This window comes from Anoplopoma fimbria, chromosome 10, assembly GCF_027596085.1.
Source record: "Anoplopoma fimbria isolate UVic2021 breed Golden Eagle Sablefish chromosome 10, Afim_UVic_2022, whole genome shotgun sequence".
Taxonomy (NCBI): Eukaryota; Metazoa; Chordata; class Actinopteri; order Perciformes; family Anoplopomatidae; genus Anoplopoma; species Anoplopoma fimbria.
In genome coordinates, this window is record NC_072458.1 from 16,066,976 (window position 1) to 16,339,617 (window position 272,642).

General features: G+C 41.9%; 6 protein-coding genes across 13 annotated transcripts in view; 4 read left to right on the forward strand and 2 right to left on the reverse strand.

Moving 5' to 3' along the window:
- ssr2 (signal sequence receptor, beta) overlaps window positions 1–2,139 on the forward strand; it is a 5,665-nt gene extending 3,526 nt beyond the window's left edge. For both annotated transcript variants that reach the window (XM_054605988.1, XM_054605989.1), the window contains exon 6: window positions 1,653–2,139. In XM_054605988.1, the coding sequence (XP_054461963.1) occupies window positions 1,653–1,763 (111 nt within the window). In that variant the 3' untranslated portion in view covers window positions 1,764–2,139. The remainder of the gene's footprint in view (window positions 1–1,652) is intronic.
- Window positions 2,140–16,022: 13,883 nt separating this feature from the next.
- si:dkey-240h12.4 (death-associated protein kinase 2) lies at window positions 16,023–58,123 on the forward strand. Of its 2 annotated transcripts, none has more exons than XM_054605502.1 (12): window positions 16,023–16,774; window positions 24,750–24,891; window positions 40,930–41,151; window positions 41,766–41,904; window positions 42,006–42,135; window positions 43,054–43,102; window positions 43,345–43,371; window positions 43,633–43,785; window positions 44,024–44,069; window positions 44,161–44,250; window positions 48,345–48,431; window positions 56,492–58,123. In XM_054605502.1, the coding sequence occupies exons 2-12, from the start codon at window positions 24,830–24,832 to the stop codon at window positions 56,570–56,572; spliced, it is 1,086 nt and encodes a 361-aa protein (XP_054461477.1). In that variant the 5' UTR covers window positions 16,023–16,774; window positions 24,750–24,829; the 3' UTR covers window positions 56,573–58,123. The 2 variants fall into 2 exon arrangements, with proteins under 2 accessions (XP_054461477.1, XP_054461479.1); XM_054605504.1 differs by having other exon boundaries at window positions 54,511–56,584.
- A 17,828-nt stretch (window positions 58,124–75,951) lies between these two features.
- Window positions 75,952–91,764, reverse strand: tpm3 (tropomyosin 3). 3 transcript variants are annotated; one of them, XM_054605506.1, is made up of 9 exons: window positions 91,651–91,764; window positions 88,304–88,354; window positions 86,540–86,622; window positions 85,374–85,491; window positions 85,081–85,151; window positions 84,385–84,460; window positions 77,104–77,166; window positions 76,851–76,920; window positions 75,952–76,034 (listed from the first exon to the last, which is right to left on the reverse strand). In XM_054605506.1, the coding sequence occupies exons 1-9, from the start codon at window positions 91,762–91,764 to the stop codon at window positions 75,952–75,954; spliced, it is 729 nt and encodes a 242-aa protein (XP_054461481.1). The 3 variants fall into 3 exon arrangements, with proteins under 3 accessions (XP_054461481.1, XP_054461482.1, XP_054461480.1); XM_054605507.1 differs by having other exon boundaries at window positions 86,540–86,571; window positions 88,253–88,354; XM_054605505.1 differs by having other exon boundaries at window positions 86,540–86,673; window positions 88,229–88,354.
- A 7,067-nt stretch (window positions 91,765–98,831) lies between these two features.
- Window positions 98,832–207,683, reverse strand: arhgef1a (Rho guanine nucleotide exchange factor (GEF) 1a). 4 transcript variants are annotated; one of them, XM_054605498.1, is made up of 24 exons: window positions 207,641–207,683; window positions 207,472–207,543; window positions 188,207–188,369; window positions 187,675–187,742; window positions 181,813–181,876; window positions 181,511–181,643; window positions 179,499–179,608; window positions 175,677–175,820; window positions 175,313–175,563; window positions 174,336–174,461; window positions 155,239–155,356; window positions 154,715–154,791; window positions 152,163–152,334; window positions 124,939–125,015; window positions 124,599–124,771; window positions 122,510–122,577; window positions 120,226–120,414; window positions 109,790–109,876; window positions 109,290–109,339; window positions 108,069–108,104; window positions 107,795–107,845; window positions 107,120–107,446; window positions 106,105–106,252; window positions 98,832–101,220 (listed from the first exon to the last, which is right to left on the reverse strand). In XM_054605498.1, the coding sequence occupies exons 2-24, from the start codon at window positions 207,532–207,534 to the stop codon at window positions 101,192–101,194; spliced, it is 2,724 nt and encodes a 907-aa protein (XP_054461473.1). In that variant the 5' UTR covers window positions 207,535–207,543; window positions 207,641–207,683; the 3' UTR covers window positions 98,832–101,191. The 4 variants fall into 4 exon arrangements, with proteins under 4 accessions (XP_054461473.1, XP_054461474.1, XP_054461475.1 ...); XM_054605499.1 differs by having other exon boundaries at window positions 181,813–181,873; window positions 207,472–207,661; XM_054605500.1 differs by having other exon boundaries at window positions 106,157–106,252; window positions 207,472–207,661.
- A 14,567-nt stretch (window positions 207,684–222,250) lies between these two features.
- On the forward strand, window positions 222,251–235,229 carry thap7 (THAP domain containing 7). Its single transcript, XM_054606099.1, has 5 exons — window positions 222,251–222,326; window positions 223,250–223,329; window positions 226,161–226,298; window positions 226,418–226,528; window positions 232,262–235,229. Exons 2-5 carry the CDS (start codon window positions 223,250–223,252, stop codon window positions 233,625–233,627), a joined length of 1,695 nt encoding a protein of 564 aa, XP_054462074.1. The 5' UTR covers window positions 222,251–222,326; the 3' UTR covers window positions 233,628–235,229.
- A 1,539-nt stretch (window positions 235,230–236,768) lies between these two features.
- Window positions 236,769–244,472, forward strand: LOC129097323 (protein S100-A14-like). Its single transcript, XM_054606144.1, has 3 exons — window positions 236,769–237,000; window positions 240,256–240,387; window positions 242,795–244,472. Exons 1-3 carry the CDS (start codon window positions 236,992–236,994, stop codon window positions 242,960–242,962), a joined length of 309 nt encoding a protein of 102 aa, XP_054462119.1. The 5' UTR covers window positions 236,769–236,991; the 3' UTR covers window positions 242,963–244,472.
- The last annotated feature ends 28,170 nt before the right edge of the window (window positions 244,473–272,642 follow it).

Consider the following 272,642-nt stretch of genomic DNA (forward strand, 5'->3'; position numbering starts at 1 on the left):
ATGTCAGAACAAATGAGAATCATGAGGTCGAAGGAACTGCCCAAGGAGCTCAGAGACAGAATTGTGGCAAGGCACAGATCTGGCCAAGGTTACAAAAGAATTTCTGCAGCACTCAAGGTTCCTAAGAGCACAGTGGCCTCCATAATCCTTAAATGGAAGAAGTATGGGATGACCAGAACTCTTCCTAGACCTGGCCGTCCAGCCAAACTGAGCAATCGTGGGAGAAGAGCCTTGGTGAGAGAGGTAAAGAAGAACCCAAAGATCACTGTGGCTGAGCTCCAGAGATGCAGTAGGGAGATGGGAGAAAGTTCCACAAAGTCAACTATCACTGCAGCCCTCCACCAGTCGGGGCTTTATGGCAGAGTGGCCCGACGGAAGCCTCTCCTCAGTGCAAGACATATGAAAGCCTGCATAGAGTTTGCCAAAAAACACATGGAGGACTCCCAAACTATGAGAAATAAGATTCTCTGGTCTGATGAGACCAAGATTGAACTTTTGGCGTTAATTCTAAGCGGTATGTGTGGAGAAAACCAGGCACTGCTCATCACCTGCCCAATACAATCCCAACAGTGAAACATGGTGGTGGCAGCATCATGCTATGGGGGTGTTTTTCAGCTGCAGGGACAGGACGACTGGTTGCAATTGAAGGAAAGATGAATGCGGCCAAGTACAGAGATATCCTGGAAGAAAACCTCCTCCAGAGTGCTCAGGACCTCAGACTGGGCCGAAGGTTCACCTTCCAACAAGACAATGACCCGAAGCACACAGCTAAAATAACAAAGGAGTGGCTTCGGAACAAGTCTGTGACCATTCTTGACTGGCCCAGCCAGAGCCCTGACCTAAACCCAATTGAGCATCTCTGGAGAGACCTGAAAATGGCTGTCCACCAATGTTCACCATCCAACCTGACAGAACTGGAGAGGATCTGCAAGGAAGAATGGCAGAGGATCCCCAAATCCAGGTGTGAGAAACTTGTTGCATCATTCCCAAGAAGACTCATGGCTGTACTAGCTCAAAAGGGTGCTTCTACTCAATACTGAGCAAAGGGTCTGAATACTTATGACCATGTGATATTTCAGTTTTTCTTTTTTAATGAATTTGCAAAAATTTCTACATTTCTGTTTTTTTCTGTCAAGATGGGTTGCTGAGTGTACATTAATGCGGAAAAAAAATGAACTTTTTCGATTTTTAGCAAATGGCTGCAATGAAACAGAGTGAAAAATTTAAAGGGGTCTGAATACTTTCCGTACCCACTGTATGTCAGTAGTGGACTATTATTCCTTCTGAGTGGAGCGTCTCTGTCTGTCTATTGTGACCACTCAGCTTTCAGTTTATTAGGTACAGCAAAGTAACACTACTGGTTGAGTGGTGTTGTGTTCTACTGAGAAGATGTTTCTGTTTTGTACTCCACACTCGTGGATATGAAGAGGCTGAACATCATATTAAAAATGGCTGTCAGTTTGATGCAACATTATTTAACGGCACCACAAACGATAGCCTCCCAAATGAACTCACTGTTGAATCGACACCTCTCCAAAAATATTGAACATTAGAGCATCAAAGTGTGATTTTCCTCCTCTGCAGTTTCAGATTAAACACTGAGCAGGATAATAATAGAAATGATTTGACTCCTCACCTTCTCCCTTTTCTAGCTTGACTGGGCTGCGTTCGGCGTAATGACTCTGCCCTCCATCGGCATCCCTCTGCTCCTCTGGTACTCCAGCAAGAGGAAGTATGACTCACCGAAGGCCAAGAAGAACTGAGGAGGCCCAGTTTAAGGCGGGAGGGGGGGGTTGCGGTTGTCGGGTGTCTCTGAATAGCTTAATGAGCCCATATTGGGGTTGAAAGTAAGTAACAAAGTGTGTGAACAAGTAACGTGATTGAGATAACTTTTGAATTGGGCACATGGAACAACTAAAGTAATGTGAACAGTTCCAGTGTGCATGAACGTGAACACTCCCTGTTCTACATCTGCTGGCCATTTCGTCACATTTGACATGGGTTCATGAGACGGAACAATTACAATGGCAGTTACTACTGTAACTGAATTTTGTAATTGTGTACATACGGAACATAATTCTGATTTGAAGTTTCCAGCCAGTTGTTGACCTTGAAGATAAATTAAAGGTTTTTTCTAAAGCTGTGTCTGCTTGATTTCAGGGATTCTCAGTTTTGCTCATTTGAATCAAATAATTCATAACACCATCCGGCTGTGTGGAGAGAAAGCTGCTGTTGCCAAACAAGTCAGCATTGTGTGTATGAGCTTCCCAGGGTTTTACTTCATGTTCAGGCCTACTGTATGTCTTCAGCTTCAAGAGACTGTCAACACACACAGAGCTAAGCTAACTACTGAGATGTTTGAAGCTGAAGGCTCTGCACAGGCCTCTAGTGTACACAGTGGGACATCAGCTCCCTTATGCCTGCTGAGGAGTCCATGGGGCCCCTGTCCTTAGAAGGACCAGGCAGCAGTGTCATACTTTGTGAGATAGCAGGTTCATTTGAGATAAGCCAGTCCTGCGCAGAATCGATCACCGGCGATCGCTGCACAATGCATGCCGGTTAGATTTGTGTCCGACTTGATCCCGACTGAGGTTTTAGAGCCAGGCGCTGCAGTTGCTCTCCACCGACTGCCTGGCCCAGTGCATGATGGGAAACGCCTGGCTGTCTCCTGATCAAAGAGCTGATTGGCTCTTAGTTTTGACAACAACCACCATGTTTTGTAAATGTAAGATTTGACGCTAGATTGTTGGCTAGTTGACTCATGTTGTGCAATGATTTGGCTGATAATAATAATAATTACTATTATTACCATAATATATAAGGTTATTTATTTAGTATCTGTAAATAATTTTATTTATTGAGAAAGCCTAATTCAGAGAACTGGAGTGGCAGTCCATAGATTGACGATTGTGAAGCATCAGAAAAACTTTTAAAAGGAGAGCACAATTGTCACTGATGGACACGCCATATAACCCAAACTCAGTCTGCAAACTAGAGGTAGCCTACAAATGTAACCAACAGGATGTAAACATTTTAATGACTTCCTGTGTTTTCATTGAAGGCGGCAGAAAACTGTTCAACTTGATCGCATTTTTTTTTTCTCAACGCTGCTGCCGCCTGCTCTCGTCCACTTTAAAGGCGAGGCGCAGTCATCTCGAAAGAACCTATTGTGTAGAAATAAAATGACCTGTATTGGATGTTTTCCCACTTACACATAAAATGCATGCATAAAATACTACAATCTGTTGCCTGGAGCTTTCACTGCAGCAGCTGATTTAAAACAGAGTTGATATTTGTCTCATTAAAACCAGGATTCACTGCTTAGATGTGTAGTTTAAAATGCCGCTTCTTAATCCATCTAAAACACTATACAGCCTTGTTACCTGACATCTACCCGATTAAATTCAGACTGGTGTTTTAACCGGCAACCTGTTATTTGAGCTTGTATTCCATCAGGTGTTGGCTTTAAAACCCTCTAATTTGGCCTTTTAGCAGCTGCTCTCTGTATGTTCTAAACGGATATGGTGATGATGGAAAAAGCAATGTTGACATTAACATTAAAGGTGTACTTTTTTGTATTTCATCATTAAGTGACTTATCTCTAAAAAGCCCAGATGCTTCCAGTGAGTAAGATTTAGTTGCATCTAGTGGTGAGGTTGCAGATCATAGCCAACTGAACTCTCTTGTCTATATAGAGTGCAATGTGTGTTTGGCGGTTTGTTTTGTGTGTCCGAGAGTTGTGCCACTCACCTAAAGCGTTGAGAAAAGACTTGTAAAAATGTCAGCGGGAACCGACATAGGAGCCTTATATCATTTTTGAATATAAAACAAACGGGTTATCATGTAAAGTGCAGATTAATTACAGTCTAACTATCATAGTGTGAAAAAAAGGCTGCAGTGGGAGGAGTTTCAGAAGCTTAAGGCTTCATGAGCCTGAAGTTAGTCTGTCGCTAACATTAGCTAATCTTATTTAGCCTGTGAGTTAACTTGCATCACACTAGTTTATTCTGATGAGTCTCATCATTAAAGTAACTGCTTTAAATGAAATGTCAACATTCGGATTCAAAATCTGTGCTACGAGGACTGCAAAGTAAGATAAGTTGTGTCTCCCCTTTGACAAACTGAGAAATGAGTATGTGCCATCTTGGTTAACACAATTTCATCCCAAGACCAGAAAGACAGTTCAACGCATCCATTAGTAACTGTCATCCGACAATAGCCAAACCATTTGCATGTCAGCATGAACAAGATGATAAATGCAATGGTATTCGTCTCCAATAGTCATGTCTGTGTAGGGATCCTGTTTGTGTCAAAGGAGAAGAGGAAAAAGTGGATGTGTCAGATCTGCAGGAGGAAGAAAAGTGAGTTACCGGTTATGTACAGGGTTTCAACTGGCACTTATTGTCTTGATTAACTCTTTAGAAAAATGTCAGATTTTAATGGTCTAACCCCATCAGATGTAAAGTGATAATCCACAACAAATTCATTTTAATGATAAGCACCATAGCACTCTTGGCCAATAGCATTTTTAACTAATCAGGAAGTGTGTCATATTTCATATACTGTATTTCACGTGTCCTAGTTTATAAATAAAATGGTTAATCATTTATTTGAATGATATCTGATCTATTTGCGATGTATTAATTGTTCTGTTTGGGGCGGCTGTGGCACACGAGGTAGAGCGCTCCCCTCTATAGTCAACATGCCGAGGTGTCCTTGAGCAAGACACCTAACCCCAAGTTGCTCCCTGGGCGCTTCTTAGCAGCCCACTGCTCCTCTGGGATGGGTTAAATGCAGAGAATTGTAATTTCCCCATTGTGGGACTAATAAAGGATTGATTATTATAGTAACTGCAATCGACCTGTTTTGGGGTTATAGCTGACTTGGAAGATCAGACTGTGCAAAACAATGATAGGATGAAGGTATGCTGCATTTTAGTATTTAGAATACTGCTACAATGTCTTCTCTTTCCTTCTTCACATAGATCCTCAACACAGCCAAGTAATCCTTTGAGTCCGTCCATTTTAGATTTTGCTTTGCTGAACTACCTCATCAGCCCGGAGAACACTGGGACAAGCTAAACATTGTGGGTCTCTAGTTTGCAAGACTATCCTTAATCAAATATTGTGGAATATCCTTTTTAAGAGTATTGTGGGAACAGGTTATATATTCTCTTCCTCGCAAAGCAGGAAAAAGAATGATCTGGTTATTAAACACATTGAGAAAGATATTTACACACTATTCTATTTCAACGTTTTTGGGATTATCTTTACTTTTGTTTATTTTTTATTATTGTCAAGTTGTGCATCATTGTTTGTAAATATCTTTGTAAAGTGTCAGTTTTATTGTTTCAATAACTTTGCTTGGTATGTTTTTAATTTTTTTTTTATCCCATTTTCTTTTGTCTCATCTGTCAGAGTTCTAAGCAGGTTGGAAGCACAGCTTGATGCAGCACAGAGGGAGATTGCTTATCTAGAGGAAAGAAAATCAATACCTGCCAAGTGATCAGTTTCATTTTGGACGGCTACAGTGAGAGCCTAAAATGATCATGTTTTACACTGGAACACGATGTGATCGCTTGGGTCCATCCACAGCACCTATGCCTTTTTCCACCTGTTCTTCCTGTTCCTTTGTCTTGTGCGGCAGGGCTTCTTCACTTTGGATTTAGCTGTGCGCTTTAATGTATCACAAGCCACAGTCAGCCGAACTTGTTTAACATACGGCAACTACCTGTGTTAAATGCTTGGCACACTACCAATATGGCCAAGTAGAGAGACTTAAATGAACTAATGCCACGGACCTTTAAAGCATGGGTAATGGTAGACTCTTCTTGGTCAATTAGCCTAGTCAGCAACCTGAACAAAGCCTTTGACCACAAGTGTGCAGTATAGAGTGGTGTACATTATGCTCTAAACAGACATATTTTCACTCCATCTGTACATTTACTAAACTTGCGTGAGGGAAAGTTTGCTTGTGCATACATCCTACGACATTGCCTATTAATATTTTTTATCATCGGTCAACTGTTCTGTAATGAAATGTACAAGATATTTTACCTTATCACAGACCCCAAGATTGTTATCAGACAATTTGAAGTCAGGAAATTTTAAACATTTGTCATTTTTGGTTCTGCACTCTTACGGGCATTGTATTTGATATCGTGTTCCACACCATAGACAGGAACTGCTGAAGACCAGCGCTACATGGACTAAATATCACAAGATCATCTGCATACTTTATATGGTGTTACCAATCATACACCCAGTATTAAAGGCTTTCAATTGTTTGGACAGATCATCAATAGTAGTCATGGTTGGATTTAAGGGCCAAAGCACCATCTGGTCCTGCACAAAAGATAATGTCACGAGCTCCCCGACGGTTTTGTTAAATAACCCCAAAAATCGGTAGTTTTATCAATCCCAGTGCAATTTTTCTTTAATAATGGAGAAAGGGGTTACTACTAGAAGTAGGACGACCGCAAGTGTGAGGGAATATGATCCTGAACTGGGACAAGACAGCCGAAGCAGCTGCCCGGGCCCGCCCTCACATGACGAGGCTAGCTTGCGAAGCGTTCCCAACGAAGTCCGGGATTTCAGAAGAGACAACAGGGTACAACTCACTGGCATCAAACACGAATTAAAGAGAGCAAACGACAGACTAGACGAGGCAGAGGGGAGAATTGAAGAAACTGAGACCGTGCTTCAAGCAACATCAATGCTAATCAAGCGGCTAATGCAGCGTCAAGCTAACCTGGAAGCGAGGCTGATAGACCAGGAGGGCCGGGCACGTAGGGATAATTTAAGGATTTACGGCATACCAGAAGAAAAAGAGGGCACCGATATGGCTGGTTTTCTGGATGACCTGCTAAAAAACGCGCTCGACCTACCCCGTGATAGAGATCTCAAGATAGAACGGGCACATCGAGCACTGGCACCAAAGCCGAACGGCCCGCAGTCAAAGCCCAGGTCGATAGTGGTCAAGTTCGGGAGCTACCGGATGAAGGAAGAGGTGCCCCGGAGAGCTTGGCAGAAAAAACTAATATTTTTCACCAATGACCGCTTCTATGTTGACCATGACCCCCCCTCCGATGTGCTTAAGAAACGCAGTGAATATGCCGAAGCCAAGAAAATCCTGAAAGAAAAACGAATAAAGTTCCAGACGCCGTACCCCGCAAGGATGCGGGTCTTCTACGATAATGGCACCTGTCTATTCCAGGACGCTGCAGAAGCGATGAGGGACATGGCCTCACGAGGGTTTCCAGTTATGATGGTGAAGTCCTCTGCTGCTCCGGACCAAGAGGAGACTCGGCTCCTGTCTGAATGGCAGGTGGCGGGGAGACGGCGCAACCGGAGTGGAGACCTGGAACCCGGCGCAGCAGACGGCTCCACACAATCCAAAAAAAACCAGCGCTCTCAATACAAGGATAAACTTCAAGAATTCAGAAGGAGATCCCCTTCGACAAGAGACTGATGATTCTTCATAGAAATTCAGATAAGTAGTAACTGACTCGAGTGTTACTCATTTTGGTTATTTGCCCGGAAGACTGCCATTGCGTTTAAAACAGGCAATTACTCCTACAGTTTTGTTTATTGTCAAATTAAAGGAGTTGGGACTTGTTATCCATGGTTTTTACTTAGTTCAACTTTGTTTAGATCTCCGCTACCATGAAGCCACACTTTAGGGCCCCATCACTGACACGAAGTGGGTCTTTCCCTTATGGGGACTTTGACTTTAAAAAGTCCTTTAAGGCTCATTTGAATCGAGCCTCTACATCGGAAACAACTGTTATAAACCGTTTCGGTGATGTTCCGTTAAAAAACGTTTCCCCTTTCTGTTTGTATTGTGTTTGTTCCTTGGGAGAGATATTTTTAGTGTACAACTTTTATGGCATCAGGGATATCAGTAGAGGTCTTTTTGTGCTAATCGATGCTGGAAACTATGAATGAGAACGTCCTAAAGGTTATCTCATGTAATGTGAAAGGGATTTTAAACCCAGCAAAGAGAAGTCAAATAATATCAAAAATGAAAAGGGAAAAAGCACAGGTTGTGTTCTTGCAAGAGACACACCTCAGCCCATCAGAACATGAAAAATTTAAGAGAATGGGGTTTTCAAGGGTATACTATTCATCCTATAAATCAGGCCGTAGGAGAGGCATAGCAATATTAATATCCCAAAAACGCTCTAATGGCAGAGTTGGGCATACTAGATCTATGGAGAGACTTTTACCCATCTGGCCGTGATTACACTTTCTACTCATGCCCCCATGATACATACTCAAGGATAGACTATTTTTTTGTGTTGAAGAGAGACCGCCATAGAATGTATAGCTGTGATATTGGAAGTATAAATTTATCTGATCATGCACCTCTGTCTTGCACTGTACTTATAAGTGACAAAGTTGGAAAAACATTGTGGAGGTTAAATACAAGTACTCTAAACAACCCACAATTTAAGATCCAAATGAGAAAGGAAATAAAAACGTATCTTGAAGAAAATGATAACAGGGAGGTTGATTCAGCTATAGTATGGGACGCCTTAAAAGCAGTCATCAGGTTTCTGTAAGAAACAAAATAAATATATTATACTAAATATTATGAGTCAGGCCCAAAATCAGCAAAACTTCTGGTGAGAAAACTGCAAAAACAGCAAGCGGATAGAACTATATACAAAATAAGGGACCCGGTTTCTAAATCTAAACACTATAAACAAGATGAAATACAAAGAACATTTAAAAAGTACTATAAATCTTTGTATACACAACCACATCTAGAGAGCGAGCAACAAATTGGCAAATTCCTTAATTCACTCAATCTGCCTGTTCCATCAGAAGAACAAAATCAGATATTAACAGCAGCGGTAACTGAGAAAGAACTGAATAGCGCTATCTCTAAGCTTAAAGCTAATAAATCACCCGGTCCGGGTGGCCTTCCTTCAGAGTGGTATAAGGCATTTCGATTTGAGTTAGTGCCAAGCCTTCTTAGGGCCTGCAATACAACCTTAACAGACGCCAAAATACCTCCATCTTGGAGCAAGGCAGTGATCTCCGTTATCCACAAAAAAGGAAAGGACAAACTGGAATGTGGATCTTTACCAATCTCGGTGTTGAATGTTGACTACAAATTATACACAACCATCCTTGCTAAAAGACTAGAAAACATCCTTCCTCAACTTATACATAATGACCAAACTGGATTTATCTCACAAAGACAAACCCATGCATAACAGTTTTATCAAGGGCATTCGTACACTATATGCTAAACCATCGGCCTGGATAAAAATAAATAGGTAACTCTCAGATACCATTATATTAGAGCGCGGATCAAGACAGGGGTGCCCAATTTCCCCATTACTTTTCGCACTTTATATAGAACCTCTCGCACAGTGGATAAGACAGACTGAAAGTATTAAAGTTATCTGCATAAATGGAGAAGACCACAAGGTGGCATTGTACGCCGATTAAATGGGACCAGAGTTCATTGAAATACTTAGGAATACACTTACCGAAATATATCTCAACACTGGCAGTGATAAATTATGCCCCCCTCCTAGCAAAAATTAAAGATGACATACACAGATGGAACTCTATTTCTTTCCTCAGTCTCAGCCATAGAATTGGCTCTGTAAAAATTAACATTCTCCCACGATATCTCTTCCTATTTCAAGCACTTCTTGCAGAAATTCCCTCAAAACAATTTTCCGAACTGAATAAAATAATTTCTAGATTTATTTGGCAAGGGAAAAAACCCAGGGTTAAATTTAAAACTACAACTCCCAAAGGAGCAAGGAGGAATGGGCCTACCCAATTTTAAGGATTACTTCTACGCTGCCCAGACTAAACCCTTAATTAACATATGTACCCCAACTTTTTGTTCCAGATGGAAAGACATTGAACCCTCCATCATGGAGGATCCCCCAATTCATGCAGTATTGGCACATACAAATTTGGGAAAACTTATAGACAATGTGCAAAATCCATGGATCAAATTCCAATTAAAAATCTGGAATACAATTAAAGGAGAATATAAGCTCGATCATAAACTACAAATACTTCAGTGGTGTTTTTATGATCCCGGGTTCAAGCCAAATTAAATTGACTATAGATTTAAATTTTGGATCCGAAAAGGTATAACAACATTCTACTCCCTTACAGAAAAGGGGCAATTAAAGGACTTTGAAAACCTGAGAAAAAAATATGGTCTTGAAAAATCAGATTTTTTTAGGTACCTCCAGATACGCAGTTATTTTGAACATAACATTAGAAACAATACAGACCTTACTGATCCAATATTGAGAATATTTCTTGGTGCCCACCAAAATGACTCAAATAAAGGAGTTATCTCAAGACTCTACAAAGGCCTCATTACAAAAAATACCACACTGCTGAATATGTTAGAGAAAAATGGGAAAGAGAAGGTGGCCTCTCAATATCAAATGAGGACTGGTTGGTTGTATGTAAATTTCAGTGGGAATGCACCAACTCTTATGTGTGGCGGGAATTTGGGTGGAAGTGTATTAGTTTCTTTATTACACCGAAGCAGAAAGCACGTTTTGCTGGAGGGGAGCCCACATGTTGGAGACAATGTGGGACTCAGGAAGCAAATCACTGGCACATACAAATCACTGGCACATACATAAAACCTTTCTGGGCGGAGTTTCATAAAGCATTAAAAAGCATTCTTAATACTGACCTGCCCCTGCAATTTACAACATTATTTTTAGGAAATATTGATTTCCAAACAAGGCGCCCAGATAAATATATGATTGGCATATTAATAACCGCTTGTAAAAAAGCGCTCACAAGGCGCTGGCTTGTGTGGGTGAGATATGTAAAACCCTTAAAACCAGATTTTGTGGAAGTATTGAATGTATGTCCCTGTAATGTTGCCTTAATTTAACAAGCCTCATCGACCTCTATTTCATTCTCTCTCAAGTCACCCCCTAACATGTTTTTTCTTTCTTTCTTTCTAAATTTATTTTAAATTTTTCTTTTTTCTCTTACTCTCTAATAATCTGTACTTATTGTCTAGATGTACACACTATACCTCTCCCAAAATGTACAAAGTTACCCAATTTTGAAAAAAGTTGACAGCAGAAGAAAGAAAATTGCCCTTGGGCTGATGTATGTTTTTGAATATAACTGTCAAAAAATAAAGAATATTAAAAAAAAAAAGGATTCATAATGAAGCCTTAGCTAAGTTAATGTGTAGTCTTTGATGATTGCAGTGACCCTGGCCAGCATTGCAATTGCGCTTGGACTGCCCAATAAAGGGCCTTCAGATGGGAAAAAAAACAGGCCATTAAATGTTTATTTTAACATGATACATCCTTAAGCTTTAGAATTATGTTTATATATGTAACTAAGGGTTGAAGAAAGCTCCCTATAGCCTCCTACAAACTGTGCCTTGAGGGAGAACAAAACAGATAAGGACTCATGCTACTTAACAAATCGAGATCTACATCGTGGAAGAGTTCTCTTTCCAACAAGGCTATTAGTCCTTTGAATATGTCTGAAGTTACTTTAATGCTGACTGCTGAGACTGCTTGTTGTTCTGATGTCGTTGTTTTTCAAAACAAGCACCTTCCATGATGTATTGACTGATAAAAGCTTAAGAATAATTGTTTAACTTGTTAACTAAGTTTATACTAAGTTTCCAAACTTTTGTAAAGTCAAGGATGTTCAGTCGTTTTGGATTATAAGCAGCCTCCTACAACAATTCCTCACTGTGTTTCTGAAGATTTCTCCTGAACTTGCTGTGACTTCGAAAATAATAGATAAACTGCGCAGCCTGTAAGCTAGAGGACCCAACGTTGTCAAAAATATTGCAGGTAATACTGGTTAATACAAAACATAACGTTACAATTACAAAATACTACACATGTAAATTTCTAAAAAGCATTTTGTGCAATGTATCAATAGTTTACCAAAACTTTGAACGTAAGCTGTTCAAACTTCTAACCATATTTTGTCGGTTTCTGATTGGCTAACGTTAGCCCAACTACAGCTGCAAAATTATGAATTTACCTTTGATAACAGTAATGTACCCCTCTATCCAGTTGCTGTATTCTTTCAAACACAAATACCATCACAGTTTTCACGAAACTGCTCTGGGTATTTGACATTCCTTCTCAACCCATTTTATCCATGGAATGAATAGAGAGGGGGGCTAAGAGAAAGCTGTAAAGAAGAGATGGGTCAGGAGGCGGGACTGGAAATTTGGGAGGGACTCAGAGTCTCTAAAGTCTTGGGGTGTTGAACTGGAGAAGGCTCTGTCCACGAGGCTGTGAACGCTGGGCTTGGGAGGTGTAAAAGGTAGGCTGAGGGGGATTTAAGAGACAGACAGGGTTTGGTAGCGGGAGAGGAGGTATGCTAACCCAGGTACAGGGGGAAGTTGGCGAAAGGCTTTGTAAATGAAGACCGGGATTTTGTAGTTGATCCGGTGGAAGACGGGGGCAGTGGAGGTCTTTTGGGACTAAAGCGATATGATGCCAGATTTGGTGTGGGTTAGACGTCTAGCAGATACGTTTTCATGAATCAAGACGGCAAGAAATTAAGGTTGTGTGGGAGAGGCCCAGTTGTTAGCTACAGTGGGGCAAAAAAGTATTTAGTCAGCCACCAATTGTGCAAGTTCTCCCACTTAAAAAGATGAGAGAGGCCTGTAATTTTCATCATAGGTATACCTAAACTATGAGAGACAAAATGAGAAAAAAAAATCCTGAAAACCACATTGTCTGATTTTTAAAGAATATATTTGCAAATTATGGTGGAAAATAAGTATTTGGTCAATAACAAAAGTTCATCTCAATACTTTGTTATATACCCTTTGTTGGCAATGACAGAGGTCAAACGTTTTCTGTAAGTCTTCACAAGCTTTCACACACTGTTGCTGGTATTTTGGCCCATTCCTCCATGCAGATCTCCTCTAGAGCAGTGATGTTTTGGGGCTGTCGCTGGGCAACACGGACTTTCAACTCCCTCCACAGATTTTCTATGGGGTTGAGATCTGGAGACTGGCTAGGCCACTCCAGGACCTTGAAATGCTTCTTACGAAGCCACTCCTTCGTTGCCCGGGCGGTGTGTTTGGGATCATTGTCATGCTGAAAGACCCAGCCACTTTTCATCTTCAATGCCCTTGCTGATGGAAGAAGGTTTTCACTCAAAATCTCACGATACATGGCCCCATTCATTCTTTCCTTTACACGGATCAGTCGTCCTGGTCCCCTTGCAGAAAAACAGCCCCAAAGCATGATGTTTCCACCCCCATGCTTCACAGTAGGTATGGTGTTCTTTGGATGCAACTCGGCATTCTTTCTCCTCCAAACACGACGAGTTGAGTTTTTACCAAAAAGTTCTATTTTGGTTTCATCTGACATTCTCCCAATCCTCTTCTGGATCATCCAAATGCTCTCTAGCAAACTTCAGACGGGCCTGGACATGTACTGGCTTAAGCAGGGGGACACGTCTGGCACTGCAGGATTTGAGTCCCTGGCGGCGTAGTGTGTTACTGATGGTAGCCTTTGTTACTTTGGTCCCAGCTCTCTGCAGGTCATTCACTAGGTTCCCCCGTGTGGTTCTGGGATTTTTGTTCACCGTTCTTGTGATCATTTTGGCCCCACGGGGTGAGATCTTGCGTGGAGCCCCAGATCGAGGGAGATTATCAGTGGTCTTGTATGTCTTCCATTTTCTAATAATTGCTCCCACAGTTGATTTCTTCACACCAAGCTGCTTACCGATTGCAGATTCAGTCTTCCCAGCCTGGTGCAGGTCTACAATTTTGTTTCTGGTGTCCTTTGACAGCTCTTTGGTCTTGGCCATAGTGGAGTTTGAGGTTGTGGACAGGTGTCTTTTATACTGATAACAAGTTCAAACAGGTGCCATTAATACAGGTAACAAGTGGAGGACAGAGGAGCCTCTTAAAGAAGAAGTTACAGGTCTGTGATAGCCAAAAATCTTGCTTGTTTGTAGTTGACCAAATACTTATTTTACCGAGGAATTTACCAATTAATTCATTAAAAATCCTACAATGTGATTTCCTGGATTCTTTCCCCCCATTCTGTCTCTCATAGTTGAAGTGTACCTATGATGAAAATTACAGGCGTCTCTCATCTTTTTAAGTGGGAGAACTTGCACAATTGGTGGCTGACTAAATACTTTTTTGCCCCACTGTATATTGCGAAGGTATGGGGTCATTTTGCTGAGGGTGGACTTGGAGCTAATAAGGAGGAATTCAGTTTTGTCGTTGTTGAGAAACTTTTGTTGCATCCAGAATGTTATTGCAGACAGGCAGGAGTCAATGTCGGAAAGGGGTGGGTTGTGGTTTTTTTTTGGTGCCTAGGTATAACTGGGTGTCATCGCCATTGCAGTGGAAATCCAGCCCATAATCTGATTTTAAAAAGGAGGATGTAGATGATAAAGAGGGATCGGCCGAGTACTGACCTTGGGGAACACCTTGAGTGACTGTGGATGTGACAGAGGAGTGGTTGTGTAGGGAGATGTAGTGTGATCTACTGGTTAGGTGCAGTGCCTTCAATACCAAGGCCTTCAAGCCTGGAGACCAGGATGTTGTGGTTGATTATATTTAAATCTGCACCCAGGTCTTGTCCTTCTGAAGAGATATAAAGAGCTAATTCTCAGTTTACGAAAAAACAATTATTTGTATTTGTTTGGGATTATACACTAATTAAAACATTGGCTAATTATCTAATTATATTTAATTCTATTTCTGCCAAGGCCGTTCTACTTGATGCCGCTAAATTCTACTCACTGGTCCTTTAAATCCAAACATATGAACATCTATGGACATGCATGAATTAATATGTGTCTGATTCAGTTTCAGTTTAACTTCTTTCCAGACATCTGTGACCGAGGAGTTTCATAATTGATTTTCTCTCCAGGCCAACTGTGGATCATCAAGTTAGCGGCTGTTATCTAAACTTGGTTAGATAAAAGGTCAAACAATAACTGTATTTCTGTGTTTGTAATCACTGTGTCAAAGTACACAATCTGATATTTATAATTTGTTAAGGGTGACTGAGAAATGGGTCAATATACATTCAATAAAAATGCCCTCCTTATTTTTATAGGCAAACACAACCAAAATGTATCTTGACTAAGGGATGTGTGTGGTGATTCACAGGTGTGGAACCAGAAACCTGTTACAACTTGGTATCAGACCAGTTTCCTCTCTTATTTCAAACATCCGGCATCCCAAGATGCTGTTCTTCTATAAATGACCTTGAAGTGTAAACAATACTTCAAAGATCCCATGTTTTCCAATGATATACAAAGCTGTACTGTAGTAAATATTCACACTCGTACATACATCCTTGACAAAACCGATAGCCACTTGATGTGAAGTGATGCAATGGAAGTTGGAGGAAGAGTGCGACCTCTAGTGGCTGAATCTTATCATTGTTATCAATACCGCCTCTATTTTTTTTCTCACATTCATTCTATAGGTTCGGGCCAATAGGATATTTTCCTGTACCAAGGCAACGTCAGGGGGTTCTTGTCGAGTATTGAATAACACAAATCAAAGCACTGACTGTGTTTCTAATGAAAACATTCTCAACTTGTATTTGTAAGGCTGTCTGCAGTGTTTCTCTCACGTAGCAGCTCAGGGAGCAATCTATCCACAGGCTGTATATAATAGCAAATCCCTTTGTCTCGTCCTTGTCAAAATGAAGACAGAGGCCGTTTCTCAATATGTGAACTTCTCTGTACTTGTGTCCTCGTGAACTTGTGAAACGTCATCATAACAGCCCAAGTACTGTTCCAATACACAAGTTCGCATTCAGCCAAGTACGGTCCAGATACCCGGATGTGTCCTCGCTCCGCCCATTATATCGAGGATGCATCGGAGTAGACTTGTGTGGACTTTGGACAGCCAAGTATCCCAGAATGCATTTCAAGAGATGACAGTAGCGGAGACGGCTCACAACTGTCAGTTATAACTGTCTAAATACTGCTGTTGTTGTGTAACGGAATTTAGTTTTAACATTTTTTTAAGCGAGAATGTAGTTGTTAAGACTTAAAATATGCGGTCAATTTATCAAGATAGAGCCTGTTTGAAAAAAGCGCCGACGTTTGTCGGAGATATGAGAGGACCAGAGAGGAGACCGGGCGGTGGTGCTCATGCAGCCCGCTGACAGCAGCCTGATCTCGGCAAGGCTCCTCCAGATGTGCCGCTGGCTCCGGTGTCTCTGTGGTTGTGGTTGCAGATGTAACACAAAACATATACATATTAATATTTTAATATTTTCTAAATGAAAATGAAAAAAGGCAGGGTTGTGTTTTATATCATATTTCGTTTTATTGTCAATATATATGACTGAAGATAACCGGAGTAGGCGGGACCGACGAGCTGAGTTGGTGACGTCGTGACGTTGGTGACGTCATCAAGTTCGCTGCTGTTCCAATTGCAAAATGACCGTACTGCGTCCTCCCATCCTCGGGAGTTTGTACTCCCGAGTCGAACTATCCAAGTATGAACTTGCAAGTTTGCAAGTCCATACTTGACCATACTTGGTATTGAGAAACGGCCAAAGGCAGGTTCCTGAAAGTCTGACCGGTAGGAGGTGCCGTGAACGCCTCAGGTCGCTAAACTCGTATTCGTAGGACAGGACATCCGCATTCCTCAACCGCCAGTGAGCCGCAGGGCCGAGAGAACAGCGCACCACGGACATCTGGAGCAGAGACTGATCTGATCGGTTGGATAGACCACGGTTCACCGGCACACCGGCACACCCGACCTAGAAGCCGAGCAGTCACACAGGGTACGTAACCTACGTTCTGTTTCAAAGACTTCCATGTCGATGGCAGAGAGCAAACTGTGTCCCCCGGTTCATGTTTCCGTACGTAGACAGTCTGAAATCCACGCAGCAGCTCTCGCTGTGAACTGTCTCAGTTGTGGATTTAGAAAGTGGGTATTGCACGCAGTAACAACTGCAGGTTTACATTAAAACCAGTCCCACAGGTAGAGCTCACTAATGTCGGCAACGGGCTGTCTCAGACCAGAAAACGAAGTCTAATGCACATTTTTATTAGGAAAACTAAGGCCTATTTTACAAAGATGTGTTGTGTAAAGCGAGTATTGAATTAGAAACATTAATAATGTAACAAAAAACACATACAATTACAAACCATATGTGTATCTTGGTGTTAACCTCTCTTATTCTCTTTCCTTCCTCCTTCCTTGTCTTTTTTACCCACTTTTGAAAGAAGAAATACAACCATGTTGTTTTATAGAGAACTCGGTCGACCCTGATTAGTTTTTCTCATGTAAACTGATGTGGAAATATTTAAATGCAAAGGCAATGCTGGGAATTATATGACTAAACCCATTGTCTAGATTTGAACTGATAACAGACATGTAATCATTTTCAACATGATTTCACTGGAGGAGATCCAGCATGCAGCTCTTCTAGTGGTAAGAGGGGGTATCCATTTCTGTGCCTTATGAAAAGATGTGCAATTGTAGCAGAGTCAATGATTCCACTTGCCATCACTGGCCATTAGTTTCCCTCTTTTATTTTTGTCAATACCATTTACAGTATATAATCATTAGTTTCTCACTGGGTCTAGCGTGTCATGTGTGGCACGAGCACCCTCTGCTGGGTCCCTGCAGACCTGAGCAGTGCGCCCCATATTCTTTTAGCAGTCTGCTGTACGCTGTCTCCGTGGTAGGTTGATATGTAACAAGCTCCGTTATAATATCTAAATAAAAAAATTTTGTTAGTAGAATTATATTTTCGGCCTATTATATGCTAAAGACGATTTCTTATTTCCATAGCAAATGTTTCAAAGTGATAACATGTGGTAATTTGTTAAGTTCACCACGTTATCTGTCACTTGCTAGCTTAATAAGACATTTCAGTGGAATTACTTGTTAACGAACAGTTAGCTAAAATAATTGTTTCTTCACTTTGGCAGTTCCCGGAGCTTGTTGCCACGAGTCGGGCTGTGAGAACCCTCCTGTGATTGTTTTGTTACCAGAACAAACGGCTGGTTGGAGCCAAAAGAGATCAAGTGTGCCTGAATCAATAACACAACGCAAGAGAGAGTATGTTGCGTACTCTCTCTTGCAATAATATATTGTTAAATATAAAAAAGACTCACAAGACTTTGTATCCACTTTTGGAACTTTACTTGCATTCAGGCAGATTAACTGAACAATCTGTCTCAGCAGTGTCTTCCTTCTATCGGGATTCCTAGTCCCAGCTGGTCTTATTCAGAACCCTGAACATAGACTATTCCTGCCCTCTTGGACTTCTCACTGCTACAACAGACATCGGCAGGAAATGTTCCACTAAACCTAAACAACATTCTTTTACAAAACAATTCTTTGTTGCATATTTTTATAGAACTGAAGTAAACAACAAAAATATGAATTCAGAGCAACTTGTTGCTTCAACATAAAACTTCTCAGTCTATGAACCTGATGATGATAATAATAATGAAAACAATAAACTTTGTTTATACAGCACTTTTAAAAATAAAAATTCTCAGTGCTTTATGGTTGAATTAGATTCAACTTGCACATTTTTAAACGTACATTTCTAAAATGACATCAATGTCTTCTACCTTATAATATACGGCAACACCTGCAGAATTACATCACACGGAAGTTGTCCCTTGTGAGGCTTCCAGGTGTTTGTTGAGCTAAATAATGATAGCTTTCAGTATGCAGGCTCTTCTTTGATGGCATCATTCGAAGCATTTCCCTTGTTCTCTACATGAGAAATATGTAAGAGGGGGCATTATGTTTTAGGGCTGTCAATGAATTTTCCAAATTTGATTATGTGTTTATATGTGTAAACTTAGATGACTTGGATGATTTGGCCTTCGCCATCTTGGAATACGGCCGTTGCCATCTTGGCTTTTTCCAACCGATGAACAGAAATTACCATATTTGGAATGCCCAGGAGTGACTTAGTGACGTCGTATACAGCTCTGGTAATGGCAGAGACCTGTCAATCACAGTAAGCCAGCCCTAAAGCATTACCTGCTTTTTGGTCTCTTTGACTCTAAAAGGACAATAATTGACTAAATAAACATCATGATGAAGACTTCAAATTAGAGGTTGAGACCATAAACTCATGCTTATGATGTTTACTGAGGTAATAAATCAAGTTAGAAGTAGGGTCAATTTCTCATAGACCTCTATACACTGAGACTTCTTTTTGCATTGGGGAGTCGCCCCCTGCTGGTCAGTAGAGATAATGCAAGTTTTAAGACACTTTTGCATTGGCTTCATTCGGCAGAATCGGAGGTTGCTGTCTGGCTGTTCATCGTTCATGCAGTTATTTCAATGCAAGCTACAGGAATAAACTGAAACAGGGCGTCTGTCTCAGGACCTGGTGGTATGGACAGAATCTGCAGAAATACTATTGGAACTTTATATATACGGCTGGGGTTTTTCTTCACAGGCTCCTCTTGTCACCAATATCACTGATGCTCTGTAGATGGGTACCAATGATGATGTGGTAGGTTTTAATCACCCACTGTAGAGCCCTCCTGTCCTGGGCTGTGAACATCCAGTACCAGATTGTAATGTTTTCAGTCAGGATGCTTTCTATTGCTCTTCTGCAAAAGTAAACGAGAGTTCTCTTCCTCTTTGAGTTAGCAGTCGAGGGTAAAAAGCGTGAACAGGAGGGGGCTAAGCACACAGCCCTGGGGGGCTCCGGTGTTCAACACTAGAGTGGGGGAGGAGCTTGGGTCTGTTTGTGAGGGAGTCTAATAACCAGTTACAGAGTGAGGAATTCAACCCAGAGTGCTGAGTTTACCAATCAGTTTCCTGGGGGAGATTGTGTTGAATGCTGATCTCATCTGGCAGCGTGTCCTCACATGATGGGGGCGCTCCTTATTTTATAACTGACATTCTGGATAACCTGCCTGATTTCTTAAACAGGCCCTATTATGCTATTTTCCGGGTGCATATTTTGATCTCAAGTTACTGTTCCAACATGTTTACATGCGTGTTACATGCTCATAATCCACCTCGTCTATCTCATCCTGGCTGTCCTGCAGCACCTCTTCTCACCCTCTCTCTGAAACGCTCTGTTGTAGAGCTTGCTCCTCCCTGCAGAAAGCAAAGTCTGCCCTGATTGGTCAGCTAGCCCGCTCTGTTATGATTGGTCAACGTTTCACATTTCAAAAACTCTTCCTCTGGAGCTTCAGCTCCGTCTCTCTCTTTTGTTGTTTGAGGGCCAAACTAACCAGAAGGATTTTTATGTCACTTCCGTTACATTGTGACCTCATAAAGTTACATAGGTGAAGATAATTCAATGAAGCCGTTTCAGGCAGCTCAGGAGCAGTGTTTCTGAGGGAGAGGGTAACTCCTTTTAGGCGTGGACTTCAGGTTCTCTACGGACCTTTTACATAATAAAAATAATAATAATTAAGCCTTTATTAGTCCCACAATGGGGAAATTACAATTCTTTGCATTTGACCCATCCCGAGGAGCAGTGGGCTGCAATAAAGTGCCCGGGGAGCAATTTGGTGTTAGGTGTCTCGCTCAAGGACACCTCGGCATGTTGTCTGTAGAGTGGTTCACTGAACCACCGCGCTCTACCTCATGTGCCATGTTGGTTACAGCCGCCTGCTATATATTTTCTAAAAGGAGCTATAAAAAAAAAAAAAAAAATTTTTATATTCAGCAGCGGCGGCTATATATTAGTCCCACAATGGGGAAATTATTCTTTGCATTTGACCCATCCCGGAGGAGCAGTAATAAAGTATTTGGTGTTATGTCTCGCTCATATGTTGTCTGTATAACCACCGCTAAAGAAGAAGAGGGAAAAAGAGGAAAAGCATAATAGGGCCACTTTAAGTGTTGTTGGTGTTGAGGAGTGGATCGAGTGCATACCACGACCTTGTGGAAACTACAGGGTCGTGGTACAACTAATGACCGGCCTGTCAAAAAATTGTATAAGAAAACAATACATTTCACACCTTCACGTTGTCGAGTTTCAGGTTCGACCGACAGTAACACAAAGGAAAATTTGATTGGATGATTGAATACATATTGAGTAGTTACACTACTACGCTGGCTTTCAAAGCCAATGGCAACAAAATCTGATCTTCCACAGGTAGATGTTTGATTTGTAACTTTTCATTCAAAGAAAAAAACTTAATTTGTGTGTGCATTGGAGTATGTTAGTTGGTGGTTATTGTAAATGATGTAAATGATGATGATGAAACGAAAACTAAAAAACTAAAATCATCTCTCTGTCAGTGAATGTGTGTGGGAAAGAGTCAGATTTCAGGTTAGGGATCAAAGAAGACTTTTATTAATGAAAGTACAGTAGCAAATAAACAAAAAATAACCATATACTAGAAAACTTAACAGTAACTGTTAAGTAACTACAGAAAGTTTGAGGGCAAACCTTGCAATGTGCTTGAGAAAATATAAAATATAAAACATGCATACTAATACTAATTAAAGCTGCAAGCAGCGATGATCGGGCCCTCGCACTGCGCGTGCGTTGGGGTACCGGCGGGCTCAAGAGGCGCCTGCGACAATCGGACACCACGTCCAATAGTTGGATGTGTTTTTCTTGCGTGGAGGGCGTGATGCTGGAAATTATGTTCAGCAAAAATTCCAACACTTCCCGTATCCACAATAAAGCCAAAGCAAACACAGAAAACGCATAATGTTGTTTTATAACAACTGTAGACCACATCATTTAAATGTCATATAAATCGGATGCTGTTTGTCACATAAGATTAGATAAAATAAACTAGAGACATAGTAAAAAAACAAGATCAAAACAAGTATTAACACAGTAAAGAATATAAAATAAGTAAAAAAATCGAAAATAACTAAAATATTATATATACAGACAAAATAATTGTAGTATTGTACAGTGTATTGCACATATTTTTTATATTGCACAGATTTATATAGTTGTTTTTTGTGATGTGTGGTCTACTGGGAGCAGAGTTGGTTGTGCAGCCTGACAGTGGCAGGAAGGAAGGACCTGCAGTACCTCTCCTTCACACACCGGGGGTGGAGCAGCCATCATCCTCCTGTCTCCCACCACTTCCACTGTATTTTAGTGGACACAGCTGGCCTTCTTAACCAGTTTGTTAAGTCTCTTCCTGTCAGCTGTCGCGATGCTGCTGCTTCAGCAGACCACTCCATAGAAGATGGCTGATGCCACCACAGAGTCTAAAAAGGTCCTCAGGACCTTTTAAAAAAACCTCAGTCTCCTCTGCAGATAGTCTGCTCTGACCCTTTTTGTAAATTGCATTTGTGTAGAAGAATGCGTCGCCACGGTAACGGCTTTCCGCGAAATAACATTATTTTGTTAACTTTGAATCAGTAAGGTCTTTAGATTGTACTGACCAAATTTGAATTGGATCTGATAAGTTCCCTAGGAGGAGTTCATTAAAGTTCAGCGCCTCGAAATGGCAAAAAATACACGAGAAATTCACACAAAAATCTAAATGGCTGACTTCCGGTTGGGTTTAGAGCATGGCTCCAAGAGACTTTATTTTAAGTCTACATGTGATACACGTGCCTACCAAATTCATACATCTAGGTAAAACGTACTGCGGGGGCTGCTTCATCGAAATTTTGTAGGGGGCGCTATCGAGCCGACCTGCCACTTTGATGCATTAAAACCATATCAGGTAACTAAATTATGGACTCTAACGTGTGTGCCAAGTTTGGTTGTGTTTTGAGCATTTCTATTCCCTCAAAAACAGCTTATTTTTTCATGGCGAAGAATGCGTTGCCACGGCAACAGCGTTTCACGAAACGTCAAATGCTTTGTGGGCTGGCATTATGAACTTCTTACATTTGTGTGGAACAAATTTTAGGTGGATCTGGTTTACCTACTAAATGTGGCAAGCCAAAGTATAGCAACATTAACTTTCTGTTACCAGTAGGTGGCGCTATGAGTAAGAGTAAAAATTGTACAGTAGATGTCTTCATGCCCGGAGTCTCATCAAAAATGTAAAATTTGGAAAAGATCTGACCTTGTGGATTCGAGTTACATCAGTTATTCGTTCACGGCGAAGGATCGAAATTCGCTGAGTCGCCGCCACGTCGCCGCCGTTTAACGAATTCTTACGATCTTCACAATGAAGCATTATCAAGGTCTTAAGGCTTTTCTGACAAAATTTCAGAGGGATCTGATTAATCTGTGAGGAGGAGGATGCAAGAGTACACAACATGTAACTTCCTGTTGCCACTAGGTGGCGCTATTACTATGATTCTAAATGTCATAAAGATGTCTTCAGGGTTAGGATGGCATGACATATGAGAAATTTTGAGCATATTAGACAATGTACGGCCGAGTTATAACAACTTCCTGTTTCATGGCGAATGCTGTTTTTTTTGATGCAACGCCATGGATACATGGTTCGATAACATTTTGATCTTTTACAACTTTTGACTGCAAAGGTCTCATGATCATACTGACCGAATTTGAAGCCAATCGGGTTAAATCTCTAGGAGGAGTTTGTTAAAGTAAAAGCCTCAAAACAACGCGAAATGCAGAAAATTGACCATTTACTGTATCGCCCCCTAGTGGTAGAATGGAATGAAAATTTCATGGTATGTAACAGGATGCTGTGTGGACAAATGCAAATTCCGTGGTTATAGGTCAAATGGTATTTATGTTATGTGTATTGATGTAGGAAGCCATGCCCCTATCAAGTTCATTGGTCCATATCTCCCTGGAGCCAACTGGGGCTTCTCAATCGAGGCATCAGTGTTGTGGTTTAAACCAAATCTCACACTCGCGTGATCTTTTTAACGCCTGATGGGGGTTTGGTGCGGTTTCATAGTCTAGGCTTATCTTTTCCCTTTTGGTCTCTCTTTGTTTCCACCACATGGTGAAGTCCAAACATGTGTCCACAATTGACACTTCAATGCAACCTGACTGAAATCATATATTTCATGGTCAAAGGAGCTACTGTAAGAAGGTGGATAAACACAACTAATTTTCCTATAAATTCTCTTCAGAACTAAGGCAACCGGTCTCAGGTGGGCTCCAGCCTGGGATACCTCCTATCTTCTCTTTGCTCTCCTTTGGAGAACTCTCGTGTGGGGGGAAGATGATGGAGACTGAAGTTTTATTAAATGCCGGGATTGTCTCCAAATGCTGCCCACTTCTCTTGTAGATTTGAACTCAATGAGAGCCAGGCCACATGGACATGTGGTCTGATTTGGATCCCAATGCGAGCAAGGGCCGCTCTTGTAGGTAGAGGGGGTCGTCCCTCAATCAGAAGATCCGCGGTTCCATCCCCGGTTCCTCTAGTCCATGTCGATGTGTCCTTTGGCAAGACACCTAATCCCAAATTGATCCCGCAGGCTGTGCCATCTGTGTTTGCATGGGTATGAATGTTAGTTAATCCTGATGGGCACCTTGCATAGTAGCTCATGCCATCAGTGTTTAAATGAATGGGGGAATGATGACATGTAGTGTTAAAGCGCCTTGAGTGGTAGGAAGACATATACCAATTTATAAATAAATTGGTATATGTCAAACTAAAGCCCTTTCAAATACGTTTAATGAAAAAAGAAAAGGACTTGGAAAACGATTATTGGGAAATAAATGTGAACTAATGATTTAGGATTTTAAAGAATCTCTGAGGACATTTTATTTTTCCCAATGTTATGAAATAGATGACTAGTGTGTTCACTAAAGAGAGAATGCTGAATGTAGATTTGTTTGGAGAAGACCACATAGTGTGTGTTATTTTTGTAATTACTGACATGTTACTGTAACTCATACTCAGGTTCAGCTTTGGTGTATGTAGAGTTTGGAGGACCATGAACCACTTGAAGTTGGACTAAAACAGGAGTGAAGCCAAGCAACATGGCGGTCTTCAAGCCTGAAAATGTCGAAGACTTCTATGAGATTGGGGAAGTTCTGGGAAGGTATGGATACATCAACTCGTTTACCTCAATGCAGTCATTAGGTATTTGGACTTTTACAGATGTTGTTGTGTTTCTTCTGTACACCAGCTCATTGGATTAGAAATTAAACATTGTCTTTTAAGGTAAAGTGCTGATTTTCAAGAAACCAAATAGCTTAACTGTGGATTTAATTACGATTCTCCTGTCAACTAAACAAATGTACAACGATTCTCGATGTGTCTATCAGTGTATTGCTCCCTCAATTTCTTATTTTACTGTACATGGCTACTTTTTCATCAGTTAATACCAGTGGTGTTCGGGACCATGGTCGATGGTTTGGCACGCATATAAACCGCGAAATAATTACATAGTTTAACGTTAACCATCACAGTTGTGAAATTAAGTGTTACTGACAATCGTTATTGGCTGACATTCATTAATATATGCGATCAGATCATTTGCATGACTGCCTTCTACTTGCCGATCCTTGATAATGCTTACATTGTGACCAACAAAACAGTGTTGAGATCACCACTTACGGCTAACGTACAAAGGTTCCATTCAGTTCCATTGTGATGTATTCATGCTGTATTGAGTAAAAAGTTGTATAAGAGGAATGTAAATTATAGGGTCATCATGATGAGGCGACTGTGGGGCGACTGTGGCTCAGTGGAGTGCAGGGTTGTCCTCTGATCAGAGGATCGGCGGTCTGATCCCTGGCTCCGGCAGTCCATGTATCCTTGACAAGACACTTCTTGCAGTGAAATGAATGAATGAATGTTAACTAGTGTCCTGATGGACAGGTGGCACCTTAGTAGCCCCTGCCATCAGTGTATGAATGGGTGTGAATGGGTGGATGATGATGTGTAGTGTAAAAGTGCTTTGAGTGGTCGGAAAACTAGAAAAGCGCTATACAAGTAGAGTCCATTTACCATGATGTGTTCACATATAATCTTGTAAAATGTAGTTTTAGCGGGAAACTTAAATAGATCCAGTTGTTTGAAGATGTTTCACAGCATATAAAACCAGCTGCTATAACCAAACAAAACAACCAAAATCATCTGTATCTGCCGATATGGGTCATGAACAATCGCCCATGGTGTCTGCGGCAAAAGAGCATGATCAGGGACATCTAAAAGTAATATTTGAGTTTTTTTTATCCTTTGCACCCCAAATAAATAAAAGCAGCCGATAAATCTAAACTCCCTTTTAATTTAGAAAGTGCTTTCAAAAATCAGAATAAAGCAGTCTAATATAAAAAGCTCAATCTTTTTCCTCTTGGAGTTTTAGACCCCCCAAAACGAAGGCGTTTAAAACTGATGCCGTATTAGTTTGAAAACTTCCGGGTTGTGTTGTAGTGTGGCAGAACCGTGGACCTTTGAAAACCTTTTAAGAAAACACACAACATAAGCTATGATTACCAATTCTATACCAGAGGTTAATAACGGGGGTTGCTCACGTTGGAGTATATACTAGCAACTGTCAGTTGCTCTATATATGTTCATACTGTGTACGTAATCGTAATATGTTTTAATAAATCTGTTCAATAATTCAATTATTCAACAATAATAAATAATTAATTTTCCAAATTAATAATTTTTCAAGTTGATAAATCATATGTTGTCATTAATCAGTTACCGTATTTTCCGCACTATAAGGCGCACTTAAAAGCCTTTCATTTTCTCAAAAAACGACAGTGCGCCTTATAATCCGGAGCGCTTTATATATGGATTCATTCTGGTTGTGCAGCATTACGGCTACCGTAGTCAGGAGCGTCGCGGAGTAATACATACTGTGCTTCACCATAATATTACATACAAATATTATTTTTTACGTGTTACAACTGGACAGGGTTGGGAGTTATTGAGAATACGCTCATTAACGTTTGAACAATGTTGAGAGTTATTGTGAACACGTTTAATAAAGTTTGACTGACTGACTGTTTTGTTTCGCTTATTGCGCCTTATAGTCCGGTGCGCTTTATATATGAAAAAAGATCGAAAATAGACCATTCATTGACATTGCGCCTTATAATCCAGTGCGCCCTATAGTGCGGAAAATACGGTAATCATTCAATCATTTGCTATGATGAATAATTCATTTTCATTCATTCATAGTTCTTGTACAGGGGGCGCTGTATAAAGCCTCTGTTCCTACACCTCATCCATAAGGACAAACCACACTCTCTCCCCCTTCTGACCCTGGACACTTGCAACCCTAATGCAGAGGAAATCAATCATGACGGTTAACAAAAACAACAGTGGCAAAATACCGTATTTTCCGCACTATAGGGCGCACTGGATTATAAGGCGCACTGTCAATGAATGGTCTATTTTCGATCTTTTTTCATATATAAGGCGCACCGGACTATAAGGCGCATTAAGCGAAACAAAACAGTCAGTCAGTCAAACTTTATTAAACGTGTTCACAATAACTCCCAACCCTGTTCAGTTGTAACACGTAAAAAAAAACAGTCTGAAACCGCTAAATCAAACGTTAGCGTATTCAATTCAATTCAATTCAGTTTATTTTGTATAGCCCAGAATCACAAATTACAAATTTGCCTCAGAGGGCTTTACAATCTGTGCACATGCGACATCCTCTGTCCTTCCCTCACATCGGCACAGGAAAAACTCCCCTAAAAAACCCCTTTAACAGGGAGAAAAAAGGAAGAAACCTATGGGAGAACGACAGAGGAGGGATCCTTCTCCCAGGATGGACAGAATGCAATAGATGTCATGTGTACAGAATGAGCAGCATAACAGAGATACAACACATTCAATGTATATGACATAAATGATTCATATAATAAGACTACTTATAATAACAGCAGCAATTATTACAGTAGAATTATAGCCATGAAAATAGGGATAGTAATGTGACTAATAATAATAATCGCAGTAGCAGTGGGTGTCAGTCGGCTCACAGCAGGAGGCACGACTACGGTCCAGGTACCACAACGATTCATGGAAACCTGCAGAACGAGAAAGCAAAAGGGCTTCAGGGTGGAAGTAAAGCTAAAATGCTTAATGGTACAGGTAATAGTAATAGTAATAATAATTAAGCCTTTATTGGTCCCACAATGGGGAAATTATTTCTCTGCATTTAACCCATCCCGGAGGAGCAGTGGGCTGCAATGAAGCGCCCGGGGAGCAACTTGGGGTTAGGTGTCTTGCTCAAGGACACCTCAGCATGTTGCCGGTAGAGGGGTTTGAACCACCAACCTTGTGGTTACGGGACAAGCGCTCTACCTCATGTGCCACAGCCGCCCAAATGTGACTAGTAATAATAATGGTGGTAGCAGTCGGTGTCAGCAGGGCCGTAGCAGGATGCACGTCCACGGTCCAGGTACAGCCACGATTTATAGAAGCCTGCGAAGCGAGAAAGCACAAAGACTCCAGGGTACAAGCAAGTCAATAAGCGTAATAGTACAGGCAATAATAATAGTAATGTGACTAATAATGATAGTGGTAGTAGTAGTGGGTGTCAGCAGGGCCTCAGTAGGTGGCACGATGACAGTCCAAATATAACCCCGATTCCTGGGAACCTGCGAGGCGAGAAAGCACAAGAACTCCGGGGAAGAAGCAAAATCAGTAATGTGCATAAATAGGAGATTAATACATAAAGAAGGAGGGAGAGAAGAGGAGAGAGGAGCTCAGCGTATCCTAGGTAGTCCCCCGGCTGTCTAGGCATATAGCAGCATATCTAGGGGCTGGACCAAGGCGAACCTGAACCAGCCCTAACTATAAGCGCTATCAAAAAGGAAGGTCTTAAGCCTGCTCTTGAAAGTGGTGAGTGTGTCTGCCCCCGGACTGAAACTGGAACCTGGTTCCACAGAAGAGGAGCCTGATAACTGAAGGCTCTGGCTCCCATCCTACTTTTATATACTCTAGGAACCACAAGTAACCCTGCATTGATTGAGCGCAGCTCTCTAGTTGGGTAATATGGAACTATAAGTTCCTTAAGATAAGACGGTGCCTGACCAGTTAGAGCTTTGTAGGTAAGTAAAAGAATTTTAAATTCTATTCTTGATTTAACAGGGAGCCAGTGCAGAGAAGCTAATACTGGAGTAATATGATCTCTTTTCTTAGTTTTTGTTAGAACACGTGCTGCAGCATTCTGGATCAACTGTAAAGATCTAAGAGACCTATTAGAGCAGCCTGATAATAAGGAGTTACAGTAATCTAGTCTAGAGGTAACAAATGCATGAACTAGTTTTTCTGCATCGCTTTGAGACAGGATTTGCCTGATTTTCGCAATGTTACGTAAATGAAAAAAGGCTGTCCTTGAGATCTGTTTTATATAAGAGTTAAAAGACAGATCCTGGTCAAAGATAACTCCAAGGTTCTTAACGGTAGTGCTGGATGCTAGAGCAATGCCATCTAGAGAAACTATATCGTTAGATAATTGAATTCGAAGGTGATCTGGGCCTAGTAGGATAACTTCTGTTTTTTCAGAGTTTAACATTAAAAAGTTACAGGTCATCCAGGTTTTTATATCCGTAAGACATGCTTGAAGTTTAGAGAACTGGTTAGTTTCGTCTGGCTTAATTGATAGATATAACTGGGTATCATCTGCATAACAATGAAAGTTTACTGAGTGTTTTCTGATAATATTCCCCAAGGGAAGCATATATAAGGTAAATAAAATAGGTCCAAGAACAGACCCCTGTGGAACTCCGTGACTAACCCTGGTTTTCATCGAGCTTTCATTGTTTACATATACAAACTGAGATCGGTCTGATAAATACGACTTAAACCAGCTAAGTGCGGTTCCTTTAATGCCTATAAGATGCTCCAATCTCTGTAATAGGATTTGGTGATCAATGGTATCAAATGCAGCACTAAGGTCTAGCAATACAAGTACAGAGACAAGTCCTTTGTCTGAAGCTATTAGAAGGTCATTGGTAATTTTCACCAGTGCCGTCTCTGTGCTATGATTCACTCTAAATCCTGATTGAAAATCCTCAAATAAACTATTGTTATGCATAAAGTCACAGAGCTGATTTGCTACTGCTTTCTCAAGGATCTTAGAGAGGAACGGAAGGTTAGATATAGGTCTATAGTTAGCCAACACCTCTGGATCAAGAGTAGGTTTCTTAAGAAGAGGTTTAATTACAGCTAGTTTGAAGGCCTGTGGTACATGGCCCGTCAGTAAAGACAGATTGATAATTTCTAATAAGGAGTTGCTAATTAAAGGTAAAACTTCCTTAAGCAGCCTAGTCGGAATCGGGTCTAAGAGACAGGTGGAAGGTTTAGACTTAGAAATAGTTAAAGTCAATTGTTGAAGGTCGATGGGAGAAAAGCCATCTAAATATATTTCAGGTTCTACAGCTATGGATCGATCGGTACTGGTTGAGGGCAGTAGATTATACATTTTTTCTCTAATAGTTAGAATCTTATCATTAAAGAAGTTCATGAAGTCACTACTACTGAGGTTTATAGGAATACACGGCTCAACAGAGCTGTGACTCTCTGTCAGCCTGGCTACAGTGCATATTTGCTTTAAATCGCGGGTTTGAGGATTATACCATGGAGCAAACCTCCTTTCTTTTATTAGCTTCTTTTTTAGAGGAGCTATAGAGTCTAGTGTCATTTGCAGTGAGCATGCAGCACTATCAACAAGATGGTCAATCTGAGAAGCTAGCGTAGGAGTCCTCTGTTATATTGAGCAATGGTACTGAATAAAACCCTGAAGAAATCGCTTCTTTAAATTTAGCTACAGCATTATCAGATAGACATCTAGTGTAGAAACTTTTGCCTAATGGCGTACACTCTGGTAGAACAAATTCAAAGGTTATTACAGGCATGAAAATCACTCACCTTTCGGCGAAATTCGCCGTTTTGAAACCAAAATAGGTGACCTCCGTGAATCGTGTCGATGAAAAAATATTTGGGGGGGGTAGGTTCAGAGGCCGGCCAGTTTATAGTCCTCCGTAAAGTGCTTTACTCTAGACACGGAGAACCTTTCCGTAGTTTACGTGCGCATCCAATATATCAGTCGACGCAACAGAGACGGTAAGGGCTGTGATTGGTCCTCTAACAAAATCATTTCCGGAAACACTACTCGGTTTGACTTTGGACCTTATTTACTTTGTACGTTGTTTACTTTGCACAGGACCAATAAAATACCAAATAGGATTTTTAAAGCTTTGGAAGTTTATTTACAAAACTATTTACAAATATTTTGTTGTCAACATATAAGATCGATCGGGCGGAGAATTGCAATGCGATTCTAAATTTGCCCATTAATGTACAAGTCCGAATTTTGCGATTTTCACTGGCTACAATATTGCATCTGTCAGTTGTCAAATTTGCTGAACAAATTGTTAAACTTCAATAATTATTCATAGTCAACTTATATAGTGCATTTATTTAAGCTCTCAACAGCATAACCATACAGCTTCGCCACATCGAGGGGAAAACACGGCACACGCAAAGTAGGTGGAATCAGCCGTTCAAAACCAGTCTGCATGAATCGTATGACAACTGGATGCGAGCAAGGAATACATCGAAGGGGAGACCATGAGAGCCCCAGCTCGCCGCATAGTAGCCTGGGTGCTTTAAGCGTGGAAGAAGCTGGATACGGAGTGGGTGAAAAACTGTGTGTGTGTGTGTGTGTGTGTGTGTGTGTGTGTGTGTGTGTGTGTGTGTGTGTGTGTGTGTGTGTGTGTGTGTGTGTGTGTGTGTGTGTGTGTGTGTGTGTGTGTGTGTGTGTGTGTGTGTGTGTCTCTGTTCGAGCCTGCATGAGAGTTCAATGTTGTCATTAGCTGTTGCGTCTTTCTGACCAATCGCAGTTCAAGGCCGACCTGGGCTGAATTTGCAACATTTTGCAACAAATTATTCTAAATCTGCCCATACATGGACATATGAATATTCAAATTTTTCTACCGGGGGAGGACCCCCCGGACCCCCCTAGAGGGATAATATCCTTCTCACCTTTTTCACCCCTGACCCGTTTTCATGCCTGTTATTAGAAAATGGTCCGATAAAAGAGAGTTCTGTTGAGAGACAATTACATTTTCTATTTCAATACCATATACCAGAACAAGGTCGAAGGTATGGTTAAAACAGTGAGTTGGTTTATGTACACCAGGGCCGTGCAGAGACCTTTGGAGGGGCAGGTGCTCAAAGTTAAAAAAGGGGCACATGGAGCACGCATTTGAAACACGATACAGAAGCATACCTTGCTATACAACCGGTTGAATTGTAGCAACCCATATTCATAAAGAATGTAACATGGAATCACAACATATACCATATCATTGTACATACTCATATATTTGTTAGAGGTCAGTGCAAAGCAAAATTAGTCTCTGTTTTACCTCATGGGTACATTGAACAGCTTCTGTTGGGGGGGTTGGTGAGGAGGCTGCTGCTGCTGATATTGCTGGAGGTGGGCTGTATTGATCTCATAGTGTAGACACTAGAAAGAGCATGGGAGAGATAGTGGCTGTTATGTGATCATAACAAGTTGCAAAGATAACTAACATTGAAAATGGCTCACTGTGACTTACCTGCCATACTGCTGATAGTTTGGAGGAGACTACTTGCTGAGAGAGGCTGCAGCCAAGGCTGACTGCTTGAACTAAACAGAACAAGTTACTCATTCAAAGCCCATAATTCAAGCTGTGCACTAATTTAGGACATATGAAGATAATGTATTAGGTTGAATTTAGATCACCATTAGACACTGGACTGTTTAACTGTGGCTACTCTTCCTGGAGTCCTTCCTTTTCAGTTTTAATCAAATTAGAGGACAAAAATGAGGACAAAAATGAATCAATTCTGACACTTTATTTTAATTTCACAGCTTTATTTTTGTTTTCTAACCTCAGTACTGTATTTATTAACAGACACATATTCATATTGTATAGCTAACTGTAACTGAAAGGGGAACATTAATAATGGGAGAAAGATAATAGAGAAGGGGTGGGTGTGTCTGTCTGTCTGTGTCTGAACCTGTCTCTCTGTGTTTGTCTGTTTGTTTGTCTGTCTGTCTGTCTGTCTGTGTCTCTGTCAGTGTCTGTATCTGTCTGTCTGTGTCTGTCTGTCTGTATCTGTTTGTCAGTGTCTGTCTGTGTCTGTCTGTGCCTGTGTCTGTTTGTCAGTGTCTGTCTGGTCTGTCTGTGTCTCTGAGTTTTCACAGTGGCATTTTTCTTTGTTGCAGTTATAACAGCAACTTCCTGTTGCCCATGCTCTGAAAAATGTCAATGACTTCACTGAGGTTGATTGGAATATCCTTTTCAATTGCCAGTAAAAGAAGCTCTGACAACCTCTCCTCTGTGCAAAGGGTGCGAAGTTTTGTTTTCACCAGCTTCAGTTTTGAGAAAGAACGTTCAACAGTTGCTGTAGAAACCGGAAGGGTGCCATATGTCTTCAGCAGCTCAGTCAAGTTAGGGAAAACCAGATGTGCATTGTTTTCTTTGACCACTGAAAGAATAGATGTCACACTGATGGGTGAGGGGCATGAGTATGAAGTATGGAAGACCTTAAGTTCTGTCTGCAATTTGTCTTCTTCTTCAATGTTGTAGAACTGGCAGAGTTTCTTCACAGCTTGCAGTGCCTCTGTTGGAATTTGTGCTGTTTTCCAGTTCTCTGGGACTGTCAGGCAGTGGAGGGCATTCAGGATTTCCCATGTGGAGTTATCTTCTGCTTTAAAGCGTCTCTGAAGCTCTTGTGTCATTGTGTCCACAAAAATGTAATACACTTTAACACGGTAGTAGTCTTGCAAAGTAGGGAATGTGTGGTCAGCAGTAGCTGTTGTGGCAATGACCTTGAACTTTGCTGGCATTTTCCTCCTCCTAGCTTGACCAGGAATCTCAGTTGGGGGGTCCAGGCCCACTGATGCAGCCTTCTCTGTAGCGTGTTTATACATGTTCTCAAACTCCTCCTCTGTTCTGCTGTGGGCCAGCCTCTGAAAAACTCCATCAACAACTTTGTATGCTGCAGCCAGGTCTATATCTTTCTGCTGCAAAGCATCAGAGGCCATTGCAGTCACCTGGAAGATTGGACAGGTGATCTCCAGACACAGTAAGAATTCAAAGTTGATGCTCTTGAGAAGAATCATTGCATCACCTGCTGAAGAGTCTGGTGGGTCTTGTTGTGTCATTTCCTCAAGAAACTGCATGACAGCTGGGAGGACCTTCCTTAGAGTGCGAAGGGCAGTTTCTCTGCAGGCCCACCGCGTGTCTGACAGCTTCTGCAGCTCCAGTGGACGCTGATCAGGGTACATCGTCTTCTGCATTTCAGTAAATGCAGAGTGTCGTTTGGATGAGTTGGCCACAAAAGCATAAAGTTTTTCAACTAAGTTGAAAAAGCTGACAAAACAGATGTTAGACTTTGCACTTTCAACTAACACCAGATTAAGGCAATGTGCCTGACAGTGTACATACAAGGCCTTTGGATTTCTTTTTAGAATTCTTGACTGAAGTCCCTTAAAGCGTCCGCTCATGTTTGCAGCACCATCATACCCTTGACCCCGGATGTTTTCCAACTTCAGATCATTTTCTTCCAGTAGAGCTATCACTACCTTTTCAAGAGCATCTCCACTTGTGGTATGAACGTTACACACCTGAAGAAAGCGCTCCTTGATTTGCATGTTATGCACATACCTGATAACAAAAGAAACCTGTTCAGTGTGTGCAGCATCTGTGGTTTCATCCATGAGAATTGAAAAGGTTTTGCTCTCTTGGATTTCTTTTTGGATTACTCGTTTGACTGATATGGCCAAAGCTTTGATCATATCATTCTGACTTCTGTTGGAGAGGAGTGAGACAAGAGGTCTTTTACCAGGTCCCTGCTTCTCTTTTATGGCTTCCAGGTGTAATTTAATTACACTGTCATATTTGCTAAACAGCTCCACCAACTCTAGGAAATTACCTCGATTTTGGCTTGACAGGGTCTCATCGTCCCCTCTAAAAGGCATGCCCTGTCTTGCCAGGTAAAGAGTGGTGGCTAGTAAGCGGGACAAGATTTCTCTGTTTTTTTCTCTTTCCCTGTCTTTAGCAGCTTGTGATGCACGGTCACTCATTTCGAAAGCTGCCTCCAGTGATCCCTTTTTTAAGTTGTTCCACCTCACCATACCACACATGTGTGATTCTGAGGCACTGTGCTCTTTAATTCTCTCCAGAGCCTTTCTCCACCGATTAACTCCTTCTGATTTCCATGTTTTGCGGCCTGTGTATTTTTCCTCACTCAAAAAAAGACGGCAGCTGAAACAAAACATGGCGTCAAGACTTGGGGAGTACTCTAGCCATGCGTTGTTCTGATACCATTTCTTTTGGAAAGGATGAGAGCGCTGGTTGACAGGGTCCAGTACTGTTGCAAAACTGAATGAAGGCCTCATCACATTTGATGTTTAATTGTAGGACATGGGCAGGATCATTTGGGTGGGTAAGTCCAAGTAGGTGTGACAATGTTTGCCTCCCTCTGGTTTCAGTCTCCTCCTGGCTAGCTGCTCCCTCTACCTCAACATTCTGTGTGGGCTCCTCAATAACCTCTGACACCTTTCCTCCAGCCTCTGTCTCCTCCTGGGTTTCTGTTCCCAGGAAACTCTCATTTCTCTGAGGCACAGTGTCTTCCTCTTTCTCTCCTTCCATCTCCTCCTCCTTCTCTCCTTCCATCTCCTCTTTCTCTCCTTCTATCTCCTCTTTCTCTCCTTCCATCTCCTCCTCTTTCTCTCCTTCCATCTCCTCATCTGACCTTTCATCACTCACTCCCTGTCCATCTGGGAACAAGGCACAATTTGCTCTTGGATTAGTCTAATTAACACCTCTTACACCTAACCATTAATCAATAATAATATAAATCAATCAATAATCAATAATTAACCCACCATACATAATGATAGATAATGTAACAGAACAACAACATTGAAATTGTGTTTGTTACTGTTGTTTTCTCAAACTGAATACCTCTGCAATGTAAATAACTGGTGCATGTGTTATTCTTACCTTTTGTGCTCTTTGTCATCCAACTGGTGAGTGATCCACTGCCTTTCGCAGCCTCACGCAGCTCCTTTTGTTTTTGTTTTAACCTCCTCTCCTTACGAGGCATCTCTGCAGAATGAAATATGATCGTTAAACTACAATCTGATGCACATAAAACACACACACAAACACAGTGACATTTCATACCTTTTCAAAAATTGTACTGTATAGCCACAAATTTAGGCTAATCCATTCATAATCTGCCCTTTATTATTCCTAGTGCTACTAATAAAGTAAAAAAATACAAATATTTTTTTATTCTTTTATTCAATTTGACTATCGACTTTGCGCAAGACAACAAGGTTCTAAAAGTTATATAATTTGTATGTATAGCTATTATATTTAATTTGTGTGTAAATGTTATAAATAAACAAGTACTGATGTTTAAATGAGAGGTTGAGAAAATCAAAACTCAAATTCTTCTATTATTGTTGTATTTATACTGTAGGCTAATAGTCCAAAATTGTGTGAATATGCATATTGCATAGTTTTAGTGAAATAACATAGTCTATGCCTCATTGCCTCTAGAAACATAGGGAAAAACAGCTTGACAGTAAAATAACACATGATATCTCTCTAATGCACTTTGCCCATGACAAGAGAAACATACAGAAACAACAACAAAAAAAGTTTGATGTACTTTTTCCCCACAGCAGGCTGTGTGTGGTTAACTAGCGGCTATAATTTGTGAGAGGTCTGTGTGCAGATTTGGATGATACAGAGGATGCTCATTGCTCACTTCACTTTGTCAGTCATCTTGCAAGAATACACCGTGCACAAACGAATACCGCTGCAGAACCTACTCACCGGACCAGTTGTTCACTCCCTCGGGTCTTCTTCGGTTTAACGAGACTAGTAGTGGCCGTCTCCAGCAGCTTAGCGAGCAGGGCACGTCTGGGCACGTCAGGGCAGTGAGGGCAGCGTGAGGGCACGTTGTGGATCATGTGACCGACCAAGGTAGATCTAAATTATTATTATTATTAATTATTTTGTTTTATTTATTATTATTTTGGGCCACAGAGACGGACTTTCTCACACACACACACAAAAAAAACAAAAAAAAAAACACACACTGACAAAAGGGCACTTTGGGCATCAAGGGGCAAAGGGGCAGGTGCTCAAGCCCCCTCCGCCCCCCTCTGCACGTGCCTGATGTACACACTGACAGAAGCCAATAGAATCTAATAATGAACCAAACGCAGTACTAAGGCTATCATTATACACATCCACATGAATATTAAAATCCCCTACAATAATAACTTTATCTGTCTTAAGGACTAAACTAGATAAAAACTCTGAGAATTCAGATAGGAATTCAGAATACGCACCTGGTGCACGATACACTATAACAAATAAAATTGACTTTAATGCTTTCCCGCTGGGGTTTGAAAGACTAAGAACAAGGCTTTCAAATGAGTTGTAATTTAATTTAGGTTTAGGGTTTATTAATAGGCTTGAGTCAAAGATAGCTGCTACTCCACCTCCTCGGCCTGTGCCTCGAGGAATATGAGTATTAATATAACTTGGAGGAGTTGATTCATTAAGGCTAACGTACTCTTCATGACACAGCCAGGTTTCAGTAAGACAAAATAAATCAATATGATTATCTGATATTAAATAATTTACAAGTACACCCTTAGATGACAGAGATCTAATATTTAATTGTCCTGTTTTGATGCACTGTTGCATTGGTTGCCTTAACTTTTATTAAGTTATTTTGTATAACTCCTCTTCTGTTGACTTTAAATAATTGAAGTGGCCGTGGGGCAGACACAGTCTCTATAGGGTTTTGGGTGGGTAAATGGGTGGGTAACTGCTCCAAAGGAAGCGCAGAGAAGTGTGAAAGACTGCGACTCTGCTTCTGCTTCCTGGTCTGAACTCTGGGTCATGGATTAGGTCCACTAATAAACTGGGTCAGATTTCTAGAGATGAGATCCGCTCCATCCAAAGTAGGATGAATGCCGTCTCTCCTAATCAGACCAGGTTTTCCCCAGAAAGTATGCCAATTGTCTACGAAGCCCACATTGTTTGCAGGACACCACCTCGACAGCCAGCGGGGGAATGATGACATGCGGCTATACATCTCATCATTGACCAGATTAGGCCGAGGGCCAGAGAATACTACGGAGTCCGACATTGTCTTTGCGTACGAACACACCGATTCCACGTTCAATTTAGTGACCTCCGAGCGACGTAATCGGGTGTCATTACCGCCGACGTGAATAACAATCGTACTGTATTTACATTTAGCCTTAGCCAGCAGTTTCAAATGGGATTCTATGTCGCCCGCTCTGGCCCCGGGGATGCAGTTAACTATGGCCCCTGTCTTCGCTAACTTCACATTTCTCAGAATGGAGCTGCCGATAACCAGAGTTGGTTTCTCAGCGGGTGTGTCGCTGAGCGGGGAAAACCGGTTAGAAACGTGAAGCGGTTGGTGGTGACCCGTGTGCTTCGACATAGAACTATGCTTCCTTCGGACAGTCACCCAGCCTCCCGGCTGCTCGGGGGTTGCCGGGGGACGGCTAGCAGGAGCTACGTCTGGTCGGCCCGCACCGACTACGGGGGTGGGCTGGCTAACTGCAGTAGCTAACGACTGAGCTTCAATGGTGCGGAACCGGGCCTCTAACTCACTGAGCCTCGCCTCCAACCTAGCAAACAAACTACATTTGTTACATGTACCCTTATCAGTAAAGGAGGCAGAGGCATGGCTAAACATGAGACACACTGAGCAGGAGGGAGGAGGAGAGAGAGAAGGAGAGAGGGAAGGAGAGAGAGAAGGAGAGAGAAGTGCCATCGCTAGCTGCTAAGCTAAATGAGGCTAGCTAGCGTTAGCAGAACTGAACAACGTGTAAACTGTTGGTTTAAGCGAAAAGTCGCTGAATTAAGATGTGATATGAGTGTTCGTGATTTAAATGTAAAACAGGTAATTAGCCGCTATAATAAGGAATGTCACACAATTCACTAGTTTTCGCTGGAGCTGCGAAAAGTACGCTATCAACTACGCTGAGAACCGGAAATGAGGCAACACGCTTACCGCAGTACGTCAGCATGTCCGTTCATGCTTTAGAACAGAAAGCCAAACATCTAAATTCTCAAACGGATCAAAAAAGAGTGAGAATATTTGGATTCAAAGAGATTTGTCTATCCTGGGAAGGGTTCTCCTCTGATGCATATCTCCCTTTGTGTATCCATCTTTATCTTTATTTGTAAATAATACAAACAGCCATAGAAGTTGATAGAATTGTTCTGTATACATTTGGAAGAATCAATGAGATAATCTTAAGAAATGTGTCATCATTATCATATGTTATAGTAAAGCAGAAGGAGGTCTTGAAATACAAATAACATTTTCAACGAAAATTTGATGTCTGCATTTTCTTTTGACATGCAATTTTTAGCCAAACAGATTACCAATCAAATTATCAGGATTACAGAAGCAAGCCCTTCTATCTTGGAAGTTATATTTTGTCATATATGTCAACATATTGTCTGGAACAACTGCAACATAAATATCACAAACAAATCACTGTTTCCTAAATGGTTCCACAGATAGGTAAATCATATTCTTAAGCTTTTTGATGAATTTCGTAATATGATGTCCAATGAACAATTCATTTCTATACAAAATTTTCCAACTCCTTTCAACAAATTCAATTCTTCAACCTGTGTCATACCGCATGGATAATTGAATATATGAGGAGCCCCTTCAGATATGTTGATAATATTATGATGCACCTTTGAATAGAATTAATCAGATATAAGGTGTAATGATTAGCATATCGCCAAATCTTTCAAAGAAAAACTGTCCTAGAGGCAAGTTTTTCTGGAGGTCTAAAATTGAGAGCAAAAACTGCAGGAGGGTTTAACTTTTACCTATTGAATTTCAAACAAGTCTAAGAAAGTATATTTCAAAGTTTTACATAAAAATAACCCCGCTAATTTCCTTTTTGCTAAATTTATAGACATTGATATTTTGATTGTGAAATGTCTCAAACATTTTGCACAGGAGTCTCACTTTTTTGAAACCATCAGTTTTTTAAATTCTTTTAACCTTAAATAGATAATATTTTACTATCCAGATCCATATGATGAAGATTTGATTGATTTTAATTTTGTTATGAGCATAGATCCCAGACTGGAGTACAGTGCCAAACAATAAATAATGCATATTGATTTATGTTACTATTCTAACTCATTCTACACTGAAATAATTGACAAAAGGTCCCTTCTTACTGTTAACCTCTACTTCATAAGAAAACATTGTACTACTATATATACCTGACAGAGAAATGTTACTGATTACGCCCAAAATATAGTACAAATTATGTTGAGATATGATGCGTTATTATTCATGAAACTATCCAGCATCAGATTAGAATCAAAAGCTCCAACCTGAGAAATGTTAAGAACGTCGTGCTGTACATGAAGTACGCATTAGAGTGCAGAACTGTGCGTTCTAAATAGATTAACTATTAATACTATTAAATAAGCTTTAAGCATATCTATGATTAACTTGGCGTCGGCTGGTATTGCCTCCATACGGCTCTCAAAATGGCCAGCGACTAGCAGCAAACAACGCTTACAGCACAAACAGTGCAAACAACAAAATAAGAGCAGAACAGTTTTTATCGGGAGGAACCAGAGCAGTTAGCAAGTCAATGGGACACACACAGAGGGAGCACAGGCGGTTGGCTCCGCTTAACAGAGTTCTGTTGGAGCTGGCAACGTTAATATTGGGTTATCTGCTTGTGCTCGTTTACTCTAGGGAAGTGAACTTTGTTTAAGGTGTAATGTTATCAGGCTATATCTTGCAACCAAAGTGAACTGCAGTCAATTAGCTGCTGTCTGACGCTGCAGACACATGCTAGACCGCAGAACTCTGAAGCTCTGTTCATGGGGGTCCCTAGCAATACACCCACCATGTCTAGAGATATGTGAAGGACAGACAGACAGACAGACAGACATTATTTGCTTACTAGTTAGATTATCAAATTGTAAAAACAACACAATGTTGCTGAATCACAAGCTCATTGTTTACTCTCTGTGAATTATGTTTTTGCCCCATCCAGTGGGCACTTTGGTCAGGTTCGACAGGTTCGGGAGAGGGCCACTGGGACTTGTTGGGCAGGCAAGTTCCTGAAGATTCGGAAGAACACGTGCAGCCGCCTGGGCCTTGACAGGAGCTGTGTTGAGAAGGAGGTGGAGATCCTTCAGGCTGTACAACATCCAAACATTGTGACTCTCAAAGATGTTTTTGAGAGTCGAGCCGAAGTGGTGCTCGTTCTGGAGCTGTGAGTTGTGTGTGTGTGTGTGTGTGTGTGTGTGTGTGTGTGTGTGTGTGTGTGTGTGTGTGTGTGTGTGTGTGTGTGTGTGTGTGTGTGTGTGTGTGTGTGTGTGTGTGTGTGTGTGTGTGTGTGTGTGTGTGTGTGTGATTTTGTCCTGTTATTGTTGTTTCTTCTCTAGCACCAATCCAGTGTGCATCTACATGTTTGTGCATCTACTGTTTCATGTGTCATGGCAGTATCAGTAGTATCACGTGAGTATCACGTGAGAATCAGGCCTCTCTCACAGCAGGCATTTGTGAAAGTGTCGCTCATAACAAAAGTGTTAAGTTGTGCCAGTAAACCCTTTGCTTCCACTCTTTAATGAACGGTGTGTAACTTTTAGGGGGGTCTTTGGTAGAAATGGAATATAATATTCATAACTATGTTTTCATTAGTTTATGAAGACCTAACACCAGGAATCGTTGTGTTTTTGTTAGCTACACTGGCTCTACCGAGGGCCTTTTCATGTTTTTACATTACCAAAAGCAACCACTAAATCCCTACAACTGCTGTGTGAATGTCACACTGTCCTGTAGGGGGTGGCAGAATAACACTTAACACATATCTGTTTGACATTTCAGTGTTAGTGGAGGGGAGTTGTTTGACTTCATTGCTGAGAAGGAGAACCTGCTAGAGAGCGAGGCCATTGAGTTCATGAAGCAGATCCTTGAGGGACTGGGCTTCATGCACAGCAAGAACATCGGCCACTTTGACCTCAAGGTACCAGTAAATCGTTGCTTCTCTGCTTACTCTGGATGTTTGGAAACAGATGTGAACTCAAACTGGACATTCCACCATAACAACGTTTTGTCTCTCTTCAGCCAGAGAACATCATGCTGTCAGACAAAATGGCTGCTCAGCCCAACATCAAACTCATCGACTTTGGCTTAGCCCACCATTTTCATCAGGGGGAGGAGTACAGGAGCACAAGTGGCACCCCGCAGTACATCGGTGAGGATGGGTGGTCCTTCATTTGTGTCTGGGGGAATTCTCCTATGGCATATTCAAATATTAAATCATTCATGAACTTGCACTAAGAGGGCAGGTGTGAGGTAAGTCCAGGGCTCAAAATATAGTTTTCTGTGTACATGCACGAATGCATGTAACTTTTAAAATTACCTTCATCATTTTTTTTATTTTACATTACATTACATTACAGTCATTTAGCAGACGCTTTTATCCAAAGCGACTTACAATATATTTTTTTTACGTGCACCAACATTTGTTTTACAGCACCATTTGGTTTATCTGTCTGTCTTTAATGTCCCTGGCTGGATCCGACTGAAAGAAACTCAACATCGACCACTGCAACATTTTCTTTTTAATCAATAGTTTAAGCTGACTATCGCTTTAATTTTCTTCAAAACTGTACAGTACACCAACTTCAAATTTCACATAGTCATAGTAGGGAACATCCTGAACAGGATCACATTTAAATTGTGAGCAAACCTGTGAAGGAGAACATGTATTTATTGATTAATGAGCATTTGAATATGATGAACGGTAAAGCAAAGTGAAACTACATTAGATTGTTGGTTATTGTAATGAACACTTTGAGCAGGAATCCATTGTGCTTCTCAGCAAACCTATTATGGAAATGTTTTCATAGCAGGACATCTATCATAATCAACAAGACTTGTTTTATAGATATCATTTAGAATAAATACATTTTCTTTTTCTTATTATTAACAGTGTGTAACAGTGCTGCTGTTGTGCTGTACTACTCTAACAGTCCGTTTGCTGTCAGTGTCCTGTTTCAGGGCTGCCACGTTATTAGTTATGAATGTGTTTTTGTCTGCTTTAGAAAATAGAAGTGTGGCATGAGATTGTTTGGGAAGTGTCAGTTGCATGATTTTCCCTGTCTTTCAGCTCCTGAGGTGATCAACAGTGAACCTCTGAGCACAGCAGCAGATATGTGGTGAGTATTGGTCACTGTCCAACACACAAAGACATTTGGTATCCAAGCTTGGCACTTCACTACTCCATCCCTGTATGAATTCCTCTGTTTGTGACATGTCAGGCCTGTTCTGAGCCCCTCTCACTGTTGAAACAGTGATCACACTGAGTGACTGAGGGGACGTCCACGCAGACAGTATTTTTCTTGAAAAGTTGAAAGCACACCACGTGACTGCCTGCGTCTTGTGCTTCTTTCTCCTCCAGGAGCATCGCAGTTATTACCTACATACTGTAAGTTGTGTTTGTGTGTCGGGTGGCATGTGAGTGCTTGCTGGCATTACGTACTGTATGTTGATGCACACATTTAATGATCATAAGCATCTACTGTCTCACACTATTTTAAACAAATTGAATAAAACCACCAAAGGGTACAGTTTATGGTTTATAGATCGTATAATCATCATGTGTATTATAGCACTCAGCTTTTTTCAGCAGGAAGAACAAAAACATTTATCCGTATTGATGGCTTGAGATGTCTCGCTCTGTCCTCAGATTGAGCGGTTTGTCGCCATTCCAAGGTGAGACTGATGAGAACACTCTGAGCAACATCAATGTCATGAACTACGCGTTCCCTGCACAGTATTTCAGCATGACCAGCTCCATGGCCAAAGACTTCATCCAGAAACTCCTGGTGAAAACCCCCAGGTACGTCGTCTAGCTAGACTTTGTCACAGGTGGTCCCCTGTTAGAGCAGAAGCATGGCTGTTGTTATAAGTGTTCACTGGGTCTGTGACAGCAATAGGACACATGATGTACTGCTTTCGTCCACAGTATATATTAAAACATGTCTTCCAAGACACGAGACAGCAATGGATTATTACTTGTCACTTCTTCCTGCTCTCCTGATCCGTTGTCATACATTTTGTATTGATGTGTATTTCAGTGAAAGAATGACAGCTGAGGAGTGTCTGCTTCATCCATGGATTAAGGTTAATACAAGTCTTCTAACCTTCTTCAGTTGTTTGCTGCTGAAAGTTACTGCATGTTACTTAGAACGACTGGAAATGTTGTCTGTTTCAGCCTGTCACAAGCAAACAGGTGGCCAAAAGGAATCGATCCTCAATCAATATGAAGAACTTTAAGAAGTTCAACGCCAGAAGAAAATGGAAGGTGAGTGTGGATATGTATGCCAAACCAACATGCAAGTGTAGTACATTTGTATCAAGAGAGACAGTAGAGAAATGACAGGGAATGAGGGCGGAAAGAGATGAGGAACAACATGCAATAAGACTCAAACTAGTTGTGGTCGGTTCGTTTTCAGCGGTCTAAAACCCCTCATCCACCACGGCGGCCCGATCAATATTTAAATTTCCTGCAGGTTTAACAATCACAATGTACCTTTTTAGTTAATGAACCTTGTGAGCAGTGGCAGACATTATTTAATACCGCCCCTGAGTGTTTTATTAACTTAAGGTCGCAGTCACATAATTGAGGGAATCGACATACTTGAGCCGGGAGTAGTAGATGGTGCTTCCTTCTGTCCAAAATAATGTTGTTCCATTAAGTTTCTCTTGTTGCACATAACAGCTGTAATGTAACATGTGTTCTCAATATATCAATTAAACTATTTCAATGTTCACATACATATTTCATATACAGCGGGTAAAATAAGTATTGAACACGTCACCATTTTTCTCAGTAAATATATTTCTAAAGGTGCTATTGACATGAAATTTTCACCAGATGTCGGTAAAAACCCAAGTAATCCATACATAAAAAGAAAACAAAACAAATTAAAGCTGCAAGCAGCGATGATTGGGCCCTCGCACTGCGCGCGCGTCGGGGTACTGATGGGACGCAGGCTCATGAGGCCGTGAACACCTGCGACAATCGGACACCACGTCCAATAGTTAGATGCCTAAAAATACAGAAATTTACCAAATTACTGTAGCAGCCCCTATTGGATGAATGGAATGAAAATTTCAGGGTTTGTTACAGGATGCGATGCCGACATATTCTGCAAGTTTCGTGATTATAGGCCAAACGGTTTTCAATTTAATTGTGTTGTTGTACAAAGCCACGCCCCTATTATGTTCACTGCTCCATATCTTGTAAACGCAATGAGATATCAACAAGCTTTTTATAACTATTGATGATATTGATTGTGTGATAACACAGATAAAGTTTGGAAGCAATAGGACTTGGCATTTAGGAGTATGCAAAAATTTGTTTTTAACAAAATTCGAAATGGCGGAAAATCTAGGAGGCGGATCCTAAAAGTTAGAGCGTGTGGTTTGTAGAGCAGATGGAACTGGATATGTGTGTAAAATTTCAAGTCAATCGGACATACGGGGGGAGGGCCGTGGCCTTTCTAAATCGAAATTTTGTAGGGGGCGCTATCGAGTTGACTTTTCACTCTGATGCATTAAAATCATATCAGGCAACTACATTTTGGACTTTAAATGTGTGTGCCAAGTGTGGTTGTGTTTCAAGCATTTTTAGACCTTTAAAAACACCTTTGTTTTCATGGCGAACAATGCGTCGCCACGGTAAAGGCGTTCAGCGAAACAACAGACTTTTGATAACTTTAAATCACTAATGTCTTTAGATTGTACTGACCAAATTTGAAGTGGATTTGACGAATTCCCTACTAGGAGTTTGTTAAAGTGTAGCGCCTGTAAATGGCCGAAAAAGTGATGAAAATGCACACAAAAATGGCTGACATCCGGTTGGGTTTGGAGCATGGTCCCGAGAGGCTTTTATTTAAGTCCACATGAGATACATGTGCCTAGGGAATTTCGTGCATTTAGGTCAAACGTAGCGCTGGAGCAGCTTATTTGAAAATTTGTAGGGGGCGCTATCGAGGCAATTTCAAATGGCAAAGCACGAATCTGATACGAAATATTTATTTACATGACCTATTACACATGTGAGAAGATCCATGAGTTTATGAGCATCCCAAGCCACAGAAAAATCAACTTCCTTTTTCATGGCGAACAAAGCGTTGCAACGGCGTTCAACAAAAACTAACAATATTCAGAATGATGCATCAACAAGGTCTTAAGGCTTTCCTTACCAAATTTGAAGTCGATCTGGTTCACTGGCCAGGAGCAGTACATCAAAGTACAAAACTTGTCATTCCTTTTGCCAGTAGGTGGCGCTATGACTTTGAACATTTTTGCATTGGAATCTGTTCAGCCCTGAACCAGCGTCATGCATAAGAAATGTTGGCCAGATTGGACAATGTACCTTGGAGTTACAACAACTACCTTTTTCATGGCGACCGGGACGAAGTTGCCACAAATTGGTCGCCACGCCACGTCAAAGTCCTTGGATCTCACCATTTTGATAACTTTTGATCATAAAGGTCTCAAGATCATCCTGACCAAATTTGAAGTCGATTGCATATCTGTAGGAGGAGTTTGTTAAAGTTTAGTGCCTGGAAATGACAAAAAATACAAAATAAATTCATACAAAATTCAAAATGGCCGACTTCCGGTTGGGTTTAGAACATGGCTCCAAGAGACTTTATATTAAGTCTACATGTGATACATGTGCCTACCAAATGTCACACATCTAGGTGAAACGTACTGCGGGGGCTGCTTCGTCGAAATTTCGTAGGGGGCGCTATCGAGCCGACCTGCCACTTTGATGCATCAAGACCATATCAGGTAACTAAATTATGGACTCCAAACGTGTGCGCCAAGTTTGATTGTGTTTCGAGCATTTCTATACCCTCAAAAACATTTTCGTTTTTAATGGCGAAGAATGTGTTGCCACGGCAACAGCGTTTCACGAAACGTCAAATGCTTTGTTGGCTGACATAATGAACTTCTTACATTTGTGTGGAACAAATTTCAGGTGGATCTGGTTTACCTACTAATTGTAGCAAGACAAAGTATAGCGACATTACCTTTCTGTGACCAGTAGGTGGCGCTATGAGTATGAGTAAAAATTTGACTGTAGATGTCTTCAGGCCCAGAGTCTCATCAAACATGTGGAATTTGGAACACCTTGGTAATGAGACACCTTTTTACAGGCCATCAGTTGGGACTGAACCAGCTGATATTAATTTGGACTGACAAGGGGCAGGATTGCTTTCTAATTACTGATAGATTTCAGCTGGTGTCTTGGCTTTCCATGCCTTTTTGCACCTCCTTTCTTCATGTGTTTAATACTTTTTCCCTGTGTCATTCCATTTTATTACACATAACTTAATTTCTGAACTTATTTGTTTGGTTTTCTTTGTATGTATGGATTACTTGGGTTGTTACCAACATCTGGTAACAACCCAAGTAATCCATACATACAAAGAATGGTGTCAATAGCACTTTTAGAAATATATTTACTGAGAAAAATGGTGACGTGTTCAATACTTATTTTACCACCTGTACATGGAATATTTCCATGTCAATGACCCACATCTTATTACAAATAGCTGCCTCACCCCAAATATCCACTGCCTGTTTTGGTTATAATTATAGACACACGTAGTGGTCCAGCAAGGCTGTCAAAAACTTGATGACAATCGGGGAGTCCTTGTAATTTTCATCCTTTATGCAGCGTCAAAATGAAAAATTGTTTGAAAACCATTTGAAGTAATTTGCAGAATGGCAAGACACTTTTCATCTTCTGTCCAGAGTCCTGCGCGTTTCCAGTTTTACAAACCTGACGTGAACTGACCCGTTACCTGAAATTATCTCTAAATCAATTCTGTAAAAAAGGCTAACCAAACATGCTCAGAGCTGCTACTGTACAGGCAAAATCTGAAGGGGTCTACAACAAGGACCTAAATAAATGTTAGAAAATGAATAGCCAAAGTGACATGTGCAGATTGCACAGGTGAGAGCACCCTTCACTGAAACAGTCAATTATTTTCACTTGTGTTTCCTCCTGCTCCCACCAACAGAAAGGCACATACACAAGCAGTCAAACAACAGCATGGGTAACTTCATTCATTGTTTACATCCTCTGTACACAACAAGGGGATTTAGCCGTTAACTGTCCTTGTGTGCGTTTCGTTACGACACTGGTGAGCTGTTCTGAAAGAGTCACTGTTTATACTACATTGAGGCTAGTTGTCCTATGTGATGATTAAGGGTCCAACTCTGGGTCTAGCTACCTGTTTTTATGACCAAAATAAATGAGAATAAAGTTCTGCCCCACAATAGTAGGATCCTAGGAAATATAATGAACATTCAAGTATTCTGGTTGGCTGGCAAGCTTTACTGAACACTGTAAGACTTTGTGTCTTGACCCCCTAGATGTCCTATAACATGGTGTGGATGTGTAACCGTCTTGTCCATTTAAAACTGCTGCGGAAGGGCAGCTCAGATCCAGATCCTCTACAGGTGAGACCATTCTATTTCACTAAACTAAAGTCACATGAGATTGCCATGGTTGTTTATTGTAGAGACCAAAAAACACTAACTAAATTTATTGAAATGAATTCTGTTTTAGCTCTAAGCTCTTAAGCTTACATTGACATTGTAATCTTTTAAATGGGCCCTTAGACCATAAACCAATATTTAGCAATTTGTGCTTGTTTTAACTTAATAACATCATATACAATTTTAAATGACCATGCACTGTATTAGAGTTTAGAATTATTGCATTCAAATAAAGTAAATTTAAGGGCAGCACATTTATAAATACTTTTTTGTAGTATGTGGGCACTATAGACTGTCCCGCAAACGTTAAAGTGTCCCGTTAGTGTTGTGTAGTTTGTTAGAAAATGTATTTTCTTTGGCACATGAGGTTTTCTGGTCTAGAAACACTGGTTGAAAGCTACACATTCACTGTTTTTTTAGCTTCTTATATTGTGGTAAACGTTTGGCCAACCCTGCTGTAGGCCCTCTTATAAAAGTTTCAAGGAGGCAGCCGACCGCACACTAGAGGGAAGGTTGACGAAAACCGAGGGCTCGGGCCAAGATAGAGCTCACCAGAAAATAAGGGCTGCAAGCTCAGCCAGTCTCTGTCAAAAAAACTGATAACAAGCAGGTGACACAAACACACAACTACCTTCATGCAACTCAGTACATTTCTCTCTCCTACACGCCTGGCACTGCTTAATTTGAGACCCAGACACAACCTTTGGTTTTTGTTATTTCTTCTTTAAAGACAAAGTTATTATTATTATTATATTCCTTTATTGATCCCCATGGGGGAAATTCGGGTGTTGCAGCAGCTCAACTACACAGAAACAGATAATAAATACACATATTATACAATAAAATAAAAATAGAATAAAATAAAAAATAAGAATACAAATAAAAAATGTACAGTACATCCACATGGGGGGGGCTGGTCAGCATGATGACAGACTGTGGTCTCCGCTGTTGTTGTACAGTCTGATGGCAGTGGGCACAAATGAGCGTCTGAAGCGCTCAGTCCTGCTCTTTGGCAGAATGAAAGAGCTGCCCAGCTGCCACAGTTCCTCATGGAGCGGGTGAGAGGGATTGTCCAGGATGGCTCCGAGTTTGGCCTTCATCCTCCTCTCACCCACTGACTCCAGACTGTCCAGCTCCAGACCCACCACAGAGCTGGCTTTCCTCACCAGCTTGTTGAGCTTGTTGCCATCTCCAGTCCTGATGCCACCACCCCAGCACACCACAGCAAAGAAGAGGGTGCTGGCTACCACAGACTGGTAGAATGCCTTGAGCAGTTTATTGCACACATTGAAGGACCTCAGCCTCCTCAGGAAGAACAGCCTGCTCTGTCCTTTCCTGTAGAGGGCATCAGTGTTGTGTGTCCAGTCCAGTTTATTGTTTATCTGCACCCCAAGGTACTTGTAGGACTCAACCCTCTCCACTTCCCCTCCCTGAATGAAAACAGGGACAGGGGGGCTTCTGTTCCTCTGGTAGTCCACCACAAGCTCCTTGGTCTTGCTGATGTTGAGCTTCAGGTGGTTGTTGCTGCACCATGTGATGAAGCTCTCAATCAGTCCTCTGTACTCCTCCTCGTTGTCCCTGGTGATACATCCAACAATGGAGGAGTCATCGGAAAACTTTTGGAGGTGGCAGGAACCAGAGTTGAAGCGGAAGTCTGAGGTGTAGAGAGTGAAGAGGAACGGTGCCAGTACAGTTCCTTGGGGTGCGCCGGTGTTGCTGATCACAGACTCAGACACAGCCATCCACCCTGACGTACTGTGGCCGGCCTGTGAGGTAGTCTGTGATCCAGGAAGTGGTGTCGGGATGCAGGTTCATCTCCAGCAGCTTCTCTCTCAGTAGGGAGGGCTGGATGGTGTTGAAAGCACTGGAGAAGTCAAAGAACATGACTCTCACAGTGCTTCCCAGCTTCTCCAGGTGAGAGAGGGCCTTGTGTGTCAGGTAGATGATGGAGTCCTCCACCCCGATGTGTGGCAGATAGGCGAACTGTAGTGGGTCCAGGAAAGCTGTAAGCTGGGTCCTCAGGTGCCGCAGAACCAGTCTCTCCAGGGTCTTCATGACATGTGATGTCAGGGCCACAGGTCTGTAGTCATTAAGACCGCTGGGACGACTCTTTTTCGGCACCGGGACAATGCAGGACGTCTTCCAGATTGTGGGCACCTTCTTCAACCTCAGGGAGAGATTGAAGAGGTGCCTGAGAGGAGCTGCCAGCTGTCCAGCACACACTTTCAGCAACCTAGGGCTGATGTCATCAGGTCCACTGGCTTTGCTTATCTGAAGCCTGGAGAGCTGATGCTGTACCTGGATGGTGGTGAAGGTGGGGCTGGGTGGTGAGGGGTTTGAAGGGAGCTGTGAGCTCCTGGCCGTGGGTGAACAGTTGTAGGGGGGGAGTGATGGGCTGTCCTGGTCCACATCTGTGGAGATGTTGGTCTGAAGAGGGCTAGTGGGTGAGGGGGGGCATCCTCTGGTCCTAACAGTCTGCTGAGCGAGGGGGAGGTGGCAGAGGTGTAGATGGGAGGGGGAGCAGAGACCCCAGCAGAGGTGTGAATGGGGGGAGAGGTGTTAGGTGGAGACCTAGCCTCACTATCGGAGCACACCGTGGTGGGGGTAGTGTCGAACCTATTGAAGAATAGGTTGAGCTCTGATGCGAGTGCTAGGTCACCCTGTACTCCAGATGAAGGCAGACTGCAGCCTGTCATCATTTTCATCCCATTCCACACCTCTTTAGTGTTGTTCTGTCCCATCTTAGCCTCAATCTTCTCCCTGTAGCTGTTCTTAGCCTCTCTCAGCTTTCTCTTCAGCTCCTTCTGAACAGCCCGAAGTTCCCCTCTGTCCTTAGCCATGAAGGCCCTCTTCTTCCTGTTGAGAAGGCCCTTCAACTCTTTGCTGATCCACGGCTTGTTGTTGTGGTAGCAGCGGACCTTCTTTGTTGGCACAATGGTGTCCTCACAGAAGTGTATGTAGTCTGTGATGCAACGAGAGAGGCCCTCGATGTCCTCCCCGTAGTCCTCCTGGAACAGTTCCCAGTTTGTGACCTGAAAACACTCCTGGAGGGTGTCCTCGGCGTCCTCCGACCAAACCTTCACAGTCCTTGTGCTGGCCGCCTGTTGCATAGCCAGTGGCTTGTAGGTGGCCACAAGTTTTATTAGGTTATGAAAATGGGGCCGAATGCGCCTTTTGCAAGAACCTGCCCGCGAAAGCAGCCATTGCAGAATTTTAAATTTTAAATTTTAAATTTTAAGTTTTGCACACCCCTGTCAGACTTATTTAAAAAAGTTTTGTTTTTTCTTCTTCCTGTGTTTCACCCTGGGTATCGAGTTATTATGTTTTGATATTCTGACTGTTGATAATGCTTTGCACTTTAATTTAATTTATTTTACTTTAACTTTTTTAAATTGTAGTTTAAGTTTCTAAGTCAGATTCACCAAGGGGGGAGGGCAGAGGAGCTGTAGGCCCCCTTTACATTCACGTAAAAGAGGTCCAGGATCTTGTTTTCTCTCGTTGCAACACTGACATATTGTTTAAAGTTGGTCAGGACAGGAGAGAGGGAGACATGGTTAAAGTCCCCGCTGATCATTATGAGTGAGTTGGGATGTTTAGTCTGAAGCCCCGCTGTAACAGAGTGGATGACGTCACTCGCGCTCCTCGCTGCAGCTGATGGTGGGATGTAAACAATAACAACAATGGCGTGCGAGTACTCCCGCGGTAGATAGTAGGGTCTCAAACCCACCGCCAGGAGCTCAATGTCGGGAGTGCAGATACACTCCTTCACAGTTACATGGCCGGGATTACACCATTTAGAGTTGACAAAGACGGCAAGACCTCCTCCTCTCTTCTTACCGCTCTGTTTCCCTCTGTCCGCCCGAACCAGCGTGAAGCCGGCTAGTTCAAGCAGACTGTCCGGTATCTTCCCGTGCAGCCATGTCTCCGTGAAGCAGAGCAGACTACACTCCCTGTAGGCCCGCTGGTTGCTCACCAATGCTGACAGTTCATCCACTTTGTTAGCGAGGGACCTCACATTCCCCATAATGACCGTGGGGAGAAAAGGTTTAACTCTCCTGTCCCCCTCCATCCTCTCCCGGACCCTCACTCCGGCTCTTTTTCCTCGACGGGGTTGTCTCCATATCGCGTCGGGTATGCGGGCGGAGGGAACGCCGGCTCCGCTCCGGTAGCGCAGAAGCTGGTCGCGGGTGTAGGTCAGCATGATTAGAAGTTGTGTGCAGAGAAGGTGGAAAAAACGCTACAACTAAAACGCTGACGCAGGAACATACAATTACCAAAAAAAAGAAAACAACAACGAATAAAAATAGCAGAAAAAATACAAAAGTGGCAAAGCTGGTAGAGAGCTGCTGCGACAGGCTGCCGCGACAGGCTGCCGACCTCTGGCGCCATTTTAGTTACATGCTGCTTTGGAGTGATTTGTCTCAAAAAAGAACTTATCTGCTAACAGCAACACACCAACACAGAATATGGCACGGCGGCCTACCAAAACAAAAGTTTGTTGTATATTACACCATATATTAATGTAAATCAAATGAATTCATGTTCGACCTGGTCGGCATACAGCGAACAAAAGCCGCGAGGCTACCAACACAATAAACAGGCGTAACATTTTCAAATTATACCCCAAACCCAGAGACCCATTCTTCCCAAAGTTTCTTAATTCAACTTAAATAGTCAGATGATAAATAAATCCCCAAAGCCAAAAATTATTTTCTATTATCATCCGTGGAATTACTGGACATTCTAGTCAAAGGTGCGCTCACCTTTACTCGTGCAGTAAAACGCCGTAGGAGAAGGAAACAAGTTGGTGCGCTTGTCCTTTTCCGCCAACTTTGATTTCGCATATTTCTTTCCAACGTGCGCTCACCGTGCAACAAACTGGACGAACTTCAGCTACTGGTGGGAAGAAACAAAGACTTTTCTTCATTCTCCGTTTTGTGCTTCACTGAGACCTGACTCTGTGGAATGATACCGGACTCTGCGCTACAGCTGGCAGACTTCCAGCTGTTCAGGGCGGATCGTGACACGGAGCTCTCCGGTAAAGCGAATGGTGGAGGAATATGTTTTTACTCCAACAGTGGCTGGTGTAAAGATGTTACAGTGATTCTGCAGCACTGTTCTCCTGATCTGGAATATTTTATCATCAACTTTGAACCCTTTTACTCTCCCTGTGAGTTCGCTTCATTCATACCGGTCGGTGTTTACATTCCACCGCAGATCAACGTGTAGGAGGCACAGCGCACGCTCACCAACCAGATACTGTGTGTGGAGCAGACCAACCCAGACTCTTTAGTTAATGTCCAGAGAGGAGAACACTTTGGATCACTGTTACAGTACAATCAACGGGGCATATAGCGCCGTCCCTCACGCTGCACTGGGACACTCTGACCACATTGTGGTCCATCTGATTCCTGCATACAGGCAGAAAATGTATATGAATATCAGCTTTATTGGTCATGTACATACATAGATACATATATACACAAAATGTCCCTTATGCATTTAATCCATCCCTGAGGAGCAGTGGGCTGCTAGGAAGCGCCCGGGAGCAACTTGGGGTTAGGTGTCTCGCTCAAGGACACCTTGACATGTTGACTGTAGAGGCCAGGGTTCGAACCACCAACCTCGTGAGCCACAACCGCCCCAAATTAGAGCTCTGTAAGCCTGTTGTTAGGAAATCAAAGAAGTGGACCAGTGAAGGCAGGGAGGATCTTCAGGCATGCCTGGACTGTACAAACTGGGATGTTTTCAGGACTGCTACCAACAGTCTGGATGAGTACACAGAGGCTGTGACATCATACGTCAGCTTCTGTGAAGATAGCTGTGTTCCAACTATCACCAGGTTGAGTTATAACAGCTGTAGGGGACATGATGATCCCAGCTGACATTAGGCGAAGGCAGGGTTCACCCTGGACAAGACACCAGACTATCGCTAGGCTGACACATCACATAGAGACAGACAACCATTCACGCTCACATTCACACCTACAGCCTATTTAGAGTCATCAGTTAACATAAGCTGAATCTCTTTGAACTGCAGGTGGAAGAATCCGGAAAGAACCCACACTGACACGGGGAACATGCAAACGCCACACAGAATTGCTTTGAGGTGACAGTGCTAGCCACTATAGCACTGTGCAGCCCGAGTGGAGGAGGTGGGTTGAGTATGGAAATACTTGACCCACAACAACTAACAGGACCAGCAAGAAGGGGCTTGAGAAGCAGCATACCGCAGAGCTGTCTGCATCTTCTGGTTCCTCTTTTCCGTTTGACCATTGAACTGTGGTTCAAAGCCAGAGGACAGCCTGGCAGAAGCCTTGCACATCCTACAAAACTCCTTCCAGAAACAGGAGGTTAATAGTGGCTCACAGGCAGAGATGATGTGTCTGGAGAGGCTGTGCAGGTGCAAAATGGGATACAACAGTTTAGCAGTCTATTTGGCAGTGGGGAGCTTAGGCGGAAGAGTGACTTGGTGATGACTTGAAAAAATGGTCAATAACTGTCAGAATTACTGTGTTAGGCTGAGATTTACGATCACTTATCATTCTTGGAGGCCTCCTAGACTGTTTATCTTGAATCATTGCTCAACTGAAAGATATTGTCAAGTTCCTCTTTGATTGAACTGTTAATTCCTGGGTCCTGAAACAGAAATATGATCAACCTCAATATTTTATTTTTTTACCTGTCTGACTCTATTACTAAACCTTGGTGCATTGCTGCGTTATTGGTGCTATAGTTCCTATTGAGCACTCTGACAAACTCTTCACAAGATCCCTGCTTATCAAAAAAATGATCTATCCTTAAGTGAGATTTGGGACTTTGAGAATATAATGTATATTCCCTCCATATATCCATCAATCCAAGGTATATCATCAATAGTTTAATTGTCATTGTATCTCTTGGCAAATAAAAATGAGTTGTTTAATCTAGAACCCCATCTAAAACTTTATTCAAATCTCCAGCTATGATTGTATGCCCATCAACTAAGGATCTTCAATATTTAGCGAATAGATATTATATAAATAAACTTTTATTCCGTAAATGATCGCTTCCAAATACATCATTCTTCCTTCCTCATACTTTTTTCTCTTAACATTTGGCAATTCTGCTTCACTTGTATAAAACCCACCTCGACTTGTTGGGATTTAAAGTATAATAAAAAAATAAAAAAATCTTAGTTTACCAGATAGTTTTGCATTTCTCATATTGTGATGATAGCTGGCATATGTAAGTAGAGGCAGGGAGCAGAAAGAAAACACAATAAAGAAGTGCAACCCAGCTGCATATCAAAATCCAAGTAATACAAAACCCCTTTTGAACAGAGAACAACATATAAAAGAACATTTTCCCGTGCTCTCCCATTGTCAGTCTGGTGCGATTCCCCTGCAAAAAAGGACTATAAGGCACACTAAAGTGGTCACCATCACAAACCCCTCGCAAAGTTTCTCTCTAACTACAGTATTTGCTGTGCATGCAAGCATAACGTGTTGACGATACTTCCCAGCAATATTTAATGCATGTGTGTGTGTGTGTGTGTGTATATATATATATATATATATACACACACATATATATATACACATACATAATTTGTGTCACTCAATCAAATGCAAATCAATTTATAACTTTTATATAATGTGATTTTCTGGATTATTTTTTTTATATTCTGTCTCTCACTGTTAAAATAAACCTACCATAACAATTATAGATCGTTCATTTCTTTGTCAGTGGGCAAACTTACAAAATCGGCAAGGGATCAAATAATTATTTCCCCCACTGTATATGTATATATATGTATGTATGTATGTATGTATGTATGTATGTATGTATGTATGTATGTATGTATGTATGTATGTATGTATGTATGTATGTATGTATGTATATATGTATGTATATGTTTGGGTACTTTAGATGGTCTTATCGAAATCCACATTTTCAAGTTCCAGATGTGCAGATGTATATGAGACTCAAAATCTTGAGTAGTTAGATGTAAATCCATCTGTACTGATCCTTTTCTCCAGAGACAATGTGAAAGCGACGTAGAGGACACAGAAAGCAAGCCTGCCTCTCTGCTGCGTCGAAGACTCAGCAGCAGTTCATAGAGCTGAGCAGAGGAAGGCAGAAGCTTCCAGGATGTTCAGCAAGAGGGGAGCATCGCTGAAGGGAAACGTTCAAGTGAAACAGATGTATACTGTCTCAGATGTGCTTATGATGGTAGTGTCAAATGAGTGAGCACTGCCTCATCTGACGCACATTTCTTTAGTCCTTTAGTGGAAACTTGGGCTGCTCTCAGTTCATGGACAATGAGGATACATGCCTTTAATGGAGCTTGTTGGAAATTGTACAATGTATTTAGGTAGTTGTTTATTTTGGGAAACTCTTTATAACAGTGTGCACAGAAAATGCACAATGTTATCAAAGAAAATGAAAAATGATTTGAAATGTTGTCCTGTGATTAAAAACTAATATTATGGGAAACGACATGAGCAACAGTAAAACCTGTATCACAGTAACGAGTAAGAACCTTGACATTGCTAAAAAGTCAAGGGTGTCCCTTTGGGACATGTCTCTTCCAATATCCAGCAACTTATGAGTTGTACCTAGCAACAATAAAAAGTAAAAATAGAGCCACTGTTGTCCGTCAGTATGTAGTCAATATATATGGTACACAAACAGTTAACAGATCTCATTCTCTTCAACAAGTTCCACCTGCTTTTTTTTGCTAATGTGTGAGAGGCTGTAGCTACATCAGTTTGTAAGAAGCGCCAGAGAGGCTAAGTGAGGAAGACACCATCCACCTGGTCTGTGCTCCAATATATGGGACAAATCCTGTCTCGGTTTTGATCCGAATATGGGACAATCCTTTATTTTAGGCCATTAGGCTTTTTAAAACCTGCCGTTATTTTGACTTGTAAAACGTTTGGACTGAAGTATGGAGTCTTTCCTTTTCTCCGTGTCCCCCTTGTTTAAAGAGAACTTTGTTCAGTTTGGGATTGTCCTAGTCCAGGATGCTTCCCTGAAAAGCTGAGGGAAGCAGCTGTGAGCTGCACTTTATCAGAGTTATTCCTGGTCACGTGTCTTTGGTTTTTATTATTTTTTTCAGTTTTTCAACTTCGATGAAAAGCAGTGTGCAGCCGCTTCTCTAAACGTTGTCTCATCCAGAGTCCCAAACAGGATTCTGTGTCTGTCAGATGGCTGAAGGGGATTCTACCATAGCTGACTATTGGACAGGTAGAACTTTGCTTGAAATAATACGACTTCACCTCGTTACGTTACAACTTTATTTTTGTAATATTACTTTATTTTCCAAAATAATACGACTTCTCTGAGAACACAGATTTGTGGGAAATGTTCTGAATGTGCAGAAAGGTTCAAACACAAGCTGAAATGCTGTTGCTGATCCCAAGCTCAAGTAGGAACTGTGGAACTCAAATCCAATGATAATTTCTCCCCCTGGAGAATAAGCAATATTTAAATCAGTACTTTCAACAATATGGTTGTTTGATGTCTTTTGTACTCTCATGTATTATATTACTTTTCTTGTGATGTATCATTTTAAAACAACACTATCACACGTGTTGTAAATAACCTCAGCTCCTACACATATTATCTTTTTATTGTCATTTGGCTTCAACCAAGACTTAAACTATTATAACACACTCGTGTGCATGGGTATGTTTGTTCAAATCACCTGTATTTGTCTGTTGACTGCTTAATTGCCTATTCGTGTCATTCAGTTGATTCATTTGAAAAAGCACATTGCACTAAATCTACAGCAACGAAACTGCAGTGACTTTAATGACTAAAGAGCTACACTCAAGTCTAAATATATATAGAATTTATTGACATACATCATATATGAAAAAAAACAAGTGGTTGAAGGTGATGGTTTATAAAGGGCGTGTTTGCTTACACCCATGTAGTAGTATGAAAACAACTGACCTTCCCTCTTCTTAAATATTGGTACCTTAAATTATTTTATTTGAACAACACTGGCCCATTGTAGCCATTGGAAATTAATTCTACCAAATAATTTTCCTGCATTAAGCCACTCGCAAGCAGAGACCAGAAATGGATGCAGTGAGTAGAGGAAAGGAGAGACTGAAAAAAAATAGCTAAAGTAATCAACATGCTTAAGAAATTGCAGTTCACAAAAAAAGAGTAGAGCGATAGCAGGGGCTGCATGTTTGAAAGTGCACTTTGGGGCTAAGTTACTGTCCAGATAAACAGCTTGTTTTAGGTCATTAGCTACATTATCTTCTTAATATCTTTAGGAATTGATCTTAAAGAAGCCTTCTTTCAATCAAATACAGACAGTGAGCTCATTCACTCATCTTGAAAATGTCAACACCTACATCAGTTGTTTGTTGATTTCAGCTCAGCATTCTACAAGAAACTGATTGGTAAACTCAGGACTTGAGTTCCTCACTCTGTAAACAGACTCCAGGCAGTCCGGATTGGCAGACAAACCTCCTCCACTCTTGTGTTGAGTTAAACGTTTGACTTTGCCCACGCAGAGTGGCACCCTACCTGTTCACTCAACGGCACCTACTGGTGGCGGAAGCAGTGCAGCACATTCACAAACGTCAATACACCAATTATTTTCTTTAATATGGGTCATTGTATTTTTACAAATGTTATAAGTTTTAAATTGTTTTATTTCATTATTCATATATGGTAACTACCTATCTTGATTTATAATGCTATTGTTTTTTTACCTTGCGTAACATTTTACTTATACCAGAACATATTTCCCATGAGAACATAGACATTCTGACAAGCTAAATGTGCTCTTTACATTATGTTTTACCAGCTCCACTGAAGAGATTGGAGACTCAGGTGACTTATATGTCATCTTTACTTAACAACATAACACAATTCACAAATGCACCAAAGGCATGCAAACAAAAGCCACATTTTTTTGACATGAAGGTTGTCTGCACAAGACCTATTGGGTCATAATGCTACAGAAGTGATGTAAAACTCCTTCCGGCTAGTTTGGCCCTCAAACAACAAAAGAGAGAGACGGAGCTGAAGCTCCGGAGGAAGAGTTTATTTTCTTTGCGGCCGTCATGTCGAGAAGACGCTGTGCTCTGCTCTGCGAGGGGAAATGTACTTTGTTTGGACTTCCGAAGGCAGATGAAATAAAGAAAAAAGTAGCTACATTTCATTTTTGACACTTTGCCAGAGCAGTACAACCAAAACTTAATGTTGTGTTTGCTGCATTTCGCAGAGGACAGCTTCAACAGTGTTTTGAACCGCTCTGGAAGACGGGGCTTTATTCTGTTGGTGAGGGGCGGGACATTTCAGATGCATGCGAAACGTTGACCAATCACAATAGAGGGGGCTAGCTGACCAATCAGGGCAGACTTTGCTCACTGGAGGGAGGAGCATGCTCTACAACGGAGCTTTTCAGAGAGAGGGTGAGAAGAAGTGCTGCAGGACAGCCAGAATGAGAAAAAACAGGCGGATTATGAGCATTAACGCATGTAAACATGTAACTGTAACTTGAGATATAAATATGCACCCGGAAAATAGCATAATAGGGCCTGTTTAAGACTTCTGATACATAAAGGGTTATTAGTGTAATACTTAACTGGGTTTAAGACTCCCTGTCCAACTGGACCTATGCAAAACGCACACTCAGAGCTTACATACATCTATCTCGAGTAACTACCAACCAAAAAACTAAATTAAGGCAACCCAGTCAGTTTTTTGAGGGCTGCCTAGATCAGAAAACGTGATCAACAAGCCATTCAGATTTGTCTTTCCTTCCTATGTCTCATGCAGGCTCATTAGAATATAACGTCTAAGGCTAGAGGACTACCTTTGCAAAGGTGCAATATATTTGTCTCGCAAGCCAATCAGAGCAGACAGGCTTTTACTGGAGGGAGGGCTCAAAGAGACGGAGCGTTTCAGAGAAGGAGTGAATATAGGTACAGTGGGTACGGAAAGTATTCAGACCCCTTTACATTTTTCACCCTTCGTTTCATTGCAGCCATTTGCTAAAATCGAAAAAGTTCATTTTTTTTTCGCATTAATGTACACTCAGCAACCCATCTTGACAGAAAAAAACAGAAATGTAGAAATTTTTGCAAATTTATTAAAAAAGAAAAACTGAAATATCACATGGTCATAAGTATTCAGACCCTTTGCTCAGTATTGAGTAGAAGCACCCTTTTGAGCTAGTACAGCCATGAGTCTTCTTGGGAATGATGCAACAAGTTTCTCACACCTGGATTTGGGGATCCTCTGCCATTCTTCCTTGCAGATCCTCTCCAGTTCTGTCAGGTTGGATGGTGAACGTTGGTGGACAGCCATTTTCAGGTCTCTCCAGAGATGCTCAATTGGGTTTAGGTCGGGGCTCTGGCTGGGCCAGTCAAGAATGGTCACAGACTTGTTCCGAAGCCACTCCTTTGTTATTTTAGCTGTGTGCTTCGGGTCATTGTCTTGTTGGAAGGTGAACCTTCGGCCCAGTCTGAGGTCCTGAGCACTCTGGAGGTTTTCTTCCAGGATATCTCTGTACTTGGCCGCATTCATCTTTCCTTCAATTGCAACCAGTCATCCTGTCCCTGCAGCTGAAAAACACCCCCATAGCATGATGCTGCCACCACCATGTTTCACTGTTGGGATTGTATTGGGCAGGTGATGAGCAGTGCCTGGTTTTCTCCACACATACCGCTTAGAATTAACGCCAAAAAGTTCAATCTTGGTCTCATCAGACCAGAGAATCTTATTTCTCATAGTTTGGGAGTCCTCCATGTGTTTTTTGGCAAACTCTATGCGGGCTTTCATATGTCTTGCACTGAGGAGAGGCTTCCGTCGGGCCACTCTGCCATAAAGCCCCGACTGGTGGAGGGCTGCAGTGATAGTTGACTTTGTGGAACTTTCTCCCATCTCCCTACTGCATCTCTGGAGCTCAGCCACAGTGATCTTTGGGTTCTTCTTTACCTCTCTCACCAAGGCTCTTCTCCCACGATTGCTCAGTTTGGCTGGACGGCCAGGTCTAGGAAGAGTTCTGGTCATCCCATACTTCTTCCATTTAAGGATTATGGAGGCCACTGTGCTCTTAGGAACCTTGAGTGCTGCAGAAATTCTTTTGTAACCTTGGCCAGATCTGTGCCTTGCCACAATTCTGTCTCTGAGCTCCTTGGGCAGTTCCTTCAACCTCATGATTCTCATTTGTTCTGACATGCACTGTGAGCTGTAAGGTCTTATATAGACAGGTGTGTGCCTTTCCTAATCAAGTCCAATCAGTTTAATTAAACACAGCTGGACTCCAATGAAGGAGTAGAACCATCTCAAGGAGGATCAGAAGAAATGGACAGCATGCGAGTTAAATATGAGTGTCACAGCAAAGGGTCTGAATACTTATGACCATGTGATATTTCAGTTTTTCTTTTTTAATAAATTTGCAAAAATTTCTACATTTCTGTTTTTTTCTGTCAAGATGGGTTGCTGAGTGTACATTAATGCGAAAAAAAATGAACTTTTCCGATTTTAGCAAATGGCTGCAATGAAACAGAGTGAAAAATTTAAAGGGGTCTGAATACTTTCCGTACCCACTGTATATTCAGACAGACATCATGGGAAAAAATAATGTATTTTTTGAACATTCAATCATATAAAATGTTCGAGTAGAAACCCAGACTACAAGTATTAACCTGAAAATAAGCAGTTTAAAGTTGAAGATACCTAATTGAAAAGACGTTTAAAAGACGACTATGGCCACTGGTGAAAAAACTTTCAAAATTGGGCAGAAGAGAGAGTTATTTCACCGACTAATTGAAGACGTTGATTGAACGTTCATACCGGTGAAATGTGGTCGAAACATAAATGTTTAATCAACGTCTTCAAATAGTTGGTGAATAAACTTTCACTTTTGAAGCACTCTTGAAAGTCTTTTAACCATCACCGTATTTTAAACATCTTTTGAACTTCAAAATGCTCACAAAACTACTTGCTTAGGTTTATGCAACAAAACTACATGGTTGGATTTATAAAACTGTACACATCCCACTAGCTTTTTGTAGTGTATTTTAGATGTAAAATTGCCTAAAAACTCACTTTAAGTGGTTTGCTACTGACTAATCATTTTGTTATTGATGAATGTGTTTATAACTTGTGTTTTGTACCTCTACAGATGTGTTGTGTTGTCCATTTAACATACCAAAACCCAAAGATATTTTATTTCTAGTTACATGAAATGTAAAGATTTAGATACTAATCTAATGTGAAATCCAAAATTAACATTGCTTTAGTGTGTTTCAATATATTCCTAATCCTAAAGACCTTAATCTGTCAACACTCCCACATTGTATTATACGGCATCCTGGTCAGGTGAAAAAAGGCAGTTCTTGAAATTTGTTTTATCTGGGGGTTAAAGGACAGATCCTGATCAAAGATAACTCAGAGATTCAAGACATGCTTGAAGTTTAGCGGACTGGTTGGTTTCGTCTGGCTTGATCAATAGATATAATTATGTATCATCTGCATAACACTGAAAGTTTATGTAGTGTTTTCTGATAATATTTCCTCAAGGAAGCATATATAAGGTGAATAAAATTAGTCCAAGCACAGACCCTTGTGGAAAGCCTTGGCTGACTTTGTTTTTTATCGAGGTTTCAATGTTTACATATACAAACTAAGATTGATTTGATAAATACGACTTAAACCAGCTAAGTGCAGTTTCTTTAATGCCAATCAAATGCTCCAGTCTCTGTAATATGATTTGATGGTCAATGGTGTCGAACGCAGCACTAAGGTCTAACAAGACAAGGACAGAGACAAGACCTTTGTGTGATGCAATAATAAACTCTAAATCCTGACTGAAAATCCTCAAATAAAAATTGTTATGTAGAAAGTCACAAAACTGATATGCGACTGCTTTCTCAAGGATCTTAGAGAGGAAGGGAATGTTAGATATAGGTCTATAGTTATCCAAAATTTCTGGCTCAAGAGTGGGTTTGTTAAGAAGTTCAATTACACCTACTTTGTAAAGATAGATTGATAATATCAAATAAAGAACTGCTAACTTAAAGTAAATCTTCCATAAGTAGCCGAATCAGGATCAGGTCTAAGAGACGGGTAGAAGCTTTAGACATAGAAATCAATTCAAAGTCAACTGTTGAAGGTCGATGGGAGAAAGGCCATCTAAATATATATCAGATTCTACAGCTTTTCTAAGGTTTCTATATTTGAGGATAGATTGGTACTGGTTGAGGGCAGGAGATTATTAGTTTTTTCTGTAATAGTTAGAATCTTATCATTAAAGTGTTAGGGATTCAGTAGAAAAGGACCCACTAACAGACACAGCTCTTGGTTCAGAGTAGATTTAATAAAGTTCTCAAGCAACAATCCAAAGGGCAAAAACAGTCTCGTAGTCAATAGGCAGGCAGAGGTCAAAAATCCAAAAGTCAGAACAGAGTCCAAGGCAAAGGTATCCAAAACACAGAATCCAAACAGGGCAGGTCAAAAATCACAGGCAGACAGAGTATAACAAGATTTACAAAACGCTGGAAAGGCTCAGGTATTAACTGGCACGATCTGGCAGAGACTACAAGGCATACCGGGCTTAAATACCCACAACCAATCACCACAAACAGAAATCAGATGTGCACACAAAATGGCGGGAAAACAAACAAAGACAGGGTGGAGTCAGAGCCACATGGCTTTTCAAAACAAAAACAGAAAACACATGACAACACCACATGATCAAAATGTAAACAAAAAGCACATGTTGCTGGAAAAACAAGAACTCAAACAGCACGGTTACTAACATAAAGAAGTTCATGAAGTCACTGCTACTGATGTTTAAAGGACGACACAGCTCAACAGAGCTGTGACTCTCTGTCAGCCTGGCTACAGTGCTGAAGAGAAACCTGGGGTTGTTCTTATTTTTCTCTATTTATGATGAATAATAGGCTGCTCCGTCATTACGGGGGCCTTCTTGTATATTTTAAGACTATAATGCCAGACAAACCGAGATTCTTCTAAATGGGTGGAACTCCATATCCTTTCAAGTTTTTGCGATGTTTTCTGTAATTTGCAGGTTTTAGGGTTATACCATGGAGAAAACTTGTTTTGTTTTATTATCTTCTTTTTTAGAGGGGCAATAGAGTTGAATGTCTTTTGCAGTGAGCCTGTCGACAAGGTGGTCAATTTGGGACGGACTAAAGTTAGCGTAGGAGTCCTCTGTTATATTGAGACAGGGTATTGAATTAAATACAGATGGAATCGCTTCTTTAAATTTAGCTACAGCACTGTCAGATAGACATCTTATGTAGAAACCTTTTCCTAATGGCGTACACTCCGGTAGCAAAAATTCTAAAGTTATAAGGTAGTGGTCCGATAAAAGAAGGTTCTGTGGAAAGACACAGAATTACATTTTCTATTTTAATGCTATATGCCAAAACAAGGTCAAGGGTGTGGTTAAAACAGTGAGTGGGTTTCTGTACACACTGACAGAAGCCAATTGAATCTAATGAGGAAATAAACGCAGTACTAAGGCTATCACTATCATCATCCACATGAGTTTTAAAACCACTTACACAATCTTTTTGAAGGATTAACCTTGATAAGAACTCTGAAAATTCCACATTGGGTTTGAAAGACTAAGAACAAGGCTTTCATATGACTTAGAGGAGTTGATTAATTTAGGCTAAGATATTATTCATTACACAGCCAGGTTTCAATAATACAAAATAAATAAAAAATAAATCTTGAATATGAAATTATTTACTAGTACAGCTTTAGATGACAGTGATCTGATATTTAACAGTCCACATTTAATATTCCTATTTTGTTGCACTGTTGTGTTGGTGGTCTTAACCTTAATACAGTTATTTTGTATAACCCCTTTTCTGTTGACTTTTGATTTAAATAATTTAAGTGGCTGTGGGGCAGACACAGTCTCTATAGGGTTTTGGGTGGGTAACTGCTCAAATGGAAGCGCAGAGAAGTGTGTAAGATTGCAACTCTGCTTCCTGGTCTGAACTCTAGATTGTCAAGGATTATTTGGAAAAATGTGAAACTGATGGCTAAAGGCCAAGTCCTTTTAGCAACGGCTGAATACAGGCTATTTTAAAACAATTTGGGACTTAGCCAGAGCAAAGGTAGTCACAGCAGATGATGCTGAGGGACTCAAAGGGGGAGGTTTGACAAGCTGATTAATGATTATAAATAAAATGTATTATGATATTGTTAGTTATTAACTCAGAGAGATTTTGGCATCTTGCCTCTTTTAGTTTTTGATTGTAAATGATCAGTTGATCGTTTGTCTGTAGGTGGGAGATCTGGAGCTTTCTTGGCCTCTGTTCTCCTGCAAGCCCTTTTAAAGAGACAAATGTCCTCATTGATCCATGGGTGAGAATTCAACAATTTTTCTTGTGGGGCGAAAGTGTCCAGTGTAGTTACGCAAACAGAATTCATCAGCTGTATGTTGAGCAGCTACCCGAAACTTAGTGGTGTGTTTACATGTGTCTGGTGCAGCCTTCAATATGGTATAAATTAAAATAAACTAAACTAAACTAAACTGGTATTGGGGTGGCTGTGGCACACGAGGTGGAGGTGCTCATCCCGTAACCACAAGGTTGGTGGTTCGAACCCCTCTACAGTCAACATGCCGAGGTGTCCTTGAGCAAGACACCTAACCCCAAGTTGCTCCCCGGGCGCTTCTTAGCAGCCCACTGCTCCTCCGGGATGGGTTAAATGCAGAGAATTGTAATTTCCCCATTGTGGGACTAATAAAGGATTGATTATTATTTCATAGATGCAGAGGGCCATTCTAGACATATTATTAAGATCCAAACCGAGCCTAAACACCAAGTCTAAAGTATGGCGTATGGAGTTGGGCCTGTAATCTGTCAAACCAGATTTCAGGACTAAAAACTCAACTGCAGTTGAATTTGATGTGTCAGCTTTGTGTAGGTTGAAATCACCAACCAGGTTGATCTTATCATGTTTAAAATAACGGATGATAAAAATTCAGATAAAACACTAGTTTGACTTGAAGGCTTGATAGATACCAACACACAACTGTGGGCGACTGTGGCTCAATGGAAGAGCAGGGTCGTCCTTCAATCAGAGGTTTTCTGTGGAAAACCTGGTCTGATTAGGAGTTACAGCATTCATCCCACTTTGGATGGAGCGGATCTCATATCTGCTTCCATTAGAGCAGATACACACCCAGTACCCTAATAGAGATTGTATCTGCCCCGCGGTCACTTCAATTATTTAAATCAAAAGTCAACAGAAGAGGAGTTATACAAAATACTTAATAAAAGTTAAGACAACCAACGCAACAGTGCAACAAAACAGGACAATTAAATGTGGACTCTTAAATATCAGATCTCTGTCATCTAAGGCTGTACTAGTAAATTATTTAATATCAGATATCTCACTGAAACCTGGCTGTGTCATGAAGAATATGTTAGTCTAAATTAATCAACTCCTCCAAGTCATATGAATACTCATATTCCTTGAGGCACAGGCCGAGGAGGTGGAGTAGCAGCTATCTTTGACTCAAGCCTTTTAATAAACTCTAAATGTTACGGTCTACGGGGGGGACCCAAATGCAGAACACAAACTCGGAGAGGAGGAATAGTGAACTGGGTTTATTGGTAGGGTTATCTGGAGAATGGAGGTGGAAGGAGGGGAGAAGTTCGGCAGGCATGGGCAGATGGGTAGTGGATGGCTGGCTGAGGCTGAGCGGCAGGCAAGGAGGTGAATGGAGCGGCAGGCAGGTGAGTAATGGTCCTGTGCCACAAGGAGAACAAGGCAGGTGTGTGACTTGGAGCAGGTGAGTATACTTGACAGTAATCAGGGAGCTGGGGAGAGTGAGAGGAGTGACACGCCCACCTCACAGACACACACAGAGAGATAAACAAACAAGGGAGCACAGGGGACACAAGGGCAAGGGAAAACACATGAAACACAAGGAATAACAGGAGACATGGCCATGGCCATGACACTTAACCTAAATTAAATTGTAACTCATTTGAAAGCCTTGCTACTAGTCTTCCATTGGAATTTTCAGAGTTCTTATCAAGTTTAATCCTCAAAACAGATAAAGTTATTATTGTAGGGGATTTAAATATTCATGTGGATGTCGATAATGATAGCCTCAGTACTGCGTTCATTTCAATATTAGATTCGATTGGCTTCTGTCAGACTTTACAGAAACCCACTCACTGTTTTAACCACACCCTCGACCTTGTTCTGGTATATGGCATTGAAATAGAAAATGTAGTTGTCTTTCCACAGAACCCTATTTTATTAGACCATTACCTAATACATTACATTACATTACAGTCATTTAGCAGACACTTTTATCCAAACTAGTCACCAGAAGTCATAAGTGCATCTCCTTTCTTAAACAAGCATCTAAAAGCATAAACCAGAGCAAAAGTATAGTGCAGAAGCAAATTACTATGAAAACAATAATTGCAACAGACTAATACGAATAGGATAAGTGCAATAAACGAATACGAAGACAATAAGTGCAACGAACTGATACGAATACAATAAGTGCAACAAACTAATACGAATGCAATAAGTGCTACGAGGAAGGCTCAGGGTAGTACTTCATGAAGAGGTGAGTTTTCAGCCTGCGCCGAAAGATGGGCAGCGACTCTGCTGTCCTGACGTCAGTGGGGAATTTATTCCACCACTGTGGGGCCAGGACAGAAAAAAGCTGTGACCGGGTCGATCGGCCGCAGGGACCTCTGAGCGACGGGGCAACCAATCGCCCCGAGGCAGCAGAGCGAAGTGGTCGGGCGGGGGTGTAGGGCTTGACCATGGCCTGGAGATAGGAAGGAGCTGTTCCTTTCACTGCCCTGTAGGCTAGCACCAGAGTCTTAAACTGGATGTGAGCTCTTACAGGGAGCCAGTGTAGAGAACGGAGAAGGGAAGTTGTGTGGGAGAACTTGGGGCGATTGAACACCAGACGTGCTGCAGCTTTCTGGACAAGCTCCAGAGGTCTGATGGCCGACACCGGGGCTCCGGCAAGTAGTGAGTTGCAGTAGTCCAGGCGGGAGATGACCAAAGCCTGGATGAGCACCTGCGCCGTCTCCTCAGTGAGGAAGGGGCGAATCCTCCTGATGTTGTAGAGGAGGAATCTGCAGGAGCGTGTGACCGATGCAATGTTTGCTGAGAACGACAGTTGGTCGTCCAGGGTCACACCCAGATTCCTCACAGTCCGATTTGGCGTCACCACGGCATCATCAATGGTGATGGACAGGTCTTGGTGCGGGCAACCCTTCCCCGGGAGGAACAGTAGCTCGGTTTTGTCCAGGTTGAGCTTCAGGTGGTGTGTCGCCATCCACTTCGAGATGTCAGCCAAGCACGCAGCAATGCGTGCCTCCACTTGGGTGTCACCGGGAGGAAATGACAAGACCAGCTGGGTGTCATCGGCATAACAATGGTAAGAGAAGTCATGCGAGCGAATAACAGAACCCAGGGATGTTGTGTAGAGCGAGAAGAGAAGGGGGCCCAGAACTGAACCTTGTGGAACCCCCGTAGTCAGCATGCGTGGTTCCACGACTGGTGGGGGTCCAAGAGGTTGTTCTGGTGGAGGTAGGAAGACAGTTGTTTAGAGACAGCGCGTTGAAGTGTTTTGGATAGAAAGGGTAGAAGAGAGACCGGTCTTAAGTTCAGAGGGGTCAAGTGATGGTTTTTTCAGAAGGGGGGTGACTCTGGCAGTCTTGAAAGCCGAGGGAAAGCATCCCGAGACGAGAGATGTGTTGATGAGGTGGGTGAGGAAAGGAAGGCGTTCAGTCGCAATAGACTGAAGAAGAGGGGAGGGGATCGGGTCAAGGGAGCACGTGGTGGAGCGGTTAGAGGACCTCGTTAGGGGAGAGGGGAGCAAAATAGGGTAAGATGGGGCATGGAGAGGGAAGGGGGAGCTGAGGGGGAAGAGCTGGAGAGGGTGGACAGGGAGAGGGGGGCTGAGAGAAGGAGGATCTGATATCGTTTACCTTCTTGTCAAAGAAGTTGGCGAAATCATCAGGGAGAAGGGAGGAAGTAGGAGGAGGGGGTGGGGGTTGGAGGAGTGAAGAGAAAGTTTCAAAGAGTTTTTTAGGATTGGAAGCAGAGGTTAGGATTTTAGAGCGGGAAAAAGCCGCTTTAGCAGTAGCTAGAGAGGAGGAAAAAGTGGAAAGGAGAGATTGGAAGTTAAGAAGGTCCTCCGGGAGTTTGCCTGTTCTCCATTTACGCTCAGCCGCTCTTAGGCTCCGTCTATCAGTACGCACTGAGTCCGACAGCCATGGGGCAGGAGGAGTTGGCCGTGCAGGCCTGGAGGTGAAGGGACAGAGGTTGTCCTAAGAGGAGGAAAGGGTGGAGAGGAGAAGATCAGTAGCAGTATCGGGGGATAGGAGAGAGAAGGATTCAGGGGCAGGGAGGGCAGAGGTAACGGAAGAGGAAAGATCAGCGGGGGAGAGGGAGCGGAGGTGACTATGGGTAGAAATCATGTGGGTAGGTGGGGGAAGTAAGGGGGGAGAGGAGAGGGAGAGGGAGTAGGACATGAAGTAGTGGTCCGAGAGCTGGAGGGGAGTGACAGAGAGGTTAGCAGTAGAACAGTGTCTAGTGAAGATAAGATCCAGCTGGTTGCCGGCCTTGTGGGTAGGAGGAGAGGAAGAGCGATAGAGGTCAAAGGAGGAGAGGAAGGAAAGCAGTGGTTCTAACTTATCAGTCTGGATGTTGAAGTCGCAGAGCACGATGAGCGAGGAGCCATCGTCATGGAAGTGCGAGACTAGTGTGTCAAGCTCCTCCAGGAACTCACCAAGGGGGCCTGGTGGGCGGTACACAACAGCAATGGTGAGCTTGACTGGATAAGTGACAGTAACAGCATGAAATTCAAAAGAGGAAGGGGAGAACTGTGGAACAGAGACAAGAGAGTATTTCCATTTTGGGGAAATTAGCAGGCCAGTGCCACCACCTCGCCTCGCAGCTCTGGGAGTGTGAGAGAAGGAGTGCACATCTGACAGAGCTGCGGGTGTGCTAGTGTTTTCTGGTGTGATCCAGGTCTCAGTTAGATGAAGAAAGTTGAGGGAGAGCAAGGATGCGTAGCCTGAGATGAACTCAGCTTTCGGCACTGCCGACTGGCAATTCCAAAGCCCCCCTGACACCACTTGCTCACCATGGGCTGAGAGAGTGGGATAGATGAGATTAGTGGGGTCACGGCACCTGGGAGTGACCCACTGTCTATGTGACTACCAGACAGAGGAACAGACAGAAATAGGATGCAAACATATGGTAGTCAGTATAAACAAATTACTGACCCGCAAGTACACGCTCGAGAAGTCATTGCTTGACGAAGTCTGGCTTGAAAAAGTCGCCCTGTTGCCTTCGTTCGCCTGACTCTTCCAGCCACCAGCAGTGGTTAAGGACCTACCTACTGATTGCTCATTGTCTGCCAGGAGTGTAAGCCACTCCCCCTAGCACTTAAGAGGACAATTGACCTACTGAAACTAAACCACACCTCTCAAAGCAGTTCCTGATTACAGCAACAGCACAGACAACAGAATCAGCAACAAACACTAAAACTTAAGCAGGCTTGGTACAGTTAAGAGCAAATTATGAAAGCAAGAACAATATACTTAGTCTATCCTAGCAGAATCAAGTAGTTCAGTATCCCTCCAGAAGTCAAATACACTGGAGTAAAGGTTTGTTTGGTCTGAGTTTATATTTCCTTGAGATGTGTAAGCCACTCCCCCTAGCACTTAAGAGGACAATTGACCTATTGAAACTAAACCACACCTCTCAAAGCAGTTCCTGATTACAGCAACAGCACAGACAACAGAATCAGCAACAAACACTAAAACTTAAGCAGGCTTGGTACAGTTAAGAGCAAATTATGAAAGCAAGAACAATATACTTAGTCTATCCTAGCAGAATCAAGTAGTTCAGTATCCCTCCAGAAGTCAAATACACATAATAACTTTTTACTACTGGAATGTACGCTATTAGGCAAAAGTTTCTACACTAGATGTCTATCTGATAGTGCTGTAGCTAAATTTAAAAAAGCGATTCCATCACCGTTTAATTCATAACCATTGCTCAATATAACAGAGGACTCCTACTCTAACTTTAGCCCGTCCCAGATTGACCATCTTGTCAATAGTGCTACAGGCTCACTGCGAATGACACTAGACTCTATTGCTCCTCTAAAAAAGAAGATAATAAAACAAAGGAAGTTCGCTCCATGGTATAACCCTCAAACCCGCAAATTAAAGCAAACATCGCGAAAATGTGAAAGGATATGGCGTTCCACCAATTTGGAATATCGCGGTTAGTCTGGCGAGACAGTCTTAAAATATATAAGAAGACACTCCGTAATGCTAGAGCAGCCTATTGTTCAGCATTAATAGAGAAAAATAAGAACAACCCCAGGTTTCTCTTCAGCACTGTAGCCAGGCTGACAGAGAGTCACAGCTCTGTTGAGCTGTGTACTCAGCGTTTTTGCACTTACGTAACATTTCGAAAAAATGTCTGTCTCAAAGTGATGCCAAAAAACTAGTTCATGCATTTGTTACCTCTAGACTAGATTACTGCAATTTGTTATTATCAGGCTGCTCTAATAAGTCTCTTAAATCTCTCCAGTTGATCCACAATGCTGCAGCACTTGTTCTAACAAATAATAAGAAAATAGATCATATTACTCCTGTATTAGCTTCTCTGCACTGGCTTCCTGTTAAATCAAGAATAGAATTTAAAATTCTTCTCCTCAGCTACAAAGCTCTAATTGGCCAGGCACCGTCTTATCTAAAGGAATTTATAGTTCCATATTACCAAACTAAAGAGCTGCGCTCCCTCAATGCAGGGTTACTTGTGCTTCCTAGAGTATCAAAAAGTAGGATGGGAGCAAGAGCCTTCAGTTATCAGGCTCCTCTTCTGTGGAAACAGCACACACTCTCTACTTTTAAGAGTAAGCTTAAGACTTTCCTTTTTGATCACGCTTATAGTTAGGGATTGCTCAGGTTTGCCTTGGTTCAGCCTCCTCTCTCCTCTTCTCTCCCTCCATCTTTATGTATTCATGTCCCTTCTCCGGAGTCCTTGTGCTTTCTCGCCTCGCAGGTTTCCATGAATCGTTGTGGTACCTGGATCGCGGTCGTGCTTCTTGCCGTGACCCAGCTGACACCCATTGCTACTTCCATTATTATTATTAGTCACATTACTATTACTATTCCCTATATCATTATTATAATTCTACTATAGTCATTGCTGCTGTTATCATAAGTAGTCTTAATTTTTTCCTTCGTTACTCTGCTTACTACTCTATTATATGAATAATTTATGTCATATACATTGAACGTGTTGTAACTCTGTTATGTTGTTCATTCTGTACACATGACATCTATTGCATTTCTGTCCACCATGGGAGAAGGATCCCTCCTCTGTCGCTCTCCCATAGGTTTCTTCCTTTTTTCCCCCCGATGTGTTCTGGGACAGAGGATGTCGCATGTGTACAGATTGTAAAGCCCTCTGTGGCAAATTTATAATTTGTGATTTTGGGCTATATAAAATAAATTGAAAATTTAAATTAAAATTGAAATCAGCAGTTAGATCCCCAGCTCCGCTAGTCAATGTGTTCTTGGGCAGGACACCGAACCCCCAATTGCTCCCGCAGTAAGCCAGTCATGTATGAATGGGTATGAATGGTTAGATAGTCCTGATGGGCAGATGGTACCTTGACTGGTCTGAATGGACTGTCATCAGTGTAAGAATTCGTGTGAATGGGTGAATGATGACATGTAGTGTTAAAGTGCTTTGAGTGGTCGGAAGATTAGAAAAACTCTATACAAGCACAGACCATTTACAACACTGGAGTGACAGCAGTCATTTTTAGCATCAACACTTTGAAGACTGAGAAGTTGTGGACGGTGATGGAGCTGCATTTTTTCTGATTTTAAAAACAACAGCATGGCCTCCACCACAACCAGTAACCCGGAGAGAGCTCAAACACTCATAATTTGGGGGGTATAATTTACTCAACTTACTACAGTCACCAACCTTCAACCAAGTTTGTCTCAAAAAAATATATATTGCAAATCAAAACTAGTAATGAAATAATTGAAGATAAAAGTCTTGTTGGACAGAGACCTTACATTAAACATGGCAAGCTTAGTGATGGTTGAGATACCCTCTGTTCTGTTAGGAACACTATGGCTCATTCACACAAATTGCATTTTTTGTCAAACTTCACATCATTTCAACTTACAGTATATTGAGGGCTACACTCAAAATATTTAGGGTTTAAGCCCCTGCAAAATGACTTGTGAGGCCTACATAATAGCCTGTGCCGGGCCACAGTGTTAGGTGTAGTGTCAGATGTTGGTGAAGTGCACCATCATCATGGCTTTCTCTCAATCCTCAGCTCCTCCTGTCCACATGTCCAAGTGTCCTTGAGAGAGACACTGACTTGCTCCTGGGTGCTGTACAGGAGCCCACTGCTCCTAATGTTTAGGATGGGTTACATGCAGAGGTCATATTTCATCTATATTATAAAATAAAGTTTAGTGAGGCATTTGAGATTTTTGTTTGCAGGATTTTTGGTATGCTTCACTTTGTTCCTCAAACGTTTTGATGTCTGTGACTATAAGTGTCATTGCACCTGTATCAACCATCAGCCTTTTCTGTTTAAGTACACGAACCAGGCAGTCACTTATTTTCAATGCAAATGTGAGGTCTTCATCGACAGTTTCTGGCCTCACGTTGTCTGTCCTGCACCACTATCTTTAAGGGGACACAGTATGTAACAAGAACAGCCATGGACACATATTCATTAACTCAAGCTTTAACTCTGGTAGAAAACAGAGTTGATACAGAATGATTACATGAAGAGTAAAATGCGGTAAAGAACATCCTTGAACAGAAAACATAGAATGAACAACGGCCAATAGACAGAGATCAGAGGAGGAGCAAGTTCAGCAGATAGAAAGTGCCAAAAACAAAGGCAAACACACAGTTCAACAGTTCATCAGCTGAGAAATGAGATAGATAAACGATAGATGAGACGGACTTGGTAGGGGGGAGGGTTCTTGAAACAACAACTTGGCAGGATGGTGGAGCTTCTGGATTTTTAGCTGAAAACACAAGAAGCAAGAGACAGTTACTAACCATATTTATCATAACATGTCTGTCAAGGGGAACTTATTAGAAGTAATAACAATGTCCTGTACATTTCGTCTGACATACCACTGTCGATGATGTTACATGACTGCATGTGAGCAGAACAATTGAAGACTCTCCATCGAATTTTGCTTAACAGAACAGATCTAAATATGTGTGGTCTTAATTAAAACTGTCCCATCAGTTCTTAGGACCACTACACAGGATTACAGACATGGTCTCTCTACTCCAAGAGAGAAGCTATAAATTCATAGTCTGTGTGACGTATCTTACCAGGTGAAAAAGCACGAAGGTAAAGCATCGTACATTCTGCTTTATGGCTCAACCATGTCTTCAGTGAGACCAAATATCCACCATCCATAACCCCTTTACTGCCTTTAATTGACTCTGCTCAGCAGGGCTGCCCCCTGAGCCCCCCTTTACCACTCTATAACATTTGAGACAGGCAGTAGTTCAGTGCAACATATAGTTCAGTGCATGACCATCAGTTAAATTGTTTCATGTGACTGGATTTAACACCCACAGAATTATTTTATGACCTCCAGGAGTTCAGAGCTTGCTGCAGTGATGACATTGTGGTGTGAACTGACGGAATGACTAACTCAAGGAAGGATCCTTCAGCATTTGTGTGTGTGTCTATCCTCGGCGCCCCTAAAACACCCTCAATCCTATGTGGGTGCATTTCCTGACCCCTGATATGGAAACAGGGAACTAAATAACAAATTAAATAAACTTTTAAGTTATTTCATCTCAACAGTCCACCAAAATCTGTTTTCTGAACAAATTTGAGGGCGGAAATTGTCTATCCCGTTGCTGAATCTTCATTCATATTATTACTCAACTACGAGGACAAATTAAAAAACGTAAACTTTCATTGTGCAGCGACTCGTTTAGGGAGCCATTAATAGGACTGAGACGGGCCACAACAGAGAGAGACAACAGGGTAAAGACAGCATATATTCATCCGGTACTCTATGAATAAAGGCCTTATTTAGACCAATCCAGAGTGGGTGATTGATGGAAGAGGAAAGACTAGACTAACCAAGATGGGTTTAATGAGTTTTATTTTGTTTCAGGTACAATTACTGTGTCTTGCAATTAGAGTCTGCTGGCTTTGAGAGCTGTAGGCCTACTTGTTTTGAATCTGTGTTTTGAGGAATTCAAAATCAATATTTATACTAGAAATATAATGTAGTGAATTATTCAAAATAATGTTCAAACAAACGTTGCGGTTGCAATAGCCAGCATTACAGTAGGACAGATCAGTGTACAAGAAAGTTATTTTTGGTCCAAATAAAAGGAATGTCCCACGGGCAGGCTTAATAAGCTTCTCACTAGGAAATTACACTTTTACTTACATTGATGTCATGTCATTGAGGGCATGGTCCAGTTCTTCGCTGATGGCTTTGTACTTGAGTTTCTGTGCATAAAGCTCATCTGTATGTCCACACACCAAGAAAAAGTGGGTTGTTCAGAAATGGTAATACACAAGAGAGGCTCAAATTAGTATTGTGGAATATAGGATAAGATCTTTAGTGACCAGAAATATGCAATGCAATAGAAAGAAACTTAAACCCTGGTTAGAAACCAGATTCAACTTCTGGACATTATTCGTTCACATCCCACGTGGAAATGGGGGAATGGAAAGTTACGTATTAGAATGTTCATTGTTGTCCGTAGTCCTTTAACTAGTACAAAATAAAATGGCGATTGTTGTTTGTTATTATGATGGCAACACACTTCAGTCGGGCCGTAAAGTGTTGTTGCAGCTAGCCTGGAGGAGAGCAGATGCAGATCCAAAGATGTTAGTTCTGGCTATTAGTTTTCAATTAAATTCAAGTTCAGTTTATTTTTGTATAGCCCACAATCACAAATTACAAATTTGCCTCAGAGGGCTTTACAACCTGTACACATGCGACATCCTCTGTCCCTGTCCTTAGTTTTGTAGCTTGTCTGTCTCAAGAGCGAAGGCGAGTGGACCGTCAGACCCAGCACTGCCATCAGCCCACTGTTTGGCTCATTTTATGTAGCCAGTGACGCATTACAGCGTGTGGAAATAGCAAGCTAGCTAACTAGCCAGCTGTCTTACATATTACATGCTTTATTTTTTGCATTCAATTATTTTCAAAAGGTTTGGCTGTTATATTACGCTCTATTTGCGTTTCCTTCTTTATCTTTTATTTTGGTTAGTGATTTTAAAGTCTATGTAAAGGGTGCCTTTCGTGTTGGGTTAAAGTGTATTCAATGCTGTACCTTCCAGATCATCAATGGTCTTCTCAAGCTTTGCCACAGATCTCTCAGCAAACTCGGCCCGGGTCTCAGCCTGAAATTACAAAGCACAAGTCACCCTATCATCAGAAAACATCTGATGTCAACAAACAAAAGTAAACTTAATATGCAAGGGTATGTCAACCTCTCGTGTCTCAACACATCTTACTAAAGTCTCTTAGGCTGTAGGATTGATTTATATTCAGGAAATTATTAGTCATCATTATTTCTTGCTCACCTCTTTCAGCTTGTCAGTCAAGATCTTTATCTCTTCCTCATACTTGTCCTCCTTTTGAGAGTACTGCAATGAGAAAAACATTAATTAAATGCTGATTCCTTTTTAATGAAAGAAGGAATGAAACATATTTACAATTTGTGTGAGGTGATTCTTAAAATCCCAGGATTATCATTTAAATTATACTTGTTTTCACAATATCTGTGGAGGGCAGTGATGGTTAGGGAATAAAACATTAATGAAAAGGATAACAAGAATTACTTTCAAGGCGGTTTTCATGAAATAGGCAAAACATAGTTTTGATTATTTTGCTCTGGTTTTTTCCCCGACCAGATTGCTGCTAAAGGAATGAGATGAGCAACTGCAGATCTTTAACTCTGTGTACAGGCCTTTGATCTTTGTTTGTTCTTTTGAAAAAAACTGTATAACTCACCAAGAATTTCTTCAACTGTCAAATTAGGACGACAACTCTTGATGTGACCCAGATCTGCATGCTTGTCTGGTGCAAATCCAATCACAATTGGTGTTTTCTCAGCATTTCATGTGATTACATTCTAGATTATCAGGATCTGATCTCATGATAGTATTACCAGTATTACCACCTACAGAGGGCAGCATGTGTCAATGAAAATCTTCCAAAAAATCACAAGTGTTATTTTGTTTTGACACCTCGACTTATGCTGGATAATGAGTAGATGTGGGTATTGTTGCCCTCCCCTCCTGTCTTTCTTGGTTGGGCTCAATGCAGTAAGAAGGTTCTGGGCTGGGGCCTTTCTGTGTGGACTTGTCTCTGTTTGAACGTATTTCTGTTTAGACTTGTCCCTGTGTAGACTTGTTTTCTGTGTGGACTTGTTTTCTGTGTGGACTAGTCTCTGTGAGGACTTGTTTCTGTGTGGACGATCCTGCTCTACGACTGAGCCACATGTTGCCCCTGACTGTGGCTCAGTGGTATAGCAGGGTCCAATCAGATGACCGGCGGTTTGAGCCCCGGCTTCGGCAGTCCATGTTGATGTGTCAAGACACTTAAACCCAAATTGCCCCCGCAGGCTGCTCCTGCGGTGTATGGATGTGTATGGATGTTGGTTAGAAGTGGCACCTTGCATGTCAGCCCCTGCCACCAGTGTATGAATGGGTGGATGATAATATGTAGTGTAAAAGCGCTTTGAGTCGTCGGAAGACTAGAAAAGCGCTATACATGTACAGTCCATCTACAATTTACCATTTGTTTCTGTGTGTTCTTGTTTCTGTGTCGACTTGTCTCTGTGTGAACTTGTGTCTGTGTTGTCTTGTCTCTGTGAGAACTTGTTTCTGTGTGGTTCTGTGTGTATTTGTGTCTGAGTGGGCTTGTTTCTGGGTGGAATTGTTTCTGTGTTATCTTTTTTCCGAGTGGACGTTACTTGGTGTTAACTTGTTTCTGTGTGGACCTGATTCTATCTGGACTTGGTTCTGTGTGGACTTATTTCTGTTTTGACCTGTCTCTGTTGTACCTTTTTATGTGTGGATTTCTCTCTGTGTGGACTTGGTTCTCTGTGGACTTGTCTCTGTGTGGACTTGCTTGTGTGTGGTCTTTTCTCTTTGTGTGGATTTGTTTCTGTGTGGTTTTGTCTCTGTGTGGATTTGTTTCTGTGTTGTCCTTTTTCTTTGTGTCTTTTCCCTGTATGGACTTGCTCTGTGTGGACTTGCTCTGTGTGGACTTGTTTCTGTGTGGACTTGTTTCTGTGTGGGCTTGTTTCCGAGTGGACTTTACTCGGTGTGGACTTGGTTCTGTGGGGACTTGTTTTCTTTGTGGACTTGTCTCTGTGTGGACTTGTTTCTTAGTTATCTGTGTGGACTTGTGTCCTTCTGGACTTGTTTCCGTATGGACTTGTTTCTGTGTGGTCTTGTCTCTGTGTGGACTTGTGTCTGTCTGGACTTGCTTCTGTGTGGTCTTTTCTCTTTGTGTGGATTTGTTTCTGTGTGGTTTTGTCTCTGTGTGGATTTGTTTCTGTGTTGTCCTTTCTCTTTGTGTCTTGTTTCTGTATGGACTTATTTCTGTGTGGACTTTACTCGGTGTGGACTTGGTTCTGTGGGGACTTCTCTCTGTGTGGACTTGGTTCTGTGTGGACTTGTTTTCTTTGTGGACTTGTTTTCTTTGTGGACTTGTCTCTGTGTGGACTTGTTTCTTAGTTATCTGTGTGGACTTGTGTCCTTCTGGACTTGTTTCCATATGGACTTGTTTCTGTGTGGATTTGTCTCTGTGAAGACTTGTTTCTGTGCGGACTTGTCTCTGTTTGGTGTTGTTTCTGTGTGGACTTGTCTCTGTTTGGTGTTGTTTCTGTGTGGGCTTGTTTCCAGTGGACTTTACTCGGTGTGGACTTGTCTATGTGTGGACTTGTTTCTTAGTTATCTGTGTGGACTTGTCTCTGTTTGGTGTTGTTTCTGTGTGGGCTTGTTTCCAGTGGACTTTACTCGGTGTGGACTTGTTTCCGTATGGACTTGTTTCTGTGTGGATTTCTCTCTGTGTGGACTTCTTGCTGTGTGGACGTGTGTCTGTGTGGACTTGGTTCTGTGTGGACTTCTCTCCTTGTGGACTTGTTTCTGTGTGGTCATGTCTTTTTGTAGAGTTGTTTCTGTGTGGACTTGTCTCTGTGTGGACTTGCTTCTGTGTGGTCTTTTCTCTTTGTGGACTTGTCTATGTGTTGTTTTTGTTTCTGTGTGGGCTTCTCATTGTGTGGATTTGTTTCTGTGTGGTTTTGTCTCTGTGTGGGCTTCTTTGTGAGTGAACTTTGCTCATTGTGGATTTGGTTCAGTGTCGACTTGTCTCTGTGTGGACATGGTTCTGTATGGTCTTGTCTCTGTGTGGACTTGTGTCTGTTTAGACCTTTCTCTTTGGGGACATTTTACTGTGTGGACCTCTCTCCATGAAGACTTGTTTCTGTGTGGACCTGTTTCTCTGTGGACTTGTTTCTGTGTTGTCTTTTTTCTGTTTGGCCTTGCCTCTGTGTGCACTTGTTTCTGTTTAGACCTTTCTCTTTGGGGACATTTTACTGTGTGGACCTCTCTCCATGTAGACTTGTTTCTGTGTGGACCTGTTTCTCTGTGGACTTGTTTCTGTGTTGTCTTTTTTCTGTTTGTTTGGCCTTGCCTCTTTGTGGACTTGTCTCTGTGTGGACATGTTTCTGTGTGGACTTGTTTCTGTGTGGTCTTGCCTCTGTGTGGTCTTGTTTCTGTGTGGTCTTGTCTCTGTGTGGACTTGTTTCTTAGTTATCTTGCCTATGTGCTGTCTTGTTTCTGTGTTATGTATGCTTTAATTGGACTTGTTTCTGTGTGGTTTTGTCTCTGTGTGGATTTGTTTCTGTGTGGTCTTTTCTCTGTGTGGACGTGTGTCTGTGTGGACTTGGTTCTGTGTGGACTTCTCTCCTTGTGGACTTGTTTCTGTGTGGTCATGTCTTTTTGTAGAGTTGTTTCTGTGTGGACTTGTCTCTGTGTGGACTTGCTTCTGTGTGGTCTTTTCTCTTTGTGGACTTGTCTATGTGTTGTTTTTGTTTCTGTGTGGGCTTCTCATTGTGTGGATTTGTTTCTGTGTGGTTTTGTCTCTGTGTGGGCTTCTTTGTGAGTGAACTTTGCTCATTGTGGATTTGGTTCAGTGTCGACTTGTCTCTGTGTGGACATGGTTCTGTATGGTCTTGTCTCTGTGTGGACTTGTGTCTGTTTAGACCTTTCTCTTTGGGGACATTTTACTGTGTGGACCTCTCTCCATGAAGACTTGTTTCTGTGTGGACCTGTTTCTCTGTGGACTTGTTTCTGTGTTGTCTTTTTTCTGTTTGGCCTTGCCTCTGTGTGCACTTGTTTCTGTTTAGACCTTTCTCTTTGGGGACATTTTACTGTGTGGACCTCTCTCCATGTAGACTTGTTTCTGTGTGGACCTGTTTCTCTGTGGACTTGTTTCTGTGTTGTCTTTTTTCTGTTTGTTTGGCCTTGCCTCTTTGTGGACTTGTCTCTGTGTGGACATGTTTCTGTGTGGACTTGTTTCTGTGTGGTCTTGCCTCTGTGTGGTCTTGTTTCTGTGTGGTCTTGTCTCTGTGTGGACTTGTTTCTTAGTTATCTTGCCTATGTGCTGTCTTGTTTCTGTGTTATGTATGCTTTAATTGGACTTGTTTCTGTGTGGTTTTGTCTCTGTGTGGATTTGTTTCTGTGTGGTCTTTTCTCTGTGTGGACTTGTGTCTGTGTGGACTTGGTTTTGTGTTGACTTATCTGCTTGTGGACTTGTTTCTGTGTGGTCATGTCTTTTTGTAGAGTTGTCTCTGTGTGGACTTGTCTCTGTGTGGACTTGCTTCTGTGTGGTCTTTTCTCTTTGTGGACTTGTCTATGTGTTGTTTTTGTTTCTGTGTGGGCTTCTCATTGTGTGGATTTGTTTCTGTGTGGTTTTGTCTCTGTGTGGGCTTCTTTGTGAGTGAACTTTGCTCATTGTGGATTTGGTTCAGTGTCGACTTGTCTCTGTGTGGACATGGTTCTGTATGGTCTTGTCTCTGTGTGGACTTGTGTCTGTTTAGACCTTTCTCTTTGGGGACATTTTACTGTGTGGACCTCTCTCCATGAAGACTTGTTTCTGTGTGGACCTGTTTCTCTGTGGACTTGTTTCTGTGTTGTCTTTTTTCTGTTTGGCCTTGCCTCTGTGTGCACTTGTTTCTGTTTAGACCTTTCTCTTTGGGGACATTTTACTGTGTGGACCTCTCTCCATGTAGACTTGTTTCTGTGTGGACCTGTTTCTCTGTGGACTTGTTTCTGTGTTGTCTTTTTTCTGTTTGTTTGGCCTTGCCTCTTTGTGGACTTTTCTCTGAGGTGTGGACATGTTTCTGTGTGGACTTGTTTCTGTGTGGTCTTGCCTCTGTGTGGTCTTGTTTCTGTGTGGTCTTGTCTCTGTGTGGACTTGTTTCTTAGTTATCTTGCCTATGTGCTGTCTTGTTTCTGTGTTATGTATGCTTTAATTGGACTTGTTTCTGTGTGGTTTTGTCTCTGTGTGGATTTGTTTCTGTGTGGTCTTTTCTCTGTGTGGACTTGTGTCTGTGTGGACTTGGTTTTGTGTTGACTTATCTGCTTGTGGACTTGTTTCTGTGTGGTCATGTCTTTTTGTAGAGTTGTCTCTGTGTGGACTTGTCTCTGTGTGGACTTGCTTCTGTGTGGTCTTTTCTCTTTGTGGACTTGTCTATGTGTTGTTTTTGTTTCTGTGTGGGCTTCTCTTTGTGTGGATTTGTTTCTGTGTGGTTTTGTCTCTGTGTGGATTTGGTTCAGTGTCGACTTGTCTCTGTGTGGACATGGTTCTGTATGGTCTTGTCTCTGTGTGGAGTTGTGTCTGTGTGGACTTGTTTCTGTGTGGACTTTACTTGGTGTGGAATTGGTTCTGTGGGGACTTCTCTCTGTATGGACTTGGTTCTGTGTAGACTTGTTTTCTTTGTGGACATGTTTCTGTGTGGAGTTGTTTCTGTGTGGAGTTGTTTCTGTGTGGTCTAGTCTCTTTTTGGACTTGTCTCTGTGTGGACTTGTTTCTTAATCATCTGTGGGGACTTGTTTCTGTTTGGTTTTGTCTCTGTGTGGACTTGCCTCTGTGTGGATTTGTTTCTGTGAGATCTTGTGTCTGTGTGCACTTGTTTATGTGTTGTATTGTCTGTGTGGTCTTGTCTCTGTGTGGACTTGTTTCTGTGTTATCTGTCTCTATGTTGAATTGTCTCCGTGTTGAATTGTGTTGTCATTGTGTGGACTTGTCTCTGTGTGGACTTGTTTCTGTGTTATCTGTCTCTATGTTGAATTGTCTCCGTGTTGAATTGTGTTGTCATTGTGTGGACTTGTCTCTATTTGGACATTAGTACTAACATTACCATATGCACATTGAGAGAGTTCTAGGTTGTTGCATTTTCTTGTGTCCATACTGGCCATAAAGGGATAAGCTTTGATGCAACTATACACAGCCCCCTGTCTGTGTAAAAATAAATTACAGGTTACAAAACGCAAGTGGGGATCTTTTAATGTTACAGTCTTACTACCACATTTGTATTAATTAGCAGTGACCCCTCCCTCTAAGAGGACAGTTGGACCCAAACCTCACTGAATAACAGCATTCAGGACTCACATAGACCTGAATGCAGTTGAAACTTTAGTCAAATATAGACGCTTGGTCAATGGCCCTAAGCCTCAAACTCTGATGCTCTTGGTCAAACATCCATTGGTCTTTCTCCCAGGAGACCAGTGTTAGTGTTCCGGGTGAAACAAATCGTCTCCATTGATTTATTCGTCACGTAACTTCTGTATTTAAGTAGCACTGCTTATTTCAACTTTAACCGGTGCATGACGATACTTTCACTGTTTTTATGCAGCAACTAACTGATCAAAACTTAAACAGGAATTAAAATTCTGGTATATAAATAATACAGTACATAAACAGAACTGAATTATCAGAAATACTCGACCCAGCTATTTGAGTCAGTATTGGCCTGATGCCAGTAACAGTGCATCCCTAGCTTAGTTCTTCCTCTAGCATCAGTTCTGGACATGTCAGGGGCAGCTTGTCAGTTTAAACTTGTTACATGCATAGTGTCAGTGATTGTTGACTTGTTCTGTACGGGACACAAACAGCAATTTTCTGGCTGAAACAAAAGTGGCGATTATGGCTCAGTAGGTAGAGCAAGTCATATTTCAATCAGAGGATCGTCAGTTTGATCCACGGCTCCGCCAGTCCATGTTGCTGTTTCCTTGGGCAAGACTTAAACCAAATTGCCCCTGCAGGCCGTTCCTTCAGTGTATGAATGGGTATGGACAGGTGTCACCTCGCATGGTAGCCCCTGCCATCAGTGTATGAATGGGTGTGAATGAGGGAATGATGACATGTAGAAAGGCGTTATACAAGTACTGTCTATTTACCATTTACCATGCTATGTGGAATTTCTCATTCGTTAACTATGTCAGTTGCAAAACTGACATGGATGTTTTTACACTAGAGTTAGTTGAAGCTAACGTATCCCATACAGACGCTTAAGGATGTCTCGCTGAGTCAGTATCAGACGGCGAGGGGACTGACCAGTGCCAGTATTTGACGGGTTGTGATTGAGACCGTGTTAATCCAAGCTAATCGTGTTGTCTGCCATCTGTGCCCAACAATAAAAAGTCACTGAGCATCTTTTTACTTTTTATGGAGTAAAATAGGTATAGCTCTGTTTGTGTTTCTCCACTCATTTAATTTCCTTTCATTTGTTAATGTCTGTGTATGCAGAATAACTAAAGCCCGGTTTGAGATGTGCAGCCTGTCTTTACCTTCTCAGCCTGGGCCTCCAGAGACTTCAAGTTATTGGTGACGTTCTTCAGTTCCTCCTCCAGCTCAGCACATTTACTTGATTAGTTTTGATTTTAAGGAAGGAAGGAAGAAGAGAAAAAGGTGGTTGGAAAAAGAGTATTTAGGTCCTTCCCTTAAGTAAAAGCAGTAATACCACAGTGTAAAAATACTTTCTTTCCTCAGGCTGTGAGACTCCTCAACATTTGTTTTGTTTTATTTCTTCTTGTGTAACATAAAGGGACACCAACTTGCCTTTTGTTGTGCAACAATGTTATAGAATGACAATAAATCAACAATGAACCTTAAAAGTCCTGCCTCCAAATGATTACCAGAAAAAAAAGTACAGAAGCTAAATGCACTGTTAGTACTGTAAATGTACTTGTCTGTAAGTGTTAAAAGTACAATAGCCCCTATCTGTTATTAGTTATTGGATCTTCATCATTGTAGCTAGTTCATGTTATGGGTGAGACGGAGCGATTTCCTCTGTGGAATCATTATCGGCATAACCACCAGTGAGGTGCTGGGTCAGTTAGGAAATTGTAATTCTCCTTTGAGAGAGACTTTCCTGAGGGGCTTATCTTAGTAACTTAGCTGATAATGTCTCATTCTTCATCCAGAGAGTGAAGGAGGCCACCCCTGACCGACACAAAAAAGTCACATGTGGTGTGGATACTCACGCCTCAGCCAGCTCTGCCCTCTCCTCGGTTCGCTCCAGCTCTCCTTCAACAATCACCAGCTTACGAGCCACCTGGAAAAACGCAGTAGATATCCAGATGTATTCATAGGGCTTCACATATATTATGTGGACTGCTCAGTTGGCGCGTTGATCTCGGTGTCATTAAACTCTGTTATTGGCTTATTGTAAAGCGAACACTCCATTGTCAATATTGCAGCAGTATGTGAGGAAAAAGCTCCTTTGTGATGTTTGTAAAGAAGCTGCATCATTAAAGCTTCTCAGTTACCAACTCACCTCCTCATACTTGCGGTCAGCCTCCTCTGCGATGTGTTTGGCCTCCTTGAGCTGAATCTCCTGAAGCTCCATCTTCTCTTCATCCTTCTGAGCCCTGTTCTCAATCACCTTCATACCTCTGTGCACACAAATCATTACTTATTTCTTACCTCACAAATATTGTGTTTTCCTTTTTTTATTGTTCTGTTTTATAAAAAAGTAAATTACAGACCAGAAACTACTGGCAACACTCTGTTCTTTCATAAAGTCAGCTCATTTTTAAAAAACACACACAACGTATGTCTTTGTTATTCAAGGTAAGTGCTTGCTATTTCGGATTGATCTACGAGAAGTTTCTATTATAGCTTTAATTTCCATAATGTGTTTGGATAGCGATCTCCAACAAAGCTTCCTAACTAGTAGAAGAAAATAAATAATCATCCGATTGGTATCAGCTCTACATTATGTTAATTGTAATGAAGAAGTGGTATGAAACATTATTACTATTGTTTGATTTTTAATCATATTTAACAAAAAAATAAGATATTTCAGTCTCACTTTTGTCTTTCATATTTCTAACCATCTTTTTTGTCTCGTTCTCATCTATCACTAAGTGGAACAGGCACATTTTTCTTGTTCTCATGCAGTGTCCTTGTCCCTCTGTGGCAATTAGCTGGTCAGTTGGGCACACACACAGACTCACATGCACTATCATGCACTAAAATGAAATACAATGCTTGCGGCCGGCTATGTGAACAAAGAGAGGAGAAGTTCTGATAACAACACACAGAGAAAAAGACTTCATTCTCTGATCAGGTAGACATCACTCCTCTAGATCTTAACATAGATGATAGTGGTTTGATGAGATATTAATGAACTCTATATTGCATAAATAACCTTTAAAGAGTATCTATAGACACCCTAAACAAATCTCATTTTGGTTGTTTTAATCTGTCACCTTGCTGCAGTGATGTCCAGGTGAATTCAAGAATCCCTGACATCACTGTTGTTGTTGTTGGTTACATGTGTAACAGAGCATGTTTTTGTGGGAAACACTGCCCCTCTTCTAGTGCACTATCCCAGCATGGCTTTGAACTGGCCCTGGTCATGGTTGTGAACCATGATGGCAATGTGAGCTATGTATCATTCTTATCTAATAACACTGATCACAATGACTGTGAAATCACCTCTCGCTCTCATCAGCAGCCTTCTCCGCCTCCTCCAGCTTCTGCAGAGCCGTTGCCAGTCTCTCCTGAGCTCGGTCCAACTCCTCCTCCACCAGCTGGATACGTCTGTTCAGGGAAGCCACTTCTGCTTCAGCCTGAGCACAGAAAACAATGACCAGAGTGAAAGGAAAAGTGATTTCCTCCATATTGTAGACACGCTGTAGCCTACAGAAATCATGTTCCTTGCTGAGAAGCAAGTATTACCCTTACATCATGGTTCATCATCTGTGACAAAGTCTGTGTTGGCTGTTTTGTCCTAGACATGTTAACTCTTGCTTTAATGCTTTATAATACAGCCTTTCTATTTGAATGCTGTATAACACCTATAATAACACAGATAGTCTGCTTAACTTACAAACTGTTCATTTATAAAATATATGATTTTGATTCTACACATAGTTGGAAAAATAAATGTTGAGTCCGTCTTTGTAAAAAGCAACTTCATTACATAAACTGTCCCATGGCAATGGCTGTGAAGTCAGCTTTTACAATCGTCACTCAGCTTTTTTTTCTGAGCCACGAAACAGGTAGCTTGGCACATTTAGCCTGTTAATTACAGTGGAGTATACAGTCTTGCAAAAGGCACTTCTTGGGGGTATTAATGTCCAGTTCCTGTCACTTAATCTTCGTTGATTCCCTCCTTTTACACGGCTAAAATGTTGGTAGGGGTGAAACGGTTGGTAGTCTCTACCTAGGGCAGCATGAAGATGGGTGGTGTGTAAACAAGTGTGTTGACTGGGCAAAATTCTTCAGTCGACAATCTGTTTGCGCTTAACTTTTTTGAAAAGTCCAATCATCTTATGGGATGGTGTGTAAGCTGTTCGTGAGTGTTTGTTGTGCTTTTAGTTGATTAACTAGAATTTGGAGCTTGCTACTTCTGGAACCATGCCCTTACACTGGTATTTTGTTCCAGGCATTCTTAGAACAGCGGCCTTTGCTGACAGCTGTGCTTTCTATATGTAGACTCTGAAATACATATTTCAGCAATGACTCTGAAACTGAAAAGAGGCAGAAGACTAAAGGATTTAATGTTTTTTTTCTTTTCTTCTATGATCTTAGATCAACATGGTTGCTAGTTAACAGGAAACATAGTCATAACTATAAAAGTCCATTGTTCATGTGCTTTAATAGCTTGTGTAGGAAATGTACTTCTCCAAAAGGAAATGGACTAAATAAATACTGTGACCTGGGAGGAATGGATGATGCACCCAAAATGGACATGGACCATTGTTAAGCCTGCAGTCAAGGTTGAGCGACTGACATCATGGCCAGAATAAGGCTCTGAATCCCCCTGACAGCTGTTAGGAGTCCACGCAGAGCATGATGAGAATGGAATGCAAGGGAGAGGCAGGGATTCAGCCAAGGTTGGTTTACACTGGCAGCATCAGGGATCACATTGTATGCCAGTATGAGAGGCAATTTCTGTACATTATGTACCACCTAATATTTAGAGGTGACTATGTACGATAGTTCCTCTACCTGATCAGGTACAAATAATGAAACAAGTACTGCACCATGTGAAAAGGTTATCTGGGCCTAGGTTGTGATTTAGAGAAGTCTTTTTGGAATAACTGGTCAAGGATAGACAGTAATGACACAAACTGGTAATTAATCAGAACAAGTGTGTTTTGCACTTTTACTATTACTCACATCAGCAGCCTTCTTGTCAGCCACCTCAAGCTTCTCCTGAGCATCCTTCAGGGCCTCCGAGTATTTATCCAGCTCATCCTCTGTCCCCTTTAGCTTCTTTTGCATTTGCAGAATTTCGTCTTCATGCTGATGGCATAAGAGATCAAACACAGAGTTAGCAGCGTGATCATCAACTAATTAGTTGACATGCTAAATACATTGATTGAAATACCCTTTAATATAATGCATTCTAGTTAAGGGTATGGCAACATATTTTCAACATGCCAATATGTACATTCAAGCACTTTGTCTGGTTCCCACTGGCCATCAAAAGATCCCTTTCTGGTTATTCCGTACACACAACAGCTATTGCATGTATGTCTATCCAGAAGAGTGTTTCCTCTCCTGTTACTTCTCCTGAGGTTTTTCTTCCATTTTTTCCCACCCCAAAGGTTTTGGAAGTTTTTCCTGAATTGAGGGTCTAAGGACAGAGGGTGTTGTACGCTGTACAGATTGTGAAGCCCTGGAAAACAAAACGGTTTGTTTGGCAATCTGACAAGAAGTGAAGCATATTGATGCCCATATACTCGTTTCTACTAAGATTGACAACAATTCATAGTAAAGAAAACTTTGAATGATGCTCCATTTAAATACAATCTTACACTTTGCACTCTCCCACCAATAGGTAATATTTTTAGAACATGTAACCCACAGCCAGTTATTTACTTATACTATTTGAGGTGGCAGAAGCTCAGTCCACACGGACCAACTACGGAGTGTGGAGTGGTATTTGGAGAGGTGCCAGTTCAACTCCTGGGAACTTCCGATGTGCCCTTGAACAGGGCACCGAATCCCCAAACTGCTCCCGATGCACTGTATAGTAGCTGCCCACAGCTCCTGGGATGGGTCAAATGCAGAGGCCTGCTGTGCTGTGTACACTATTATGTGTGACATTAAAACATAATACGATTAAAAGATAGTAAAGCATTGTCTCAACTGAAGTGACATAGGAGCGGAATTAATTAGCAGAACAAAGTACAGTATTTTTGTAAGTAATATGATACCATTTACTATTAACAGTGTACACCAGAATAATTTATAATATGATATTGTAATGAAACTTGTCTGTAATAATGTAGAGGTATAATACAATCATAACATAGTATAATGTAGTGTAATAGCATATTCAAATAATACAGTATAATACAAAGGAGAGAGAGTGCCAGACACTGCAAAGCTTTCCATCGGCATCAGTTTGTAGTAGAGAGGTTGAGAGGGGCTATCCTTCATCCTCGTTGTCATTGCCACCACACTGTCTAGTCCAGTCCGACCACAGAGCTAAGTGAGCAATTGGATGGCTTCTAGACCTGCAGTATTTTTAGTGCTTCATTCGGAGCATGTGGATACTCCATTTGAAGCATTTCAGGAAGGCAGAGAACGGGACTGTTTGAAACCTATTGAAAAAAGGTTCAGCTCAAAAGTAAATTCTGGGGCAATCTGATCAGAGGCAGGCTTGTTAGTTTAATGCCATTCCACCCCTCCTTCGTACTGTTTTTAACAGTACTGTAATTTTAATCTCAATCTTTCCTAATGGTCCCTTGCCATGAAAGCCCTCTTCTTACTGTGGGGAGGCCTTTGATTTGATCAATCTAAGATTCATGATTATTCACATCCACTCCCAGGTAAACTAAGTACTGGGTGGACAGCAGAGAGCTCTTCTGCCAGTTTATAGTGAGACCCAGCTCTTGTAGGTGCTGTACGACTTCCACTGCGTGGAGTTAAGCTTTCTCGAGCCTCTGTATTGTGTTGGAAGTGTACTATGAAGATGGAAAATGCTCAGTGGGAGCGTAATCATTGTTTGCCATGCTATCATTTTCATATCTTAGAAGCCGTCCTGAGGCTTATTGGCCATGGCAGAGACAGCAGCAAAATGTTATTTAGCGATGTAGCCACCTGAGAGGCACACTGGTGGGAGCGGTCAATGAGGCGAGCATAAACCTCGTCCCAAGGAGATGGTGATGTAGTTTTCCGGGGACAAAAAAAAAGTGTCCATAGCTATGCTCGCTGGCAGTTGTCTCCTCCAAAACACTTAGAGAAGGCGAAAGCCACTGCTGCGTGGCTCCTCGCCGCGGTGGGGACAAAGAAACCACCTCACTTGTGGAGCTCTGTATCCCTAATCATCATCAGCCTCCATTGCTACCAATGGGAAGGACAGGGAGCCAGGACAAGAGCTGAGCCAGTGGACTCTTGCCGTCACAGCAGGCTTTGTCCCAGCTGACATTGAACAAAGTCTCCACATTGACTCCCTATTGACATCGGGAAGTGGGGAGGACTTTCCACATTTTCCGTCACTGACTAAATAGGCATATGTTCAGACTGCACCTTGGCCCAAAAAATTATGATCTTAAAAAAACTCATCTTTAAAAGTAGCACTTGACATTGTTCGGCAGTTTTTGTGACTTTTTGGGTTGTATCCATTTGGTTGAAGGTTGTTAATGTCAGTCGCTTCGGATAAAAGCGCGAGCTGAAGACTTTTCCAGTTTGGAAACTTCATGATTTGACACAAGTAGGATATTTTGTTGTTCAATTGTTTAAATTAGTCTGGAAGTGTTGTCACAGCAACAAATCCTTAAACTTAAACATGGAAAAGTGCAGGCTTAATGACAATTAACTGATCATGACAAAGACTATTTTAGTGTGAACCACATACTATAATTTTCTAATAGAAATGGCTCACTTTCTTAGATTCATAACAAAAAAGTGATCATTTTATATAAGACATGCAAATTGTTTTGAGATCATTATCAGCTCAATTTTCATTAGGGCTAGTAACCTAAACATATACATGATAAAATAAACAACAAATTATGGTTTTGGATAATGTGAGCTAAATGAAATAAACTTCAACTAAACTACTAAACTAAACTCTTACTGTAAGAATCCAGAATATAGCATATTGTTTGACAGGAAAATGGGAATTTGACATATTCAAGTGTTTAACAGTGAAGAAAGCAAACAGCTGAAATGTGTAGAGCGCAATGTAGAACAAATGACACAAGTAAAAATGCTGGAACATAAAATGAGATTTATGTCTATAAATAGATCGCCCCAATGCATGATGGGAGAGTTTCCAACACATCTACCTCATGAAACTGCAAGCACGTGATCAGCAGTCAGTTAATCATATGAATGCTGGTTATGGTTTTCAAATCTCTACTCATTTAACCTTTATTTCAAATAAGACCACATAGTTATAAAATATTACTTAATCCAGGATCAACAAATCAATCCTCAAATTGTGTTGAAAGTACCAAATAAACTGGATGAGCAGAACCATGATTATTTAGCATGATAACCTGATTTAGAACTTGGGTTGGGCCGGTTTCCCTATTTTTCTTAGTCTGACTGGATCCCATTGTATGGCATCTGTGTTCATTACCCACCTGCTTGCTTCTGTCTTCGGCTGCTTTCTTGTCTGCTTCAGCTTGTTCAGCCTGGTCCAGTGCATTCTCCTTGTCCAACTTTAGCATGAGCATCTTCTTTTTGATGGCCTCCATTTCGGCTGAGGTTTCGCTTATGGGTTTTTGCAGAAGTGTAGAGATAGGAAGACGAACAGACAACCTGAGAGCCTGGTGGAGACACTAAACTCTGACAAAGATAGAGGGAGGGCATTTATATGACAGAGGAGGAGACACTCCCACTACTAAGCCCCTCAACCCACACACGAGCGCACCCTCCTCTATCTTCCAGAATCACCATTCAAATGAGAAGCAAACCCGCACACTATCAACATGTGATTGCATGTATGTTTTCATGCTTGGAAACTGAAATAGCTCAGCATCCCACCATTCGATGCACTGTAAGTCTGGCCTGTGCCTTGTGATGTGGCTTCTAAAGTTAAGAAAACATCGGGAATAATAGAAAGATAACTTTTGTTTTCCCTGCATTGGATCAAAATAGTTTATCCATTATGAAGTAGGCTGAGCTACAAGACATGACAAAAGAAAATGCTTTTGTCTTTTCTGTCTGACACACACTGCTCAAATTACAGACCAGTTATAGGTCAGATGTTAGTCATAGAAATAAAATGGCCAGTAACTTGTGGCTTTGTGATTGTCTTTAGTCAATGTGTTATCTTAATAATGTTTCGCGGTCAGTTGATTCTTCTTCCTCTACTACTCTTTTTCTTCAAAATACTCATGATAAAAAGTGCGTTGTAACAGGTTTGGAGATTCAATTGTACTTTTTGGTCACCAGGCAGTTAAACAACAGCTGTTGCTGCCATTAAGTGAGCAGAGCACTAGGGGGCAACTGTGGCTCAGAAGGTAGAGTGGGTGGTCCCTCAATCAGACGATCGTCAGTTTGGTCCGAGGCTCGTCTAGTCCGTGTGTCCATGTGTCCTTGTGCAAGACACTTAACCCCAAATTGCTCCTGTGTCTGTGCTGTATCAATGGGTCTAAATTCTTAGTTAGTCCTGATGGGCAGGTGGCCCCTTGCATGGTAGCCCCTGTCATCACCGTATGAAAGGGTGGGAATGGGTGAAGGACATGTAGTGTTAGAGTGCTTTGAGTGGGCGGAAGACTAGAAAAGCGTTATACAAGTACAAGGCCATTTACAATTTATAGTGAAAGCCAGGTGACATGCGATTGAGTCACCAAATCTGTTGAAGGAGTAATATATGATACGCATGCATGCAGTACATGTACGTGCATGTACATGCATGTGAGCGTGTTCTACTGGTTAGCTCACGGCCGCCACTCAGCACTGCTCTCATACAGTGGTTATGGCTGATAATGCCTTCTTGACAGACAGCATTATTGTAGCACCCACAGGTAAACACTGTTAGCAAGGTTAGCTACAAGCCGCCAGCTCAGGCATGTGTTAGGAGACGTTAAACGGTAATCAAAATGCTCCCTATCTTGTTTTATGCCCCTTTAATGGGGTGGGCAATATGGATTATATATTCTGTCACAATACATGTAATATTTTGGAGGACCAACAATTTATGTAGTAGACAAAAACAGTCCCACTCTAAGGTCCATTTAGTAGTGGTCTGGGATCATCTGTGCTCGGGGTTTGCCAAGACCTACAAGTGAACAAGATTTTTGAGATTGCTGTGAATTTAACCTGATTAAGTGACTAAAACCACTTAGTAAGGTTAAGTAAAAGATAGTGGTTGATGTTAACCTAACTGACAGACGACTCACATCACCATTGAGTGACAAGTCAAGTCACAAGCAACTCGCGTGATAATGACACAAATGACTCCGCTAACAATATGTTTACTTTCACACGGGAAACGAACACCGAACTGTTGGCTGAGAGTTCTCTTCCCTCTTTGGATAGAGTAACTCTATGGGGCTTTTATTTTGAAAAAAAAACAGCCTCGTCCTGGGTTCCCAGTTAAGATACAGTGCGTTTCTCAAAGTCAAGGAAGGATCCTTCAGCAGCTGTATTTCAGGATGCTACGTCGTTGAATTCCGCCGAAGGCTCCAATGTGGAGGATCCTTTAAATTCTTCTAAAGGATGCATGTGTGTATCCTCCACGCTCCTAAAACACCCATAATCCTATGCCCACCATGTATTTCCTGACCCCGATTTGGAAACAGTGGAAATATGCTTTAAACTAAATAAATAACCAGAAATGAATCTTCTCAGTAAACATTGAGTCCTAGGGGGCAGTTGCTTTGACAGGGTTCAGACCTTTGAATCCGCCCACTCCACCATGTTCGAGTTGACTTATGCGTCTGGCAGCGTGACATGAAATGCCGATTTTCCATTAAAAAGTAATCAATAATAATCAATAGTAATCAATAAGCGCAGCTGGCAGACTAACCATTAGCCAATTAGCCCCAGGGGCGGGACTAACAACTTTGTCAAGCTGATGTCAACGGTTGTCATCCGTGCGGCGAAACCAAGATGTAGTAATAACAACAATGGTGACCGCTTCAGAAGACACTGACACTGACAGTCCCTCTAGTTTTCTTTACTCTCCTTTACCTGATTTGTGTCTATAAGCTCTGACTGCTACCTCTTTACAAAACATTGTGAATCTTCAACCCTTAAAATAATCCAAAACATTTACACAAATACAGAACACAGAATAGTAGCCAGATCTATATGAGAGATCACCAAAACATCTCTGAATCCTTCACTCAGTGGCCTTGCTTTCGCATTTGTGCTGCTTAATAATAGTTTTGGAAACAGAGTAAAGTCAGTATCAGTTTCTTTGAGACCCTGTTACTTTCAGGCACTTGTAAGGCGGTTTGATTCCATAAGAACATGTCTGTGACCAGCACAAGATATCCTTTGACCTTAAATTCCCTTAAATGACCTCTAATTATGTATGAAATGGGAAAATAGTGGACATAAGAGCAATTTATATATTTTTAAGAATATTTTACAGCTCCTTCTAACTCTAGCAATGAAGTCACCACTCTAGCTCGAGACCTTCCGTCCCATGCACGACCATTATGAAATCTGAAACGATCTGAAAATTTAAAACGTAAGCTGCCATTCATTGGAACTGGCTTTTAAATAAGAAAGCTCAAAGCACTCATCTACAAAGAAGTAAAGGTCATATTAGAAGATTTTACTATTTTAGGGGTTGGATATTGAATCCCCAAAACAATACTTCACACATCCTTAAGTTAATGTTCATGTGAACCTCGAGACTGAACCAAAGAAAGACAATAAAATTAAAGGGAAACTGCAGAGTCATGTTTCACATAGTCATTTGATCCATTATTTTCCCAAATATATGAATAACTTCAGATTTATAATTGATTGACTAATATGTGTCCAGTATGTTTTTCAGGTTATAACCACAGATGGATGGAGTCATTTCAACAATTTCACAGCAGAAGCCTTTCTTCATCATTCTCCTTAACTCTTTACATTACATTACATTACAGTCATTTATCCAAAGCGACTTACAATCAGTAGCTCAAAGCTTATATTACATATCATTACATATCATTCACCCATTCACACACTGATGACAGGGCTACCATGCAAGGTGCCACCTGTCCATCAGACTCTAACTAACATTCATACAACATCCAGTCCACACCGATGGCAAGCCTTCGGGAGCAACTTGGGGTTAAGTGTCTTGCTCAAGGACACATCGACTGCCGAGGCCGGGTATCGAACCGCCGCTCCTCTGAATGGAGAACAACCCTGCTCTCCACTGCGCCACAGCCGCCCAGGACCTTTAGGACTGACAAGTGCCTGGAATGGTTGACAATTCTGTTCACTAAAAATTACTAGAGACTTCAAAGGCAAAAGGGCTGTGTCAGAAAAAATTATCCCAGGTCCATAACTTCAACAACATGCTTCTCATGTGTATGAAATAACTGTCAGGATTCTCCTTTGTGTTTGGAGAGTATTTCACGCATTTCATTTGTATAAACTGTCTTGTGATGAGGTGAGAGGTTTTGAGACAGAGCAAACACAATACAAAGTGACTCAGAGGAGGAATGGCCATCCTGTAACCCTACTCCATCCCCTGGCCTGTAATGCCTATAATTGGATTTCTCATGGGGATGGACAGAGTACAGGGACGACGGGGGGACTATGTCAGTTATTCCCTGCTCTAGGCCCCAGCTGGTTATTAATAAACATCTTTTGGCTGACATTGTCTAAAGGATTAGAATAAGAAACTAGCTGCAAACACAAATAGGCAGAGATGATCGCAAAGAGAAAGGAGCCGAATTCTATGTGAAGTTTTTTACTGTGTTTCAAAAGGACTAGCAAAACTCTATGACATTCTGGAAAATACAAACTAACAGTGAGATGAGAAGGTTGATATATGTTTCCCCTCTGTGTAACTGTGGGTTGGTGTGTTGAACAGTGACCTTTTCTATTATGGGCTCTGACCAGTGTGGCCTGATGCTCATATGCTGTATATGGTGACAGAATTAAGGGCAAGAGGCTATGTAATTCTAGGAGTTGTTTAGCATTCATTGTTAGAATGTGTGAAACATCTTATCTTCACAGTCTGTTTCAATAACTACTCAGGCGGTTGCTGTTGGAAGCTTTTCAGGCTGTCATGTTTCATGATTTTGCATTCATAACATCATTAGTACTGAATCTATTTGTATTTAGTTAGTTCTGAAAAAAAAGGTTTAAAAAAACCTTATTGCATCAATCTTAGCTTCCCTTCATTGGCTCCCAATTCACGTTAGAACTGACTTTAAGGTGCAACTAATGACATATACATTTCTCTTTTAGTGCTGTGTGCTAATACAAGAATATACAGAGTAAAATAAGTCAGCTGGTTGCAGGGCCCCTTCCTCTAGAATAATCTCCCTGCTGACATCAGACAGTCTGACTCTATAGAGGCTTCTAACACGGCTCCAAATGGATGGTAGTTCAAGTTATGAAGCATACACAGTACACACAAATTGGATCAGGTTAGTCTCAATATTAATGAATGCACATGAAGGATTCATAAATTCTTATTCAGATTTACATCGAAATGACTCTCTGCGAAAACTATTTTCAATACACACAGAAAATATTTCTTGTTTTAAACTAAATGTAATAGAAATCCACAAATATAAGCATTTTAAGGCCCAGTGTGTAAGATTAGGTGGCATCTGGTGTTGAGTTGCAGATTGGAACCAACCTCTGCTCAGCCCTAACTTTCTAGGACCGTTGGACAACTACGGTGGTTTTCAGGTAGAGAGAGTTATATTTAGGATTTTATTACTACTAGGAGCTGCTCTGATCAATACTCTGTTCTTTTTAATGACTAAATGATTGTTTTTAAACATATAAAGGATTTTAAAAAATACTAATTCTGAACAGGATTAGAATTTATATTTAAAATATATCTAAATATGGTTTCTAGAGCAGCAACAGTAATGTTTACAACAGCAAAGTTACATATAAGTCAGTACTATCTCACTGGAAACAAATGTAAAATGTAAAGAAAATGAATAACATTTCTGATTGAAGTTTATAAAGAATGAAGAACACAGACATCAATCAGTACCAGTAATTCCTCCTGTCTTCTGTCCTCTTGTACTCCTGTCCTCTGTCCTCCTGGCTGCTTTCTCTCAGCCAGTAAAGAAGTTTACAAAAAATAAGCTTTTGGCCGATCGTGCGTGCTGTGCTTGTGTAAATATAGCGCCGATGGCCGACTGAATTAGGTTTCACTTTTGTTTACATGATCACAGATGTATTTTTTTACTCGCAAATATTTTATTTCACGTACAGTAACAAGCGTAGTTGTGCACTCTTTAACTAAAGTATCCTTTATTTCACCTGGTTCACTTTACCACAGCAGCCTCTCTGCTCGTGCCTCGTTTGTGTCTATGTGTGTTTGTGCCTATGTGTGTTCATGTGTGTATAGTTGCAGGATCTTAGCCCAACAGAGAGAGCAGAAAAAATGTGCGCTGGCGCTTGATAATAATTGACACCAAAACATCAAAAAATACTAATAAAAAGCACCAGTAACGTCAGGGTTTATCAATCCTTCTTTCAGATAACGTAAAAGCAAAAGGGTCTCGTAAGAGCCAGTGTCCGCTCTGGGCTGCTGTAGAAACATGCCGGACTCTGTTGTAGATGACCTGCTCCCTAATTAGATAAAAATGACTTTTTCTAAGCTAAGGTAAACACTATGATTCTTAGTTTCAGGTGATTATACACTGCTTAAAACTTAGTAATGAATATTGTATTCCATTGCTGCCAATTAATCCCCATAAATGTTACACACCGTTCGTTTAAATAGTTTAGAAATTTTCATCTAAAACATATTTTTATGTTGTTACATTATACATAAACTAGTGAACTTGCATTTACAAATGGATTGTCATTTGTGAACTGCACTGCGTTTGGTTGGGGTGTTTTTAGACTCTCCTTTTGTCACTCCCAGGTAAATATTGACTGAACTTGAAACCCAGATATGAAGGATACACTGGCAAACAAGCTAGCCAACATTTGCTAACGCTGAAGAGACAGCAAGTGCTCTTACCGACAGTGGCAGGTGTATGGTACGGCAGTGGTAACCCCCCCCCAAAAAAAAAATACTAAAAAAATAAATATAAGGTGGCTCTTAGATTCACTCTAAAGTCCAGTGTTCTCAACCCAACACATTGCTGGAGGGTCCGTTCTATCTTTTGTGTAGTCTCTCTGCTCTCCAGGTATATGGCCCAGGTCCTACCTGGACATCTTCCTGGTTCCATTTTCTTCATTTATGTTCACAATATCTGTTGGCATAATATTGTCATTCTGATTGCTGTAATTTTCTATTCAACCATTATGTATGCCCACGAATCCTTTGCAGGGCCTCAGAGGCTGGCTGACAGGGCAGTCACATGTAGACAGACAACCGACACACTGTCAGGCATCTAGAGTCACCAGGTAACTCAACCTTATGTCTTGTTCTGTGAGAGAACATGAAAGCACACAGAAGGTTCCAACCCAGAAGCGACAGTGCGAACCACTGCACTATTGTAATTTCATTAAAGTATTGTGCATTAACAAAATATTGTAATCTCTGTTTGTGCACATCATTAGACAACGTCCCTGTGAGGTGAATCAATAAACAGAACTCTATAAATGGTATCGTCATCAGTCTTCTTTTACTTGTCTCCAGATAAGAAATACATTCTTCAACACAGATACATTTTGTAGGACATGATTTTATTTTTTCATTTGGTATTACATGAATGACAAAAGGTTGTACAACAGTAAGTACAGCCCTTGTTTTAGGTTCGGCCTTGCAGTGTCACTGACAATTAAAGCATCTGCTGACTTCATAATACCTTACCCACGTCATTACTATGTTGGCTTTGAACAGTATTTGCCATCTAATATTGTTTTCACCCTGCCTTTTAAGGCAGAGAGATGTCACTCTGAGAGATTGAAGCCTAAAATACATTTAGCAGAAAAGTAGACACGCCATCGCAAAATTCTAATATAAGGATAACTGTGGAAAGTTCACAATCATTTTTCAGCCAGAGAAACATTTGCAAATCTCAAAATCGTGTTCAAACAACATTTACATTTAAATCCACTAAAAAGCTATATTCTGAATATTATATTACATTCATTTGGCAGACAGAGTTGAGTTTGTCTGCTCCTTCTTTGTGTTACTCTACTGCAATCAGTCAGTTCTAACATACAATACAAACTGTTAAGAAGAAAAACACAGTAAATCTAAAAGCTATTTCCTATTGCAGTAGTAAGAAAATGGAGAGGTTAGGTTTGATAACATGCAAAACAATCAAGCCAAGCAGATTCCTGACTATCTATAAAATCATTTAAATCATTCAAATGTAAAGCCCCTATAAGTTTCCAGAACTGTGTTCCAGAACTCTGCACTATTTCTGCCCATGGAACACCTCCTGGCTGTAACACTGAGGGAAGGACAGAGGATGTCGCATGTGCACAGATTGTAAAGCCCTCTGAGGCAAATTTGTAATTTGTGATTCTGGGCTATACAAAATAAACTGAATTGAATTGAATTGAAAACTGAACACTCATTTCAACTGAAGCTGATGGAGGATCTTCTGAGGAGCACTGCTATGTCTTTGAACAAATACATAATCTATCCATCCAGGTTTTAGGACTAACATCAGCAGACATAAACAAGTTGAAGTTTATGAAATGCTGGACTCATGAATTACATTGTCAAAATACATTTTGCATACGATTTACCTACAAATGCATTTAAAATAATATTACGTCTCTGACAGAGCCAAGTATTTAAGTGCGCTCTGATGAACCTCAATCCACAGCAGTCTTAATGCACACGCAGTTATTTAAGTAAATAATTTAGAAATTCAGCAGGTGTGAGTATTGGGATGAAAACTTTTAGGGTGGAAGTTCAGTTAGATGATGGGACAACCACTGTCTCTCTCCTACCAATATAAAATGATGATTCAACCAGTACCTTAACTATAGCGTAGAAGACCAAATTACAGACCTATGAATCATAACTGACCTATAAACTGGTTTTAATCATAATGATATTATGTTGTTTAGTTTCGAGGACTTCTTGTCAGGGATGGTATAATGACCTCAGGACTGTATGAAACCAAAAATTCAACATCCACTTGTTTTTATTTACGTCCGTAAATTAAATAACGTAACAAAAACATATATATATTTTTTAAGCCAAACCATGATGTTTTACTAAACTAAACTAAAGTTTTGATTCATATACATTTTGTTTGGATTGGCAGCGTTTAAAACTGGGACTGTAATCCTGGAGAAAATACATTTCCTTCTAAATGTAATTGAGAGTTGGAATTGAGAAGCTGAGAAGAGCTGTAGATTCAGCTGATAACCACCAGCATTTTCACACCTTTTTCAATGGATCAGTTGATACATAGTGATTATGAACATATTGATTATAGCTGCTCAAAGCCTTAAATCTGAGAAGAGGGCACAAAAGCCTTTTCTGGATCCACAGAGTGGCAGTGACATAAGTTCATGCTCAGGCCATAGTGACGCCAGACCTCAGCAATGGTAAATGGTTTCATAAGTGACTGACATAGCTGTTATTTTTAGAAGTTACAACTTCTACTTTAAGATCTGACAGGGACAAACCATAATGAGATAAGCATTGTAAAAGCAGCAGTTATTGCAGGGCAAATGTATTGGATTGCTTTACATTTTTGGTGGTTATGTATTTTTTTTCCGGGTATTTCAGTGTGTTGCTGTCTTAAGGGCCTTTATGGCAGTATTGAATTCAGTTATTTTTGAATGTTTGAAGATTAGAAAATGCTCATGTTGAAAACATGAGCATTTTTAACAACCCAAGTGGTGGTAATAAATCATCAAACAATCCATAGAATGACTGAACAATTAAAAAACAACTCACTGTCACAAGCCATTTACTGAAAACCAAAGCAGCTAAATAAACATTAAGACTTGCAGAAAAGATAGACATGCTGATTGTAGGAATCAATCTGTTTCTATCATAGTCAACTATAGCTATAAGCTCTTTATTACTGTGAAACATGGCGAGAATCAGATCTCCTCTGGAATATCTTGAAGGTCTGAAAAAGAGAGAACAAATCAAAATTCAGCCCTTGGTTCCCTTATAACTACGAGAGAATAACATTTCATTGGTTTATTCGATAATCTGATGCATTTCAAGTTACAAACCAAAATTCTGATATTACATGATATCATGTGGGAAAGACAAAAATGTTCAAAGCTCACACATTGTAGCTTTGCTCTTTTTTGTTTTATTGTTCTCTGGCACTAATAATTTAATGTTTATTTAATAAGTATCCAAAAACAAACTTCTGAGTATTTAATAACTGTAAATTCTAAATTGGTAGGCCCTTTATTTATATTGACTGTTGGGTGAACCAAGCATTTTTTCATTATTATTCTTTATTCATTATTTTATATGTATGTATTTCATAAGCCTCCCTGTTTTGATCTATTCCTGGTTTGAGTTTGCTGTTTCTTGTTAACGTTAACTCAACACTTTTAATCACCAGCTGTAGTGCTGTCATGGACTGTGAACAGCATTTTACTTGGTAATGTTTCCAGTCAGGATGCTTTCTATTGCTCCTCTGTAAAAGTTAACAAGAACTTCACATAGGAATTTCTCTTTAAGTTTCCTTCAGAAATTCAGCTGTTTATGAGGTTTCTTCACCAGCATGGAGATGTGTGAGGATCATGTCAGGTTGTTTGTCACCTCAGCTCCATTGATGTAAACAGGAGTGTGTGTGTCTTTGCCTCCTTTATTTTAAAACAACATTCATCTCCTTGGTTTTAGTGACGTTGAGCATTAGGTTGTTCTCTGTGCACACACAAAGATTGTTGATTTCCTCTCTATATGAAGTCTCATTGTTTTTTGTAACCCAAATGATGACTGTAGTGGCTTGTGCAAACTTCACAAGGAGTTCTCTTAACACTTGAGGTAGCAGTCATGGGTTTACAGTGTGAACAGGAGGGGGCTAAGCACACAGCCCTGGGAGGCTCCGGTGTTCTATACAACCAGTGCTATACAACCAGTTTCTCAAAGCACCTCATCAGAACGGAGGTAAGTCTCATTAAAACTGGACACTGCAGACGTTTTAGGTACAGGAACGATAGTGTCTGTTTTGAAGCAGAATGGAACACTCTCCTGTGACAGTGATGTGTTGAAAATATCAGTAATAACAGTTAGCTGGTGGGTACATGTTCTTAGTACATGGCCAGGGATGTTATCAGGTCCAGAGTTTTCCTCATATCAGCTGTCTGACTCTTTGTTGAGGGGATAACTTTGTAGCTTTCAGGAATGTCTGTGGCTTATTTTCTTATTATGATATTGTTAACTGTTTTTATTTCTGTACACATGACATCTATTGCACTTCTTCATATAGGGCTAGTGGCTGTAACTTGTATTTCACTAGCTCCTTGTTAAACAAGTTATTGCCCTACAAACTGTGTATCTAAGTAAATTTACATGTGAAAGAGCCAAATGATGGGTAAAAAGCCTTTCAGCTTGTGGATAAGGATGAACTAGAAGTAGGACTAGAAAAGCGCTATACAGGCACAGTCCATTGACCATTTACAATATACTTATCTCCATCCTTGGGGAGGGATCCCTCCTCTGTTGCTCTCCCTAAGTTTTCTTCCTTTTTTTCCTCCCTGTTAAAGGTTATTTTTTAGGGGGATTTTTTCTGTACCGATGTGAGGGTCCCTGGCCAAAGGAGGTTGTATGTGTACAGATTGTAAATGGTAAATGGACTGTACTTGTATTGCGCCTTTCTAGTCTTCTGACCACTCAAAGCACTCTAACCCTACATGTCATCATTCACCCATTCTAATTTAATACACTGATGACAGAGACTAATATGCAAGGTGCCACCTGCCCATCAGGACTATCTAATCAAGCGTCTTGCCCAAGGACACATCGATATGGACTAGCATAGCCAGGGATCGAACCATGGATCCTCTGATCAAAGGATGCTCTACAGTCGCCTGATTGTAAAGCCGTCTGAGGCAAATTTGTTATTTGTGATTTTGGGCTAAACAAAAAAGTTTAATTGAATTGAATTAATATGAAGTTAATGTCAATGAAAATGCACATGTCCTCCACTGGTATTCCTGTTTCATAAAATGACATATCTGTGTTTAATTTGATTAATATTCACTAAGCTATGCCCACGAAAACAGAACAGCAAGGAACCGAAATGAAATTGTAAATAAAATAGTATTTGGATAAATAAATAAAGCTGAAAGCAGCAGTGACTGATGAAAGAAGTGGAAATAGAAATAGAAAATGTACTTTTATTTTGCTACACCTGTAACTCCTACCAACAGTGATGTAACGGTGTACTAACAGCCTTCTACTAGGGATGTTCTGATTGGATTACTAAGAATGGTATCAGGGCTGATCAAGGAATTTTTAACTGATCACTATTGTCTCTATTGAGCTCGATCTGATCCTTCTTTTACGTCAGCTGTCACACAGTTGTTTTTACTCATCAAGCCTTTATGCACAGCCACAAGTGTGCCGTTGTCAGATCTTCAATTCTCCACGGTCCATCTTTATGCATATCATTTATTGATGTTATCCATGTAAAAGATGAACCGAATACAGTTCAGGGCTGAACTGCACCAACAAACACTGGAGGAAACTTTTAAAGGGAGAGAGAAATTCAGTGATGAGGCCAAAAAGATTTCAGAGAGAGTTTCTTATTTCTTTGTTATTTTGTAGGAAAGAAAAGGACAGGTAACTTTTTTCTTAATGCAATTGGAATGATTTAAAAAACTTTAATGTACTTGTAAGTATTCACTGTGCAGCTGTTTTCTCAAGGGAAATAGCCCACCCCTCCCCTGTGAAAAAAAACAATAATCAATCTGAATGAACAATCTGACTTTAACAAACTGTTCCAACTTGAAAACTGTTGAACCAAACATCTAAGTACAAGTAAAAATAACTTAATAAAAACATTTGGAACACTGAACATTATACTCATATAAATACACACATAAATAGTAAATATAAAACTGATAAATATGAAACACTGATCAAACCAACAAGTAAATTAATAGGCCCATGGCTTGTATAAATCACTGAAGATCAAACTATTCATATAAATTGTGGGTGAGAACCTTTTATGTTGCGCTTTACTTCTGTTTGGCTACTTTTGAAAATGCTGTTTTTTTAATTACCAATTAGAAAAAAAGATTGTCCCCCTGATTTAATAATTTGTTTATAAAAGAACCACCTGAAGTGTGATTTGATGGATTACATGCGACTTACTTCCGGTAATTGCCTGTTAAAATAACTATGTTTACATGCACACTCATATACCACTATTGTTCCCAGAATGACAATATTCCAAATTTGATATGGGTCATGTAAAAATCATATTCTTTTGGATATTCTGAATATGCCTTTTTCCAAATGGAGCATTTTCTGATTAAGACATGTGATATGCCGTTATTATTCAGGTTTTAGGAGCATTCTTTTGACATGTATACAGCGCATTTGGAAGCAAAATGCCACAGGGGGCTCCTGCCATTTTTTTCATATTTTGACATGATAAGTGACATGTCAGGTCACCGAACAGTCAAAACTAACCCAGAATGGTGTCAACATGGGATTCACTGAGTATTAATCATATTGAGTGCTGGCACACATCCTCCTGCCCGACCCGAACATCCAACCCCCCTCTACGGTTTCAAGAGAAGGAGTGCCCTTTTATGGGGTATTTAACAGTTGTTTAGGTTATTATCAGGGGTTAATCAAATGCACAAAGATATTTTCAGCAAAAGTGATCTTTTTAATTATGTGCCATGTGGACTCTATGTAAAACTGTGATGTACGTCCCTGTGTGGAGCCTGTTTCCACCAATAACAATGTCCTATCGGTGCCAACCTCTTGTTTCAACACTTCACACAGAGAGTTTGAGCAAATTTTGAGATTTGAGATTTTGAACTTAAATGTGCCATAAGACACTTGACAAAAATGAATGGAATGGAACAAATGAAAGGGGATAAATTGGCAGCTTCAGCAGAACAGAAGCTGCTGGCTCAGAGAGATGACATTCTACACTCAGCTGTTACTGGAAGATATGCATGTTTTAATGTTTACATTGACTGGTGGAGTGTCAGTGGTCGCAATGTGAGCACTTGCACCTGTGCTGGGGCTAACACTTAGAGAACAACGCACAACAATACCATAAAATGAAGGATATTATACAGTATACATTAAGTTTAGTATTACTGTATCTCGGCACAGATAAAAAAGGTTGAATCTATGATAATTATTGGTTTAATGCACCACCCGGTGAGCATGTTGAATGACCAAAATCAACGCCTATCACTCCTCTCACAGTTGTGACCTCAGAGCCTTTTCAAGCTCAAAATGTTTTTGGAGCTCAGTGGAACAAAAGAGGTTACATGGACTGATATTACCAAGCAATATACACTGAGAATGAGCAGAGAAGTGTATTCTAGAGCCCAGTGAGAAGAACTTTGTGGTGACAAGACTGACGTTCAGACAGGCGAGTACAACTACAAACTCACTAACTATCATAACTCACTGTGCAGAGGAGGACTTCAAAAATTACTGTATTGCCTAGAACCATGGCGTTGTGTGTGTTGCACTGTGCAGTGTGTGTAAAACTGTACAGTCTCTCTTCCTGCTTCATGTTGAGTCAATATCGTCTTTACATATCTTTTTTGGCTGCCTTGATACTTTATTCTGCTGGTTAAACTGGAAGGTTATTTACTTTATGTAGCCTAATAATGCTTGTTGTACCCCCTGCAGGGTCCATAGATATTTTTGTACTTCTTTCTCTAATCTGGTTAATTCTTCTTGAGCTAAACTGAGGAAGGCAGTTGTTTATCGATAATTTATAATCACAAGCCAAAAATACCAAAATGATACATTTACATGTCTGTTATGTCTGTTATGTCTCTAATCGTACCCTTGGAGCTTTCAGATGCTGTGTCATCATCATCATCTGATGTCATGTCTACCTCCAAATCACTGCCGTCCTGGAGGCCATCTGATTGGTGGGCCCACATGGTGTCAGCTCCAGTTGAGAGCCCCTTTCTTGGTTGCAGAGAGTCAGTCTACAATAGTAAGAGGAAAGAGTCCATAGAAAGGCACATGTACTGTTCTCTATACCTGCTGAGGACTGAGACTTTTATCCTTCCTTTGAAAAGAATAATTTCCCCCAATATACACATCAAATTCATTCAACATGGCTGTATAAGGCCTTGTGTAAGGAATTTGTCAGACAGATTAATAGCCCTGATGACATCACTATGACGTCATCATTTTGTAATCTCAAATGAGATTAATTTTGTAATCTCATTTGTAAGATTACATTTGTAATCTCAATCACAAAGTGATTGAGATTACAAATGTTTAACAAAAAGCTCGTATTTGAACTGGGGGTGTGGAGTTTGTGAGCGTGAATGGTTGTCTGTGTATAAATGTCAGCCCTGCAATAGTCTGGCGACCTGTCCAGGGTGTGTACCCTGCCTCCAGCCCCCCGCGACCCTTAACAGGATAAGCTGTTACGTTTATTGAATGAATGGTTTAAAATTAGCTTGTAAACTGGCTACTTGTTAAACAATCTGGTCGTACACAGCGTCTCTCAACTCCAGTCTCACATATCAAGTTGCTAATCGGACTGTTAACAATGAGCAGCTCACGGAAAAGGATAGGGTTGGCCCGGATATCTGACAAATATCGCCCCTTGCAGTCAGAGGCTTATCTGTCATTAATGAAAATTGTTTGGATATAATGTCTTTACATTATTCTTCATACTGTGAAAAATGTGCACATTCTTTTATTTTATTTCCCCTAATTATGTTTATTATAATGCGCAAAACACCATGCCTAATTGATTGTATAAGAAAATCAACTTAGGCATTTAAAATGGTTCTGATTTTTAAAATCTGTTTTGTGAGTTGCAATGCAAATGTTCTCACTTGAGAAGACAGCTCCTCTAGCTGCTGGGAGGCAGGTGCAGCCCCGCTGCAGACCTTCATGTGTCGGACATGCCTCTCCAGCTTTGCCCGGGCCCTCTCACTGTCCTTGAACCGGTTCTCCGCATCTCGCAGCCTCAGCAGCTCCTCCTGAAGCAGGCTGTGTTGTCTCTGCAAAAGAGCCAGCTCCCCGATGCTTGACCCTGCATTGGCTTCACGATTTCCACCATCTCGCCAGAGAGGGCGGCACGCTCCTCCTGCAGCTGGTGCCACGTTATCCTGTGGCTGCAGCAACAGCTCCAAAATGGAGTCTTGTTTGATAACTGCACCCTGCAGGTTATGATAGAAGATTCAGATTTAAAGATTTTACAGGCTGAAAATGGACATAGAAGACATGAAACCAAAGTGTTTCTGTTGGAGAGTTCCATGAAATTCCCTTCCTATGTCCTATATCCAGTGTGCCAGATTGTTTCACTGGGGGACATGTTTCTTTATTACCATGAACACACACACTGAAGTTTATTTTGACTCAATGCCCCATACAAATACTTACTAGAGCACCAAATGTGGATTAATAATTAATTGTTTGAGTAACATTTGTTAAAAAAAAACATGTGCTGTGCCCTAAACTGTTACATAGGACTCAAGCGTGTTAAAGATTCACAGAAACCTTCTCACCTGGAGTGCATGGAGGTAAACACTGAGATTCACCAGCCTCTGATAGATCTTCTGTAAAAACAGGCAGCATACTTATTACTGACATCTCTCTCTCACTCTCTTTCCCTCTCTCTTTTCTCCTACAACAAACACACACACACACACACACACACACACACACACACACACACACACACACACACACACACACACACACACACACACACACACACACACACACACACACACACACACACACACACACATTTTGAGGAACCTTAACCCCCTTACTTACTGCAGGCGGGGACTTGTCTTGATTCCTCATGCAACCCTTTAGAATATAAAACAATATCCAAACAGAGGAGAGTGTCACCACAATGAAGTTACATTTGAACATAAAACAATAATAAGCTATTCATAGTGTGATGGCTCCTGCAGCAGTGTTTGGCAATTGATCAGCTTAATTGTGGGGATGGGCTTGTAATCAAGGCTTGCTTTGACACCTGGGCCCGGTGTCATTGGGGTATATAAATCTAGGCCATACTACTCATTGTCTCGCTCTTTCTCTCACTATAGGCACCATATTGGTGATGTGGCCGTCTACGTTGCTTCAGTTCCTTTTTGGCTTATTGTTGCACTTAAACAACATTCTCACTCATCATTCCTCACTTCCTACTGACACTCACATACCATACCTTTGATTCTGTTTTATCTAGGTTTCTGTTATTTTGTTACAAATAAATTAGTTATTTTTCCTTCTGAACAGTCATGTTCTCTTATTGTGACTCATATTTGTCATGGCCCAGAGCCATCAGTTAAACTGATATGATGTCATTGTGAATGATTGTCTGGACATATTTTGGACAATGTGATAGAGCTTAGATTTCAGCCCTCCAACTCTGCACTGGATAAGTGGTTTTAGAAATTCAATGGATTAATGCATCTATTTGGGGTGACGTTAGACACTGGGTTAGACCGTAGAATCCAATTTGGTACATTATAGCTGGGTGTGTTATGAACTGGTTACAAGTGGTATTTGCTCCTTTTATCCCCATTTAAACAGCACCTTGATGACTTAATTTTTGTAATGAAGTGGAGAGTCTGTTAGAAGACTGGTAATTGGATAATGGGAAGTATATGCTATATGTACTCTCATTTCCTTCGAAAGATACCTGCATGTGTGTTCTTGTTTGTCTGTGTGCTAGGGCTCAACCATATATTGTTTCAGCATCAACTTATTGAATTTCAAAAGAGTAAGACATTTTGGGATTAATCATATGACCATAAACTGTTGAAATTAAGGGAACTCTGGGTAATTCAGCCCTGCTACTTATAGAAAAGTATTTTTCGTAGATCAGTATGAAGAACGCTGCAAACTATGTAAACAAAAGCCATGCATGTAATTCACCAAATGGCTGACGCTCCGACAAAACATGTCAGATGTAAGAGAAATATTTGAGAATATTGAAATAATGACAAAGCATTCGACCCCTAACTTTCTTGGCACCCAGCTCACCTTTGATGCTAAGAAATCATGTGCTCCATTGACCAACAGATCCTGATCACCTGAGCAGAGACAAGAACAGCATTCAAAGAGTTACAAACAATTATGATCATGAATGTCAACAAAGATGGACATAGTTAATTCTTCATTTAATCTAAATACGATCTTGATGATCACTGACATGTGAAATCACATGATGCTAGTATCTACGGTCAGCTATTAACAATTAGAAAACTTGTCAATGTTATAGTGAGACTTGTTGTATTGTCAGTTTGTAAACATGTGCCTTTCGACCTATGCCTGCTTCTGTCTTTAGTAAAGGTAAATTAAAAGTGTCCTTTTACCAATGATAATTGATGAGGAAGAAGTGTTCGATAGGTTTGACGTGATGCATTGGTATCTGTTTTATGTTTCTTGTATGTCCCTCTTAATTGTTGTTGATTGTTATATTTTTGTGTTGCTGGACAGAAATGATGACTGATGATGAATGATAGGAGTCTTCAGTGACTCACTGGTTTCTACCACCTCCATGTGGTTTTGATTGGATGGAAGAGGGATGTCCACCCTGGAACCCAGAAGAAGTTCACTCAACCTGTCGACTGTTGAAACACACACAACTGTATAACTCAAAAATTCAATCTCAAAAATTCAATTCAAAAAAACATGATCCAACATTCTACCATGTGGCAATTACTAACCTGTTTACATCTTGTTACTATAATCGCAGTATACTCATTAGACTTGATATGCTTCTGTGATGATGAAAATAATACCACACACTTTTCATTTGCGATGCTTGCAGATTTGATAAGACAAGGTGGTATAGATATTTAAAACAATTTTTTTACTTTGAAATAATACCAGTTTTGGAAAAAATTGTTATCAAAGGTGATATTTTGTCCACTGTTAAACAACAACTAAACAAGACTAAGGGCCCTTCTTTAACCATCCATAGCGCATGGTCAGAAGTGCATGGCCCAAGTGTGTTTAAAATGTTTTGGATACAAACATTCCTAAACAGCCACCACTGTAATATTATTCTACAAATATTATGACACTAATAATAATAGTGTAGCCAGATCTGGGGCGACTGTGGCTCAGTGGAGAGCAGGGTCTTCCTCCAATCAGAGGCCCCGGCTCCGTCATTCCATGTCAATGTGTTCTTGGGCAAGACACTTAACTCCAAGTAGCTCCCGAAAGCTGTGCCATCGGTGTGTGAATGTGTGTGAATGTTAGTTAGAGTTAGAGTCCTGATGTGCAGGTGGCACCTTGCATGGTAGCCCCTGTCATCAGTGTGTGAATGGGTGAATGATGACATGTAGTGTTAAAGCGCTCTAGGTGGTCGGAAGACTAGAAGAGCGCTATACAAGTACAGTTCATTGATTCATCTGTATCTGCAAATCGCAGCTAACTTCGGGTCTTTCCTCTGGTAGCAGCACCACTGTGTTATGGAATGCTAACATCTGACCCCTGGTGTACACAATGGGTCCATGGCTGCGTGCTGGATTCCCGGACACGGTTGTGAAAAGTGCAAAAAACAGTATGTAGGTCCAAGCAAAACCTATGAATCTGGTGTCCATTGTGCACAGAAGTTTAAAAAAAAGTCAAGACAAGAAAGGTACGAAAAAGCACAAATATATAGAGAATAGGAGGAAAAAAGCTCAATTGTGAGCAGGAGCTGCTGTAACAGTCTGCCAATGGTGAGGCCATCTTAGTGGCGCAGGATGTTCAGCGCTGAGGCCCCCCGCAGACCATGTAGGCTTCAGGATTTTTAATTTCCCCTACAGCTGAGTGCCGAGCAGAAGGGGCAGTTACCCAGGATAAGGAGCCCATATCACAGCCTAAGTCTGCCTTGGTCAGTGAGTGCCCTGATTTTCTTATTAAAAATGAATGGATGCTCATACCTTTTTTGCTTCATACAGGATCGCAGGTCACATTGCTGAGTCGAAGCCTGTTTAGGAAGCACCTAGAAAGAACTGGTGTGACCGCTGCTGACTATGCCCCTGGCTGACCCTGCGAGCTGCTAATAGCCTAGAGATTCCGTATACTGGCTATACTTTTGTAAACTGTATAGTAGGAAGTGTTCATGTTACTGTAAAAGGTGTGATTATCGTCAATGATAAATGCATGGGACCAGATAAGGGCATGCTCACTCAAGGGACCCATCCAGGGCTGTCTGCTTTCAAAAACACCATGCCCCCTGCAGCAGGACGAGTCTGGGGTCGACCATTTGCAGATTGCCAGCGAGTTGCCACATAAAGTCCTCATCCACCTTATCAGGGCATGGCAAAATTAACACGACAGCAAAATTAACACGACAGCAACCTGTCATCGTCCGACCCAAATCTGAAATGGTCCTGTGGACACAGGTATCTGAAGGTGGGACTAACCCATCTTGTAATGTAATTGTAGAGCCTCTCCCTGAAAGCAACACGGAATGGCATGTGGGAATGACCCTGCCCACCCTAAATGGAGGACAAGTGCCTTGCAGGATCTGCAACCCCAACCCTTACCCAGTAGAGATCCCTCAACGCCAGCCATTGACCCCTGTTACAGAGGTGGCTATGACCGACATTCAAGAAGAGCAAGAGCTGGTTCTCAACAGTGTGGCTCCAGACATTGTGGAGGTAGCGGTGAGGTGGGTAGGGGTCACAGAGGGAGTCAATGATATTGAGTCACATCCTGGGATGTCGTGACAGGGAGAAGGACAGACCTCTGACCAACAGGGGAAGATGACCAACCTGCTACAGAGGTTGACAAAAGTGTTTTCAAGCCATGATGAAGATTTTGGCAGCACTAGTGTTGTGAAGCACCAGATACCAACTAGTTCAGCGCCCCCAAGTCTTGAGAGGTACTGACCCGTCCCTCCAAGTCTCTATGCTGAGTTACAACCCTTGCTGCAGAACATGCTGTACAGTGGTGTGGTGAGGGAGAGTGCGAGCTCTTGGGCTGCCCCTATTGCATTTGTCAAGAAAAGGATGGAAGCTGCAAGTTCTTTGTAGACTACAGTAAGTTGAATAAGCTCATGCGTAAGGATGCCTACCCCCTAACCTGCATCTGGGAGTCATTGACTGGACTCATAGACTGCTTTCAACACACCCTTCGGCCTGTGTTATGCCCGAGCCACCTTTCAAAGGCTAATGCAAAGTGTTTGGGAAACCTGGTAAATTACTATGTTGATTTATCTGGATGATGTTGTTGTGTTTTACCTTGATTTTGATAAATGCCAACTGTTCCAGCAAGAGGTGACTTATTTGGGCAATGCTATCAGTGAACAAGGGGTGGCTATAGATCCTGCTAAGACAGCAGCGATGAGAGAATTGCCAGTGTCCCAAACAGTTAAGTAGGTAAAATCTTTCCTTGGCTTTGCTGGTTATTATCACCGTTTTTTACTTGCTGTTTCTAAAATCGCAATGCCATTGAATGCCCTGACACATGTGTAGCGAGGTTGGAGAGGCCTGAAGTGACTAACAACCCGAGACATTCATCCCCCCCCTCTGGTATTTCATCTCTACAGAGGAGGTTTCAATACACTTTCGCAGAGACACTCCCAAAACCCCCACTCTATAAAGGCATCAGGGCTGACACAAGTCAGCCCGGAAAATCCGAACCAATGAATAACCTTTTTCCTCTCCTCCCCCTCTTTTTTCTATCTGATAACTGAACATCTGGTCTTCCCAGGTCACATCATAAACTACTTGGGTCAAAGAAACAGGAACTGACCCTTAGTGTTTTGCAAATATTCTCTGTAGCTCGGTATAACACTGTATACGTACGTCTTAACCCCCACCAAAGTATTTCCCATTTCATTTCAGTGATAATACGTTTTTCTCGCGTAGTTGTGGAGTGGAAAACAGAGTTAAATTCATTTTCAGATATTTCAGATCGGACTCATCATGTGACCATATTGCCCTCCAGTGGTCAATTGGTGATAACACATATCTGACACGCATAACCTCTGTTAAATTCTGTAAACCAAATGTATGTAACTGAAATTCCATGTGTGTGTGAGGTCTGTTGAGCTCATAGTGAAGAAAAGTATGTGGGTTATTTGTTTAAAATGTTAGATTAGTCAATTTACTAAACAAGACCGCCGACACTAGGGACAAAGGAATCCCAAATCTTGAGAAAACAAAGTCGTAAACCAGGCCCCTCCTTACGACTTGACAGCCATCCTGAACAGATAAAACAGTGAGATTTCCTTTGTTCACTCTCTTGTCCTTTTCGTTTTTGTCCGTGTTAGGTATGTCTTGTTAAGTGTTAGGGAGCTTCATACAAGCTACCGTTATTTTATTTTAGAACAGCAGTTTTGTCAATACTTTTCCTCCTCAAACTCCTTTGAGCACCTTAGAATTATTCTTTTAAGCAAGCCTTATTTTATTTTAGTGTACATCTGTTGTTGTGAGACATCAACTTTAATTATTATCGTTTAGGCCAAAACGAGATTAGTTGGAGAATATCAACAAGTAGCCTGAGTTATCAAACTATTCAGAGCTATATCCCTCTCCAAACAACGAAAGTATCGCAATAATCTCAGACTGTGCCCTTTAGATGTATCCGACTGTGCCCCCTTGACCCTTCAGGGGGACCAACAGCCCCCAGTGGTGAGCCCTAGCATCCCAACGTACATCCCTCACAGCAAGCTAATTTTGGGTTGCCTCCGGCAGTAATTGGTCGGGACAACCATTATTAAAGAAGGGGGGAAACTGTGAAGTTGGACATTTTAAGCCATGCTTTATTCACTTGATCCCAGTATAATTGTCAGCTTTATTGATCATGAACATACATACATATATACATTAAATTTCTCTTCTGCATTTAACCCATCTATGAGGAGCAGTGGGCTGCTAGGAAGCGCCCGGGGAGCAACTTGTGGTTAGGTGTCTTGCTCAAGGACAACTCGGCATGTGTAGACTGTAGAGGCCAGGGTTCGACCACCAACCTTGTGGTAGTGGGAAGAGTGGAAAAAAGCTGATTAGTTGGACCACACCCCATACAGCTGAAGAAGGGCAGGATAGACAGTGCTTTTTAAGGTTTGATTTGGGACAGGTCCAAGAGAGAAGGAACAGATTAGGAACAGAGAGGGAGGAGGGACACACGGGTGGCCGGAGGAACTGGAGAGACTCACACACCACAGAGTTTGGACTGCTGAGTTAAAGTGTTCCAATGGGAAAGTTTACTTCCGGTAGACTAGGTGGCAGAGCTGAAATAAGGCCCGAGATGAGGTACCGGATGACAGCCGTGGATGATTCGGGTGTGACACGAAGGCAGCAAGACTTCAAGGTTCAACGCCTGCTTTTAAGCTAGGTAAAGGAAAGTGACCAAGAAAACAAAGCTTGTGTGAGTTGGCCTCTATTTGTGTAAAGCAGCGACAGAGGGTATTCCTTCTCCTCCTACGAGGCAGCAGCAGTTTGAGTGAGGAGGGGCAGCAGGACCGCGGTGAGGACGAGACGCAGACTCATCTCCAACGATCTGTTCAAGCCATTTCAATCTGGTTTCCGCTCACAGCAAAGCACTGAAACAGCCCTCTTCAAAGTCACCAACGACCTCCTCCTCTCCTCTGACTCTGGTCACCTCAACATTGTCATTCTCCTCGACCTCACTGCAGCTTTCCACAGCCACAGCATTCTTCTCTCCCGCCTCAAATCCTCCCTTAACATCACCGGTACTGCTCTCTCCTGGCTTAAATAATTTCTTACAAACAGACTTCCCAGGGGAGGGAGGGGTGACAGTTAATCAGTATCAACAACTGCACCTCCTCTACCGCTCCTCTGTCCCAAGGTGTCCCCCAGGGTTCGGTGCTTGGTCCTCTTCTGTCCATCCTCTACTTGCTCCCTCTTGGTAATATCATACGTCTCCACTTCCACTGCTTCGCCGATGACATCCAGCTCTACAGCTCCACTAAATCCATTACCACTGCTACTCACTCCACTCTGACCAACAGCCTCACTGACATTAAATCATGGATGCAAACCAACTTCCTCAAACTCAACTTTGATAAATCTGACATGATCATCATCGGTCCCAAATCCCTCACTAAAACCAGTCACAACTTCTGTCTCACAATCGACAACTCCACTGTGTCTCCCTCCCCACACATCCGCAACCTTGGAGCCATGTTTGACAACAACCTCTCCTTTGAACACCTTGTTAACCAAATCACCAGAACTGCCTTTTTCCACCTAAAAAACATAGCCCCATCACTCTCCTTATCTGCTGCTGATCCATGCCATCATAACCTCCAAAATTTACTACTGCAACAGTATTCTTCATGGCACATCATCCAAGGTCCTAAATAAACTCCAGTACATCCAGAACTCTGCTGCTCGTCTGCTCACCCACTCCCGCTCCCGTGATCACATCACCCCTGTTCTCCAGAATCTCCACTGGCTCACTGTACCACAACGGATCAAATACAAAGTCCTTCTCCTCTCTCACAAAGCCCTACATGGCACCCTCCTACCTCACCGACCTGCTCCATCACCACACTCCTTCCCGTCGGCTCCGCTCCTCTGATGCCAACCTCCTGTCTCTTCAAGTCACGATCAAGCACCGGACATGGGGCGACAGAGCATTCTCCATTGCTGCCGCCTCCGTCTGGAACTCATTCCCAAAACACATCCGAGACTGCACCGATCTTTCCACGTTCAATTCACAAATAAAAACTCACCTTTTCAGAACTGCTTTTAATGTTTGATGAATGCTGTGTGTTCTATGTTTTTAGTGTGTAGCTTTTTATGATTATTTTAATGATTTTGAGAACCTTGAAAAGCTGCTGTAAATAAAATGTAGTATTATTATTATTATTATTATTAACACATACTGTTCATTATCTTTTGAATAAACTAGCAGCCAATTTAGAGAAGCATCACAAAAGTCATATTTTTGTTTTTAATATGTTTAAATGTTTTAAATTGCAACAAAACAAAAACAATGAAAATGACACCATAAACATTGGTAAACGTTGGCAGAAGCTTGGCTTTTGAACAGCAGCAGAACCAGCTTTTATGAAGAGTATTGTTGTAGAACTCTTCTGCTTCTGTTCTGGAATATACGTGTAATTTATCAGCCTGCTGCTGCCATCACTCCATTCTACCGTTAGGTGTATTAATTGTAGTAGCTAAAGTACAAAAATCACAACAGCATTTTCAACCTTGTCTGCAACAAAAAAAATGTATCTACTACTTTGCTTTGCTATACATTTTGTAGTGACCTGGATTATTTTCCACAACATTCTTATACCACAAAATAGTCCTAGTGGGAAGGTCATGGTAGATGGCACATTGGACAATGGAGACAGGGCCTTACATTCTGCGTCTAATGTGTTAGAGCCCAGGGCTACTAAACCAATTCATTTTAAGGTTAGGGATGAAAATTTTTCATTGCAATTCTGAAAAAGTTTAGCTCTGAAAAATGGAAAATGGCGCCGCGCGAGTGGCTGCCTCTTACAGCAGCTCCTGCTCACCTGTGAGCTTTTTTTACTTATTTAATTTTTGTAAACATTTGTGCACTATGGCAGCGAGACACGTAGACTTTCACGTGGTCTACCTGCACTTTTCTGCACTTTTCACCTCCGTGCCCGGAGTCTCAGCCCGCAGCCATGGCCCCCTTTGTTTACAGCAGGGGTCAGCTGTTAGCGCTCCGGGACACGGCCCCGTGAGCTGAGGAGGAGGAGACGGGGATGCCGTGCTGGGGCAGAACGTCGCGCCAGGAGGAGACATTTTAAACCCGTCCTCCCCTCCATCATCATGGGAAACGTACGGTCTCTCCCCAACAAGATGGACGAGCTATCAGCACTGACTCGCCATCAGAAGGAATACCGGGAGTGTAGCGTCATGGTGTTCACGGAGACATGGCTCACCGAGATGACTCCGGACACCAACGCTGCACTGGACGGGTTCCGCATCATCCGGGCAGACAGGACAGCGGAGAGCGGTAAGAGGAGGGGAGGAGGCCTGGCAGTGTTTGTGAATGATAGATGGTGTAACTCTGGGCACATCACTGTTAAGGAGCAGACCTGTACAGAGGACATTGAGCTGTTGGCCGTTAGCATGAGGCCGGTATATTTACCGAGGGAATTCTCGCATGTTATCACAATAGCTGCGTATGTTCCCCCCTCTGCTAACGGAGAAGCGGCCTGTGACGTCATACACTCGGCGACAAGCAGGCTGCTGACACAACATCCCAATGCCCTCCTCCTCCTCTCTGGTGACTTTAACCATGCCCCTCCGTCCTCCACTCTGCCCACCTTCACCCAGTACATCACCTGCCCCACCAGAGACAACAGAACCCTGGACCTGCTGTATGCCAACACCAAGGAGGCATACAGCTCATCACCCCTCCCTCCCCTGGGAAGATCTGACCACAACCTGGTGCACCTCCGGCCTGTGTACAAACCTCTTGTGCACAGGCAGCCAGCTGTGACCCGCACAGTCAAAAGATGGTCCGATGAAGCCGAGGAGGCTCTTAAGGACTGCTTTGACTCGACTGTGTGGGAAGTGTTCAGTGATGCCCATGGGGAGGACATCGAGGGCCTCACAGACACCATAACGGACTACATAAACTTTTGTGTGGAGAACACCGTACCCACCAGGACTGTACGGTGTTTTTCCAACAGCAAACCCTGGATCAATCCTGAGATAAAGACCCTCCTCAAGGAGAAGAAGAGGGTCTTTAGATCAGGAAACAAGGAGGAGCTGAGGACTGTGCAGAGGGAGCTGAGGAGGAAGATAAGGGAGGGGAAGAATATCTACAGGACGAGGATGGAGGACCAGCTGCAGCAGAACAACATCAGCGGAGTCTGGAAGAGCCTCAAGGCCATGTCTGGCCACAAGGGGCCCAACCAACAACCTGTGGGGGACCAACAGTGGGTGAATGATCTGAACTCATTCTTTAACAGATTTGACCCACCCCTCCCCCCACCCAGACCTCCCTGCCGCTGCAGCCCCCATCGTCTGCACCCCCTGTGGATTACCCCCCCCCCTTCTTCCTCCTCCTCCACCCCCTTTTCCACAACACTCGGCTCCCCTCCACACTCCTCAAACACTGCACACCTCCAACACCCCACCCCCACCCCCACTCAAACAACCTACAGCACACAGCCCCCTTTCCCCCAACTTGTCCCTCTCAATTAACCAGGTGAGAAAAGAACTGAAGAAAATAAAGGTGAGAAAAGCCACGGGTCCGGACGGCATCAGCTCAAGGCTCCTCAGATCCTGCGCAGACCAGCTGTGCAGGATAGTGGAGCACATCTTTAACTTGAGCTTGAAGCTGGGGAGGGTACCACAGCTATGGAAGACGTCCTGCATGGTACCAGTCCCAAAGACCCCAGGGGCCAAGGACTTCAGCAGCTTCAGGCCGGTGGCTTTAACATCCCACCTGATGAAGACCCTGGAGCGGCTGGTCCTTGTGCACCTCCGCCCCTGGTGATCTCATCTTTGGACCCTCTTCAGTTCGCCTACCAATCTGGCATCGGGGTGGATGACGCTGTCATCTACCTGCTACAAAGATGCCTTTCTCACCTGGAAAAGGCTGGAAGCACTGTGAGAGTCATGTTCTTCGACTTCTCCAGTGCCTTCAACACCATCCAGCCTTTGCTTCTGAGGGACAAGCTGGAGCAGACCGGGGTGGACCACCACCTCACTGCATGGATACTGGACTACCTCACCAACCGTCCACAGTATGTGAGGATAAGGGAGTGTGAGTCAGATCGGGTGTCCTGCAGCACGGGGGCCCCACAAGGAACCGTTCTGGTTCCATTCCTCTTCTCCATCTACTCATCAGACTTCAAATATAACTCTGCTACCTGCCACCTGCAAAAGTTCTCTGACGACTCTGCAATCGTCGGCCTCATCTCCGCCGGCGATGAGAGGGAATACAGAGAACTGAACCAGGACTTCATAGGATGGTGCCGGCGGAACCGCCTCCAGATCAACTCTGGTAAAACCAAAGAGCTGGTGGTGGACTTCCGCCGGGAAAACACTGTCCTCCGGAACCAGTGAACATCCAGGGACAGGACATTGAGATTGTGCAATCTTATAAGTACCTGGGTGTTCACTTGAACAATAAACTGGACTGGACTAATCATTCAAATGGACTTTATAAAAAGGGTCAGAGCAGACTGTATCTGCTGAGGAGACTGAGGTCCTTCGGAGTGCAGGGAGCACTCTTGAAGACCTTTTTCAACTCCGTGGTGGCATCAGCCATCTTTTATGCAGTGGTCTGCTGGAGCAGCAGCATCTCAGCAGCAGACAAGAAGAGACTGAACAAGCTTGTCAGGAAGGCCAGCAGTGTGCTGGGGTGTCCACTGGATATGGTGGAGGTGGTGGGAGACAGGAGGGTGATGGCCAAGCTGTCATCCCTGATGAACAACACCTCTCACCCCATGCAGGACACCCTGGCAGCTCTGTGCAGCTCCTTCAGCCATCGGCTGCTTCACCCCCGGTGTGTGAAGGAGAGGTACCGCAGGTCCTTCCTCCCTGCTGCTGTCAGGTTGCACAACCAACTCTGCTCCCAGCAGACCACATGACCACATGACAATAATAACATTACAATAAAAAACCTGTGCAATACATTACACATTACAATGTGCAACAATAGTTAGAAAAGTTAAAAATAGTTAAAATAGTTGTGTCTCTGTCTGTAAATATAATATTTCAGTTATTGTTGTTTTTTCTACTGTTTCTTTATTGCTTATTTATAATACTTTATTTTATTTTTCATTTTTTCATTTTTTAGCTTGTCTTCTTCTACTATGTCTCTTGTGTGCACTTTACTCTACGCTGTTGTAAGCCTGCAAATTTCCCCGCTGCGGGACTAATAAAGGATTATCTTATCTTATCTTATCTTATCTGTGCTGTCAAATCAGTCAACACTGACGTGATGCATGTTAACCTTTATTAACACACAACTAACAAATTATAAAAATATATTTTTAGGCATGTGTTACCCTCAGCTGTGGCATCCAATAGGAGTTTCTCTGCACGGGGAGCTTGGGGTGTGTCTGCCCTGAACAAGTAGCGTGTGATGGCAGGTTGTAGGGCCTCCTGACCACTTGTCACCTCTGCCAGCTCACAGAATAGAGTCACCCTCTCCTGCAGGAGCTCCAGCATTTCCCGGTCCTTCTGCTGGAGGTCAGCTGTGGATGGTTTCTGAGGATTAATCAATCATGCATCCAACACAAATCTTAAACAACACAGGACAACAAATCCTGCCTATATTAACCAAGTCTCACAACTAATGACCAACCAACACCTATATCTAGCCACCTCACATCACAGATACACACTCCAAACATACCTGTGTGCATGGTGCATGTAACACAGCCCTAACACACACACACACACACACACACACACACACACACACACACACACACACACACACACACACACACACACACACACACACACACACACACACACACACACACACACACACACACACAAGCATAAGCAATAATTGTGCAAAACATGATTTTTTACTAATCATAACCAAGTAATTTTGTTTTGATTCAGATTAAAACTGTGACCTTCATTTAGAATAAAAAACATTTTACACCAAATGTAATTGCAGTTTAGTTGTATGAGGACATAATTTTGTTGGAGCAAGGATTGTAATGATTACTTGCAATTTAAGAAACAATGTGATTTCATTCTTAGTCATTTGAAAGCTACAAGTGAGCACAGGGACCATTCATTTGCTTGCAGTGGTAATTGATATAATAGTTCATAGGTAACAGCTTACGTTTGTGTAGTTGGCTGTTTGGATTCAATAGACACCAACTGCAAAAACACTCCATCCATCAACTTTGTGATAAAATATTTCTTTGCAGATTTTCATGAAAATTTGCAAAGAAATATATGAAAACTGATTTTTCTGGGTTCTTATGAATGCTTGCAGACCTCTGCAAAACACTTCAATATCAGTTGATTTCCACCTATGGAAATATATTATCTATGAAATTCTCAGTGATGTTATACCTTTAGCTATAACTCAAGGCAGCTTGCTGTCAAAATGGGGATATGTCTTATCATTTTGGTTTCTCAACACCCACTATTGTACAAGAAACACAGCGACAATGACCTCAACAACCAAATTAAGGAATATATGGCTTGAGATATGATGAAGATTGTAATTAAGCTGATATGCACTTGTCAAAATTAAACATTGGTTACAGAACGGGGCTAGCCATAACAACTAGCGTCTGCATGTGGCTGTGGCGTAGTGGAGAGCAAGGTAGTTCTCCAATCAGAGGGTTGGTGGTTCGATACCCGGCTTCGGCAGTCGATGTGTCCTTGGGCAAGACACTTAACCCCAAGTTGCTCCCGAAGGCTTGCCATCGGTGTGGACTGGATGTTGCATGAATGTTAGTTAGAGTCTGATGGTGGCACCTTGCATGGTAGCCTGTCATCAGTGTGTGAATGATATGTAATATACTACTGAAGTCGCTTTGGATAAAAGCGTCTGCTAAATGACTGTAATGTAATGTAATGTAATGTGAATTTCCTGTATTTCTGCACCACAATTTCCCATCCCACTGGTGAGATACGTCTTTAACACAGAGTGAAAACACACCTGTCGTGTATATTTTTGCTGATCTGTGTGGTTTTGTTTATGAGCTTTCTATTAACCATCCACTCACGAAGATAATACCCCCAATCACCACATTTTCATTGTGTTTTTCAAATATTCAAAAGGGCTGGGTTGATATTGGGGAATTTGGGAACCCTCTACACTATAAAAAAGTAGGATATGCGTGTATCTCTAAATCTACAGGAAATCCTAATATACACTTTGCTTTCATTAAAGCCTGGTTCCAGCCCTTTGAATCACTCTCCAGGGGTCTGGTGTTAACTGCAGAGAATCGGCAGAGAGTTGCTATCTATTCAAAACAGAAATGGGGACATAGCTTGTTGTAAGTTATCTTACAGGTGTTACAACTTTTGAATCAACATGTTTTTTTGATGTACATGATCATGTTTAACTGTCACTAGCAGTCACTGTTCGTAACTCTGCTTCAATAGCCAGTTGAAAGCCTCATCAACTGGTCAAAAGGGGAGTATGAATCTTCAATAACAACAGGAATTCACAGTACAGAAAAAATAAATCACAATGAGTCAAAAGTACATAGTTACAGTACTGAAGAGTAGGACTATGTGCTCAATGAAGATACATACAGTAAAATGTCATATATAAATACTGCTTTCATCAGGTCAATAATGTTTCCTGACCTTTGAGTCTCCTAAGATGGGCCTTGTGTTCAGTCTCTATGAGGGGGAACTCCTCTCGTGATGGGCACCTGAGCAAACAAAAATACAGATCACACAGATCTGGTTTTCAATGATGTGATGGACATGGACTGTTTTTCTGTAACATTTCTGAAGTTATCTTTAATCATTTTTAGGGTATTAAGATTTACTGTTACAGAGTTGACACTGAGGCATTGGTACAACATCAACGATGTACAACCATAGATCATGTAATGCTGAAGTGTCATAAACAACCTACCATACAATGGCTGTAACAGTTTACACATATGGACATTGCTTAGACTAAACAACAACAATAAAAAGGGGTTTGGAGCTATGATGATACAGGATGCATGGGTTGTAACGATGGTGTGGTGTTGGTGCGGAAATTGGTTGTGGGAAATTTAGTTTTGTAAAAGGGTAACCAGTATATGGTTGTTATTCCTGGCATTGTTTATTTGTTTTGCTTGAGAAGCTTTGCTAAATATTATCAGTTTTTTTGTTATGACCACCTTGTACTCACCAACACTGAGATCTAATAACACTGTGACATACGAATCTCTCTGAGGATAGTAAAAATGTCATAACTAAACTTAACCTTCAGACGACCAAAATGCACCACAATGTTTTTTCACATTATATTCTTTCTTAAATAAACAATGTGATCTTAATTTTGCCTTATAATTTGGAACACACCAAGACCCCATGGACTTATTCTCCTCATAAGGTCAAATCATACTGGACTTGATGTATTATATATATATATATATATATATATATATATATATATATATATATATAAATACATACTTGAGCATATACATATATGCGTTAAGATGTAATATTAATTTAACAGATAGTGAATATTGAAAATAAGAAAATATTTTTTAAGTTCATTATAGGCGACTGTGGCTCAATTGTAGAGCAGGTTTGTCCTTCAATCAGAGGATGGCCGGTTCAATCCCCGGCTCCGTTAGTCCACGTCGATGTCTCTCTTGGCAAGACACTTAACCCGAAATTCCTCGAGCAGGCTGTTCCTGTGGTGTTTGAATGGGTATGAATGATTACTCTAGATTCATGATGGTCAGCTTGCATGGCCATCAGTGTATGAAAAGGTGTGAATGGGTGAATGGTGATATGTAGTGTTACAAGAAATGCGCTATACAAGTACTGTTGGAGTTTGATTTAATCATAATAGACTACCACTATCAATTATACCTAAATGTTTGAAACTTACATATATGACAGCTGTATACCGAAATTTGTGAGAATATAGAGTGGTTTGAATTGTTTAAGATATAACCTGTTTGATTTTGTAAATTACCAACGTTTTGTTTTTTTAAAAACACACAGCAGTGCAACCTGAAGAGACAGCAAGTCAGAAGAAGAGAAGGCATGCAGAGGCTCAGCTGTGAAGCATGCTGAGTCAGGGACTTTCCAACTCCTATTAGGAGAGATAGAGAGATGTTATGCCAGGAAGAGAGACACATGAAGAGGTCGCCATTCCCTTATCAGAAAAGGCAGAGAGATATTGGGAGAGGACTGTAGGCATTAAAAAGAGCGAATGATGTTATTTAAGGAAAGGTAGTTGTGACAAGGGAAAGCTCAGCACACCTGCAGATCAAAGGAAACAGGAAATAGTTTACAGATCAAAAAGGCAGTGACACTATATAAGACCAAGTCAACGACAGAACATTCCAGTTCACCCTCTGTAGAGTCTCGGGTTGAATTCTTTGCTGAAAGAAAAAACTTTGTCTGTTTCCAGTGCTTTCTTCAAACATCATCAGGTATTTAGTATAGAATAAGTAAATAGTTGGAGCAGTCATTTGGGCTTCATTACCTGGCCCAGTCAAAAATGATGTTCCCCCACAGTACAAGTCATACAAGTTTTGTTAGTTTAGCAAGTAATAATACAGTTTATTCAATTCAACAGATTTTATTTCAGTGCAGAGAGAAAAATGTTGTGTGTGTGTGTGTGTGTGTGTGTGTGTGTGTGTGTGTGTGTGTGTGTGTGTGTGTGTGTGTGTGTGTGTGTGTGTGTGTGTGTGTGTGTGTTGGTGCATTTGCCCACTTGCTGACGGTGTGCTGGATGTGGCGTATCCAGAGGTTTTTGTCCTCCTTTGAGGCAGCGTGGAACTCGTACATCTCAGGAGGAGAGGAGTCACTGATGAGGAACATGCCACGATCCTGATTGGCTATATCCCTCACTATCAAGTTCTGAAGGGAAAGTACTGGAGATTTGTCCTGGATCACACAGGAGAGTTTTGTTTGAAGAAAGTAATAAAGACACAAAGAAAAGTTGAGAGAACGTCAGTATGAACACTTTCCATTCATCACAATCAAACAATTGAGCCATTGGTATTTTCAACTTTAGTGTGTCTTTCTATTTGTAAGTGAATACATTTTCTTACCAGACATGGAAATATGTATTTCTGGTCTTTCTCCTGCAGAAACACCAGGATGTCTGTCATCAATAAGACCTGAGTGTCTACTCAACAAAAAACACACAACATACAAGCACACACAGACACACATTCAAGTTCTTGTTTTTCCATCAAGTACAACACATGTAAACCTGAATCCATTTTGTACCAATCCCCAAACTAACCTAAACAAACTTTGAAAATACTTGTGCTGCCAATATTTTATGTTTCCTGACTGTCTCTTCGCTATGTACTGTCCAATATAGTCAAAAAAAGACAGGAAGGTATACTTTGGTTTAGGCACATTTTGGTTCCGCCTTAGTTTAGGGAAACTATGGCGACAAGGCCATTACTGAACAGGACTAAAAAAGCAGTTTGATATGCATGTGTATTCTTGGGGAGGCTGACACACTTTCCTGTAGTGCCAGGAACGGCTCTAGCCTTGAACTACTTCTGAGTAGTCCGAGTGTGTGCAAAAACTGTTCTCAGTAAATCATTTCCCACCTTATTCAGGAGCATTGAGGTTTTACACATTATGTTCTTTCTTAAATAAACAATGAGATCTTTATTTTGTCTTACCTTGTCTAAACCTTAGATAAAAAAAACTCAAGCACTCTATAGTCTTTGTGTATTTGTGGAGTCTGTCTTCTCTCAGTATTGACCTCAGTAAAATTCAATTAAATTCAATATATTTGATCACCCACAATCACAAATTTGCCTCAGAGAGCTTTTGCAATCTGTAAAGCATACGACACCCTTTGTCATAGGTCCCTCCCATCGGAACAGGAAAAGGATGAGGTGTGTATTCAGGCATCAATGGCCTATCTAATGGAATATTTCTTCTTTCTTTAAAGATCTTTGGAGGAGTTTTCAATTTTGACCTGGCCAGTTTGACTGTAGAGTGGCTGAACAGGAAGGGATGGGAATTATCCAATATTTGATCATACTGACTGTAATTGTAGTCTCTTGGTTATTCTGTACACACAACATCTATTTTTTTCCCTGTTAAAGGATTTTTGGGCGTTTTCCCTGATTTGAAATGAGGGTCTCAGGACAGCTAACGTCATATGCTGTACGGATTGTAAAACCCCTTCGAGGTGAATTTGTGATATTGGGCTATATAAATGAAATTGACTTTACTTGATTTGTTTTCATAACATTCATAGACATCATTATTTATGCATTAATAGTGTCACAGCAGTATTTATATGTTTACAGGAATCAGACTGATTGCTTAAAAAAATGATTGTGACAATCAAAAGGCCTAATATCCCCCACCCTGGAAATTATTTCAAAAAGTTTTCTTTTGGCATTATAATAAAGATATTGAATGATTGAGCGAGAGCTGTCACTGGTTTTATTTCCAGACATATAAGATAATTTAAGCAATCCCTATTGTGGTTAAGATTTGCCATGTGAGATGACTGGAAAATGCAGAAAGGGCACTGATACACTTGTATGTGTGTGTTGTAACTGTCCCTTTCGAATAAACCAAGATAAATCAACAAAGTCATGTTCACTGCAACGATTTTACTCACAAAAACTATATGAGAACTAAAATTGTACTTGGATATACAGCGGGTAAAATAAGTATTGAACACATCACCATTTTTCTCAGTAAATATATTTCTAAAGGTGCTATTGGCATGAAATATTCACCAGATGTTGGTAACAACCCAAGTAATCCATACATACAAAGAAAACCAAACAAATAAGTTCAGAAATTAAGTTATGTGTAATAAAATGGAATGACACAGGGAAGAAGTATTGAACACGCTTCCTGAAATTTATTTAATACTTCGTACAAAAGCCTCTGTTGGTAATGACAGCTTCAAGACGCCTCCTGTATGGAGAAAGTAGTCGAATGCATTGCTTAGGTGTGATTTTGGCCCATTCTTCCACACAAACAGTCTTCAAATCTTGAAGGTTCCGTGGGCCTCTTCTATGAACTCTGATCTTTAGTTCTTTCTATAGATTTTCTATTGGATACAAGTCAGGTGATTGGCTGGGCCATTCTAGCAGCTTTATTTTCTTTCTCTGAAACCAATTGAGTGTTTCCTTGGCCGTGTGTTTGGGATCATTGTCTTGCTGAAATGTCCACCCTCATTTCATCATCATCCTGGTAGATGGCAGCAGATTTTTATCAAGAATGTCTTGGTACATTTTTCCATTCATCCTTCCTTCAATTATATGAAGTTTGTCAGTGTCGTATGCTGAAAAACAGCCCCACACCATGATGTTCCCACCTCCAAACTTCACTGTTGGTATGGTGTTTTTGGGGTGATGTGCAGTGCCATTTGACCTCCAAACATGGTGTGTATTATGGCATCCAAAGAATTTTGGTCTCATCTGACCAGACTATATTCTCCCAGTATTTCACAGGCTTGTCTAAATGTTGTGCAGCAAACTTTAAATGAGCTTCAACATGCTTTTTCTTCAGCAATGGAGTCTTGCGTGGTGAGCATGCATACAGGCCACGGCGGTTGAGTGCATTACTTATTGTTTTCTTTGAAACAATTGTACCTGCCAATTCCAGGTCTTTCTGAAGCTCTCCACAAGTGGTCCTTGGCTCTTGGACAACTCTTCTGATAATTATTTTCACTCCTCTGTCAGAAATCTTGCGAGGAGCACCTGGTCGTGGCCGGTTTATGGTGAAATGATGTTCTTTCCACTTCCGGATTATGGCCCCAACAGTGCTCACTGGAACATTCAGAAGTTTAGAAATCCTTCTGTAACCAATGCCATTAGTATGTTTTACAACAATACGGTTGCGAAGGTCTTGAGAGAGCTCTTTGCTTTTACCCATCATGCGATGTTTCTTGTGTGACACCTTGGTAATGAGACACCTTTTTATAGGCCATCAGTTGGGACTGAACCAGCTGATATAATTTGCACTGACAAGGGGCAGGATTGCTTTCTAATTACTGATAGACTTCAGCTGGTGTCTTGGCTTTCCATGCCTTTTTGCACCTCCCTTTCTTCATGTGTTCAATACTTTTTCCCTGTCATTCTGTTTTATTACACATAACTTAATTTCTGAACTTATTTGTTTGGTTTTCTTTGTATGTATGGATTACTTGGGTTGTTACCGACATCTGGTTAAAATGTCATGTCAATAGCACCTTTAGAAATATATTTACTGAGAAAAATGGTGACGTGTTCAATACTTATTTTACCCGCTGTATATGCACAGTATTAGAAGAATATTTAAAACTATTAACCCTCGGTTCTTTAATGCAATTTGAGGTTATGTTACAGATGATGATAATTTATCAGCTGCTGTGCTGCACAGCTGGACCACAAGTGTTGGCAGTCTGGCTATCTCCTCTGCGCTCCAGGGTGCAGACAGGGCTGATGATATATTGAGTTTGAGCTGCAACACATCTTGTATAATTGAAAGGTATGGAATAGTTAGGGCTCAATAGTACAAGCAAAAATAACACTGCTGGTTTGATTGTTTATGATAAAGAGGATCTATGAGTAAAAATAAACATGTGATATGAAGTGAAATTAAATGTGAAAAGGCATGATTATATGTCTAATGATGCCTCTTATGTTTAATTTCTACAATCTGTCTTCTATCACAACCACTCTTGTTGCTATAATGTGCGTACTGCAAACAAATGGGTCAGAGTTTCCGTTCAGGTGTGAAGGTGTTTTTTCCTGTCAATTTTGTTTTCACAGATCACAATTTCTGCGTGTGAAGAGACGCACGCCTCTTTCAAGCCCTGTTTTGTGCCTACGCGATGGGTATAAATGAGACCACTGGTCACTGAGCACACACACTCAAAGACAATCTTTTGCTGAAGTAATCCTGTAACACCAATATGAATAGATTGTCTGTCACGAAACTGTTCCATTACAGAGTTGCAGTACATTCAGGCAACAGGATCTGTTGAGAGAACACTTTTCCTTCAGGGCAGTACAATTTCCTTCGCCCTGGAAAATCCTTTTCCATAGTGGGGATGCAGGTTGCTATGTCAGATCAAGGCATGTGGCTTTTCCCCTCTATCCAATACCACACCGGCGGTATATCTGAATCAGTCATTCTGGCGGCTTTAACCTGTTCTGGGTCGAGCTATAGAACAGGTTGGTGTGGTGTGGTTTATTAACTCTGCTGATGCTGGAATAAGGCAAGAAGCAATCACTATTGTCATCACTAGAAAGGTCCCCCACAGGCAACTCTGGTGAGGCTGTTTAGCAGTCCCACGTCTGCTATTATGCTCCACTGCCCCCACTACAGGTTGTGATGGAGCACTTGGAGGTCAAACTCAAGCGAGCAGGCCAGCTATCCCTCAAAATAGCTTGAAAGGATATGGCGTTCCACCAATGTGGAAGAAGCTAGTATGGCGAGACAGTCTTAAAATATATAAGAAGGCACTCCGTAATGCTAGAGCAGCCTATTACTCAGCATTAATAGAGAAAAATAAGAACAACCCCAGGGTTCTCTTCAGCACTGTAGCCAGGCTGACAGAGAGTCACAGCTCTGTTGAGCCGTGTATTCCTATAAACCTCAGTAGTAGTGATTTCATGAACTTCTTTAATGATAAGATTCTAACTATTAGAGACAAAATTAATAATCTACTGCCCTCAACCAGTACCGATCGATCTTCAAATACAGTAACCTTAGAAACAGCTGTAGAACTTGAAATATATTTAGATGGCTTTTCACCCATTGACCTTCAACAATTGACTTTAACTATTTCAGAGTCTAAACCTTCCACCTGTCTCTTAGACCCGATTCCGACTAGGCTGCTTAAGGAAGTTTTACCTTTAGTTAGCAATTCTTTATTAGAAATGATCAATCTGTCTTTACTAACGGGCCACGTACCACAGGCCTTCAAACTAGCTGTAATTAAACCTCTTCTTAAGAAACCTACTCTTGATCCAGAGGTGTTGGCTAACTATGGACCTATATCTAACCTTCCGTTCCTCTCTAAGATCCTCGAGAAAGCAGTAGCAAATCAGCTGTGTGACTTTCTGCATAACAATAGTTTATTTGAGGATTTTCAGTCAGGATTTAGAGTGAATCATAGCACAGAGACAGCACTGGTGAAAATTACCAATGACCTTCTAATAGCTTCAGACAAAGGACTTGTCTCTGTACCATCAAATCTTATTACAGAGATTGGAGCATCTAATAGGCATTAAAGGAACCGCATTTGGTTTAAGTCGTATTTATCAGACCAATCTCAGTTTGTATATGTAAACAATGAAACCTTGATGAAAACCAAGGTCAGTCACAGAGTTCCACAAGGGTCTGTTTTTGGACCAATTTTATTCACCTTATATATGCTTCCTTTAGGGAATATTATCAGAAAACACTCAATAAACTTTCATTATGCAGATGATACCCAGTTAAATCTATTGATTAAGCCAGACGAAACTAACAAGCTCTCTAAACTTCAAGCATGTCTTAAGGACATAAAAACCTGGATGACCTGCAACTTCTTTATGTTAAACTCCGACAAAACTGAAGTTATCCTACTAGGCCCAGATCACCTTCGAAATAAATTATCTAATGATATAGTTTCTCTAGATGGCATTGCTCTGGCATCCAGCACTACCGTTAAGAACCTCGGAGTTATCTTTGATCAGGATCTGTCTTTTAACTCTTATATAAAACAGATCTCAAGGACAGCCTTTTTTCATTTACGTAACATTGCGAAAATCAGGCAAATCCTGTCTCAAAGCAATGCAGAAAAACTAGTTCATGCATTTGTTACCTCTAGACTAGATTACTGCAATTCGGTATTATCAGGCTGCTCTAATAAGTCTCTAAAATCTCTACAGTTGATCCAGAATGCTGCAGCACGTGTTCTAACAAAAACTAAGAAAAGAGATCATATTACTCCAGTATTAGCTCCCTGTTAAATCCAGAATAAAATTTAAAATTCTTCTTCTCACCTACAAAGCTCTAACTGGCCAGGCAACATCTTATCTTAAGGAACTTATAGTTCCATATTACCCAACTAGAGAGCTGCGCTCCTTCAATGCAGGGTTACTCGTGGTTCCTAGAGTATATAAAAGTAGGATGGGAGCCAGAGCCTTCAGTTATCAGGCTCCTCTTCTGTGGAACCAGGTTCTAGCTTCAGTCTGGGGGGGCAGACACACTCACCACTTTTAAGAGTAGGCTTAAGACCTTCCTTTTTGATAGCGCTTATAGTAAGGGCTGGTTCCAAGTTCGCCTTGGTCCAGCCCCTAGATATGCTGCTATATGCCTAGACAGCCGGGGGACTACCTAGGATACACTGAGCTGCTCTCTCCTCTTCTCTCCCTCCATCTTTATGTATTAATCTCCTATTTATGCACATTACTGATTTTGCAGACCTGGTAAACCCAAGCCTTTGGTGAATCTGAACTGGGTACATCTGGCTGAAGCCCCCGTCCGCAAGGACTTCAACTCCCCACTCTAGTGCATCCTGGGGGGCCGAGGACATGGAAAAAGCATGTTGAAGCTTGTTTAAAGTTTGCTGTACATTTAGACAAGCCTGTGAAATACTGGGAGAATATAGTCTGGTCAGATGAGACCAAAATCGAACTCTTTGGATGCCATAATACACACCATGTTTGGAGGTCAAATGGCACTGCACATCACCCCAAAAACACCATACCAAAAGTGAAGTTTGTAGGTGGGAACATCATGGTGTGGGGCTGTTTTTCAGCATAGGGCACTGGCAAACTTCATATAATTGAAGGAAGGATGAATGGAAAAATGTACCGAGACTGTGGTATATTGACCACATCATTGTTGTATTGTTAAAATGTGATCTAGTGCTTTTTGGACCTCTGTCAATATGGTCCAGTTCCAAGGTTGTAGCACACGCGCACTGTTCTCCTGCTCGAGACGCAATGGCTGAGTAAAGTACAGTGGGTACGGAAAGTATTCAGACCCCTTTAAATTTTTCACTCTTTGTTTCATTGCAGCCATTTGCTAAAATCGAAAAAGTTCATTTTTTTTCGCATTAATGTACACTCAGCAACCCATCTTGACAGAAAAAAAAAAGAAATGTAGAAATTTTTGCAAATTTATTAAAAAAGAAAAACTGAAATATCACATGGTCATAAGTATTCAGACCCTTTGCTGTGACACTCATATTTAACTCACATGCTGTCCATTTCTTCTGATCCTCCTTGAGATGGTTCTACTCCTTCATTGGAGTCCAGCTGTGTTTAATTAAACTGATTGGACTTGATTAGGAAAGGCACACACCTGTCTATATAAGACCTTACAGCTCACAGTGCATGTCAGAACAAATGAGAATCATGAGGTCGAAGGAACTGCCCAAGGAGCTCAGAGACAGAATTGTGGCAAGGCACAGATCTGGCCAAGGTTACAAAAGAATTTCTGCAGCACTCAAGGTTCCTAAGAGCACAGTGGCCTCCATAATCCTTAAATGGAAGAAGTATGGGATGACCAGAACTCTTCCTAGACCTGGCCGTCCAGCCAAACTGAGCAATCGTGGGAGAAGAGCCTTGGTGAGAGAGGTAAAGAAGAACCCAAAGATCACTGTGGCTGAGCTCCAGAGATGCAGTAGGGAGATGGGAGAAAGTTCCACAAAGTCAACTATCACTGCAGCCCTCCACCAGTCGGGGCTTTATGGCAGAGTGGCCCGACGGAAGCCTCTCCTCAGTGCAAGACATATGAAAGCCCGCATAGAGTTTGCCAAAAAACACATGGAGGACTCCCAAACTATGAGAAATAAGATTCTCTGGTCTGATGAGACCAAGATTGAACTTTTTGGCGTTAATTCTAAGCGGTATGTGTGGAGAAAACCAGGCACTGCTCATCACCTGCCCAATACAATCCCAACAGTGAAACATGGTGGTGGCAGCATCATGCTATGGGGGTGTTTTTCAGCTGCAGGGACAGGACGACTGGTTGCAATTGAAGGAAAGATGAATGCGGCCAAGTACAGAGATATCCTGGAAGAAAACCTCCTCCAGAGTGCTCAGGACCTCAGACTGGGCCGAAGGTTCACCTTCCAACAAGACAATGACCCGAAGCACACAGCTAAAATAACAAAGGAGTGGCTTCGGAACAAGTCTGTGACCATTCTTGACTGGCCCAGCCAGAGCCCTGACCTAAACCCAATTGAGCATCTCTGGAGAGACCTGAAAATGGCTGTCCACCAATGTTCACCATCCAACCTGACAGAACTGGAGAGGATCTGCAAGGAAGAATGGCAGAGGATCCCCAAATCCAGGTGTGAGAAACTTGTTGCATCATTCCCAAGAAGACTCGTGGCTGTACTAGCTCAAAAGGGTGCTTCTACTCAATACTGAGCAAAGGGTCTGAATACTTATGACCATGTGATATTTCAGTTTTTCTTTTTTAATAAATTTGCAAAAATTTCTACATTTCTGGTTTTTTCTGTCAAGATGGGTTGCTGAGTGTACATTAATGCAAATGGCTGCAATGAAACAAAGGGTGAAAAATTTAAAGGGGTCTGAATACTTTCCGTACCCACTGTAAATGAAGACATAGCGGTGTCCGCCTCATTAATATATAACAACTGGCGACGAGGATAAAAAACAACGTTCCTTGCGGGGAAGGAGTGACACTCGGTGTCGGTATTTATGGGTACAATGGCCCTGTTTGGAAGAATTTACGAGTTTAAGCCGGAAAATGAGCAATGGTCGGCGTACATTGAACGGCTCGACCAGTTCTTTGAAGCTAATAACATTAGCAAAGACAAGCATGTAGCCACGTTGCTGAGTGTGATGGGCGCATCTACTTATGGACTTTTGAGAAATGTAGTGCAGCCCAATAAGCCAAAAGACAAAACGTTTGAAGAAATTGTGGCCATACTTAAGGGACATTTTAAGCCAGAACCTTTATTGGTGGCTGAAAGGTTTCGTTTCCACCGGTGTAACCAGAAAGCCAACCACTCAGCGGCGCAGTATGTAGCTGAGCTGAAGCAATGTGCAGCTAACTGTGAGTTTGGCGCGAACCTAGACTCATCATTGCGAGATCGGTTCATCAGTGGAATACGAAACGAAGGCTGCCAGAGGAGACTGCTCTCAGAAAATGATCTCACCTTCGCCAAAGCTTTTGAGATTGCCCTCAACATGGAGACGGCCGACAGGGATGCACGTCAGTTGAGAGGAATGGAGGATGAAAACGTCGGAGCAGCTAGCGTTCATAAAGTGAGGCAACAGGGAAACAAGAACTGCTACAGGTGCAAAGGAAAAAATCACCAAGCAGGTGAGTGCTATTTTAAAGAGACTAAATGCCATAACTGTGGCAAGACTGGACACATTAAAAAAGCGTGTCGTTTCCAGACACAGACAGAGAGTGGAAGGAAATGGCAGGGCAAAGGACAGCAAAGTAAATACACAAAATATGTGGATGCTGAAGAAGACACTGCGTTAGGGGTGTTTAGCATTTTGACTGTCACAAGTGAAGATGATGACCTGTATAAAGAGCTCGCATCCAGTTTAAGACTCTGGTGCTAGCCTACAGGGCAGTGAAAGGAACAGCTCCTTCCTATCTCCAGGCCTTGGTCAAGCCCTACACCCCTGCCCGACCACTTCGCTCTGCTGCCTCGGGGCGATTGGTTGCCCCGTCGCTCAGAGGTCCCTGCGGCCGATCCACCCGGTCACAGCTTTTTTCTGTCCTGGCCCCTCAGTGGTGGAATGAACTCCCCACTGACGTCAGGACAGCAGAGTCGCTGCCCATCTTTAGGCGCAGGCTGAAAACTCACCTCTTCAAGAAGTACTACCCGGAGCCTTCCTCGTAGCACTTATTGCACTCCTATTAGTTGCTGCACTTACTGTATTCGTATCAGTTCGCTGCACTTATTGAATTTGTATTTGTTTACTGCACTTATCCTATTCGTAGTAGTTTGTAGCACTTACTATATTCGGATTAGTCTGTTGCAATTATTGTTTTCATAGTAATCTGCCTCTGCACTATACTTTTGCTCTGGCTTATGCTTTGAGATGCTTGTTTAAGAAAGGAGATGCACTTATGACTTCTGGTGACTAGTAGTTCTCTTGAATACCTATGTTGAATACACTTCCTGTAAGTCGCTTTGGATAAAAGCGTCTGCTAAATGACTGTAATGTAATGTAATGTAATAAAGAAACCTTCTTAGTAGCTAATGTTGCTTTAGAGATGGAAATAGATACTGGGGCTGCAAGGAGTGTCATGTCTCAGAGAACATACAGAGATGAATTATCACATCTGCCACTGCAGAGGACTACAGTTCAACTTAAAGCTTATAATGGAGGCCGCATCCCTGTATTAGGGCAGATCACAGTCAAGGTGGTCTATGAGGGCCAGACAGTGGATTTGCCACTGTTAGTAGTCAAAGGATACGGATCAACACTGTGTGGCAGAAATTGTCTAAGGAAACTCAGGTTAAACTGGCCGCAGATAGAGACCCTGAATGAAACCAAATGTAGGTCACTTAGTGAAGTGCTGGATAAACATTCAGAGGTGTTCAAGGAAGAGTTGGGGACTCTTAAAGATATAAAGGCCTCAATCATAGTGAAACCTGACGTACCACCAAAATTTTGTAAAAACAGACCCCTTCCATTTGCTATGAAAGAAAGAGTAGAGGAAGAGCTCAGGAGGCTGGAGGAAGCTAACATAATATCTCCAGTTAAGCACAGTGCATTCACTGTGCTTAACTCCTATTGTGCCAGTGCAAAAAAAGGACATGTCACTTCGCCTATGCGGAGACTATAAAGTTTCAGTAAATCAGGCAGTTGAAACAGAGACCTACCCCTTGCCTCGTTTAGAAGAACTGTTAGCAACCCTCAGTGGAGGCAAGATCTTCTCTAAGATAGACTTAGCTGCATCTTACCAGCAGGTTTTGCTAGATGATGATTCCAAAAAGTACACTACCATCAACACTCACAGGGGGCTGTGTATAACAGTCTTCCTTTTGGTATCAGTTCTGCACCCTCCATCTTCCAACGGGTTATGGAAAATCTGATGAAAGACTTACCAGTCGTAGTTTTTCTTGATGACCTACTCGTTATGGGACGCTCGGAGAAAGAACATCTCCACAACCTGCAGAAGGTCCTGCAACTCCTTCAGGAAAATGGACTGCGAGTGAAACGCACCAAGTGTGAGTTTGGCAAAGCTCGCATTGAGGCGCCTGCTCCTACAAATGTAAAGGAGCTCCAGGCTTTCTTGGGACTGTATAATTATTATGGAAGATTTGTGCCTCAGCAGAGCACAGTCTTAGCGCCACTGTACAAACTGCTCAGAGGAAATGTGACGTGGAAATGGACTGACGTAGAACAGGCTGCTTTTGCTAAGTGTAAACAGCTGCTGACTAGTGACCAGGTTCTAGCTCATGACCCTAATCTTCCACTCACCTTGGCATGTGATGCCTCAGCAGTTATCCAACACACAATGCCAAATGGGGAGGAACGACCAATCGTGTATGCTTAACTAAATTAAATATGGGACTGTTATATGGAGTTAAAAAAATCCATCAGTACTTATGGGGTAGACATTTTAATTTAGTGACTGACCATCGCCCCCTTCTGACACTGTTTTGAGAGCACAAGAGTCTGCCTACTCTGGCTGCTGCATGTATTCAGCGGTGGGCAATTATTTTGTCAGCATTATTATTATATTCCTTTATTGATCCCCATGGGGGAAATTCGAGTGTTGCAGCAGCTCAACTACACAGACACAGACAATAAATACACATACTATACAACTACACAGACAATAAATACACATACTACACAACAAAACACACATCGAACAGAAATAAGAATTAAAAAAAAATGTACAGTATATCCACATGGGGGTGGGGGGGGGGTGGGGCGGGGGGCTGGTCAGCATGTTGACAGACTGTGGTCTCCGCTGTTGTTGTACAGTCTGATGGCATATGACTACCACATTGTCTATTGTAAGTCAGAAGAGCACAGTAATGTGGATGGACTTTCCCGCTGTCCTTTGCCTGAGACTAGAGACACGGGAACTGCCGGGACTTCAGCCTTGGTCCACTCACTGCTAGCAGAGCATCTGCAAGGAGCACCGCTTAACGCCACTCAAGTCGCTAGGGCGACACGGCGACAGTGAGCTATCCCGAGTGTACAAGTATGTCATGGAAGGCTGGCTTAGCCAGGTTCAGGAACACTTAAAGGTGTTTTTCACAAAAAGGAATTAATTATCCACAGAGCAAGGTTGTGTCCTATGGGGGACCAGAGTCATCGTACCCTCAAAAATTAGAAGAGCAGTGTTAAAAGAAATCCACTCTGGGCACCAAGGCATAGTGAAAACAAAGGCCCTAGCTCGCAAATATGTATGGTGGCCAAACCTTGACTCTTTTTTTTTTTTTTTTTTTTATTGGTTTAGTTCAGGGACATTGCACACTAATCAACATTCAAAATGTAAGTGAGCCAGAGTTAGCCTGAGAGGCTAGTTTTCGTCTGTTGTCCCCTGCCAGATATTCAAAAGGCAACCTAAAATTACAGAAATAAAATGCATATAAACAAAGATTAAAAAACAACATAGTAGTAAGAATGAATTGACAGACATGGCAAACCAACAATAAAATAAGCAGACAATAAAACACAGTGTACATTAAACATTATAGGAAAGTGCACAAAACAGTAGATTAGAGCAGGACAAATGCACCTACAATAAAAACACATTCAGCAGCATAGAACACAAACATGCAGAACAAACATATATAGCAGCATAAAGCACAAACATGCAGCACAGACATACATCAGCCTAAAGCATAAACATGCAGCACAAACATATACAGCAGCATAAAAACACAAACATGCAGCACAATTAACTTAGAACATGACCTGCACAGGACAGGAGCACACAAGAGACAAGCAAGCAGGACACAGCATTTACCAAGAAGTCGGCAGGAGAAGCAATTGCAGTCCTAGTGTGTACATAATTGGTGACCATTAAGCCATATTTTCAGCTGTCCTGAAAAGGGACGGTAAGAACTAATTTCTCTAATATGAGATGGTAGTGAGTTCCATTCCTGCGACGCTGTAACTGAGAATGCTGAGTGGCTAAAGGCACTTTTTCTAAAGGGTACTACACAGTCTCCCCGGGACGAGCCTCTGGTTGTCCGGTTTGTATTTGACCTCTGAGTGATACACTGTTGAAGTGGTGGGGGGGCTTTGTTGTGCAAAATTTTAAAAATAAGGCAAAGATTTGCATACTTTATTAGGTTTTCCCAGCTCAGAAGTTTATACTTTCTTAAAATTAGACAATGGTGGTAGGTGTTTGACTTCCGGTCCAGGACTTTCAGGGTTCGTTTATACAGTGTTTCAAGTGGTTTAAGTGCTGTCTTATTGGCTTGTGCGAAGCTGGTCAAACAGTATGTGAAATGTGACATTATCATGGCATGCATATAAATCTTTGCTGCATCAGTTGTCATTGAATTTCTAATAAAGCGAAAATTCGATAAGTTAAACTTAACCCTGTGACCAACTTTTTTACATGAGATTTGAATGACAGTTGAGAGTCGATTAGGAGGCCAAGGTACTTGAACTCAGAGACAACTTGTAATTTTACTCCTGACAGCATTATGGCTGGGTCTGGAGTGCTACATTGCTTTTTGGAAAAAAACATGCAGACTGTTTTTGATGTATTTAGCTGAAGGCATGATTGAATTAGCCAAGTTGAGATGCGGTTCAATGCATTGGTGAGTGTTGCTGCAGCCTGAAGTTTATTGCTGCCATGTGTAAAAATCACAGCGTCATCAGCATAAAGCTGAATCTCTACATCAGAGCACACAGAGGGCAAGTCATTTATATAAAGACTGAAAAGAAGTGGACCTAGTATTGACCCTTGTGGGACACCAGTTAGTGTATCCAGCGCAGAAGATTTTTGATTGCTGACATTCACACACTGGATTCTGTTCATTAAATATGATTCTGACCACTTGAGGGCGTTATTGGAGAAATTGAATGAGGAGAGTTTGGAAATGAGTACGTTGTGATTTACTGTGTCAAAAGCTTTTCTAAGGTCTAAGAATACAGCCCCAACAGTACCTCCCTTGTCCATCATAGACTTAACCTTTTCAATTAAGAGGCAGTTGGCAGTGTCTGTAGAATGATTGGCTCTAAAACCAAATTGCATGGGATGCAGTGAAAAGGGGCTGTTGTTTAAATGGGAAATGAGTTGTTCTGCTACCCACTTCTCTGCGACCTTGGACACCACGGGCAAGATGCTGATTGGCCTGTAATTACAAATAGCCTGAGAATCGCCTGACTTAAAAATAGGTGATACAACGGCTGTCTTCCAAACCTTTGGGAATACCCCTTGTGAGATTGACAGATTGATGATCTGTGTAATGGGGGTGCCAATACATCTTTAAGATGTTTGAGCATGGCTGAGTCCATACCATAAACATCTTTTGTTGTGGAGGGTTTGAGGGAATTTACGAGCATTTGAACTTTACTGTCTGTGATGCAATTGATGTTAAAAACGGGCAAAGTAATATTAATTGGTATGAGATTCACACAAGTGTGAGGGAAACATTGTGTAATCTCAGCGACAGAATCAATAAAGTATTCATTGAATACTTTAGCCAAATCTGCTGGATCTTGCAACAGGTTACCATTGTCTTTTAGTTCTAATTGCCTGCTGCGCCTTCGATTATCCGACCCCATGAGCTTCTGGATCTGGGTCCAAATTAATTTTGTATTGCCTTTCGCCTCATTAATGATACTTATAAAGAAATTTGCTTTGGCTTTCCTCATCTCTTTAGTGGACTTATTCCGTAAAGTAACAAATATGCGTTTGTCATTCACCCGATTTGACATTAACGACCTTTTGAGCGCAAGATCCCTATCCTTCATTAATTTCAGTACTTCAGAATTCAACCATGGTAGCAACCTCTTTTGATTTTTTTTGCCTTTGACTTTTTTGTGAAATGATGTACTATGCTCTCAATTTCATTTGTGAATATACTACAATCTTCTTCCACATTTAGCCCTGGCATTAAGTTAGTCCAATTAGTTTGATGTACAGCACTTTTAAAATTATCTAGCTCATTTTTAGGGATCCTGAATTGCTCAAACCGTGTACCACCACTTTGGAACCGTTTCTTTGTGAGTTTTCTAGATATTAGGGTAAGATTGTGGTCCGAGAGTCCAGTAATGAAGTTAAATGACTTAATTACTCTTTCAGGTCTGTTACAAAAGATAAGGTCAATCTGGGTTTTCGAAGAAGTTGTTATTCTGGTAGGCCCTTTAACCAATTGCGTTAGATCAAAATGGTCTGTAGTTTGTTTGAGGGCCTTCCTATTTTTCTTATCTTGCCAGTTGATATTGAAATCACCCATCAGTATGAGCTCTTTCCTTGAATCACATTCTTTTAGCAAGATTTTCAGATGTTCATAGAATCCAGTGTTGGAGGAGGGTGGGCGGTACAAAGCAACAAGGACAAAGGACATTTGAGGTGAAAGAGTTACAGTTACACCAATGCATTCCAGATCATTGTCAGATGACCATTTAATTTGACTACACTGATAGATGTCTTTAATGTAAATCATCACCCCACCTCCTTTCCCATAGGACCTATCGCGTCTGAATAGCTTATAGCCTGGTACACATGTTGCAGCAGATGGTGAGTTGCTATGAAGCCATGTTTCTGACAGACATAAAAAATCCAAGTTTGACTCTGTGAGAATATGATGGACTTGGTCAATTTTGGAGATCAAACTGCGGATATTCAAATGCCCCCCTAGAAGACCTCTAGGCTTGGATTGTGGGTCCCAAATAACTTTAGACTGGTTTAGAGTTTTGAAAATATTTAATTTGCGGTGCTTTTTAAAGACCGGGTTGACTCCAGCTGGATGAGTACGAGAGTCACGGTTAACTCCGTGAGCGATTTGTTGACCAGCGCTGTTTGTTGTGGTAAACTCCGCGTTCGGTGCTGCCCTCGCTCGCCACGGTCGCCGGAGACGACCACACAGCCGCAGCAAGACCCCACGGCGCCGACGCTCCCTCCGCAAGCGAGCCCACCACCGAGAGAGGGAAAGAGACCGACGTCTCCGCATTCGCCGACAGACACGGGTCGCCGCCCGTCAGCACGCCAGAACGCAGGCTCTCTTCCAGAGCGGACAGTCCCGGACCACCGGTCCCGGCCGAGCACACCCCAGCCACGCCGGCCCCGATACTCCGGGCAGGCACCTCACTCCCAGCAGCGCCCAGCGGGCGGAGGCGACGAGGAAAGGTAGTTTGTTGTACTTGATTAGTTTGTTGTACTTGGTCAAACGGCAGCGTGTCACTACACAGAGTGCTTACCTGAGATAAAGTTGTGTGGCATGTTACATCCGCTGTGATGTTGTTTTGATTCACCGGCTCACTGTGTAGTGGGCCGGGGCACGGATGAATATCTCCAGATAGCAGCAAACAAATCGTAATAAGAAGAGCGTCACTTTGTCGCAGTTGAGTTGGTGGTTTAAAGTGCTTCTTTAAGCGAAGGTACAGAGATGGGTAAACAATTGTTGTAGCCAAAACATGTTTCCCAAATCCGAAGTTACCCATGGCTTGGTTTGTTTGTTGACTTAGAAAGTCGGCGTTACCGTAGACGGTGCTGAACTGTTTCATGTCAACCGGTTTCATTAACAAAATGTTGTTTGCAGGACTTAAAAAGTTTAAAAGCAAACTGTATACTAACAGAGCTGTGACTGCACCTGCTCTACCTGCCGCCATCCCTTGCGGTGGCCAAGCTTTTGATGTGGAGCAGATCTGCAAGGAATGTGAGACTTTCCAGCTGGATGAAAAAATGCCGCAGCAGGTCCCACTACACCCATGGCAGTTTCCAGGAGAGTCCTGGAAGAGACTGCACATGGACTTTGCTGGACCCTTCCTGAATAACATGTATGAACATGATATTCAGGAAGCATGAGCTTGTTGTTGATGCACATACAAAATGGCTGGAAGTGTTTCGCATGTCACAAATCACTGCGCAGGCCACCATCACAAGGCTGAGGAGATTGTTTGCCTCCTATGGTCAGCAAATCGTGACAGACAACGCTACCACATTCACGTCGGAAGAGTGCCAGACTTTTGCCAGGCTGAATGGAATACTGCACACTACAAGTGCCCCGGGACATCCAGCAACAAATGGTCTGGCAAAAAGATACGTCCAGACTTTCAAAGCAGGTATGAAAAAGCTTGCTAACACTTCCCTGAACATTGAGGACAGAATTTTAATGTTTCTGCTGCAGTATCGGTCTACGCCCAACTGTACTACTGGACAGTCTCCAGCGAACCCGTTTCTGCACAGACACATCCGGACAAGGCTGGATTTCCTTAAGCTGCACCAAAGAGACTGTACGTAAGAAACAATATCAACAAAAGGACCGCCATGACCGCTGTGCTGCAGACCGGTTCTTTAAGGAGGATGAACCAGTGTATCTGAGTAGCACTGTGGGAGGAGATCACAAGTGGATTCCTGGTATGGTGGTAAGACAAACAGGCCCTGTGTCGTATGAAGTCATAGAGCGGGACTCCGACACGGTGCAGACGCCATGGAGATCAGCTGTGATCCCGAGCCGTGGCTGAGCCTGATTCTCATGGTACTGAACCACAGGAAGGACAAGCTGACGGAAATGACGGCAGCAGTCCTCAGGAAATTGTGGACTCTAACATGCAAACACCAGAGCCCTTAGAGCCCGAACCTGTGGCTATGAGGCACTCAAAGCGAGAGATCAAACCACCAAATTGATATATGCCATAGACAAAAAATCATTAGAGTGGACTGTGTCTATTTACACCCACACAGTCTGATCACTCACACAACAGAACACACTCATAACACATAACACACACTTTCATTAACCGGACACATGGAGTAGCTGTAAGAAAAAATTATGTTGCGCAAAGGAGAAAATGTTGTGAAAAGAAAATATTCAAGTTAAACTGAGACCATAATTAGTTTTTGTTAATAACATGACAACTGTGTTCAGTTAAGAAAAAATGGTTATTAATATTTCCAGTGTTTTGTTTGAAACATTTTTGTTATGGAGTTCTCAGCTAAAAGGGGAGATAATGTGGTATATTGACCACATCATTGTTGTATTGTTAAAATGGGATCTAGTGCTTTTTGGACCTCTGTCAATATAGTCCTGTTCCAAGTGTTGTAGCGCGTGCGCGCACTGTTCTCCTGCTCGAGACGCAATGGCTGAGTAAAGTAAATGAAGACATAGCGGTGTCCGCCTCACTAATATATAACTGAGACATTCTTGATAAAAATCTGCTGCCATCTACCAGGATGATGAAGATGAAACGAGGGTGGACATTTCAGCAAGACAATGATCCCAAACACACAGCCAAGGAAACTCTCAATTGGTTTCAGAGAAAGAAAATAAAGCTGCTAGACTGGCCCAGCCAATCACCTGACTTGAATCCAATAGAAAATCTATGGAAAGAACTAAAGATCAGAGTTCATAGAAGAGGACCACGGAACCTTCAAGATTTGAAAACTGTTTGTGTGGAAGAATGGGCCAAAATCACACCTGAGCAATGCATGCGACTAGTTTCTCCATACAGGAGGCGTCTTGAATTACCAAAAAAGGCTTTTGTACGAAGTATTAAATAAATTTCAGAAATTAAATAAATTTCAGTAAGCGTGTTCAATACTTTTTCCCTGTGTCATTCCATTTTATTACACATAACTACATTTCTGAACATATTTGTTTGGTTTTCTTTGTATGTATGGATGTCAATAGCACCTTTAGAAGATATATTTACTGAGAAAAATGGTGACGTGTTCAATACTTATTTTACCCGCTGTAAATTGCATTAGTCTTACTGTAATGTTACATGCATTCATTTGTTTAAGTGTTTCTAGCACCTTCTTTAAGCCAGTATGTAAATGCAGCCTATTCCTGTTATGTTAGGTGTGTGCATTCTCATTGGTTGTTTAAAGTCACATTGATCGTTAGTCACATGATCAGAGTAGCCATTTTTTCCTGAAAAACAAGCTAGAGAACAGCATGATTCAAGACCTCATTTAATCTTGCTCCATCTGCCTGTGTGATCCTTGGAGAAGCTTTGTTTGTGAGTAGATTCATCTATGTTTCTAGAAATTATTTCTGCTCATATTTCATTGTATTTCTTAATATTTGTTTACATTATTTCATAGTCACTTTTGTATTATTTACAGTTTCACACTACAACAACTTGACCACATGGAAGTGCTGTATCTCCATTAAACGGACGTACAAGTGAACGTTCACAACTTACTTTATGCTCCTTCATCATTGAAGCTACCTAGTGCTACTTCAGTCAAGTCAGTCAAGAGTGTTTAGCTATCTGGTGATGTGTGCCTCGCTACGCGCTCCGGTGCCAGAATAGTGAAAAAAACAGCATCACAGCGGAAACATCTTGCCAAAGATTGTAAAATCGCAGTTCAGTGTAAAGAGTGCAACAGTGACAGGCACATAGCAGCTCTTCACCCTGGGCCAGCTCCATGGAATAGCCAGACCCTGGGTCAGAGAATGGCGGGGAGGAGAAGGGTGAGCCATCTCCTACTGTGAACTCCAAGTGTACGGAGGTCTGTGGAGAAAACAACAGCCCACGCTCCTGCTCTAAAGTCTGCCACATCACAGTGCATCCTAATGAACAACCGGACAGGTCAGTGAGACTCTACGCTATTCCCGACGACCAGAGCAACCAGTCACTTGCCAGATCGGAGTTCTTCGACCTCTTTGGCCTTAAAGGCACAGACGCTCTCTACACACTCCGGACGTGTGCCGGTCTCACTGAGATGTCTGGAAGGAGAGCCACGAGCTTCATCGCGCAAACTTTGGATGGAAGTCTCAGCATAAATCTCCTGACTCTCATAGAGTGCAACTACATCCCTGAAGACAGGTCAGAGATACCTACTCCAGAAGTGGCGAAGCATCACACTCACCTCAACTCCATTACTAAGCACATTCCTCCACTCGACCCAGAGGCTCAAATCCTACTTCTCCTTGGGTGTGACGTTCTACAGGTCCACAAGGTGAGAGACCAGCGCAACAGACCTAATAACGTGCCATATGCCCAACGCTTGGATCTCGGCTGGGTCATCATCAGTGAAGCCTGTCTAGGCGCAGCTCACAAACCCAAAGATGCAAGTGTGTTCCACACTCATATTCTCCAGAACGGGTGCCACTCTCACTTCACGCCCTGCACGAACCGTCTCACTCTGAAAGAGAAGCTCACTGTGAACAGTCAAAGGTCTCACAGTCCCCAGGACCTGCAAAGCTCACAGTTCGCTTGTGTTCAAGCTCCATGCACTGAAGATGACTCCTTGGGAAGTAAGATCTTCCAACGCACAGAGGATGACAACAAGGTTGCCCCCTCTATCGTCACACTTCGTCACCTTCATGCAACGGATCTTCGACCAAGATCATGCAGAGCTGGCTCCACCATTGGCGGAGGGAGAAGAGTGCTGGTACCTCCCCACATTCGGAGTGTATCACCCCCACAAGCCAGGTCAAATACGAGTCGTGTGTGACTCCAGCGCCAAACATCTTTGAGTGTCTCTCAGCGATGTGTTGCTGACCGGACCAGACCTGAACAATGGTTTGCTGGGAGTTCTGATACGTTTTCGACGTGAACAGATTGCTGTCACCGCAGACATCGAACAGATGTTCCATAGCTTCATCGTGAGGGAAGATCACAGGAATTTCCTCCGACTCTTCTGGTTCAAGAACAACGACCCTATGGATGAGGTTGTCGAATACCGGATGCGGGTCCATGTATTTGGCAACAGCCCCTCTCCAGCGGTAGCAACCTATGGCCTCAGACGAGTTGCTCTACACGGAGAAGAGGAGTTCGGCCATGCAGCAAAGGAGTTCATACATAGAGAGTTCTATGTGGATGATGGCCTCAAATCTCTGCCCTCCGTAACTGAAACCGTCGGCCTACTCAAAGCAGCACGAGGTATGCTGGCCATGTCCAACTTACACCTCCACAAGATTGCATCCAACTGTCCTGCAGTCATGCAAGCATTTCCATCTTCTGAGTACGCCAAGGACTTGAAGGACCTCGACCTAGACATCGACTCTCCTCCAGTGCAGCGCAGTCTGGCACCTGAGCGTGCCAGAATACTTACATAACATATATATATATATATTATTTTTTTTTACATTTTGAAACTTTCTTTTTTCATGGGGTGATGTAGATAAATAGAGATGAGACACCTCTTCTGTTCAGGGTCATATTGACCCGCTCACTTAAAATCAAGCCAAATGAGTCATAAGAATTTGTATTGAAAGTAAACTTTGTTTATGTTTATTTATAGTGACTTATACACCCCAGCAAGGATAAGGAGCCCCACATATGCATGTAAATGCGTTTCATCCAGCTCCTCCCACTTCTCCACAAAAACACGTCACCCTTCTATATTAGTCATTTCTAGAATGAGTTTCTGTATTGAGTTGGGAATGACCAGCTAAAAAACTGACTTGATCTCTGTGACGTGATTCACTGCCATCCTGGTGGGGCCTGGCACTGTCTTTATAATGTTTTCGGCAGACAGTCTTGACTGACCTATATTGGGTGAGGATGACCACTGTATTTCACAATTTTTTGACATGAATGTCTTGCCAAACTTTGAAAAGGGTCAATTTGACCCGCAACATAACAGGAGGGAATAAATAATTTGCTAATTTGCTTGATTGTGTGCATCTCCCTCTTTTGTCATGCCCGTGCGGCCCGGTTTGTGACAGAATATTATTCTGCAAGAGCATTTTTTTTAACTTTTGGTTCTTTAAATATATTAATTTATGTACTTTCACTTGAGTAACTTATTTAATTTAGATTTGAGATCCACCTTTTGTATTTTAACATTTGTCTTTTGTAATATTAAAAGAGGTTTTCTTTCACTCAAACATACTATTTAGATACAGTTGATGTATTGTATTGTGTGCACTCTTTACCTGTCAGTCATCTGCTGCTTTCTGTCTTTCTCATTTCTTTCTCGATCATCTGCTGCCTGTCTCTCTGTCTGTCTCACTGACTGCCTGTGTCTCTCTCTCCAATGTGACTTCAAGAAAATGCATTCACACACAAGTTTTCATCGATAGTAAAATGGGTTGTTTACTGTGCAGCGCAGTAACATAAAGAAATGTCATGAAACTTGAGGTTTTAAAAATCAAATCAAACAGCACTTACAATCAAGATGAACGGAAATATAGCCTACTTTAAATCTTATATCATACTACATAGGCTCACTTCTTATTCTAAACTTCTTTCCCTACAAAAAGATTGATGGTAAATGGACTGTACTTGTTTAGCGCTTTTCTAGTCTTCCGACCAATGAAAGCGCTTTAACACTACATCTAATTCACCCATTCCAACCCATTCATAGGGGCTACTATGCAAGGTGCCACGTGTCCCTCAGGACTAACTTATCATTCATACCCATTCATACACAACAGGCACAGCCTATGGGAGCAATTTGTGGTTAAGTGTCTTGCCCAAGGATTCATCGACATGGACCAGCAAAGCCTGGGATTGAACTGCCGATCCTCTAATTAAAGTTCTTCAACAGAGCCCCAGTCACCCCCCCACGATTGATGGCACTGCGTGCTATGCCATATCTCCTCTACTCTTCCCACTGTAGTAATAAATAAGAAATAGTATAAATGAAGTATCGCATTAGTTCATGCAGGACAAGGAAGTCATACGCCCCCAGCTGTAACCAGCTGACAGCCAGCTGATTGAATCATAGCTTCTAATCAGCCACACACTAATCACAGCTCACTCTCACCAAAGGCAGTCCATTTAAATATGACTCCCTTCTCACTGGTCCTTGCTACACCAACGCTGTTACAGACTGTACTGCATTTGTCACTATTTCCGTTAACTATTTTAACTGCGGTGAGACTGTGTTGTATTGATAGCTGTCACTTTCAAGTGGTTTTATATCAGTCAGATGCAGAGAGACAGTGGACCTATTAGGAAACAATTACAGAGGTCCAAACCCTTGTGACCTCATAGCTGGCTACAGCCATGTTGTTCACACAAGAAAAAGTATGTGTGTAAATTACATTTTAGTATTATTTAGCATTATTTCCATCAATGCAAAACCAGAGTCATGTCACACTTCTCAATTTGCTTAGTTTTTTTCCACTACACTTATTGCTGCCTAAATCATCTTTCAGCCTGGTCTCCTGAAAATAATGTTACCATAAAACAAAAATGCATTGTCAACTTCAGGTTAAGCGTGTAATGAGAAAGACACATGTGAGGGAGGCTCCTACTAACTTATTACATTTTAAATGTAATTCTAGTAATACTAGTACACTTAGTCACCAGCAATTGCCCAGAAAGCGACAAAAAAAGATAGAAAAAAATAAAAAATAAAGCTACCATGCTTACCCTGCAAGTAGCTACAAATCCGGTAATAGTGTCTGACATTGAACAAAATCTGAGAATCTCAGTGAAAAGGCACAACAAGCTAAAACTTGATTGAATGAGGAGAATATGAGGCTCCTTATAGCACAGCTCTAAGCTGTGCAGGGAACAAACAGAGGTAAAGGCAGAGGTCGGGGCAGAGCTAGAGCTCCAAGCAGAGGATCATGCAATGCAGGTCCTTTAGACAATGGATGCAAGAGTTGTGGAGACCCTGACCACTGGGCAAGAGACTGTAACAGGGCCCCCAGGCCATGTGACTGTCACTAATCCGAGGGGATACACAGACAATGAGGAATGACTAGCGGCAGAGGCGAAACTGGCGAATGCACCCCTGACACCACACATATACACACACAGACACAACCACATCACAGCACATGTCCATGAGGACATCTGATTTACACTGCACAACCACAGACATTTAGGAAGCAGACACGAAATATGAGAAAAATTGGTTCCAAGAAGGGAAAGTAAATGATTTTATGACTATGGGAATATTAAGATGTTTGCATTGATGGTTGTGCCAACCCAGGTGGACAGCAAATTCTTTAAGATATATAAATCATGAATGTCTCTCTTTCCACAATACATGATGTCCAATGGAGAGATTTGGGAGCCTGGGTCACTCGTTGTTCAAAAGTTTGTGTATAGGAGGAATATTATTAAAAAGATACAGTTCATTCCCTTATTGTTATGGGTTTTTTTTTTCCATGCCAGTCCTATAATGAAATCTATATATTCCTAACTGGGACAACATTCAATTTGTTGTTCCTATTCTCTCTGCCCTGTTTAAATACACAGCAACTGATCCTATGAGGCAACAAGCAACATAAACAATTAATCAAACTTGGATTGTTCAAGCTTGGGAGTATTATTATTTGTGCTTTCTCGCTTCGCAGGCTTCTATAAATCGTGGCTGTACCTGGACCGTGGTCGTGCATTACATTACATTACATTACAGTCATTTAGCAGACGCTTTTATCCAAAGCGACTTACAGGAAGTCCTGCTACGGCCCCGCTGACACCGACTGCTACCACCATTATTATTACTAGTCACATTACTATTACTATTACCTGTACCATTAAGCATTTTAGCTTTACTTCCACCCTGAAGCCCTTTTGCTTTCTCGCTCTGCAGGTTTCAATGAATCGTTGTGGTACCTGGACCGTAGTCATGCCTCCTGCTATGAGCCGACTGACACCCACTGCTACTTCGATTATTATTATTAATCACATTACTATCCCTATTTTCATAATTATAATTCTACTGTAATAATTGCTGCTGTTATTATAAGTAGTCTTATTATATGAATCATTTATGTCATATACATTGAATGTGTTGTATCTCTGTTATGCTGTTCATTCTGTACACATGACATATATTGCATTCTGTCCATCCTGGGAGAAGGATCCCTCCTCTGTCGTTCTCCCATAGGTTTCTTCCTTTTTTCTCCCTGTTTAAGGGGTTTTTTAGGGGAGTTTTTCCTGTGCCGATGTGAGGGAAGGACAGAGGATGTCGCATGTGCACAGATTGTAAAGCCCTCTGAGGCAAATTTGTGATTCGGGGCTATACAAAATAAACTGAATTGAATTGAATTGAATATTAATGGGGGCGATTAATGAAGCAGCAAACAACTATAGCCTATATAAAGATCTAGAGGAGAAATGTCTACCTGATTAGATAATTATGTCTCTCTCTCTCTCTGTGTTGTTCTCAGAGCTTCTCCTCTCTTTGTTCACATAGCGGGCCGACTGCGTCCCTTCTAGTGCATCTTTGTGCATGATAGTGCATGTGAGTGTGCCCTACTGGTTAGCTCATGGCCAGCCGCCTCTAGATTAGATCTACAAACACAATTTGATTTTCTATCCCAAAATAAGGCAGAGCGATTATTACATAAAATCAATGCAGAGTGGGAAGATGCTTGATCCAGATGGTTACTCCACCCATGTCATTTGGGACTGTGGCTTAGTGAGAGAGCAGGTTGTCCTCCAATCAGAAGATTGGCAGGTCAATCCCCGACTACGCCAGTCCATGTTGATGTGTCTTTGGGCAATACACCCTAATTGCTTGTTTAGGCATATATGTAAGGTATGAATGTTGGTATGTATAAATAATAATAAAAAAGCGCTTTGAGTAAGATTAGAAGGCGCTATACAAGTACAAGTCCATTTACCAGTTTTCTGGGGAGGACAGGATTTATAAGAAATCGGCATTCATTCTCAAATATTTGTGAACTTTTAGATATTTTGATATTCTCCCAGCGGTCATCTACCTGAATGTGGCGAAGGCTTTGACCTTATTGAATGGGAATATGTATTCAAAATATTTGCCATATTGGCCTTTGGTAATAATTTTATTGAATGGATCTGCCCTCTCTTTTCCTCACCATAAGCTATTAACTCTGTACTAAATCGTCAAGGATTACAAATACGTGGATGTCCACAAAGACAATACGATAGAATGGACTAAAAATACTGACGCTCTGTACAAGAAAGCTTGGAGCCGCCTGTATTTTCTGAGAGTTTTTAACAAAATGTTAAAAAAAAAATGTATCTCTTGTGGTGGTTAGTTCTTTCAACATCGTGCAATATCACATCTTACATTTCAATTTTATGTGCAATATTATTTTATTATACTATGTGTAATATATTGTTTTACATATTTCTTTATGCTTCGTATTACTTTTCTATTTTCGTTTTTATTAGTCATCGGTGTTAGTATTACTTCTTATACTTTTTAAATTTTAACTCCCGTATTTTTTCTATTTTAGTTGAATCTTTACTTTTTTCACTCTTATTGCTTTTCTATTCTATTTTGCACTGGTGACAGTAACCTTTAATCAAACTCTGTAAAAATGATTTCCTTTTGGAATTAATAAATTCTATCCTATCTTATCTTCATACTTCCCAATCAAGGAGAAAGTCTTAGAAATTTGACAAACTTCTATTTCACTTATCCCAATCAGGTTTCAGGTATCTTGGTATTCATCTGACTTGCTCCCTCTTCTCTCTTTACACAACAAACCTTAGCTTCTGAATCGAACATGATCTTAATAGATGGCATAGTCTTCTGCTATCATTAACTGGTTGAATGCAATCGATTAAAATTATTATCCTTCCAAAAATTTCTAAATAGTTTACAGTTTTTCTTTGTTTCTTCCCTAAAAATTTTTTTCGCTCAAATTAGTCAAACTCTTCTTTGATGGAACAGAGATATGGATTGTTTATTTCAATGAACATACAGAAAATATAATGTGGTTCCATGCGCCAGAATCTAGTTGGTGTTCATTAGAGGCTCAAGTATTGTGCTCATCCTCACTTCCAGCATTCGTGTTTTCATCACTCCTTATAAAGCCTTGTTTAACCTCAAACAATAAAGTACTTTTTATTAATATATATATATATATAAATTGTGGATCCAATTCCAATGTCACTGCAAATATAAAGTGTCATATGTTTTAGAAATACTTTAACCCAGAATAAACTGAACTTCTTTCATTATTTAACAATAACCTTGCAGTTTTAGCTGACTTGCCTTCTCTCCAAATGTTTTATTATTTATTTGTTTAATGCTCTTGCCTATGAGACTTAATGTAGGCCTGTACATGTAGTTGTTGCAGTAGTTGCTCAGGAGAGGTAGCCATGACAATAAAGTAAGCCTTTGTTTCAGGGAACCTGTGACTGTAGCAGTTTTTCCAGTAGTGGTTGTTGACCCATACTATTTTCACGTTATTAAACATGGAGCACCAGATTGAGCCTAAAAGACATCATTTGTCATCATCTGTGCAGTGCTACTTACTTTTCCCTTACTTTACACAAACTTAGGTTTTCACAGCTATGCGTACCTTTGAGTCGGGATCCTGGGGTTTTCCAGAAAAGGGTCCCATCATGGACAAGTCTCCGGCGGAACAACTCTCCAGGCTTGAAAAGTCCACCATCCCTTACCCTTGCCTCAGCCCGCGGGTCCAGCTTGGCCTGGATTTCTTGCAGACGCTGTGTTTTCTCCAGGTCCTCCATCTGTCAACCAGGATAAAAGTCATCTTCCATTTTGGAGAACAGAGTATTAATGAACATCAATGAACCTTACTAATTCAATTACATTTTAATTGAATATGGTAGGAGACCATGCAAAAAAAACGGTGCTGCATTTCACATTTTAAACAGAAACCTGAATGGAAATCCAGTAACTTTTCATGATTCCAGTAATCTTGCAAGAAGTTTAATATGATATGACTACTTTTTTATTACAGTGCTATGATCCAATATGCTGAATCGGTACTGACCTTAGTAAAGGGATTAGGTGTGGATCTGCTAGTGATGGCTGATCTCTTTGATTATTGTTACTCTTTTTATTTTAAAGATTTTTGGGCGGAGGCGTTTTCACCTTTACCAGGTCAGCCTGACTGTATGTTATAGAGGGGCAGACAAAACACATTGGAGGAGACAGGAATGACGCAGAGGTTTCCGGCTGGAATTCAAGTGCAGATTGTTATTGTGTTTTGGTATATGTATATATAAAACATTAGGTTACAAGGAAACCATTAAAGGGTAGCCTTTGTATTTTTTGAACCTGGACCCTTTTTTTCCCATGTTTTTGTGCTTGAGTGACTAACAGGCACAATAATTATTGAAATTGGATGAGTATTGAGGGAGTAGGCTGCGGACAGCAGTCGCTAAACAGGCTGTAATGTCAATCTAACTGGTTATTAGACTTCCTCTCAAACAGACCCCCAGCACCTCCTCCACTCTAGTGTTGAACACCGGAGCCCCCCAGGGCTGTGTGCTTAGCCCCTCCTGTTCACTCTGTACCCCCTGGACTGCTAACTCAAATATTAAGAGAACTCTGTTGTGAAGTTTGAAGATGACACTACCGTCATCAATCAGATTACAAACAACAATGAGACTTCATATCGCTAGGATATCAACAATCTTTAGAGTGGTGCCCAGAGAAAAACCTACTGCTCAACGTCAGTAAAACCAAGGACATGAATGTTGTTTTAGAATAAAGGAGGCAAAGACACACACCCCTGTCTACATCAATGGAGCTGAGGTGGAGCAAGTTATTAGTTTAAATTTCCTGGGAATCAGCATCACAAACAACCTGACATGGTCCTCACACATCTCCATCCTGGTGAAGAAACCTTACAAGTGACTGAATTTCTTAAGGCGACGTAAAGCAAAATTCCTGTGCCATGTTCTCGTTAACTTTTATAGAGGAGCAAAAAAAAGCATCCTGACTTCTAACATTACAATCCATCATAGAATATTCACTGCTCAGAACAGGAGGGCCCTACAGCAGGTGATTAAAACCGACCAGAACATCAGTGATATTGGTGACAAGGTGCTTGCGAATAGCCCAAAGGATATTGAAAGACAAAACCCACCCAGCCTCAGCCTGTTCACCCTGCTGATACAGAGATGCAGACGTATCAGCTGCCATACCAACAGATTACAGAGTAGCTTTTCATTGCGCAACCCTGCTGTACAATGAACCGTGTAACCTTGTACAGAGAAATACAAATGTGTTTTTCACCTCTAAAATCCTGACTGTTTGTTTGTCCATATTTCACATTTGCTTTCATTAACGAAGCCCAACCAAAAATCTTTATGATGCTAAATTGTGAAGCTTTTGAGTTGTCATTGCCCAATCTTCCCAAATTTCATTGCCCAATCTTCCCAAATTTCCTTCCTGAATATATTTGCATCTTAGTATATCCTCAAAGTTATAGCGACATCTACCGACAACAGCAAGTAAGGCTCATCTTTTTACATGAAATGTACATTGTGTGGTCCACACTTGATATACAGCAACATAATGTATAATTTGTAAAAAACACAAAATAGTGGACACAGAAGTGATATTTGTGAATCTCATATTCATGAAACTTCAGAGCCATGGCTATGTACCTCCAGTGACAAAATCATGGCAGCCACTCCCACCAGATTGTGCAGGGGTGCAAGTGTCCATTCATTGCTGCTTGCTGCAATTATTATTATTATCAGTGGTAGAAGTAGTTTTTATTTTATTTTCTAGTGGCAAAAGTAGTATTGGCATTAGTGTATATATATTTTTTTCTTATGCTTTCCCTTAGCATGTCACCTTTCTCTCCATACTTTCTTCCAGTCTAATAGTGTGGAACGTACACATAAACAAACAAACACACAAACACATGCATACACCAACATCAAATGAACACAACTCCTCACAACCCTTTGTTCTTAGACCAAACTGTTGTAATTGTCATTTATCCATCTTTTTTTTTGCCTCTTTTTGTCCTGTTATCTTTCATCTTACAATAAAAGAGATCACTCGTGCCATAAAATCTTTTGATGAGCACAAAAAATGCTAATAGCCATAAAATTGTCTTATATTCTGGCCAGGAAAATACTTTGGTACCTGTTGGTCTATTGAACTAAGAAGTTCTCTGACCATGGAGAGAGCCTGGGCCAGAGAAGAGAATTCTTCGTCATCATCTAGAAGAGAAAGAAACTAACAGTATTACTATGGAAACACAAGAACCACAATGTAGAAAAAATAATATTAAGCCTGCGTTATTCATCAATTTGTCAATCATTAAACTCATAGACGGACAAATAGTTCTCCTCTATGAGTCTACTATTGTTTTTAGAGTGATTTTTGTTGGTGACACGTTGATGAACTGCACTATATATACAATACAAAGGTGTAGTGAATAAACATTATCCTCTTATCAAATTCCTTCTCAATATAGGAAAATAGAATTGTTGTCTGGATGCTGCAAAGTACCAAAATATTTATTGCTGTCGAAAGCTGTTGAAAGCATGTTTGGAATATACTAAATGTCATGTTAATGTCATGTTTTCCTTGCACATGCCTATTGTTGCCTGATTTGACATTGCCATTGATAATAAACTGGAATTGATATGACTGGGATTATTCACCGGTGGTATTCTCCAGAATGCGATGAACAAGGACAGGATACTTGGAGATCCGCTGAGTCACTAACAAGATGCACTCCTGAAAACCATGGCAACGTAGCAGGGGTCCGCGACTCACCCGCTGCCCAGTAACAGAGGGAGAGACACACACACTGACAAAATTACCATGGCTGACATTTCTGTTTCATGTAGTTTGAAGGGCAACCTTGAGGATAACACCACTGTTTTGTAACAGACATATAAATAAGGCAAATTAACTGGAGATATCTCGATCAAAGTCTTTAAGACATATTTCCCTACTTATGGGGAGAATGACCACATGCTCTTCAGTTTACCTCTTCTGTGCTCAACTCAATCAACAACCACTTGCCGGACACTACGGGTATGTGTGGACTAACAAAGGCCCCTGTTCTATTCCAATCTCCAGTGACAACATGCTCTTTGTTTTGGTTTACCTGGATGGCATTCAACCATAGCCTGTATATAAGAAGTGGACATAGTCACGTGACATTTACCAATGATTTGAGGATTATGGTTTTTGAAGCATTGAGTTTTGCATTTTAGCCAGTGCCATCTTTTTCTTTTTACCATCACCATCTTGTTTTTTGCAACCAAAATTGACACAAAAGGGTGGAGCTAACACTGAATAAGACCCATTTATGTGACCAAAATACACAATTACAATTAACTGTTATGAACTGAAAAGGGTTAAAATGCGAAGACAAAAATGACCTGTCAATAACAAGGAAGCCCCACCCTAAAGCCTACCCTTCTTTAAGGTCTATTTTACTTCAAATGGGACCATCACTTACAAAATAAACATCATGCTGAGACTTTAAACTAACAATTGAGGACTTAAACTCATGTTTACAATGTTTACTGAGGTAATGAATTAAGTAAGAAGTAGGATCATTTTCTCATAGACTTCTATATGTATATCCTCTATACTAAACTCAATCGATACATGTCTTTGCAAGCAGAATAAGTAGAAACTTTTCAGATACGGAGGTTGTCGCCTGCAATTAACTCATGCAGGACACTAAGCAAGTACCTCACTGCTGCTGGAGAATACTGTAAGTTTCTCATCAAGGTGGAAAAATTGAAGTTTCATGTGTCTATTGTGTTGTTCCTGGGGTTCATTGTGTCACACAGTGCCCGCCCTGACATTTCCTGAGCAAATTTGTCAGTTAATGGTGGAAGTAGACGTGTTAGATGTTGGGGTGGGAGCTATCTTCCTATCATCAATGACCAGAAACTTCCCCTTATGCCATCTGCCTTATGAAAAAATGCCATCAAAAACTAACTGCTTGCAATTAAAATCAACTTAAGACATTTCATGTAGGAAGCAGAGCAGCCTTTCCTAATGTGTACTGGTCATAAGAACCTATAAAACATCTATATAACCAAGCAAACCATAAAAAAACAAACCATAAAAATCAACAAACTGTGGAAGTCAATTTCCACAACTTTGATGAAAAAAATAATGATCCGATAAGTAATTATAAGAGAAACTTTCTCAAAATAATGACTTACTGTCACAGTTCTTCCTCCATACTGTCAGTAGCTCCATACTCCCTGTCACTCTCTCTCACTCACCTAATTGGCTCACTCTGTTCACCTGCCTGTCACTCTCTCTCAGTTCACTCTGTCCAGCTCACAGCCCAGCCCCCTCTCTCACCACACTCTCCCTCACTCACCTAATTAGCCTCATGCAGTGCACCTGTCTGCCACACCCACCTCATCAGCACAATCCCTCTCACCTGCTCACTCTGCTGCACCTACACCCTGCAGTATAAATGCCCCACTCATTCACACACTCGGGGCCAGATCGTTCGTTGCATTTATGTCAGACCTTCCAGCAATTTCCCGTGGACTGATTTCCCATTGCCGACCCTGCCTGCCTGTCTGGACTTCCCTGCCTTGCCTGTGCCCCGGTCAACGACTCAGCCTTCTGTCCCCTACCACCGGATTCCCCTACCTTGCCTTTGCCTCGGTTAGCCACCTTAGCCTTCTGTCCCCGACAACGAGTTTAGCCTCCGCTTCCTCTGGTTTCCGTCTGATTGATCCCCTGCCTGTTTCCCAATGTGAGTCTGACCCTGCCTGCCTGCTGTGTGCTCAGCTTTGAATAAAGCTCCAGAACTTTATCTGTCTCCTGGTCGTACTGCTTCGACCCTTCGGCGTTTGGGCCGACTCCTGTACCTCCTGAACCGTCGGCTCTCCGGCTGACTCCTGCACCTCCTGATCCGTCGGCGCTCCGGCCGACTCCTGCACCGCCCGTCCCGTCGGCGCTCCGGCCGACTCCAGTCCCGGCTGGGCAGCACCCTTTCCTGGGTTCCGTCCCGGCTGGGTCGCAGCCTTCCCCGGGTCCCGTCCCGGCTGGGTCACAGCCTTGCCCGGGTCCCGTCCCGGCTGGGCTGCAGCGTCCACCTGCTTCCGCTGGGTCGCAGCGTCCCCTGCTCTTGTTCCCGCTGGGTCGCAGCGTCCCCCTGCTCCTGTTCCCGCCTTGCCGCCAGAGCCCCAGGTCCGAGAGCCCCAGTCTCCAGAGCCCCAGTCTCCAGAGCCCCAGTCTCCAGAGCTCCAGTCTCCAGAGCTCCAGTCTCCAGAGCTCCAGTCTCCAGAGCCCCAGTCTCCAGAGCCTCTCGCCTGACCTCCAGAGAGGATCCACCCGCCTCGAGAGACCCTCGCCCAACCTCCAGAGAGGATCCGCCCGCCTCGAGAGACCCTCGCCCGACCTCCAGAGAGGCCTGGTTGTCCCCATGGCCGACCCCCAGGGAGGCCCCTTCGGCCTGGTCGTCTTCATGGCCGACCCCCAGGGAGGCTCCGTCGGCCTGGTCGTCTTCGTGGCCGACCCCAAGAGAGGCCCTCTCCGCCTTGGTTGTCCTCCTGTTCGCCCCCTCCAGAGGGGTTCTGCCTGTCCGCCTTGCCTCAGCCTTCAAGGATTCTGACTCTGCGGCCTCGGAGGAGTTCTAGCCTCCGCTTCCTCTGGTTTCCGTCTGCCTGATCCCCTGCCTGTTTCCCAATGTGAGTCTGACCCTGCCTGCCTGTCTGTCTGCTGTGTGCTCAGCTTTAAATAAAGCTCCAGAACTTTATCTGTCTCCTGGTCGTACTGCTTTTGGGTCCACACCACATCCGTGACACTTACTATCACCTAATTATGACTTACTACTGAATGCTATATGAAGCTTTTCATTCATTGTTTTTCGTGATTGTTTTTAATTTAAAAAAAAATGTGTCACTTTGCTGCTCGTTTTCCCTACCAGCTGCTCAGTAGTTAGCCAGTCTTTATGTAATTTAAACATATGGTAGGCTCTGGAGGAAGATGCTGCTTCACTGGGTCATCATTTCGATTGACCTCTACACCATATGTGACGCACACAAAATGTATGGTCACATTTTTGTTTATTTGATTAATATATGATGTAATGTACTGTTAGTTAAAATATTCAATGAAATAGAATAATCTGTTATACTAACTTCCTCAGAAGTATATTTCACCCTATGGCCAATAGGTGGCAGTGCAGTGCTGTGGTTTAGTATGTGCGCGCGCAACGTCTTCCCATAGCCCGGGAAAACTACCAATGAAGACGCCACAGAACTGCCTGCTTCTTCATTTATTCCTGTTTTCACAGGCACACATCATCTGCACACAGGCTCTCTAGCACTGAGACCTGTAACAGATTTTTGGGGGCTCGTCCAGGATCGGCAGTGCTAGGTGATCCAACAACTGCTGATCCAGTGATACCTGAACCTTGGACCAGAGTGACGCCACATTGCCAGAGCGAGGGGTACTACGAGTGTGCGGCTGCCAGGGTGAGGGAACCAGCAGAGTGGAATCCAAGCCAAGAGAGCGCAACTCTACAGTCTCAGGGCGTCAACAACGTGCGGCATGTCTGACAACGGGAGAAAGAGACTTGTTTGGACAATAAAGAAAGGACTCCACAGCCTGACAGCTGAAGAGATCTTCAAGCTCGCTCAAGACATTGAACCAGTTGATGAGCTTGAATCAGATAAGTTGGATGAAAATGATGAGGAGAGTTGTTTTGAATATTTGTCTGCTTATATGTCTAGCAACTCCCTATTGATGTTAGAAGATGAGGGTATGTCATGGTTACTGGACCTGAAAGATAAAGTAGACCAGATTATAAACACAGTCCACACACCTTCATACTCATCTAACTCCAGAACCGAGGAGCAGCCCACCCAAACCAGTAGGCTACACACTGATCACTCACCTCACTACATTCCTCAGTCCAGCACAGAACAGCACACACACGCAGGTGAGACTATGATAGCTTTAAGAGACCTCCCACTACTACAGCGTAGGGAATTTAAAATACATGGAGGGCAGGTAGGGGACACTGCTTCAGATATTAGCTATAACAGCATCTGCAAACAAGTAGACGAGGGACTGAGGGAGCGACACACAGAGAATGAGATCATCAGAGGAGTGCTGCGCATCATTAAACCAGGAAACTTCAGAGATATGCTCACGAACAAAGAAGAAATGACTATCACAGAGCTAAAAAGTTTCCTCCAGTCTCATCTTGGCGAGAAGAGCAGCACAGAGCTTTTTCAAGAACTGATGTGTGCGAAACAACATGAACACGAGACACCTCAGCAGTTCTTATACAGAACAATTGGACTAAAGCAGAAGATAAGATTCACATCCAGACAATCCAACTCTGTGGTAAAGTATGATACCTCCACAGTACAGTGTGTGTTCCTTAACACCATCTACCAAGGTCTAGGTGAGAAACATGAGGATGTGAGGCGAGACCTAAAACCTCTTCTGTCCGACTGCACCGTGTCTGATGAATCCCTACTAAGGCAGTGTATTTTGACTCTGGAGGGATACTGGACTACTTGATTCTGCTAGGATAGACTAAGTATATTGTTTTCTTAAAATTGATCTTAAACTGTACCAAGCCTGCTTAAAAAAGGGTTAGTGACTGATGCTGATTCTGTTGATTCTACTGTTCTGATATTCTCTAATCAGGAAGTGTTTGAAGCTCTGTTGTGTTTGATGCTCCTGTGCCTTTAATCAGGAACTGCTCTGAGAGTGTGCTTTAGCTTCAATAGGTCAATTGTCCTCTTAACTGCTAGGGGGAGTGGCTTACACTCCTGGCAGACAACTAGCAATCAGTAGGTAGGCCCTTAACCACTGCTGCTGCCTGGAAGCGTCAGCTTTCAAGCGTCTGGCAAACGAAGGCTAGGGCGAACAAAGGCAACAGGGCGACTTATTCAAGCCAGACTTCGTCAAGCAAAGACTTCTCGAGCGTGTACTTGTACGGGTCAGTAATTTGTTTATATTGACTACCATGTGTCTGCATCCTATTTCTGTCTGTTCCTCTGTCCGGTGGTCACGTAGACAGTGGGTCACTCCCAGGCGCCGTGACCCCACTAACCTCATCTATCCCACTCTCTCAGCCCATGGTGAGCAAGTGGTGTCGGGGGGGCTTTGGAACTGCCAGTCGGCAGTGCCGAAAGCTGAGTTCATCTCAGGCTATGCATCCTTGCTCTCCCTCAACTTTCTTGCTCTAACTGAGACCTGGATCACACCAGAAAACACCACCACACCCGCAGCTCTGTCAGATGCGTACTCCTTCTCTCACACTCCCAGAGCTGCGAGGCGAGGTGGTGGCACTGGCCTGCTAATTTCCCCAAAATGGAATTACTCTCTTGTCTCTGTTCCACAGTTCTCCCCATCCTCTTTTGAATTTCATGCTGTTACTGTCACTTATCCAGTCAAGCTCACCATTGCTGTTGTGTACCGCCCACCGGGCCCTCTTGGTGAGTTCCTGGAGGAGCTTGACACACTAGTCTCGCACTTCCATGACGATGGCTCCGCGCTCATCATGCTCGGCGACTTCAACATCCAGACTGATAAGTTAGAACCGCTGCTTTCCTTCCTCTCCTCCTTTGACCTCTATCGCTCTCCCTCTCCTCCTACCCACAAGGCCGGCAACCAGCTGGATCTTATCTTCACTAGACACTGTTCTACCGCTAACCTCTCTGTCACTCCCCTCCAGCTCTCGGACCACTACTTCATGTCCTACTCCCTCTCCCTCTCCTCTCCCCCTTACTTCCTCCACCTACCCACATGGTTTCTACCCGTAGTCACCTCCGCTCCCTCTCCCCCGCTGATCTTTCCTCTTCCGTTACCTCTGCCCTCCCTGACCCTGAATCCTTCTCTCTTCTATCCCCCGATACTGCTACTGATCTTCTCCTCTCCACCCTTTCCTCCTCTTTGGACAACCTCTGTCCCTTCACCTCCAGGCCTGCACGGCCAACTCCTCCTGCCCCATGGCTGTCGGACTCAGTGCGTACTGATAGACGGAGCCTAAGAGCGGCTGAGCGTAAATGGAGAACAGGCAAACTCCCGGAGGACCTTCTTAACTTCCAATCTCTCCTTTCCACTTTTTCCTCCTCTCTAGCTACTGCTAAAGCGGCTTTTTTCCGCTCAAAAATCCTAACCTCTGCTTCCAATCCTAAAAACTCTTTGAAACTTTCTCTTCACTCCTCCAACCCCCACCCCCTCCTCCTACTTCCTCCCTTCTCCCGGATGATTTCGCCAACTTCTTTGACAAGAAGGTAAACGATATCAGATCCTCCTTCTCTCAGCCCCCTCTCCCTCTCTACCCTCTACAGCTCTTCCCCCTCAGCTCCCCCTTCCCTCTCCACACCCCATCTTACCCTATTTTGCTCCCCTCTCCCCTAACGAGGTCCTTGACCTTGTTACATCTAACCGCCCCACCACGTGCTCCCTTGACCCGATCCCCTCCCCTCTTCTTCAGTCTATTGCCACTGAACTCCTTCCTTTCCTCACCCACCTCATCAACACATCTCTCGTCTCGGGATGCTTTCCCTCGGCTTTCAAGACTGCCAGAGTCACCCCCTTCTGAAAAAACCATCACTTGACCCCTCTGATGTCAAGAACTTCAGACCGGTTTCTCTTCTACCCTTTCTATCCAAAACACTTGAACGCGCTGTCTCTAAACAACTGTCTTCCTACCTCCACCAGAACAACCTCTTGGACCCCCACCAGTCCGGGTTCAAGGTGGGTCACTCGTCAGAGACGGCCCTCCTTGCGGTGACAGAGTCGCTTCACGCTGCGAGAGCGAACTCTCTCTCCTCTGTCCTGATTCTCCTGGACCTGTCAGCGGCGTTTGACACAGTGAACCACCAGATCCTCCTCTCCACCCTCGAGGGGATGGGCGTCTCAGGCTCTGCACTCTCCCTGCTTGCATCCTACCTGACAGGCCGATCCTACCAGGTGACATGGAGGGGGCCGTGTCAGAACCACGCACGCTGACTACGGGGGTTCCACAAGGTTCAGTTCTGGGCCCCCTTCTCTTCTCGCTCTACACAACATCTCTGGGTTCTGTTATTCGCTCCCATGACTTCTCCTACCATTGTTATGCCGATGACACCCAGCTGGTCTTGTCATTTCCTCCCGGTGACACCCAAGTGGAGGCACGCATTGCTGCGTGCTTGGCTGACATCTCGAAGTGGATGGCGACACACCACCTGAAGCTGAACCTGGACAAAACCGAGCTACTCTTCCTCCCGGGGAAGGGTTGCCCGCACCGAGACCTGTCCATCACCATTGATGATGCCGTGGTGACGCCAACTCGGACTGTGAGGAATCTGGGTGTGACCCTCGACGACCAACTGTCGTTCTCAGCAAACATTGCATCGGTCACACGCTCCTGCAGATTCCTCCTCTACAACATCAGGAGGATTCGCCCCTTCCTCACTGAGGAGACGGCGCAGGTGCTCATCCAGGCTCTGGTCATCTCCCGCCTGGACTACTGCAACTCACTACTTGCTGGAGCCCCGGCGTCGGCCATCAGACCTCTGGAGCTTGTCCAGAAAGCTGCAGCACGTCTGGTGTTCAATCGCCCCAAGTTCTCTCACACAACTTCCCTTCTCCGTTCCCTACACTGGCTCCCTGTAAGAGCTCGCATCCAGTTTAAGACTCTGGTGCTAGCCTACAGGGCAGTGAAAGGAACAGCTCCTTCCTATCTCCAGGCCTTGGTCAAGCCCTACACCCCTGCCCGACCACTTCGCTCTGCTGCCTCGGGGCGACTGGTTGCCCCGTCGCTCAGAGGTCCCTGCGGCCGATCCACCCGGTCACAGCTTTTTTCTGTCCTGGCCCCTCAATGGTGGAATGAACTCCCCACTGACGTCAGGACAGCAGAGTCGCTGCCCATCTTCAGGCGCAGGCTGAAAACTCACCTCTTCAGGAAGTACTACCCGGAGCCTTCCTCGTAGCACTTATGGCACTCGTATTAGTGTCGCTTTGGATAAAAGCGTCTGCTAAATGACTGTAATGTAATGTAATGTAAGGCAAGTTATCAAGACTACAAGTGAAGAAAGTGAAAGGAAGCGCAGACTGGGTCGCAGCTCCATTTGCAGGGTGACTCAGGCCCACAGTACTCATGCTGAACCTGAAAAGACAAACAAAGGCGATAAGAATACTGAAACTGAAAGTAAGGACAAGACAATTCAGAGACTAATGGCCCAGGTCGAGGCCTTAACCCAGACCATGGACTCATTCAAACAACTTAGGACACAAACACAGGCGCCTCAACAGCCATATTCACCCATGTATAAGTATCCCACAGACAACGCTAGGTCACAGAGGAGACAAAGACCCTTTGGATGCCCTCAGTGTATAGAACAAGGTCTGCCTAACTGTAGCCATTGTTTCGCTTGTGGAGGAGAAGGTCACCGTGCTGTGGGTTGCCTGCAGAAGTCAAAGCAGTCGGGAAACGGGCCTCGGTCATGGCAGAGGGACGACCTGTGACCGCATCAAAGACCAAGTCCTATGACAGTGATGTTCTGACGTCAAAATCTGCCGATGTCAATTCAGTCGCTTCCCCTCAGCTGTCCAACAAAACACAAGCAGTCACAGAAAAAGTAGCTCCACTCATAGGACGCAGATCCCTGCTAAAATGCAGTGTGGCTGGCTATGCTGTCACAGTTCTGTTAGACACCGGAGCAAACGTGAGTATCCTTGATCGCACCTGGAAAGATAAATATTTACCCTGTCAAGATATTCGACCTCTCAGTGAGCTCATTGACCAGGAACTGGATGTGCTAGCCATCACAGGAGACGAAGTACCCTACGATGGATGGGTTGAGGTAATAGTCAACCTACAAGGCAACAACGACCCTGACCTGTCTATTCGAGTGCCTTTCCTGGTGAGTCGTTTACAGCTAGAAAGACCATTGATTGGATTTAATGTAATTCAAGAGCTGATCATGGGACAACAAAGCAGACCCAAAGTCTTGTCTATCCTCACCAATCTTCTTGCTGGGGCCATGGAAATTGACAGTGTCAAAGCTGAGGCAATAGTGAGTTTTGTACAGACCGAGAGACCAGATGATGAATATACTACTGTGAAGGTCGGTCTGAGAGGGGCCATCATCCATCCTGGAGAAATTGCCAAATGTCAGGTCCCAGACAATTTTCAGTCCACTGACTCGCTTGTGTTATTTGAACCCAAATTCAACAGCTTGCCATTAGAGAGGCTAGACATCGGTGAGGGGCTAATGGAAATGTGTCAGTCTGACAGGCCCTATGTTGAAGTGCCTATAGGAAACCACACAGAGCAGGACGTGATCCTGCCCAGCAGGACAGTTATTGGCAGTATTGAGCCTATTGAGAAAATAATAGAAGTAGCCAAGCCGGAGTGTCACAAGAAACATCAAAACCCAGTACATGGTACTGACTATTCATCCACAACTAAGTTAAGCAATGGCAACTCAACCACACTGTGGCACCCTTCTGTTGACATAAGCCATCTAACAGAAGAACAACAGAAGGAAGTCAAACAAATGCTGTATGAAGAATCTGGAGCTTTTGCTCAGGATGATGACATCGGATGCATCCCCAGTCTCCAAATGGGCATCAACCTTAAGGATGATATTCCTGTCCAGCAAACCTATACATCAATTCCAAAGCCACTCTACAAGGAGGTCAAGGAATATGTACAGGATCTGCTCGCTAAAGGATGGATAGTGAAGTCAAAGTCACCATTTGCTGCTCCAGTGGTCTGTGTTAGAAAGAAAGATGGGACACTCAGACTGTGTATTGACTACAGACGACTCAATCAAAAGACTGTGCCCGACCGACACCCCTTACCTCGCATTCAAGACCTAATCGACACCCTTGGAGGTAATAGCTGGTTCACCATTCTGGACCAAGGAAAGGCCTATCATCAGGGCTACATTGCTGAGGGGTCTCGTCACATGACAGCATTTGTCACACCCTGGGGCCTATATGAATGGGTGAGGATCCCATTTGGCCTCTCCAATGCTCCAGCTGCCTTTCAGAGAAGCATGGAGGAAATGCTGGACAGTCTGCGGGATGAATGCTGTATTCCCTACCTGGACGATGTCCTTTGTTATGGCGAATCCTTTGGAGATCATGTTGAGGGGGTAAGGCGGGTCCTGAGAGCTCTGCAGCGGCATGGTGTGAAGCTCAGACCAACAAAATGTGAGCTATTTAAGCATGAAGTCAGATATGTGGGAAGGATGGTCTCTGCAGAGGGAGTAAGGATAGACCCGAAGGATCTGGATGCTGTCCTAGCTCTGAGGGAGAAGACGCCCAACACGGTAGGAGATGTCAGAAAGCTACTGGGATTCCTCAGTTATTATAGGACATGCATCCAAGACTTCTCTCGCATTGCCAAACCCATCTATGAACTGCTGCAGGTAAAAGGGAGCCCAGCAGAAAACCAACCGAGGACACAGAAAAGAGGGAAAGGTGTCCAGCTCTCTTCAAGGTCCCCAGTCAAGTGGACGGTGGAGCACCAGGGTATCCTCCACCAGCTCATTAACACTCTTACAACCCACCTGTATTAGCATACCCTGATTTTGACCTGCCCTTCACAGTACACACTGATGCCTCAGAGCAAGGTCTAGGAGCGGTGCTCTACCAGCGCCAGGAAGGAAGGCTGAGAGTCATCGCCTATGGTTCAAGGACTTTGTCTCCAGCAGAGAAGAACTACAGGCTTCACTCTGGCAAGCTTGAGTTCCTCTCTTTGAAATGGGCTGTTTGTGAGAAATTCAGGGACTACCTGTTTTATGCGCCCCACTTCACAATCTACACCGACAATAACCCACTAACATACGTCATGAGCACGGCCAAACTAAACGCTGTTGGTCACAGATGGGTAGGTGAACTTGCGGACTTCCGGTTTGATGTCAAATACCGACCAGGAAAGAGCAATGTTGATGCCGACACCCTCTCCCGTCTACCACTGGACATTGACAGATATGTGGCAGTGTGCACTGAAGAATTGTCTAAAGAAGCGGTATGTGCAACATGGGAAGGTAGCCAGGCTGCCGAGAAACAAGACATTGCTTATGTGGCAGCCCTTAATCTTGCACAAGATCCAGAACCACATGGGATGGAACATCTACCTACCATTAACCATGATGAGCTGGTCAAAGCTCAGAGAGAAGACCCAGCAATCGGGACACTGATAAAACTGAAGGAAACAAAGAGAGTCTTGTCAAATGAAGATCGTCAAGGAGCGAATGGTCTCCTGCGAAAACTCATGCATGAATGGGGGAAACTCCACATCAAGAATCAACTGCTGTACAGGCAGACCATGCAGCGACAACAACTCGTCCTCCCAATAAAGTACCAAGCGGTGGCTTTAAAGCACCTCCATGATGACATGGGTCATGTAGGAACTGAGAGAGTCGTTAACTTGGCAAGAGATCGGTTCTATTGGCCCTTTATGAAAAGAGACATCGAAGTCCATGTGACCAGGAGATGCCCCTGTATCAAAAAAAAGAAACCTGTCACTCATATCAGAGCACCAATGGGAAGTATCACCAGCACCTCCCCACTGGAACTGGTCTCCATTGACTTCATGCATCTAGAGACAAGCAAGGGTGGTTATGAATACATCTTGGTTGTCATTGACCATTTCACGAGATTTGCCCAAGCGTATCCAACCAGAAACAAGTCTGGACGAACAGCTGCAGAAAGAATCTTCAACGACTTCATTCCCCGCTTTGGATACCCTGCCAAGCTACACCATGACCAGGGCAGAGAGTTTGAAAACGAACTATTCAAAACACTACAACAACTAACCGGAGTAAGCCACTCCAGGACGACACCTTACCATCCTCAGGGTAATCCAGCAGAACGTTTAAATCGAACTCTGCTTCAGATGCTGAGAACCCTAGAAGAGAAAGAGAAAAGCAATTGGAAAGAACACCTACCACAGATCGTGCATGCGTATAATTGTACCAAACATGAAGCCACAGGGTTTTCACCACACTACTTATTGTATGGACGACATCCGCGTCTACCTGTGGACCTATTGTTTGGGCTGTCCACAAATGAGGAAACAGATTCTCCCAGGGGTTACGCAGAGAAATGGGCGAAGCGGATGAGAGAAGCCTATCGAGTTGCCTCTCAGAATAGCCAACAGTCAAGTGCTAGAGGCAAGAGATATTATGATCGACACCTGAAAGGAGTCATCCTTCAGCCTGGTGACAGGGTCTTGGTTCGGAACCTGAGTGAAAGAGGGGGTCCAGGGAAGTTAAGGTCCTACTGGGAGCAAACAGTGTATGTGGTTCGAGAACAAGTGAATGACAGCCCTGTCTACAAGGTGTCAACAGAGACTGGTGGGAATAGAGTGCGAACTCTTCACAGAAATCTCTTGCATGTTGTTAATGAGCTACCGGTTGACCTAACTCCACCGACAAAGACCACACAATTCACAGAGAGGAGAGTGCAAAACAGACATGCAAGAACACAAAACCAGAGGGAGCTATCTCAGAACAGTGATTCGACAGACACAGATGAGGACACTCCAAGGATACAGTACTGGTTGAGGGTTCCCAGACAAACAGAAACTGATATGGGAATAGTGGGACCTACAGGTCAACCTTTGGAAAATGCAGCTGACGTCCCAACTCCAGAATTGCCTGAACAACCCAGAGTCACCTTACCTGCAAGGGAAGCTAGCAGGAGAGCCCGATCTGTGAGAGATGACAGACAAGAAAACCCCTATGTTTTCATACCGGCAAGAGAACGGAGATGGGACAGGCCAGAAGTACAAAGCAATGGGAATCACTTACCTGTAGACCAAGTACAGCTGGGAGAGTACGAGTTTGAGGGACCTAGACCCAGTACAGATGGAAGTGATGGACCTGTAACCTCTGGAGCAGTAGACACACAAAGTGAGCAAGTCAGGAGGTCTACACGAGACAGAAAGCCCAGACCAATATTGACATACGAGTCATTGGGTCAGCCCTCATACCAACCACACAGCTCTGTAAACAGTGTAAGGGTGCAGCCAATGCCCGTCTGGGGATTACAGCCATACTCCATGTCACAACAAGAACACTATCCAACATTTTACTAGGCATCTTACCAAATACCTCATCAGGCACTGACATACCAGACCATGCCTTATACCACAGGGCTTTATTCTGTACCGGTTTACCTACATTGAAGGACATATACACACACTCACCTTTGCATACCTACCGAACACATACATATCTTTACTTACCTAGAACAAACATACTTACCTTGACCTATTGTTAATTAGACTTACCTTACCTTACCTCGCCTATTAGGGCACTAGAGTATGTTAAATTGGTGGTAGTGGTTGAATAAGTTTTCTTTGAGATGTCAGGAGCCATTTTATTTTGTCCGGGAGTGTGTGACGCACACAAAATGTATGGTCACATTTTTGTTTATTTGATTAATATATGATGTAATGTACTGTTAGTTAAAATATTCAATGAAATAGAATAATCTGTTATACTAACTTCCTCAGAAGTATATTTCACCCTATGGCCAATAGGTGGCAGCTGTGGTTTAGTATGTGCGCGCGCAACGTCTTCCCATAGCCCGGGAAAACTACCAATGAAGACGCCACAGAACTGCCTGCTTCTTCATTTATTCCTGTTTTCACAGGCACACATCATCTGCACACAGGCTCTCTAGCACTGAGACCTGTAACACATACATCTGGCCTTTGCTTGATGCAAGTTCCACCTTGTCTGAACTCGGTTCTGTACCTGCTCCCAATATGGAGTCTTCGGGTAGATGGGTGTGGTTAGGCATGTGTAGCACTGTAGGTATTTACAGATAGCTAGGAACAGAGTCTAGGTTCAGAGGAGCAGTGTATAACTAGAACTCAGAAACCACAGACCAAGGAGTACACTTGAACTGCAGGCTTATTTATGTAGAAAAATAGTAGAAGACATACACATAAATTGGCACCAAATCACATACCTCACATACACACAGAGGAATTGTGCATTTAAATTCCTTGAAACCATCCAAAATAAACCAGAATTTTAAAGAATATACATTTCTCCCTGTTTTATCTTACTTTGGTTTGATTTAAAACTATTTGAGTTCAAGAGAAATGTTTCCACCAAGGTTCCTTTAAGTTATTTAGTTTCTCATTTCCCTTTTGAGTTTTCTCAGTTCTTATTTAATCTTAGGCCTTTTTTTTTTTTACAGTTTATTCTTTCTTATTAGTTCTATTAAGCCTCCCTCTCCCAGGTAGAGGCGTATTGCAGGGCTGTGGCCATTTAAGTTTAAATGCTGCCCTCGAAGTGCAGCCTGTAGGAGTTTTTAACGTTTTTTAAACTGTTCAAAATAGAGCAGACGCACTCGTTAAATTGGGCAGCAAGGGTTTCCGAACTACGCTCCCGTCAATCCATCTGGCGAATGTCCGCTCTCTGGCCAACAAGGTGGATGAACTGCTGCTCCTCAACAGTGCAAACACGGACTTTAACTGATCCGCCGCCCTGTGCTTCACTGAAACCTGGCTTGCTGACCACATCCCGGACAGCTCACTACATCTGCCAGGCTTCCAACTCCTCCGAGCGGACCGCGAAACAGAGCTATCGGGAAAAACGGGGGGAGGCGGAATCTGCTTCTATATTAATGAAGGTTGGTGTACAGACGTCACAGTGTTGGAAAAACCATGCAGCCATCACTTAGAAACACTTTTCATAGACTGCAAACCTTTTTATTCACCCCGGGAGTTTTTCTCATTCATTCTGGCTGGTGTTTACGTCCCACCTCAGGCCTGTGTTAGTGAGGCTCTACATCACCTGACTGAACAGATCACTAATGTGGAGCATAAGCACCCAGACTCCCTTCTCATAGTTCTTGGGGACTTTAACAGAGTGAACCTCAGCAAAGAACTGCCAAAATACAGACGGCATATAAAGTGTCCCACCAGGGCCAAAAACACACTGCACCACTGCTACACTGTACTAAAGGATGCCTACCGCCCAGTACCCCGTGCAGTCTTGGTCATTGTCTATTCCATCTTCTCCCGACCTACAGGCAGAAACTAAAATCCGCAAAGCCTGTGGTCAAGATTGTTAGGAGATGAACCGACGAGGCAAAGCTGGAGTTACAGGCCTGCTTTGACTGCACTGATTGGAGTGTTTTTGAAGCTGCTGCTACAGACCTGGATGAGCTCATTGACACTGTGACATCTTACATCAGCTTTTGTGAGGACATGTATGTGCCGACCAAAACCCTCTGCACATATAACAACAATAAACCCTGGTTTATTGCACAACTCAGGCAGCTTCGTCAGGCCAAGGAAGAGGCCTACAGAAGTGGGGACAGGACAACCAGGCCAGAAACACAGACAAAGGAGATCAGAGTAGCAAATGGTTGGAAAACAGGTTTTCAGCCAACGACCCTGCATCAGTGTGGAGAGGCCTGCAGGAACTCACCAACTACAGGAGACCATCCCCTCCTACTGCAGGTTTGACAAGCCAATCTTCAAACCCCCCAACTGCTCTGAGATCAATCAACCACCTACACCCCTTGCAACCTCCTCACCTCTCCCAACCGACCCCCCACTGGCACTGAGGATCTGTGAAGAGGATGTGAGTCAGCTCTTTCAAAGACAGAAGATCAGGAAGGCACCCGGCCGAGACGGTGTGTCACCCTCCTGCCTGAAAGTCTGTGCTGACCAGCTGGCCCCTATCTTCACGCAGGTCTTCATCCAATCACTGGAGCTTTGTGAAGTCCCCTCCTGCTTCAAACGCTCCACCATCATCCCGGTCCCCAAGAAATCCTACGTCTCAGGATTAAATTAATTTCAGCCCGTCGCCCTGACGTCTGCGGTCATGAAATCCTTTGGGAAACTGGTGTTGACCCACCTGAAGGCCATCACAGGCACCCTGTAGTTTGCCTACCGGGCAAACAGGTCGGTGGATGATGCAACATGGCACTGCACTACTTGCTGCAACACCTTGACTACCCAGGGTCATACGCAAGGGTTCTGTTTGTGGACTTCAGCTCAGCGTTCAACACCATCATCCCAGTATACTCCGTTCCAACTCTTCCAGCTCACTGTACCAGCCCCCACCTGCCAGTGGATCACTAACTTCCTGACAGACAGGACCCAGCAGGTGAGGCTGGGAAAAATCACAACCAGCACCCGGACTATCAGCACTGGCGCCCCCCAGGGATGTGTGCTCTCCCCACTGCTCTTCTCCCTCTACACCAACGACTGCACCTCAGGTGACCCATCTGTTAAACTCCTGAAGTTCACAGATGATACAACTGTCATCGGCCTCATGACGGATGGTGACAAGACTGCGTACAGACGGGAGGTTGAACAGCTGGCCCTCTGGTGTGGTCAGAACAACCTGGAGTAAGCTCAAAACTGTGGAGATGACAGTGGACTTTAGGAAAAGCCCTCCAACACTGCCCCCTTCCCCACCCACCCACCCACCATACTAAACAGCACTGTGTCAGCTGTGGAGACCTTCAGGTTCCTGGGATCCACTATCTCCCAAAGGCCCAGCAGAGGTTGTACTTCTTGCGCCAACTCAAGAAGTACAACCTGGCTCAGGAGCTGCTGATTCAGTTTTACTCTGCCATCCTTTCTCTGCTGTTCCATCACTGTCTGGTTTGGATCGGCCACCAAACAGGACAGGAACAGACTACAACAGACAGGTCTGCAGAGAGACTCATTAGTGCCAGCCGGCCCTCCATACAGGACTTGTACATCTCAAGAATCAGGAAACGGGCCGGAGACATCACTGCAGACCCATCACGCCCTGGACACAACCAGTTCCAACTCCTCCCCGCTGGTAGGCGCTACAGAGCACTGTATGCCAAAACACCTCCATTTTGCACTATTACCTCCATTCTGCTTTATTACTTCCATTTCATTGTTGTTGTGTTTTTATGTTTATATACGTGTCTGTCTGTGTGTCTGTGTCTCTATTTATCTATCTATCTATCTATCTATCTATCCATCTATCCATCTATCTATTTATCTATCTATCTATCTATCTATCTATCCATCTATCCATCTATCCATCTCTATATCATATGTCTAGCATATGTCTACCCATCTATTATCTAACCCTTCTTATTCCTCAGTAGTATGTATAAGGCAGTTTTTACTACAGCCGTCATCTTCAGAAGCTGATTTAGCAGCTTGATCATTGTTAACGGAATGTGTTTGCCAGTGTTGGCGAACATTACCCATCGCACGAAGCAAATAAATGTGAACAGTCTAAATTCATCTCGAATCCTACAAAAAATACACAAGAGACTGCCACAAAACAGCTGTTGCAAAAGAGCAGGCGGCAACCTGAGGTTCTGAAAGGTGGAGCCAAAGCTAAGTGTCTTAAACCCGCATTCTCTCTGATCAGGGGGTGACTCCTCTGGTTTTATTGAAGTTTATGAGAAAATGACCCTACTTCTCACATCATTTATTACCTCAGTAACATTGTAAACACGAGTTAAGTTTAGTTTCAAGGCTTCTTCAATACAGCATGATGTTCATTCCGTAAATGATGGTCCATTTAGAGTCAAATACACATTAAAGCAGGGTGTGCTTTAGGTTGGGCTACATTGTGATTGACAGGTCTCTACCATGGCGTTGTCTGGCCTGGGAGTTGTCCCTGTTTTCTTCTGACGACTTCAACCCTTTCAGTTTATGCAAATACATTTTAAATGGTCTTGATAAGTGCTTGGTTGTTCAACCCTCTCTGTCACTCCTGGTTCCAAAAACCAAGAATACTCCGGTGCCAAAACTTGAGGCTTCAAAACTGTTGTCAACACACCTATGTGTGACATCAGGTTGAGTACATACAGTACTTCAATATGTTCTCATCCCGACTTGTAACATTCTGACACTTGGTCCGGACCCATGGCGTCCCTTTTACAAATCAAAGTATGACATAGTATAAATATGGATGTTTGTTGACAAATCCACCTCCACTTCATCCTACCCTGCGTGGATTTTTTGGTCGTTAGTGACATCATCATACTCCCGGATATTTTTCTCTGAGCATCTAATAATAACGTGGATGGGTTTAAATTGTAGTTAAATAAAGCCAGGTTTGTCTCACACAGACACTCAGGGGTGCCTTGTGCATCTGTATAAGACGCCAAGGGGCGGGACAAAGCGGCAGTATTTGACGCTCTAAGACTGAAAACGAGACTTCTTGTATACAGTCTATGAAAAATAGACAGGCAAAAGTCCAACATTTTTAAAATAGACAGACAAATTCTAACACCAGTGCATCAAATAACACTACTTGGTAAGTGGCTTTCAGCTGAAAACCATGACGCTCTACGTAAAGCGTGTGGTTGTTGTTAACTATACTAACTACTCTCATGAGTCGCGTGACTAACAACTGACTTGACAAAATATCAACTTTCATTTTAATTTCACAAAGGACATAACCGCGGCCTCCTCGGTGAAGTCCTGTGTTTGTTTTTACTCCTCCTCCTGCCCACCTGGTGTGGACTATCTACTCTATATACTGCATCAGTGGGTCTGAGACTAATGCTGCTGGAGATTCATACACACACACTAAAAGAGCATCAGTGTTAGACGCTGGATAAGAGATAGCAGACAAAGCAGATTGAATTAGGTTTTACTTTCGTTTGCATTTTCGTGTTTGTTGAACAGATGTCAATCTGAAAAATCAAATCAGGTGCTGAAATTAACCAATTCAATTCAGATCCTGTGTGTGAACTCTTAATTCGTAAGTATGATCTCACTTATTTCTCCTTATTCTGTCTGTTTTTAATGTTTTTGTGCCTGTCTTACCCGTATGAAGCACTGGAACTTCTTGTCTCTGGCAAGCAGTTCCTTGTACAATTTGACAGCCTTCAAGTGGCGGCTACAAAATTCAGCATAGGTCTTCCGCATCTCGTCTGCACACTGGCCGGAGAACTGTCAGAAGAACACATGCAAAAGTTGTTTTATTCTGTGAACATGAGTATAAAGTCACTATTCAAACCTAGGGCCTGTATTTCGAAGCAGGATTTGGGGTTAGCGAGGTAACTCCAGAGTTAACCCAACATAAACTGCTCTGGAGCAGTTTATGTTGGTTATAAGAGACCAACTGTATAAAAGCATCGCCTACTGACCAATCAAAGCTCAGTACGTGGAACATTAGATTAAATTGTATATGCACGTAATGATATTCAGATTTACCGTGCTTTATATGAAGCAGTGATATTATAAATCTATTCATTTACACATGCACATAGTTGCCGATTTCTTGCCAGCTGTCGGTCCTGCATTAGTCAGTTTCACCTTCTTTCAGCCTGAATTATGTGTTTATGTCTACATATATAGTTTTCTCTTGGTTTGTAAAAGGCTCCCCTCCTCTGACAAACTTGTCTATGTTTGTGATTGGTCATATGCTACGAACACTGCCCTTTTGGTAGATATTTAAAGGAAAAATAACAACAGTGGTTAGCAGTGTCACAAAAATCACTATTCAAAAGCCTAAAAAGCTATTAAAAATATAAATATAAATTATTATCATTACTGTATTATCATCTTTGTGTTGATTATAGCAATAAATTAAAAACAAAAAACTTTTGTTTTCTTAGTAAACTCATTTTGGACTCATTCATTACCGTTATGACACAAGTCTCTATTGTAGTTATACACTTTTGCTATGCTATAGATTTACACAAAACTACTTAATGTAATGACCAAATACAGTTACATTTTGGTTCTAGTTCTGTGTCACTGTGCCAGTGTGAATGGTTGTAAGAATGCATGGCAGCCACCTGCTCTAGTAGTATGTCCCCCAGCTGGTGAATGGTAAAGTTGCGGCTGGATCCATACTGCAGGCTGCTGTTGCGCCGCAGGAGAAGCTGTGCAAGGAAATGGGAGTGTATCCTGGTCAGCTGGTCCAGGCAGGGGAACATGGCATATACAGTGCAAAGGTCCAGCTGAAGCTCCTCCAGCATGCCTTGCCGGAACACCCTTTCCATGATATGCAGCGTTCGCATGTGGTGCAGCTCTGTCTGAATCAGCTCTGAGAGGGACACACACACATAAACATCAAGGTATGTTGCAGCTACTGTTTATTCAGCAATACATCAAATGTCTGGGTTAAAAAATGAAAGGTCAATCAACTATAACTGTCACCATAGATTACATCCTGCCTCTTGATGACGTTTTTGATGCGTGTCTGCAAGTAGCTGCTGTCCACAGCCGTGCTCCATGAGTCAGCCTTAAAGTCCTGGCCCTCCAGATCCAGATCCTCCAATACTGATGTATAGTACATGTCTCCTAAATAATAGAAAACCATCAGCATCAAAGTTCACAGGCTGCAAAGTGTTTTTAGAGCTCCAAACTTCCAAGAGTAAAAATGCTTCTTGTTGTAAGAAGAACCAAGGTCAGCAGATCATGCTGCAAATCCAACTGAAATTACAATTTATCATCCCCTTTTGGAATGTGGCTAAGTACAGAAAACTCAAGTATCTTGAGTCCAGTATTACTTGAGTGTTTATAATACTTCATACTTCTATCCCATTATATATTTCTAAAGGAATTATTGAGCTTTTTTTACTACTAGTAAACTACTTTTGCTGCTGCTAGTTCATTTTCAAATTAAGATTTTTTTTGATGCCGAAATAGGTTGTTTTTATCAAAATTATGCAGTGCTATGACTACTACCCAGTAGTTTACAGTGAAGTACAAACTAGATTTACATATGATATACCTTAAAAAAGAACATAACACTGAAAGGAGCCAGTACGGTAACACTGTATAATAACTGCACGCTATGAAGCATTAGTCAAGTATGAATAAACACTTAATTAATTATTAATAAAGCATTGTTCCTACATTAATACTCATTAGTATGCAATTAATAAACACATGTATGTATGTTTTATTCTTGATTAATAAGCTCATCTATAATGTGATTAATTATTCTATTTTCATACTTTATACATTATGTATATAAGTTTGATATCAATTACAAACCAATTATTTAGGAGTTCTTAATGGTTTATAATATAATTTATAATGCGCAAGTTAAAAAATAAGATATTATTTAGATGTACATTTATGCACTTATTTATAGATATAATGATTTAGACGTGCACTAATGGTTAGAGGGAGTGTTAATAGATGTTTTATAAACGTGTATTAACACTAAAATTCACGGTTGTTAGAAAACATTTACAAATTGTTAGTTAAGTATTGTTGTGTGACCTGATCTAAAAACTCACAAAAGTCTCAGTAATCTTTTCAACAGAAAAGGCAAATAGACACAACACAAAGTGATAAAGAACTTATCGATATTTTTGCAAGATGCAAACAATGTTCTCGTAAAAACATACCCTTCAGCCATTCAGGCAATTTGTCTACATTTTTATATTATATTATTTTATATTCTATTTCTTGCCAGAGACCTGGCAGCGCTTCTGCTCACACAGCTGAGTAACATTTGCCCTGATCGAGGTTACAGTAGAAACCGGGTTAGAGGGTTATACCATGGAGCAAACTTTCTTTGTTTTATTATCTTTTTTTTTGCAATGTATTTTGCAATGTGTGCTTTAATTTGCGGGTTAAAGGGTAATACCATTGAGCAAGCTTTTCTTTAATTATCTTCTTTTTTCGAGGGGCAATAGAGTCTAGTGTCATTCGCAGTGAGCCTGCAGCACTATCGACAAGATGGTCAATCTGGGATGGACTAATGTTAGCGTAGGAGTCCTCTGTATGGTATTGAATGAAACGCAGATGGAATCGCTTCTTTAAATTTAGCTACAGCAATATCAGATAGGCATCTAGTGTAGAAACTTTTGCCTAATGGCGTACACTACGGTAGTAAAAATTCGAAAATTAGTAGGTTATGGTCTGATAGAAAGGGTTCTGTGGAAAGACTATAACATTTTCTACTTTAATACCATATTCCAGAACAAGGTCGAGGGTCAATCAAATCTATGAAATAAACGCTGTACTAAGGCTATCATTATCGACATCCACATGAATATTAAAATCACCTACAAAAATAACTTGTAATAATACAACTAATCTGTTTTAAGGACTAAACTTGAAACTCTGAAAATTCCAAAAGGAATTCAGAATACAGATGTGGGATGCGGAACACTATAACAAATATAATTGGCTGTAATGCTTTCCAGGTTGGGTTTGAAAGACTAAGAACAAGGCTTTCAAATGAGTTATAATTTAATTTAGGTTTGTGGTTTATTAATAGGCTTGAGTCAAAGATGGCTGCTACTCCACCTCCTCGGCCTGTGCCTCGAGGAATATGAGTATTAAAATGACTTGGAGGAGTTGATTAATTTAGGCAAACATATTCTTCATGAGACAGCTAGGTTTCAGTTAGACAAAATAAATCAATATGATTATTTGATATTAAATCATTTACTAGTATTTTACTAGTTACTATCATATCAAGTACTTGTATTTGAGTAGCTATATTTTATGCTGCTTTCTCCTCGTCTACATCTCAGAGGTAAATACTGTTCTTAGTCCACTTAATTTATCTGACAGTTTTAGTTCTCTCTATAATTACCATATATTATATTTTTTTATGATAGATTAAACTACACAGCTCCACCTTTACCAGCTGTGAACATATTAATGCATCAATAATTGTATCCAGTAATATATATTATTTTTACTTTGACTGTTGGTATGTTAAGTATATGTTCCTGCTAATACTTTTGTTCTTTAGTTGATTAATATTTTGAATGCAGGACTTTTTTTTATGGAACAGAGTATTTCACACTGTAGTGTTGGTACTTATCTTTAAGTCAAGATATGATTACTTCTTCCACCACTGTGTGTTAACAATAGTTTACTTGAATATGAAGAGTTTGAATATATATATATATATATATATATATATATTTCACACACACAATTTTCAGAGACACACAGTTTAGCATGTGCAGTGTTTAACTCTCCGTATGCTGTATGTTTGTCTTTTTCTCTCCAAAGTGTGTTCGTGCATGGATGCTTAATTTATAGTAAAATTAGTTTTAGTTTGTTTTGGAGGCATGCAGCAACGTAAAGTAAAGTAAGGTTTGTAAATTTAAATAAAAAGGCCCTCTTTCTTTTGGAAAAAGACTTGCTCATAGCTATTTTCAAAGCTACACAAAACCAAAACGACCTGGCAACAGTGACATGGAAGAGCGTAAGTCCTGAGCCAGAGACCGCCCTGGTCCAATTTAACCCCTTATTATACCTTTATTAGCTATTTTAGCCTAGAAGTACTAAACCTAGTAATGAAGTGCTATCGCACTCTGCTAATGCTCGCTCCACAGGTTTTATGTAGAAATGTAACGTTTAATAAACCTATATCTCCTTCCAAACTCTCCAGGTAACGTGTATCACTACTACACAACATTTAACCATGACTAGCTCCATAATCACTAAACTAACCTGAACATGGGGCATGACTGAAATGATTGCAGAGAAAGTCAATCGTAGTCAGACCCTGGTTGGAGCCAACCATGGCCACGCTGTAATTGGCCAGTCTGCTTTGGAGATCCAGGATCGAAGGGTAACTTGAGGAATCAGTTTAGTTGCATAGGAACATAATCTTGTAGAAGACAGGGTTGTCTCATGTTACTAAAGAGGGTATGTGCAAGGATTTGAACCCTGGTCACCTAGTCTCAACCGCTACTCTTGCTTCCTCTGCCACACTGCACACCTTACCAACTAGTCATTCCCAGTCTTACCAAACAACACTCATTACCACTGATTAATTACATGTTTAAAGCACTTTACCTTCATTTTCATCACCTAGGTGACCTAATTCTGCCAAATCACCCCAATGTCAGTTTTCACCTACTACAGCACTTCTTATTATTACTTGCCTCACCTCCACCTTACTCAATTTACTTACTTTTAGCTAACCCACATCTCTCCCCAATGTCTCCAGATTTCCCAGCCATTTCACTATGATGCATAGGTTGAATGTAGTTATACCGTCATCATTGAGAGACTCCACTGACATAGCTCTGGTCCTGAAGCTGAGGGAGTCTGTAGACTGGGAAAGGATTCTGCGCAGCCCGAGGGGAGAGTCGTCATTCAAGGTCCTACAATATACACACACACACACACACACACACACACACACACACACACACACACACACACACACACACACACACACACACACACACACACACACACACACACACACACACACACACACACACACACACATATTGGTAGCTGGTAGGAAAGCTCCAATCAAATGGAGGCCATAAAACTTAAGGCAGAACCAATTGGAGTGGCTATGGCTCAGAACACTCATTCCGCAATTGCAAGGTGGCTGGTTTGATTCCTGGCGTCTACAGTCCACATGTCGAGGTGACCTTGAGCAAGACACTTAACCCCAAGTTGCTCCCCGGGTGCTTCTTAGCAGCCCACTGCTCCTCAGGGATGGGTTAAATGCAGAAGGAAAATGTCATGTACTTGTATATACAGCAGGTAAAATAAGTATTGAACACATCACCATTTTTCTCAGTAAATATATTTCTAATATATTTCTATTGACATGACATTTTCACCAGATGTCGGTAACAACCCAATTAATACATACATACAACCAAACAAATAAGTTCAGAAATTAAGTTATGTGTAATAAAATGGAATGATACAGGGAAAAAGTATTGAACACATGAAGAAAGAGAGGTGCAAAAAGGCATGGAAAGCCAAGACACCAGCTGAAATCTATAAGTAATTAGAAAGCAATCCTGCCCCTTGTCAGTGCAAATTAATATCAGCTGGTTCAGTCCCAACTAATGGCCTATAAAAAGGTGTCTCATTACCAAGGTGTCACACAAGAAACATCTCATGATGGGTAAAAGCAAAGAGCTCTCTCAAGACCTTCGCAACCTTATTGTTGCAAAACATACTGATGGCATTGGTTACAGAAGGATTTCTAAACTTCTGAATGTTCCAGTGAGCACTGTTGGGGCCATAATCCGGAAGTGGAAAGAACATAATTTCACCATAAACCGGCCATGACCAGGTGCTCCTCGCAAGATTTCTGACAGAGGAGTGAAAAGAATTATCAGAAGAGTTGTCCAAGAGCCAAGGACCACTTGTGGGGAGCTTCAGAAAGACCTGGAATTAGCAGGTACAATTGTTTCAAAGAAAACAATAAGTAATGCACTCAACCGCCGTGGCCTGTATGCAATCTCACCACGCAAGACTCCATTGCTGAAGAAAAAGCATGTTGAAGCTTGTTTAAAGTTTGCTGCACAACATTTAGACAAGCCTGTGAAATACTGGGAGAATATAGTCTGGTCAGATGAGACCAAAATTGAACTCTTTGGATGCCATAATACACACCATGTTTGGAAAAACACCATACCAACAGTGAAGTTTGGAGGTGGGAACATCATGGTGTGGGGCTGTTTTTCAGCATATGGCACTGGCAAACTTCATATAATTGAAGGAAGGATGAATGGAAGACTGTTTGTGTGGAAGAATGGGCCAAAAATCACACCTGAGCAATGCATGCAACTAGTTTCTCCATACAGGAAGCTGTCATTACCAACAAAGGCTTTTGTACGAAGTACTAAATAAATTTCAGTGAGCGTGTTCAATACTTTTTCCCTGTGTCATTCCATATTTGTTTTGTTGTCTTTGTATGTATGCATTACTTGGGTTGTTACCGACAACTGGTGAAAATTTCATGTCAATAGCACCTTTAGAAATACATTTACTGAGAAAAATGGTGACGTGTTCAATACTTATTTTACCCGCTGTATGTATGTATGTATGTATGTATGTATGTATGTATGTATGTATGTATCTATGTATATGACCATTAAAGCTGATACTTATTCACAGGATCAAAATCCACATTGTGCTTGTGCACAAGTCCTACAGTGGGGAGAGGCTAGACCATATCGTAGGGTAGCTACCTGTGTTTTTGTGTGCCTTATATTGTGTTGTAGCTGCTGGACAATGAAAATGAGGCTGACCCTGCAATGTTGTTGGTGGAGACACTCTTGGACAGGGATAGGCTGGAGCGACCACGGCGGGATCCCAGCAGGGACTGTCGGAAGCTGTCAGAAGGGTAGATGGCTGAACTTGGACGCTCGCGCATTCCTGGAGCTGTTGGGTAAAATAAAGTTGCAGGTACGGAAGGGAGAACAACACAAGGGAGAGTGACAAGCAGACGGGAGCAGGGCGGAAGGAGGAGAAAAAACAGGCATGGCTCAATGAGAACAATTTGAGGTAGATAATGAGACGGAATATATGTATGTGTAAGAAAAGCTCTCACTTTTTGTGCGCAGCGTGACATTCTGTACGGCTGAGTTATTCCGCAAAAGGGCCATCTTCTGCTGCTGTATTAATAAGGGCACAAATCAGTATTTACAATAGTATTTCATATAAAGTATATATAAATATATATGTTTGTATGTCTCACTAGGAGAAGTCTCGTTCTGAAAGCTTACGTTGCGACAACATTGTCCCTACAGCTCAATATTCTGCCATGGCATTGAAAATAATTGAGACACAAAGCTACGCTTTCTGTAATACAAAACAATAAACTGACAACACCAGCGATCTCTCTCCAACTCTCAATCCCTTTTCCATTGTTTCCAAAAAACTGTCACCAATCGTTTAGGATCCATGATTAAAAGGAGGAAATGTTATGAATAGACCTGTTGGCATGTCCCCTTTCTTACTAACAATCTATCAGCTTTATCTCCCAATTCAAAATGTAACTATTTTAATTTACGCATGAGGTTTCTGACCTAGAAATGTGGTCATACTCATGATTCAACATTTAAGCCTGGAATGCTGACTGGTGTAAAACAATGGGTTCCAGCATTACAACCTTTTGTCACAGATTGTGGTGTGGACCCAAAAGCAGAACGACCAGGAGACAGATAAAGTTCTGGAGCTTTATTCAAAGCTGAGAACACAGCAGACAGACAGGCAGGATATTCAATTCAATTCAGTTTATTTTGTATAGCCCCGAATCACAAATTACAAATTTGCCTCAGAAGGCTTTACAATCTGTGCACATGCGACATCCTCTGTCCTTCCCTCACATCGGCACAGGAAAAACTCCCCTAAAAAACCCCTTTAACAGGGAGAAAAAAGGAAGAAACCTATGGGAGAACGACAGAGGAGGGATCCTTCTCCCAGGATGGACAGAATGCAATAGATGTCATGTGTACAGAATGAACAGCATAACAGAGATACAACACATTCAATGTATATGACATAAATGATTCATATAATAAGACTACTTATAATAACAGCAGCAATTATTACAGTAGAATTATAGTTGTGAAAATAGGGATAGTAATGTGATTAATAATAATAATCGAAGTAGCAGTGGGTGTCAGTCGGCTCACAGCAGGAGGCACGACTACGGTCCAGGTACCACAACGATTCATGGAAACCTGCAGAACGAGAAAGCAAAAGGGCTTCAGGGTGGAAGTAAAGCTAAAATGCTTAATGGTACAGGTAATAGTAATAGTAATGTGACTAGTAATAATAATGGTGGTAGCAGTCGGTGTCAGCAGGGCCGTAGCAGGATGCACGACCACGGTCCAGGTACAGCCACGATTTATAGAAGCCTGCGAAGCGAGAAAGCACAAAGACTCCAGGGTACAAGCAAGTCAATAAGCGTAATAGTACAGGCAATAATAATAGTAATGTGACTAATAATGATAGTGGTAGTAGTAGTGGGTGTCAGCAGGGCCTCAGTAGGTGGCACGATGACAGTCCAAATATAACCCCGATTCCTGGGAACCTGCGAGGCGAGAAAGCACAAGAACTCCGGGGAAGAAGCAAAATCAGTAATGTGCATAAATAGGGGATTAATATATAAAGATGGAGGGAGAGAAGAGGAGAGAGGAGCTCAGCGTATCCTAGGTAGTCCCCCGGCTGTCTAGGCATATAGCAGCATATCTAGGGGCTGGACCAAGGCGAACCTGAACCAGCCCTAACTATAAGCGCTATCAAAAAGGAAGGTCTTAAGCCTGCTCTTGAAAGTGGTGAGTGTGTCTGCCCCCGGACTGAAACTGGAACCTGGTTCCACAGAAGAGGAGCCTGATAACTGAAGGCTCTGGCTCCCATCCTACTTTTATATACTCTAGGAACCACAAGTAACCCTGCATTGATTGAGCGCAGCTCTCTAGTTGGGTAAAATGGAACTATAAGTTCCTTAAGATAAGACGGTGCCTGGCCAGTTAGAGCTTTGTAGGTAAGTAAAAGAATTTTAAATTCTATTCTTGATTTAACAGGGAGCCAGTGCAGAGAAGCTAATACTGGAGTAATATGATCTCTTTTCTTAGTTTTTGTTAGAACACGTGCTGCAGCATTCTGGATCAACTGTAAAGATCTAAGAGACCTATTAGAACAGCCTGATAATAAGGAGTTACAGTAATCTAGTCTAGAGGTAACAAATGCATGAACTAGTTTTTCTGCATCGCTTTGAGACAGGATTTGCCTGATTTTCGCAATGTTACGTAAATGAAAAAAGGCTGTCCTTGAGATCTGTTTTATATAAGAGTTAAAAGACAGATCCTGGTCAAAGATAACTCCAAGGTTCTTAACGGTAGTGCTGGATGCTAGAGCAATGCCATCTAGAGAAACTATATCGTTAGATAATTGATTTCGAAGGTGATCTGGGCCTAGTAGGATAACTTCAGTTTTTTCAGAGTTTAACATTAAAAAGTTACAGGTCATCCAGGTTTTTATGTCCGTAAGACATGCTTGAAGTTTAGAGAACTGGTTAGTTTCGTCTGGCTTAATTGATAGATATAACTGGGTATCATCTGCATAACAATGAAAGTTTACTGAGTGTTTTCTGATAATATTCCCCAAGGGAAGCATATATAAGGTAAATAAAATAGGTCCAAGAACAGACCCCTGTGGAACTCCGTGACTAACCCTGGTTTTCATCGAGCTTTCATTGTTTACATATACAAACTGAGATCGGTCTGATAAATACGACTTAAACCAGCTAAGTGCGGTTCCTTTAATGCCTATTAGATGCTCCAATCTCTGTAATAGGATTTGGTGATCAATGAAGGTGCATAACAAAACATTAAGTTACATAACAGAAACAAACTCGAACTCTGTCAATGGTATCAAATGCAGCACTAAGGTCTAGCAATACAAGTACAGAGACAAGTCCTTTGTCTGAAGCTATTAGAAGGTCATTGGTAATTTTCACCAGTGCCGTCTCTGTGCTATGATTCACTCTAAATCCTGACTGAAAATCCTCAAATAAACTATTGTTATGCATAAAGTCACAGAGCTGATTTGCTACTGCTTTCTCAAGGATCTTAGAGAGGAACGGAAGGTTAGATATAGGTCTATAGTTAGCCAACACCTCTGGATCAAGAGTAGGTTTCTTAAGAAGAGGTTTAATTACAGCTAGTTTGAAGGCCTGTGGTACATGGCCCGTTAGTAAAGACAGATTGATAATTTCTAATAAAGAATTGCTAATTAAAGGTAAAACTTCCTTAAGCAGCCTAGTCGGAATCGGGTCTAAGAGACAGGAAGGTTTAGACTTAGAAATAGTTAAAGTCAATTGTTGAAGGTCGATGGGAGAAAAGCCATCTAAATATATTTCAGGTTCTACAGCTATGGATCGATCGGTACTGGTTGAGGGCAGTAGATTATAAATTTTTTCTCTAATAGTTAGAATCTTATCATTAAAGAAGTTCATGAAGTCACTACTACGGAGGTTTATAGGAATACACGGCTCAACAGAGCTGTGACTCTCTGTCAGCCTGGCTACAGTGCTGAAGAGAACCCTGGGGTTGTTCTTATTTTTCTCTATTAATGCTGAATAATAGGCTGCTCTAGCATTACGGAGTGCCTTCTTATATATTTTAAGACTGTCTCGCCAGACTAACCGCGCTTCATCCACATTGGTGGAACGCCATATCCTTTCAAGTTTTCACGATATTTGCTTTAAATCGCGGGTTTGAGGATTATACCATGGAGCAAACCTCCTTTCTTTTATTAGCTTCTTTTTTAGAGGAGCTATAGAGTCTAGTGTCATTCGCAGTGAGCATGCAGCACTATCAACAAGATGGTCAATCTGAGAGCGAGTCGGGCGAGGGTCTGTCGAGGCGGGCGGATCCTCTCTGGAGGTCGGGCGAGGGTCTCTTGAGGTGGGCGGACCCAGCGGAAACAAGAGCAGGGGGACGCTGCGACCCAGCGGAAGCAGGTGGACGCTGCAGCCCAGCCGGGACGGGACCCGGGGAAGGCTGCGACCCAGCGGAAGCAGGTGGATGCTGCAGCCCAGCCAGGACGGGACCCGGGGAAGGCTGCGACCCAGCCGGGACGGGACCCGGGGAAGGCTGTGACCCAGCCGGGACGGGACCCAGGGAAGGCTGCTGCCCAGCCGGGACTGGAGTCGGCCGGAGCGCCGACGGGATGGGCGGTGTAGGAGTCGGCCAGAGCGCCGATAGGTCAGCAGGTGCAGGAGTCGGCCGGAGCGCCGACGAGTCAAGAGTCGGCCGGAGAGCCGACGGTTCAGGAGGTGAAGGAGCCGGCAGGAAAGCCGACTGGTCAGTAGGTGAAGGAGTCGGCAGGAAAACCGACTGGTCAGTAGGTGAAGGAGTCGGCATGAAAGCCGATGGGTCAGTAGGTGAAGGAGTCGGCATGAAAGCCGACGGGTCAGGAGTCGGCCGGGGCACCTTACGGGTCAGGAGTCGGCAGGAACACCGACGGGTCAGGAGTCAGGAGTCGGCGCGGCACAGGAGCGCCGGAGCGCCGACGGGTAAGGAGTCGGCCGGGGCACTGACGGGTCAGGAGTTGGAAGGAACGCCGACGGGTCAGGAGTCGGCAGGAACGTCGACGGGTCAGGGGTCGGCAGGAACGTTGACGGGTCAGGAGTCAGCCGGGACACCGACGGGTAAGGAGTCGGCCGGGGCACCGGCGGGTCAGGAGTCGGCAGGAATGCTGACGGGTCAGGAGTCGGCAGGAACGCCGACGGGTCAGGAGTCGGCCGGAAAGCAGACGGGTCAGGAGTTGGCCGGAAAGCCGGCGAGACAGGTGCAGTCTGGAAAGCCGGCGAGACAGGCGCTGTCTGGAAAGCCGGCGAGACAGGCGCAGTCTGGAAAGCCGGCGAGACAGGCGCAGTCTGGAAAGCCGGCAAGACAAGCTTAGGGACAGGCTGAGCGAAGGTCTGCGAAATGGCTGTCGTGAGCTGCTGAACCTGGTTAAACAGGGCAGTCCAGGCCAAGTTGCTGCTCGCCAGGACGTGGCGAACGTCAGCAGTGTTGGTGACAACCTGGGTCTCGCGTCTCTGGAGCGCCTCTTCGATGAACCCGAACCGGGCCTGTGACGAGGTGTCGAACGCTGGGTCCATGTCGTGGCCAGATCGTTCTGTCACGGATTGTGGTGTGGACCCAAAAGCAGAACGACCAGGAGACAGATAAAGTTCTGGAGCTTTATTCAAAGCTGAGAACACAGCAGACTCACAAAGGGAAACAGGCAGGGGATCAGGCAGACGGAAACCAGAGGAAGCGGAGGCTAAACTCGGGGTCGGGGACAGAAGGCTGAGTGGTTGACCGGGGCACAGGCAAGGCAGGGAAGTCCAGACAGGCAGGCAGGGTCGGCAACGTGAAATCAGTCCACGGGAAATTGCTGGAAGGTCTGACATAAATGCAACGATCTGGCGGTGAGTGAGTGGATGACCGGGGTTGATATACAGCAGAGTTGATGAGTAGATTGAAGGCAGGTGTGTGGCTTGGAGCAGGTGAGTATGCTTGGCAGTAATCAGGGAGCTGGGGAGAGTGAGAGGAGTGACACGCCCACCTCACAGACACACACACAGAGATAAACAAACAAGGGAGCATAGGAGACACAAGGGCAAGGGAAAACACATGAAACACAAGGAATAACCAGAGACATGGCCATGGCCATGACACCTTTAAAGGTTCCCATAACATTGAGTCCAAAAAAAAGCATCATAAGTGTAAAAAAGTATAAAAAATATTTGCCTGAGAACCATGATGACCAAAGATTTTGCCATGTTTCTCTCACAATTGATCAATTGAACAATGTCATGATTTTCTAAATATGTGTGTAGATGATAGAAAAAAGGAAGAAACCCTAATCGATCATTAGAGTTCTGATGATTGTGGTGTAGCCTGTGTCCTACCCTCTGTTTCATTTTGGCGCAGTTTGGCAAAGTGTCTCGACAGCGGTTGTGGATAGTGACATTGCATGCTGGAAAAAATAGAGACATAAAGAAATCAAAACATGTTATACCTCTTTCTTTTTCTCAGAATCTTTCCCAGATTAGGTAGCAGTTTAAAACAGTTTGGAACACGTGGTTAACGTTGTAAATTTAACAAAACTACACAACGCTACAAAACTACCTAGTATGGTTTAGTAAAAACATCAGGGTTTGGGTTAAAATAACTGCAAAATTGAAACAAGACAAAACAAAATGTATTTATGTATGTTTAAATTGTGTTTATGTAACCAAACTACTTGGTTCAAACAGGACAAAAACAGCATATCTTGGGTAAAAGTCCTGTGTGTTTTGACCCTTCCACCAGCCAAACCTCATCCCTACGCAGATTCCCGCAGACAAACACAGTTTTGTTATTCAGGAATGTAAGTCATAGATACCTTCACAGTCTAACTGAAGTAAGAAGTTATTAAACTTTTACTTTATATGTACTTACTAGGGCAGCTGAGCGCCTCCTTGGCAGTAATACTCTTGTTGCATGCTGAACAGAGTGTGTTTCCTGACACTGTCAATGACGTGAAGAGATGACCATTGCTGTAACGTGCCTCCCTCTCCCTTGCCTCCTTCTCTCGCTCCCTCATGCGCTCTCTCTCTTTATTCTAAAAAAGAAACAGAGACTCAATGTGAAAAATACTTCCTTTATATTTGTTAAGAGACCTCTGTCAGCATCAAGTTTGTACATGTGTCTTTGGACTGATGGACGGAGAAAGGAGCAGGTTGTTATAAAAACAGCATTACTGCTACACTGAGGCTCTGTCACATTACGGCCACAGTTGTAACATCATGAGCAACTGAGATTTGTAATGGGAACAGTGTTGACATTCACTGGAGGGATGTTAAGCATATTTACAGGTACAAGAGATGTTTAGTCACAGGTGAGCATGTCAAGCACACAGACAGGTGCAAATGTCCCCGCTGCGGGACTAATAAAGGATTATCTTATCTTATCTTATCTTATCTTAAAGGGTCAGAGACAAAAGCTGTCTGCACACTCAAAATGCACCACTGTCAGCCTTGCTGTTCTGCTTAAAGCTGTATCCCTGAGAATGATTAAAGAACTTATAGGCAAATTGTAGTTCTGCCTTTTGTTCAGGTTGATTGGTGAGTATGGTAAACTATTGGTCAATGACCTACCTCAAAGGCCAACCTCTCTGGTTAGCAATAAGGTACACTTTATTTTACTGTGCTTCAGAGCAGGGGCTCCAAACCTGGGGTTTGAGCCCCCCTCAAGGGTTGCAACGGGATTTCAATCAGGAGAGGACATTAAAATGAGGAAAAGATAATCGTTTATTATTAACAGATGATATATGATGATAAAGTCTTGACAGAGTCTTTGGTGCTTGGACTCCACAGGGAGATTTGTTATCGAGGGGTGTCTGCCCTGAGCAGCAGCAAGATAAATCCCCCCCGTGGAGTCCAGACACGGTGGTGGCTGATGAGGCTGATAGAATGATGAGTTGATGAAGCTGTTGAAGCTGATAAACCTGCGAAGATTGGGCGGAGACAGGGAGGTGGAGGGGCGCAGCAGCAGCATGAACGTACTGAAGGTAGAGAGAGACAGCAGCAAGATGATAGGCTAACGATGTAATTGTGTCGCTGTGCTATTGGATTGAAGAGACCCGCTGATCTAAACAGCTGATATCATGATTGACACCCCTGAACAATGACAGAGAGGAAATCCTGAGTGAGCATGCGTGAGGACAGAATGGCAGATGTTTGAGAAATAAACTACGAGACTAAGCATACGAGAGTATTGTCTTCCTGACTGAACTTACGCAAGAGCTTCATTTGTCTGCCCTGAGGTTGTCAAAATTGGATTTGCACCTGCTACTGTGCTAATGTAGTAATACCTGTACAATAAAAAATAAATGTAAGAACACACACTCCAACTTAAAAAATAGAATAAAATGAATACTGGTTATTAACAGCTGTGAAGACTTTAAAGCATTTGCTTTTCTTCAATAAACAGTATATAAACCAATGTATGCAGATTTATAAATTAATTTTGAAAGTTTTTTTAAAATGAAGGGGATGTAGGTAAGCACAAAGTTAAACCTTCCAAAGAACAAAGCCCACCTGGCCTTTCTAGAGTTCAGTGTCTTGGCCATCTTAATATATTCAAGGTTCTTGTGGTCGTTCCACACAATAAAAAGAAGCTCAGCTTCTTCTAACCAGTGCTGCATTCCTTCAGTGCCATCTTCACAGGTAGCGGCTGCCTGTTCCCAATATCATAGTTCTCTTTAGGGGTGAGACGATGGGAAAAATAGGCACAGGGGTGGAGCTTGAAATACAGCAGAGGCGTCAAAATGGCCCAGGGGAGTGTTAAAAGTCGTCTTCCACTCGTCACCCTTTCAGATCCTAACAAGGTGGTAGGCGTTCTGTAGGTCTAACTTAGTGAAAATCCAAGCCCCCTGGATGGGAACAAAGGCAGAGTCAAAAAGTGGAAGGGAATAATTGTTCCTTACAGTGATGTCATTGACTCCACGTTAGTCAATACACGGCCGCAGAGTCCCATCTTTCTTGCCCACGAAGAAGCCCAACCCAAGGAGGAGGATGATAGCCGTATGATTCCAGCCGCCAAGGATTCATTGATGTAACCCTCCATGGCTTGTCTCTCAGGCCAGGAGAGGTTTTACAGCCGACTGAAGGGGAAGGTGGCACATGACTTTAACTCAATAGCACAGCCGATGGGGTGGCAAGGATAGGGCTCTCTCCTTACTAAACACATGCCCTAAATTGTGATAGACCTGAGGAACTGCTGGGAAATCTGGCTTTTCAGTAAAACTGGGTGTAACTGAGCTAACAGGTGGGGACGCAGACTGAAGACACCATAACAAGCATTGAGAGCTCCACTGAATAATGGCCCCTGTACTCCAATCAAAAATTACTAAAATGGCGCCAGAGGTCGGCAGCCTGTCGCAGCAGCTCTCTACCAACTTTGCTACTTTTGTATTCTTTCTACTATTTTTATTCGTTGTTGTCTTCTTTTTTTTGGTAATTGTATGTTCCCGCGTTTTTTCCCCTTTCTCTGCACACAATTGGAACTTTTTATCATGTTGACCTACACCCACGATGAGCTTCTGCACTACCGGAGCGGAGCCGGCGTTCCCTCTGCCCGCATACCCGAGGCGATATGGAGACAACCCCGTCGTGGAAAAAGAGCCGGAGTGAAGGTCCGGGAGAGGATGGAGAGGGACAGGAGAGTGAAACCTTTTCTCCCCACAGTCATTATGGGGAATGTGAGGTCCCTCGCTAACAAAGTGGATGAACTGTCAGCATTGGTGAGCAACCAGCAGGCATACAGGGAGTGTAGTCTGCTCTGCTTCACGGAGACATGGCTGCATGGGAAGATACTGGACAGTCTGCTCGAACTAGCCGGCTTCTCGCTGGTTCGGGCGGACAGAGGGAAACAGAGCGGTAAGAAGAGAGGAGGAGGTCTTGCTGTCTTTGTTAACTCTAAATGGTGTAATCCTGGCCATGTCACTGTGAAGGAGTGTATCTGCACTCCCGACATTGAGCTCCTGGCAGTGGGTTTGAGACCCTACTATCTACCGCAGGAGTACTCACACGCCATTGTTGTTATTGTTTACATCCCACCATCAGCTGCAGCGAGGAGCGTGAGTGACAAAAAACACACTGCAGTGCATTGAAAAGGTGGCGGAGTCTCTCACACTCGTAAAAACAGTGAAACACAGTTTCTGCTGCTCCACAGAACGGACATTCATTATTCATTACGGGTTAAGAACCGAGATAAAAGAGTTTACAGCGATAGCACCATGTAAAATCCTCCACTGTAGATCACCAGTTCCCTTCTTTATAGGAGGTTTGTACAGAACCCTCCATACTGGTTTCTCACCAGGGTCCAGGTCCATTTTCTGTCTCCACACTGTGTCAGCTCTCCCGCTTAGCTTCTTTTTGCTCACAGTGTGGGTAGACAGCTTTCCCGTTAGTGGAGTGTATGTTCATCACCTCACCCTTTGTACCAGTCAGTAAGGGTCCAGAGAACCCGTTCAGGTCTGGAACAAAGCCCAGCTCTGGAAAAGGGTCGGTAGAAACGGGCCTTTCCTCTCCTCTGCCGTACTCCTGCAGCATGTTGACCAGAGTATACTGTCTTATGTCCCCGTTGGTTCTCCTCCACACATCCACTAACTCGTAAATGTTCAACCTTGGCCCTCACCATCAGCAGTCTGCCCTCCACCACCTGCTCCACCTCCAAGGCCTCCGGTGAGAAGCTCTTTGAGAAGAGGATGAGTCCTACAAGTACCTTGGGGTGCAGATCAACAATAAACTGGACTGGACACACAACACTGATGCCCTCTACAGGAAAGGACAGAGCTGGCTGTTCTTCCTGAGGAGGCTGAGGTCGTTCAATGTGTGCAATAAACTGCTCAAGGCATTCTACCAGTCTGTGGTAGCCAGCGCCCTCTTCTTTGCTGTGGTGTGCTGGGGTGGTGGTATCAGGACTGGAGATGCCAACAAGCTCAATAAGCTGGTGAGGAAAGCCAGCTCTGTGGTGGGTCTGTAGCTGGACAGTCTGGAGTCAGTGGGTGAGAGGAGGATGAAGGCCAAACTCGGAGCCATCCTGGACAATCCCTCTCATCCTCTCCATGAGGAACTGTGGCAGCTGGGCATCGGCTGATTCTACCAAAGAGCAGGACGGAGCGCTTCAGACGCTCATTTGTGCCCACTGCCATCAGACTGTACAACAACAGCGGAAACCACAGTCCCCCCCCCCCCCCCCCCATGTGGATATACTGTACATATTGTATAATATGTGTATATATTATCTGTTTCTGTGTAGTTTAGCTGCTGCAACACCCGAATTTCCCCCATGGGGATCAATAAAGGAATATAATAATAATCTTCGGATTATAAACCTCAGGCCAGGGGTAGCACAACACTACGGGAACAGTGCAGGAGTCTACCCAGGCTAGATGACGGCCATTTAGGGCATTGGCCTCAATAGCCTTAATAAGGGGCTTGGTTAACAAGTGATTTGTCTATGAAGCTCTCATCCGTTCCAGAGTCAATGAGGACTGTGACTTCAATACTCTGGCATTGCCATGACAGCCTGGCCACTAATTGGATCTTTCTTGGGGAGGACTAGGATCTAGCAACATGGCTCGTCAGTATGCCCCTCACTACTGACTAGCCTCGTCTTTTGGCTGTACAAGGCACACAGCAATTAAATGACCCATCTCACCAAAATGAAGGCAACTACGACTTGACATACGTCTACGCCTTTCATCTGGGGTTAACCTGGTTGTACCTATCTGCATAGGCTCTGGTTCGGGTGGCATGTTGGACGGCACCCCCGGCATCTCCTAAGGGGCTGGCAACTGCTCTGGAAAAATCTGGCTCGACATGCCACTGAGTAACCTGGTCAGCTATTTTAATAGCTAACTTGAGAACTTCATAAAAAGTCCTTATAGTTCCTCTCTGAGAGCCACCTCCCTTCCAATCTTCCTGTTATGCCCGTTCTGGAATGAGGGCGGTATCATTCCAGCCACACTTTACAGCCAAACTACCTGTATAAGCCCTGAAATGAAAGAACTCCTTAAGTCCACTACTGTCACCATATAGCAACAAGCAACTGGGTTGCACTGTTCACATACTCTCTAAACCGAGGTCAGTGCAGGCAGCAAATATGTCTTAAATGATAACGACTTCAAAGAGGAGCGCTCCAGAGGCTCAAAGTTTCTTTAAAAGGGCCCAAATATCTACTGAGAGGTAATCTATATCATTCAAATATTGCAGGTCCCAGTGAAATATGGTCGGTGAATAAACTTTCGCATTTGAACCACTTTTTACATCTTTTAACCATCACCGTAGTTTAAACGTTGTTTGAACTTCAAAATACTCACAGTAAAAAATATCTAAATTAAATACATAGTCATAGTAACACATCAACAGTTTCTACTTACATTACAAAGAAGACCATGTGACACAGGCAACAACTTATTTGTATTTATTAAGCAACAATATAAATATAACACGAACAAGTTCCTTTAATACAACTACGATGAAATTATAAAATACACGATTGTTGAACAAAATCTCCCGTTTCTTCTTTAAATGTCGTTGTCAAAGCCTCCCAGGAGCCAGTTTCAGGTGGTCTGCCATATTTCAGATAGATATCTATAAATAAAAAAAGCATTAGAAAAAAATTTCCCTCATTTTTTAAACATCTTTTCAACAGAAAGATGCTCACTGGAATATTACACAGTAAAATACTTTAGATTGTTTGTTTGTTGCCATATGCCGGCTTGTTCACTTCGCTCTTCAAGTTGTCGAGGCAGTCTGAGCCTAAGTTCCTGCGCATTCCTGCAATAAGCACACACTCGTATTTTACATGAATTTACAGACAGAATGTACGCTGCTCCCGTAATGATGTCCTGGGAGCATCTTCTTGGCAGCACAGCGTTTATAGTTCCATATTTATGACATTTTATTAGAACGTTATGCATTTAAATAGACCATATTTCACCGACTAGTGTAACAGAACTTTGGAGAAAATAGGTTCACAGTAACCAATATTATCTCTCTTTCAACCTACAACTAAACAATCATTAACATTTTCAAACAAATGGGTGTTTTGTGACACGTTGAAGTTGTAACCGCATTTTAGCCGGTTGAAAAGACGGTGTAATTAGGTCTTCGACGTTCAGACCCAATATCACCCAGTTTTTCAACCAGAAATCAATGCTGAAATCCCAGTTGGTGCTCACTGGGTCGTGTGTTTTGTACTGTTTGCATGTGGTTGAGTAGGCACATCCTGATTGTCCAGCTATACATTTCACTTCATAGATACATTTCACTTCATAGATATATATTTGCACAATTTTAAAAACTTTTAACTTATCCTTAACATTTCTTTTTAACTTATTCTCTATTCACACTTAAACTGCTGCTAGCCCTTCTACTGTACTCTAATTGTTGAATGTTAATGTTATATGTTATATTGTTATAATGTCATAGTGCTACAGAGATATATGTTTTTTTTTTAAATTGTTGTATGTTAATGTTACTTTTTATATGTTTTATTGTCATAGTGTTATAGAGTTTTATGTTATTTTTGTTATATGTATGACGTCTACTGCGTAGATGAATGATGCTTGCCAAGTCGTAAGAATTTTGCTGTGCTGAAGCAATTTGGTACATGCAATAATAAACACACTTTGACACTTTGACTTTGACTTTGACTATACTGTGAAAATGCACATTTTCAGTGTTTGAATGCATGCTCATTATTAAAGGAAACCATTGAGTACAGTAGAGTGTAGAGCCTTTGTGGTTGTCTTCAGGGTCAGGATGGCATGACATATGAGAAATTTTGAGCATATTAGACAATGTACGGCCGAGTTATAACAACTTCCTGTTTCATGGCGAATGGTGGTTTTTTGACGCAACGCCACGGATACATAGTTCGATAACTTTTTGATCTATTGATAACTTTTGACTCCAAAAGTCTCAAGATCATACTGACCGAATTTGAAGTCAATCAGGTTAAATCTCCAGGAGGAGTTTGTTAAAGTACAAGCCTCAAAACAAACCGAAATGCAGAAAATTTACTATTTACTGTATCGCCCCCTAGTGGTAGAATGGAATAAAAATTAATTTCAGGGTATGTAAGATGATGCAATGTGGACATACGCTGCAAATTCCGTGGTTATAGGTCAAACGGTATTTATGTTATGTGTATTGATGTAGGAAGCTACGCCCTTATCAAGTTCATTGGTCCATCTTCTAAAAGCAACAAGATATCAATAAGCTTTTGATAGCTGTTGATGACCAAAGTTTTAAATTGTGCCAGAATGTTATATAGGGTTGGTTGAGTATTTTCTTGGGGAGAAGGGAAGTCTAGAGGTTACCAATACTAGAAGAGAGGAAGATGTACATCATTTAGCTTAATTTAAACACCAGCTTACTTGAGGATGCTTGATCCAGTATATTATTTTCTGTATATTTGCTGCCCAGTTGTAATATCTGAAATTAGGAAGAGAGAGTCCACCTTGAGATTGATGTCTTTGTAGCATCACTTTACTTATCCTTGGTTGCTTATCAGTCCATACAAATTCTGTAATATGCTTATCTAAGGTAGTAAAAAAAGAGCTTAGGCAAGAACACAGGCAGACATTGAAACAAATATATGAAGCGTGGTAAAACACACATCTTAACAGAATTAACTCTGCCTGTGAGTGAAATATAGATGGTTTTCCATCTATCAAAGTCTGTCTTCATCTTATTGATTAATGGAGAGAAATTCCTATGATACAAGTTTTCGAACTAATAAATCGTAAGCATATAGCGAGACTCTATGCTCAGTGCTCCATCTGTGAATTCCTTTGATGTTCGTGGATGCTCCATGGAAAAACCTGGAGGGGTGCCGAGTGGTGCTTTGTTGTTGGACTTCTGTGCTAGTCATGGACTGTCCATAACAAACACCATGTTTGAGCATAGGGAGGTTCGTAAGTGTACTTGGTACCAGAACACCCTAGGCCAAAGGTCTATGATCGACTTTGTAGTTGTGTCATCAGACCTGCGGCCGTATGTCTTGGACACTCAGGTGAAGAGAGGAGCAGAGCTGTCAACTGATCACCACCTGGTGGTGAGTTGGATCAGATGGCGGGGGAGGCTGCCGGACAGACCCGGTAAACCCAAACGTGTAGTGAGGGTGAACTGGGAACGTCTGGCTGAGGATCCTGTCCGCAAGGTCTTCAACTCCCACCTCCGGAATAATTTCTCGTGCATCCCGGGGGAGGCTGGGGACATGGAATCCAAGTGGGCCATGTTCAAATCCTCCATTGTGGAAGCTGCTGCTAGAAGTTGTGGTCGGAAGGTGATCGGTGCCTGTCGGAAGGCGATCGGTGCCTGTCGTGGCGGCAATCCGAGAAGGAGGCCGTCAAGCGGGAGAAGGAGGCCTTTCGGGCTTGGCTGGCCCAGGGGTCTCCTGAATCAGCAGGGAGGTACCGGTTGGCCAGAAGGGCTGCAGCTGCGGCAGTTGCTGAGGCAAAAACCCGGGTGTGGGAGGAGTTTGGCGAGGCCATGGAGAAGGACTTTCGAATGGCCTCAAGGAAGTTCTGGCAAACCGTGAGACGACTCAGAAAGGGGAAGCAGGGCTTTTCTCAGGCTGTGCTCAGCAGGGGGGGAGAACTGCAGACCCGGACTGGGGATATTGTCGAGCGGTGGAAAGAACACTTTGAGGAACTCCTGAACCCAACCAACACGTCCTCTGTGGAAGAGGCAGAGTCTGAAGACTCAGGGGAAGACTCGTCCATATGCCTGGCGGAGGTCGTTGAGGTAGTTAAAAAGCTCTTCAGCGGCAAAGCGCCAGGAGTGGATGAGATTCGACCGGAGATGCTTAAGGCTCTGGACAGTGTTGGGCTGTCTTGGCTGACACGTCTCTTCACTGTCGCGTGGAAGTCTACATGTGTTTTGTGGACTTGGAGAAGGCCTTCGACCGTGTCCCTCGGGGAGTCCTGTGGGGGGTACTGCGGGAATATGGGATACCTGGCTCGTTACTACGAGCCATTCGGTCCTTGTATGACCAAAGTGAGAGCTGTGTCCGGATACTCGGCACAAAGTCAAGCTTGTTCCCACGCACTGGGGCGGTTCACAGCCGAGTGTGAAGCGGTCGGATGAGAGTCAGTACCTCCAAGTCTGAGGCCATGGTTCTCTTCCGGAAAACGGTGGATTGCACCCTCTGGGTTGGGAGTGAGCCACTGCCCCAAGCGAGGTAGTTCAAGTATCTCGGGATCTTATTCACGAGTGAGGGTAAAATGGAACGGGAGATGGACAGTGGGCCATGTTAATAGGAAAATTATTTCAGCCTTTAGTTTTTTCAAGTGAGCGAAGACTCTTTTAATGGGGCCATTTAGTCCCTTGACATTCCAAGTGACCAATCTTGTAGTACCAGCTCCTGTAATTATTCCATTTAACATAGGTCTACTTTGTACCTCAAGTTAGGATTTTTTTTGTCATAGAGGCAGTGTATATCCCGAACAATCCTGAACTATATAATACCCTTAAAACTAGAACTTCTTGAACATAAAACACCATTCCTATGCTGGTCTCCCTAACACGGGGTAAGGCCTTCCTTAGTTAATTCTAACTAGGAGGTTCTCCCAACACATGAAATGAGTGTTTAAGACCAGCTTTGTGGCGCCACAATAAAGAGTAAAAAAGTAGAGTATAATTTCCCACAACAAGTATATGTTGAAAGTTCTCAAAACTTGAACTTGTACTACACAGGGTGACAGTTTTTTTTTTTTTAGACAAAAGAAAAGAGTAGCTCTCACCTTTACAATAATATTAGCAGGCTGACAGTAACCATTTCAGCCAAAAAAGTTGGAGGAAAACAGACAAAAAGAAAAACCGTCCACTTATCACGAAATGGGTAGTGTACATACATGCACGCATATGTGCGCCTGCTTCTGGGACTTTTGATGCCGTGATTTCTTTAACCGGTTATGCATCCGTCGTAGAAGGCTTTTGCTTCTTCGGGGGTGTCGAAGTAGACGGATTCTCATTCAAAGGTGACGAGCAGGCGGGCCGGGTGTAACAGTCCTAAGCGGACCCCATTTCTGTACAGTTTCTGTTTAATGTCATTAAAGGCCGCTCCAAACGGTCCTCCAAAGGTCCTCCAAACGGTCCTCCAAAGGTCCTCCAAACGGTCTTGGAGAAGTTTGTTCTGAGACTGCATGGATTTAATGGTCGCTTCAGCCGAAGTGAGCCGCTAAAAGTTTTCTCCCACTATTGTTTCCGTTGCAGTAAGACGCTTGTTGAATGAACTCACGTCCCCTCACAGTGTATCCATAGAGGTCTGTAGTGATTTAGATGAGGCCTGTATAAACATTGTCATATCCTCTTTCATACTGGTACGGTGGTTTTCAAGCAGCGAGGCCAGTTGTTGTATTGTGACGGGCTCGCTTCCACCTTCGAGGGCTGGGTGAGTTGTCTCATCTGAGGATGAGTTGGAGCCCGCAGCCATTTTAGCTAGCTTTGCAGATAGCGAAGTAGCCCGAGATGTGTGAGTTTGTAATCCTCTTTGCTTATTATGTTTCGATGTCATTTCTTTACCCAGATGTGTTCGTAGCACGTTCGAAAACTTGCTGTGCGGCAAAAGTAAAACACAAAAGAGGTCTTAAAGGTAAAATATCCAAATTGGTCGGGAGCCTCTCCACGTGCGTCAACTCACTACATCCGCTGACCAGAAGTCCCCTCCTGCCTCTTTCTTGTGTCGCACACAGGACACTAATGTGCTGAAATGTTGAGATGAATTTTATCCATTAATTTATTGAACACATACATATATCTACATAGCTCTGTCTGTGCTATGATAATAATGTCTATCTATGTTGTGTAATTGTTAATTCATTCTGTCTTTAATTGATCAGGTCTTATTCAGTGATTCATGTCAAACTATTTGGTATCATTCTTCAGCTGAGATAGCACCGAGTTTAAATATGGAAGAGTCAAAATGACTTTATAAGTAACTAGTATTCATTCGGTTAAGTAAGGTTGAACTAAATAATCAAGATAGCTCTTGAGATGGGAGGGGTGGAATAGAACCCCCCCCCCCTTCTCGAGAAAATAAAGCAAGGAGACGTCAGACCTCTTCTCTCTTGAGTCATCCACACAGCTCTAGACGTTGACGCTGAACCCTTCGGTTGGGCGAGAGATGGAAGAGTGCGATTCAACAAACTACAATCATCCAACCAGATGCAGAGGCCTTCAGAGCCGTCAGGTGAAACAATACCATTTCCAGATGTAAACGACTTTGATGTACAAGTAAATTTAAGTCACGTTATAAATAATCTAAAATAGATATAGCTTAAACCTAAAAATCTGATTTAAACTCCCCTGGTGCTTTTCGAACTCTCAGCTACTGAACGGTGCCTAAATCATTTGAGGTAAATTTAAAATGTAAAACGTCAATCGACTAAGTTGATTAATCAGTCAATGATATGAGTCACTGATTCTACCTGGTCACATTCAATCCTGTTCATTAGTTGTTGGTTCATTATTCTGTTTACTCTTCATTCTTTATTCTGTTTATTTTATGCTTGGTAGTTTAGTAATGTAGTTTGTCTAATAAATATTACATTTTTAAAGAACTTGAGCATTTGATTTGTGTGTATATGAAATAATAGGTCACTGTACACCTTGAGAAGAACTCCGTAGCAACCCTGAGATTAATATTAGATTGATTAATATCACATTTTGAAGTTTTCCCTATTTTTCCAAAATAGGGTGGCGTCCAACTTAAGTCCTATGTCAAATTCTGTTAGGTAAACTAATGGTGGTAAGTTCGAGTACCATCGTTCTTTTATACTAATTTAAGGGTTTCTAAATCATAATTGAATTTAAACTAGTTACATATCTTGATCTCGTTCTTTCTGTTATTTCAAAACTACATGATTGCAGCACAAATGCCCTATCTTGCATTGCTAATGAATGTGAAACATTCTGTAATGCTTGTAACAGTTACAAATCAACAGACAAACCAAACCGAAAATAAAACCTCCTTTGTGCAGTTTACTAACTGTATGTAGACCAATCGTTAACAGATGTGTTTTCTTGTTGAAATGTGATTGTGACAGACAGCTGCTATCACCTCTTCTTGCCTTACCAGCATTGAATCTTTTAGCGCTATGCAGTACCGGACTGTTCCGATTTACTTTAACCCCATTCCTTAGGCCAATACTTCCCTCAGTCTGATGAGTTGGGAGACGTTGTTGGGAAGCCAAAGCTTGTTCCTATACGTCTCCTGCCTCCAGATCAGCCAGTAGCAAAATTCAGTTGCAATAGCCTGGTTTTAACCAGTAGAGGGGAGTTGCTATGTCCATTTACAACTCAATATGTAGAATTAAAATCCTTTTCACTTAAATGTTGAGATTTGGATCATAATCCATCAACAACTCTCATAAATACCCATATACATTGTTTTTTTAATGTTCTTAAAACCTAATTGTCGTCCTTTTTTCTTTGTAATGTGTGTTTGACTGATAATGTATAATCAAATGTTTTACATTTGTCATCGCACACAGGTTTGTGCTATATGTGTGCATTCGCCGTTTGTGCTAGGTGTTCCACTTGAGGAACTCTTTAGCAGAGAGGATGGATTAACCCAGATTGATTCCTAAAGGGCAGCATACCACCCTGGTTAATTTAAGTTTAGCTATCCTGACCGACATTCATTAACGCTGGACCCAGTGTGCATTTTTCCGTTGAAAACCTGTTTAAAAGACGACTATGGCCACCAGTGAAAAGACGTTCAGAATTGGTTCAAAAGTGAACGTTTTTTCACCGACTATTTGAAGACGTTGATTGAACGTACACATTTAGACCACATTTAAATCCCGGTGACATATGGTCTAAACGTGAACGTCTAATCAACATCTTCAAATAGTCGGTGAATAAACTTTCACTTTTGAACCACTTCTGAACGTGTTTTAACCATCACCGTATTTTAAATGTCTTTTGAACTTCAAACTGCTCACAGTAAAATATGTAGCAATTAAATACGTAGTCATAGTAACACATTAACAGTTTTCACTGACAGGACAAAGAAGAACATCTGACACAGGCAACAATTATTTTGTTTTCATTGATACAACTACAATGAAATTGAAAATACAAACAACAAAATCTCCCGTTTCTTCTTTAAATGTCGTTATCAAAGCCTCCCAGGAGCCAGTTTCAGATGGTCTGCCATATTTCAGATAGATATCTGTAAATAAAACAAGCTTTAGAAAAACATATCCGCTCTTGAACCAGTGCTGAACGTCTTTTCACCGTTGACCATAGTCATTTTTTTAAAGTCTTTTCAACGACAAAATGCTCACTGGCATATTGCACAGTATAATACTTTATATTGTTAGTAAGTTGCTGTATGCCAAACAACAATGTTCTGACAGTCTTCTTATTTGTACATACATTTGTTTTACTCACTTCCTCCCCATTTAAACTGTGTACAGCCCCACTAGCTTTCTGTAATGTATTTTACATGTAAAATGGCCTAAAACTCACTTTATAACAATGGGCTACAGCGACAGCCCATATAGACAGTCGCCAACATTAACTTATACACATATTAATGTTTACTGTTGGTCCATGTAGTAGTACACTACAAGATTGTCTATTCATGGTGCTACGGTGTGGTTGCTTGGATAGCCCAAAAAGCACGAAGATAGACCAACAGTTTAGCAATAATTTGTCCAATTTGATATACCAATGGCAAATTCAACATTATGTTGCACATTATATGAAATCCAATTAAATTTGAAGTTACACTACTGTAATTATTTTAATTAAAAAAAGGGGCATCGAAAGTTAAAATGTTATCAAATAATAATATTTGATTTGTAATAAAAAGCTAACTAATAAAAAGCCACTGAGCAGTAAGATCATCTTTTTATTTATATAACATTTATGGACTTAACAATGGCGTTAAAGTGTTACATTCATTCATCCCCTTACATTTTTTTTTCTCAGGAACAATGGGAAAATCTTGATCCCTAACATCTACAAAAACTACACGACTTTGTATTGTATCATGCAGTTCAAATTTTAATTTGATAATTTGAGCTGATTTTCAATTTAAGAGAGAGATTGTACAGTAAAATCGCTTCAAAATTTAGTTTCACATAGTCAGGATAATCATGAATAACAATCCATTGAAAGTTTAATACAACCTCTCAAGAAATTCCTGAAATCAATGTCTAAATATGAGGAAATTATGAATATGAATCCCGTTTTAACTGACTTTGCATAAAATGTTCTCAAAAATTGTACAGTAACATCACATGAAAATTGAGATGGACATAGTCAGGGTCATCACGAGCAAGGATCTAGTGAAAATTTCTTATAACCTCTTATGGGATTGTTTTGATTATAGTTCAAATATGAGGAAATGATGAATACCACTGTAATTTGAGTCAACGTTCCCTTTAATTTTCTCAAAAACTGTACAGTAAAATTAAATTAAATGTGACATGGACATAGTCGGGGTCATCATGAACAATAATCCAGTGAAAGTTTATTATAACCTCTTAAGGATTATTTTTTATTACAGTTCAAATATGGGGAAACTATGAAGATCATAATGTCATTTTAGCTGTCTTTGGCTTGATTTTTTCAAAATCTGTACAGCATAATTTCCTGAAATTTGACATGGACATAGTCGGGGTCATCATGAACAAGAATCCAGTCAAAGTTTAACATAACCTCTTGAGGGTTATTTTTATTACAGGTCAAATATGGGGAAATTATGAATATCATAATGTCATTTTAGCTGACTTTGCCTTCAAATTTTTCAAAAACTGTAAAGTAGAATCTCATGAAATTTGACATGGACATAGTCGTGGTCATCATGAAACAAGAATCCAGTGAAAGTTTATATAACCTGTTAAGGATATTTTTTTATTACAATTTAAATATGAGTAAATTATGAATATGAATGCCATTAGAGCAGAATTTGGCTTTTATTGTCTCAAAAACTGTAGAGTAAAATCACATGAAACTTTACATGGACATAGTCGGGGTAATAGAGAACCATAATCCATTGAAATTTTACCATAACCTCTTAAGGAATTCCTGTAATCAAAGTACAAATATGAGGACAATAAGAATATGAATGCAAATTGAGCTGACTTTGCCTTTTATAATTTCCCAAAAACTGTACAGTACAATCACGTGAAATTTGAGATGGACAAAGTCAGGATCACCTTTAACAGAAATCCAGTGGAAATTCTAGCTAACCAATAAAGGAAATGTTTTTATTACAAATCAAATATTATTATTTGATAGCTTTTGAACTTCCGATGCCCCTTTTTTAATTAAAATAAGTACAGTAGTGTAACTACAGATTATATTATAATTTTATTCAATACAATGTACAACATAATATTGTTTTTGACTTGTTATATCAAATTGGACAAATTATTGCTTAAATATAGGTCTTCTCCGTGCCTTTTGAGCCATCCAATCCCCTGTACCATAACACCATGAATAGACAAGCTTTACATTTCAAGCCCCGGCTGGCTTGACCGAGGTTTGGCAGGCTAACATGCTAACGCTACAAGCTAACATGCTAACGCTACAAGCTAGCAGCCTCGCATGCATCGTGATTAGCTTAAAATGATACTAATGATGCAAATTTTGCTTTGTATAGTTGGAACCCAGTAGTTCAAGTACTTACCAAGTATCTAGTTAGGGTGAAGCTTCGCGTTTAGTCAGTTTGTTCACTTCGCCTCCCGACCGGTGCTAATTTCAAAGTTGTAGATGCAGTCTGAGCCTGAGTTATCCTGTGAGCATTTTGTTGGCAGCACAACATTAATATATATATTCAATATAAATGACTTTTTATGTGAAACATTAAAAGCGTTTAAATCACGTCGCCGTGTAGACCACATTTCACCGACTAGTGTAACATGACTTTGGAGAAATACATTCACAATAACCATATCATCTCTCTTTTTACCTATAACTGAACATTTTAGCCAGTTGAAAAGATTAAGATTTAGGTCTTAGACGTTCAAAACCAATATCAACCAGTTTTCAACCAGAAATCAACGTTGAAATCCCAGTTGGTGCTCACTGGGGAGTCTGCACGCATATGTTGGTCCCATATAGGATGTATATCTTTGCCTAGTATGACGTGTATATGATAAACTCATCTGCCATTTCATTAGTTTATGATTATGAAGCGTTAAGAACTCTCCTATCTGATTGGTAAATTCAAGGAAACACAATGTGTCAGCCAGCGCATTTTGCTATCTGTCTGGTGGATGTGGTGGATCTGGTGTGCCTTGGCCTCGATCAGCTACCCAAAGATTTGTTTGTTGACCGGGCAAGCTTATCTTTTACCACAGTCTGTAAGGTTTCATTCATTCATTCTAGACAGCCGGGGGACTACCTAGGATACGCTGAGCTCCTCTCTCCTCTTCTCTCCCTCCATCTTTATGTATTAATCCCCTATTTATGCACATTACTGATTTTGCTTCTTCCCCGGAGTTCTTGTGCTTTCTCGCCTCGCAGGTTCCCAGGAATCGGGGTTATATTTGGACTGTCATCGTGCCACCTACTGAGGCCCTGCTGACACCCACTACTACTACCACTATCATTATTAGTCACATTACTATTATTATTGCCTGTACTATTACGCTTATTGACTTGCTTGTACCCTGGAGTCTTTGTGCTTTCTCGCTTCGCAGGCTTCTATAAATCGTGGCTGTACCTGGACCGTGGTCGTGCATCCTGCTACGGCCCTGCTGACACCGACTGCTACCACCATTATTATTACTAGTCACATTACTATTACTATTACCTGTACCATTAAGCATTTTAGCTTTACTTCCACCCTGAAGCCCTTTTGCTTTCTCGTTCTGCAGGTTTCCATGAATCGTTGTGGTACCTGGACCATAGTCGTGCCTCCTGCTGTGAGCCGACTGACACCCACTGCTACTTCGATTATTATTATTAATCACATTACTATCCCTATTTTCATAACTATAATTCTACTGTAATAATTGCTGCTGTTATTATAAGTAGTCTTATTATATGAATCATTTATGTCATATACATTGAATGTGTTGTATCTCTGTTATGCTGTTCATTCTGTACATATGACATCTATTGCATTCTGTCCATCCTGGGAGAAGGATCCCTCCTCTGTCGTTCTCCCATAGGTTTCTTCCTTTTTTCTCCCTGTTAAAGGTTTTTTTTAGGGGAGTTTTTCCTGTGCCGATGTGAGGGAAGGACAGAGGATGTCGCATGTGCACAGATTGTAAAGCCCTCTGAGGCAAATTTGTAATTTGTGATTCGGGGCTATACAAAATAAACTGAATTGAATTGAATTGAAATTAATTTCATTAGGGAGATGCTTGTATCTTGCAGTGAAACACTGCAGTGGGGCTCCTTCTCCTTCAAATGGCTATTGAAGCCTGCATTTTTCCTTGACATTGAGGCATCAATCTGTGCAGCATGTAACTACATTGGTATGGGGAGATTATTCTTAGCAAAGAATGTACCAACTACTTAGAAAAGACTCCATTAGAGGCCATTATAAGATTGGCAGACATAAGAATGTTTTGTTTCAGCTCAATGTTCTGTACCATGAGTATTGCCTCCCCTGCCACAGTGGTAGTTTCATCCAACTGATAGTTTTGTCTCTCTCTTTGTTGTTGGATAGTGGTATACATTTATCAGCCACCTTAGGTCAACATCTTCCTTTATTTGCAAGCATGTTTGGTCAACGTTTCCCAGATGTTGTGTCGCATTTTGGCTTGCGTAATAAGGAAAGATTACTAAAATGATGCAACAGTTGCTAACATCTTGTCACTTCCAGTCCTTGCAAAACAGTTTTTCATGATCTGGAATCTGATGCCATAACAAGTTCCTGTTTTTGTAGGAAAAAACTCCCTTGGTTCACCTAGCATCTCAGGGTGTTTAGCAGTCTGTTTTTCATGAAGCCAAGATCAATATAGCTGTCCTGGTAAATCCACTTTCCCTTTAGGACACCTTCTCCCTGAAGCTTGACCATTGCTGCATTGGCTCTTTGGTAGTTTAAACCACATACTTTTGTAATACAGGACGAAGCTATTTAGCTAGCTTACTTCACTAACCACAATGAAAGCTCAGTGAATATGGCTTGTGCTTACATTTACAGTGTACCCCGTTTCTTGCAAGAAGTTCATATCTTTTTTTTTTAATGATATTTTTCTTTCACACCCTTAAAATCAAGAGGTCCTTGCGACCCCCTGTGAAGCTTTCATAGTAACAGTTTGTTGATATTATTGTTGCCAAGTTCTCATCTTGCACAATGTGATATGCATTGAATTGATCATTATTTTAGTCTACTATGAATGGCCATCTTAAAGCAGAAGCTCTTTACAGTCTGAGACTTACAGGCAGGGCTAAGTAGGAATAGTTGAGTGGTGGATTTTGTCTTTTTATTTATTTATTAAGCTCAGATGACACGTCCAACATTAATTTGGTGCAGCAGGAGGAGGGTGGAGATGGTGTGCACCTGGAGGCTATAAATTGGGGAACCTTAGTAAATAAAGCACATGACATAATCAACAGTTCTCTTTTTTCATGTGTGTGTCCATCTCTGATGCACAACTTTCAAATGAGAACTCACATCTGTGCCTTTGAGACTAGTGCCACAGTAAATCCAGCACTGACTACTTTTTTAATATATGTATTTAAACACATTTTTGAGGCCTACAACATTCTCAAAAAAAGCAGTAATAATACAACACACACCCACTGCCATTTCTATGGCAACAGCTCCTATCCTCAAATATCCAGTGAGCAAGCACACTGTGTACAAGCAAACATACATACACACCACCACCTTCATCCACAAATACATAGAGACTTATCCTGTATATCAAGAGGAGAAAGCAGTGATATTAGGGCCCGTGGCCTGATAGGCCTGTGCTCCTGTCGTAGAAAGCAGGCCTTGTGTCAAATTGAGGAAATGTTTTATGTTTGCGAGTGCAAAAACACTGATATAGATAGAAGGGGAAGTAACAAAAACAGGGACAGGAAAAAAAGAATCTACAAAGTACCATTTAGTAGTTAAGGCTAATTATCTGTTATTTCTATTGGCCAGACCTAATGTGAATCCAATGCCATTCCCTGATGTTAATGTCTTTAATGTTACATTCAATGACGAACATAATGTCAACTCACCCGCAGGTTGATCTCCCTCATCCTCTCTTGTCGCAGCTTCGACAGATTGGCAACTCTGGACATTTTGACAATCTGAAAATAAAATATCCAATATTGCCGTTTGTATACTTCTCTGGATCCTTCAGATCATAAAGATTATAAAAAAATCTAAAAAAAAATCTTCCCTTACTGGCCAACTGCAATGTGCTTCTGCTTCTAGTGAAGTGACTGTTCCTGTGAGAAATCTGACTTCTGAATCATCACCGCCCCCTCACACACACGCACACAGTATTCAGCTGTGTGTGAATGCCTGGTATTGACGATTATCTGCTCTTTACTACATCTCAATATGAAACCATTTACAAAAGGCTAATATTTTACAGCAGCTTTCATACTGAGGAAATAAAAGTTTAAGTTAAATAGAACACATAGTTTATGTCTGAGAGTATGATTACTTAGTGTTCTATAACATGAGACAAGCTACAATTGCACCCAATTCATCTTAAAGTATTTAGCTTCTGGTGAGAATGTTATGTACAAAAATGTGGGACCGACCTGGTTATTGGTGTGTTGTTCAGTGATTATTATTAAGGGGATTGACTGTATCGACAACACCAGTTGTGAAAAAATTGACTGTTTTAACAACTGGTAACAGGCACACATTTCATCAGGAGAGACTTAATTGCTTCTCCTTTCTTTGATGACAAAGCCAGCCAGTCTGTTTTGCTTTTAGTGCATGTTAGTGCATATTAGTGAATGTAAGTTGCATTAGCTCTACACTGCACTGTTAGCGCTGTTAGCACCATTAGCTATGAGCCGAAGGCTCATCATTGACATGTTCAGAGCCACTGAGAAGCAAACGAAATGCTCCCATCTCAGATTTTCCAACTTTCAAGAGTAATGCAAATGATTAGGACCAGCAAGTTAATTCAAGGATTTAAGGATTCGTCAATTTATTGTCATTATGCAATACAGGGTTGCACAACACAATGCAGTTGCAGTGGTGTATAGTAACGAAGTAGAAATACTTCGTTACTGTACTTAAGTCCTTTTTTTGGATATCTGTACTTTACTTTACTATTTATATTTCTGTTGACTTTCATTTTTACTTCACTACATTTTGCAAAGAAAACTGATACTTTGACTCCGATACATTTCCCCTGAAACCTTCGTTATTCGCTACAAAATCAAATCTATCTTTAGAAAAAAAGAAAGAATCATGAGACCAATGTCGGGGACTGTGGTGGAACACAGACTGCAAGCAAGCAGGTTTGGCGAATCAGTGGTCCTAGCTTGCAAGTTAAATCATTGGTTAATCACGTTAATGCGCAATTGCAAACAAGTGCTCTCAAAGCCGCGTTTTTTTGATTCCCAGTGATGCCCAGGATGCCAGCTAGCGAGCGACTACATGAGTAGAATTCCACTCTACGATGACTGATTTCATGATGGAAGCAGAAATGGAAGCACCTGCTACTCCCGCAACAAACCACGGTGGTGACGAAGACCAACACCCGTGGCCATATTTGCGAGAAATGTTTTCTTATGTTGGAGTGAAAGATTCTTCGTACCGGATGAAGTGCCTCTTATGCTTACCCAAAGCTACTGAAATATTGGCATTCAAAAACTCCCCATCCAACCTCAGGAAACACATTGAGGTAAATTAAGATTAATCCCATGAGCCGCAACGTTAATGTTTAGTTATCATAATTAGCATAAACCTGTTAAGATATCTAGCAGTGTTTCCCACAGGATTGGAGTATATCTTTGGCGGGGGAGGGGGGGGGAGACAGGTGTCTGATCTTCTAATTTAACTATACATGGTGTATGTTAGGCTGCTGTCTCTGTTTGTACCTCCTTGTCCTTGGTCATGGTGGCCACAGCACTTAAAATAATAATTCTCAAAATTCTGACCCTTTGCTTTTTTATTAACAGCATTTACTTGTACTTTTACTTTCAATACTTAAGTACATTTAATATCAGAAAATTACTTTTGATACTTAAGTACAGTAAATATTAGATACTTTAAGACTTTTACTCAAGTAGTATTCTAATAGGTGACTTTCACTTTTACTGGAGTCATTTTCCAGTAAGGTATCTTTACTTTTACTCAAGTATGGCTTTTGGGTACTTTATACACCACTGTGCAGTTGTAGCCCATTCGCTACACTAGAATAACACGCCAAACAAATACTGTAGAGCATTCCCGTGCATTTTTGAATTTGCATCAGGCGGAATGTAAACAGCAGCAATAAAACAATTCTCTGGGCAATATTGACCAAAAATCAACAATCGCATTTTGGTATGAGAAACACTTTCCATCAGCTTTGACTTTGTTTGGACACCAAGCATCATTGATGAAAACAGAGTCCACCCCCTCTCGTCCCACTGGAGTTCTGAGCTGTGTCCTGTGCTCTGCCCGTCAAGTGCAGCTTGATCCAGGATGCCAAGATGAAGCCAGGTCTCGGTGGAGATGTGGGATAAACAGTAATCCGACCTTCAATTGCTGGGAAAATTTCCTTTGAACTGATATCATCCAGGAGCCGACTCTGCCTTCAATTGCGTTTGGTCCTGCAGGTCTTGCTGGGTGTTCGGCCTTCAGCGTTGATTGTCTCATGATTGTCTCCCATCGCATGAATCCAATCCCAGTGCTTCCTTGTGATGTTAAATGAGTGTATTTTGTCTTGTGCCTTATTTTGCTCCAGTAATAAACATAAAAAGACACCAAATTAAGACCAAAATGCAGAAAAATGATGTGAGCTATCAACCTTAGCATGTAGATGTGCTGCCGTTGCCAATTTTTAAAATGTATTTAAAAGAATAAGTTCAGAAGTGGCAAGGAACTAATGAATAAGGTCTGCTATGACTATGAACCAATGATTGGGTCTGCTATAAATATGAAGTATTGAATAAGTTCAGCTATGACTATGAACTAATGAATAAGGTCAGCAATAGCTATGAACTGATAAGGTCAGCTAGGAACTAATGAATAATATGTCTGCTTTCGCTGTGAACTGTTGGGATTTGGCAGGAGCGTGTTTGGTTATTAGCAAGTATGAAAATTGAATTATTGATGCTAATAACATGATTCATATTAATAACAACTGGGCACCACCCTGGGATTTCAATTTTACATGTAGGCCTCTGTCTTTGTTCCACCCACATGATGAAGTCCGAACAGAATGGATGAATAAGGTCTGTTATGACTGAGGGTTCATTTCCCGGGCTAGACGGCCTTCTGTGTGGAGTTTGCATGTTCTCCCCGTGTTAGCGTGGGTTCTCTCCGGCTTCTTCCCACAGTTCTTCTGCACTGCCGAAAAAATTGCTAAACAACCGTGTCTCTCCCTTGATCATAAATTGCCCGTAGGTGTGGATGTGAGCGTGAATGGTTGTCTGTCTATATACGTCTGCCCTGCAACAGACTGGTGACCCTGCCTTCACCCATTGACAGCTGAGATTGGCTCCAGCACCTCCAGATTGGCACCAGCACTCCTGCGACCCTTAACTGGATAAGCAGGTTACGGAAAATGAATGAATTACTGAACAAATGAATAAGGTTTGCTATGACTATGAACTAATGAATAAGGTTAATGAACAGAATTCATTGAATAAGGTCAGCAAATCCAAAAACTGAATGAATACAGTAAGCAACACCAGCAACTAAATAATGAGGTTCCATTGATGAGCAGATTAAACCAAAAGCATAAACCAGAGCAACACCCTTCATCTAGAGAGATAAGATTATGTAAAGTGGGCACAGAATACACCATTTCCTATAATATGTAGATGAAAGTGCGACGCTGAGGTTTAACGTGCATGGCGAAGTTAAGATGACCATCATGGGAGAGACACTGTTGTTTTGCAATTTTTTCGGCAGTGCAGAAGTCATAAACATCATGGATGTTCAGAATTTTTTTTTATCAGTGAACAGACTGACCAGGTTGAGCGTCTTTGCTCAACTGCTACAGACAGAAAGACACAAATTTGCTTCAGAGGGTTTTACAATCTGTACACATACGACATCCTCTGTCCTTAGACCCTCACATTGGCACAGGAAAAACTCCCCTAAAAATTCTGTCTCCAACAGAATGTCAATGTCTGATGATGATACACAAAAAAAGGTTTGCAACGCGTATTGATTTGGCAGCAGCAGAAAAAAGAAAGCAATGGGTTGATTGGGAAATTTAGTTGACATAAATAAATAAACAAATTACTCAATTTTTGTTCACCTTCATTTATTAGGGCCCGAGCACCTACAACGTCGGGCTGCGAAGGCCCTATTGGAACTGTAGTGTAGTGTTTCTTATTATTCTGCAAATGAATTGCCTTTTTGAGGGCTTTATCATGCTCAAAGTGTCAGCAAATTTGACATGCATATCAGGACTGGTGAAAATTTAGATATTTTCAAGGTGGATATGACAAAATGGCTCGCTAGCGCCCCCTACAAAGAATATTTCTAAAATAATTTTCATTTGGACACCGTAAGTCCAATTGACTTGAACTTTCACACACATATGCACCTCAATGACTTCTACAAATAATCCTCTTGGGACCCTAAATTCCGCCAACCGAAATTATCCGCCATTTTGAATTTTCTGAAAAACACATTTTTGCAAACTCCTCCTGAACGCTCAGTCCGATTTCCACCAGATTTCCTGTGGATCATTATTGGATCAATGTCATCAAAAGTTATCAAAGGCATGTTGATATCTCATTTCGTTTAGAATATATGGACCAATGAACTTGATAGGGGCGTGGCTTCCTACATCAATACACATGACGTAAATACCATTTGACCTATAACCACGGAATTTGCAGCGTATGTCCACAAGGCTTCCTGTTACATACCCTTACATTTCATTCCATTCTACCACTAGGGGGCGATACAGTGGCTTTTTCATTTTTCAGCATTTTCAGCATTTTAAGGCATTTTTCGTCATTTACAGGCGTTGTACTTTGACAAACTCCTCCTACAGAATTTATGCAATCGACTTCAAATTTGGTCAGGATGATCTTGAGACCTTTATGATCAACAGTTATCAACATGGTGGGTTTTGATAACACGAGCACCGACAACGTCGGGCCGCGAAGGCCCTATTGGAACTGTAGTGTAGTGTTTCTTATTATTCTGCAAATTAATTGCCTTTTTGAGGGCTTTATCATGCTCAAAGTGTCAGCAAATTTGACATGCATATCAGGACTGGTGAAAATTTAGATATTTTCAAGGTGGATATGACAAAATGGCTCGCTAGCGCCCCCTACAAAGAATATTTCTAAAATAATTTTCATTTGGACACCGTAAGTCCAATTGACTTGAAATTTCACACACATATGCACCTCAATGACTTCTACAAATAATCCTCTTGGGACCCTAAATTCCGCCAACCGAAATTATCCGCCATTTTGAATTTTCTGAAAAACACATTTTTGCAAACTCCTCCTGAACGCTAGTCCGATTTCCACCAGATTTCCTGTGGATCATTATTGGATGAATGTCATCAAAAGTTATCAAAGGCATGTTGATATCTCATTTCATTTAGAATATATGGACCAATGAACTTGATAGGGGCGTGGCTTCCTACATCAATACACATGACGTAAATACCATTTGACCTATAACCACAGAATTTGCAGCGTATGTCCACAAGGCATCCTGTTACATACCCTTACATTTCATTCCATTCTACCACTAGGGGGCGATACAGTGGCTTTTTCAATTTTCAGCATTTTCAGCATTTTAAGGCATTTTTCGTCATTTACAGGCGTTGTACTTTGACAAACTCCTCCTACAGAATTTATGCAATCAACTTCAAATTTGGTCAGGATGATCTTGAGACCTTTATGATCAAAAGTTATCAAAATGGTGGGTTTTCATCCAAGGACCTTGACGTGGCGTGGCGACCATTTTGTGGCAACTTCGTTCCTGTCGCCATGAAAAAGGAAGTTGTTGTAACTCCAAGGTACATAGTCCAATCATCCCGTAAGTCCGATTGACTTGAAATTTTACACACATATCCAATTCCATCTGCTCTACAAACCATGCCCTCTAACTATTCGGCTCCGCCTCCTAGATTTTCCGCCATTTCGAATTTTGTTAAAAACATATTTTTGCATACTCATCCTAAATGCAGAGTCCTATTGCTTTCTCTGTGTTATCACACATCAATAGTTATAAAAAGCTTGTTGATATCTCATTGCGTTTACAAGATATGGAGCAGTGAACATAATAGGGGCGTGGCTTTGTACAACAACACAATTAAATTGAAAACCGTTTGGCCTATCGTGACGAAACTTGCAGAATACGGCCGTCACATAACGTGACACCCAGGCACCCAGTGGACGGTAGGTTTCTGCGGTCCGATTTTCATGTTAAATCCCTGTAGACTAAAATACTTTCGCCGCTGATGAGTGTTTATTTAGTCTTACTGTGCGTCAGATCACCTTCCTGTAAAGTGTGCGATGATATCGTTATCCAACATGTTTCTCCTGCAACATCATTATTTTCTAGTATTGATTAGAGCTTATCCTCTTAATTTGATTCTAGCTGAGGTTTCAAGACTGTTTGGTCCATACATTGGCGGGAGATGGACGACAAGGAGGCGAACCATTGCTGCGCCTGCACAACTCCATTCGTATACTCACTCCTTCTGTTGTATTGAGGATAAAAATGCGGCCTTAGTTCCCAACCGATATGCCAAAGATAGACTTGCTGCTGCAGGGCTAGGGGAAAAACGTCTTACATTCCAAGGTAAGTAAGGCATCATGATTATCAGACGCATTTGTACTTAATTGAGTTATCTTTCAAAAACATTAAACGTTCGTATTTTTCAAGTGAGATCTGTTATTTGTATTATCTTCTATTTTCAGGTAGTCATACAGATCCAGACGACTTTAGAGAATTTATTTTAGAGGCATATCCAAAACTCCGACAAGGGGGAGCATTTGAGCCATGAATGTTTGAACCATTTGGTTTTTAAAAAAGTGCAATAATTGAAACAGAGGAGAACAACTAAATTAGTATGAAAAGAATGATGGCACTCAGATTCCACCATAAAACAATTAGTTAAAGTAACAGGATTAAATATTAGATTAAATTTAGGACTCCAACCAATTTTGATTAGGGAGAAACTTGAAAATGATATGGCTCAGTCTCAGGGTTGCTACAGAGTTCTTGCCATGGTGTACAGTGACTTATTATTTCATGCACACACAAATCAAAGGATCAAAGTCTTAATAAATGAAATATTTATAGGACTAACTACATAAATAAATAACTAAACAGAAAATAAATGAATAAAAGATCAAATAAACTAAATGAATACAATTAATAAAGAATGTGATGATGAGTACAATAAATAACGATGAATACGAATGAAAATGATTATATGTGACCAGATAGAATCAATTATTAACTGAATAACACCCGAGACACAACAGGCAAGGTGATGAGGGCTATCATATCATGTGGCCATTAGGTCATCAATAGTAATATTCTATCCTGGCTGTGTATCTTGTTTAGTATCTGAACAAATAAGCTCTATGTCATGGCCTCTACCTCTGCTTAGCCTGCAGCCACTCCCCCTTTCCCTGTGTGTGTGTGTGTGTGTGTGTGTGTGTGTGTGTGTGTGTGTGTGTGTGTGTGTGTGTGTGTGTGTGTGTGTGTGTGTGTGTGTGTGTGTGTGTGTGTGTGAAGGAGCCAGGCCACCAGCTGTCTTTCATCCCAATCAGCCTTGCCTTAAAAGCCCGGTCCTGACTCCCCCACACCGCCAGATCGTAGACTCTGTTACACAGTTAGTTTCGTTCTAGCTCTCCAGCACTTTATCAGTAATCCTGTCGTTAATTCCTGTTTTCCTGTTCCCTCAGCTTCCCCCTGCCTTGGTCTCCAGCCCTGTTCCCTGCTCGACTCCAGCTCCTGTCCTGGCTCCCTGGCTTCGCCCCACCTGATCCCCTCTTCCTTCCTGCAACGCAGGCTCTGCTAACAAGCAATAAATATCTTACCCCCACTCTCTGCCTCCCCGTCTCTCTGTGCTGCATTCGGGTCCACCAGTCACGCTGTTACACTCTAAGTTGTTTGTTTTGCCTTCATAATGTTATTGCATGGTTATCTATTAATATGTTGATTATTACTTAGCCGGTCAACTTGACTGTACTCTGTTTGTCTTGAATATGAAAGAAATGAAGGAGGGATGACGGTAGGGCCTCTGGAATCCACTGAGGGTATGCATAAGCCATACTATTTAATGTGTGCTTTTGTTGCTTTTGGTAGTAGATTGATAAAGACAGACGAGAGGATGACTGTGTTTACATTAATACATCTTTGTTCTCAAACATCCCAGTAAGCACTAACCGGGATTTCAGCGATGATTTCTGGTTGAAAATTGGGTGATATCGGGTCTAAACGTCTAAGACCTAATTTTGCTGCCTTTTCAACCGGCTAAAATGCGGTTACAAGATCAACATGTCGCAAAACACTTATTTGTTTGAAAATGTAAATGATTTATTCAGTTGTAGGTTGAAAGAGAGATGATATTGGTTATTGTGAACCTATTTCTCCCAAAGTCATGTTACACTAGTTGGTGAAATGTGGTCTACACTGCGACGTGATCTAAAAGTCATAAATATTGAACTACAGACGTTGTATTGCCAACGAGATGCTCACAGGATTCAGTCTGTAAAATACAAGTGTGTGCCTACTGCTGGAACACGCATGCGCAGGAACTCGGGCTCCGACTGCATCTACAACTTTGAAAGTAGCACCGGTCGGGACTTGCGGAGCGAAGTGAACGAACTGATGGAATAAACGTGAGTCTTCACGCTAACTACATACTTTGTAAGTACTTGAACTACTGGGTTCCAACTATACAAAGCGAAATTATCATCATTAGTATCATTTTAAGCTGCTCACGATGCATGCAAGGCTGCTAGCTTGTAGCGTTGGCAATATAAAGTATTATACTGTGTAATATGCCAGTGAGCATCTTTCCGTTGAAAAGACGTTTAAGAAACGACTATGGTCACCGGTGAAAAGATGTTCAGGCCTGGTTCAAGAGTGGATATGTTTTTCTAATGCTTGTTTGATTAACAGATGTCCATCTGAAATATGGCAGACCATCTGAAACCGGCTCCTGGGAGGCTTTGACAATGACATTTAAAGAAGAAAATTGGAGATTTTGTTGTTTGTAGGTTTGAGGTTCAAAAGACGTTTAAAATACGGTGATGGTTAAAAGACGTTCAGAAGTGGTTCAAAAGTGAAAGTTTATTCACTGACTATTTGAAGACGTTGATTAGACGTTCATGTTAAGACCATATTTCAATTTGCAATTTTTGCTTTCAACTAAGAAATGTGGATGTCGTTTCTGAGTTCCAAAATGATGATATACCATCGTTGGCATAATGCAGAGAATTAAAAATATCATTATTTCAAATACATTTTTGAACATCACAGAGAATTGTGTTGTTGCTGCTGTTTGCATACCTCCTGGTGCAAATTCCAAAAATTTGAATAGATAAAATAAAATAATCCTTTATTAGTCCCACAGTGGGGAAATTTGCAGGATTACAGTAATGATCCTTTTGTGTTATGTACATGACATCAGAAGCCTTTGGGCACAGCCAGTGTGTCTACTTTGTATAATTAGGGATGTTGGTGCGTGATGAAATCCAGTTGATCTTCAGTTTTTGTGGCTCAACATATCCTTCCACTGATTTGGTTTGGATGTGCAGGTGACCTCCTCCTCGGTGCATATCAGCCCTGACAGCTCAACTTGGCACTTGATGGCTGCATTACTGAAACAAGAAGAGCAATGGATTAGTTATAAGCAAAAGTGAGTGAAAAACCAATCTCATGTTATCTGCTGTGTGATATTTACCCTGCCATGCATATGCAGTAAGCTTTTGGGATATGTACCTATATCGCTGGTTTCCATTGATCGTGGTTCTACCTGGACCGTTGCCGGGCCTCCTTCTGTGGCCCTGTCTGACAGCTACTGCTACTGTTATTATTATTATTAGTCACATTTCTATTAATATCTATATTAATATCTATTAATATTGTTACTTTTACTGATTTTATTATCATTATTAATCTATTTTATCAACTGCTGCTGTTATTATTAGAAAAAAATATATATATTATTATTTCTGCTGTTATTTGTGACACTACTGCTATTACTACTGTCACTATAAGTATTATTTCTTTTATATGGATTGACTATGTTGTTAGTCTATTATGTTGTTCATTCTTTACGTTATTTGCATATATCAGGCCATATGAGTGCTGGCCACTTGGACATATCTTAAATGCATTCGGGGTCTGGAATAGCACAGGGATCCGGTAAATTCTCATCATTACTGAGAACTAATTTAATGATGTAATCGGAGCGGTGCAAGCTTCATAGGCTTCCAATGTCCCAGCCGTTTCCTTACTGTCCCACACTTAACACCTTAATGTTTGAAACTTACATATATGATATCTGCATACTGAAATGAGTGTGAATATAGAGTGGTTTGAATTGTTTAAGATACAACCTGTTTTATTGAGTAAATGACTAAAGGATGTTCAAAAACACACACACTTCAGCACCCTACTGCATGCTGAGAAAAGAAAGCCTATAGAAGCACAGGTGTGAGGATGTTGAGTCAAGGACTTTCGAACCCTGATTAAAAAAGACAGAGAGATGTTATTCTTGAACAGACAATTGTGATAAGGGAAAGCTCAGCAAACCTGCAGATCAAAGGAAACAGGGAAGAGCTTACAGATCCAAAAGGCAATGACACTATATAAGACCATGTCAAGGACTGAACAAATCAGTTAACTTTCCGGGGAGTCAACTCGAGTTGAATTCTTTGCTTAAAGAGTAAACTCTATTGCATCAAACTCTGTCTGTTTCCAGTGCTTTCTTCAAATATCCTCAGGACTCCAATAGGTATTTAGTATAGAATAAGTGAAGAGTTGGAGCAGTAATTCGGGCTTCATCAATTGGCCCATTCCGAACTTCTGTTACCCGACAGTATGTTAACAGTAGTTATCAAATTTCTTTCAGCTGTGGCAAGTGGTAAAGTAGCCTTGTCGTAAACATTTTTACTTTGAGTTGGTTAGCTTAGTGACAAAATGCTTCAACAATGCTCCTGATACCATGCTCCTGATACTTTTGAAAGAGGGGAGTTTCGGGGGACTTAACAACCGACAAAAGATGGAAAGTGGAGTAAAATTTTTGGGACGTGTAAGTAAGCTACATATTTCATTGTAATTTGGCTATCTCCTTTTAGCTACACTTTTATTCAAATAGCAAATGTCACTTGAAGTCTATATACTATACAGCTATTCAAGTCAACATTTCACATTATGTTATGTTAGTGTGCAGATGAAGACAGACCAACTAATCCAACTCTGAGATTGCATTTTATTATTGTGTCATCATGACTTTACAAACAATACTAATTCCATGTTGATTACAACAGTTGATTATAATCTTGTGACCGGCTGCCAAAGCAGTTCTGCCCCCTGAATGTGTGCGCACCAGTAATGTTTATACACAAGAAACCTGTCTATGAGAAAACACCACTAAACCTCAATCTCAACAGTTTAGAATGAAAATGCTGAAAGTCTTTGCAAAAATATTTTTCTTTTAATTTGAGGGTCTTCTCAGAACTTACCTGCAACTCTCATGGACTCCCTGTCAAACTTCTCATGGTAGTGATATCATTATGTCAAGATTATGTTTTCATGTCTGCAATGGGTTGAAACAAAGTAAAGTTGACGTCTCTATGACTTGTTGGCCTCAATGCAGGTCGAAGAACTATTTGCAGAGAGAGTGCTGCAGCAAGTCTGTCAGCTTGATAATCATGAGGTTACAGCTGTGTTATTTAATCGTGTCAATAAAGTTCAGGTTTTTTAAATCAATTGAATATTATTACATTTTTAATTTTCATGAATCTGCGTTCTTCACTCTGCACGGAACACCTTTGGTCACTTGCACGGAACTCCACTTAGCTTTATGAATCTTCGGTAAACAGGTGGAGGCCAAACTTTTCCCCACTTTTCTCTAAAACTATTGGTTCAAAAGACATCAATCAAACACTGTCCAATGGATATTTCCCCAGAGAATGAGCACACAAACGTGCTTCTCTGGCTCTTAACAACAGGAGTGCTCGCTGGCTAGCATTGAAGGGCAAAAAGTGGATGGAACACTGTAGATTTACGTTGGTTGTGAGTGCGCACATACCCTAACTGCACGGTTATTGAGTTTTATGCAGATGTTGTGGCAATAAGCCTTATTTGTTGATTGCTGGAAGTGAATTGAAATAGCAAGCTCTTGGTAAGTAATGCTAAAAAAAAAAAACTGAAAGTGTAAATAGTTAACATGCAATTCAGCGGGGAGCTATTGTAGCCTACTCATTTTACTTGTTGTAAATTGAACAGTACAACATGTGAAGAGAAGGATGTTGACATACCATGTCGTTGTTCATTAAAATTGAATTATTATTATTTTGAAGAGATGTTTTTAGGTTGGTAACAATTCAGATACTGATTAAGAGAATTTGAGACGCAAGGCCTGAACATGCGGCTATGAGTGCAGTACGGTATGTGATGCTTAGTGCTAAAATGATGATGCTTTAGTATAATTGTTGTTCAACAAATAGACAAATTCTTGAAGGTCCTGTATGCAAAACAGGTCAGGTCTTATGGATAGAGTGAAGACCACTTTTGAAGATCTGTTCCTATGGATGGCAACCTCCTAGCGTGATTTGGATATTCTACCTGGTGATAGGGTGGTGCCGGTCACCAGAACTGCTACACAACAAACTGTCACAGAAGCAGTCCAGACATTGAAGAACTTGACAGTGGATTGACAAAACCGATATTAAAAGTGATAAAACTCAGAGACTTTACAGTCTATCGACAAAAGACGCTTCTATTTTAAACGGTCATTTTTTATTTTTGTTTATAGTGTATTCAAAAGAATGTTAGTTATTTCCTTTAAATTTAAGATGCTAAACTCATATGTTATTACAGTCTATGTCCCTTTGCTCCATACGTACATAGAGGTGAATTTACCTAAAGGGTTACATAACCATCAGTCTTGAACAAAAATACCAAATTGTCATTCATTTTCAGAATTTTTACCCTTTAAATGTCAGTTTTTGAGGTGAAAAAAACCACATAAATTATTTTTATAATTATTATATTTTGTGCTGTACTAGATTACATAAATAAATAAAAGTCCACGAACAATGTCCATTATTGCTTTTTTTATTACTCCTATTACCTTTTAAAAAATTCTACCTTCTAATTATTATTACCCTTCAATTTTCTTACCATCTAATAACCTATTACCTTATATCTAGAAGTACAGTCAAAATAGCCTACAAGATCACTTTGAACAACAGCCATGAGAACCACTTGCTTGGTTTAAATGCTCATGCAATCACATACACTTGCATGTCGACTCACTTTGAATTGGTTTCGTGGTTATGTGGTCAGGTTCATATTGTGTTTGAACAATCATTATCTCTTAAATGAATGTTTGTGGAATATACATGTTGATAAGTTTAATGTTGCACAAGCATGAATACTGCCAACTTCAAAATGTTTCAACTTAGGTTATAGTTATGAATTGAAATATTTAACAGTGTTGCTTGGAGGGGAACACTGTGCCCGTGGAGTGGCACACCGTCCTAGCAGTGGAACAGTGGACCAGCTCTTTACCATGCATTAAACTTCTTTTTAGTTTTTCATGGGGACTCAAGTGTCGATTAAGGGACTCCCCCCTGGGCATCCAGCACCTGTGAATGAAGGGCCATGACAGACGAACATATAGCTTTGCAAAGTCGGTGTTCACCAAAATTATACTGTCCACATCCGCAAGTCCGGAGGGTCTGCTAGGATTAGCTAAGGTCAGCGTTATGTAAATTTCAGAAAGGCTCTGTGCAGACGTCCGCGTACCTCCGATTTGTTGAGATCACAAAACTACAAGTGGCCAACATTCATATGGTTATTTTACCAGACAAAAGAAGAAGCCATCTTAAAAAGGTCCCAACAGGGAGCTACAACCTTCCAAGGCACAGAGTATCATTATGTAGAGTACTAAAACATGAAAAACTAAGAAAACAGATTATTTCATTTAATAAGAAATAAGAAAAATAAATCTCTTCATTTGGAATGAAGGTAGCAAGGAAACGTTTCCAATGTGCTTGGCTTTGGAGAGGGATTCTGTTCCTTTAACCATGCACCTCTCTGTGGCATCTTCAGTAGTGTCTCTCACTCAAGCTGCTGCTCTAACTTGAAAACAGGCCACAGATGATTTAATATCATAATGAAAAGAATACTTATCCTGATCCTGCTTTTGTTTTGCCACGATAATACAAAATACATTGGGCATTTAACAGGTAGATCACAAATTTGGTGATTCTGAGACAAAAAAATGAGTGGGTCTATTGACGGCAAAGCTGACTTCATCATGTAAATATCCCTCATTTTAAAAGGTGACTTTTGACTTAAAAGATTAATCACAATGAATGATGCAAGTTGAGCTAGAACCAAACAACCGGTGCACTACTAGGATATATTTACTCCACATGGCGCCCCCCTCTGGAACAACAGAAATGTAACAATTGATCATGATATTAATAACGAAATTGTCTTAAGGTTTAACAAAGCCTATACTGTAATATGCTTGGTTGAAAATTCAAAGCACAGTATAGGCTATTTTTTGCCCTATAACATTCTTTTATAACAACATATTGTTCCTTCAAGCGTTAGCTGCATGTTTTAAATAAAGTTTTATTTACAAAAAAGGGGGAGGACACGGAGAAGAAGGAAGAGGGTGGAAGAAGAGAAGATCAGCCATCTTCGTAAGGTTGAAATCTGCAGCGCAGTGGTAATATCTTTAGAATTTATGAATCATCATATACTCCAGCGTCTACCGAACTCAAGTAACGTCAGTAGCAAAAACTGAAACCTGCCTCATGTTCATGGAAGTTTGCAACTGGTTAGCTTTTCATTAGCTCGTCGCTAGCTTGTTACATGGCTAAAATGAGTGTGTGTGGCGAACGAGGTGACGTTAACGTGAATACAAACGTCTCAAAAGCGAACGTGCGTGAATGAATAACGTAGCGTTAAGTTGTTAAACAAATCTGCCGTAGCGAGGACGCTGTTGGTTCCCATCCAGCTGGAACAATTCGCTCCGTAGATACAACGTTTCATCTACTAAACCATAACGTTACTCATCGTATACGTTTGCTTTCCGAGCCTCAACGTAACATGATCCTCTGAAGAATTGAGGAAACAGTGTAGTGTCGACCTTTATTCTTCCCCCTAGCGCTAATGTTATTGCACAAATCATAATGTACAAAAAGCCAACGTTCCGGCAAATGATGATCAGATGTTCAGTTATCAGCTACCAGTCCACACTGTCTGTGCTGGACTTAAACTGGCACCCCCTTGGACTGAGCTACTGGACTATCATCTTTATAATTTATTTGCTGATTAGTTTAGAAAGAAAATAAAAACATTGATGAAAGGGGAACGGTTAATATCATTATAATATGAGTGTAATGATGTTCATTGATTGTAAATATACAAACATTGGGGCCAGGTGAAGTTTCATACAATAAAAAAAATGGTTGATTGTTCTAATTTGCTGAAATTACACATAATGTTTAGTCCTTTTGGAGTGTAACTTTCTCAGGATGTTTCTGTTTGAGATTCTCTGTTCAGATTGAGTTATTCTCATGTTTGAATTTGACATAATACTTTTCAAAATATATAACTACTTTTTCCTCTTCACTGTATCAATCTCAGATGCCAAGACATTGCTCAGCAGGCGGCTGCAAATCTCGAGACAACCGTGCGACTCGTAATGCTGGTATCACCTTTCACAAGTGAGCATTTTGTAGTACGTCAGGGTTGCATGCCTCTAGTATAGAAAGACTTGTTGATTTCAGTTGTATTCACTATTTATAGGGCCCTAAGTACAATGTTTCTTTCTTAATAATTGTAGCTGATGATTTTGATGTTGTAGCTCTAGTGTTAAAATGATGACGCATTAGTCAGTTGATAGAAAAAAGAACTGTCTCATGGGAAGCCATGATTAACCACTTGCCAAGTTCTGACAGAATGAACTAATGCTACTTTCAACAACTCTGATCTGTGTCAGATATTTAAGTAAATTAATGAACATATTAAAAAGACATGGAAACAAGACGTTGTAAACAGTTAGCTCAGGCTTAGAGCAGCAACTTAAAAATTAAATGTGCTAAATTCAAAATTCAGAGCACATCTATGACTGAGGGATTTCCTCCACATGTTAATGACTGAGCCGGCGGCTTGCTGTTAAATGGTAAATGGATGTACTTGCATAGCGCTTTTCTAGTCTTCCGACCACTCAAAGCGCTTTAACTCTACATGTCACCATTAACCCATTCACACCCATTCATACAACCTACTCAGCCTACAGGGGCGACTGTGGCTCAGTGGAGAGCAGGGGTATCCTCCAATCAAAGGATCGGCGGTTAGATCTTCGGCACCGGCAGTCCATGTCGATGTGTCCTTGGCCAAGACACTTAACCCCCAAATTGCTCCCGCAGTTTAATTAACTAGTGTCCTGATGGGCAGGTGGTACCTTTAGTAGACCCCTCCCATCAGTGTATAAATCGGTGTGAATGATGACATGTAGTGCTTTGAGTGGTCGGAAGACTAGAAAAGTGCTACACAAGTACAGTCCATTTACCATTTAGTGTCTTACCCAAGGCTACATCGGCATGGACTAGCAAAGCTGGGGTTCAAACCGCCGATCCTGTGATTGCAGGTAGACCAGCTCTAACACTGAGCCACAGTTAACAGTGCAAACAACTACAAAAGTGCTGACAGGGGTCGGGAAGCAGTTATCAGCTGTTCCCGCCTAATGGCCGATGTGAAGAGGGCAGCGACTAGCTCGCCAGTGTGGCACACGCCCTGGTACTCGCATGCATTAAAATGTGAACAGAGCACAGAGAGCAAAGCAGTGATCAAAACAAAGACGCACATGGACTATACTTGTTTGATGATATATAAATGCTCCGAATATCAAAACATCTTCAACCTAAATACCAGGTCATCAAAATCTGTATTTTTAGGCTGGTTCACTGTATTGACGCATATATTTGAATAAAAGAGTATCTTTTAGTTTTGCATAGCCCAACCTCTCTCCACAGCGCTGAGTCAAAAATTATCAATCCAGATAAGGGAAATAATCTTGGCTTTTTTGTTTTACTTTAAACCAATCACAATTGTCTTGTGCGGAGAGTTAGACTATTTTGTAGCAGATTGTCAATAATTCCAATTTCAACATTGATGAGAATTTTTTTTTTTTATAGTAGAGAACTGACACTACAGCGATTCCCATGAATTACCTAGACTCTGGCGGCCTGCCATAATCTTTTTAATTGTGTCATAGTTTCATAATGCACCGAAAATATCAGAAAGTGAAAGTTAAAATGGCTTATAGCTCTGTCTGGTCGACATTACAGCCGCCATCGCCCAAAATGTGCCGCTTCCCCAAGCTGTGAACTTTGTGCTCTTCCTGTGGGGAGTGACAGAGCCACCTGTTCCCGTTGTGACTGTTCACTTGCGCGGACTGTCCTCAGTGCATGGTTTGTGGCGATGATGGTTGCCCACTTGCCACTAGCCTAACTAGTAACTAATATTGTCAAACAAATAAGTGAAGTTAAAAATACAATCTTTCCCTATAAGAAAGGGATAGAGGGATAAAGTTACATACAGTGGTAATACTCAAGTAAAGAACAAGTTCCTCAAAATTTTACTTAAGTACTGTACTTGAGTAAATATACTTAAATTTACAGCACTGCTAAAAAATGCTCTACGACAGCACAAAGTTCTTCATAGATCTACCCCTCTAAATTTTGCTCTCAAAGCACCAGATTGATGCACTTAACTTTGAAATGTACAAAATTGTCTGCTGTGGCAGCATTTCCCTGGACTCCCCTGTGGGCGACTGTGGCTGTGCCTGTGGTGCTGAATTTTTTGAATGGTTAGCTAGTCCTAACTGGGGCTCAGTTTTAGAGCGGGTCTCTCTTCAATCAGAGGAGCGCAGTTTGATCCCAGGCTCTGCTAGTCCATGTCGATGTGTCCCTTGGCAAGACACTTAACCCCAAATTGCTCCTGTAGGCTGTGTATGTTGGATGTGAATGGTTAGATGATCCTGATGGACAGGTGGCACCTTACATGGTAGCCTCTGTCATCAGTGTATGAATGGGTGTGAATGTGTGAATGATGACATACAGTGTTAAAGCGCTTTGAGTGGTCGGAAGACTAGAAAAGCGCTATACAAGTACATTCCATTTACCATTAACCCCTAGCGGGTCGGATGTCAACCCCCCATAGTCTGACAAAATCCTGAGGGGAAAACTGGTATAAAAAGGACCTGGCAACATGGAACCAAGAAACATGCAGAACATATACTCCCATCTTTAAAAAGTGCTGGTTAAAAAGGTGTTACTGCAATGCAGCTTAGAACCACTACAACATGCCCACTGGATCGTCACATCATTAAATAAATATTATGTCGTTCATGTTGTGTTTCGTAACTGTCATGGATGTTCTTTGGCGTTTTTATGATGTTCTTAAATACCTCCCTGGAACTTGTGTATTGAAGGGACAAACGTGACAACAACAATAAAGAGACTGAATAATAATTTGTCATTGTGATGGACAGATTACCAAAAGGAGCAACTCGGAGGAAGCTCTGGATCACCAACTCCCACCGTGCAGACTACTGGGATCCTCAGACAGATTTCGTTTACTTCTGCTCCAAACACTTCACCCCAGACAGCTTCGAACTGACTGGATGCAGGTCTGTGGATTCAATCAGAATCAATAGTTTCTGTTATAGACCACTGTTGCTGAATATAAGCCTACTGCTGTCTGTGTCTGGATAACAGCCTCCTATGTGTTTGACCCTTTCACTCACAGTGGGATAAGAAGACTAAAGGAAGATGCATTTCCTACAGTATTTGTTTCCTCTTCAACCACCATATGCAAAAGACAAGGAACACTGCAGAAACAAGAAGACATTCCTGTCAGGTATACAGAACTGATACAGAGTCACAGTTTCTCGTTGGTCATGAGCCGTGTCAGTGACGTACCATCCACCAACCTTTGGCTCATAAGCTTAACTTGTGGGCTGTGTGAAAACAGGACATAAAAGATTCTGAGCTTATAAAATGATTGTGAGACATTTCACATGGCTTGTTATGACTTGCTTGTTATCAAAAGTTATAGACAACAAAAAATGATTATCTCAGGAAATGTAATTTTTTGCAAGATTTTAACATTTTGACACTACTGTCAAGTGTTCTGTTCCCAGTTCTGGCTTTAGTGACTATATTACAAAGTTATAGAGTATTTTTGCCTTTTAAAAGTAAAGGCAATCTCCAAAACAGTATATACATTTAATTTAATTTAAGTTTTTATAAGTTATGTAAGTACAGTGGTATTTGTTTTTTTCTTAACAGTGTTAGAAAATGTTTTACTACAGCCATGCTATCAGCTAGGCTATGTTTAGGCTGATTGGTGTTTTTAGCTAAATGTTCACATTGCATTCTAACATGCTAACAATGACAACGTTCATATTCTTTTGCAGCCATAATGTTTACCATGTTGACCATAGCTCGTTAGCATACAAACAGTTGCTGAAAATATATAAGTATAGCTGTGACCGATGGGAATGTTCTTAGTTCTGCAGGTATGTGGTCTTAAACCAAGGTGTTGATGATGATGATGATGGGCCTAGCTGAAGAATCGGAGGAATGCCAGAGTTATTGAATTTCATCCTGAGAGGAACATGTATGACTGCTCAACGTTTCGCGCCACTCCATTAAATCATTTTTGATATATTTAAGTCCGGACTAAAGTGGTGAACCCACAAATAGACATTGCCATCCTTAGAGCCATGCTGCTAGCATGCCCAACAAATCAGCAATCTACAATCTGGTTGAAGCCAGTGATACTCATGCCACTCCACACATCATTCATATTGTTCTGCTGGATTTTTTTATTCCAGCTTCATCCTATAGCTGTCTTTTATTTTTTTACATTTTTATTTAGCCTTTATTTGTCCCATTATGATCAAGTATTTCTTGTCAAGGAAGACCACAGCCAACAATTGCATTGAGTTTCAACTATTAATATCAAAGCACATAAATAGAATGAATAACATTCAAACATTTGCAAACAGTCAGCCTGGACTCAATAGCTTTCATCATCGGTTTAAAGTCATGGGTTACTATGTTTTTAAGCTTAAGATCAGTCTGTCAATTGTTTCATCAGTAGGATCAGAAAATCTAAGAGCTTTCTTTCCCAATTCAGTTCTGGCTTTCACTCGTGAAGCAAGAATATATTTTAATGGACAAAGCTGATACTACTGTTCTTAAAGTAGTAAAAATAAAGTTAATAATAGAGGGCCCAGAACAAAACCTTGTAGTACACCCTTGAGATCTTGCGAGGTAGCCCCACTAACTGAATTGCTTGGGTTCTGTCTATGAGATAGCTTTCAATCCACCCATCTTCATTTTCCAAAAAATCAACAGCTGTAAGACGTCCAAGTAAAGTATTGTGGTGAACAGTATCAAATGTCTGAGAGAGGTCATTGAAAAAAGAAAGATGGCAATGCATGTTATCTAGGGCTTCAGTTGTATAGTTTGACAGTTGCCATGTTTTCTTTTATTCATTCACTAATCAGGGATTCAAGCATATTACATATAAAAAGGGTTAAAATATTGATCTATAATTGTTAAAGACAGCTGGATCTCTAAGAACGTGAGACAGAGGGAGATTCAACATGTCAGCGCGCTGCTAGACGCAGCAGAAGTCAGCATTAAACTATAAACACGTAATTTATTGGAATTCATTACCTGAAAACAAGACCACAATTAAGTCTTTGCGTGGGTAGATACTTTATTGCCCTAACAGGTGGGATAATGGTGATTGTGAAATTGCTTCGCAGTTGTGTTAAAATTTTTCATCTTAATATTTCTTAAATTTATAACCTGAAATGTCTGTTTGATTAGGTCACAGGCAAAAATAATACAACATTTTAATTACCTTAACAAATTACAAGCAGATAATTGACTTAATGCGAAAAACTCATGCTCCAGAACTGAGACTGACCAGTTTAAAAACCCACATTGTAACCAATTCTTCTTATCATTACACAACAACAAAAAACGAGGCTTATCAATGATTAATACAGAACAGAACACCATTACTCCATAACACAACTATTACTGATGCTGAAGGACCATATGTTACCATCAATTACTCAATCAATAGCAATTATATCACCTTTGCTAACATATATGGCCCTTATACTGACAATTTAACTTTTTTCATACCTTATTCTCTTTATTACATAGTCTCTCAAACTCATTAAACTCATTATTGGAGTCGATTTCAACACTGTTATGAACCAAATCTTAGGACAATCTAACATCACATATAATCCTTGCATTTTGCACTTCACCAAAATACTTAGGTTGTACATGAGTGACCTGGGTCTTAGTAATAGCTGGCAATTAAAAAAACATTCAATCATTTCTTACTAGCAACTTAACCATACTTAATATATTAGTCTTTAAAATCTATCCCATTATAATCAGTGAGCATGCCCTCGTATCCTTCATCCTACAAAACATGCAATTCAAACAACCCATAAGCAGATACTGTTTCAATATATTACTGCTTAAAGATCCTGACTTCAATATGCGCTTCACTAGAGACGGGGCATCCTTTTTGTAATGACTCTCTGAAAATGTCAACATCTGTCCTCTGGGAAACTGCCAAGGTAGTACTGAGAGGAAACATCATATCAAACTCATTTCAAGCAGAAAAAGGAACTTGAATGTAAGAAGAATTTGGAACGAATATTCAAAGAATCAAACAAAGTGTATGCTGACAATCCAGCAGAAGGTCAGAACGAAAAACAAAAAACATTTTCCAAATAACCGATATCAGAAACGAAAAAAGCCATCTGATTTGGTATTGCAAAAGAGAGTGTGATGGCTGGCTTTGTCCACACTCAACTATGGAGATGGTGGTTTTTGGCCTCATCGAGCAAAAAATCAGAGGAAAAAAACACGCATTGTCTGAGTTTAATATCAGGAAATTGCAGGTCTTCCGGGTTATTATGTCCTTATAAAACATTTATCTCTACACTGCTTAAAAAGGTACTCAAAGGCATTTAACGTACTACAAACAAAAACAATAAAAGCAATAACATTATAAACAAGGCAGAGATATGACATTGTAACAGTAAGAAACAAAAACAATGTCATACATAAATAGCATCACAGGTTAAAATCAGATTTGGGTAGGTGAGTTTTAAGTTTTGAAAGTGGCGAGTAGGGGACAGAGTAGGGGGGTAAGGAGGTTTGCGTCGGCAGATCTGAGGTTGCGGGTGGGAGTGTTTAGAACCAGTTATCTGTAGATGGTCTCAATTTTTGCTTTGTAGAATGACAGGAAGGAATTATATTTCTTAACCATGAAGGAGTGGGAGAGATTGTCCATGGGTTAGAGGAAGTTTATTTATTGTGGAGGAGAGAACCTTGGGTTTGGCGGAACCGGAGTGGATGATGTCAGAGTAGTAGGTGGAGCTTGCAGTATTAAGAAATTTTGTTTGAGAGTTGCTCTAGTCGGCCTTTCCAGGATTTCATGAGGCGGAGTTCAGCTGTGAACCAGGGAGCAGTGTGGGTGAAAGAGACAGTTCTGGTTTTGAGAGGGGCAAGCTGAACAAGGCAGAAGGATAGTGTAAAGGTTGACCAAGTCTGTGGGGGAGGGGCTTAAAGAGGAAGCGAGGGTGGATAATTTTTTAGTGAGACAGGCTGACAGGAATGAGGGGCAGACGGACTTGATATCACGGACAGTGATGGTGTGCGTGTGTTTGGGCTCTGGGATAGGGATTTCAATATCCGTGGTGATGACTAAATGATCGGAGATGGTGAGGTTAGAGCCGGAGAGGTGGTTGATGGTGATTCCAGTGGAACAGACCATGTCCAGGATGTCACTGCAGTTATGATTGGGGAAATTGATGTGTTGAGTGAAGAAGAAGCAGCTAAGCATGGCCAGAAATTCTGTGGAGATTTTACAGTCTGTGGAATCAATGTGGATGTTGAAATCACCCAACAACAGGCTGGAAGGTGAGATGGAGAAGAGCTCAGTGAGACAAAGAATATCAAGGTTGTTGTTTGTCATGAATTCTTTGTTGATGAGGCTTTTGTTGCTTAGTGACCGGGGGTTAAACAGAGGAAGTTTCATGGAGTGTTTTGTGATTGGTTGTGAGGATTTGGTTAGGGTTCTGATGTTTGCTGAATTCACAGGCGCATGCTTGGAGATTAGCTAACAGGTCAGTTTCTTGTGTCTTGATCGATAGATATAATTGGGCATTAGCTGCATAATAGTGAAAGTTCATGACCAGAAGGATATACAAGATGAATAGAATTGGTACCAGCACAGAACCTTATCGGACTGTGTGACTAACTATGGCCTACACGGAGCATTCGTCATTAACATGTACATACTGGGATCGATTTTATAAACAGGACTTCAACCAGCTAAATGCGGTTCCTTTAATGCCAATTAAATAATCCAATCTCTGTTATAGGATGTGAAGGTCAATGGTGTCAAATTAAGCACTAAAATAGAAGAAGACACGTACAGAGACAGGTCCTTGTCTGATGCAATATAGAGGTCTTTTGCAATTTTCACCAGTGCTGTCTCTGTTTCACTCTAAATCCTGACTGAAAATCCTCAAATGAACTATTGTCATGAGGAAAAACACACAAATTATTTGGGATTTTCTCAATGATCTTAGAGAGAAAGGGAAGGTTAGATATAGGTCTATAGTTAGCCAACACCTCTGGATCAAGAATGGGCGTTTTAAGAAGAGGTTTTAAAAAAAGAAAACAGTCTAAATATATATCAAATTTTACAGCTGCTTCTAAGCTTCCTGTTTTTCAGGATAAATCAGTACTGGTTGAGGGCAGGAGATTATTATTTTGTCTCTAATAGTTAGAATTGTATAATTAAAGAAGGTCATGACGTCACTACTACTGAGGTTTATAGGAATACACGGCTCAATAGAGCTGTGACTATCTGTCAGCTTGACATAATCAGTTCACTGCCTTTTCTTTCACGATCAGTAGTAAACATCGTAGCCATTATTGCAGATATTCTTATCATGCACAGATTTTATAAACCAGGTTTTAGATAAAACAGCAAAATCTGAATTTTATATTGAGAGAATATTTCTTATGTCCAATTTAGACAGTTAACTCCTTACATTTTAATGAACAAGTGCACTGCCCATTCAAAACATGCCTGTTCAGAAGAAGTCACAGAATGCTTGGCCTGTGGTGTTGCAGCAACTTTACACTCAACACTACACTTTCTTGGGTCCTGAACAGTACAACTGCCTTGACATAGTTGCTTAACACACCCAGGTCCCGGCTACTCATGATCAGAAACGGTTATGTTCAGTGTTGAGTGAAACTATAACTCTGAACACGCTGAAAGCAGACTACAAGGTTTATTGCAAAACTTGGTTTTCTGAACTTAGAGGGTAAGGGTTCCTTACACATACCGTCAGGAACCGTCTACAGACAGGTCTGGAGTCAGAGATGTCTTCTTTTAACCATTAGCCATGCTGAAAATTGAATGTGCAAAGGCTTGTCCTTTGATTTGTCACCAACCTGTATGTCCTGCCATATGATGGAAAAACTAACGGAAGAAACGGCCTTTGTCACTATATGTTCCTTTCTGTAGGAAGAATCCTCGCTCAGACATCCAGGAGAAAGCTCAGCAGGAGACCGACAACTATCAAACTTCAAAAGAACCCACAATTCAGAAGTCAGTTGCAGCAGTTGAGGAGAGTAATTTAAACTTACCTGCATCTTCTCAAGAGCCATCAGGGATGGAGTACTTCTCGCAGCATGAATGTAGTCCAACCTCAGCACCAGTGTCTCGTCCCCTGTCCCCATCACGTTACATGAGGCGTTTGCCCCGTCCTCCAGGCTTTTACCTGCCGAAGGAGCACAGCTATGCTCAGCTCTGCCCACTGCTGTGGAGGAGACGTTACGACCAGGCTATTGATTGCTTGGAGAAGGCTCTACGGCAACTGCACGCCGCTAGGCGGAGGGAGAACCGCCTTCGCAGCACTGTGCTGAGGCTCCATGACAAACGGCTAAAGCACACTTACCTTGTGTCACAACATGGTTTTAAAAACAGGGGAAACTGGACACAAGTGGGGGAGGGGAGACGAGGCAAAGGAGGATCTAGCCAGGAGGAGATTGAGATTGATGCTATATCTGAGGACAGATATGTGGATCAGACGGAGTTGGGGAATCATTTTCTTCCAGCTACTTATAGCTGGTCTCAGAGGGAGAATGGATACTGCTTTTACTGTGGAAGAGGGCAGGCGCAGGTTGGTAGTCAAGTAGCACAGAGAATTTTAAAGACAGGGAAAGATGTCCAGCCCACAGTGCACAAGGACTCTTTGCAGAATCAGAGACTTGTTGAAACCAGTACTTATGGCACAGTTGAAAATGCCAAAGACACACAAATAGTCAGGCTGAAAAGCCCACCTGGGAAAAGTATAGAAACCATTGACTCAAATTCCAAAGGCCTGCTCCAAACTCAAGGTCCTCAACATATGATCCCTGCTGAAGTGTCTGTGCCTGATACTCATGAACAGAGTTTGCAGTTTTTAGACTCTCAGCAGAAGCTGCTCTCTGACAATTGTGAGGTGGAGACTGAAGCTTTTGGCCAGGGGCATCACCTGGATCTGAAGCTGCAGCAGCTGTTGTGGATACAGGAAAGTTTGGAGGGACAGGTCATTCTAGTGCCTGTCCCATCTGAAGATGGATTACAAAGCGTTTTCAAGACGGAGGGAGTTCCTGATGAAGCACAAACCATACTTGTGTCAGAACTGAATCTTAAACGAGACGTCGGACACATGACAGAGAACAGCGGAGTTCTGTCCAGAGTTCTAACAACCTGTGATGATGAACACAGGGACCAGCATTCTGTTATCAACACTACACTAGTGGAAATGGGAGAAGATGTGAGGGAGAAACTTAAAGAACACCTGGAGGGATTTCACCTTCAGCTGAGCACTGAGTTTATAAACTGACAAGATGTTCTGAATGAACACAACAGAGTGACTTTGTTACCTCAATTATTAATTTGTGCCAGTTTTTGATGAGTATGCTGTGTAATGTTCAGACTTAAATCAGTGTTTAAGAGTAGGCTTGGCCTCTGGTATATATGAGAGCAGACATCGTGATGTTGTAGAGCAACAAACAATGAAGGTAGTTAAATTCAAATCTGGAAGATCTCTGCTTTAAATCTCCTATGGCGATAAACAGCAATTGCAGGGGTGTTTTGGGATCTCACTTCCCAGAGATTGCCGCTTGTGATTTTGTCAAAATTCGCCAGACACCTAGTTCATACTATTGCAAATGCAAGTGCTTTTAACAGTGGGCCATAGTGACTTAAAACACATTTATTGAAATGAAAATCTTTGAGATTATTACTTTAAGACAAATTCAGTGCTAAGCCACTTCAGGGAAGTGCAAATCAATGGCTAAAAGGGTACTTTTATGTGCTGAACCAAACCAGCAGTGATTATATTTACCAACAAGTGTGTATATCCAAGCCTGATTTATACATATATCTATGTACCATGGAGCTCCATTGTTAGAAACACATCAATGAGCCTCACTGTTGCATTAGTTGACAAAATGAAACTATATATTTGTAAAGATTATTTATTCTGTAGGAGCCTATGGGGTTGGAGTTGAAACAGTCGGGTCGGGAAGTCAGAAAGTAGACTTTATTACACATTCAATTCAATTAATTTCACTTGTAAAGCCCAATATCACAAATTTGCCGCAGAGGGCTTTACAATCTGTCCTCTGACCCTCACATCAGATTAGGAAAAACAACCCAAAACAATCCTTAATGGAAAAAAGTAAGAAACCATAACCTTCCTTAATTTTGAAATCGTAAATATTTCAAAAACAAATATTCACTTGGGAAAAGTATAATACGTGAGTAATTCATAAGTGAGAAACATGGAGGTAAATCTAACGGATTTACCTTAATTTTAATCTGATGTAAAATAAAGGCATAATTGCATTTTTGACTTATTTCCCTCCTATTTTTAAAAAGGTCAACTGTGTTAGAAGATACCCATGTGTTCTCAGAATTTAGCAGGAGCCATATATTGTATGGTTCATATAGAACAGTGCAAACTTTGTTTGTGGATGTTTCTATCATGTCAGGGAATAGAAAGCGTTATATCTACTTTTCTGGCTGCATTCACAGTTAAAAATGTCTTTCAAAAAAACACTGAAAGAAAACATTTGTTCATGCTAAATAGTTGATGGTCAACTAGGGTCAATTAGATGACCAGAATTCAGCTGCGGATTGACAGCTGTCACTAAAATGTAATGTAATGTAGGTGTTTCTCTGTGAAGTTTATGCAACTATTGAGATATGGGGAAAATAAAAAAGTAACAAATAATAAATGCGTTTTATTATTAAAAACACGGCTATTGTCTCTAAATTGTTGTGCTTATAAAGTGATGAAATCTTGTGGCCAATCCACTACAGCTAGAGATCACAGTTAATTCAAGATTCAAGAAAAAAAACTGTTTGAAACATAAGAAATGCATCACAACCTTAAGAAATGCATCACGCATAAGAACATAAGAAATGCATCACAACCTTGAATACATCTTTACTTCAATAAAAAAATACAATTTATTAATATTCCATGACCTGTCAGAGTATTTTTCTTGTTGGAAGGATCTAACATGAAATAAGACAACCTTTTGTCGAGATATATGATATCTGAAATTAAATAAATTATTAAGATACACACGCCTCTGTTAACATATAACAGAGGCGACATATAATACATTATATTGATATACTAAGGGCAATTCCCAAGAGAAAAACAGGCTTAAAACTGCTGGAGAGAAATAACTAGAATGTTTTCATGATTGAAACATATGTTAAGCCTCAAGACAAAAAGATATATATACATATAACACGATTTACTCAAATACCTTCTTATTTTCACTCCTGCAGTGAGATGTTTTTTACACTGCTACCCCTTCCTGAAATCCTTTCCTGATTTTCACGAACCTCCGTCATGTGGAAGTACACACAGATGTAAAGCATTCTAAAGGAGAAACAGTACACACTCGTATAACCATGAGCATATGGAAATGGTAAAGAAAGAGAACTATAGATATACTTCACACTGTAGACATAGATAGATAGCTAGATAGATAGCTATCTGCTTGGCCTGTGACAACCTCTGACAGAATAATGCAGACATGTCACAGTTAACTTAACTGAGTTTACATATGCAGATGTGTTCTCTGGTCACAGTTATTCCCACCCAGTTGGGAAAAATAGCTGGAAATTATGTTTTTTTGACTTTAAGGGAGCACTATTTAATATCATGGGATCTGAATGTTTAATGTGTGGGGGTGTCTGTGTTTGTGCATCCATGTATCCATGTGTTCCTGCTTATGTGCGTGTTCAGCAGATCAGAGCCGTGACACAGAGGGGAAATGACTGGTTGATGGTCTCACAATGTAACAATGCACTGTAGTTTATTTAACTGGGTGTGGCTTTTACCTATTCCACTCCGACACTCAAGGACCTGGAGGGTGGGGGCATTAGAATCATCATCATGTCAGAAGACAGTAGATCTTCAGCCTGAACTAACAGGAGAGGTTCCAAACTGTAGAGAGCAGCTAATGTCTGTAGATTACACACACACACACACACACACACACACACACACACACACACACACACACACACACACACACACACACACACACACTTACTGAGTGAAGTCATAAAACAGGATAGAAAGAATGTGGTCGCGCCTGTTTCCTTCTAACTTTTGTTTTTATTTAAAACGTTCTTAACAACATACCTGCTTAAATGTCTCACACAAAGTCTGCATATAAACCTCAATTATCAAAGGTAGCTGGTGTCGCATTAACGGTTAGCAGTGAAGAGGTTAACACTGTGACAGTCGGGAGGAAAAGTAGAATACCAGCCTCAACTTGCAGGCAGTATTGCGCAAACCAACAGCGTCCAACTTTTACTAAAGGTTTCCAGATGTGGAATTAGTTGTCAGTTGAATGTGAGCTGCGCCTCACTGTTATACCCCAACACGTTCCTTTAACCAGGATTATACTCTAACAATTCGTTTGTCTAAACAACTAAACACACACACAGGTGAAGTAAAGGTTTTAGCTTAATATCATGTATGAGTGGAGGTGGCTGGAAGGGAGCGCCTCGGCTGCTGCTCCTTCCTGGCTTTTTTCTCATGCAGAGGGAGGATCCAGGAACGCTGCCAGGGGCTGACTGTCTGTCTGACTGTCTGTCAGTAACACTCCAACGACACAAACAGCAAGGCAGCGAGGCAGACAGCAGGAAGAAAAGTGACCAGAGAAAAAGTCGACATGTCTCAGGTAAGAAACAACACTCGAGCTCTAAAACTAACTACTTAAATCTGAGTTAAGCACGACACAGTTTAGAAATGTTGACTTTTGAAACATTTACAGTCAGTTAGTTCAGTAGATGGTCGAGAAACTGAGCGCAACGAGTCTTCAAAGAACGGTTTCCTGCTGAAAATGCAACATTTCACGCCAGGAGGGAAAAAGTGAGCGCGGAGCAACTTTCCCCGGATCGGTGGAGTTGTTGGCTCGTGTTTTACGAAACAGACACTTTTCCACTTCTTTCTTCGAGCCGTGTGCTGCTAGCTGCCCCTCCCTGAGAAGAAGCGCCTCTGAAGCAGTCAGTCCCGTGATTCATGTAGAAATTATATTATTACACATACTAGAAGCATCGGTCATCTATGAGAATATTACAGTTGATTATGAACAACATATATTTTGCAGAGCGTGTGTAGCTCTGATTATTTTTAATATCACTTCATCATGGGCGTGTCTCAGTGTTAATGTAGGTGGAGTTCATCCACCTGTCCGTGTGTGTTGTATGTAAGACACCATTGTGCAATGCAGCCTGGCATCCTCTTTATTATAGGACCTGTCTCATTCTGTTACATGTTTGTCCTTGATAAATAGCCTAATCATAAGTTAATAACCCATCATGCATTTCTATTTCTGTGTAAGTACATTGAGAGCAACAAAAAATCTGAGTCAAATTCCTGGCAGGTGTAGTCAACCTGGCTAAGAAAGCTAATTCTGAATCCGGATGTTCACTTGGGAGGGGCCACTGTGCCACCTATTGGTTGTCCCGAAAAGAAAAAAAAAGGTCTCACAGGACCAGTGCATATCTAACATAGACTACAGTGACATTGTGCCACATAACATCAATGGGAACAAGCAATGGTGCACTGGAGCCCGTGGACAGGAGAATGCTGTAGAACTTGTTTCATTTTATTATAAAGGCCCAAAACAACCTCAACTCTTACCTGACTATTGATGTGTACAGTGAGCTGGAAAGAAATGTAGGGATTTGGGTGTGGCAATGAGCACTGACAAAAAACAGTCTGTCTTCAACTGTTCTTGTTGAAACTAAATCCCATAAGGCTTCTCCACAGCTCAACATTCCAATACGTCCAAAGTCCAAAAATATAAACAACTAATTTCTGCCATTAAACTAACTAAGCCTCCTGCTTTTATTTCAGAGACACATTTGGTATCTTTAGGGTAATATAACCTTAAGGTGATACTTGGGTGAATATAAAGAAGTGTTCTACAGTAAACACGTTGGCTTGTCCTCAGTCAGGATATTGGTGCTCTCAGACTCTGGGATAGTTTCTGTTGAGGTGAAGTGGGCTTGCAGCAGCTTGCGTACATCCGTCAGAAAGGGTGTGGTTTTGACAAAGTTGTTGGCCCTCATGCACTGAATACATTTGGGGAGTCAACCATCTTTAATGCTGTTCTAAGCCACAGTGAATTCAACACTGAATCAAATGACTGAAAGATATTGCAGAGAATTCTCACCAACTCTGCAGTTCGACACAGCTATTTAGTCTTATAGCTGTTAGTAATAGTTTTAGCGTCCACTGTACACTACCTGATCAGCAGCAGACAAACACAGAGACTAGCTGGTGAACTAAGTGGAGCATTTAGCTAAATTGACAGGACTCCCAGAGTCCAAAAAAAGAGCTAAAAGAGAGTGAAATATGGGCCGACATTGATCAGGTGGGCACAAACACCACTCCAAATGAAAGATCATGTTGTCTGTAACTGATGGGTGTATACATAAGGAACCGTTAGCTACAAAGTTCATCATAATAACTTATGAAATTACTTTATATAACATGATATTACGCTGTGTTTAGGTTTGTGTGTTTCCTGCAAGTGGCCAAAGAAATCATGAATATTACTTTAAACCGTCGTAACACTTTGTACATTTCTTACAAATTGCAATACTGAATGATGGAAATATCAACAGTAAAATAACTACAAATAGGCAATTAAAGGTCCATTTTGTTGAGGAAGCTCATGTTGAAAAGCTCTATATCAGTTACTAAATGGACCTTGCGGTTGATATTTCCTTCCTTATAAAAATATAGGAAACGTATAAACAACAGTTTTTACAGACTTTAAAAATATAGCAATAAAGCTAACTGCATGAACTCGGGTAGATCAAATAAAGGGTGGGTTATATTCATGGGTTATCTGTTTAACATTTCTGCAACTGTACAAAAGCTTCAAACAAAACCAGACTTTTGTCCAAGAGACCGCTATTTTCATTTGCCTAAAAACTAAAAGTAAGCAATGACATATTTTCAAGTCAGACTATAGTCTTCTGAGTTTTTAGTGTTGTTAGTCACTTGACTCATGTATGGTGGTCACGGATATAATCAATTTCATCACGGAAGTTTATTTTGAAAAGATGTATCAAGACATACCAAGCTTATATTGTTTCGCCAAGTCCAAATCCATTCTGCCATTAGCTATAAAGTCCTTCAGGGCTGCTAAAACAACTTAACTGTTTATTTGCCTAATGCAAATAGCTAGCTAACTATGAAGTTTTTTCCCTATCCTTATTCAAGAGTGTGGTCTTTCAATTTGAGCATGTCTTATTGATTTCACACTCTGACTTTGTAATGCTTTTCCTCAAAATCTTGTCCTCAAACTCAAATAGCCCATGCTTACCCTTTGATTTGCTCTACTTTTGCTCAAACTCTACTGCAGATATATTGTTGCACAGACAGATTTCCTACACTCCAGTTTCAGCTGTTTTCCTGACACTGAGGCCTCTTCTGTGTGCTGGTGAAATGCGTGCTCCCTAATTTCTCCTCTGCATTTGGATGTCAAAATTCCCCAGCCTACAGAAGGCCAGGTGTAGTGTTGACTAATGAATTGATCCCTGCCACCTTGAGGGTGTGTTGGCTTTACTAGAACATCCCTAACAGAGATATTTCTTTGACCTGGTTCATCACTTCTGCCCTCCAAGGCTTTATTATGTTGCTTTCTTTAAAATGGTTGCGACAAAAGGACAGTTTATTTATTATTATTTCACTTTTCTGATATTTTGCTGGTCACATTTATACACGAAAAAAATAATTGTACGTCGGCACACAGCAGCATAGACTGTAACACACAAACCACATGTGTCACAATTTGTCCAAACTGCAAGTTCAAAATAAGCCGTATGGAAACTGTCAGAGGGCAATGCCCCTAAATCACCAGATCTAGGTATGTTGACCATCCTATTTCATTTGTCTTCCTACCATTTCTTCTCCCCAGTATTCAGACCTGGAGAAAGCCATCAACACACTGGTCACCCAGTTCCACTCTGCTTCAGCTGACAATGGTCCAACTCTGAAAACTGACGAATTCAAAGGTCTTTTGTCCTCCCAGATGCCTAATCTGGTCAAGGTAAAACTGCTGGCAGTGTCCATTTGCTTCACTCTCAGCTTGGCCTGCTATTGACTGCAGCAGTTGGGTCTTGCATTGCACACCTCACATTACTCCTCTCACACAAAAACATCCTCACTAGCAGAGTCCTATAGGCCTCATTCACACACATAAACAACCTGTAGATCATATTGGCTCAGTTAACATCATCTAAGTTTTGATTTCATTTACCATCAAGGTTTGTTAAAGTAGTATACCTCTGAAATTGTGTTATTTTAACATAATTGTTGACGCCTGTTAGAGTGTAACTAAACCCCAGAGTTTACACAGTTGTTGTTATTATTATTATATATTGTTTTTAAATATGCCTCTAGAATTTGAAAAAAGTATCAACATGTGAAGGGGGACTAAGACACATCTAGTCATTTTCTGTTACCACAGTAGCTTTTTTACAATCACAGCCCAGCTCAAGCCACTTCTCTTTTTTCTGTGGACTTAAAAATAGAAGGATTGATGTTGAGACGCCATATAAGCCTCTGGTAGCGACTGCAACCTGTCAATCACAAGGTAGCCCCGCCCTAAAGCATACTCCGTTTTATGGTCTATTTGACTCTAAATGGGACCATTATTTGCTAATTGGACATCATGCTGTATTGAAGAAGACTTGAAACTAGAGATTGAGACCATAAACTCATGTTTACAATGTTTACTGAGGTAATAAATCAAGTTAGACGTAGCGTCACTTTCTCATTGACTTCCATACAATCAGACTTCTTTTTGCAATGAGAGGAGTCGCCCCTTGCTGGTCAGCAGAGAGAATGCAAGTTTTAAGACCGCATTGGTTTCTATCAGCAGAACCGGAGGTTGCCGCCTGGTTGGGATATGTGTATGCTAACCATTAAAATAAGCTATTCACAGGCTAATTGAAAGGGTAACTGCTACTTCACTGTCCACAGTCTGAAGTCTGCACAGTTGGGAGATGTGGTTTTATAGGAGGGAGGGGAGATGGGGGTTTGTTGGTGAGTGGTGTGTGGTGTGTGCATATATAACATAATATGTAGAATAATTCAAATATTTTCACTAAAATGTCAAGAAATTAACTATACCTTTCATACCTATACAGGATTTGTGCAATTGAATGACCACCATGATTTGACTTCCATTTAATTATACAAGAAAACCATTCTACTCCGGTGAGGCAGCTACACTAACCTATCTGACCAGGAAAACCAGGAGCAGCACACACAATACAAACTATCTCCGCAGCGTTTAGGCTGCTATTCCATACTGATTCAAACAGGGATAAAGATATCACCACCGCGGATAGTACATTTATAGCCGTGGATATGAGACCCTACTCTGTAAATGGAAAACGCATGCTTTAAGAACATGCTTAATATTAATGAGTCCCGTTACACTACTCCTTCACGAGCCCATTCCAGCCAGACTGTAATTCCTGTTATGCACAAGAAAATAAAAGCCCAAATAGAGAACCAAATGTCCGGATTACCGCTGTTGCTCTGACAACAGATGGCTGGACGTAAAGGTCTACACAGAGCGACATGACTGTAACGGTACATTACCTCACCACTGAATGGGAGATACACACATTAATCATTGTTTAAAGTAAAAAAGAGTTTTTATAAATACAAATATTTTAAAATCAAGGAAATTTCCCTCGCATTTCTACTTCTGTATTGAAATCGTACTGAACCGTGGCACCACTGTACCGTATTGAACCGAACTGTGAATTTTGTGAACTATTAAACCCCTAATAAATATATATATAAAAACATGGGGAGTTCACAAGAGGTCAGATGGTCAGACAGGTTTTAAGCCTACAGGTGACACAAAGCAATGTGGAACAGCAAACCAACTGTCTGTTGTAAACCCATTGCAGTTTAGTTTTCCTGTGCAATGAGGGATTATAATAATTATTATTATTATTATATCCTGCCTGGGGATCAAATAGGCAACCTTCCACTCACAAGCTTGCTTCTCTTACCTTTAGTTCACTGTGGGGTTTTAACAATCTGGTAAATTTCTACTTTCCATAACTACTATTGAAAGAAATGTATTTCATTTTTTTCCACCAGAATTACATTCCTGGAAATGTGGGAAAGGCTTTCACACTGCCTTTAGATCATCAAATATGGAAATAAAAACTTGTGTTTTTACTGTCTAAAGTCTGGGTGGGGTTAGTCTGGGGAAAATTCTGGCTCCTGTTTCTTGCCTCATCCAACTTTTCTTAAGCAATGTCACCATGTTCCCCAATGTCAGCTTTGAAACTTTGATGAGTACAATGTTAGAAGTGGAGTGATCCTTTTGTGAAGGCATAAAGATTTGATTAGTGGGTAGCGCCTTGACTTCGACAGTGAACACACAACTAATTTCGAACTGTTTTGCTTTGCTTATGATGACCAAACAGGGCGGCACAGACCAGGGGTTCGGTGAAATCCTGCGGAAGATGGGTGTTGGTGATGGCGAGGGCATCTCTTTCAAGCATTTCTGGAACTTAATCCAGTCAGTAGCCACTAACCAGCACAGTATCCTCAGCAACCAGATGGGCTCCTCATGCCGCTGCATCCTCCTGTGAAGAGCAAACTCTCAGCCCAACAGATCAGCTCTGAGTTTCTGCCATGGAGTTTAACTAAACAGAATAACAATATGCACATCACTCTCCTAATCAGGTGTCAGACAAAATACAAAGTATAGTACAAAAAAAGCAAGCTATTTCCAACTTTTCTGACTCAAACATTACAGTTTTTAAATAATATGATCTCTTATCTGACAGGTTTCAACACCATACTTGTGCCAGTATACTGCCCAGCATCCTTTGCACCAGTTAAAGTTTAAATTCAGTCTAGTTGGCATTTAAATTCTCACATTGTCCCAAATCTGCATGCTGTTATATTTTTTAACACAATAAAATAATCTAATCATCTTTATACGTAGTCCCAGATAACATCTATTTCTAGCCATTTGGTGATCAGGAATTAAGTACTGGCAGTGTGTTTTTTATTCTACACACTGCACATTTTATAATAGGCAATCAAACTGTTGACAACAACATAACTCTCTGAAAGTAAGCTTGGTCGTACGCCGTGTCATCCATATAAACATGTCCGTAGGCTTCAAAAGAAGTGCTTGTCGAATGTTCTAACAGCGTCAGAGACCCCCTCCATCATTTTCATCTTTCTGTCACAGCAGGCTTTTCAGTGGGGACGTAGGGAACAGCTATTAACACTTCTGCCTTCAAATTAGTTTGATGCATATTGAACCTTTCAAACCCTATTACACATTTCAACAAGCGGAGGCACTTACACTCATTTTGGATTTAACTGGTGAAAAAGGCACCTGGCAATGATGTGGTCATTAACAGTCACATTTCCTCATTTGCTGCATTTTTTGCATGTATAATATTGATCATGGTGCCTTCAAACTAATAATAGTATTCACAACTTCATAAATAAATTTTCAATTAGCTCAAACTGGCATGTTAATGGTCTATCATCAAATGGAAACATGACCTTGAAATGTAAAAGATTCAACATCATTTTGCACTTTAAAAAGGTAACAAGAATAGGGTCTTTGTCATCTCACTGGTGAACCACACAGTTTCTATTGGGTACTAAAGTGTAGTCAGGTTCGACTTCAGGAGTGCTCGTGAGGACCATTTGAAGGCACATCAGTATGAGAGCATATCACCCAACAGAGTTGATCAGTAGAAACATTGAGGAAGAACACCATTACTTCAAAAGCTTTGAACCATTTAGAATATCTTTCTTTGTGCAGAATTGACTCCAATTTACAGTATCTGTTATTGTCTTAGCAATGACAGTTAAAAGAGCAATTTTAAATTGTCTTTAAATACGTGATACTAATCATCTGAATTTGACCTTGTGTGAGTCCGTAACCAAACACAAAAGTGTACTTTGGATTGATTCTAAATGTCAGTATGTTTGACTTTGCTTTTTTTCTACAAGTAATGCTTAACACTGTGCGATCCTGCAGTTTCTATGTATTTATATTTTGTAATTCTCTGTATTCTGACCTGTGTGACACCTTTAGAAAAATGATGTAATAAACATACAAAGAAATCACCAGTACTGCAATTGAATATGCTTTAATCATTTACTGATTTATAAGAAATAAATTCCTCACAGTTTAAGTAGTCTATATGAAAAAGAGAAATGATCTACTGTAACATTTATGTTTTAATGCTTTAATTTAGTACATTATCAGGATCATTCCCACTCGCCGAGATATTTAAACAATCATGTGAAGCAATCCCAGGAAACTGAAGCAGTAGAAGTAGACTATGCAGCACTATATTGCAGTATCATATCAGTATCAGTCAGAATACAACATCTGTGTCAGACCTTTCTGTATTAAAGAATACTAAAGTCAACTATGGAACAAAAACACAGTGAGATGAACTACTGTAATCCAACATTACTCCAGCATTATGGATCTAAGTTCTCATGGAAAGAGGGAGTACATCCTCTCTTGAGTTTCTTTCCCTCTGGTGCACCTCGAAAGAATTCAAGGTAAGATGAGAACACATACTTATTCATGATTTTAACCCTCCCAAAGATATCCAGCTCTGTTTGCTCGTCATGGTCGACAGCATTCATCAGCTGTTTTGATTTGATGTACAGGGCATTTTCCTTTGCAACAACCTGATCTAACCAAATCTGTCTGTTCCGCGGTGCCATTTCATAGTTGTCAACTGTACAGCCATAGAATCCTCGTCGCAGATGCTCAGGCCATGGTTGGTCAGTCACCATGGGGTGGTCAACTCCAACAAAGGCTGTGCACAGGGGGCTGTCAGTCCCCCGTGACCGGCTTACTTCACAACCTATGACGCTCATAAGGAAAAGCGAGAAGGTTCTGAAGTTAAACACAGATGCTGAAAACACTGCAGCCATGAAGTAACGACCCCATCTCTCACAGTTGTAGTTACACTGCTGGAACTGGAAAGTCTGGCGACAGAAGTCATTGAATTTGGAAGCTTTGAGACCCTGTCTCAGCTGTTGCAGGGAAAACTCACCCAGCTGCTCACTGAAATTCTGACGGAAATATTCAATTTCAGCTTGATTGTCAGTGTTCATGAACTTGCCTGCCAGAGTTACATTTAGATTTTTCCTGTGTACTTTGTAAATGCATTCATTGAGAACGTAGTAAAGGTCTGATGCAACTTCCTCTTTGGCATTGTATCGTATCTCCACAAGTAGATCCTGAATGTTATTGATATGCTTCAAGACAATGTTGTTTTCTTCTGGTCCTGGCACTATAAGCCAAATTGCTTTCTGGAGTCTTTCGTCTGGGACGTAGTCAGGAGCACGCCTTCTTTCATTCTCCTCAAAGAATAAGCTCCAAGTAAGCCCCTCAAGGCAATCTATAGAAGGGTACTTTTTGCGCAGCTCCATTGGAACAAACATTTGAGGGTGACTTGGCCACTCCAGTGTCTGGAGATACAAAACATTTCCTTCATAATCAGAAAACATTGGCCCTGCACAGCCAAGTTCCACCCTCATAACCAGCTCACCTCTTATGTCTAATTCAGCAATAACTCTTCTGTTGTGGTCATGGGACCTCCAGACTCCATCAGTCCTAGTCATTATTACCCCGTCAGAACTAACAGACATGAAGGAGTTGTGTAGGTGTAGCTGAGTTTCCACATTGAGAGACCGGAGAACGTGTAGCAGCTGCAAAATAAAGTGCAGGTCATTTCCAAGGTTGCAGCTGATAAGGCTGATGGTGCCAAGATGGCCAAAAATGCTGTCAGTTGTTAAGGTTGACACAAATCTTGCAAGTTCTTCTGGGCCATAAGCAGATAGCTGGGCTGCGCCATTTGCACCATTGCTGCCATGGCCAACCAGTATGACATCATGATTTTTAGTGGAAAAGACATGGCTTCCCCTGAGCATATGTAGCGCCCCCTTCTGGTACCTCAGTAAAGTTGATACAGTGAGATGCCTCTCAAAGAGGTAAGTGGCTGCCTCAAACACTACAGGGTCCTCATCCATAATAACTATAGTCTGGTGGCTGTATTTAGTGTAATCTCCTTCAACAAAGTTCATATGTTGCAGGTTAGACATCATTTCTGTCTCAAATGTGTCATAGCTGAATGTTAAACTGTCTGCCTGAGTCAAATAAACCAGTGAGGCCTCCTTAATGAGACAAGTATCTCTAACACAAGCAGGTTCTGTCTGATAAATGGAACATAGTACATTAAAAACAGGATTCCAGGACTCAGTGACAATCTGACACAATTCAGACAAAATCAGAGATTCTCTAGACCACAAATCTACTCTTGTATTGACTGCACTCATTAGTTTTGACCTGGTATTTCTGTAAGTATAAGTTGGCCACTTTCCAGCATCTCCAGGATCAGGGTGTAGTGGGTCAAACCTTGGTGGAATCCTCTGAAGATATTCCCTGGAAATAGATAAGTGATATAGGTGTATCACAAGCCAGTGGATCAAATCAATGCACTCACTTAAATTAGTATGATTTATAATATGCCCTCTGATAAGCACATTCTTCCAGTTTGATTGTGGGGATTTTTCAGAGACAATGATTTCGAGTTTATTGTGTTAATGAGACATTTTTTGTTAGCATTAAGCCTTGTTTAATTTGTACACAGCAAGTAGAACTTACAGTAGACTGTAAAAAGCTACCTTCAGGTCCCATCACAGCTTCTCCTTCCTCGCCTAATGCAATGTTTGGACTATGAGTGTCAAAGCAACAGGATAAACCTACAAGGAATTTCTAAAAGACGCCAGTGACATGTAGCTACAAACCGACACGATCAATGTTGAGCTGACCTCAATCTTTTTACAGCGTCAAACAATGCTAGCGGCTCTCTGAGGGTGTGCTTTGACACATCTGCTAAATTCAGCATGCTAACATGTTCACAATGACAATACATATTTTTATGAGCATATTAGTCTGGAACAGTTAAACAATATACAAAGGACAGAGCCCTAATATGTGCCTGATATGATTGTATAGATGTAAGATATAGCATCCCTGTAACTCTGATGTTGACTGATAGAATAGTTTTTGTATAGATATGTATTAGTACATGTGTAGAGTATATAAAATACATTAACTCAATGTTATATTGTGCAGCTGATTCCCCTTAGAGATAATGTTAATAGTCATGTCAGGTTTATCACAAAAAAAGTATCAATATGTTGCATTATGTGGTGTCTCACCTGTTCTCTAGACCAGAGCCGAATGGAGTCCTCTGAACACTCCAAGCTGTAATGACAAAGAAGCTATTAGATAAAAGTTATTGTCTGATTTCTGTTCCACTGGTTTTCAGGCAGTCAGTGTAAAATGCTGCCTTGTGATGATAAGAGTAATCAATAGTTCTGCCCATATATGCTCATGCATTGGAAGTCAAAACAGCCCAATGTTTTACTTGGTATGTCGATACCCCCTTTAATAGGGATTTCCTACCATCAGAAATGTGAATCATTTGGTTTTCCTGAGAGACTTCACCAAAATGAAACAAGGAGAGACATTTAACAGCAGCACTTCAGCAAAAAAGTATAATAATCTTACCAACTTTCATTCCTGCTGCCAAAGAAAGAAGAACAATAATCACACTAAATCGACAGGGTTTTAGCATGGTTTCTCTGCAGAGCAAGCTGAAGTGAATGTCACTGTGAATTCACCGGGCAGAGCAGCTTCAGGTCACGTCTCAATCCACATTTGGTTAGATAGGAATGAAAATGAGAAGATAATGTTTACGACTGCACAGTTCATCAGTTAAACATTACAAAACTGCATTTTGTGAACACTTTTGTCTGATTGTTCCACTTAACGTGTACTTCCCTGTGTAAAACATGTACATGAGCATGGTTTCTTCTATTTTCATTGTGAATTATTATTGTTCACAGTTTGACGGAATATGTAGTTTATAGAAAAGTGCAGTTGTGTCACTGAATACTAGAATCTACAGATCCAGCTGACTGCTCCAACTTGCAGAACGGTTCACTTAGTGCTTCCATACAGTCTAATGCAATTTAATGTACTGTATGTGATATTAAATGAAGGACAGATACTGACCTTAATCATCTATATAATTGAATCAGGAATGGTCTGACAGAATCAACAAAAACATGAGCTTCATAAGAGTAGAATATATTCCATGACATTTTGATATGGGGTCAGATCAGTCTCAATATGATTGCACACAGAGAGATTTAAAAATGAATTTGGGGATTTACATACTGTATAAATAACTCTCTCCACAAAAATATTTTCCAATGCACCCAAAAATAGTTATCTTTAAGTATAAATGTAAACAAAATCCACATATATTAAAAAAAAGATAATTCCAAATATAATTCTGATGCACACACAAATATTTCTTGTTTTGCATAATTTTAACAGAAATCCACAAATATTGGTATTTAAAATTTGGATGTTGTTACATTTATATACAAACTGTTGAACCTGCATCTAAAAACTGCTTGTCATGAAGGAAATTCACTGCGTTTGTGTGTGGTGTTTTTTTTAGACTCCCCTGATGTCACTCGATTCAATAAGACCAATCAGATGTCTCCTCCATTTTCAACCACTCACATGAGCTCGCCCCAGGAGGGTTTATGCTGATATCATACTCTGGTATGGAAGGAGGAAACATCGTTAGCTTTTGTGGTCCAAACATTTTACTTGTACACCCTGGTGTTGGAACAATGTTTTTGTTTGCCAGATGATATTTGAGACTGTGCCATAAGTGCTATAGTGTTGCTACCCTCAACTTTGACTGAAACCAAAACGAAATTATATGTTATACACATAAACATATAGCTTAACTAATGTTTTCTTATGCTGGGTACAAACAGTGACAGTAAAAGGTTAACGCACTTCAGCAGCTACTCTGTCAGAGGAGCCATGTTCAGCCTGTCTTAGTTTAATGTAATAGTAATATGACAGCTGAGCAAAGTGCGTTAACGATTCACAGGGTTACCACTGCCGTACCACTCACCTGTCGGTTATAGCACTTGCTGTCTCTTCAATGTTAGCAAATATTGGCTAGCTGTATGTTTGTCATTCCTTACACATTGTGGGTTTAAACTTCAGTCAAGTTGCTGTATCACTTTGTCTGGATTGTTTTGGGGATCTTTACATACTTGTCTGCCAATGTTTGGTTGTTTAGGGCGGGGCTACCTTGTGATTGACAGGTCGCTATTGCTACCAGAGCTAAATACAGTGTCACTTGTCCTAATATGATCTATTCTGTTCAGTGGTTGAAAAAAGTAAAGATGGTGTAGCGTTGTTGCTGGTAGCAGATTTAATAAATAATAAGTAATTAATATCAGGATATGTAACGAGTATTAATAACTCAATTATGATTTATAAACCCTTAAATTAGTTTAAAAGAAATATGGTACTTGGATTTACCACAGAATTTGACCCCCCCCCCCACACACACACACACACACACACACACACTCCTTCACCCTGGTATTTCATCTCTACAGAGGACGTTTCGATACACTTTCGCAGAGACACTACTTTTCTCCTCAACTTCTTTTGAGCATCTTATAATTATTCGTTTTAAGCAAGCCTTATTTTGTTTTAGTGTACGTCTGTTGACCTTGTGAGATATCAACTTTAATTATTATCGTTAAGGCCAAACGAGATTAGTTTTAGTATATCAACGAGTAGCCTCAGTTATAAAATTACTCAGAGCAATATCCCACTCCGAACACCGCACCGAATCCAACGTCTGCCTGAAGCAAGACACAGAGAGAGCCCGGAGACTGAGATCGGCTTCCCAATTCCCTTCGCTACAGCAGGGGGCGAAATTAAGAGACTCTTTGCCAGCTCACTGGGTGAGCTTTCCGAAGACCGCTGAGAAACCAACGCTCCTGCGAGCCCTCAAACTGGCATGCTCCGCTTCATCGACGGGAACAACTTCCGTTTGGAGGGACGTGAGTCGACTCAGAGGACCGCAGAAACAGCTGGCTAAACTCCTGCAAAGGCATCTGGACACTGCTGCTCAAAGTAGGAACTGACCTCTTCTTGTTATGATCCAGGGTTGGTGTTGGATAAATTGCTCTGATTAATAATAATTTAGATTGACAGGGTAGAGTAGAGATAGGAGTCAGAGGAGCCTGCAACTTATCTTCACTATCTGATATGATATTGCCTGTTTTATTTTAAATCAATTCATTCATGATTTGTATTCTTGTTTATTATTAATCTTGTCATCCATTCATTTAATCCTATTAGAAATAAATCACCCATTTATCGCCAAGTTGTTGTCTGTCATATTATTTCAAAGTGGGAACTATAAGGTCAATGAAATAAGGACTTACGCCTGAGATATTGAGACTGGATATTTTGTTGCCAAATTATTGATTGTATTTTTATTATTTTCCTCTATTCAGAGGTGGTGCCCCACAAGTTTAATGTAAGCAATATTTTTAATTTAACGTAGTTTGATACACACACAAATCAAATGATCAGTTCTTAATAAATTGAATATTTATTGGACAACCTACATAACTAAACTACTAAACATAAAATAAATTAATAAATGATAAAATAAATAAAATAAAGGGAATGAATAAAGAATAGGTTGAAGAGTACAATCTCATTGACTGATAAATTAACTTCGTCGATTGACGTTTTACATAAAATTTTGTTCAAATGATTTATGCACCGTTCAGAAGCTGAGAGTTTGAGAAGCACCAGGGATGATTGGGAAGTACCTTTATTATAGTTTTAATTTAAATTTATTTCACCCTGGACAGGTCGCCAGACTATCAAAGGGCTGACATATATAGACAGACAACCATTCACGCTCACATCCACACCTACGGGCAATTTAAAGTTATCAATTTAAAGTCATCAATTTAAAGTCATCAATTTAAAGTCATCAATTAACCTAGGTCTTTGGACTGGGAGGAAGGAACCCACGCTGACACGGGCGCTGGTCAGCATGATGACAGACTGCGGTCTCTGCTGTTGTTATACAGTCTGATGGCAGTGGGCACAAATGAGCGTCTAAAGCGCTCCGTCCTGCTCTTTGGTTGAATGAGCCGATGGCTGAATGAGCTGCCCAGCTGCCACAGTTCCTCATGGAGAGGGTGAGAGGGATTGTCCAGGATGGCTCTGAGTTTGGCCTTCATCCTCCTCTCACCCACTGACTCCAGACTGTCCAGCTACAGACCCACCACAGAGCTGGCTTTCCTCACCAGCTTGTTGAGTTTGTTGGCATCTCCAGTCCTGATGCCACCACCCCAGCACACCACAGCGAAGAAGAGGGCGCTGGCTACCACAGACTGGTAGAATGCCTTGAGCAGTTTATTGCACACACTGAATGACCTCAGCCTCCTCAGGAAGAACAGCCTGCTCTGTCCTTTCCTGTAGAGGGCGTCAGTGTTGTGTGTCCAGTCCAGTTTATTGTTAATCTGCACCCCAAGGTACTTGTAGGACTCAATCCTCTCCACTTCCCCTCCCTGAATGAAAACAGGGACAGGGGGGCTTCTGTTCCTCTGGTAGTTTTTCAGGTGGTTGTTGCTGCACCATGTGATGAAGCTCTCAATCAGTCCTCTGTACTCCTCCTCGTTGTCCCTGGTGATACATCCAACAATGGAGGAGTCATCGGAAAACTTCTGGAGGTGGTAGGAATCAGAGTTGAAGCGGAAGTCCGAGGTGTAGAGAGTGAAGAGGGGTGCGCCGGTGTTGCTGATTACAGACTCAGAGACACAGCCATCCACCCTGACGTACTGTGGCTGGCCTGTGAGGTAGTCTGTGATCCAGGAAGTGGTGTCGGGGTGCAGGTTCATCTCCAGCAGCTTCTCTCTCTCAGTAGGGAGGGCTGGATGGTGTTGAAAGCACTGGAGAAGTCAAAGAACATGACTCTCACAGTGCTTCCCTGCTTCTCCAGGTGAGAGAGGGCCTTGTGTGTCAGGTAGATGATGGAGTCCTCCACCCTGATGTGTGACAGATAGGCGAACTGTAGTGGGTCCAGGAAAGCTGTAAGCTGGGTCCTCAGGTGCCGCAGAACCAGTCTTTCAAAGGTCTTCACGACGTCTGATGTCAGGGCCACAGGTATGTAGTCATTAAGACCGCTGGGACAACTCTTCTTCGGCACCGGGACGATGCAGGACGTCTTCCAGATCGTGGGCACCTTCTTCAACCTCAGGGAGGTGATTGAAGAGGTGCTGGACACTTTGAGTAACCTAGGGTTGATGTCATCAGGTCCACTGGCTTTACTCATCTGAAGCCTGGAGAGCTGATGCTGTACCTGGATGGTGGTGAAGGTGGGGCTGGGTGGTGAGGGGGTTTGCAGGAAGCTGTGAGCTCCTGGCCGTGGTAGGGGGTGGGGGGAGTGATGGACTGTCCTGGTCCACTGATGTGGAAATGTTGGTCTGGAGAGGGCTAGTGGGTATGGGGGGCATCCTCTGGTCTTAAAAGTCTGCTGATAGAGGGGGAGGTGGAAGAGGTGTAGATGGGAGGGGGAGCAGAGACTCCAGCAGAGGTGTGAATGGGGGCAGAGGTGTTCGGCGGTGACCTAGCCTCACTGTCAGAGCACACCGGGGTGGTGGTAGTGTCGAACCTATTGAAAAATAGACTGCAGCCTGTCATAATTTTCATCCCATTCCACACCTCTTTAGTGTTGTTCTGTCCCATTTTAGCCTCAATCTTCTCCCTGTAGTTGTTCTTAGCCTCTCGCAGCTGCCTCTTCAGCTCCTTCTGAACAGCCCGAAGTTCCCCTCTGTCCTTAGCCATGAAGGCCCTCTTCTTCCTGTTGAGAAGGCCCTTCATTTCTTTGTTAAGAAAGGCCCTCGATGTCCTCCCCGTAGTCCTCCTGGAACAGTTCCCAGTTTGTGTCCTGAAAACACTCCTTGTGCTGGCCTCCTGTTGCATAGCCAGTGGCTTGTAGTTGGCCACAAGTTGTATGAGGTTATGGTCAGATTCTCCAAGGGGGGGAGGGCAGAGGAGCTGTAAGCCCCCTTTACATTCACGTAAAAGAGGTCCAGGATCTTGTTCTCTCTCGTTGCACAGTTGACATACAGTTTGAAGTTGGTCAGGACAGGAGAGAGGGAGACATGTTTAAAATCCCTGCTGATCATCATGAGGGCGCTGGGATGTTGAGTCTGAAGTCCCGCTGTGACGGAGTGAATGACGTCACTCGCGCTCCTCGCTGCAGCAGATGGGGGGATGTAAACAACAACAGCAATGGCATGTGAGTACTCCCGCGGTAGATAGTATGGTCTCAAACCCACCGCCAGGAGTTCAATGTCGGGAGTGCAGATACACTCCTTTACAGTTACATGGCCGGGATTACACCATTTAGAGTTAACAAAGACAGCAAGACCTCCTCCTCTCTTCTTACTGCTCTGTTTCCCTCTGTCTGCCCGAACCAGCGAGAAGCCGGCTAGTTCAAGCAGACTGTCCGGTATATTCCCATGCAGCCATGTCTCCGTGAAGCAGAGCAAACTACACCCCCTGTAGGCCCGCTGGTTGCTCACCAATGCTGACAGTTCATCCACTTTGTTAGCGAGGACCTCACATTCCCCATAATGACCGTGGGGAGAAAAGGTTTCACTCTCCTGACCCTCTCCATCCTCTCCCGGACCTTCACTCCGGCTCTTTTTCCGCGACGGGGTTGTCTCCATATCGCCTCAGGTATGCGGGCGGAGGGAACGCCGGCTAGGTCAACATGATAAAAAGTTCCAATTGTATGACAAGAAAGGGGAAAAAATGCTACAATTAAGACGCTGAAGCAGGAACATACAATTACCGAAAAAAAGAAGACAACAATGAATAAAAATAGTAGAAAAAATGTAAAAGGAGCAAAGTTGGGAGAGAGCTGCTGCAACAGGCTGCCAACCTCTCTGGCGCCATCATTTATCATACTTAACTTCACCAAATTAATACTAGTTACTTGTTGTAATAATTCTTCCATATTTGAAATTGGTGCTATCTCAGCTGCAGAATGATACCAAATAGTTTGATATAAATCACTGACTAAAACCTGATCAATTCAAGAAAGAATGAATACAACAATTACACAACATAGATAGACATTGTTATTATGGCACAGACAGAGCTATGTAGATATACATATATGAGTACCTATATGCATAATAAATGAATGGATAACATTAATCTCAACATTTCAGCACATTAGTGTCCTGTGAGAGACACAAGAAAAGGGGGAGAAAGAACATTCCTTCCCCTCTCTGTTGTCCTTGGCTGTGGTTGAGATAAGGTTATATGGCAGGAAACTAAAGTAATTGCAAACAGAGTTGGCTATCAAGAATTTAACTATAGATAACTTTTATAAACTCAGATGTTTTAATACAGATTATAAGATATAGGAATTTACTATGACTAGTACTAAAATATCAAGTAAAGGATTCTTTAAATTGTTTATTACAATTGGATGCTTCCAATTGTAGTGGGGTTATTAAACATTGAGTGACCCCATCTTAGTCTTATTTTAAGATAGTTAAGGCACCGGGTAAAAACAGAGTTCAACCACCAAGTGCCTTTATAGGTCGTGAGAGCAGTTTCTGAAGGAAGTTGATAAATTCAGATTGTCTCAGACACTTCAGTTTATAATGTCTTGGTGGATGTCCGCTACAATGGCAACGGCCGTAGTCTAAAATGACGATGGCAATAACTTCAAACTGGTGGCTGTAAACAAAACAATGGGGGACATCGCAACGACAACCTCCACTTCTAATATATACAGTTTATAGATTCAACACTTTACAAGTCAGATGTTTTGGACATTTCACCAAAGCCAGCTATCTAAGCCCTTTCCGGGAGATTACTTTCCACCGGTTCCCAGGCTCCGACCCTGTGCATGATGTAAGAGTAAACCCTCATGGGTGCACGCTTATGTGGTTGGCTCAAAATGGAGGAGACATCTGATTGGCTACAGATTTTACCTGCGAGTGACAACAGTGGAGTCTTAAAAAAAACACACAAACGCAGTGAAGTTCACACATGACAATACGTTTCTAAATGCAGGTTCACCAATTTGTGTATAATACAACATACAAATATGTTATTGATAAAAAATGTCAAATCAATACATAGATTTGTGGATTACTATTATATTTATTTAAAACAAGAAATATTTGTGTAAATCAAAAAAATTATGTTGATTTTATTTTCATTTATTTATGATTATAAATATTTGTGTGTGCATTGATTAATATTTTTGTCATCTATATATACATTACAAAATACATCTGTGAATCCGTCTGTGTGCATCCCATATTTGGATTGTTATTAGATTGCACATGTTTAATTTACAAACCTAATAAGAGTATTGAAACAACACATGGGAGGGCCCTACTGACCATGAGGTACAGTGCACGCTGCACACTACAGACTGTACAACAGGAATTTTGGGAACAGCGCAAGCAAGCAGAGACAATCTTTACCGCCCACAAACAACACCTACCCCAACTCCACACACTAAGGCCCTGTCCACACTATATTGTTTTCATTTTTAAAATGATATCTTTTGCTTCCTTTGCACTCTACCGGAGTGGCAGTGAAACCGGAGTTTGAAAACGCTCCTGAGGAGGGATAAGTTTGAAAACGCCGGGTTTCCATGATAGTGTAGATGGCGGAAAACAAATGAGTTTTTAAACTATGGGTACATCCCAAGTCTCTTATTTGTCGCTTCCTCACTCCTCGATCCTCGCTTGAACCGGAAGTCGTTCTGCACCGCCATATTGACGGCCGTCCCAAAGCTCTTATTTCGGCACCGTGGAGCGAGGAGCGAGGAGGAGGATGCACGAGATCATCCTTCCAGGAAGTGAGGGCCGACACACCTCCTCATCGTTAATAAGTTATTTGATTGGACGCTGCAGCCGATCGTACTGATCCGACATCGCTCATCATCACTGGAGTTTTTATACCAGAGTGATGACAGATCACAGATTGAACAGATTTAAAAGTTAGAAAGAGAGTTAAAGAGTGGAGAGTCTGTCTGTTTTCATTTCGCCAGTAGAAATCGGTGCGCTGCGCTTATGAGCAGGACACAGAACACAGTCAGCAGATCAGCTGTCAGTCGGCTTTAACAGCTGGAGAGACTTTTGATTTTGAGTCTGCACACATGATGACTGTACTAATATTAATAATGAAACAAAGTAATCATCACTGTACTAATATCAATAATGACACAAAGTAATCATCACTGTACTAATATTAATAATGAAACAAAGTAATCATCACTGTACTAATATTAATAAAGACACAAAGTAATCATCACTGCCAGAGTAGAAATGTATTTCTCTCTGCAGCCTGTTACCTGTTTAACAAACTGCACTGAGTATTTATACTGTGTTCTGAGTATTTATACTGTGTTCTGTGTATTTATACTATGTTCTGTGTATTTATACTATGTGCTGTGTATTTATACTGTGTTCTGTTTATTGATACTGTGTTCTCAGTATTTATACTGTGTTCTGAGTATTGATACTGTGTTCTCAGTATTTATACTGTGTTCTCAGTATTCATACTGTGTTCTGTGTATTGATACTGTGTTCTCAGTATTTATACTGTGTTCTGTGTATTGATACTGTGTTCTCAGTATTTATACTGTGTTCTCAGTATTTATACTGTGTTCTGTGTATTTATACTGTGTTCTGAGTATTTATACTATATTCTGTGTCCTGCTCATAAGCGCAGCGCACCGATTTCTACCGGCGAAATGCGTTTGTCTTATTTATTAATTATTAACGTCTGTATGTTTTGAAATTCAGATTGTGATGTCATTATTAAATAATCCAGAATATGATTATGTTTTCTCCTAAACACTGGAATTAATTTATTAGGCTCAATGTTTCGGGGTAAATTGGAATTACATAACTCATCAACCTGACACTTAGGAATTATCAGCCTCATATGAATGAATGGAAACGAAGATAAATTATGTATAAAGTGTATTGAGTCTGTATAAAGACAGACTCTCCAACTCTTTAACTCTCTTTCTAACTTTTCAATCTGTTCAATCTGTGATCTGTCATCACTCTGGTATGAAACTCCAGTGATGATGAGTTATATCAGATCAGTACATCGGCTGCAGCGTCCAATCAGATAACTGATGAACGATGAGGGGGCATGTCGGCCCTCACAACACTTCCTGAAAGGATGATCTCGTGCATCCTCGCTCATGGCTCCTTGGAGATCCCTCCTCGCTCCTCGCTCCTCGGTGCCGTATTAAGAGCTTTGGGATGGCCGTCAATATGGCGGCGCAGAACGACTTCCGGTTCAAGCGAGGAGCGAGGAGACGACAAATAAGAGACTTGGGATGTACCCATAGTTTAAAAACTAATTTGTTTTCCGCCATCTACACTATCATGGAAACCCGGCGTTTTCAAACTCAACCCTCCTCAGGAGCGTTTTCAAAAACAACAACAGCCTTGATTATCGATCAACTACCAGGTTAATTCAACATGGATAACAGATTACTGGCGTTGTCGACCTTGTTGTCTTTGCTAGCAGCTATTGCGCATTTAATAATTCTGCTACTGCCGACATGCGGAGGAAGAAGCTGTTATTGGAGCGATTAGCGAGCGGCGTGTCCAGCGCCGTTATCAGCCCTACGGAACAGACTTCTGAAGTCATGGTTTGCGGCTTTGAGGAGGGCGCTGGATGCAAAACGGAGGACTTTCCTTTTCTAATAAATGCTTATTTTGTTCTCCACAACTATTGTGAATTTCACAAATAACTGATAAGGTACAAAAGCATGGATGTTCTCTACGCCAGGGACTTCAGCAACCAGCAGAGCGACAAGTGAGAGAACAGACAACGAAACCGAGGAAACGAGTGTGAGAGATGGGTGTTATGTATGGACCCATAATCTATTAAACTTCGTTTAGTAACTGTGCATTTTAAAGTAAATTGGATGTCTGTGTGGGAGTGAGACCTGCAGTGTTATAACTAAGTTTGAAAGCTAAAAGTTCTAAAACCTTTCACGAAATGTATGTGTGGTGGAAGTTGACCGATAAGGGAGACCAACAAAGAGAAATTTATCTTTGTATATTTATAAGCTTTTGTGCAAAAGGACCGAAACCAACAAAGTGACAGTCAGCGACTGCCGAGGAATCGGTCCTGAGTGCATCTTCACCAGGGTTTTTATATGCATAAGAACAAAGAGTCAATAGTTACATTCAATGAAGGGATAGTCATACTTAATATAGAACAAAGAGACATCACTTAGTAAAGAACAGGGAATTTCCCAAATGAAGGCACACTCTTGTCTCAGACACACAAGAAAAGGTTAATGTGCAGGCTAGGCTATATTTCAACCTTCCATCATTTAGCACGTCAGTGTGGTATACAGATCAGGCATTGTATTAAGAAAGACAGTTCATATATAAAATCAGGGGTTCAAGTATAGTTCAGCGGAAAGGGAGCCAGTCATCAGAGGTTCAAGTCTAGTTCAGCGGAAAGGGAGCCAGACATCAGAGGTTTGAGCATAGTTCAAACGGAAAGGGAGCCGGTCATGCTTTTGCGCAGGCCACAAAAACAGTATAACACAGAGAGTCACACTTAATACAAAGGTTATACATTAAATGATAATTTTTTCCCTCTACATTATGGAGTAAGATTTTAGAGGAAGCTCTTAAGTATCAAGCATGACTGTTTTTTTTAATTAAAGAGTAGTGTAAGACTCTGTTGTATTATCTGTAACCACGCAACCAATGTACTTCCTGTTTGCACCAGCACCCATGCTTAGTGTACGTGAATAGTCATGTGATATTCGTTTTCAGGTGAGAAAGTCTGGACGGAAATCATTTAAAAAACGGACGGACGTAGATCGTTTTCGTTTTAAAACCTCGTTTTTAAATTCAGTGGGTAAGTTTACCAAAGGTATATTTATTTCATCCAAAATACAACACACAATGCGGACCGTCGTGCGCTCCGCTTCGCTGCCCGGCTTCTCGGGCGCACTCGGTCCAACGTTCCCGGAACGCCACCACTCTGTTGGCTTCACGCTCTCGTCTCAGTCCTCGTTCCGCGTGTCTGACTGTTCCTTTTTCGAACTCCCGTCTGCTACTGCTTAAGTACATTCAGCATAATTAGCACCACATTACAGCTGTGTTGATTGAACTCACCACGGCACTGTTCCCATGAACCACTCCCACACCTCTCTCGCCTGCAGCTGAGCGCAGACCACGCCCACTGCCACACACCTCCACCGCCCGACTTAGGCCGGGGAGCCGTCCGGCCTAGCCTACTCCCCCCACCTGTGAGCAGGAAAGGAAGTCTGCCACAGCCATCTGCACCCCGGCCTATGGACCACTTTGAATTTAAAAGGCTGCAACGCCAGATACCACCGAGTGATCCGGGCGTTGGCATCCTTCATGCGGTGGAGCCACTGTAGAGGGGCATGGTCCGAATAGAGGGTGAATGGGCGTCACAGGAGGTAGTAACGCAGGGCATCGACCGCCCACCGGATCGCCAGGCCTTCCTTCTCCACTGTGCTGTAGCGAGACTCCCTCTCAGACAGCTTCCGGCTAATGTAAAGCACTGGGCGGTCGATCCCCTGCACCTCCTGGGACAAAACGGCCCCCAGCCCCCTATTCGAGGCATCAGTCTGCAGGATAAAAGGGAGAGAGAAGTTAGGTGTGTGGAGAAGAGGTTCCCCACAGAGGGCCTGTTTTACCCTCTCAAGCGCCAGCTGGCACTGCTCCGTCCACTGGACCGGATCTGAGGCACCCTTTCGAGTCAGGTCAGTCAGGGGGCTGGTTAGGTCGGCGAAGTTGGGGATGAACCGCCGGTAATACCCTGCCAGCCCCAAGAACCGCCTCACCTCTTTTTTGGTCTTGGGCCTCGGGCAGGCTGCAATCGCTGCTGTCTTGTCGACCTGGGGACGAACCTGCCCTCCACCCAAGTGGTACCCCAGATACCGTACCTCCCTCCGTCCAACCGCACACTTCTTCGGGTTGGCGGTGAGCCCAGCCTGTCTCATAGACTCAAGCACCGCGGACACCCGCTGCATGTGCTCCGCCCAGCTGTTGCTGTGGATGATCACATCATCCATGTAGGCGGCAGCATAAGCAGCGTGTGGACGCAGTACCCGGTCCATGAGACGTTGGAATGTGGCTGGGGCACCGAACAGCCCGAAAGGAAGTGTGACGAATTGGTACAATCCGTACGGAGTGGAGAAAGCCGTCTTTTCCCTGGACTCTGGAGGTAAGGGAATCTGCCAGTAGCCCTTGGTCAGATCCAGTGTCGTGAAAAAACGAGCCGTGCCGAGCCGGTCCAGGAGCTCGTCGACCCGGGGCATTGGATAGGCATCAAACCGTGACTCGTCATTCACCTTGCGGTAGTCCACACAGAACCGTATAGACCCATCCTTCTTGACAACCAGAACAATGGGGCTACACCAGGCACTATTGGACTCTTCTATTACCCCCATCTCCAGCATAGCTTCCAATTCTTTCTGAACTACCTTTCTTTTGTGTTCAGGCAACCGATAAGGCCGTGATCGTACTGTCACGCCTGGGCGAGTTTCAACATGGTGTTGTATGAGGTTGGTGCGTCCTGGCAGAGGGGAGAACACATCAGCAAAGCGCTGCTGCAACGCAGCCACAGTGAGATGGTCTTCACAACGGAGCGAGGCTGGATTGGTGGAATTTGGCACCTCAGGCCCCAACTCATCCCTCTCTTTCACGGTAGTCACCAGAGAAACAGGCTCTGCCTCTCTCCATGCTTTGAGGAGGTTGAGGTGGTAAATTTGTGTTGCCCCTCCCCTGTCAGAACGCACAACCTCATAGTCTACATCGCCCACTCGCTGTGTGACCACAAAGGGCCCTTGCCACTTAGCGAGCAGTTTGGAGCTGGAAGAGGGAAGTAATAGAAGTACTTTATCTCCCGGTGCAAATTGTCTCAGCCTAGCCCCTCTGTTGTACAGGTGTTGTTGATACTCCTGGGCCCTGAGCAAATTCTCCCGTGAACATTGCCCCAGTGTGTGGAGTTTTGCTCTCAGGTCCAGGACGTATTGAATCTCGTTTTTGCTTGGGCTCGGACCCTCCTCCCAGTTTTCCTTAACTAGGTCCAGAACCCCACGTGGTTTTCTGCCAAACAGCAGCTCAAAGGGAGAAAATCCTGTGGAGGCCTGGGGCACCTCCCGCACTGCAAACAACAGAGGGTCAAGCCACTTATCCCAATTTCCGACATCATCGTGTATGAACTTATGGATCATGGACTTCAAGGTTTTATTCAGGCGCTCAACAAGGCCATCGGTCTGTGGGTGATAAACGCTAGTCCGAATTGCCTTGACGCCCAATAAACCGTATAGTTCCCTTAATGTGCATGACATAAACGAGGTGCCCTGGTCGGTCAGAATCTCTTTCGGGATTCCAACTCGGGAGATGACCTGAAACAGTGCCTGCGCAACACTCTTTGCAGAGATAGTGCGCAGCGGCACCGCTTCAGGACATCGCGTTGCGTAGTCCACCAGAACTAACACAAAGCGATATCCTCGAGTGCTCCGGTGAAATGGCCCGATGAGGTCCATGCCAATGCGCTCAAATGGGACCTCAATTAGTGGCAATGGGCGCAATGGAGCTCTTGGGATGGCCGGTTGGTTTACCAGTTGGCATTCAGGGCAAGAGGCACACCAACGGCGCACAACTCCCCGAATCCCAGGCCAATAGAATCGGGCCATTATCCAGTCTAGTGTTTTGTCATACCCCATGTGCCCAGCCATTGGGTTATAATGAGCCGCCCGGAAAACCATTTCCCGACGGCTTTCCGGCACCAACAATTGGGTAATATCTTCACCAGTCTGAGTGTCACGACTCACTCTATACAGTCTATCCCTAATCAATGAAAAGTGTGGGTATGTCGGTGGTGTGTCAGGGTGTACCATGTGACCATCAATTTGTATCACTTGGTCGAAGGCAAAGTGTAGAGTATTGTCACGAGACTGCTCCAGTGGAAAATCTTCCATGGAGTGTATTTCGGGAACCTGCGGGGCCCCTTGTGAGGGCACCACCGGTTCCCCCTCCCCTTCAGCAGCGTCGGACAACCTCGCATCACCACTGAGCACAGCACACATCCCACATGTCCCTGCCGGTCGCGATCGCACACCCACACATTGCCCCACTAACGTATGGAACCCAGACCAATCCGTGCCTAAAATCAGTGGGTGTGCAAGGCGGGAGCTAACCGCAGCCCTAATTCTATGTGTCTTGCCCCTGTGTTTAATTTCAGCTGACACAACAGGATATCTGTGAACATCCCCATGCACACACCTTATCTCCACCCACTTTGCCTCTACCAACGCCCCGGGCCGAACCAAGTTCTGGTGGACCATGGACTGTGTACAGCCCGAGTCCACCATAGCCTGGTGTACACCCCCTTGAATCCTTACCGGAACGCTGTATGTCCCCCCTGGACCGGAGGAGGGTGCTGGCGGGCCGGCAACCCGGATCACCTGGCCGACCTCCATCAGTGGACATTCTCTGCGGAAGTGACCGGGCTGCCCACACCTCCAACACTCCTGCTCTGACGCCTGAGGGGCCCCCTGTGGGTTGGGAACAGCGCCTGGAGCCTGGCGATGGGAGGAAACAGAGGGAGGGTTATTGCGAGGTTGAAATGCATGAGCTTGTGGGGGGCGATGGAGGGAGGCTGAGGTGAGGAACTTCCTGCGAGGAGCAGGAGTCGGTCGGACAGGCGCTGATGTCCACCCCTCTGCTCCCTGTCCCCGGGGTGGACGGCGAGGTGATCCTCCACGAGGATAATGGCCGCCCCCAAGTCCCCAGGTCGGTGGCACCGCACCCATTCCGACGTCCCAGTCGGGAGGCCCTCCACAAACTGTTCGATCGTGATCCTCTCCAGCATCTTCTGCTCCCCATCAGACTCCCCTGGCTGTAGCCACCTGTTAGCTGCGTCCCTCAGCTTCTGGGCATACACGAAAGGACGGTCAGTGGGTGTCCATTTCGTGCCCCGGAACCGGTGACGGTGGTCCTCGGGGGAGAAACCCGTCCTATCAAGGACGGCTTTTTTTATGTCCTGGAAATTTCCCCGCGAGGACACTGGCAGGCCGAGCGCCGCAGTTTGGGCCTCCCCTGACAGCAAGGGGAGCAGGCGCACGGACCACGCCGCCGCCGGCCACCCGCACGCCGCCGCCGTCCCCCGAACATCTCTAGGAAGGTCTGTGGGTCGTCTTCCGCGGACATCTTGTGGAGCGCGATGCCCGTGAGCGGTGACGGAGGGGGTGGAGCCGCCGCCCCGACCGGGACAGCAGGCTCTCCAGGACCCAGGTCTGCATCTCCGCCTGGCTGTGGAGTGCCTCCATCTGCCGCCGGTTCACCTCTGCCTGTTGCTGGTGCATGGCCGCGATCTCCCCAGCATCTGGGCCAACGCCGCCACCGGCTGTGTCTGCTGCTCCGTCATCACCGTGTTGAGGTCCTTCTTCAGGCGCCAGTGTAGCCGACTCTCGACTACCGTAGGTTCTCCCCAACACAGATACGGCTTCAGTGGGTAAGTTTACCAAAGGTATATTTATTTCATCCAAAATACAACACACAATGCGGACCGTCGTGCGCCCGCTTCGCTGCCCGGCTTCTCGGGCGCACTCGGTCCAACGTTCCCGGAACGCCACCACTCTGTTGGCTTCACGCTCTCGTCTCAGTCCTCGTTCCGCGTGTCTGACTGTTCCTTTTTCCGAACTCCCGTCTGCTACTGCTTAAGTACATTCAGCATAATTAGCACCACATTACAGCTGTGTTGATTGAACTCACCACGGCACTGTTCCCATGAACCACTCCCACACCTCTCTCGCCTGCAGCTGAGCGCAGACCACGCCCACTGCCACAAACACCTGTAAACAAGTATTTGCTTAATGTCGCACAAACAAGCACCAAGGAATTTCCCCTTGGTGAATGTTTTGAAGGACATAACAGGACGGGCTATTTGAGGGCCCAGCCACTAGAAGCACTGTCGCAGACTCGGTCAATTAGGGTCTACTGGTCTTTATGGGAGCGGGTAAGAGCAGCATGATTCAGACTTTATTTTATCTGTTCAGGTTTGATGTGCTACACAGAGTGACAGTTGGTCCAATGTTTGCATTCCTGTGTGTGCGTCCAGAGAAATGTAAGTTATGATGAATTATTTGCCGGATATATTGTTATTATTGTTCTCTTTGTGATTCTGTTATTAAAGTGTCTATAAAGCGGTAGAAATATGTTATTTACCGGCGATTACAGCACTGAACGGTCCCGCTATGTTAATAATTATATGCCGGACCGTTTGTTATCATTTAGCCTTTATGTATATATTGCTGACAACAATGCATACAGTTTATTGAAAGCTTATTTAAATGTCCGGCGAATTCCTAGGTTATTTTATGCTCACTGTGAGTAGGATACTTTTACTTTTGTAATCTTGTTTGGTTGTTAAAGCTAAATTGTAAGTTATAGGATATATGCAGCTATTGAAGGCAATGGCATTTATTATAAGTGAACACATAAAGGAATGTTATGCTATTCTATAATCTCAGTTTAGCTAACATTAGTGTGATGCCCAGCAATGGGTTGTCACATGTGTGTTGATGTATTCTGTTTTCATGTGGAACCAACATGTTTTTACAGTGTACATACTTGTCTTCACTATGTATGTTGTGTACATTCCAACCTGTAGCCAGCAGGGGGCAGGGTGGCGCTTTACTTTGCTTTAAGCAGGCCTTTGCGACAGGGGAGTCATTTACGACCTTAACTGCGCGAAGCCATTGTTTTCCTCATTCTGCTGAGCGAGACTAAACGAACAGGAGTGATGTTGCCCTGTTTCATCTATTTGTCCTGTTTTACAGGTGGGTAAAATAAGTTTTCCAAATGAAATAAGTCTTGTTAAATAAACATATTGATTTAGTAGCTGAGTAACCAGGAAATAGATTCCTGTTAAGAGATATTAATGTGTGTGTAAGTGAGTAGCTTGATATATTCCGCCATACCGTGTTCATAAAGATGGCGCTGCGGTAAGCTTTGTTATGAATATCAACGTCACGTCCACTAAGAGTTTTATTTTTGGCTCCATGAAGCTGCTAAATAACTACATGAAGCACAAATCCTTTTAACAATTGCTCTATAAACATTGGTCTCCAATTTATATCGTATATTTTACGTATTTTACACGTTACTAACCGGAGAAAACAGGAATAAATGGTGATGCAGGCAGACGTGCGGCTTCTTCATTGAAAGTCTTCTCGGGCTATGAGAAGACGTTGCATGTGCACATACAACTCCAGAGTCGCAAGACTAAACCACAGTGCTGCACTGCCACCTACTGGGCATAGGTTGAAATACACTTTTGAGGAAGTTAGTATAATAGATCCTTCTATTTCATTGGTTATTTTTAACTAAGACAGTACATTTGAAAGCTCTTGAAATTTCCAAAATAACTATAATAATTTTAAAGTACATCACATCATATCAAATATTAATCAAATAAACAATGTGACCATACATTTTGTGTGCGTCACACAGGCATCATGGCCCTTAGCTACAAGCATGCACATAGGGGTTTATGCTCACCACGTTGAGCTTGGTTTATACTTGTCGTAGTAAAGCTGGCGCGAGGTGCGCAATCCAGAAAAAGACGTGATCACAACGCTTGATTGTGCACCTCTGAATTTTCCTAACTTGGGATTGTCACAAAGAGTTCACTTATAACAGCACTATTTACATGTCTAGGGATTTTACAAAGAAGGTCAATTCCTTTTTGAATGGCTTAGAAACAGTCTTAAAAATCTACATTTTAATTTATATTTTGCAGCCATATCAAATTGTTTACAGGATATTTAATCTTTGTTTCTTTATAATGCATGTAATACTTGCCTTCATTTTTTACAGGGCTTTTATAAAGGAACTAAAGTAGTCAATAAATATGAGTTTACAGTTAATAACAATCCCTCTTCGGCATTTTGGAGTTTAGTTTATGACTTTTTCCGGTTACACGTGTTGTCTTTTTGATTCCTCACACTTGTTCGTACGTCCTTTGGCGTTTCGGATAATATGCAACGAACAGCACATTGAGTATAAATTCCTCCGTACATGCTAGGAGCTTGTGCACCATCTGAAGAGGTTCAAGCTTTTACTTTTGCACTGTTAACAGTCACGCACCAATCACCAAGCCAAATTCCATGTATATGTAACGTACTTTGCAATAAAATCGTTTCTGATTCTGGTTTTTAATTTGCCCTATGCTGCCAAGCATGAGTACTAACAAATCTTTACCCTTTGCACTAGACTCTCTAACCACAGACCCAATCATTGGCAACTAACGAAAGTGTTCCAACTCACGCCATATACAGGGCTTCACCCTTGTCTTCAGAAACCAACCAGTTCTGCTGTGCTGAACCTGGCCATGATTACCTGTGTGGCAATACGTCTGTGGTAATTTGATTAAAGGATTTAGAGGCATCTAGTGGCGAAGTTGGAAAATACAACCAACTGAAAACCCCACACCGCTCCCTGTGTCGGGGAACTATGGTTGCTTCAGGTAACATAACAACCTTGAAGAGGACCTGCTCCCTATGTAGATATGAAGGGCTCATTTTAAGCTTACGTAAACACAAAGATTCTTAGTTTCTTACTTTCTTTGTTTGTATAATGAAATCATATTTATGATGATACGCCATTTCTGCCAATATACCTTTTAATCCTACACACTGTTCATATCATAATTCTTTCCTAGTATACTAATATGTTTCAGTGGTCGAGACAGGGTTATCAAACACATGTACAATTAATCAAATAACATTTATTCAATACACACACACATTCACTTAGCTGTTCTTGCACACACTGAGTTGCCTCTGAGTGCTTGTAGTCCGACAAAGATGGACTAGTATCCTTTACTTCATTCACAGCACCATAACATCACCTTCTAAAATGTCTCTGCCATGTTTTTCTAGTCAGTGATCTCGTACAGCCACCATGAAGCAGATGACAGACAGCTACTTGTCACAACATACTCATGTTTGAGTGGCTTCATGTTTGACGCTGAGAGGTGAACAGCCTGTTACCACATGGTTGTTTCCAGGTCACTGCTAATCCTCTCCAATCTTCTTTTCTCCTCATTAGCCATCTTACCCACTCCTTTCCCTGCTGCGCTCACAAGGAAGCCGATCTATGACCAATTCTGTAGAATTCTAATTTTACACACCGTAGTTTGAAACTAAAATTGGTACTGGAATTACTGCTGAATTCTAATCTCTAATGGTGTGGCATGACAGATAAAGGAATTTTGATCAACAGAGGAACTCGAAGCTGTATGGTTTGCAAAGTCTGCAGCAATAACGTTTTTTTTATGTGACGGAGACTGAGTAGATGAGATAACCTGGTGGGAAACAGCCTGTGGAGCCAAACATCAGAAGATTCTACAGCAAAATATCAAGACGGACATCAAGTAAGCAACAACATACCTGACAGCTACATACACAGATTACTCATTGAACTCTTGCAACTACCTCTTTCTATTTGAAGCATTTTTTCTGCTGCATTATGGCATTTATATATACAATATATATATATATAAATTCCTCATTGTAGCTATTTTTATAGTGAGCTAAAAAAATCAATCAAATACACTTTTTTACATGAAATCTTGTGAAGCCAGGTTTGTGCTCACTCAAAATTATTTTTTATTAAGGACCATTGTTGAGTCAGTGGGGTTGAAGATGTAATAGAGAACCAAACTGCAGGATTATCAGTAAATCATACAGGTGTTATTATGCATTATTGATGTATGCACAACCAGCGCTGGACCTTCATATACATGTGATGAAGTGCCCTCTAAGGTGCCCATCCAGTGGAGTAAAGGTGATGAAGTGCCCTACAAGGTGCCCATCCAGTGGAGAACCATGATTGAGTGCCCTCTAGGGTGCCCTTCCACTGGAGAAAACGTTCCTTAAGTGCCCTACAAGGTGCCAATGCAGTGTAGAAAACCTGATGAAGTGCAGTTCAGGGTGCCCTTCAACTGGACAAACCGTAAAGTGTCCTCTGGGGTGTTAAAATGTAGAAAACGTGATAAAGTGCCTTCCAGGATGCCCTTTCTGTTGATAAAACATGATGCAGTACCGTATAAGCTGCCCCACATCAGTGTCTGTCTACTCTGTAGTTCTTAGTCATTTTGACAGGCAGGGTTATAACAAATATTGATAAAAGCAGTATATTTCATAAGATTAAAACATGATTTTTTGGAAATTATTACATCTATCTCTTTACAATACATTTTGAGTTTTGAGTAGTAAAAGAGTAGCTTTCCTATATTTTTGTGTTTGTGTTTTTTTAAATAATTAATTTACAGAAAGCTTATAGATTATGCATTTATAAAGGCATGGAAAGAAACTATTAACAGAGACATGACATCAAATGTGTGGCCACTTGTCATGTCAACACACACAAAGCAGACAAATGGTTTTTTTCTGTATATTTGTTTCACAAACCACTTCTAATGGCTGTATTCATTTTGCTCTTAAAGGGACAGTGTGTCATTTTTAGAAGCATTTATTGGTTTGTGGCAGGTTGAAACCTAAGCCCCTTTCTTGTGTGTCAGAGAACTATGGGGGCCTACAGGTATGTATAGGTATCTTTAGGATTTTAGTACAAATAGGGGCTACTCTCATCAATACTCAGTTCTTCTATATGACACAACAATTATGTTTACTACAGCAAAGTCACTATATAAAATCATTATTATCTTACTGGAGACAAATTTAAAATGTCAATAAAATAAACATTTCTGGGTGAAGTTTAAAAATAATGAAGAACACAGAAATTGGTCAGTATCAATCGTTCCTCCTTTCCTCTGTCCACCAGGCTGCTTGGTCTCAGCCATCAGAGAAGTTTACAAATAAAAAGCATTTGGCCATTTTTGCGTGCTGTTGTTGTGTAATCATAGTGCCAGTGGCAGGTTTAATTAGGTTTCCGTTTCGTTTACATCTTCACAGATGTATTGATAAAGTATTGTTTTTTTACTAGCAAATATTTTATTGCACATACAGTAACAAGCGCAGTTGCCGTCATCTAAAATATCCTTCACTTCACCTGGTTCACTTTACCACACGTCTGTTTGGGTCTGGGCTTATCAATACTTTGATCTTTACTTATTTAGCACTGGGGCCTGTTTAATACCGGGTCTTAGAGTGCATCCCTACCTTCAGATAACATAAAATGCGAAAGACTCTCGCTAGAGCCAGTGTCCGTTCTGGGCTGCTGTAGAAACATGGTGATGCAAGATGGCAGACTCTGTGGAAGACGACCCGCTCTCTATGTAGATATAAATGGCTTTATCTAAGCGGAAAACGTGTTTATTCTTGGTCTTGTGTGATCTATGCTTTGATTAAAATATATTTATGAAGATTATATTCAATATCTGCCAATAAACCCCCCTAAATGTTACACACTCTCCCTTTAATCACATTACTATCTCTATTTTCATAACTATAATTCCACTGTAATAATTGCTGCTGTTATTATAAGTAGTCTTATTATATGAATCATTTATGTCATATACATTGAATGTGTTGTATCTCTGTTATGCTGTTCATTCTGTACACATGACATCTATTGCATTCTGTCCATCCTGGGAGAAGGATCCCTCCTCTGTCGTTCTCCCATAGGTTTCTTCCTTTTTTCTCCCTGTTAAAGGGGTTTTTTAGGGGAGTTTTTCCTGTGCCGATGTGAGAGAAGGACAGAGGATGTCGCATGTGCACAGATTGTAAAGCCCTCTGAGGCAAATTTGTAATTTGTGATTTGTGATTCTGGGCTATACAAAATAAACTGAATTGAATTTAATTTAATGCTGACCTATTCAGGTCATGCTATTCAGGAAATCCTGTAGCATGCCCTCCTTCTGCAGAAGGGATGCAGCTGCAAAGGCACCACTTTGTGACCTACAGTGGACACAGTCACGCTCCAGTCATTAATTCAGAATGGTATGCTGGATCAGCGTGGTTTGCCGCATATATATATAGATCTATATAGAGAAATAGATAGACAGATGTTGATATTGCCATGGATTCCTGGTTAATATTCTGTAATGTTTATTTAATGTGTAGTTGTGTTCAACCATTTCACAATATACTATTTGGTTGGTTGGCTCAAAAGTTCTGTTATTGATTAGTCAGACTGGCTACGGTGGCTAAGCTAACAAAAGCCTTGTCAGCTTATGCTAACATTAGCTCTAATATCAGTTTCAGAGTACATCAGCAAATATAAAATCCCTTAATCGTCATTTCATAAGCCCTTCATATAACAGGAAAATGGATGAGAGAAAATAGATATATTCCTTTATTTAAGACACTGTGTTGCTCTACTTTGTCAATAAAGTCAGAAAAAAATACATTTAAAGTCATGAAAAAACTGATTTGCATGAAATATGATATGCATAAGGAGGCAGTACTGGTGTGCCTGTCTGACAGTGGACAAGGCACCTGCCGTTGGGAAACGGTATATGCCATTGGAACAGGAGCGTCATACAACTTCCGGGATCGGTATATGCCTCCGTATTACAGTGGCATACCATGGCCACTTTGCGACCTCGTCGTCATTTTTTCTGAGATTTTTAGAAAAAATCTGTTAATAACAGAAAATGTCCGGTTAATGCCACCTCTGACCTACATACCAGAAAAACATCCGTGTACTGGTGCCCCACCGTAAGCCCTTCTTATTTTTTTCACCACTGCTACTTAGACAAAAAACATTTCCTGACTCTGGAAACGTATAATTCCTGAATGGAAGGCAGATTGGCACCATTGATTCTTTTCTGTTAATGTTGTATTTGGTGGCTGATCCAAACAAAGAAATCAACGACAAAGAGACACAAAACCACAGACTGATGCATCACAACTCCGCAGAGAAACAAAACAACAACAAAAAAAGGCTAAACAACTATAAAGTCTGTGTGTAGTGCTCCCTTGTAGGAGAGATGATGGTGCCTTTTGCATCTCATAATCCGCCAATGGACGTGTAGAGAACAGACTGGATGATCACAGTGTCAGACAGGGCTGTACAGTATGGTGATAGTAGACAGTGTTGGGGGGCCCATTTTAAAGTCTGCTGATATCTCCACAGTTTTGAGAGTGTTCAGCTCATGGTTGTTCCGACCACCCCAGAGGACCAGCTGTTCAACCTGCTGTCTGAATGCAGACTCATCCCAGTCCAGGATGACTGTTGTGTCGTCTGCAAACTTCAGGAGTTTGACAGATGGGTGAGGTGCAGTCGTTGGTGTGTAGAGGGAGAAGACCAGCTAACCTGATTGCGCGGTAGTAAAACTGCAGGGGGTCCAGCAGGTGTCCTGTTATGTCAATTGTCGTTCAGGTGGGTCCCTCAAAGGATTTCATGACCACAGATGTCAGGGTTACAGGCCTGTAGTCATTGAGTCCTGTGATGGAATGCTTTTTAGGAACCAAGAGGATTTACGCCACAAACAGTTTACACCCCTGCACATCTTGACCCTTTAATAATATAATATACCTGTTTTAACATACATAACATTTGTTTACTTGTTTATCATTTTTTATTTTCATATTTCTATTTTTAAAATGATGTTTGCTATTTACTGTACGCACCAATTATTCACCTAGCCAAATTCCTTGTATGTGTAATGGTGGTGATTACATTGAATTAATACATCGAGAGGAGGCTAAACAGATCTGCTTGGGACCGGAAAGGCTGAACACCGGCCCTGCTGTGTAGATGGCTGTAGTGTGTGTGGCTCCCCTTTAGGTGGAGACTGGAGCCTGCTGGACCTTCATATGGGGGGCAGTGTTGCCAACTTAGCGACTTTGTCGCTATATTTAGCGACTATTCAGACCCCTCTAGCGACTTTTTTTTTTTTTTTTTTTAAAAGCGACTAGCGACAAATCTAGCGACTTTTTCTTGTGTTATTGGATACTTTTGGAGACTGACGTGAAAGCACGAATATGAAAGCCGCGAGGCTGCCGTGAGACTCACAGTAGCCTCGCGCAGCAGTCCCAGCTGCAGTCAGAGCAGAGAGGAGACCCACACCTCGCGTCCAGACTGCAAATGAATCGCGCATGCGCAAAGCCGCCGCTGATTCCGCCCTGGTTTACAGAACGGGATGTAAATGTAAATGTTTCTTCACTGTCACACTAACATCAATCACTGCATTTGACTCACACAGCCTCAGTCACTTCCTCACCTCGTCCACTGTGTGTGTGCCTCTCTGTAACATAAGCTAAACATCTAGCTCATCATGTCTCAGTCTAAACTGCTCAAACATACAGAAAG

Excerpts from the sequence above, each read along its gene's own strand:
- LOC129097323 (XM_054606144.1), top strand. Across the intron at positions 240,388-242,794 it reads AGATGCCTAATCTGGTCAAG|GGCGGCACAGACCAGGGGTT; the intron begins GTAAAACTGCTG and ends ATGACCAAACAG.
- thap7 (XM_054606099.1), top strand. The coding sequence starts at position 223,250 with ATGCCAAGACATTGCTCAGCAGGCGGCTGCAAATCTCGAGACAACCGT. Across the intron at positions 223,330-226,160 it reads GCTGGTATCACCTTTCACAA|ATTACCAAAAGGAGCAACTC; the intron begins GTGAGCATTTTG and ends TGTGATGGACAG. Across the intron at positions 226,299-226,417 it reads TTCGAACTGACTGGATGCAG|TGGGATAAGAAGACTAAAGG; the intron begins GTCTGTGGATTC and ends TTTCACTCACAG.
- arhgef1a (XM_054605498.1), bottom strand. The coding sequence starts at position 207,534 with ATGTCCAGAGTTGCCAATCTGTCGAAGCTGCGACAAGAGAGGATGAGG. Across the intron at positions 124,772-124,938 it reads AATACATATTTCCATGTCTG|GACAAATCTCCAGTACTTTC; the intron begins GTAAGAAAATGT and ends TGTGTGATCCAG. Across the intron at positions 109,877-120,225 it reads ATTGGATGCCACAGCTGAGG|TCGACAGGTTGAGTGAACTT; the intron begins GTAACACATGCC and ends GTGTTTCAACAG.
- si:dkey-240h12.4 (XM_054605502.1), top strand. The coding sequence starts at position 24,830 with ATGGCGGTCTTCAAGCCTGAAAATGTCGAAGACTTCTATGAGATTGGG. Across the intron at positions 24,892-40,929 it reads ATTGGGGAAGTTCTGGGAAG|TGGGCACTTTGGTCAGGTTC; the intron begins GTATGGATACAT and ends TGCCCCATCCAG. Across the intron at positions 48,432-56,491 it reads CAGATCCAGATCCTCTACAG|AGACAATGTGAAAGCGACGT; the intron begins GTGAGACCATTC and ends CCTTTTCTCCAG.
- tpm3 (XM_054605505.1), bottom strand. The coding sequence starts at position 91,764 with ATGGAGGCCATCAAAAAGAAGATGCTCATGCTAAAGTTGGACAAGGAG. Across the intron at positions 84,461-85,080 it reads AGGGCAGAGCTGGCTGAGGC|TAAATGTGCTGAGCTGGAGG; the intron begins GTGAGTATCCAC and ends AAACTAATCAAG. Across the intron at positions 76,035-76,850 it reads GACCATTGATGATCTGGAAG|ATGAGCTTTATGCACAGAAA; the intron begins GTACAGCATTGA and ends GTGGACATACAG.